At 43.6% G+C, this 264212-nt stretch overlaps 4 protein-coding genes, 3 long non-coding RNA genes and 2 other non-coding genes across 20 annotated transcripts; 6 read left to right on the top strand and 3 right to left on the bottom strand.

Annotated features, from left to right (window-relative positions):
• Positions 1–58350: 58350 nt before the first annotated feature.
• Positions 58351–66034, bottom strand: LOC125322091 (arachidonate 5-lipoxygenase activating protein). Its single transcript, XM_048295699.1, has 5 exons — positions 65913–66034; positions 62249–62348; positions 61220–61290; positions 59859–59940; positions 58351–59222 (listed from the first exon to the last, which is right to left on the bottom strand). Exons 1-5 carry the CDS (start codon positions 65980–65982, stop codon positions 59060–59062), a joined length of 486 nt encoding a protein of 161 aa, XP_048151656.1. The 5' UTR covers positions 65983–66034; the 3' UTR covers positions 58351–59059.
• Positions 66035–72429: 6395 nt separating this feature from the next.
• TRNAN-GUU lies at positions 72430–72503 on the top strand. Its single transcript has one exon. It is a non-coding gene; the product is annotated as a tRNA-Asn (tRNA).
• Positions 72504–72748: 245 nt separating this feature from the next.
• TRNAV-AAC lies at positions 72749–72821 on the top strand. Its single transcript has one exon. It is a non-coding gene; the product is annotated as a tRNA-Val (tRNA).
• A 2812-nt stretch (positions 72822–75633) lies between these two features.
• USPL1 (ubiquitin specific peptidase like 1) lies at positions 75634–93055 on the bottom strand. 2 transcript variants are annotated; one of them, XM_048295002.1, is made up of 9 exons: positions 93010–93055; positions 88663–88829; positions 87992–88120; positions 86083–86740; positions 83401–83487; positions 82857–82986; positions 81487–81612; positions 80671–80831; positions 75634–79122 (listed from the first exon to the last, which is right to left on the bottom strand). In XM_048295002.1, exons 2-9 carry the CDS (start codon positions 88759–88761, stop codon positions 77222–77224), a joined length of 3291 nt encoding a protein of 1096 aa, XP_048150959.1. In that variant the 5' UTR covers positions 88762–88829; positions 93010–93055; the 3' UTR covers positions 75634–77221. The 2 variants fall into 2 exon arrangements, with proteins under 2 accessions (XP_048150959.1, XP_048150960.1); XM_048295003.1 differs by lacking the exon at positions 93010–93055 and having other exon boundaries at positions 88734–92968.
• A 102-nt stretch (positions 93056–93157) lies between these two features.
• On the top strand, positions 93158–136418 carry LOC125321747. 10 transcript variants are annotated; one of them, XR_007201673.1, is made up of 10 exons: positions 93158–93221; positions 98475–98598; positions 104656–104830; positions 106647–106748; positions 107082–107148; positions 108232–108289; positions 109621–109715; positions 110172–110292; positions 113066–113209; positions 126856–127444. It is a non-coding gene; the product is annotated as an uncharacterized LOC125321747 (long non-coding RNA). The 10 variants fall into 10 exon arrangements; XR_007201670.1 differs by lacking the exon at positions 93158–93221 and adding an exon at positions 93249–93832 and having other exon boundaries at positions 95709–98598; XR_007201672.1 differs by lacking the exon at positions 93158–93221 and adding an exon at positions 93295–93832.
• A 1114-nt stretch (positions 136419–137532) lies between these two features.
• On the top strand, positions 137533–144855 carry HMGB1 (high mobility group box 1). The gene is made up of 5 exons (XM_048295000.1): positions 137533–137701; positions 140470–140632; positions 140914–141059; positions 142025–142199; positions 144213–144855. The coding sequence occupies exons 2-5, from the start codon at positions 140483–140485 to the stop codon at positions 144387–144389; spliced, it is 648 nt and encodes a 215-aa protein (XP_048150957.1). The 5' UTR covers positions 137533–137701; positions 140470–140482; the 3' UTR covers positions 144390–144855.
• Positions 144856–145784: 929 nt separating this feature from the next.
• Positions 145785–223379, bottom strand: LOC125321745. Its single transcript, XR_007201666.1, has 4 exons — positions 223212–223379; positions 193440–193507; positions 166446–166610; positions 145785–147201 (listed from the first exon to the last, which is right to left on the bottom strand). It is a non-coding gene; the product is annotated as an uncharacterized LOC125321745 (long non-coding RNA).
• Positions 146585–149465, top strand: LOC125321746. The gene is made up of 2 exons (XR_007201667.1): positions 146585–146697; positions 148757–149465. It is a non-coding gene; the product is annotated as an uncharacterized LOC125321746 (long non-coding RNA).
• On the top strand, positions 223142–262766 carry KATNAL1 (katanin catalytic subunit A1 like 1). 2 transcript variants are annotated; one of them, XM_048294999.1, is made up of 11 exons: positions 223142–223226; positions 231931–232106; positions 239080–239240; positions 241192–241360; positions 248127–248251; positions 248756–248861; positions 253392–253550; positions 254375–254501; positions 255483–255617; positions 257952–258078; positions 259581–262766. In XM_048294999.1, the coding sequence occupies exons 2-11, from the start codon at positions 231945–231947 to the stop codon at positions 259777–259779; spliced, it is 1470 nt and encodes a 489-aa protein (XP_048150956.1). In that variant the 5' UTR covers positions 223142–223226; positions 231931–231944; the 3' UTR covers positions 259780–262766. The 2 variants fall into 2 exon arrangements, with proteins under 2 accessions (XP_048150956.1, XP_048150955.1); XM_048294998.1 differs by lacking the exon at positions 223142–223226 and adding an exon at positions 223542–223636.
• The last annotated feature ends 1446 nt before the right edge of the window (positions 262767–264212 follow it).

Below are 264212 nucleotides of genomic sequence, written 5' to 3'. Positions count from 1 at the left end.
TCTATCAAAGCAGAGGCAGAACAGCACAGAGATCCACAGGTCCCTGAGGAGAGATCCAGAGATGCAGGCACCCTGTGACAGCATCACTGCCTTGCACTGCCTGCTGTTAGGTCAGAGCTGAGGTTCCCGTGCTGCCAGAGGGGATGGTGGTTAAGTAACCCAATCACATTGCTATTGAAAAGCAGCTGGCTATAGGCCTGTGTGCTTTTGGATATTTCCAGCCCAAACTGAGCTATGAAAGACCATACTCACACAGTAACTGTTCGTGTGTGCTTACCTGTGATACCTATCTGCAGCAAAATAGGGAATGCATCAGTACCATCCCATACAATTCCTAATCATACACAGAGGTCAATAGAGAGGATGTTGCTAAATGGCATCACAGAGGCCGCACTTTGTGCAGGGCCGAACACAAAGCCTGACAAGTGAAAACTGAGTAAGGGCCTCAGTAATGCTGTTTCAATGCAACAAAATGTTAAAATAGTTTTCATGCAGAGCATGAAACAGGCTCACGTGAGTAAATAGCTCCCACTAAACCTGCAAGGATGTGAGTGTCACAGGATGCTATGCCAAAATCCTTGCTGAGATTATGCTCAATCCTTACCTCCCATGAATTCAAAGTAGGTTAGTCAGCGTTTAGCCAATGGGCCATTAAATTGCTTTACTTGAAATGCTACACAGGGGCAAACTTTGCCATGCTGTAAACAAGTCACTGCAATACCAGGGACAGATTTGTGAGAATGAACAAGAGGAGAAATGAGATTAATGTGGGAGAGAAGAAGGGATTTTGGTTTGTTTGGTTTATTGTTATATGGTGCAGGACACTGCTCATTTAAATCCTTATTTTTTTTTACCGTGTTTGCTCAAATATGCACACATACATACAACCCCTCAAAGAGTTTATCTAGGCTGGAGCAAGTTGCACCACCTACACTGTGGTGGCTCCTGCTCTGAATTCCCAAGGATATGATACGTGGTGCTGTCAGCATGCACACATCCATTGCCATCAGTCCCATGGGGAAGCTGATCTTGGACTGAGATGGACATCCAGGCTGGTGGTGTGATTAACCAGCAATTCACAGTCTGTGATAGCACAGCACAAGCTTTTTAATGGACATGCACTGCATCATGTGGAAGCCTGTATCAAACCCAGAATGGCTGGAAGCATGTCAGCAGCAATTTTTCAGAGAGAAAATGCTTTTCTTCCTTCCTTTCGTGTGTGCTTTGTCTGGAGTTGCACACACGGTGCCAAGCTTGGCTCTATGCGGTGTACACACACTGAGAGGTGTGAAGCCAAGCAGGCTCCAGGAATGGAAGAAACCTGCAGGATAACAAATGGTGATGGCAAAACTATTTCTCAGTAACGGCAGAATGTGAGTCTGTTGGGAGGGGAACACAGAGGGGCTGAAATTAGTTAGAAGCAGTGATGCCAAACCTTCCACCACTGCTTCGAAGGTGTTCATTTACTAGAGCTCCCCTAGCACACTGCCTTTATCAGTCTTACCATTCACCTCAAGTATTCTCTGGGTATTTGTCTTCTAAGCAAATTATTAGTTTCATTCAAACTTTAATATAAAAAAAGGGAAGGGATTGATAAAATATCCATATTTAATGAAAAAACCTCAATCTTAAAGTAGCTAAAAAATGTTAGAGCAAGTCCTCTTATCAGGGAAAAATCAGAGCTCTCTTGGATCACTGTGTTGTGGCAGGACCAGAGGTCCTGCAGATTTTACCCCACAGGAGAGGTGTGTTGCACTGTCACCAAATGAAGAGATTTGCTTTAAGATGCCACAAAATCAATCATCTGCATCTACATGTTCATGGAATAAAAGCAGAGGGAGAGGGAATAATAGTTGTCACTGCAAACTGAGAAACAATTCACAGTTTTCAAGAAACACGTAAGCATGGTCTTTTTTTACAAAAAACACCACATACAGCACAGAGCTGTAACACATGTTGGGACATCCCACTATTAACTCCTGCCTTGAGGCCCACTGGAAATGAGGTTCAGTGCTCCAGACCCCAACCAAGCCATGCAAGCCTATAGAAATATTGCTTGGGTACCCCTTGTGACTGCATCTTGGAAAGCCAGAGGAAGAAAAAAACCTGTATGTCCACTGCAAGCCTGCTTAAATATTAAAAGACTTAAGAGTTACTCGCCTTGCAGAATTCAGAATTACTTTTCTTTAACAAATGATGTTAAGTGAACAAAACACATCATGTTGACTCAGCAAGATGTCCCCCTTGCTGTGTTGAAGGTAAAGTAATAAATCTTTTTCTGAAGCAGTGGTAATGCATTGATAAGCATTTCTTAGAGCTTCCTTCACAGGTGCACAAAGCCACTGCTGGCATCAGGTATCACCACTGACAGCTTTCAATAGGGCTGGTCAAAGAAAGCTGGAAAGATTTTACACCAGAAAACCTGAGTCCACTGAAATGCAAAACAGTCTGATGAATGATGGATTTTACTAAGATTTCACTTCAGGGCAAAACCTTCGCAAAGTCCAGCAGGCCTCTAACAGAGGCTGTTTAGGCATTTTCAGAACAAAGCCAGTTCTGTTTTTCTTTTAAAATACACTTCAAATGAGGCTTGTAAGATAAGTAGTGGCAGAAGCCACCCCGTAAAACCCAACCATTTCAATCTATCTTAAATACTTTCCTGATGTTTGTTTTGCAAAGATTGTTAGGAGCTGGGTGATATTTATTGTTTTCCCAAGCAGCACTTGCCTTTTCCACCAGCACAGTCAGTGGGAAGAGGAGTGTGAAGTTCGTGGCAGCTGCAGCTGGAAGTCAAGATACAAACCATAGTGTCACGTCTGTAAGCAAGTGAAGCAAGGAGAGTGAGAGGACAGTGACTATCACACAGGATATCGCCTTCGTAGCCATGGCTGGATGGAAGCAGAGAAGAAACACAAAAGAAACAGTGTTAGTCCTCCTGTTTTGTTCTTTGCCAGGTTCTTTGGCTTGGTCAGACCATACACATAAACCTGACCCTGCCCCATAAGCCTTGTGCTCCAGACCCTTCCCCAGCTCCGTTGCCCTTCTCTGGACAGCCCCTCAATGTCCTTCTTGTAGTGAGGGGCTCAAAACTGAGCACAAGAATCAAGGAATGGACCCACCTGTACCAAGTGTAGGGGAACCATCACTGCCCTGGTCCTGCCGGCCACACTACTCCTGATGCAGGCCAGGATGCCATTGGCCTTCTTGGCCACCTGGGCACACTCTGGATCATGTTCAGCTGCTGTTGACCAGCACCCTTTTCCACCAGGCAGCTTCCCAGCCACTCTGCCCCCAGTCTGCAGCACTGCCTGGGGTTGTGATCCAAGCGCAGGACCACACTCTTGGTCTCACTGAACCTCACACAATTGGCCTCAGCCCTTTGATCCAGCCTGTCCAGATCTCTCTGCAGAGCCTTCCTGCCCTCCAGCTGATCTACACTCCTGCCCAGCTTGGTGCTGTCTGCAAACTTACTTCCCACCCCTCAAGGCCCAATTTTGTTTTCTGTTGAACAGCACAGACAATTTATTTTTTTAGAGCTCTGTCTGACTTGCACACACTCTGTGGGTGGGCAGAGCCAGCCATGGACAGCCTCAGCCTGCTCAGCCAGGCTGGGCAGCTCCCTCTGCTTGCACCACAGCTCTGCTGGGTGCATATTTATATCTGGGTATATTTTGTTCTTTTCTTTCTAGAAGCCATAGTACACATTTCTTTCTGAGGCATACAAATCTGACTAATCCCTCAGGAATGTCTCAGGGGAGGAACCTCCCACAGAAAGGCACAGTTACTTGCAGTATAAACTCCCACCAGATGCATCTGACCCTGGGACAAGACTTACACAATGTCAGGGAAAACTTTACTTACTCCTGTTCACCTCTTCATAGATGCAGTCACAGATCTCATCACACTTTCCTTCTGCAAGGAAAAAAAAAGCCCAATCCACTCTCATGTATGTCCTCTAAACGTTTTTGAGTTTTCCAGAAATTTGCAAACTGCTTGCCCCTTTTCAGGGCACTCAGATGGCACCTGCTGTTGTAACCCCCTCTCTTCAGGCCTCCATCTCTGCCTCCTGCAGCCAGCCTAGCACAGGACTCAAACACAGCCTTCTCTGCTGCAGGCACCAGCAAGAGTGCCTACAGAGGTGTAACCAATAGAAAAGGAAATGTAGCTTCACCCACTTCCATGGAGTCAAACAGGTGATTCCTGCCCCTTTGTGGGCATCAAGGAGCTCAAATAACTGCTTTCTTATTTCAAAATCCCACACTTCAGATGTCTTAAATAAAGTTTTTAAAAAATTAAAGGAAGTTTGGACCTTGAAAAGTAGCTCAAAGGATCTTCTGAAATTCTCACCCCTTGTCCCCACTTTCATGCTCTGGCTTTCTTTTCTGTTGAACATCATGGAAAAGGCATGTCCTTATGTCACCTTTGCTCAGATCTCTGGTCCCTGGCCAATACTACGATGCTGGCCAGAGGGTGAGTAGGAACTTGGATCTGTGTGTCTAGAGGCTGCATTTAAGCAGCCACTGCTGGGCAGATAGCTGCCCAGGCCCAGGCTGTGTCACCCTGGACACTGGTGGGTGTCACAGGAGAGGACAACCATCACATAATTTGCAAGAGCTGCTCTGTGCTTGTGTTCAGAGCACATCCCACCCTCTTCCATTGAGGGATGGAAAGTGGTGTTGCTAGCCATGTTTTAAGCCTGTGTCCAGTGATTTCCCACAGTCCCTCCTACAGAAACTGCTCCTATTTTTGTGGGAGCTACTCAGATGCTTCAGAGGAAGGCTGGAAGTCAAGTCATTTTAGGACAAGGGACTGAGGCCACCTTGCAGGGATGTGAGAGCCCAGTGAGCACCATGCCAGACCCTCTATCTTACTGGCAGTCCTCCAGGGCTAATCTAGTGGAAACTGCTGTGGCGGTATCCAGCACAGCTGCTGGGTCTTACTGGCACTTGAGTCATTCACCCAAGGGAAAGCCCACTGCAGGCTCTGGACTCACACAGCGCGATGGGAGTGGGAGCAGCATAAATAACAAAGTCATGTTCCTGGGGGCAGCTGCTGAGAAGATGCCTGGGATGTGCAGCTAGAGAGTGGGGTGTTAAATAAGCACAGCCTGTGCCCCCCACGCTGCTGAGGGAGGGATGGCAGGCTGTGCTGTACATGCCCCAGGGAAGACAGGAACATGTGTAGCTGCTCGGCATCAGTTTCCCAATACATTAAGCAAATAGGACAAAGAAAGACAGGGCATCAGTGGCTCTGAAAACAGAGATAAGGGCAATGAGGCTTTTAGTCCTTGCAAGCAATGTGCTTCTTATCTGCCCCTGATATGGCATTCCTGCTGTCATTTTTGAGTTGTGCTCTCACAGGCCTCACCACAGGCTTCGGGGGAAAAACCCCAATGCAAAACATCCTCTCTCACCCCTTCTCCCCAGCTGCTCCTTTCCTTATTTTTAAGAAGAGAAGAGCAAATGTATCCTCGGTAACACAAAGAGATTGCATGCCAGGTACATAAAAGCAAGCACAGAGCTCATCCCTGCTTGTCCTTGCACAAGTTGAAAATCAGCAGCTCTGGAAGTCCACAGAGAAAAGAGAAGGAAAAAAAGCTCAGCCTGCCTAGGGAGGGAGGTGGGAAGTGGGGTAAGAAACACTCTGTTCTTTGGAGCGTTTACAAGATACAACTGCAGTGATAGCTTCAACACTGGCATCTCCCAGTTCCTGAGTACTTCAGATCTGTAAATGCCCATCCACTGCCAGCAATGGGCATGTGCTTATTTTTTACAGATTATATATGAGTTACACATTCAGATACTAAACAATTTCAGGAAATCTACATAGAAAAAACCAGATTATTGTATTGATGCCTTTTCCTGGTCTTAAAATCAAAAGTCAAACATGGTTAGAAGGGAAAAAGGGATTTTACCTTGGTGTTTATTTTAAGGATCCTTAGGTGCACACATCCAGGTCGAATGCACTTCGATGCACATCACAATGCACACCACAATGCGCACCCCAAAAGATCTGGTATAACACTATAGGTCTCACTAATTAGCATATCTATCAAAAATTCCCCAATGAGAGGCTCAAGTGAGCCCCCCTCTCCAAGGAACCTTCCCCTGGATGGTTCTATCTTAGTTTACAGAATGTGTTCTGGAGAGGGCCTTGGGATCTGGGGCATACTAACTCCTACCTACGAAGCTTCTAAAATGTTTAGTCTCCTAGCAGAACAAACAAGTCCAAGAGTGTAGGCAAAAAGCACTAAGAATACAGAAGTTGTAAAAAGGTATAACAGGGGTATAAAAGAAAAGGCAAAAAATCATCATGGCATCAGTATCAGTAGCTTCTACAGACCTCAACAGTGGACATATACAATATTTGATATAATCATTCTATGATTATATGATTTTAGCATCTTTAGATGTGTGAAGGTAAAAGATGGGTGCTATATGGCTTCTGATGTGCATGCCTGCAAATTGGCTGAAGTTTAGATCAGAACAGCTTCACGTTAAACAGTTCTTATATAAACCTGTGAGTGTCTTACTATGCCAAGTTAGATGTAAAGGTCCCAAGCCTCCTGACACCTGTGTTTTAGAGAGTGAAGCGGTGAGAGTTCCCTCAGGAAGGTTTAGCCAGCAGAAGCAACCCTTCACTGAAGGAAGGCAGAGGTACTGCAAGTGTTTGCCTGAAGAAAGCAGCCCTTCCTGCTGGTTAGTATTGCTCTGTTGCTTCCTTGTGCCCCATCTCTGCCTGCAGTCAGCTCCCCTACAAACCTAAAGTCATCTGTGCTCCTGGCCTCTCCACTCTGATTGGGACCCAGCAGATTTGTAACCAGGTTTGCAAGTGCCTTGGTAGCATATAGCAGTCCTGCAGGACCCTGCACAGAGTTGAAAGTCCTGTGCACCTGGAAGCATCTGTGTGGAAAAAAGATGTTGTGGGATTGAAAGTTTAGGCATGAAGAACAGCTCCAGGCAAGCTCCCACTGAAAAGAGTTTGTGTTTCTGCAAAACATTTCTTTATAGAAGTGATTTTACCCTGGGGTTTGTATGAGCAAAAGAAGTGCTGTACTGAGAGCAATGAGCTGCTGTGCTGTGCCCTGGAGTGTCTGGCCACGTCTGAAGCAGCGCAACAGAGCTCACAGACAGCAAAGACACCAGTGAGTCCCTCCCTGCACTGGCAGCCAGGGCACCACAGCTCTGCACCCAGCTCTGTGCTGGTGCACCACAGCCCCTGGCCCAGCAAGTCAGGCACTGCCCAGTGCCCTCCTCCTGTCACAAGCAGGTCATAATCCTTACCGAGTGCAAATGCTTTTACTGCCTTGGGGGTTCTGAATACGGTCTGGTCCCCTGAAGCTCTCCTTGGAGGAGCTCTCGCGGCCAGCCTCAAGGCTTCCCATTTCCCCTTCCTCTCCTTAACCTGCAGCTCAGTGTGAGGACCACCAATGGTACACCCTGGAAAAGCCTGGAAACCACCCTGAACACAGCCAGGCAGCTGCAGGGACCCAAGCCCCTGCAGTACCAGCCACCTTTCGTGAATTCAGCAGTGTGATCCTGAGTCACTGCACATTTCTCTTTTTTAATTTTAGAAGTACTTAACTCCTCTCCTTTTTATTATCTCGATGTATTCCTCCTCTCATACCCATAGGATTTCAGTGACTGAATTTCCCACCAGCTGGCACAAAACTCTTTTTCTCTTTCCTAAAGCGTGACCGCAACCCCAGCTTACTGGCTCTTTTTTCACCTTTCCTTGAACTTCGTCAATTTCATTAGTGACTGTTTTCCTAAGCAGCAAGGTGTACTGTTTGCAGATTTGCTGGTGTCTGCACATGCAGAACAGGCACAGACTTGTCTTGTGCCAGCAACTCAGCAGCTCTGGGCAACGGGTAGCAGACGGAGACACTGTAGGGACCAAACATTTCTAGAGAAAAGTTAGAAGTTAAGACAAAAGCAAACAATTTTCTCATCTTGTGCCAAAACCAAAATTGTTTTCCTACTACAGGGAAAGAGGAGAAAGAAAAGCCCAGGACAGCTAGAAAGCAGCACCACAGATGGAGCTGAGGGCCTCTCTTCCTCTGTAACCTGGAAGCTGCACAGAGGCAGATACGGTATGTCTGCAACTTGCTGCTACCAAAAGGATTCCAGAAAACACTGCCACAGAGCAGAATAATTATCTATTAATAACTTTATAACCTTGAATTAGGCACACTCTTGTGGGTGGTGAGCAAGTGTATTGTGCATCACTTGTTTTGTATATTATTATTATTATTACTGGTATCCCTTCCTTTTCTGTTCCATTAAACTGTCTTTATTTTGGCCCACAAATTTTACTTTTTTTCTCACCCCTATCCCACTGGAGTGGCAGTGAGGAGCAATGTGTGAGTGGCTATATGGCCAAGTTAGCTTCCTGCCAAGTTAAACTATGGCATCAGGAAGATGAACTTTGAGACTGAGAGCAGTAAGTGTTCACGGTCAGATCATGAAGCAAAAGTGTAGTTGTGATTGTGTCAGTGTCAGCTCCATAGAAATCTTTATATCTGCCTGCTGTCTGGTGAAAGGAAACCATAGACAATGTGGTATCAGCCTTGTCTCCGGTTACCACATTTAGGTTGAAAAAAACCCATAAACTTCTTGACATTTATTGGTTTTGGAGTGTAAATGGACCATTAACCTTGTGCACATTGTGCTGCACTGACAATAATATTTGAGTAACTCACAGTGCTGCTGTAAAGTAAGAGATGTGCTTTGCTTTGAGCTTACTGAAGGAAAGGTGCTATTCTTGCATATTATTACAACAAGAGATTTTGGGTATCAAAACAGCACCATTTTTTTTCTGCTGAGTGCATGGGGATGGAATTCAGGCATAGGGGCCTGAATTGGGAAGGGAAAGACTGAACTCCAGAGGTTTTGGGTATTCCATGTTCTTCATGAAACCCATGATTTTTAAGAGGTGTTGCTCATGTGGTTAGTCAGCAAAGAAGGTCTCTAGGTCACTGAAACATAAGGACAGTAACCTCATCATAACTGTTGTTCTGGATGGCAGTAAAGGATAGCTTAGGGAAAAAATATGACAAATATTGCACAAGCAGTTAATTTGCACTATTTCCAACAATTCAGCTAAGCCTAGAGAAAATAAATATATGGGTTAAAGATGGTTGCTATAGAAACCAGAGGAGATTTTATAGTTGCTTATGAGAGTAAAGAAGGCTCTGATTGATAAGACAATCACATTCAAATAGTCACTATGGAAACCCAAGGTGACCTGGAGGAGACGTGATTCCTCTCATTTTGTTCCTGTGGGCAGATGAAGACAGCCTGGGTGGGGGAAGGTCTGGGCTGAGTGATAAAGAACACCACAGCAAGGCAGCACAGAGCTCACCATGATGCTAGAGGTGCTCAGTGCTTCATATCACAAAGCTCTGTGAGCATTGACCTCTATATCTGTGAAATAAATTTATTTACTTACCCTTGAAACAGCGAGGGTTTTTTCTCATTGAAGTCAGTAAGAACTCTGCAATTGATTTATTTGGGGGCAAAGCAGATTTGAGAGACCTTCTTATGTCTTCAGTGCATCAAAGCAAGGAAGCCCATTTTGCACATCTCTGATGGAGCTCAGTGCTCAGGAGCTGCCTGTGCCTGGCTGAAATGGGGCCATGGAGTTGCTGAGCACTTTTTGCCTTCACTAACAACACCTTCTCCCAGAAGTAGGACAGAAAAAGCCCTGATATATGCAAGCCTTCTTCTTGTAGACTGATTTTTCAAGGACCAAGGTGCATCAGTCTGCACATGACATAAACCAAAAATTGAGTAGTAGCTTTAAAATACCTCAGTAACCACTTGTCATTTGCTTCCAATATCCATTTTTTCAGACAGTGATAGAATGTTAGATTAAAGGGCGGGTGCTCAGCACTCCTGGACACAGATGGAAACTAAATTTATCCCAAATGTTTGGTTTTGTTAATGCCATGGATATCAGCTCCAGGTGTTTGAAGTACACCAGTTCCTCAGTAAGGATTCACTATGGGCCAGACCCTGCCTGGTTCCTCTGCCCAAGACTAGCCGCACTCTTTTCCTGTATTATTTAGAAAGTCCTGGATTCACACTAACCACTTTTGATCAAATCATAAATATATTAATCATCAGAGATTTTTATATCTTTATTATTTCCAGAGAGGTAAAAAAACTGGCTGTCAGTCTCAGGAAAACATCAATATTTCTGTAATTTCACCAAGTTTGCAGTGTAAACATGCAGATGGGGGAAAGAAGTCATTTGGAGAAAAAACCTGAGGATGGAAAGAGCAGAGCACTGAGCAGCACAGCTTCCCTGAAGCTCTTGCTTTCCTGGGTTAGCTGCCAAATCTGGTAAAAGTGACCAGGAAATTAGTCCAGCCCAGCTGCCAGGTTACTGACTTTTCTAATAAGCTTTGATGGGTTTGGAAATTGCCTTCCCATGTAGCAAACCTAGCTGTGCTTGTACATTGGGTAATCTATAATGAAAAAGAAAATAAAAAAGAGAATACTTCAGCTTGCATCATCAAATGAAAAGTTTAAACCTGAGGCTGCTCCTAGAAATGCAGATAACACTGACAGACACTGTGCTCAGGCTGGAAGCAGGGAGAGCTGCTTGGACACATTATCTTGAAAGAAATTCCTACAGGTTTTAAAGATAAGTAAAGTTGTTACCTATTATTAAACCTGTTGACTCCTGGCTGGAAATAGAAATTATTGCTTTAATGTAGACATAATGATTCAGATACAAGGAAGAGAATGAGATTAATATTGAATAAAAGATGCTCACAGAAAGGTGCAGTCTGTCAGGTAAGTTCCTGTTTAGGCTCTGTGTCTGTAGAAAGGAAATACATAGGTGAAATACATAGGTAAATAAAATGAACAAGTTAAGCTCTTTGCACAGAAGAAATGAGTGTAAATGTGTAACTGAGCCTTTTATCCTCAGCACTGCTGCTCACACTCTCCATCACCCCATGAGAGAGCAGATGATTTTTTACTTGATTTTAAATGATGTAACTCAATCTCTATGCACCTTTCAGCAGATATAAGTCACACTGGGAGAGAGAACAGCTGTAGCTGTTCTGGGAAAATATTCAGGGTGTAAAAGTCTCCCAAAGCACACATGGGAACCCGACAGCTTTCTACACTCATCAGTGGCCTCCTCACTGATAGACAGTGCTTCTCTACCAGTGCTGGGGATGGGTTGGGAAGATGCTTTTCTGAGAGCTTATTACCCTTTTTCTCTGGGCTGAAGAGGTCTCAGAGCACCCTTCCTTGAAAGCACATGCTGCTCAGTATTCCCTGCCAATCATCCCAACTTCATCTGGCTCCCCTGGGCCTCAGCAACTCCATTCCAGAGGTATAACCTGTCCCTTACAGCCTGCTTCTGTAAGCTCCACTTAAAAACCCATCTAAGGAGATGGTATGACTTGCTTTCTTCCTCACTCTTTCCAGTTTTAAAGAAAAAAAACCCCAACAACAACACAAACCGCACCAATTATTGTGATAGCAGCAAAGCATCATTTTGAGAAAACAGTTCATGAAAACATCCAAAATCGTAGGGAGTTGAAATTCTAAAGCTCTCAACATTGTGGGATGTGTTTTGCTTTCAGAACCCAATCCTTCATCTCTCTGAAAAGTGACAAGTAGCTGTGAGCCTTACTGCTGTTCCCTGGTAAATACCATAAACTAACTGACGGATAATGTAGGGTTTCTCCAAGAAATGTGCAAAGGCAGTAAGCACCATCTGCTGGCTTCAGCATGAAAGAGAAAATCAGGAATTTTTCATCCAGTTGCATGTCTCTACAGCTCTTCTGCCTCCAGTTTTAGGGCAAACTCAAAGGAACTAATCCAAAAATATCAAAAAACCCAACCAGGATGAGTATGCCTAACCAGAACAAGACTGCTCAGGGAACATCAGTTATCCTGCAGACAGATCAAGGTAAGATAGGACAAGGAGAAGAAAGTTAAATGAAGTAGAAATTCACAATAATTTTGCCAGCATTCAAACTGAGCATCATTAAAGGCCCAAACTTTTCACTTGGCTTTGCATTGTGTTTGAAACACAAATGCTTACCTCTGCAGAGGACATGAGCCAAATATTGACACAGCCTTAAAAAAGAAACAACCAGGAAATGTTTTGCATGAAAATCATGTATGCAGACTTGTTTTGCCCCCTCAGTCCCTGGTCTCAAATAAGGATGCGGGAATTTGGCACAAATAGAGTGGGGCAGCATTTTGCAGATGGTTAATTCTCATTGTAGATGTTGGTTGCCAAAGGACCAACCAGAGAGACCTGAAGGCACACACTGGCTTGGCAAAACTTCTCAGCAATTTGCAAAAATTGAACCCAGAGCACCAATAAAATTAAAAAATATATGAGAATTGCTGGTTTCCAAATAGCCAACAGAGACAGCCTCCACCTTTTACATTCAGAGCAAGACAGAAAATGCCACATTTCTGGTTAATTCACAGGAAGGCCCAGTCCTGCAGCACTGAGCCCAAAACCATGGCACGTGCCTGGCAGTGGGCATGCAGCCCATATACTTGACCCATGTGGCAGTGGTGCCCCTCTGGTGCGAGGTGTCTTGTCCCCCTGCCATGGGGGTTACACGGGCCAGCCAGGCCAGCATGCAGCAGCTCGGGAGAGATGAAGGGCGTCTGTGTGTATCAGAGGGGTATACCCCACTCCATCCCTCCCCAGGGAGTGCTGGGGTTTGTGCTGGGAAGCACTGATGGAGGAAGGCTTGCTCAGGAACACCAGACCCGCTTAACTCAGCCTGAGCGCTGTACATCCAGCTTGTTCTGCCAGGCAGGGATAACAGGAGCAGGACACCTATTTTGTTGGCTCTAATCAAGGGATAATTCTTCCCCAGAAGATGCTTCAATAAGCATTTGGAGTTGCCTCCTCAGACCACATCTGCAGTATGAAAATGTTGAGTTTTAGTTGTTTTAACCCTACTCTAGCTTTTGATTTCAAGATGAAGCACGGTGAGTAAGTCCATCCCAACTAAGTTCGTCTTGACAGCCAGCCATGGAAAATGGTGGCAGTGGCTGTCCCATGCTTGCACAGCACGAAAATTTAGGAGATGACTTAGCTCTCTGCATTGCTGTGGTCAAGTCAGTGATCGCTGCAACATCTCTGCTCTCTGGTTTGATTATAATGAATGTCTCAGAGTTCCTTGCATCTACATCCTCTGACTTGTTGAGGATAACATGAATGACAAGTTTTCGAGGTTTCACCTCAGCACAAAACCCTCAAGCCCCTTAGTTTAGTCTTTAATTTGCAAATTAGAGAACGTAATGGTGTGAGAATGCCTTACTGAGACCGTGAGCCATTATTTCAGTGTTACTCCCAGCACTCAGGACATCTAACACATCATTAAATACAACTTAACCATACCAGTATCTTTAAGCACTATTTTTCAGCAAAATCCAGCTTCATTCCAGTCTCTGCTAAAACATCCTCATTAGTCCATGACTGTAGCTCCACAATAACGTGTACAAGCACTGCAAGGTTTATTGCTTTATCATCCCACTAACCCAATCTTTTGTTTGGCAAAGGTCCTGCCCTTCTACTTGTTTACAAACAAATAACACTCAGCTTCCCAGGAGCTTAATTGCTTCTGTTTGCAATACTACATCTTAACATGGGTGGTTATTTGTAGGTACTTATTATGTCTCCTCACAGTACCTGGTAATAAATTGTGAAACATCATGTGCAAAATTAGCTTGAACATGGCTTGTTAATTATAAAAGCTGTCATAAAGTACGAGTTTCATTTAACAAAATTATTAGTTGTAAATATTTTATTGGAATGGCAGGCTGTTTGGTACACCACACAGTAGTTAAACAGGGACATTTTCTTGCATTGGGTCCAACCCTACTTTTTGTCACTTGAAAGTAAACCCACTTACCCAGTGCTTGCCTCAGGCAAATGGACCCCAACTCCTGCAGCAGAAGGCAAAATGCCATTCTGTGGGAGATGTAACACATTTTCCTCCATCCCCAGTGTAAAGCAGGGAATGGATAGGCATGAGGAAACTGGTATTGTCAATCAGTGTCACCTCCCATTTGTACTGAAAATGTCTTACTGCTAAATATTTCGGAGGCAGGCCCTCAAAAGGCATTAGCTGCATTTCACGTTCACTCACATCAAGGGCAGGATGCACCCATACGTTACCGTTTATGTCTGACTTCAAGGCCAATAAACATCCAAGCACAAAATGTGGGTAGAGTGATAAAATTAAGATTATAATGAAGAGAGACAAAGTGACCTATTTAACGATACAGCTTTGTACATCCAACAGCATATTGTGGAGGAACATCACATAAGGCTTGAACTGATGTCAAGGCCAGGGGGATCCCATAGTGCAAGCACAAACCACTTGCTCTCTTCCCAGAAGGAGTTTGTTGCACTGTGAAAGAGTGAGATTCAACACCCACTTTGGCTTCTCCTTGGCAGTCTTCTAAAAAAGCACATGAGGAGTTGCCACCCCCACGCTCCATGAGCAGACAAGGTGCTGCTGCTAGGACAGGTCTCTGTATGGGGCTGTCCTCTCGTGCAGCCGAGGGGATGCCCCAGACACCTTGCAGAGAGGGAAAGCAAACAGTATGTGACCACCACCTGAGTGCAGCATAGCAGCATCCCATTAAATACAATGGAGAAGGAAGAGACATCAAATCCACCTGGGATGAGCACCCTGCTCATCGCTTATGGCACAGATAAATCAGTTATTCCACAGCCCCCTTTTCTAATGGTGGGGCTGACCCTTGCCTCAGGCCTGCACAATGTATGGCTGCATTTGGGAGTGCCATGGTGAGGCTCCTGTGGCTTTTGGAAGAGTCTCCAGGAAGTGACTATTGCTGCACTGGGGAAGAAGCAGAGACAGTGATGTGGATCCTGCCTTTGGGTCAGTTTGGGCAGGATTAGGAAATTAGGATAATTTTCCAAATATATTGCTCATTTTGTACAAAACCTAAGCAAACTCACATCTAAAATAGAATGAAAAATTGTATATTACAGGAGAATTTTAATGTGACATTTGAATCTCATGTAATACTTCCTCTCTTTAATATACTGTAAGCCTTTACTAAAATCCTATTTATGAACTTCTGAGGTTGCAGTTCTTATTCCTGAAAAACAAGCCTGAAAGACTTGTCCTCCAAGTGAGAAAAAACAAATTACAAGACCCCAAAGCTGTCCCCCACACACACACACACAATCTGAATTCTTTCTGTTGCAATGTGGACTTTTCCATGAAAATCTTTCAGCTTGCCTATGACTTTGCAAAGTGTGTAAGACACAACGTTGTGATAGACGTGTTATGTGAGGAGTAGTTGCATTAGAATGCTTTATTTTCATGGCAGATTTTGACTCAGCTGGAAATAATAGGGTTTTGCAGTCTTTGTTTCCATGTTGATTTCTGGACAAGCATCAGAATTTTAGGAATAACTTTTTTTCCCCAAATATGGATCATCTTATGGTTCATTTTACATAAAAATGTCATATCTGTCAAGACCAAGCAAATATGAATGTAGCCCAATTTTGTTCAATACTGTTTGCAGAGTTATCCCACAGTTTTTGCTTAAGGCAAGCACCTCGCCCTTCCCCATTCCATAAACAAGTAACCACTCTGGAGAGAAAATGGGGAGAAAATGTATGTTTAATATATAGGTTTTCCATACTGCATATTTCTAAATTGCTAATATTCTGAGTTTCAGAGTATTCTGGGAGATTCATTGTCTACAACATTATACAGCTGTTGAAGGATCTCCTGTCCTCAGGATTAGGTCCACAGAACAGAGCTGTGCTTTAGCAAAAACCAGACCTGTTTTTCAGGCTTTTAACAACTGCAGTTCATGGACAGTTCTATGTGGACTCATTTCTTTATTATCCACTTGAACTTCTCCACAGGCATTGACCTACAGCCTTTTCCTCCAACTCCTGGGAGTGGAAGACACATTCCTGAGAAAGGCTATTTTGGGTTTGCTTAAGGATCATTCATGACTGAGTGTGTTAATGTGAGCCTCCACTTCTGAACAATTCTCTCTAGAAATAAAATAATTTTATTAAATCCACCATGACTTCATTATTCCAGTAGTTGATAAAATCCAGCTTTGCACTGTCTTAGGATCTCGGGAAGGATCCTCTCACCTGAATCCAGCAGATCATGGCAATTGGGCTTAATTCCCTTCTTCTTTTAGCTTGACTATCCTATTAAATAAAGTGAAAACATATTTGGCTACTTTTTAGACATCTGTATACAGTGGCATAATTATTGTTTAATAATGAAGGAAAACAAAAGACAGGAAAGAAGCCCAGGGCTTTTTCTGCAGTACAAAACAAATTATGGTAATTTCAGGCTCCTTAGAAATACATTGTTGAGAAAAACACAGTTTGCAACTTGTGAAAAGTCTATATACATATGGAAAAGTGCTTTAAAAGTATCATGGATCAGGTTAAGTTATGGATCTTTTGTGTACAAGAGTGGGACAATTTTTTCTGGACACCCAGAAAAGCCCATCCTGGAACTTGTGAGGTGAAGAAGAGCAGTTTACAAGCAGTGGTTGGCAGGTTAGACATGTCCCCAAGCACCTGGAAGTGCAGAGCAGTGCTCCCACTGCAGCCCCCACCTCCCTGTTGCCACGATACTCTAACCTGAAAGTGGCCAACTTGTTCACACTCTTCCACTCTTCTGCCACCTCTGAAGCTTGCTGTCTGATTTGGGCTGATTTTCTTCCTTCTTGCATATCTTCCCTGGCTTCTGACTCTTCCTCCTCCCTGGCTCCTTGGGCTTGCTCCTTTAACTCATCTCTGTGTTCCACTTTTCCCCCATTCAGGTCCTCATTTCCACTCTTTTCTCATTCCTGAGGCTCAGCTTGTTGCAGAGTCCAGTCCACAGAGCAACTTCCCCGGAAAAAGTGGAGAAACTGGGTGAGCACTGCATCCTCTTCCCCCAGTCCTGCCCTCTGCACAGCCCATGTCAACTCCTCAGGCAGCCCTTGTCTCTTTCTGTCTTTGCTGTCCCCCGTGGCCATCAGGGCAGACTGAGCCATGACTCCATGGGCCAGTTTTGAGAGGTGTGACCATGTCAGGTCATACAGAAACCAGGGCTGCCTATTTATTATTTAAAGGGTTGCAGCACTATCCCCAGAACTCCACAGCAAGAAATTTGCCAAATTAAAACCCTGCTCTTCTCATCACTGCCAAAATTCCCATGCTGGATCAGCATCCTGAGCTGGAACATAGCCGGGAGCACAGGCAGAGGTTTCGAACACCCCTGGTCTCCCCCACCCACAGTCATGTGGGAATCTCCCAGCATAGCTCCAGCCTTTCATCTTGTGAACAGTAGCAGGAAAAGGGATGTATTTAGCTGCCTGATTACAAACAGTTTGGAGGGTGAACAAAGGAATAGGACTGCCTCTTTTGCAGTACTGCAGCCTGCTTTGTGTAGGCTGCCCAACCTACACCTGCCTTTCTAGGCAAGTGCCAGGCTTCCTCTTCCAGCAGAAAGGAACTTTCCCTTTTGACAGCTGTTGTCTCCTTCCCTCCTTGGCCCACTCTGGGCATTTGTTCTAGTACTCTAATACAGTTATAATTTTGCTGGCAAACCCATACCTGAAATACAGAATTCAGCCTCTGAAATTCCTCAAGAGCCATTTACTGTCCAAAATTGCAAAGTAACAGAAAAAAGCAAGTGTTAAAGACAAAAGTCACCCATGGTGCTGTTAGTCACACTCACAGTGACGCTGCGCAGTACACTGCCCAAGCACCTGGAGTGTGTGCTTCTAGAAGGGGCAGGTCTGGATTAGTCACCAGACACTTCCTCTCAGATTATTTTCTTAAATGAATTTACTATACTTATGCAAGCAAGATCCCATTTATACATACTCCCTAAAAAAGACAATGAGCATACGACACTTTGAAGGGAGCATGCTATATTTAATCCACTGCTGTCTCCTCATTTCAAGCTGAGTGTGTCCTGATAGCTGCTGGAAGCACACTACACCCACAGAAACACAAAATGGGTCGGGTTGGAAGGGACCGTAGTGGGTCATCTGGTCCAGCCTCCCTGCTCAAGCGGGGTCATCCTGGAGCACATGGCACAGGATTGCATCCAGATGGTTCTTGAATATTCTCCAGTGAGGGAGAATCCACAACCCCTCTGGGCAATCTGTTCCAGTGCTCAGTCACTTTTTAATATGTATATAGCTCCTAGTAAAATCAAATATGATTCCAGAGAAGAAAAATATTTTCTGTACCTTTGCAGTTACCCAAGGAAAGTGCTTTTGTCTATTTTCCCCTCCCTTTCTTCGGATCAGGGAGACACAGTGTTTGCTGCAAATATTCCATGCACTGTTATTCATTCAGCAGAACGACAAATATTTCAAATTTTCACAGAGCTGCTTTCATCAATAATTTACTGCACAAATAAGCTCCTTGCAGTAGTAATTAACAAGATACTGAGATGGTAAGTGATGGGGCAGAGCAGCACTTTGCTCCATTATCAGCACACATACCGCTGGTGGCATCAGCAGGGATCGATCCAGAGCCATGCTGTCAAATTAGTAACGTTGTACAAACAGCCTAGAGCCAGGATCCAGCTGCTGAACCAGGAACTGGGTAGATCCTGCAGGAGAGGCAGCAGGATGAAAGCAGACAAAGGGCTGGCCACAGCAGACATTTTTGTATTCTGCACAGGAAACCTTTGGGAAGGGATTTGAGGCGAGCAGGAAGTAAGAGGGGCAGTACTGGAAGCGATGCAAATTTGCTCAACTCTCTTCTCTTTCCAAAGGCAGTCCCAGCAGGATTGTACAGGCATCTCCAAGTGACTGCAAAGCCCAGCCCTGGCAGCTCCAGCTGCTGCTCCTGTTAGGGTTATCCCCTGCAGGAGAAGATCCCAGGCAGACTGGACTTTATTTTAACCCTATGTTATACCCATCCCAGCCTCGGCCCCCTCTCTTGCTGATACCCTCAGGTAGAGTTGCTGGCTGGCCCCTTTACCTCTCTTTGTTGCATACCCTGACTGCATCAAAGCTAATTGTTGACAAGACAGGGCCCTGACACAAGCAGCAGCAATGCCTATTTATGCAGCCATCATAATAAGAGCATGCAATACTTAACATGCATATTAAGAATTTTGCCTCATGAGTAACAGATTAAAATTCTAATTCTTTCTCTCACCCCATCCTGCTTTCTTGAAAGTGAATAAATAATTGGCTGAAGAAAGAGATGGCATTTCTTTATTCAGAGAGGTCTGGCTTGTGGAAATCTGTTATTTATGTCATGCATGCTCAGGTCCTGCACACAGCCTCAGGATTGTCGTTCCCCAAGAAGCAGCTCATGTCACTGTGTCCTCTCAGAAATCCAGCCTGACTCAGAAGATGAAGCAGCCAACATTCCTGGACAGAAATTTCCTCCAGTTAGTAGTTTCTTCTATGCCTGTCTAGCTGTGCCTGCTGCCAGAGGATTCGCATCCTCAGTAGCTTTTCTTTTCTTCAGACAATCCTGTAGGCTCCAGCATCTCAGCTTCTCTGTCTCAGTGTTACTTCTTGCCCATCCCCACATTCTTTTATTTTCTCCTCCATCACTTGGAGGCTGAGCTCAGTCAGGAAAAACAGAGCTTTACCTCAGCTCCCCACTTTGTGGGCTCATTGGCTTGCGGCCTGGCTGACACAGGCAAGTGTCTGGGAATGGCTTGCCTGAGCAGCAAATGCCCATTTGGGAAGCTCATACTATGAAAATGAGAGGTTTGATTCCTCTGTCAGATCAGAACTGCTCATTGCAGAGCCAATATCTTGGATTATGTGGAGTTAGAATTGCATAGCCACTTAGATATGGTTTTGGCTTATACTCCATCTTCTACCTGAACAGCCAGCCATGTAATTCAGCATGCCAAACCCATGTTATTTTCACACATTACTAGGTAATTAGGTTCTCCCAAACTGCCTCTGACAGCTCTGTGTCTGGCTGTCTGGCTCCTCTTTGCCAAGTCCTATTCACAGAAGAGGCATTTAGAAGTTGAGGTATGCATAGTGCAGCATTCATCACACATTTCCTTTCCAGAAGCTCTTTGCAGGCTTGAAGTGAGGCTGAGCACTTGTACTATCTGATGTGTTTATCGTGAGAGGCAATTCACAGGAGCATGTAGTGACAAGACAAGGGAGAGTGGTTTCAAACTGAAGGAGAGCAGATTTGGATTAGATATTAGGAAGAAATTATTTACTTTGAGGGTAGTGAGGCACCAGAAGAGGTTTCCCAGAGAAGTTGTAGATGCCCCTGGAAGTGTTTGAGGCCAGGCTGGGTGGAGCTCTGAGCAGCACAGTCTAGTACAAGGTGTCTCTGCTCATGGCAGGGGGGTTGGAACTAGATGATCTTTAAGGTCCCTCTCAAACCAAGCCATTCTGTGGTCACTAAGCTTGTTTTATTTGTATTCCCTCCTTTACCATATAACATACGTTTTCTTGTACTCATGTATGTGATACGTACCTATTGCATACATGTAGGAGCTTTGGTGGGCTGGACGGTCGGGACGGGAGATCTCTATAGTCAGATCTTGGAACATGCGGTTTATTGCAAAGGGCGTGGGTATAGGGGCACTGCTCAGAGCTGCAGCTGGCAGCTCTGAGCAGGCCCAAGAGAGCAAGAGAGTAAGCGAGTAAGAAAGGAGAGAGAGAGAGAGAGAGTGTAAGAGTGTGCAAAGAGTAAGAGAGGAATGGAATGGTGAAGTCCTGGTTACAATACAATAAATCATCTTCTGTACTGAATATTCTAATTGTCAGTAACCAATCTAATACAAGATACAAATCCTATAGCATTTACATACAGCCTATAAGAGTTCTTATATTACCATAGAGTGTTACATCTTAACTTCTAAAAACTACTCTTTGGACCCCTTCTGCTGAGCTAGTAGGGTCTGCTCTGACCCTTGGACCTGCCTGCAAGCAGAGGGTATTGTTCAATCAAGAGGGAATTACCTTCAGTCGGCCATACCATTGTTTTCCAGTTGTTCAGTAACTAAGACTTGGTATTTCAAAAGTGGCTTTCATTTCGATGTCGCCTGTAGTTTTCATATTCCCAAAATCTTTTGTCAGGCAATCATATTTATAAGGCTTTCCTGTTTCATCTTCCCCAACATCTGCCCCTTTCTGATGAACAATTAAGATATTAGACACAGTCCTACTCGTCATTTTTTGCACACACTGAAGTATACAAGGTACTGCTACTAAAACTATAATTATTACTACTAGAATAATCAAGCCTATTTTACAGAGTTCCCTTAGCCAAGGTGCAAAGCTCCAACCATCAAACAAACTGTCTAGCCAAGACGGGTTATCTGTTGTAATTTGGTTAGCTAGGTCCCTTAGGTTTTGTAACTGTTTGTGAATGGAAACAGAATGATCGGATAAGTTCATACAGCATAATCCTTCAAAATCTTCACAGCCATGCCCATGTGCTAATAAAAGATAATCAATGTAAGTTTGGTGTCTATGGCTGGGAGTTGGAGAAATGTGATGATTATCATATGGATAATATTTATCAAGAGTAACATTACCAAAACCTTCTGGAAAAGGCACTCAATAAGTTGAGAAAGGTTTGTCAGGGCTTGTGTCAGATAGACAGATGGTATCGGAGCCTGCAGATTTGGCTAAGGCAACCCAGACATTTGTCTTTGGTTGATTTACAGGTAAAGCTTCACTACAAAAACAAAAACAAAAGGTTAAAAGCAACATGCATCTACACAAATAATGCTAAAACTCCATTCTTTTCTTGATCTGTTTCTGGCAGACAATCTTCTCTCAGTGGTTCTGCCGAGTTCACATTTCAGTGCCGGCTTCTCGGCTTCCACTCGCGGGGTCACTGGCTGAAGTGGAACCGACAATGGGCTTTGATGTGTGGTACAGCTTCACGTTCTTTGCTGGAATCCACTTGGTTCCTTCACCTGTGGAGAGACATGCAAATCCCTTTCCCCACACATACACTTCAGGTGTAAACTCCCATGGTGTAGCTCATCATTTAATGGGTTTATGGAGTCACTAGCTCAGTGGGTACCTGCTCCAGAGTCAAGGCTCCCACCTGTCACAGCAGCTACTATCAACAGGAACATGTTAACGCTGAAAGCAAAAGAATGATGCCCTGCTTTTCTTCCCAGCATGTACTCTATCTGCATCTATGAAAAACACACGTGAAAACTAAATTAGGGGAAGAAGAGAACTGTGATATAAAACACAATCCTGAAAATTTAGTTTTCAGGTGACAACAATGCTCATGCTGTGAGATTGCAGAAAAAGAATCGGTTTTGCCAGAAGAAGAGTCGGTGATTTCTAAAATGTTAGTAATCAAACACACTGTGTAGCTGAGAACAATATGCATGTAGCTCCAATCCCTATAATCGAAATCCAGCTTGTCTCATCCAGGCTCCAGCATGCAGGAAAACAAAAAAAATCCAAACATCACTGATACACACTTGAGCAGAGATTACAGCTAGCAGAACACTTAAAATCCCTGCCTCCTGTAAATCATGCCCGCGAGCATCCTTACAAAACTGCTTGATGGAGCTGTGGTCCATATTCCAGGTCATGTGTGAGACCATCCTGTAGCACAGTGTCATGGCTGGTCAGCACAGCTGAGCTTGAGTCAGTGAGGGGTTGCCTGGTTCGTGCATTACAGGGATTTTTTGTTATCTTTTGCAGCCACAGAGTGAGAATTATTTCTCCTAACACACCAGCAGTGGGGGAGGAGGCAGAGGAAGGCTGAACATGACTGCCACATTGAGTTGTTAGCATGAAATGCACACGTAAGACTAGAAGCAGGCCAAAAATCCTTGAGTCCTAAGCTGTTGTCACATAGGCTGGAATTTGTGTCATGTCCACACAGAAGCCAGTTACCAGAGTTACTTGAGCTGTAAGCACAACAGGGAGGTACCAGGAGATTTATTTTGTCTTTGACAGTCTGTATTGCTCTGCTGCCTGAGGTGCTACAAAGAGCTTAGAAAATAAAAACAGGGCAGGACAGTAGGGACAAAGTGAGGGAGAAGAAAGCTGGTCCAATATTAAATATTTTAGTGTTGAGAAGTTAACCAAATAGCACCAAACCCCAGAAGTGTCTGCTATGAACTGTATTTGTCTGCTGCTACAGTGCTTCAGCACAAGTAAGTGCATGGCAGGGTGAGGAGAATGGTCCCTATCAAATTAAGCACGGGAGAGCAATTTTTTATCCTGTAGACGTCAGAAATTTCTGCAGATGTTGGGATTTTGAGGAAAAAAAAGCTACTTACAAAGTCTCTCCGTACTTTCCTTCTGTCCCTGTGCACCACTTCATTTCACAGCTCTTTGGTGTGGTCATACGCAGCACAATATTTCCCTCTGAATAATTTACAAGCTAAAAGCACTTAAGAAGGATATGACAACGTTTACAGAGATGCAAAAATGGTTTTCACTTGGCCATTGCAAAGTACTCGTTTTTGGGACTTATTGCCAAAGGAAGGTTCATCTTGCAGTGAATAACTGCTTTGAATGCAGATTAGTTTAATGAAATATGAAGTGTATTTTATGCTTTGTTCGGATCTCCAAATCTGTCTTGCTATTTGCTTAAATCTTCAGAACATGGGAGAAATAGGTGGCAAAATGTGTAAACTTTCAGTCAAGCAGTCGGCGTTCAAGACAAATTCCAGCAAATGGCAGCAGAATTAGGGGAATTAGGGGGGACATGCTCTGCTGCATCCCAAATAGTCAACAAAACACACTCTTACTGGGACAGGTAGCACAGGTGGACTCTTTTTTTTTTTTTTTTTTAATTGAAACAATTTTAAATGCAAGGAGAAAAAAGACAGAGTAGGAAATACATGAGGGTTTAAGATGATAGTTTTTTTTTTTTAATTTAGACATTTGTAAAGAATACTAATGGCTTGCTTAAAATGATTTTCTCTGTAGACTTCATGCTCACCGTGGGTGGTGAGCGATAGAGCTCAGTTAAGCAAAATATCATTAGTACTGCTATCAGCTACTGCTTTGGAACAGAACATTTTTTCTGGGTTCGAGTGTGTGCTGTTTTTTTTTTTTAAAAAAAGGAGCCCATATTTTATGTGAAGGAAAACAACATGTAATTAAGTGTCTGTTACCTAAAGCATCCCTCAGCCAAACTCATACAGAAATGGAGAGGCTTAAAAAATCATTTAAAGTTACAAAATTATTCTTTCCAGTTATCAATGCAAGAGCTAAATAGATGAATAAAAGGCCTTTGATGAAGCTGTTGTCCAGCTTTATCCACCAGTCTTTGAAAATCTTCACAATACTGTTAATTTTTTTTCCTGGCTCTCAGGATGTTCTTGTTATTATACATGTAATATATTTGATATTAGTATCAAAGGAAAATGGAAAAAAACCCCACTTCTTCCATTAAAAAGCAAGTCCCTTGTCCTTGTACCTACAAGGAAAAACCTGAAAACATGATCCAGATTACTTAAAAAGGAAATAGATTTTCAGATTAAGTCATTTGGAAGAAATTATTTTTGATCCAATATTATGATTTTTGTTATCTAATTTATGTTGTAGAAAAGCTGCCACTATCGATACCAAATTTATTTTTAGGTAATCCACTAATTCTTTACAAAAAAAGATCAGCTGGAATGAGTGAAGTGTAAGAAAACTTTCTCCTTTTCCCCTCCCAACAAACAAGATGCAAAAATGAATCAAATAAATAATGCTCTAAATGTAAAAGATAACAGGCAGAAGAAAATGCTTGATGACTGAGGCAATTTAATATAATCCTTGTTGTATTTTACCTGTAGCTTATAGTTCACTCTGAAGAAAAAGTTGTAACTATTTTTCTCTATCACTTCTGCACAGACTGTTATTAAAGCCAAGCAGAATGAAACTGCAGAAAGAAGCCTGTAAAAAATGCCAAAACTAAAACAGTCTGCTACTCTCACTTTGAAACAAATGATACTGATAATTTCATGTGCTGTATCATTTGTTCAACATTTTTCCAGCCACATACAAGCTTTTCATGATAAGCAGTGATTATTATAATGATATCGTTTATAAGAAAGAGTAAAAATAAAGATCCTTGCCCATAAAATACTGATGTGGTGCTACATCTACACCTTTTGCTGACAAACCTGTAAAAGCACAACTGAAAAAATACACATTTCCTGTGCAACTCTTCCATACTCTCTCATTTTCGGTAATTCCTCAACAGCTCCCTGTAAGAACAGTTTCTCAATGCAAGGAAATTTTAGTGGCAAGACTAAACCCCAAAACAACCTAGATTCTTGGAAAAATCATCTAGAGAATGATAATCCTCTTAATGAGACACTTTTTTTTTAAGTTGCTGTTGAATGGTTGTAGAATATTGACTCCTTTAAGAAGAAAACCAGGTCAATGGGCATGGGGCTACTCAACAGTGAAACTGAACCTGTAAAAGCTCCACTAATGATGACTCACATTTCTTGACCACTTTGCTGCGAGACTGTGGCTTTCAGGAATTAAAGCATCAATTTAGGCTGCTGCCTTTGTGTGCACAGATAAGTGGTTGCATGTTTAGGTCTCTTCAAAGAGTGCTCTCAGTTTCAGGATCCAGAAGTGCCTTTAAGGCCCAGGTACCCATCACAATCACATCCTGGCTCCAACCTGGAGTGAGTTGTGCTGTCTGATGTGTTCTGGCCAAAGGCAGAACTTCACCTGACTTTGGTGATGGGAGACTCAGACCTCAGAGCACTCGTCCTCCCCACCATGTGACTTCAGGAAGTGGAATCCGTTTAAAAAATTGCTTACAACTTGTTGTAGGTTACAATGAGTGGCCTGACATTACTCTGTGTAACTGCTGCACTAATAATGGCAGATTTAAAACACAGACTGCCAGCTTCCCTCCTTTACCACTGCTAACAGGAGCAGTTTTTCAGGACATGAAGGTGCCATGGAAGAACATGGAACATAGAAGAGGAAGCTGGGGTGGGTGGTGAAGCACAAATTGCACACACATTAGCATGAGTAGAAAATCCCTCTGACCATGCTATTTCTACCCAGCTGCCAAAGACAGGATCCAGACAAGGGAAGGCAAGGAATTATTTTTCCCTTTGAGACTTTTTGATCTCATTGCTTGCAAGGAACAGCTGCTGTGCTCATGCCATACAAGACACAAACAATGCCTTTTTATTTAAACTTGTACAACACAGTCACATCTATGGAAAAAGCGGAGTCTGAAGAACAAGCAAAAATAGCAGTTATAAGTTTAATATAAAAGCATTTAAATGTTTCATGACAGAGTGAGGACAACAAATCAACCTACCCCGCTCCAAAAAACTCTGTCTCTCTAGCCAGGGTCCTAATGCCAAACATGAGTGATGAAGTATGTATTTAGGGGCCGTATTTTCAGAAGTACTAAGAAGCCACAAATTCCATTAAGGTATGTAACAGTTTTGAAGATTAAGCTACTTGTATTTAAGTGCTTTAATGGATATTTAGCAACCTAACTTCATGAAACAAACTTTGAAGGTTTCATTTACATACCAAGGGCAAACTATCCCAGTTTCAAGAAAAGCCTGGACAAGGTGCTAAAGGTGTTGCTCATCCTCCGACCTGAGCAACTGGGGTGGCCAGTGCAGGGCCCTCGGCTGCCCCCAGGCATGGGGCTGCCTGCATGCAAGTGTGCAGCTGACGCAAGCAGGTAACCAGGAGAAGGGAGAGGAGAACAGCTCGTCATCAGAGAAACAGTGTCAGCCCTGTATCTCTGAGCAGGTTGCAGCAGAGGTGCTCTGTTTCCCTCTACTGGTAAAATTTCAAGTGATCTTTTAAAAATTATTTCTGCAGGAGGCTTTCTGCTGGAAGTGTCCCAGGGCCACCATGGACTGTTTTGCTTGTGAGCCCTACTCAGACTTCTGTTGTTCTTCCTAAATCTCCCCCTTGGCTGATGTCCTTTGCTGAGCTCTGTCTTACATCCAGGTCTGTTTAATGTTATTGGCTTCAGCAGGGCTGGTCGGGAGTTTAAATTATTAAGAAATATTTCAAGGTGATTTATGGATATTTGGAAAGACTTCATTGATTTCTTAGCATGAAAGCCATTCCACAACACTGAAAATATTCTAGTCAACTTAACAAGTCTTTTAATGAATTGCTGCTCTTTGGTCGTGTTCAGAAGCCAGAACAGAGGTTCTGTTGTTGGAAAGTCTCAAGATTACGAGGTGGTAAGAAGATGCAGTAATTGTACCCTGAGTGCATTATCCAGGTGTTTCAATTGCTCAGCTAAACCACACAGCCCACAGCTGGCTCCAGTAAGACTTCATGCATGATCCCCTATTTGCGGCTGCCAGAGAAAACCTCAGTGTTCACATCCATTAGTGGCCTCTGGAAGTGTGCAAAATTAATTTGAGAAGGAGTTTTCTGAGCTTTCACAGAAAGCATCTTAAAGAGGTGTGGGTTTCCCATCTTACAAACCTCTGCTGCCTTGGAGACTTTCAGGATTTTTTCTTCTCTTCCACAGGATCTCCCTGATGCCAGAGGTTTCCCATGTGCTATCCAAGCAAGTGCAATTTTGGTTTGCGGTAGCAGTAGCAGGAGTGATGTTTTAAACTGAGAACACACTTCAGTATTTCCATATGTAAACTTCAGTTTGTAACAAGAACAAGTGGAGAATTTTAACTCCAGAAAAACTAACTTATGGCTATATTTACTCAGATACAGAAATGCCAGCACTGTTCTTGAAACATCCAACCAGTCATGCTCAAGTACTACAATTTAATGTGACTGATAGACTGATTGAGCTACTGGACGTGTCTTGGCAGTATCTTTTAACCAGCTTTGGTTTGGCAAACTGTCAGGTGCCTTGAGTAAAACTGTAACTAATGCCTTACCAGCTAGTGGGTCTTGCGGGGAGTAGGAATTTAAATTACAGTTAAAGAAAATTATGGAAGAAGGAGAGGAAATTGAGTGCTCTGGGGCAAAGTTAGTCTGCAAATGCCTAAATACCCAATTACAACTTTCTTGATCATTTATGAACACATTTCTGTTACAGCAGCAGTTGGAGTTTTTTAGAGATACATTTATAGCTTTTGTGTGCACACTGAAATGTTAAAAATGTATCATAGGTTTTAGGTTCCACTGACTCTTCTAGTTTTCACATCAATTTGTAGTTATTTTAGTTTTTCTTTTTGATTTAATTGCAATATATAATTTAGGAGTGCAAATTACCAGCTCAGATGAAACAGAAGTTTAACCAAAAAGAGGAAAGTATTTAGTGGTGAGCAGCGTACACGTCCCTGCCGCAGCTGCAATGGTGTACCCAGAGGCCTGTGGCTGCGGGCTGGGAGGTGCAGGCAGGTGGTGCTGGGGTGGGAAGCCTGCAGTCTCCATGCATGAGCAGGCATTTTTCCTATCTGGAGTCACTTTTGGAGGTTGTCTGGACCGCAGGCTGGAGCACTGTGTTCTTGCAGCCCTCATGAAGGAGCGGGGTTACATCTGGACTACTCCCACTTCAACACACATACCTGCGCCAGGACCTCACTGCTCTAGCTGTAAGAGCTCCAGTTTCTGGCCTTGTTCATGGTCAGTTTTGATCTGTTCAGTGATGGCTTGTATTGATCATCTTTAAACCAGGTACTTCTGCACTGCTGAAGTTCGATGCAAATGAGTTTTGTCTGCTTGCATTGCCCTCAACACCCCACTTCTGAGCACACACATGCCAGCTGTCAATGTAGCCATGAAAACATGCACTCCACTGAAGCACAGAATCCAAGCCGTGTTGGAAAGTTGTTAACCCTGGATATTAGCCCTGCAACTTCAGTGTGTGGTAGAGGAGGAACTTGATGCAAAATAACTGCTTAAATCAGCCTAATCTCTACTGCTGAAGATAATGGGATTCCAGTGACATTACTCCAGATTAGCTGGAAGATCATGACTGCCTGCAATAACTGTAGGCATAATTTAGCTTCCTTCTGCACTGTTGTTAATGTGCAAGAAAGCGTGAGCTCAGACGGATGAGCTGATCTCTGTTTGATCTGCAGGATAAGTCATTAGAAGAAAAAACAATCATTTCATAGTAAACTGAGTACAATTAACAGGCATTTGGGGACAATAGACATTTTTCCAGAGACACTTCTGAAAGCAGAAAGGGCCACAATGGCAAAATCACATGACATAGAAATTCTGTAGGGAGCACAGTGTGAGAAAGAATGGTTCTTTTTGTTAACCCTCGGTAAATGATGAGAAAATGGGCAATTTCAGATCTCACTGCAATTTGGAAATGAGAAAGCTGAGTGATATTGGATCATACATCTCATTACTCACAATTTCTCAGTATTCTATAATATATTTTGCTTGGCTGGAAGTCTCAATTTTTGTACTTTTTTCCCCACTATGATGTTAATGAACATGAATGCTTTAATCGTGGCAGAAGGACTGTTCTCTTCTTGCCTGATTCTGCTCCTTTTGGGGGTCAAACGTTTGCACAATGTGATCAAGCCTTATGTAATGAAAGGGGGAAAGGAGACGCTGAGTCTTTTCCATTTAACATGATCTGATTCCAAACATGCCTAAGTTCAGTATCCAGAGTAGGACTCCCTGATGAGAAGTGCGAGACAACAACACCTTGAATACACATGCAGTAGTTTAAAACTTCTTCTTTCTCTCCATCCTTTTCTCTTTATTGCCTCTGTGTTTTGGTGCATGGAAATTTAATGCAGATTTCTATTAGAACAGGAAAAAGATAATTTGCAGTTAAAATTTGTCACAGGACAGAAAGACTTGGTGGGTGGATATGACAAGTCATGTGGTCTTGCTCTCAGTTTTGCACTGATTTTCCATGTATCTGTTGTCTTTATTTCTGTGTCTGGAAAAACGCAGGATTACCTAACCCTGTCTGTGAGGTGCTTGGTGCTAATGGGGAGAAAACAGGTAATATGAGCTCATATTCTCCATTTGTTAGTAGCAGTAAAACCATAAAATGAACCCAATGGAGGAATTCTGTGCCCAAGAAACTGAAGGCCTCTTCCATCCTGTAGGGTAGGGCAAAACTCTTACTCTCTTTTATGGTTAGCTATTGGACCTAAACTACTGAATGTCTGAAAAAACTTCTTTAAAAATTGGCTGAAATATGATTCAGCTGTTAACTAAGAAAAAAATGCGGGGGTCTATGTGTGAGAGAGGAATCTCAGCACTTATTACAGTCCGTGGAGATTATTTGGTACCATCAGCATAGTCTAGACAGTGATTCTAATGGCCACAACTGCAACCTGCCTTTTTTGCCAGGCAGGTTTGTTGGGAGAGTGCTTGGTGATGCTCTCAATTAGTAATGAAAGAACACAATGGACTTCGGTTTAGGACAGGGAGCAGATGTCCTACGATCAATATATTCACTCATTTGATGAGTTAATCTTTGATAATTTCACTCTGGTATGTGATCTAATTATTTTTACACTTTTTAGTCACAAATGCATTTAGTCCATGTTTTCCTCTTCTGCCACTGAAAGCTTCAAGTAAGACAGCAGAGATCTTGCTGAATTCTAGATATATAACTTATATTTCTTATGTTTCTCCTTCACTCACAAGACCTATCACGCAGAAGAGATGTGGATTAATTTGACAGATTGTCCTTGACAAATTCATATTATATCTTACTCATTTTCATGTTTAAAAATTGATAATTTGTTCCAGACTTCTTTTATTTTTCACAATTCAAAGTTTAAAAACCCCTATCCTATTGTGCTGAATTTGACTGGGCTTGATTTTCTTCAGTAGCTGGTATGGTATAGAGCTGTGTTTTGGATTTGGGCAGGAAACAGAGCTGATAACATAGGAATGTTTTTGTTGTTGCTGAGCAGGCCTTACACAGCATCCAGGTCTTTTCTGCTCCTCACCCCACCCAGCCAGTGAGTGGGCCAGGGGTGCACAAGGAGTTGGGAGGGGACAGAGCTGGGACAGCTGACCCCAGCTGACCAAAGGGATATCCCAGACCATGTGGTGTCATGCTCAGCATATAAAACTGGGGGAAGAAGAAGGAAGGGGAGGATGTTAAGAGTGGTGGCTCTTACCTTCCTAAGTCACCGTGATGGAGCCTAGCTTTCCTGGAGATGACTGAACACCTCCCTGACCAAGGAAAGCAGTGAAATACCTCCTTGTTTTGCTTTGCTTGCATGCATAGTTTTTACTTTACCTAATAAACTGTCTTGATCTCAACCCACATGATTTTATCACTTTTACCATTAAGATCCCCTCCATCCCACTGCAGTAGCGAGCAAGCACCTGTTGGGGCTTAGGTGCTGGCTGTGGTTAAACCATGACCCTTATAATTCGGTGGTCCTTTTTCTAACTTTTTTCTTTCAGTGACAAACCTGTATAAATCAAGAGCTACCCTATTGAGTAAGTATAAATATTCTGTTATAAAACCTGTATAAGATTAGGAGAAGCCAAGGCCATTTTCTTAGGGAACTGGTTGTGCCAGTACCCTAGCATCATTACAGAATCTGAAAAAAACTTTGCATGAAAAGCAATTTACTGAGAAAAGCATGATCTGGAATATATTACAAGAAGCTTTAACATAAATGAATTTGTTATTTAATGTGTTGGGAGTGACAAGAAAATGCATAAGCTCAGCTGGCTGCTCTCCTATGAGGGATCCTGTAATGTTTTTAACAGGATCAATGTGAATACAAAGTGCTGGAAGAGCAAAACACAATTGGACTTTCTTTGCCAGCCATTTTGCACTGTATAATCTTAAAACCCACATACTTTAATTCACAGAGATTATATGATGTAACAACATGGCAACTGCTAGAATTACTTTGCTTATATAATGTAAGTTGTATATGTGCTAAAATCACAGCTCAGTCCCACAGTGTTTTTGAGACTAACCATTCCAAGATGGTGCGAAGTACAAGAGGTTGGGTGCTTTTTACCTAACTTTTTACCTAATTCTGTCTTTTACAATTTCCAGTGATTTGGAGAAAAACAGCTCAAATTCTGTGACTAGGAATCTGAGGCCTTTGGGACAAACGTTCCATCTCCTCCAGTGGCTTCTACAGACCTTTGCACAGTGGGTCATCGGAACAGGAGGGACTTCTGAGTGTTGCTGTCATCATAGCGGGGGGCAAAGCCTGGCCCCCTTTGAGGGGATTCCCACTACTCTGCTTGCTCAGAGCAGCCTCACAGGCATCACTCACTAGGGTGTATAAACACACAGAATGCTGTGTGTTTTCATCTTGGTAGGAGCTACGAGAGGGATGTTTCTGTGTTAATTTTTCATAAGGGAATGCTAAGGAAACAACATTCTCCAGCTCTGGAAATCTCGTGTGGCTGAGACTGCAAAAGTTTTTGTTCATGTATCTCTCCTACAGAGTTCTCACTACATAGCAGCATGCTGGTAACTTTATGCAGATGTACATAAGAGAGGACAGATTCTTTGAACATTCAGGAGGACTTTTTATACTATTACAAACCATGCTCTTATATGTTTATCATTGTAAACTCATGTTGGGGGAAAAAAAATCACAAAATAAAAATAAAAGAATATAGAGAAAATATTGTCATCTTTTTTCAGACCACAGGGGTTTGTCACCATGGAGATCCTCCTGTTTTCTTCGAGAGTGATTCAAATCTTACAGATGGAGCATATGTGACAGAAGCAAAACAGCATCACCAAGAATTCATGTTAAACATTTCAGAAAGAGGTTTTTGAGCACCAACCAACATCCACAGACTGGTCATGCAGAAAAAAATCGTGCTTCCAATTTTTTTCTTTCTAATATTAAATAACTGAAAGTTTTATTTTTAAACATAGCTGGATTTTAAGGAGCTTGTGATACATGAGCTGAAGGCTGCAGTACTTGACAATTACATTGTGGTTTTATATAAAGAACTACTCTTTCTAAGAGCTGAAGTACCGTAAGGACATTGTGAAGCTAAAACCCCTTGAAAACTTGTTTTTGTATTACTTATGTAAGCAGAGTTTTTAACTGAAGGCAACCAAATTGTGCATGAGATGGAGCTAAGAGCAGGACAAGGTGGTTTGTCAGCAAGCTGCTGGCTGCCCCTGCAGCAGCTGGGGGCACCAAGCATGGGGAAGCTGGAGTGTGCTCGTCTCCAAAGCACTGGCAGCTCTGGAGTCGAGTCCTGACAGCCACGAGCAAAACTGCAACTTCAGGAGCACCTCTGGGAAAGAAGAAAAAGTGGGTATGTTCCTGTTGTCCTGCCTCCTGCAGCATATCAGACTGTGCCGCTCCACTTTAGTCACTGCTCAGCCTGCAGAAATGTATTTTTAAATGAGCGTGGAAGGCATTGCAATGACAACCAAGGACAAACTAAATTAGTCTGCAAAATGCATGACAGACTTTCTCCCTAGCCTGCCTTTCTGCTATGTTGCCCACCTGTCTTTCTGGTCTGTGGCTGAGGTAGAGCTGAACCCTCCCCTTCGTTACTTCCTCCACCAGTATTGCTGTGATGCCAAGCTGGGGCTCAGCTCTGGTACTGCCAGCAGTGCCGCAGGGCAGTGAGGGGAGCACAGGCAATGTGGGGCTCAGTTCAGGGCAGAAAAGAGCCCACTGTGCCTTCCAGGTCAGAGCTGCTGTTCTTAATCAGATTCCTGGAGAGAGGAACATCCTTCCTGTCAAACACCATTGTGTGTTGGTGGAGAGGGGGAGAAAACACAGTCACACACTGTTAGTTAGAGCAGTGGTGCAGCCCTAAGAGATGTAAATCTGAGTTTAAATGGTCCAGTAATGAATCCAAACTCCTGCAGCCACGTAACACAGGGAATAGGGGCAGTGTCCCCCCACCCTGGTGGGAGTGCACACTTCACACCTGACGGGGCTTGCTGTCAGCCTTTGTAATTGCATGCCAGAAAGGGCATTGCTTGTCCTTCCACAACACATGAGAAGATTGGGTGAATCATAAAGCCAGAACAAATATCCTGATGAGCTCAGGCTAATCTAATAGAAGGGAAATTGGGTATTTACCCTTAATCAGGATCAGATTTGTCCTGCTGGACCATGCGGTATTAATCAGTGTGGAGCTGCAAGAATAATAGGAAGATCTACTCTCCCAGTCCAGGGAGAAGCCTGGGCCACTCCATGGAGCTAGGCAGCCTCACAGAGGACAGAAAAGTGCAGGGCACCATTCAAGTGGGACAGGCTTTTCTGCAATGGCTTTACCCAAGGAATGTCCAGGACACAGCCCAGATGCTGAGATGGGGCTCTGCTTGGGCTTTTTCCCTCTTCTTTCTCGGTTATCTTGATAATAATGCAAAGGAAAGGTTCAAGGTATTTCCATTATCAGTGAACAAAATAATTATTTAGAGAAACTGAATGCCTTTGAATTCACAGTGTTGCAAACAACCTACTGGGGACAGTGCAGGAAATCTGAGCTGAAAACTTAGCAACATTTGTACTTAGCATACATAGATTTTGGAAAAATATGAACTAGAAAATCACTACAGTTAAGAGATTTTTATGAAATTCATCAAACCAAACCAATGCTTCCTCTGCTTTCAAGAGGTCATCTTCATGAAAGTCAGTAATCAGGTTGTGCTGGACATCGTGAGTGATACCACTTAACACCTCTTTCATGAGTCCAAGATTATTTTGTTTTGTGCTCTCTGGGTTAAAATATTCAATAAAAAAAAATATCAACACAATAGTTCTATCTGACACCTTGTGAAAGTGTTTAAGAGAGAATGTAATGTTTCTTTTACTGGAGATGAACCTCCTTACAATCAGTTTGCGTAAGTTTATTTGTATTGATGATACCACCTGGTCTGTTGCACCCAGTGCTCTGCCCTTGCAGGCACCAGAAATACACTGTCTATGTTCAGGAGTACTTTGAAAAGATTTACATGAGCTAGGCTCAAAATAACTTGACCTACTTGTTCTCACTACCTTTTCTGAAAAATTATTACAGAATCCTTCTTCTGCCCTCTGATATCCAGCCAGGATGCTTTGGCAGCCAGTTTCCCATTTAGAAGAGCCCTTCTCTCTCTTTGTATTTACACCCTGTACTTGTTTCACTTCAGCTGTTCCCTGAAGCTGATCTGTGGGAATTGTACACTGTATTCCAGATAGTTTCTCAACACAGGCTTATAAATGGGTGTTAGTTTTGGGTGCTATACATGGGTAGTCTCTAATCTTTGTCCTGTACTGATTGTAAGCAGCTCCCTTTGCTCTAAGAGCCTTTTGCCGTATTTTTATTGTTTTGTTGTTCCATTTCTAACTCACTTTAATATTTGGCAATGCTTACTTCTTCCCAGTACTTCTTAACCAGCAAGAGATGGCATATTTTGTTGTCTGTGTTTCCCTTTCACTCTCAATAGGCTCTTTCCTTGTTCCTGGTGGTTTTTTTAAAACTATAAATTTTCATCCAGTTGACCATGGTGATCTTCCTTTTGCTTGGAACAAAAACTTATCATACTTAGTGCACAAAGTTTTTATTTCTTTAGAGTAAAGATACTCCCAGCCTTTTCCACAGTCAAGACCTATAGTTCTTAAAAGCATTAATTAACTCTTCATTTTATCAGAACTTATTCTTCTGGAATTAATGGCATTATTATTCCATAAACCTACTTGTGTTCATACATCCCAAAATTTCAGTCATATCAGTTCAAAGTTATTTGCTCTGACCAGGTGTTATGAAAGGTCCCCCCTATTCTCAAAATCTTTGTGTTGTAGAAAAAAATATGTTGACTAGCACATCTTGAAAAATATATACCTGAGTGTTGTTAGCATTTTTGCACTGGACTATCTCTTAAAACTGAGAGTTGCAGGAGACAGTGATTTCAGCTGTCCTGTTGTGGCCTGAAGTAGAGTAACAGTGCTTAATAGTGTCAAGAATTAATAAACTGTAATATCCTATTTCCTTCTAAACTCTGGTCCTGTTGCCTGTGGGAATATTAAAATTCTTTCTCAGAAACCTAAAGCAGTTTGGGCACTATCACTTCAGATTTCAGAGGGATATGTACATGAAAGGCTCTGTTGTCATGCTGCCACTTTACCAGTTGAGATTGAAGGCATTGCAGTGACACCTACAGACTTGTTTGCATGGATCCCCGTCTCAGGAGAGTCAGGAATGACCCTTCTTGGAAACATCCTGATGGGAGCTGTTTCTAACTGACTTCAGCACGGGGAGTGTTTCACCTGCTGGCTTTTCCCTACCCTGCCTTCCTGTTTCAAGGGTACTAGGATCCTCAGCACTTTCTTGTTCTGTAGCCATACCATTTCCCAATTTTCCACCTCTGAGTGCAGCTTACCAATAAAAAGGCACAATCATGTTGATCAGTCTTGGCTGCTGAACCTGATGCAGAGGATAAGAGCAATGGACAAGCATTTGATTCCTGAAATATTTTGTTTTTAGAGTTCCTTAGGGTGTGAAGAGTGTGAGGCATCCTCAAATCTCTTCCGCTGGCTAATTTCTGTTTAAATTCCTGGTGCACATGGCATTTATTTGTAAGCTACAGCACGTGAGCTGCAGGAGATAGGTGTATGAGCAGGAGAGAGTGTTCTGAGCACAGGCAGGAAGGGAACTGGCTTGGGGTCAGCAGCAATGAGGTCCACACATGGGCAGGCTGGGGTGGAAACTTGAGCTGGTGGGATGTAGGCATCAGGGATGAGAGATGCAGACCAGCAGTAGAGGAAGGCTGATTTCTGTGGAATGAGGCTGCTGAATCATGGTTCCCACAAAAACCTTTCAAGCAAGAAGGGTGTCCATGTGGTCTAGACAGCCTTATGATGGGGAAGTGCAGACACAGATGCATCAGGGGTTGTCTTCCTCTTCTCATGCCCTGCCCTCAGACATTCCCAGGGAGCATCCAGCTCTCACAGCTCAGCTGCTCCCAAGCTGACTTGAAAGACAGACTTTTGGGTCTTCTTCTATTAACAATATGCAAAAGGGGCTGAGGACGGGGAAGCAGAAATCCCCCCAGTCGTGGGCTGCTTTAGGCTGGAGCTGTACCAGTGAAGCCAGGGCACTGAGAGTTAGGACACCCTGGCTATTTCAGGACCTGTGCCGGTAGGTGGGTCTGGAGTGGCAGGGAGGTGTAGGGCCCTTCAGCTCCTGGGGACACTGAGCTGGGTATTTCCCAGCAGGGCATTTGCCAGCAGGAGGATACTGGCTTGGGAAATGTCTGTCTGGTTCCCTCCCTTTTGCAGATGCTGTCTCTGTGTCGAGTACCTCAGCCCAGCCATGACCAGGCTGCCCCAGGACTACTGTCACTTATGGCTGAGGCTCATGCATGGCCAGTCTCCCGAGGAGCCTGTAGTGGTGGCATGCCCATGACCACACACTCCCTGTGAGCACTGCTTTTAGGACAAGCTGCAGCTCACACTCCATTGCCACGGCTCTCAGTTCCCTGGGTAGGCGGCAGTGACAGCTGTGCTGCCTGAGTCATTCTCTGTGGGCATTAGCTCAGCTCTGCAGGCCTGGTGGCACTGCCTAGCCCTTGCAGAGCAGCAGCTCTGGTGAAGAAGACCCCAAAGGCGAGGGTTCCAGATAAGAAGGTGCCTGTGGAGCCTGCTAGCATCCTGAGAAGGGGCTGGCACCATCATCCTGCAGGCAGAGCTGCAGGAGAGTCCATAGCTAGGCTGGGCATGTGGGCAGCATGGTTGCTCTTGGGAAAGATGGAGGTAGCCACAGATAAGGTGGCTCAACAGGTACTGAGAAGTGGCTGTGCTCTGGGTGATGGACAAGGCATAAAATGAAGACAGTTTGCACCACACGGACCATTTTCAGCCAGGACTAGAGTCCAAAAGACCTGTTCAAAATCAACCCAAAAGTTTGGCATAGCTATCAAAAAAAAAAAAAAAAAAAATCAAGGTACCATTAGGAGAAAGCAGTGAAATAGTTCATCTGTGTGGGGAGAGTCTCCCCCAGTGACTTATTTTCATACCATGAACAGACTTCTAAAAAAGCAGTAGAATTAAACTGACACTTGAAGCTGTCCTCTTGAGACTTTATTTGAATGTAATATATTTCAATTATTGTGTATTCAAAGTTCCCATGCTAATATACAATCTGTGGAGACTTATAATGTGTGTTGGTTGAAATCTGAGCTAAATTAATATAATCTTTTCATTAAAAAAAAAAAAAAAAAGAGAGCTAATCTACTTGGCTGCAAGTGCCACAAGTAATATTGAGCAGAAAAAAGACAGAATAACCAGGGAGTGATTCAAAAGCAGCCCTTACGGCCAATTGCTCAGAGCTAGTGCCAGAAAATAAGGGAAACCTTCTTTTATTAAACATGATTGCTGTGACCTTCTCTGGTTAACCTACAGAAGGGAAAATGAGCTGTGCACTGTGCATGGTTTGTTGTTCTTACAACCGGGCAGTTTTTCAGTGACCCTGTAGAAGCTGGAATGTTTATTTTGATTTATTTTTGCCTCATTTTTGCTCAAAAGAAGTGAAACACCTTCTAGGGTTGCACATGTGTACCCATTTCTCTTTGAATGCTGTGACTGTGACTGTGAGCCCTGCTGTCACTTCCCCTGTGAACATCACAGCCATGCATATCCCTGGCTCCCTCCTTCCAGGTGTGGACAGACAGGCTCTGCAATAGGCATTGAGCACTGTCCTCCTCTCAGTGCAGAGATGGGAGCTGTACCTGACCCTTGAGGGAGGGCTGGTAAGGAAAGCTTTCTCTTAGCCTTCTTCTTCTGAGGCAAGCACCACTAGTGCTCCTCTGGGGATTGCATAAATGAGATGGAGAGCAGCAATCTGACGAATTTATGTGCAGCAGAGTCAAGAGGGTCCCATTGTGCCTGGGATACTCACGAACAGAGCTCCAGAAAGGTCCCTCAGTGGGGCACCACAGGGACAAAACACAGGCCAGCAGTAAGAGTGGAGGGACAAGGACAGCGCAGTCGTGGGTGTGCTTGTGTATTCTTGTCAGCCTCAGAGGTTTTTGCAGAGGTACACTAATGTATGCAGCAAAATCAAGAGCGTAAGAAAATTCCCACAGAATCCAGACTCAGTGAGCTAATTATGGATTAGGTCATTTTCTATGTGCCTTCCAAGATGACTGCATATACCTAATTAAGATGCCTAGTGTGTTTTGTTTAGCCCAAATGGTGATGGAGGAGGAAGGTTATTGGTCTGGTGTCCGGGGTATTGGCAGGGTTGACTTTTATGTGGGTTGAAATAAAGCAGGCTTTCAGTTTCCAAGGAATAAAGTTAAGAACAAGGCTCAGTCACACAGTTACTTCAAAGAACAGTGAAATCACAGAAAACATTTTCTGAAATCATAAGATTCCACTGATTCATCTTTCTGTGTCATTCCTTGGCCTCGGCTCTCACTTCAGGAAAAATATGCATTTGACTTAATTTTAAAACAAAGTTATTTAAAGAATACAACAATCATAGAATGTCTGAGGATGGAAGGCACCTGGAGATTAACTAGCTTGAGCCCTTGCCTTGCTCAGGCAAGGCCACCTAGAGATGGCTGCCCCGGACCACATCCAGATGGGTTTTGAATACTTCCAGGGACAGAGACTACCCAATCTCTCAGAGCAACCTGTTCCAGTGCTGGGTCACTTGCAGAGTAAAAAAATGTATTTTCTGTATTTTCAGTTGTTCCCATTACCTCCCAACTGTGGATACGAAAATGCTGCTAGCAAGGATTTTCTTGCTATTTTCTAAGTCCGTGAGAGACTTTTCTCTCTCACAGAAGAGGTAGCAGAGTTATGTAAACAACCAAACACCTGCTGCCTTGAAAAGTCTTGTTTATAGTATACTAGAAAAATATTTTAACAATGGATGTTTTAGGATTTTAGCCAATCACCCCAAGGGGTGGCTGATCGTTTGTCCAATTAGACTATGAAGAAAAAAGTCTGTGAAAGAGTTTTTAAAAGAATTAAATAAATCAATCTTGCTGCACGATTCCTGCCTGCTGGATCTTCTCTCCTCCTCCCTACAGCTGTGGGACACAGTGATATACCTTAGGGCATTTTTTTTATTTTTTAATACCCAACTGTTCATTTAGCACCAACAAGAAAAGTCTGGCTCTGTCTTCTTTACTGTCTTCCATCACCAGATATACATTTATAAGGCCCCCCTGAGCCTTCCCTTCTCTGGGCTGAACACTCCCAGCTCCTTCAGCATTTCCTGATATGTCAGGTGCTCCGATCCCTTGATTGTCTTCATGCTCCTTCAGGGGACTCTGTCCAGTATGTCCACATATCTCTTGTGGTGAGGATCCCAGACTGGGACAGAGCACCCCAGATGTGTCTCACCAGGTCTAAGTAGATGGGAATGTTCACATCCATAGACCTACTAGTGACACTCTTCCTAATGCAGTCCAGGAGGTGGCTGGCCATCTATGCCACAAGGGTACACTGCTGGCTTATGGTCAGCTAGGTGTCCCCAAGACCCTCAAGTCCTTCTCTGCAAAGCTCCTTCCAGCTGGCTGCTCCCCAGTGTGGTCCATACCATTATTCCTCCCAAGGGGCCAAGCTTGGCCCTCCTCTTTGCTGAACTTGGTGAGATCCCTGCTATGCAATTTCTTCATCTCTTGAGGTCCCCCTGAATGGCAGCACAACCAGCTCGTGCATCAAACTCTCATCCCCATTTCGTATCCTCTGCAAGCTTGCTGAGGGTGCACTCTGTCCCATCAGTGAGTTCATTAATGAAAGTTCTACAGTGTTGGACCCAGCAGGAACCCTGGGGTACTGCACTAGGGTAGTCCTCTGGCAGGACTTCGTGTCACCAATCACAGCCCTCTGAACTCAGCAGTTCAGCTGGCTTTCAGTCCACCTTAGCACTCACATGCCTAGCTTGAACTTCATCAGTTCTTCTGTGGAGAAAGACTTGACTAAAATCAGGGTAAACAAAGGCCACTGCTCTCTCCTCATCCACCAATCATCTCATCTTAAAAGGCTCTTGGGCTGGCCAAACATGATTTCACCCTCATAACCCTCATAAATCATGCTGACTTCTTCTAGTCATGGTTTTCTTCTTCATATATTTGGAAGTGGTTTCCAGGATTATTTGCTCCTTTATCTTCCCAAGTGTTAAGGTGACGCTGACCAGCCTATAGTTCCCCAGACTTTTTTCTTGCTCTTTTTGAAGGTAGGAGTCATATTTGCTTTCTCCCTATGCTAATCACCACAACCTTTTAAGTATATCTGAGAGTGGCCTTGTAGCTACATTAGCCAGCTCCCTCAGCACTCATGGGTGCCTCCCATCAGGTCCCACAGACTTCTATATGTCCAGTTGATTTAAATGTTCTCTAAACTGGGTCTCCTCCAGTGAGAGTAACTCTTCTTAACTCCAGACATGGAGTCTCAGGAGCCTGGGATTGCTGAAGGAAAGCCATACTGGAATGACCAAGACAAGGGTGGCATTGAGTACGTCAGCATCTTCCATGCCCATTGTCACCAGATCCACTTCCCCCTTCAGCAGCAGGCCCACAGTTTCCCCTTTGCTGCCACCTCCCAGTGGCAGTTTTCCTGTTCATCTCCATGCTTACCCTTTCACCATGAGATGTGCAGTGTCCAGGAGAGGCAGGTGACCGTCATGATGACATCAGGAAGAAGAGAGAGAATTCAGCCAGGCAGGGCCAGCCCTGCAGTACCCAACTCCCTTCTGCTTCTTCAAATCCACTGAATCCCTTCTCCAGTGTAGAGTAGCAGGTGAAGGAAATATTTTGGTAAACTGTCTCTAGCCCTGGGGCTGTATGTTGCACATACAGCAAAATGTGTACAAGATGGGTGGGGACTCTGTTGGATAACCACAAAATAAAATTGATTTTATATCATTGATGTGCGTGACAATTTAACTACATGTGTAAAATAAAGAGCAGGTAAAAAAGGTAAGTGCTGTCAGAGAAAGAAAACTTTCATGAGAGGAGATTGAGTTTCAAGTGATTTTCCAGAGGGAAAAGCCTGTGACAGTCTGTGAATGGCCAAATGCTTTTACATGACAAGTGGCAGGGAGCCAGTAGAAGTGAGAAGTGCCTGTGGTGTTTGACCAAAAGGACCACCCACACATGCTTTGTGCCCAGTGCTGCTTTGCAAACAGGGTGGAGGCAGTGCCTAAATAAATGTTACATAAACCATGAAGAGTTCATGTATGAAAAAACAGTGATGCTGAATGTTGGCTGCTATGCAGCTTGAGGAGCTGTGGTGTTTAATGTCTCTGACAGGGCTCAGCTGCGCTTTCTCAGGCATCTGTAGTCTCATTTAAGCCATCCCGTCCCCAAGAAAGCAGTGGAGACTGCAGCCAGTCAAGACTCTTCATGTTTCATGACCACTTGCCCTGTTACAGGGACATTTCTGGTGCCCTTCTGACCACAGGGTCATCAGTGAGGTCCGGAGCATCCCAGGGAACCTGGCGACCATGTGCCTGGAAGAGAACAAAAACTGCAGTAGTAGTGTCATTATGAATAGGGCTGCTGCCATCTGTTGGTTGAAATCTCATGGGGAGCTGGAAGAATCCTTGAACTGATGATGCCATACCTAAAATGTGGATATACTGAGAAAGGATATTTTAGTTTTAATGATAGGAGTGATATGCTCATGTTTTGGAAGTCAGAAGGAGGGAACGAGATTCTTGGTCTGCATGACTTTACCTACTTGCTGACCTGCATATCAGTTTAAGTCCTTGCTGAAGTACTGGCCACATTTTTAACTTTTCAAGCTGTAGGTTTACAAACATTTCTCATTGCAGCACTGCCACCATCAGCAGCTTGTGCTGCTAATTGCTCAGGGACATTCCACAGCTGAACATTTATTGACTGCCATCTCTGAGTCAGCAAACTGATATGGACCAGGAATAACCCCTCACCTCTTTGTTTTAAGATTACTAGTAAGCTGGATAAGTTTCCAGGACTGATTTCTATGTCCTCCCACAAACAGCACAACTGAAGGAGGCCACCCATTGAGGCTGCTGAAAGATGCCCTGCTGCTGTGAGAAATTTCTGCCTGTGTCATCAGGGCTCTCAGCAGAACAGAAGTCTGTAGCCACTGCCCAGATGTGTAAAAATTTGGGACCAGCCTATGAAATGGCTGTCTCTCCAAAGGCTGCAACTATCCAGATTTCTGCCTCTCTCTCCCAAGCCCAGAGCAGTTCAGTATTAACATTCACTTCACGAAACTCTGCTCTATTCTCTGCCTGAAAGTCACAGCTACAAAATAACTGTCAAAAGTAAATCCTATAGATTGAGCAACCCTGAGAGATGACAAATGTTCACTTCTCAGCTTTCTCCACAAATTTGTTAAGCAAATCAACGTGCAACAAACATTTCCAGAGTGAAGGGTTTCTTCAGTGAGTTAAATCAAACCTGCAGTCTCCTGCGTCCCAGATGATGTGGGTATTAGAGGTTAATGCTCACATTAAACATCTCAAGCTGTACAGCAATTTCTCCCCTCTGCATTCTGCCAGGCTCCACTTACAGCTCCATACAACCTGCCTGTACCTCACCTGCAAAAAATTTCTTACAATGTTCAGGAATAGCTACTGAGCATACTGAAAAGGCAGGATACTTACCCTGGGATGTTTCTTGGCCTTTCATTGGAAATGTGCATCGGTAGAAGCACCAAGTTTTCTAGCAAATGTGTTTACTTTAGTCTTGGCAAATTTTGTGTTTGACTTGGAGTGGGGGGTGGTTTTGCAGTTTCCAGATTTCTTTCCATGTAGGTTGAATGGAAAGTGGAGTCCCCCAACCACTCCTGTGGCTGCCACTAATTTGGGTGGATGAGGAATTCTTCCTCATACATGATCTAGCAATTGTTTCTCCTCACACAGCTCAGGTCACACTGCAGCGAGAGATCTAGTTTCTTTCACAGTCAGCCATTCCAGTAAGTTATTGCACTAGTGTTTCCTGCTAACTTCCAATGGCCACAACATGTTTTCGAAATTTTAGGAAGTTCATATCAATTTTTGTGTGATCTTGGCAGAACTGGTGGAAACCAGACAGAGAAGAACCAATTTCCCTCAGTAATTTAGAACTCCAGCTGAACTCTCACTCAAATTATAGGAAGTACTGAAGAAAGGCTCGCTTTCTGGAAGCTTGCCTGTGGCTTTCAGCAGAGATTTAAAGAAGAATTAGCTGGCTAGGTTAAACACTGCCTTACTCACTCTTGTAAATCACAGCTCTTAATTCTTATTTTGCTTTCTGTGCAAGAATTACAGGCTAAGGATATGTTCTTGTAATAAGGCAAATACATGAGTACCTATAAGGTTTATATAAAAACTATTGATGAATATACACTAGAGACATACACAATGGTTATGATGACAGTGATTAATAGAAGAGCAGATAATGGACCCTGAACATCTTTGACCAATTCACTGCTCAGTTTTTGGCTCATTCCTTCGTTCAGTTTTGCATGTGGTCCATCTAGCTCTTTGCATTTCAAAGCTCAAACAGGGCTCTGAAGAGGGCTCACTACCCTAAATGTGAAGAAGCACTTTTATCTATCTTAGACTAATCTACCACTAGTTTGATCATGCTTCCCCTAGTTCTAGGAATGAATAACCATTCTGCATTCACCTCATCCGCTGCCTTCATGATTTCAGTCACAACCCCCAGTCTCCTTCTCTCCAGAGCCTTCCTTAGAAGTTGCTTCATTACCTTGATCATTTTACTTGTCCTCTCTGCCCTTTCTCTAACTTCATTGCATCCTAGAAAGGATGTAGCTGAACATCAGTAAGAATGCCTTCCATGTGGGTTATGAAGTGCAATTCCCTAACTCCAGACACAGTAGCCCCCTGTGAAGTGTGCTCCAACCTTTCTGCCCCACAGGTCACCTCATCAAGGAAGAGTTTGGCTGTTCCCACCATGTTGCCCTGACCACATCTTACTGCACAGATCTGCATGGGCCAGCATGGACCCTAGACAGAAAGTCCTTCTAACTGTGTGAAAGTTTATCATAAACATAGGTGAGTTCATCCCCCTCATTCCCTTCTACCTACAGTGTGAAGTAACCCACAAAGGCACACAAGGGTGTAAAGAATAGACTGACTTTCTTACAATGCCCCTGCCCTTCTAAGAAGACAGATGAGTGCAGGGCAGTGGCAGCAGTGTCTGGCTGCTCTCTGAGGGATGCTCCTCTGAGGGCTGTGCCCCAAACGCAGGACCGCAGGGACAGCTGCCTGCTTCGTGAGACAGAACAGGTTTTGCAGCTAAAGGCAGAAGCTCTCTGGGATGTTTCATAGAGTCATTTATTTTCACAAGGTAGTATCAAAACCAAAACTCAACAGGCCAAAGAAATGAAAAAAAAAACCCCAAACAAACCCTCGCAGGACCAGGAAAGCACTTGGCGGTTACTGAAGATTTTTCTAGTAAGTCGAATGACTAAGGTATTTCTGGAAACTCCTGGCCCTCTTCCAGCAGCCAGCCAACTACCATGACCACTTGACAGCCCTGCCTTGGCTCTGGGGGAGCAACTGCTCCCCAATGCCCCTCAGCAAAAGCCAGGGGCAAGTGAACCTCCTGCCAGCCAGCAATATGAAAATGTTCAATTTTTCAGAGAGCTTGGGGCTCCATGCAACCCCTGCATGGGGTGTGAGTGAAACATGTGCAGGAAAGAACTGGCCTGGACCCCAGCAAATGTGCCCATGTGAGCCCATGCCGAAGAGCTCTCCCAAGGTCTGGGGTTAAAGCCCAGAGTGTGGTTGGGGTGCTGGGAGGGGAAGTTGTATGGCCATGCAAGCCTGGCTTGCTGGCTCCACAGCCCTTCCACTTTCTATGGAATTCCAGCAGCATCGTATCCATTTGTATGCATGCATCCATCTCTGCATTTGTAGAAGTGTCTCTATTACCCTTGCTGCAAGGCTTGGGCCCAATGGAGAAAAGAAAAATGTGGTTAGGAGGAAATAGTAATGAGTTCTTACAGATTGCTTTTGTCTGACTCAGCCCATTAGAATCTGTGTTTTACAACTGCATGATGCGAAATATGCCCATCATTTGATTGAACAGAAAAAGCAGTGCTTATCTACCTGCTTTAATGGTGCTCTGCTGAAGGTCTTCAGATGGACAAAAAGAAATTAGTGTCATCAAGAAATATATCTTGCACTTAATCTGTCTGTCACCCTTGCCCAGGGTCAGAGCTGAGGCATGAGATGTTGGGCCAGAAGCCAGTGTCTTTATTCGCTCTTGTGTCCCACCACAACCATGACATCAAGTTTATTGACACAGAAGAAAGGTCAGTTTTCATGAGAGAGGTCAGGTGGACTCAGGTCCATGCTGGCTATACCTAGTCTTTGCTGTGGGATTTAGTAATGGTCGTCTTCCCAGTCCCTCTTGCTGCAGCTCCATTGCTTTGAGCTCACAACAGCACTCAGCTGGCATACAATGAAAGGAGAATCAAGTGCGGACAAAACACAGGCTTTTTGATCTTTTGGATTTTCTGTGATTATGTTTCTGTTTGAGTAAGAGTCAGTCTGCTCCCAGACAACTTTTGCCTTGCTTGCTGCCCTCCACACATGCCCCAAGGAAAGGCTAATTCCTATGGGCTGCAAACTGCCCAAAAGAGATTTTGGCTAACTTGAGAGAAGAGTGAAGACAGGGAAAGAGGATAAAGCTGCACAAAGGATTGACAGTGGTGGAAATTAAAATGGGGCAAGATACGGCAGCAGCGGTGATGAGGGGCAGTGCACATGCCATACAAGGCAGCAGAACAGGGTGGGGGAGAGCAGGAGCCCTGATAGCCTCCTAAGTCCTCCTTCCCATAAATCTGCCTCCAGCTGATGAAAGGTGATGTGCTCATCTATTTCCAGTGCTGAGGATGCCTTCCTTTTATAAATCTAACCTGATATTTCTTGTCCTGTCCTTGACTGTAAGTAGCTGTGCAACTTTTGTGCATGCCAAGAATGAAAATGGGAGCGGTGTAAAATTCTGTGTGGTGAATATTCGCTCGTACTGCTCTTCATGCTTCTTTATCCCTCACTTTCCTAGATGTTTAATGCATGTCTTCTTCACAGGTCCTGTGAGAGTGCAGTCCTGCAATAGTTCTCTCTGTCTTCCTGTAAGGACCCTCTAAACATTAACCAACAGGTCTTCTGCAGGGTTTGAGTTTGTTCTTGGAAGTCACTGTTCTTGCTTTAGGATGCTCCTTCAGTGGAACAACATGGTCTGCCACAGCTCTGCCATATCTCAGCATTCAGTCAGGGCAATCAGATGCAATTTAGAACGACTCCATCATTTCATGATGGGTTTTTGCCTTGTCCTGACCCACTTTTCTGTTACTCTTTGTGTATGTGTGTTTGTGCCCTGTCTTTTTCTGGGATAGAGATAATTTTTTTCTTAGTAGCTGGTACAGTGCTGTTACAGTTTTGGATTCAGTACGGCAATGATGTTGGTAACACAGTGATGTTTTGGTTGTTGCTAAGTAGAGCTCACCTAAGTCAAGAACTTCTCAGTTTCCCATACTCTGCAGTGAGGAGCTGCACAAGAAGCTGGGAGAGAGCACAGCCAGGACAGCTGACCTGAACTGGCCAAAGGGATATTCCATACTGTAGAACATCACGGCCAGTATATAAACGGGAGGCTGTTGCCCGGGAGACAGACGGATACCTGTTCAAGGATGGGCTGGACATTGGTCAGCAGGTGGTGAGCAATTGTCTTGTACATCACTCGTGGTTTTTTTTCCAATTGAGTTTTATTATTTTTCATTATTAGTATTATTATTAATTTTTTTTTTTTTTTTTACTTTGTTTCAATTACCAACTGAATCCTTATCTCAACCCATGGGGTTTTTTTCCCTTCCCTAGCTCTCCTCCCCATCTGATGGCGGTAGATAGCAAGCAGCTGCATGGTACCACAACAGTTTGTGCATGTGAACCATCTCCAACACAGTGATATACACCCATACGGGTGGAATAGGTGTATTTCTGATGAAAGACAGGTCTGATAATTGCATAAATAAAGTACCGATAATGGAAATGAAATCAATGTACCCAGGCAGGAAATAAGCATGTGCAATATGAAATGCACATTACACCACCGACAGGTATTTTAATGTAGCTTGTGAATAAGGGATTTATTTATAAGGAAAAAAGCTAAGACAAAACCTCAGAGTCTAATTATTTATCCAGCTATGCAATTATTAGTTATAAATCTCTGGAATGGCTGAGAAAATGTTTGGGGAAATGCCAAGTCTGGCTCTGTGTGAAATGCTATTGCTAGGAACTGTGTTATTCCTAGCAATATATTATGGCCAAAGACACCAGAGACTTTCCACTTTCTGGGAGCTCTGCCTTTTTGCAGCAAAAAATGTGCTTTCAGTGATGGCTTTAATATCATGTTGCAGTCTTCAGCCACACAGGGGAGGAGGAATGGGGGCAGTTCCATTTAATCCAGACCTTTCTGGATTAAATGTCTGTTATGTGGTTGCAAGGGACAACAGGAGACCGGGTTTAATGGCCCAGGTGGTCCCTTCATATTCTGTACTCATATCCTCTGCTATTCAAATTGTTCCTTGGGGATCTCTGCCTGATCAAATATGAACGGCACTAAATCCTGAGACCTGTTGGGAAAGCACCGACCTGAGTGATATAAAACGTGCTGAGACAGAAGAGGAGCGTGTGAGTTAGCCCAGCTCAGCTTGTCTTACCCCGACCCCAAAACCACAGTATTTGAAGGCGCCAGATGGTGACAGGTCCTCAGGAGCAGGAGACACAGCTCTGCTTCCCTCACAGCTACTGCACAGAGAGGTCCTTTGTCAGAAGTTGATACTGGCTCTGTTTCGGTGCTCTTTGTATCTTCCATCCAAGGCACACCTACTCCTGTACCCAAAATCTCAATGTCACTAGACTTTTGCCAATGGTAAACCAACAAACTCCGTAATGTAATCAGTAGGGTCTCCTGGCATAATGAGCACAGTACTTTGCCCCCAGAACTTTGGATATCTGTCATACTTTCATCTTTACCCACATATACGATGAGTACAAAGAGTGAGTTATGTACTTGTACAGCTCCCACAGGGCTAGACCATGACTGAGCACTTATGGTAGTTATGGATAACTTAAGCAAACCTCCCACAAATTTCTACTGTGTTTTATAAGGAAAGACCAATAAACTGGACCAACAATCAGCTTTAGCTCTCTTGTTAGTGTAAAACCTATTACACTATTACATATAATACACTAGCCAAACATAGGAAAAAGCCAGTTGGAATTTGCCATCTGGGTTAGAAAACCCCACAAAGCAACAGTAAAAAACACTGACATGCTTGGAATGAAACTTTTAGGAAAAGTTGCCCAGCTGACACTTGCCAAAACCCAGTGCAGACTGGTTTGAACTAGGGTTAGGAAGCTGTCCATATACAAAGGCTTCCTGGGATGTCCTGCCTTCTCAGGCTTGGTACAGCTCCACCATAACAAAGAGCTGCAACAGAGCTGTGCTGAAGAAACCATTGCTGCATCACCCTCTGTGTTCTCTCAGCCCAGAAGGGAGGGGAGAAAATACCAAGGATCCTGCCAAATGTTGTCCCAAGATACACTTTCACAGCTGCTGGCCCTGGATTTGTTCAGGCTCTTCTGGAGGCACACATCTGACCTGTGTCTGCCCTGAGCCTGCCTGCCTTTGGTGGCATTTCTGCTGAAGGAGGCTGAGCAGAGGATGCACGGGGTGTGACTGTGTGGGTTTGTGTGAGCTTCCTCAAGTGGACTGGGGATGACAGTGGGATGCTTTACTCTGTGGGCTGCTGCTCACCATCACCACAAGTCCCAGGACATGTCCCCTCACCCAAGCCTCGAGGAGAGTGTTTGCACCCACCTCAGTGCTGTTACTGCCCTTGGGGCTGCAGGTGTGCGGAGCTCCTGCACAAGAGCTGTGCCATGCCCCAGGCCAGCAGAGGTCTCCTACCCTGGGATATGTTAGGAGATGGCTACTTCTCCACTGCAAGCCCTGGAGCAGATTGGTACCATCCAGTCTTGAGGTCTGTGTGTGACTTATGGTCATCAGGTGGTGGAGAGAGAAAACAAGCCCTACCCAGCTATGGTCTTGAGGGCCTGTGGACTAATCTTTCTCTCATTTACAGTGCTGAATTTTTCATGCTACACTAATAAAAGCCATTTGTACCATCCTGTAGTCATTTGCTGAATCGTTTGACAAAGGAATACATTTGGCAGGGTGTCTCTTAATTGATTTGCTGCATGCATCACCACCCTGTCCGCCTTGCTGGACAGCCGTGGTGTACTTTGCAAAATTGGCTGGGAGCAGAAATTCATCATAACATAAGATCAGCTGCACTGAGTCTGCCCAAAAAATGCTTGTTGATGTGTTCCTACCTCTGATGGTGGCTGAGACCAAGATCCCTGTGACCAAGTGTAAGCACAAGGCAAACAGAATGATACTCCCCAGGCCTCATTTTAATTCTGGCTGTGTTTAAAAGCAGCATTTGAGCCTGCACGGGATGAGCCTGCACTGATCCCAAGTTCAATACCACAACAACCGAGGCATCTTTTAAGTGCAACTTCAACTACACTAAGCTGAACACACTGCACAGACACAGCTGAACACAACTTCCCACCCCGCAATTAATCTTGAAGAAGATCTGGCCTCTCAGGCTCTTTCTGCAGACAGCTGTAACCCTCAGAAATGAGAGGTCTTCTGCCATTTGAGGGGATGGAGTGGTTCAGGGAGAGATTTGCTGAGTGCTGGTGCTGAAGCAGAGGTGTGGATGAGACACTGGGACCAGGACTGGGAAGGCAAGGGTTGAGATAAGCACACAAAGTTATGAACCATCTCCTTCCAGTGCCTGCAAGATATCAAATGTGCTCAGTGGTGTGTGAAACCGCAGCCTTTTCATGTGATGTGCTGCCTCACAACTCAACCTTACTTGCCACTCATAATTTGCGTGGTGGCAGCACATGTGAGACCCATCCAGATCCCCTCACACCCACTCAGCAGTGCAAAAGGTTCCCCTGGGGCAGCCCTGAGCATTATGTAGCTGTCTGTGGGTCTGAAATGCCCATGGCCACAGATGAGCATCTCTGCATCCCACAGGAAGCAAACACCCATCACATTGTGCCCAGTGCCTGATGAGTGCTGGGAATGCAGCCCTGGTGGGATCCCCCTGTTTCAAATTAGCACGTTGAGCACACTGTCATCTGAAAGCTCCTCAGACCACACAGGGCAGGGGAAAACTGGACTGTGTCTCAGGGGATCTGGCAGGGCAGAGGAAAGAGAGGCAAGGGGTGATTCAGCATGCCAAATCAGCCCACCACAGAATGAGTGGTGATGCAGGATACTCAACACCTTGGAAACCAGGTCAGACTCTTCCAAACACATTTTAGAGTGAAATGCTGGAGGTAGCTATTACTGAGGTGCAAATGTGGTAAGTCTTGAGCTCTGGGCTTGCAGCATCTGAGAAATGTCAGGCTTGGGGAAGCACACGCAATCCCACAGAGAAGTGCTGGCTCTGGTGGGATGGGGACTTGTCACCTCATGGGAGCAAACAGCCTGGTGGCTCAGGGCACCTCACTGAGATGGCTGGGCTGTGAACAGGTAGGAGTGTAGCACTGTTTATCTACCTTTCTGGTTTTCATTTCTGCTATGAAGGACTGTTTCCAAGGAAGTGTGAATTGTGTGTGAACAGGAAATGTACAGCTGACTTCTGCCAAGGACTTGGAGCTAACGTGTTATTAGCAACCTCTTTAAATTTGAGCCAAGTCTTTGTTGCTGCCAGCCCTATCAGAAGGGCTACATCCTTCTATTTCAGTCAGAAAAATACCCCCAAACTTACAAACTAAAGACCCTGTTTGGGAAATGGACGTACTCTTCTGAAATATAGCAGCCCAAGAACAAAGCCAGCTGTGGGTGGGATGAACAATGGCCAGCAGGGCTTTTGGTCCCCATGACACACTTGGGCAGTTTCCTGCTGCTATTCCACATCTGCGAGCAGTGTCACAGGTATGTCATGGGTAGGGTCTGTGCTGTCAGAGTTCTGCAACAGAGGTTGCAAGCTGGGAGAGAACCCCTGGTCAGTCATGTTTTCTGTGCTGCATGGGATGCTGTGTCAATCCTACAGAGAGTATGAGGGAAGAGAAGGGGGGTTGGCCTCTGGGTGACTCTGTGTGCCTTGGTGTCAACAAGGGGAAGGAGACCTAAGCCCCATAGGAGCATCTCAAGACTGATATATCAGCACAACATTTACACCACACGGAAAGGACACACTGCGAGCCCCACAAGGATCTCTGTCAAGGTCCCCACGTGCAGCAATGGGGATCAGGGAGTTGAGGTAGATTAAAAACAAGCCAGTAAAGGGGGAAAAAAAGCTGTTTTCAGCCAGATCACATCCCTGTATGGCTTACCAGGTGGCTCTGCCAGCAGGTGCATCGATCAGAAGGACAGATATGGAGGGTACAACAAACATGGGGAGGGACGAATGAGTGAGGCTGGCACTGAAGGGAATGCTTGGGAAGCATCCTGAAGGAAGCAGGGAGAGTGGGCACATGAGATTTGGAGAATGAGGTCAGAGCCGAACTGAGCAGTGGGGTCATGCCATGAAAACTATTATTTTCTGCTCTTCAGCAATGCCTCTACTGAAGGCAAGTGGAGCAAGGTACACTCCAAGAAACCTCAGTATTGTTAAACATAGCTCAGGACTGAGCTACAGCTTGAACTGTGATAAATGATGGCCTGCTTTGGTTTATGTCTGAAGCTGCCTAGGCTGAGAGAAGGAGGTAAATCTGTCCACCAGCAAAGGTTTGTGGTCCCCACAGTGGTGGGAGAGCACAGGGACAGATGACTGCAGCCTCACAGCTGCTGGCAGGGACCTCCACCATCCCCTCCCATCTGCTGAGGGCAGTGGGAAGGCTGGCACTGCCTTTTGAAAAGAAATTCCTTCGCTGCAGCAAAACAAATAGCAAGAAGCAGCTGGCCAGGAGGTATCATGCTGTTTTGTTTAATCCCAGAGCACCAAGGGGGCTCTTGCTGGATCAGACTGACGCCCTCTGAAGCGCTGTGCCAAAAGCACAGAAAACATTGTTTGGGGATGAAGGCAGCAGTGGCGCTCTCTTGGGAAAACACAGGAACAATAAATCAATCATATGCTTGTACGAGTGGTGGCAAATAGCAGCACAGCAGGCATCAGCCTGCTGCTCCGAAGCCTCCCAGAGCATCCCCCGGCCTTGCGAGACGTCACGGCACACACACAAGTCCCTGCCAGCTCCCAAATGGCAGAAACAGCACTGCCATAACTCCAAGTTTAACTCCACTGCAACGTCATCACACCTTTACTTCTTTAGGTGGAAAACACATCCCACTTCCTCTCGGCACCCCACATCACAGCTGCCCCTTTTGGTGTCTGGTTCCCTTTCCCTGAGGATGAGCAGGAAGCTCCCAGAGGACAGCATCTGAGCAGCTCAATAGGCAGCCAGCACCAAGCCCCAGGAACTCCTCTGACTAATGAAATCATCTCACAGTGTGAAGATCCTTGCTGCTGAAATTGAAAAGTTATTTATTTCTCCTCTAAAGGGGAAAAGCATCTCAGTCTCTGTGGAGGCTGTTTGTCCTTTGGGGCAGGAACCTCACTTTTGCCAGGTTCTATGTCTCTATGTGCAGGCTGGGAGCAGTGAGATGTTCTGGCAGGCAGGATGGAGCAGAGCTGATGCTCTCCTGCCCACAGACTCCTGCTGCCATGGCAGGTACACCGAGGGGCAGAGTTCAGGCACTGGGTTGAGCTATTCCTGTCCCTGGGACATGAGGATCACAACAGTGCTGCTACGAGCACCCTTTGCTTCACTGCAGCCAGTCAGCAATGCAATGGCTGATTCTCCACCCTCACCCCTTGAGCCACTGAGCTGCCTTGATAGGAACCACAGCTGAGATGTCCTGCACGCTTCCTGGCAGCTCCAGGGATAGCAGTCTTCATTCCCCAAAGGGATTGCGAAGCTTGTACCTGTATCCCAGGTGCTCCAAAGGGATACCATGGCATACAATATCCTTCCCTCTCCCAGGAGTCAGCATGTCCTCTGCAAGTGGGCTCCACTGGGCTCTGCAGAGCCTCTCAAAAAGTGGCTTTTCCATGGGAAACATGGAAACACGAGACCAATTGAAAATCACACAGTGAACGGTTTTATCACTCTTCTCAGTTTTTATTGCCCTTTCACTTATCAAGGGTGGACTATTTCCAAGCATGGCCTAGTCTTGCTCCCAGTGCCATATGCAAGGAGCACACCACTCCCTTGGGACAGTGCTCAGTGCCTTGCAGTATCCCATCCCAACAGGGCATTGGAAAGGTTTCTGTGAATATTAAACCTGCTACTCTGCTAGAAGAAAGTAACCTCAGAGCAGGTGAGAGCTGAAGAAGGTGTCCAGGGCCAGTCTTTTCTCCATGCCAGCAGAATCACTTTCCCAATCCTCAGAGACACATTCGGAAACCTGACTTGGCAGAGGTGTGAGTTAGACCAAGGTGATACTGCACAGGCTGATTTTTCAAGCTCTGGGTAACTGGAATCTAGGAAATACTGCAGGAAACCCTTGTGGCTGGTGCACAGACTTTTCTTATTTCACTTGGATTTTACCTGCTTGCTTGGATCCTGTGCTAAGCAAGACTGCCTGCTTCGGCGTGGGTAAGGGAGGGTCCTGCTTCAGGACTGGGCCTCCTATTTATCAGAATAATAAAAAATAGCATTCAATAGTAACAATACACCTGTTCCAAAATGTGGATGCTTTTGCATTGCTGTCAGGCTTCAAACCTTGAGGGAACAGCTCATGCCATGGCCAGCAGCACCAGCGTGCTGATGGGGCCGAGTTTCCACTAGAGGGTTGTAGTGCTGTACGGAAGCAGATGCGGTTACTGTGGCAGAAATACTGTATGTATTCCAGGCCTTTGTCAGCAGATCAAAAGCAACCTGCGATATCCCGGCTTCCAGCAGTCTCTGCAGTCTCTGATGTACACAGCCTGCAAGCTGTGAGAGGGCTGGTGCCTGAGCAACCTTCTTCCCTGCCTTCCCTGAGCAGCCTCCAGCATTCACATGACTCAGCACCTACAACATGGTTAGAGACATAGATAGATAGATAGATAGATAGATAGATAGATAGTAAATACACTGTGCCTATGCACAGATGGAATATGCACACACGGATAGAATGTGTGTGCACCTGGGATTTCGATGCATGAACAGCCATGAGGTGTGGCAATGGCACACCATGGCAATGAGCCAGGGCACCAGTGGTGAAGCAAAGCCCACAGCTTGGCAACACGGCAATTGGGACAATTAGCAGCATCAGCACAACAATAGAATCATGGAATCATTCAGGTTGGAAAAAACTTACAAGGTAATCAAATCCGACTGTTATCCCAGGACTGCCAAGTCCAACACTCAACCACATCCCTCAGTGCCTCATCTACACAGCTTTTAAACACCTCTAAGGATGGTGACTCCATCACTTCCCTGGGCAGGCTGTTCCAATGCCTGACCACCCTCTCAGTGAAGAAATTTTACCTCATATCCAATCTAAACCTCCTCTAGTGCAACTTGAGGCTATTGCTTGCTGTTTGGGAGAAGAGAGCTTTCAGGTAGTTGTAGAGAGCAATAAGGTCTCTGGCGCCTCATCAGTGCTGAGTATAGGTGGATGATTGCTTCCCTGATCCCGCTGGCCACACTGTTGCTGATCAGCAGAACTGGGAAGCGTTAGCTGTTCACACGTAGCTGTGACTCCAGGTCAGGAGCTGCCGTGCTGTGCATTGCACCAAACACGGCTGGTGGCCCCTGGAGCTTGCGAGCCAGCCTTAAGCAGGAGCCATCAGAGGGGACTGCCACTTCTGCCACCAGCCGTGTTCCCATGCCCAGTGCAGCTCAATAGGTCCTCATAGGTTCTTGTGTATTTGACCCCAGCGTGCATTTTTACAGTGGTGTTTGTATTTTTGCATGTTTACCTGTTGAATCGTAAAATCATAGACTGGTTTGGGATGAAAAGGACCTTTGAAGGTCATCTAGTGCAACCCCCCTGCAAAGAGCCTGTCTGTGCTTTCTGAGTAGCTGGTGTGCTAAGTGCTGACAACTGTACCAACAAGATCTGGGTGGTTTTGCTGCTGAAAACAGAAACTGGAGCTGTCTAACACTGTGGGAAAAGCCCAAATATCACTGATGTTGCCTTCCTTTCACAGAGAGAGTGGGAAGGCAAATGAAACCACAAGGCTTGCCTGTAATATGGAAAACACAGCATGACATTCACCAAGAATTTACATAGTCATCAATTTATGTAGTACCTGTTTGTCTGATCCTATCACTATTTCCATTTCCAATAGATGGAAAATGGATTTTGCCTACATTTTAATCTCTTTTGTTATCAGAAAGGTTTTGAGGAAGCAAGTAGGAGATATTCTTGCAAAATAAAACATTACAGCAAAAGATGGGCTTTAGGTCCTCTGAAAGATGACCTGACCATACCTAAGTACAAGTATGTAAAAACCAACCACCCATTTGAGAGAGAACCATAGAATATCTTGAGTTGGAAGGGACCCACAAGGACAATCAAGTCCAATGGACAGGCCCCAGAGTGCTGTGATAGGTTATCTGACCTAAAACAGACACTTGAATCCTCCTCCCTTTATAGCTGGCTGGTGGAGAGCTGCTTCTCATGCTGACAGGGGAAGGAGTGAGGTCAAGTGAGCTGCTTCTTGATATAGAGGACAAAAAGGCCCCAGGAGAGACTCAACCAACTGGGGAAACCTGCAAGGTGGACACATAGAGTTGGGAGAGTCACCTTTCACAGGTGATGGTTTCCATTGTTCTGGTCAAAATTAGAAATATATCCTCTGATAGAAGGCAGGTTACAACCACCCCTCCCCCATCAGGTTCGGGAAAAAATAAATCTTCCTCGAAGGAAAGTGAAAGAGATAAAAACTATTTATTTAACAAACACATAGGAAAAGGATAATAATGCTAAATAATAAAACCTCTCGCTCTGCTGAGAGAAACCTGGGAGAAAATTGAGAGTCCTTCTGTAGATCTCTCTCTCCCCCTCCTTGGAGCTGGGATGGGGCGGTGGGCCCCCCTCCAGGGCCAAGGCCTCGGTGGAAATTCCTCCGGATGTATTCTGATGTTGAAACAATCCAGCAGACAAAAAAAAAAAAAAAGAAAAAACCAAAGTCCCAGGAAAACAAAAGTTCAACTCTCCATCTCTCTCTGGAGAAAAAAAAGGAGCTGAAAAACTGGCCAAAGGCAGGGTGCTTTCCCCACCCTCGCTCTGCAGAAGCAGACATGTTTTTATCTCTGTGTTCTCAGAACATGAAAACAAACTGCTTTGAAACAGTACACTTTTCTCTTTCCCCTCTCAGGCTCAGTTTAAAAGCATAGAAAGGCATATATACTAATTTCTGGGCATAGTGCAGTGATAGGGAATACAACATCAAGCCACCCCAAGACACCAAAAACAAGTCGCAGACCCCAGGGAGACCAAGCAGGCTGGAGAGCAGGGACTGGTGCTGGTGAAGCTTCTCCTGCTCTGAACTGGCCAAGGGTGGTGGGAGCATGAGCCTTTGCTGATCCCAGCAGTGCAGAAGAGCTCCATAGCTCCAAACCACAGGGCTTACCCCTCTCCTCCTGGGTTGCTTCCATCCCTTGATGAGTGACACCATGGGGCAGAAGGGTAGTGGGACTCCACCAAGGATAAGCAGCTGGCATGAGCTATGGAGAGAGCTACAGCAGACAAGTGTGGTGTGACAAGTGTTTGGAGTGTGTTAGAAGGATGGAGGGAAGCAACATGAGTGCCCTGCCTGGGAATAAGGTGTCTCAGCAGCTATTGATTAGAAGGCTAGATTAAATTTTTTTAATTACTGATTCTAACCAGTGAGAACACTTATAACCATCATGCAACGAATGTGTCTATTACTAATCTTTCACATCTAAGATTCCTGTAGAAGCCAAAAAAAGGAAAAAGATGCATGTGAATGGCCAGCTGCAGAGGAGAGCAGCCTTGCAAAGCATCTCTGCCACATCAGACAGCACCAAAACCCTCCAGCCTCGGTGTAGTACAAAGGCAGATGGCTTTCTGCACCTGCTTTTGTGAACAGCTCTGCAAACCCTCTTCTCACATAGCGAGGAGTCTCATCTCCCCCCCGAAGGAGTCACGAAATACAGCCTTATCCATCCCGCATGTGGCAATCAGGCAGGCTTAAGAGCTTAAGCACTTGCAGGGTAGCAATGTTTAAAAAGATTGCCGCTACCTGTTTGCCTACCTCGGTCTGCACTGCTAATCAAAGCGCTCCTCAGCGTGGACTTGCGGGGCACGTTGTCAGTGCTGGAAGCAGAGCACTGACCGTGCTCATAGAGGGGCACTTGCTAAACTCGCCCTTTTAGGGCCGTGCCCAGGGCCATCAGCTGCTTGCACGAACAGCCCGGTGCTACTGCCCTTGCTCCGCTCTCCGGCCGGCTGCTGAGCCACGGAGCACTGGGATCATGCACCGGGCAAAGAAGATGGCAGCAGACAGATTTCTTCGCTTTGGACTGTTTTATTAAACAAAGCCAATCAAAACAAAACCAACCCCGCCGGCAACACACTACCTCCTCATTTACACACTACTCCTTTTCCCGGCTCTGGGAGAACAAAGAGGCTGAAGTGTAAATGAGATCAGTGTGGTGAGTGTTACGCACATGAATATTTATCAAGGAAGACCAGAGAGGAGCCAATTTGCCACCCTCCTGCGACAGCAAGAGCTTGGTCATCAGCAAGTCGGAGGGAAAGGGTAGGTGAAGAGGCTGCTCCATGCCTTTATGCGGGCAGGGGCATGTGGGATGCCGGTGAAAGGCTGTTCTTGTTATCTGAGAGTGACTGTGGGAGCCATCAGTCAGGAACAACACTGAGAGGATCCTGGGTTTTGGAACAAAAGCTAAGTACAACACAGTTACAAAGCAAGCATACAATGTCCCTTCCAGTCATGCAATCAGCTTGCAAGCTGCACTTCAGGGAAAAAATTCTAAAGAGTTAACTGGAAGTTGTTACCATTCCTCGGGTGTGCCAAGTGCTGATGATAAATCATTTTTCTGAAGAAAAAAGCAAGGTTAAATCAAACTACAGAGCCCATCAAGCATGAGATTTACAGAGATCTCACTGGGTTATGGATTCATTTCTTAAACAGTTGAATTATGACAGCTTCTGGGCATTGATATACAAAGCGTGCTGTCCCCCTCAGTGCTGTGGGGAGTTAGGGTATGAGCAGCAATGGAGAGATCGCGCTGGTTATCGTCTTAATGTGTATTTCAAAGTCACTTCCGAAAAAGAAGATGAGATAGTAGTTGAGTATTCCAGCCACAGACATGAGGAACAGGAACAAAATTATGCGCTTTCCAAACAAGTAACCAGGAGTGCTGAGGAGACAGAAATGGGGAAAAGCACTTTGTTAATGTGCATCACCTCATGGAAGAACCCTCAGACTTTGGACTCTGCTGTTGAGAGCAGCTGAAAGACGTCAGGAGCTGAGAGAGAGGGGGCAAATTTCTTTTCTGTCTTGTATTGCCAGGCAGTTGCGAGGACTTAAATGTCATTTTCAGGATCCATTTGGGTCTGGATTTGGCCTTCTGTTCTCAGAGTAGGCTGCTGCTTACAAGTGTCTGTTCAGAGGGACTTGAATGTGTTTTCAGCCATCACAGGCTGTGGGACAACTCTGTTTCACATGTGTGTAATTTATTAATATAAATAAAATACAAATATTAATATAAAAGGACAATCTTGTGCAAGTAGTGGCACAAACATGCAAACCTGTGTTTGCAGAGAGTCCTGTAAGCAGGAGCTGCAGGCCCCCTGACCCCAGTGCTGCTGCACATCCGACATCTCCCACAGCTACCCCCATTCCTCCAAAAGAGAGGGGCTTTCCTGCACTACGGAATGCCAGCATCTGTTGCAGGCAGCACCACAAGCCAGCAGCTGAGCCTATGGAAGTGGCAGCATCTGGCTGTGCTCCTACCACATTCTGGGTTTTGTAAAGAGGCTCTGCAAGTCCTTACCTCTGAGTCCTCTCCCCGAGGTAGCCCACAAAGTACTTCTGCCTCACAAACAAGTACATCAGGCCAGCAAAGGCAGCAGGAGCTGGGTAAATGATAAAACAGTGCATTAACAACACCAGCCCAGGTCTCACTGTATGTCTCCATCTGCTGCCTGGGTTGGAACGGGAAACGGGAATCTGCAGCCTTGGGTTATGGGACAAGCACTGGAACTGGGATGGAGACCTCTGCATGGGAAACAGAGCACTTGCCTTGCCCTCACTCCAGATTTTCTGAAGACTTTGCGGGTGTAATCGTGCTCACAACTGTGCCCACTGCAGAGCACACACTCCCTATCATCCTCTGAGATGCCTACAAGAAAGCTGGAGAGGAACTTTTTACAAGGACATGAACTCATAGGACAAGGGGAAATGGCTTTAACCTGAAAGAGAGCAGGTTTAGATTATATATAGGAAAGAAGTTCTTCACTGTGAGACTGGTGAGGCACTGGCACAGGTTTCACAGAGAAGGTGTGAGTGCCCCATCCCTGGAAGAGTTCAGTGCCAGGCTGGATGGGACTTCAAGCAATCTGGTCTAGTGGAAGGTGTCCCTGCCCCTGGCAAGGGAGCTGGAATGAGATGATCTTTGAGATCTTTTCCAAGCCAAACCATTCTACGGTTTTGTGAAACCCAGTGTGGGTCATACCAGGCTCAGGAAAGAGAGTGCCAACTCAGGCACTGCCCTCACCAGAAGGAGAAGGCAGTTGGTAGATGTACTTCACTAGGAGCAGGTGGAGGATACACTGTGGTCCAATACCAACTTCTGAGCATATAAAAAGGGGGTTTCCCCCATAATTCTAGCTTTTCCCACAATTGCAGACAAAATTCCTTCTTCTCCTGGTCAGGAAACTCCTTTTTTTCCCAGAAAGAATAGACATGTACCCCAGGTACATGTATTCATCTTAATGTTAGATAAACTCACATTGCATTGCAGGGGATCACAATTAGAAATGCAGGTAAACAGTCCTGGGTTGCCCTCAGCACAGGGGAGACCTGGCAGTTCTGGCAATTTAATAATTTGAGTCCATTTCCTGTCCCAAAAGTGAATAATGTTGCATCCAGCAACCAAGTACTAAACCCTTCACCCAAAACAAAGGGAACTCACCCATAATGCCAGTATGAGAAATGTCCCTGGCCTGGACTACCCTGAATCATGTCTGTTGGCATAGCCACGTCATGAGTGTTAGCTCCAGGACAGGAGGGTAAGAGAGGTTCCCCTGCTGCAGGAGGGTTGGTCCCCGGAAGTGTAACTTCCAAAGCACTGCCATCCCTTGCTGAATGTGGTGCCAAGTTGAAGGGAGAAAAAACCAAACAAAAGAATGTTACCTTGGCTGCAGAGGAGGCCAGCACACCAAAGCACAGCGAGAAACGTTGGGTATGCGTGTCCGCAGTTCTGGCTAGAACAGAATTTATAGGAGAGAAATCAGAGCACAGGCAAATAGAAACAAAATCAATATGTTTCACCAGCAGAGAATGGTGGCAGGTGAATTTGGGCTGCACTAGTGCCATTGACAGTAGACTTTTATCCCAGAGCAGTGGGAGGCTCCTGATCTGCCAGGAGCTGGACTCCTCACCCACATCTGCTTCCCTGTTTCCTCACTCAGATAGTGGATGTCTTTGTGCTGCCTGATGAGGAAAACAAACCATCGTGTGCACCTGTGAAAGCCACTTTCTTCCTAACCTGTTTGATCATGATAGATGCTGTGAGCTTTATTGGCTTAAAGTCCTTTTAATTGAGTCATACTAATAAAGCTATTGGAGGAAACCAACAAATGTAGAATTGCACCACAAATAAGAGTGTCTCACAGAGTTAACATGTGTCTTTGCAGGGGAACAGGAATGGTTTCCAGCTGCCTCCTTCAGCTGGGATTGCTTTCTGAGGGGGAGAAGTGAAGAAGTTGAGAGTGATTCTATGTAGCAAAGAAGTGGAGAAGTGGGGAGCTGTGTGCCAAGGGATTTGTACAAGCTCTGCCACCTACTTGCTCCTCAGCAGGCTGACGTCTCTCTGCTGGCTCTTTCCTTTTGAGCCACAGTGCCCTTGGGACTCTGGCTGTGCTTGTGTCACACTTCCAGCAGGGAAGAGTGAACTGATTCCCAAATGAAGAGACACAGTACTCATAATGGCTGCAAGACCTATATAGATGAAGCACATGGTGGCAAGAAGGGTGCTGAATTCACACAGCAAACATATCCGAAAACCACAGGTCTGAACACTGAGAGCAGAAAGGGATTATGTAAAAAGTCTTCATCTGAGGGCATTTGGAATCCACCTCTGGCCCCTAAAAGGGTTTGGATTTAATGTTAATGAAGAGCATGATGAACCCCACTCTGCCTCAGTTGGCAGTGTCTACTCACTTGGCAGTGTAGACACGGTCGAAGGAGGAGGACCCCTGCCGCTGCAACCCCTTGCTGTTGCAGTGTCTGCTTTCATGCTCCACTTTGTTAGCAAAAAAAGCTGTTAAGGAAACCACAGAGTATTCAGTCTGAGATGTCATCTGGAGATATTGCAGAAGCTGGGCTTTGTGGGCTCAGCTCTGTTCCCATGAGCATCCAAGCTGGGCAGATGGCAAGAGAAGATACAGGTGCATGGAGGTGCAGGATGTGGCCAGTGTGCTTGCTGTCACCCGGGTTTAACCAAACCCTCCATGCATCCCCACATATCTGTGTGTGACTGATAGCAGGCTCTCACCTCCAATCCCTGCTTCATCCCAACACTGCACTTCAGGCAGCCTGCATCTCTGCTGCAGAAGCCTTGCCCTGACCTGGTCCTTTGAGCTCCCAGTGGGAAAAGAGCTTTCCAGACAGAGCTGCCAACCCCAAATCTTGCTCTCCAACAGAGCAGAGAGACAAGGGAGTCTATTCTCTTTTAGTGAAACCCATTTGCCAAACCAAGGACATGCTGCAGGGCTGGTTCTTTTCCCAGAAAGGCCCACAGAAAGCCTGGTCTTAATGGCTGATCTGTGTGTATCCTCCTTTTAAGCAACAGAGTTGTGTCAGAGTGTTAGCTGCTGCAAAAATGCAGCACCACAAGATAATGTATCATGCTCTTGACAAACACGTTTTATCTGATGACACTAAACCAGAGACCATCAATCATATGTCTAAATACACCAGAGAGAGCTCTGGCAGGCTACAAGCTGCAAGCTTTCTGTTGTCGTGCATCCCTTCTCAAGTGCATCCAAATCATCTATGGCTTGGAATATTAACCAAATATATATACATAAAAGATAGCCCATCAGGAAATACATTATTATAACAGTAAAAATTTAACTACATAAGCTGCAGGATTTCATTCCTTCAATTGGAAGAGTTGCCTCCTTTTTCCCCCTCCATTGATGCTGTAGGTCTTTTGTACTTCCATTGTCTTTAATAAAAACTACGGACTTCTTTGGTTTCCAGTATTGTTTGATCCCCATGGTACATACAGCCCTTCTGCAGAAAAAACCTCAGTGCTTTAAGTCAGCACCCCTACTCTGAGCCAAGCTGCAGACCCCCCCACTGCCACCAGCACAGTGCACTGGCCAGCTCCTGGGGGACCCAGACCAGACACCATCCAGTGGCCCAGCCACCGGGAGTTCTCAGCACCCACATCTTCCCACCAGCCCAGCCTTTGGCAAGAAGTTACCCTGCCTACAGTGACTAAGAGGACCTAATTGAAGAGGATAGGGTTGATCAGCACTTTTTTGTCCAGTGCTAAGCTGCAGCGATGGGAAACCACTTTCTGTAGGTCTGGGACTGCATGGACTCACTGGAAGCATAACTTCTCCCTTTCTTTTATCATACATGTGAAATCTCTAGAAAATACCACAGCTTCCGAGAAAGCCAAGTAAGCTATTTATCTTCCTCTCCACTGCTGCAGGTGCTGCCACTTCCCAAATATCAGCCTGCTGCTAGAGAGACGCTCCGTGATGCCAGGAGGCAAGAGGGTGCTTTCACAAGCCAGCACGAGAGGAGTGAGCAGAGCAAGACTGGAGTGGAGAGGTTTAATTCAGCTCAGCTGTTCCAGGAGATAATGTCCTGAGGCTCCAAGGCTGCACAGACTGCCCAGAGCCTGAACAGTGGCAGTCCCACTCTGACCAAGGTAATGTGCAAGGGTTCAGTGTAAGCCTGGTTGTTTCACAAGTCCATGCCAACAGAAACTGGGAACTGATGATCCAACCAAGCCAGTGCTTGCAAACATGCTCTTTTTCTCTCTCCACTTTGCTTCCTCTGTCCTGATCTGCTCAGCAATGATCACTGATTTGCCCTGAAAGCTGCTGGATTGCAACATCTCTCGACAAAAGAACAAAACTTTAGGCTGCATGCGTCACTCAGTGGTATGCAGCCACATGAGTCATTGTGTGGGATGTGGAGATTTCCTTCATGAACAAGGTGACAGTAAATGGACAGCAGACTGGGGCAGCAACATAGCCCACCTCCATCTTTAGGAATAACAGCATTCACCCAAGTTGTTTTCTAGTCCTGCATCCTATGCAGAGAAGCATATAATCACAAATTTACATGGTACTGACTTCATGCACTTAGCCAAGCAGATGCCCAAATGCTTTCCTGAATGAGAGCCATGGCAAGAATTCAGTACACCTGACACCCCTTGACAAACATTTCTACTGCCTTCCTTATTGCATTCACTGCAAGACTTTTCTAGACAGAAAGCTTGGGAAGAGGAAATCAGATGATGCAAGGCTTGAAATCATGGTTTAGGGCTGTCTGCCTCACATGCTTGGCACACTCTGCCAAGCATCCTGCTTCCCCTTTGTAGCAGTTGGGTCAATAATATCACAGACAGATTTCCATGAGGTAAAAGCACATGGATGGAAGTCTGACATGTCTGAGTGAGAGGAAAAAACCCTTTATATAAAGTCATATGATTAAATAGCAAGAAATGCATATTTGACACATTTTCTTAATTATGGTACATGCTCTGGTGTTAATGTGCCATATTCTGGTGATGTCACACACTGTGCATTTACCAGAGAATAACATTGGGTTAAATGACATGGCATTTAGTGCCTATGTTGAAATTAATCAGTCTGCATCTCCCTTTTTTTTTTTGCTCCTTGGCAGCAAGGCTCTCACCACTTCCCCTCTCTGCAGCAGCCCAAGAATAGCCCATTTCCTAGGAAATGTTCAGTGTTTGTGTTCAGTGGGAATCTCCCATTTGTAGTAAGAAGCCTTCACTAAAGATTTCTGGAATTTTCACCAGCCCCCATCCCACTGCTGAATCTCTTTGAACCTGGGCAAATTTAGTGCAGCTGAGGCAAAACTCAATCCTTTCTTTGTATTCTGGGCAGAATTTCCTGCTAAAATAAGTATTTGTAAGAGAGGGTGATGAAGTTAAAATCAAATTTGCACAGGAGAGAGACTTGTTTTATTTAAAAAATCTTGAAGAATGTACAAGGGACTATACACGGTCTGAATAAGACCTAGAGAAGGAAACTTCACCATCTCCGGAAATGTGCAGTGTTCTTGGGACCACAGTTAAAGGAGATTAGTTATACTGCAGGACTCGGAGATGCAGGAAAGCAGGAGAGCTGCCTGCCCACAAATAGCCCACACAGACTCCTCCAATTCTGTCCCCTTCACCCAGCTCCACACAAAGGCCTGAGCCATTGCAGCCCCCCCAGGGACTCTGTCCCTGCCCATGGCAGCAGAATTCCAGCTGAGAGTAGCCCTGGCTGACCACAGCAGGGACCTAGGTTGGAAAAGGAGGTCTTAGTCATCAAATCAAAATGCATATTGCCACAGGGTATCCCAGCATATTAGTCCTTACACTAGCTGAAATGTATAACAAACTCACTCTAGAATATCAGAGAGCAGGACCATGTGACTGTCAGGATACTTCCACGATGGCACACAAAATTCCATGCTTAGAAGACCATTTCTAAAGCCAAAGCCATGCCTAAGCATGCATGCACTTATAAATAAAGATCATCTATCCAAAGATCAGCTCAACATACATCATCCTGAACTTTCCTCAGCTCCCTTTTATCCTTTAAATAAATGCTTGTTTTTATCTTACCATTTTGGATAACACTGATCAGGGTGACGATGGCAAGCAGGACAATGCTTCCCAGGGTCTCCTGGTCCATTTTGTGAGCGGGCTGTCAGGGTGGACGGTGCAGCCTCGGTGGCAGCTCAGTACTACAGACACAGAATGAGGAAGTGAAGGTCTTATCTTGAATCATGAAACACTTCCTACGGCTTCACAGGAGAGGGGCAGCACCCTCTGCTCTGATGCCTGTCAGACCAATAACCACAGGCTTGCTCACTCATGGTAAACAGATGAAGCCCAGGCAAGCAAGAAATTACAGGTCTGTGATCTAAGAGGATACATAATGTGGAAAGATATCTATTGTCCTTCCTACCTGGATATCTAAAGTATGTCTAAGCATTTGGCCAGCTGTGTAGAACAGCAAAAGGCTGGAAGAAACCAGTCAGGCTATCATGGCATTGTCAGCAAGTGCCCTACCACTCCACAAGTAGCTGGGAGGAGAAATAATGTTGACCAGTCTCAGTAATGTTGTTGCTTTCATGCAGATGCTCTCCCTGGTCACATCTCCATCAGTCTCACCAGTGAGGACATTCCAGGCCTGTATGTCACAAGCCAAACTCCTGAACCCCCTGGCATACTGGAATGGGCAATGCACTAATGCTGTGAGCATTGCTGGTGAGCACAGAAATATGTACCAGGCATGGATCCTGCATCCTTCCCCCTATGAGTAACTCCTTGGAAGTCAGTGACAGCTATGTGCATTCAGTGTTTTACAGGCTCAGACTTCACAGTTGTGCCCCAGTTTTAGTGCTTGAAGCCCAATATAGCTGAGCACAACTGCTGCAGCATGTTCACAGCTCGGATCCAATCCCTTGGTGAAGCTGGCCCAGAAGCACAGGCTGCGGTGTTGGACAGAGTGGTGGGTTGACCTTGGCTGAACTTCAGGTGCCCACCCAAACTACTCTATCTCTCCTCTCCTCAGCTGGACAGGGAAGAGAAAATATAACAAAAGGCTAAGGGGTTGAGATAAAGGCAGGGAGAGATCACTCACCAGCTACTGTCACAGGCAAATCAGACCTCACTCTGGATGGGACACAGCCAGGTAGGAGTTCCCAGCAGGAGCCAACCTGCAAACCCCATCTTTTTCAATGGGGACACATTTACCTACAATGGTGTTTTTACCCAGCCTCTCTATCATGCAAATTTTTATAATCTGTAGTCTTACATATGGAAAACTCTCATATAATTTGGGTATAAACAAATAAACGGAAATGTAAATGAAACTGGCTGAGAGGTCAGTGATTAACACTGTGAGCTGTGACATAGTTATCTTAATAGGAAAAGGCTGTCTTTCTGGGATACCTTCCCTACAGTCCATACAGATACAACTGTGTGAGAAGCAAGGCCATAAAGAGCATCTAGGTTTAGATTTGGCTTGTGGTATTTTCTTCAGAATGTAAAAATTTGCCAGATTTGCTTTAGGAAAAAACCTAAATCCAAGAACAAATAGAGAAGTACAACAGCTCTTTGAGAATGCTTTTATTCAGACTAAAGTTCTCTTTTTCCCCAGAATATGCTATTTTCTTACTTGAACATCAATGTTTATGTTTTGTGGTCTATTGAGCATAGGATTGTAGCTGGTATTTAGGGATGGTATTTAATGCTAAGCATCTACTAATCTTCTGACAAGAAAAACCCATCACCTAAAAGCTGCTATGGAATTAAGTCAAAAGAGGAATATTGTCTAAGCAGAGATCAATGTTATGACTGTAAAGAGAGGAGTTGTGCATGGGCATGGGCAAGCAGGAGGGAGCTGCTGACAGGAGAGGGTGAAGGGGACAGCACAGGTCCTCGGGGCATCTATGGTAGGAGGATTCCCAGTCATTCTCCTGCAGCAGGCACCGAGCCTTCCCCTTCTGCTGCCTGTTTTACACCGGTGCAAACCTATCAGGCAGCCTGCAGCTTGCTTTTGATTTACAAGTGGCAGCACAAGCACATGAGCCTGCTCCAACTTGCCAAGAAAACACACATGCTTCCCTGCTATCAAAGACTTCCCAGAGGTGGCTTCTATTCAGCAGAACTCTCGTATAAAAAGGGGTAGGAATCAGGCTGCTGAGGTGTGAAGATGCCATAATGCAAAAAACCCCACAACACACCAGGAGTTTATGCCAGCAGGCTTTCCAGCTGGCTGACCCAAGCTCCCATCTCTCACCCTGTGTGCGAGGGATCGTGAGAGCTGAGCTCTTGATGCCTTTGCTTTCTCCTTGTCCTGCTCTTTGTTTTCCAGCTCTTTGCTTTGTTGCTGCTCAGTGCCTCTCACCACACACTCATCCCCACTTTGCTCTTTTGCTCTGCCCCTTCTGATTTCTCCCTGGCACCTCTTGGCATCACAGCACACTTTGGCATTTTGGCATTTGACATCCCCGGCGCTTTTCTGGAAATCCAGCCTGTTCCCTCCTCTTACCTAGTTTTGCTCCAAAGCCATCCCACGTGTATGTGTGGAGAAAAGCAGGGTTTTGCACTCCTCCCTGCAGAAAAAAACACATGACATCAACTCCAGGGCTTGTTAAAATGATTTCTTGGCGTGCAGGGAGAAAAAAGCTTTGCCACCAAGAATCTCTTTGATATGGCTGCCTTAAGAAATGAACTGCAGAGTTTTGTTTTGCTGGTTTTTTGTTGTTTGGGTTTTTTTAAGTGCAGCATCACTCTGAGGGCTCTGCTTGAGGAAAAACAAGGAAATCAAGATGGCATGTGAGACATGGAAGAAGAAGTCCCTTTACCGTGGCAAGGTAACACTGTTGTATATCCAGACAGAGCAGAAACCATGCGTGGGGAGGAATATTACCTTTTCATACCTCTTGGCACTGGAATAGCTGCAGGGTACAAGGAGATTCTGGCAATATTTTTGCAGTTTGGGGAATTGCCTTGGCAAGGGAGGGCTAAAATGACTCTGATAACAGTTTTTTCCATATCTACACATTAAATTGTTCCTTCTCCCTGAGACCTAAACACACACACACACAGGAGCACTGTCTGGATAAGATAAACCTGGCACCACTGGAAAACCTGGTCCACCTGGGAGAAAGATCAGTGCAAGACACCTCCATCATATCTCACTTGGCTGTTTGAAATAAGGGATTTTCCTGAGTAGACAAAAAAAGAAAAGGGGGTGTAGGGGGTGGGATACACACTTTGAGGAACAGTGCCTGCACCTTCTGTAAACCCCAGCTGTGGTCAGACCTCTTCAGGCACAGGTAATTCAGCGCTTCAGCAGCTGCTGTCAGACCCCAGCCCTTTTGCTTGCTGCATGGCTGTTTAACATCCACATTGTCCTGTCTGAGGAAGATAACCTTGACACAGTAAGCCATGAAGCTCACGAAAATGTGCAAAGCCAGCTAGCTTTTCCAATTGCACTGCAAGGCTTCTGGCACATTAATCTCCTCCTCTGGAATCTTGAACAGCCAGTCAAAATAACCCTTTTGTAGAATTGCTTTCATGATGAAGAGGAAAGGACTGGGAACACAGATCTATAAATATCTTTTGGGATGTTCATCTCTCCTCTCCTCTCATGCACTCTGATCAGTGCTCAGCAGCAAGGACTCCAATGAAAGTGTGTCTTGATAAAATAAAGGCTGCTTGTGTGAACCTCCCACATATAAATGCCAGGTGACACCCAGCTGTCATGCTTTATCATAAATGCAAGGAGACACAAGCCCCTTGGACTGGCTGGTTAATATTAGCACTCTGCTTTGCAAACTTCAAAAGCCACAGCACCACCAAACATAGTGCACACACACACACACACACACACACACACGTGGGTGACTACCTGCCTCACGGCAGCCTGCTTCAGCATCGCATCCTTGCTGAATCCTGACAAAACCCCCACGGAGTGCATGAACAGAGCTGGAAATGTGAAGTGCAGCATGATGAAAAGGGCAACGCTGCAGTTTTTAAAATGCTGGCTTCCTTTTGCACAGCCCAGAGAATGACATTGTGGGAGCCAGCAGAGCACCACCTCAAAAACCCCTCCTTCTCCACATTTCACAGGCTTCCTCCTTTCACTTACTGTCTCCACATTCCTTTTGTACAAATTCAGCTCAAAACACAGAGTTGGAAGACTGAAACGGTAGTCCCTCCGGACCCCCTGGCACAGCCTCCTCCTCCTCACCCTCTGTGTCTCATTGTCATGGTTCAACCCCAGTCGGCAACTTGGCCCCACGCAGCCACTCACTCACTCCCCACCAGTGAGATGGGGGAGAGAATCAGAAGGATAAAAGTGAGAAAAGGGTTAGGAGAATCCACACATGCAAGCAAAGAAAAACAACAAATGCATTCACTGCTTCCCACAGGCAGGCAGGTGTTCAGCCATTTCCAGGAAAGCCAGGCTCCATCACACATAATGGTTACTGTGGAAGACAACACCATCACTCCAAATGTTCTCCCCTTTCTCCTTCTTCCCTCAGCTTTATATGCTGAGCATGATGCCATATGGTATGGGGTAATCCTTGGATCTGCTGTCCAAGCTGTGTCCCCTCCGAATTCTCATGCAACCCCAGCCCACTTGCTGGTGGAGTGATGTGAGAGGCAGAAAAGGCCTTGACTTTGCGTAAGTCCTGCTCAGCAGTGACTAAAACATCCCTTTGTGATCAGCACTGTTTCCAGCACAAATCCAAAAGAGAGCCACATGCCAGCTAGTGGGAAGAAAATTAACTCTACCCACAGTATTTCAGAGGTGGCCTCACCAGAGCTGAGCAGAGGAGCAGAATCACCTCTCTTGAGCTGCTGGCAACGCTTTGTCTGATGTGACCCAGGGTACAATTCACCTTCTTGGCCACAAAGGCCCATTGTTGGCTCGTGTTCAACCTTCTGTCCACTAGGACACCCAAATTCCTTTCTGTCAGGTTGATTTCTAGATAGGTGCCCCCAGCATGTCTTGGTGCATATTTCTTTTGTCTACAGCTGCAGGACTCCGCACTTCTCCTTGTTGAACTCCATGAGGTGCCCATCAGCCCATTTCTCCAACCCGTCAAGGTCCCTCTGGATAGCAGCATCACCCTCTGCTCTGTCTGCCACTCCTCTGAGTTTGGTACTGTCTGCAAACTTGCTGAGGGTAAACTCTGGCCCATCACCCAGATCATTAATGGAATGTTGTGCAGTATTGATCCCTGGGGTACACTGGCTTCCAACTACATCATGCCACTGATCACCACCCTCTAGACACAACAGCCACTTTACAATCCACCTCACTGTCTGCTTATCCAACCCACACATCAACAGCTTCTCTGCAAGAATCTCCCAGGAGGCAGTGTCGAAGGCCTCACTGAAGTCCAGGCAGACAGTATACACTGCCCTCCTCTCTTCTACCAGGCTGTCACCTCACCATAGGAGTCTATCAAGTTATCAAGCATAGCTTCCCCTTGTTCGAGCCATACTGACCAACTGCTGGTGATTTCTGTGTCTTTGATGTGCCTGAAGATGGTTTCCAGGATTAGCTGATCCATCACCTTCCCAAGGATTGAGGTGAAGCTGACCGGTTCCCCCAGTCATCCTTCTTGCCCTTCTGGAAGATGGGGGTGATGTTGCTGTACCCCCATCCTTGGGCACTTCCCCTCATTGCCATGACTGATCAAAGCTGATGGAGACTGCAATGGATCTGCCATTTCTCTCAGCACCTGTGGGTATATGCCATCGGGATCAATAGACTTATGTACATGCAGGTTGCTTAAGTATTCCCAGACTTGGCCCTCATCCATCTAGGGTATATCTTCCTTGCTGATTTGGTTTTTATTTGCTGCCATTATCATCTTATTACCTTTTAGGTGGCTGCAATTTGATTAATAATTCTGTTAATAAGACTGTTTAGAGCTGAGGCAAGGCTTCCTGGGCAGAGATTCCCAGGTCTTCCTCTCCACTCTGCTTTGAGAAGTCTCTTTTGCCCTGTGTCATTTCTGCCAGTGTTCCCGCTTTCCATTAGCTCTTGCAAATAATTATCAAAGGTCTTTGAATCAAAGGTCACTGTGTGGTAAATTTTGTCTCCTGTTAAGTCTCTGGTCACAACTAGTCCTTTTGGAACTCTAATTATCAGGAGGAAAGATGTTGGATCCTTTGGCCATGTTAATAATAGGGCAATGCTAATTTTTGCCTTCCTCATCCTTGGCAGGTACTCTCAGAGCTTCCTCTTGCCAGCTGGGCTGTCTCAGAGAGCAGCTTTCAGGCTCCTATCTGCAACTGTCCCACCAACAGGCAGAACTTCAAACACTATATTTTTCTGCTTGTCCACTCTTTCCCAATCCCTCAGGAAAACAAACAAAAAAGGCCACAGAGAAAACAAAACAACAGAGAAAACACAAAGAAAAGTAAAGAAAGGACCGTTCTTCAGATTAAAAAAGCAAACAGGCACCAAAGCTGGTGATGAAAAACCTCAACCCGCACACCCGCAGCCCCTGGAAGGAGCGGGCAGCAGCAGGAACACAAAGGAACACAAAGCCGCCCCAGCCAGAGCGGGAATCAGCAGTAACTCGGCGAGGCAGCAGCCCAGCGTGTCTCTGTGGCGCAATCGGTTAGCGCGTTCGGCTGTTAACCGAAAGGTTGGTGGTTCGAGCCCACCCAGGGACGGGGCGCGACTGTTTTGTGACGCGCGGTGCCTTTTTCCTTCCCTCCTGCCAGCGGCAGCGGCTGTAACCGGCCCGCGCCGCCTTTATACGGGCGGGAAGCGCGCGAGACCAGCTTTTGGCTCCGGGGCCTGGCTCGTCCTGCTCCGCCGACAGGCGTTCCACCCACAGCCGCATGCTCGCGGCGAGGCCGCGGGTGCTCCCTGCCATTGGTCAAGAGGGACTGCCGGAAATGGCTACAGTGTGTAGGTTTCCGTAGTGTAGTGGTTATCACGTTCGCCTAACACGCGAAAGGTCCCCGGTTCGAAACCGGGCGGAAACACTGTGTTTTTTCCCCTTCCCGTGTCACTGCGGACGTCGTTCCTGGTTCCTCTTTTGGAGCGCGCCAGCGGCCGCCTGGGGGGCACATCCCGCCTTCCTCGGGAGTGGGAGAGGGCGAGCAGTCTCCTGGGCTGCGGCGGGGCCGTGAGGAAGCAGCAGGGGCAGGGCTGGGGCCCGTGCTGAAGCTCAGCATCGTTCCCGTGCACGAGCCCCTCGGCAAACGCGTTTTTCCCCGGAAAGATCGCCAAGAGGAGGGGAAACGAGCATCAGCCGAAACGGTCTGAACATCATCAGAAAACTTGGGACAAAAACTACAACCACTTGCCTTGGGCATTACAGAAGCCCACTTAGATACTAACTTACATAAGAAGAGTAATATAGACCCAGGTCCGGGGAGAAGCGTCTCCTGAGGGTTTCTTTGGCCTCTTTCTGGAGATATATGCTGGAGACACCCGGCCCCTACTTCCTTACACTCCTTTCCCAGCATCTCCTCTCCTTTGTGAGCCCGAAGTCTCCACCGTGCTGTCCTGGGCTGTGCAGCTTCAGCATCTCCCTCACAAACAACTACACCATGTTTGTGCACAGTGTAAAACTAAGCATGCCTCAAACTCCATCAGCCTTGTTATCCCACTCACCTTGTCTTCTCTCTGGCTCTGTCTGCACACTGTCTTAGATCTTTACTTGGACTGGAAGTTCTTCCACTCCGAGGCTGAATCCTGGTGGACTTTAAATAAAGCACAGCATACACTTTCGAGCATAAGCTGCTCGAAAGGTAACGTGCCTTGCTCTGAGCATGAAGGGGCTCACATCAAGAGCAGCTGTTTAGCTTTGCAAAAGGAACACAGACAAGACACAATGGCTCTCCCTGATATATTGTCAGGAAGAGAATAATTATTTAAAGCAAAAACAGTGATAGAAGAATAAATGGCAATAGCCAGCCATTAAAAACATTAAGATCAAAATCAGATTTGTAATCAGCACCACAGTAGATTTCTAGAGCAGTGCTCTAGCAGGTATGCAGCTAGAAATCCATCCAGGCAACTTCTTTGCAGATGTGTTGGTTTATTGTAGGCAGGATGCAAGAAGGCAGCCCTTTTTTTCACCCTTTACTCTAAGAGGTGTTTGAATATATCATCAAGTAGTAAGATCTGAATCACAGTGCTGTCTCTGCAGAGCTGATTCCAAACTCTGAGTGCCACAATTATGCCTTTCCCAAATCACAAGACACAGACTAACAAGGCTCTGCAGAGGGATCTGGAAAGGCTGGACTGAAGGGCTGAGGCCAATTTTGTGAGGTGCAACAAGGCTGAGTGCTGGGTCCTGCTCTTGGGTCACAACAACCTCATGCAGTACTACAGACTGGGGGCAGTGGCTGGAAAGCTGCCTGGCAGAAAAGGACCTGGGAGTGCTGGTCAATGGCAGCTGAACGTGATCCAGCTGTGCGCAGGGGGCCAAGAAGGCCATTGGCATCCTGGCCTGTATCGGCAATGGTGTGGCCAGCAGGACCAGGGCAGTGATGGTCCCCTGTCTTTGGCACTGGTAAGGCCACACCTCAAATCCGGTGTTCAGTTCTGGGCCCCTCACTACAAGGACATGGAGGTGCTGGAGCGTGTCCAGAGAAGGGCAGTGGAGCTGGGGAAAAGTCCAGAACACAAGTCTGATGAGCAGCAACTGAGGGAGCTGGGGTTGTTTAGCCTGGAGAAAAGGAGTCTCAGAGAGCTTATTGCTCTCTACAACTACTTGAAAAAATGGTGTAGCCAGGTGGGGGCAGGCCTTTTTACCTAGGTAGTAAGGAACAGGATGAGAGGAAATGGTCTCAAGTTCTACCATGGGAGATTAGATTGGGTGTTAGGAAAAAATCTCCTCTCTGAAAGGGTGGTTAGCTACTGGAAGAGACTGCCCAGGGAAGTGGTGGAGTCACCATCCCTGGAAGTGTTCAAAATACGTAGATGTGGTATTTGGGGATATGGTTTAGTGGTGAAGATGGCAGTGCTTGAAGCCATTAGACTTTGGGAAATTTATACTAGAACACTGATAAAACCTCCATAATACAGTGCCAGCTTCTGATCACTACCTGTACTTGCTATATGCCCACCTGGTGTACTTCCAATGACAGAAAACTACTACAATACTTTGTGCTCTCTTTATGGCAAATAATAAGCTGCATTTTAAAACTAGTCTTAATACAAAACAACCAGTAATGTTTCAAATTTCAACCAGTTTCTTTAGTCATGAGGTTTTTATTCAACCTCAGCTGAATTCCCACTTGCACAGGATCGGAGGCAGTAAAACATTTATGGAAACAAACAAATCCATACTGCATCATCTTTAGTTTTCTGTTTCAGAAAAAAAAGGCAGCCAGGAACATGCAGTGCCAACAGATTTATTTTCATACCTACTTTACTCTCAAGTGCTATTTGTTTGCTCTTAGATTCTATATGTACCTGGATCCACACTGAATCCCACGCAGCTGCTGACCAAGGACTCCCAACTTCAGTTTGTGGAGGGAGTGCCAGTGGTGACCAGAGGTCCCTCCTTCTGTCTAGGTGTATCTGCACAGCAGGTGTGCCCCCACAACCTCCCTCCTCTGCTATGAACCCCACTATAAACCTCACCATCAGGACCTCCTCATCTTCTAGAGCAGGGTCTCTTCCTCCTGTTGCCTTGTGCATTCTGCATCACCAACCCTGGGCTTGCTGCTTTACTCACCCCCTGGGTCTGTGTTGTGTCCCGAGCCAGTGGTGAAGGAGCTCCCATGTCACAGCTGCAGGTCACTGCAACCCATTCATGGATAAGTCAAACTCTCATTGTGGTCAGCTTTTTTTTTTGTTTTAATTAGGGAATTCACAAACGGGCAAACATTTCACCAGCAGTATGCCAGCTCTTAACATTCAGAATCCATTCATTTGTTTTCTATTGTAACATTACCAATTACAGTATTTGAAACAAAAAACCAGCTCAAGTTCTTCACAAAAACTTACATTTCAAGAATGAAACTATTCACTGCCTGAAGTACCAGTTTGGTAACAATGTACCCAACTGCAGCAGAAATAAGTTGACACCGTGAGTTCAGGGCCAGTGCTAGTTTTTCAAACACTTTTTAAACATAGTTCAAACAATCCAAAACCATTAAAATCTGTAGCCACGCTTTGTAATAGCATTATGTTCAACTGCATGTACTGGAAAAATAAGACTGAGCATTTAATGTTTTGAACTTGGGATCTAAAACAATGAAAAAATGCAGAACAGCTCTAAAAATGCCTGGTATAAAGACTTGCTGATAAAATCCTTATTTCCAAGAACAAGAAAAATGTACAGCTAATCTAACTTGGCATATAATACCCTCAGCTTTGTGTCTATGCATTTAAAAAAGACTCCCATCTAGCAAAATGAAAGCTATACAAATCCTGAAACATCAAGGTGTGAATCCCTCTGCTTACTCACTGCTGTCTTGCCACATTTTTCCATTACTTTCTTCCTACTGACCTTGTCTCTCCTTGGCATCTTACATACGGATGGGGGTGCGCTGCTTGAGTCATGAAAAACTCAGTGACAACAGTAATAGGCATTAACTTACAGTTAAATTAATTCTTAGAAACCTTTCTTTCATTAAATTATTTTGCAGCTCATCTGCAAGGTACATCTGATAGTGATGCAAACTCCGGACTGAATCTTACTAATTCTACTTTAAAAAAATAACCTGGCTCAGAAGAATATTCTGCCAAGTTATATTCACAGTTGCCCAGGATGAAGACTCAGTACATGCTGTAACTTTAAATAGGACATTTTCTACCATGTCTCCATCATTTTTTGGATCCAAGGGGTGTATACATCAACAGGAGCTTGTAGAATAGTAATTCTGTAAGGAGTTGAACAGCAACCTAACAGAATGCCAGCCTCAAGTTTATAATGTTACAAATGATCTTCTTATCAGAGGATGCAAAATTCCCTAATTACAGAAGGTACCTAAAAATTTTTTTTTAAATGTTGGACAAAATAACTTCAGGAGTTGAGTGATCCCATAAAATAAATCACTACTACATAAACAGTATTTCTTACACCATTACATCATCAAGATTACAGAACTTAATTATTTCTCAAACTCACTAGAGTATGGATGTTTTTCATATTAAAAGCAGCAAAATTAAGACTCATAGGAGCTTTTAATTAAGAATCATCATCGTATCTGACAGCTAAAATAACTGCTTCTCAGAAAAATAAAATTAATTAAACCCTGATTTGCTTGTTACAATAAAATGTTAAGAAAAAAAAAATACCTCAAATGTAAATTGTTCAAGTACAGCCAGTGTGCAATTAGTTATATAATATAATTTAGTAGTGCTTTGTTCAAAATATACATAATACTGAAAAAATACTTAAACCCAAGAAACTGAGTATTTATCAAGTTTCAAACAGAGTTTCATCAAAATGAGGTAAATCTATGTCACCTGCCATTGAGCTTGGTGCTGAAATGGAGAACAGGTCTTCGAGGATATCATCTCTTGTAGGACTTTCAAAAGGAAGTTTTTTCACACTGTGTTTGTTTATTGCATCAAGCTCCATATTAGTGTCCTTTACAGGACTGTAGTAATTGTGGTCCTCACTTGTCACTGCTGCCTGTGGCGCACTGGTGTTCTCATCGGACACGGTTGCTGTCACGCAGCTGTCCACCATTTCCATGTACATACACTCATCTTCGCTCTTTGGAGTCTTCAAGGAAGCGACAGTTGAAGTAGGAGACAGTAATTCCGCCAGTATTTCATCAGTGTTATTATGGTCAGTGCACCCTGGCACAGGCTTTGCATTAAATTTAGATTCATTACCTGTGACATCAATCTGATACTGCAGCTCCCTTAAAAAGCTCTGCAGTAACTCACTGTCATTTTGAGATTCAGTTTGCAATGGGGTGCTTATGTCTCCACTCACAGGTTTTTCCTCTTTCATCTGTTCCACTGCTAATCTATCCAGTGAAGCCAATTTCTTCTTTTTAGCATTAAGTTTTTTTAACAATTTTAGGCGAAGTTTTTTTGTTTTGTCACTCTCTGACTCTTCTGCCTTCCCAGAGTTATAGCCAGGTGAAGGGAACTGAGTCACTTTACCTGAGGTACCCAGCGTACTTCCCAACTTATTCCATGTTGGACCTGCAATAGCGGTATGATTTGCTGTTGGAAGACAAGTGCTTTGAGAAAATCCTTTGAAATTTGGTAAAGGATGAGTATTATTACTCTGAGGAGCTAGTAACTTCAGCGTCTCAACTGTTTTCTTTGTACTTCTGCTTTGAAATCCACCAAAGTTACTTGCGCCCTTAATTGGCAGCCGTACTTCACTTGTTTTTTGCACTGAGGGAGTTTTGCAACTTCTCTCATTCTTGAGAGCTGAGGCACTTGAAGGCATAAAAGAAGTATTCTTGTTCAATAATTTTTTTACCCAGCTTCCTACAAATCCTCCTTTTTTGTCTTTGTGTGAAGGCTGAACCGAATTATTGGCACCAGAAGGACTGCCAACTTGAGAATTAACTACAGTTTTGCTTGCATCTTTCAAATCAGGTGATTTTTGTATATTATTTTCTACTGCTAGCAACTTTTTGTTTAGCAGTAGTTCTGAATTCAATCCATGTTCTCTGTTAGCTAAATTAGTTCTGTCATTTGTTCGAGAAGGCGATGAGTCAGATGAATCAGGGTCATGTTTTTTGGGCACAGGAGGAGTAATATTTACTGGGTTCAACTCTTCTAGAGGTAAGCAAATACTGGAATTTTCATACAACATAGATTTATTGTGCATAGCTAGACTAGTTCCAGCAAACTCTCCTGGATATGGAGTGCTAAGTGAAAAAGCTGGTTCCTGCTGTTGTGGTGTGCCCCATCCATCAACAAGGTTATTTCCCACCATCTGTCCGTTCAGCAGCGATTTATCTTCCGAGTCAATTAGAACTTCTTCAAGCATCAGTGTAATAAGATCATCATCTCCCAGATTTTCTAAACCATGATGAACAATACTTTCATCCTCAGCTACTCGCTGCTGTTTCTTCTCCGGAGTCCTCACAGAATCCTCTTTGCGGTGTTCTGCAGGTGTTTTGCCTACAGTGTTATCAAAACCACAGTGCAACACTGTGGAATTTGACTGCACATTATTAAGAGGAAAATCTTCACTATTTTTACTTTGGAACTGTGAATTCAGTTCTTCTGGCACATGGGATGCTTTCTTTTCCCAGATAACAATATGAATCTCTGAAGGAGGAACTTCAAATCTTTTATGTCTCTTGCAATATGGACCCTTTAAATCATCACATTCAAGCCAAGTTCCTGAAAAATAGCAATCAGTGCAGAGACTCAGAGACTTTTAAAATTTAAGTCACTATCCTCACACTTGTCAAGTATTTTTATTAACCCATTCCCCTGACAAGCAGAAGATGGAGGGTTTTTTCCTCCAGAGAAAACTGGGAGACTTCCACTGTAAAAAGATCAAACACAAGAAGAACTTGCAGCAATATTATTACAGGTCAGAGTAGGTCAACCATAAAACAAAGCTAGCTGAGGGTTTTATCGGCTGACACATCTTGTCTGAAAATACCCTCACAGGTCTGAGGTAAGAACCACCTCTCAAGTTTCTCTGTAGACGTTTTCATTGCCTGGGTGGGAAGCACAGTAGCCAAAAAGAAACTGCTCATTTTAATACTCTTGTCTCATCACCTTCAAACTGTTCACAGATCATGAAAGAATATTTTACAGCTTTAAGAATTTGAAAACAGTATATATATGACACATAGGAGGTTCTTAACTAGGCATTTCCCAGCTGCTTCCTCTTCCCATTTCTTTTTCGTCTCTGGCAGTGTGACTTAGACAATTTTCATACCGTCACAACACTTCATAAAACTGCACTCCATTCTCTCCACAGAGGCATGAATATCAAAATATCACCTTTTCACCTTCTCTGATTATGGATCTTTCAAATGGTACAAGCACCTTACTATTAGTAATGTTTCTAACATGGATTTGTTCCTCCCACCCCTGAGGTGCCATAAAGTTCAGAAACAAAAAATAACTTCATTAATTGCTCATAGTACCATAGGTTACCTCGCTTCCAGCCAAGAATGGATGAATCACTGGTTTAAAAATAAACACTATTTGCTCCACAGTCATAGTCAGACTGCTTTTTTAACTTTTACGAAGTTATGAAGGGAAAAACTCTATAGCTAAATTACTTTTTCCAGTGAATCCACTGCAGGACAGCACACTGCTGAACAAATCAGTTAAACCAAGCCAAAACCTTCACCATGAGAAACAAGTTCCCCCAATTATTCACAACATTTTAATATGAAGTTTAGAATGCAGACAAAAGAAATCTTTGTTATTATATATCAACGGTTGAGACTATTGCAGTAACCCATAAAACAGTATTTCATGTAGACTCATGAAATATTATGGTAGATAAGAACCATAAACTTTATCTTATCTCTCTCTTTTATGAGGAAAGGCTGAGAGAGCTAGGCCTGTTCAGCCTTGAGAAAAGGCAACTGAGAGGGGACCTCATCAGTGTCTGCAAGCATCTGACAGGAGGTGTCAGAGGACGGACCAGGCTCTTTTTGGTGGTGCTGAGCAATAGGACAAGAGGCAATGGGCAGAAACTGATGCATGGGAAGTTGCACCTGAACATGAACAAGAACTTCTTTACTGTGCAGTGACTGTGTACTGGAACAGGCTGCCCAGAGAGGCTGCAGAATTTCCCTCACGGGAAATATTCTGGATGCCATCCTGTGCCATGTGCTCTGGGATGGCCCTGCTTGAGCAGGCAAGTTGGACCAGATGACCCCCTGTGGCCCCTTCCAACCTGACCCGTTCTGTGATTCTTACCATCAGGATTCAAAGACCAGCTTATGAAGTGCTTCTTATCTGTTTGGTATTGAACAATAGATGTTATTTGGTAGGTGTCCTCCTCAAACTGAAACGAGTATTTGTCCAGGTTGTTATGTGGCAAGCCTTCCACAAAATGGAACATTAATATTGAGGGTACTCTGACAAAGAAACAGAAAAGAACCAGTTTATTACAATAACAGTGGCAAAAGTTCCTAATGAAAAAGTAAGGCATCTCTAAGAGTATGTGGTTCAGCCCTTACTATTCTACTTTCTCAGAGGACTCTTCAAATTGCACAGTAAGTGCAAAGGGAAAAGAATATCCCAACTGGACATTCCATTTCATTATAGATAGGGGAAAAAAAAGACCACCAAGTAAGGGATTCGGGGAGTGGGGAAAAGTTGAAAAAAACCACCCCTGTGCCATAAACACAGTAGCAAGGGACATCGTTCCCAAGTCAGATAAGTAAACAGATGATCTAACAACTTTCATCCCCAGCAGGGGCTGTGAAAAGGCTGACACTGGATATCAGTTGTCTGTATTTACTACTTGATAGTTAAGTATTTATGACCTAATTCAGACACATGTGCTGGTCAGCATGTTAAACACTGCTCTGTTTCATGTTTAGTAAACACTATTTGCCATTTCAGCTTTTAAGAATGATCTGAAATGTTTAATAATGAGTATTGATCAGAGTTTAAGGTTTAGAATCTCTGCAAACAGAGTAATAGTTTGTTTTCAAAAGTCATAGGTTCAATAAATGAAGTCTCAGAACTTTATGTATGTTACTTTTGAGTTCACATAATCGAACTTACTTTTCCAAGATCATCTGCTGTCTTTGAGATGTATCACCACAGTTATTACATGGTCCAATATGAATAGCGTTAAGTGGATGCCAATCAGCAATTATATTTGTGAATGTTGTTAGTGTTTTCTTCAATCTGGACACACACACACACACACAAAAGGAGTAAGCTGAGGTGGTGATCAGAAAACAATAAATATACATACTTTACCAGGAGAATAAAAGTTATAAAAACATTATGGCAAACCCCAAATTCTATTCATGTTCATGCCATTTGTGTGGAATTCACTGTGACAGCATCACATCCAAGTTAGCCCTGAATTCAGTTCTGCCAAACAGTATCAGTCACAATTTGTTCTCAGCAGCCCTGCGGCCTTCAGTTTCACATTATTTGCTTTTTCTCCCTCTTAATGTTATCTCTGTTTCCTTTCCAACATACAACAGAGTTTGTACCAGGATCTGCATAATTTACTAGCTAATACAGAATCTCGAGGAGAAAGCAGCAACAAATTACCTGGGAATCCATGTTATACAAGGCTTTGTTTTTAAAAACCAGTACATTCATAGCAGAAATTACAGAGAAGTTACATTGTATGAAAATACAATGTATGGGATATTAAAGTGAAGTAACATAGTTTATTCATTCATTAGCCACAGAAAGGACTTCCTCTATATTCAACTGAAACTACATTTTTCAACTATTAAAAAAGCACAGAAGGTAACAAAGGCTTTTCAAGACATCCTATTAACCAGGGCTACATATTAACTTTCAAGAGTAACAGATAGCATTAATCTCATTTCACTTGGGGATCTAGAATTTTATTATATAAACCTAAGATAGTGGAAAGAAACAGATGTTTTTCAAATAAAATTAGCTGTCTTCTGAAGGTGTCTTTCTTTTCCTTCTGACTAAAAGGAGCCTAAATTACTAGCTTGTACCTGCAGCTACACAGAACTCAATTCTCAAGAAATTACTCCCCTGTAATACTATTTTCAAAGAGATAAACTATGTTAGAGAATCTCTGATTCTTTGTAACCCAAATGAATATTCCAGGTATTCCTCAATAGCAGAGGTGTACTAGGCATATATTCTTTAGAACCACAACAATTTGTATATTCTCAGCAAAATATCAGAGTGAGTGTGGCCAGAGACACACACTATTACTTATTGTTTCTTTCTTAATTCATTGATAACGTGGTTTCTTAAGACATGGAATAGCAGTAAACTATTTGCAACTGAAAAAGCAGATCACGTAAAACTTCAACAACAAGCCTAAACTGTATAAACCCTGGAAATCTGAAGAAAACCAACTATTATATACAGACTTTAAAAGGTAAGGTGGAACAGCTATATAGAAGCTACTTATATAAAAATCTCACCGGTCCTGGTATTTGTGGCCACAACATACACATTCAAACTTCCATGAAAATGAATGCAAGAATAGTTTCTCAGCTGGTTGATCCAGCTGTAAGAGTAGCGGAAGTGCAAACACTGGATTCTCCATATTACCTTCAAAGATGGGGCAAAAAAAATGGTCATTAAATATTTGAAATCACCTTTCAGTAACTCAAAAAGGAAGAAGACAAGCTTATTACTATGATTTAAATTTCAGTTATTATTTCAAGGCTCTATTTCTAATTCTCACACCAAAGGAACTGATCCATGTTATTAGGTTGTTATCAGTGACAATTTCATGACTATAGCAAAATTACAAAGACTACCTGCTCTCTAAAAAGTCAAAATGGGCAAAGGACAAACCAGCCAATCATACTGTAAAGTATGTGCAAGTCACCAAAAGAAACAAATGTATTTCCAAACTTTCTTGTATGCATACATATACACATACTTTTATGTATGACATAAAAGGCTTTACATCTAGGGTCTCCTGACAGTAATTACTGAGATGCTGCACTAATTACTTACCCAATTCACACCTAAGCTGAGGCTGAAGTTGTGTAAACATTACGTTTCTGATTTCATTGAGAAGAAATTCTGCTTTCGGAAGAACATCTAAAGAAAAAAATACATATGTCTTCATGTAGTCATGTGTAACAGCCCCCACACCCTTTCACACACATGTACCCCTAGCATGCACTCCCTCTCTGCAAACCAGTGCTTTTCATATTGACCCATACTTGCCTAAGACTTGTTGCTAGAACAGCCAATTCTTGGTATTAATTGATTTGAAAATTAGAGAAGAATTTACACAAGTTACTCACATTTTACTGCAGTCTGCTGACTAAAATCTACTTGATACGACTTAAATTACAACTAAGAGCATGCACCAACAGCTACATAGTAACAATTTTTAATTATAGTGAGACCACACATTAGAAATCCTGCAGATTCAGAGATTAAAAGAAAACTTTAAAACCTAAACACTAAGATCAAAAGCACAAAAATTCGCTTACATGCTTTCTAATGCTATACAATTCAAATAATAAAAGATTTAAAAGTATTGTTTCAGATTAAATACCAATTTCCTAAGTGAGCCTTTAAAATAGTAATTTTAAATTGAAAAACATTTTTTACTTCATATATTAGTATGTATTTTCATTCTGCATGTTGTTTCAACACAAGCACATTCTTTAAGTACAAGCAAGAACATAATTTCTAGTACACAATCATGATCATAACCTGCAGAAGTTAAAGGAAATATTTAGACTAGCTGTTGAAACCGTTTATAACATATAAACTCTGTGTACAGAAAAAAAAGAAGCTTCTCGCAGGTAAATTGCTTTTGTTTTTAAAAACAGCTGTATGCAAAAAACACTGTAAAATCACACAGAGGAGCAGAATAAATTCTACACCTATTCTCCACAACAACACTCTTCATCCAGTTCCCTTTCTACTGTTACCCAAATAAACCGATTTGTTTTGCAGCAATTGAAATGGAAAGGTTTAAGTTCTTTCAAACAACGCTGTATACCAACACTTAACATTCCTATTTAAGGGTTACTGCTCATCAGAGCTCTTTTGCAAACACTGCCCAGCAGAGAAAAACACCTCAGACAGCTTCTAGCAGAGAGCTTCCCAGTAACAGCTGAACACCTAAACTCAAGCAGCCTGACTTTCTGGCAAGCACAGTACATGAACTAGTTCAGAATATTTTGGAGTTTTCTCTCCACTTTATAACATGGACTAAACCACTTTTGATACACATTATTTTTCCCAGGAGAGATAGGACATTCTTCAAGTTACCTGTTCTGTGACTGTGGTCTATATTCAAACACATAGAGTCCAACAGAATGTCCATTGAAATTCATGAGAGGTACTGGCTAACCAGAAAGCTTTATTACTTCTGTAACAGATGATGTCATAGAAGTTTAGACTTATGACACCAATGGTCCAGTTCAAGAGAAATAAAAACCCCATGATCTTAGTTTAAGAGTCTTAAACAGAATCCACAGAACAGAAAATGACTAAAGGCCACACCAGTAGAATACAGTGACATGTCCTCCTCTGAGTGCAGCTGTGCTGCCTCGAAGATTTCCCCCAGCTGCCCATCACAGCCCTGAGCTTAGAGGCTACAGTCCTCCAACCTGTTAAGCTGAGCTGACCTGTTAATCCCCTGTTAAGGGCTACTGAGTACTCACTAACCCTTTCCAGACCATATGATCCAGGTTAATGTGTTTGACTACTTCTGACTAAAACAGGTTAGGAAGTGCTGTCATCTACAGCAGCTTCCAAACCTCAGGGGAAGCATTCCTTCAATGAGCACAGCTGGAGCCAGAAAAGAATGTATGTTCCCAGTGATGCCTTAAGAGGCCTCCCAGAAACAGAGACTAGACAGGAGCAAGGGAATAAAGTAGGTATTTATTTGAAAGGCCTTCAAAGGTAACCTCTGGGGAGCCTGAAGCTATTCTTAAAATGGACCCCAAGATGGACCCCAGGTCACAAGTTCTTCACTGTGTTATAGGTTTGGTTCATTTGCATAGCAGGGTTAATTCTCCAATTAAAGCTTCAGTTTTCCCTGCAGTTTACCCCCCCATAGCAGCTCTTTGGTTTATCCTTTTGAGCCTAGGACAGTCTTGGTGTCCTTGGAAAGCAGGGCCGGAGAGGCTTTGTTATGTCTGCCTAGCATGAGAGAGCAGAAATTAACAGGCTACAAGAAACTTCAGAGTCACACACCAAGCAGTACAGAATTTGAAAAATGTAAAAGTTAAAACCGAAGGCATCACCAGCTTTACTATTTTTGATGTGACAAGGCAACTCCCATTTACACAAGGATATAAAACACAACAGAAATTATTCTGAAGATTAAGATTAGAACAGTATCCCAAAATGTTAGGCAACACAGGGGAAGGAAACAAAGCAAGGGTGAACTAAATAAATAATTCATAAAATCTTTATGTTGGTTGTGACCAAAAAAATTCAAGAGATGCTTGGTGTTCAAAGACAGCATGTTTGCCCCAAGAAAAACAATTTTGGATGTTACCAGGATTTTGCTAGATAAAGCACACTATTCTGCTAATTCATGGTAATAGTTGTATCTTTTGTGATCTTGAGATACAATGGAGGCATTTATAAGCGTGCTGTACTAAATTCCACGTATTTGTAGCAGATCAGTCTGACTATGAGAAAACAGCAGCTATGTTTACTCACCTCTCACTTTGCTCCTTTTACAGGTATTCAGAAGAACAGATGCTTGATTATATTTTGTTAAGAGTTTCTGGAGTAAACATTTTCCATTGTTATATTCTTCTGCTAGAGCAAATTTTAATGTTTCTAAGTGTACCAGTGCTGACAAAATACAATCTAACCAACAAAGATTATGTATGTTTCTCCACTGAAGACACAAATCTCTGTCATTAGTGGAACCTTTATCCTCTTCAAGTGAAATTTCAGATGCTGTTGATAAAAGTTCAGAATTTGGCAACAGTTGTGTTTTGGGACTAGAAGTCTTTGGTGGAGTTTCTTGGTAGTTGTTGGTCTTGGTGGCTGTTTCGAAATCCACCTTCGGCATGCAGGACCCCACATGGTTGCCAGGGTTTTGCTGGTCATTTTGTAATACATCATGTAGGCTTGCCTTGGGAATACACAAACTATTCTGGTAGCATTTCACAACAGAGTCTGCATTAATGGTGGGCTCAACACCGAGCACATTGTTAGCTCTTGCTTTTTTTGGATCTGCTTTGACAGCAGAAAAGTCACTGGTTTCACCCAATTTCCTTTTCTTATGAGTAGATGGAACTTGATGATTTTCTGAACCAGTAGATGTAATTATGCTGTTTAATGGTTTATAACCAAGTGGGTAGATACACTAAAGGAAAGAAAGAAGGTTACAGTGAAATCTTCAAAGAAATTTCAGGTGAACAAGAACTAAAGAAAGTACAAAACATGCTTTCAAAATGGAACGTTGAATCATAGTATCATAAAATAGCTTGGTTTGAAAAGGACCTTACAGACCAGCCGTGGGCAGGGACACCTTCCACTAGACCAGGATGCTTAGACCCCCATCCAACCTGGCCTTAGGGACTTCTGTAAACTGATATTTTAATTAAATCAATACATATATTCAACATGTGTATGACAGGAGGAAGGGTGTTACAAGACACTACTGTCTTAGAACCAACTGTGAAATAAATATATCAGTAGTGATAATTCAACACTACTTTTCCAGTAAGCTCTTCCAACTTCTGCAAACAACATAGTTGTGCTAAGGAGAGTCCTCTTGCTTTATTCTGCTAAATCCATTCCTTTAGGATACAGACTGGACATTATTATCTCATGCCTAGGAGACTACTGGTGCCCAAACTTGCAGGGTATCTTTCAGGCTAGCTCAATGACCAGGTGGCAACCAGAATATAGACAAATCTCCATTTACCAGTCTCCAGAACTATACTATAATTAGTTAAAAGCAGGAAAGAATGGGAAAAGCAACTCTGAGACCCATAGCTAGTCTAGTTTCTACTAATTTAAGGATACCAGTCTGTTTGGGATTGCTATACCCTCCCCACATACATGGAGCAGTGAAGGGAGAGGCAGCAAAATCACAACTCAAATATTAAGCAGCACAGAAATCCAGTTAGGGTTAAAATTTAAAAAAAAAAGGGGGGGGGGGGGCGGGGGAAGGAAGGCAAGACATTGTAATTACAATTATAAATCTATTTGCATTACCTAGACTTAAAGAAGGAAAAATGGGAGACTCACATCTGCTAGAGTCATGCACTGGTTACATGGATCATCAAATATTCACCTTCTACTCTGACTTGTACAAAAATTTATTTAGTACCACTTGTGGTCCCTTGTTACATAAGAAGAACTCTCCTTTATTTCACTTTAATTTACTCTCTTTAATCCTTTAGGGTAGCTACCTGTGCCTAAACACTGCATATACACAGGTTAGTTCTGTTTTTCCCTATATGCAAGCAAATACCCTGCAGCATACACTCAGAGGGGTCCTATTTCAACAGTCTGCTTACCACCAACAAAATCATGGACTTAGAGAGGTGTAATTCCTGAAGGTAAAGGCCTCTGCAGGGCCAAGTAAAACTCTTTATTAGTGTAATACCTGAGGATTTTCACAAAGAAAAATGGACTCCTGAAAATTAAGGCGGTAAGTCCGTAAACCTTGGATCTGACCCTTCTCTTTGCAGACTGGACAATACTCATGTGCAGGTGTTTCCACAGGATTACAGTTCTAAAATAAAAACAAACCAAGAAAGATAAAGCAACATAAATTTATGTATTTCATACATTATCCCAAGGTAAGACATACTTATCAAGATACACAATCATTGTTCAACTTCTAGATATAATACAATATAAAAAAGCAAACTACATTGGTTTCTTTTTTATTATTTTTAATATATTTGTATGGTACCATGTTTTAAATAAATTTATGTTTTTATTTAAATATTCAAATAAGGTGTCTTTAACAACACAATTATGCACATTTTATTCTACTTGAACTGAACCATAGGACCCTTATTGCCAGGGAACACAAGCTCAGGTCTTTGAAAGACACACTAATTTTCATAGGAATGCAAACAGTTGTAAAAATAGTGCCAATAAAAACACATAGGCACGTATTTACTTAAAATAATCTTTCGCCATTTTTATAGATTTCCGTGGAAAATAATTTTGGGGTTTTTTTTTTTGTTAAATTAAGACCAATTAGAAATCTCTCAAAACAGAGAAAAATATGAACTTTGCACATATGTAAAACAAGTTTCAACTGACTTTTCCCAAATACCCCACCATGTGGAGTGTCGATTTCCCTATACCAGTCCCTTCTCCAATCACTTGCAAACCATTTGTAGTCTTCTGGGTATCCATCATTCTGAGCCACTGGCTAACTTATGTCACTTGTAACAATGTCATGATCACTAAGGGTTTTTCAAAGACTCCTGAAAAATAAGAAGTGAATAAAACAATTAAAGAAAAATTAGATTGAAGTTTGGGAAAAAAAAATACGAACAACAATGCAGATTGCATAATTTGTGGAAATTAATTCAGAAGAGTAATTCCTAAACTGAAAGCACTTTTTTTTGTTCTAGTGCAGACTATGAATTCAAAACTTTGAATTAAGAACTACAGGGACCAAATCCTGCTCCTGTTGACTTGAAACCAACTAAAATAAATATATATCTCTTCAGGATGCATGAGGACATTAAGTTGAATTGCAAAGTCATCCATGTAGCATCTTTCCTTCAGCCATAGCTGTTGCCTTTTCATACTTCAATGGAAAACATTCTCTCCCACACCATGATGTCCTTTCAACCCTTTTATACAGTACAGCAACAAGTCCTCACAAAAAGAAAAAAATTCTCCAGGCATTCTTGAGACCAGTATAAATACTAGTTCAACCTAAACCTACTTATAATATTTGGCAATGAGAAACCCTACAGAACTGCATGGAATGCTAAAAACCAACAGAGCATGAATTTAAAAAGCACAGTAGAAAAACACAACCACTCATTTCAAATCAGACCTCAATGGCAACTTAAGAGTAGGTCAAAATGAGATGATGTCCTAATGACACTTTCAATGTGTCCAGCAGCACTTTTCAGAATTATCAGGCTGCAGCATGTAAATAGAGTATTCCCTGGCTTATGAAACTAATGGTTGTAATAGAAGGCAAGAACATAAAAATATCAATCCATGTGTCTTAGAGCACATTAGGCTTTCAAAGTAATGTGGTAGGGTGCACAAGGAACAGCACGGTCCAGGGCTCACACAAGGTGAAAATTAATGAATTAGCTCAAGGTATAAAAGCTTGTGTGAGTATAAAGGAAAGACAAGCACCCTGACTTTTCACATAGTGGCAACAGCACTACCACACTGCCACTCAACTCTGTTATCATGTATTTAGTCTAGCCAGGAAGTTGACTTGTTTTATACAAGTTGTACAGATAACAACCTTTATCATAGGATGTATCATACTAAAATACATAACTTTACTTTTCAAGGGACTTTTAGTCAATTCCTTGGTCTAATGCAGTCTCAGCTCTCCAGAGTAAATAAAAAACAGATCACATGACAGAAACTCCTGAGAAATTTCTCACCGCAAAAATTCAACACACACTCAAAAGGTTAATAACACTAAGAACCTGCAGGTTGTTCCTTTTTAAGCATGCCTTGGTTTTAGAAAACATACTTATTTCTTTGCAAGGCCCTGTAAACCCTGTCAGGTCTCTCAAAAGGAAAGCAAGTTGGTTTTTTCTGGTTATGTTCAGTTTGTTACTTCTGCACTGTTCTTTTTAAAGCTTAAATCTTGAGATGTATAAGATGTTCTAAGATGCACAATACCTCCCCCAGCTATAATCACCCAGCCAATAGTACCACAGTACTGGAATAATGACTTTTGTTGCTCTTACAAAGATGATAACGTTTTTTAAAAATTATTTATCCTTTTAGTTCAAAAAGAAACACAACAAGCAAATAAAATGGGTCTGCCAGTACTAGATATACAGAGTGGTAGGAAGAGGTCTGCTTGTACTCTTCAAAGTTTCTAATATTACAGGAAGTTACTGGTGATATCTGCACAATGTACAAAAATTGGGCATCAGATCAACATTGCCAAGAAAAGCAGCAAAGCAAAAGACTGCTGCATCAAGCACTGCAACATCTCATTGCAGCCACACGCAACAACTGCATTACAGATGGGAAAGTACACAGGAATGCACGTTCAAACTTACTGGGTCATGTTCTAAACAATTAATGCTACTTTCCATCTTTAAGTCTGAATATGGAAAAATGTAATGCAAAAATATGCTATGGATGTGACTTAATTACCCTCATGCTGTAGCTACGCTTCCTTGAGTAGATGAGTTGATCTAACAACTTGCTGCTGCAGAATAGGGGCATCTTTTTTCTATTTCCCTCCCCTCCACGATCCCTGACAGCTCACACCCTCATCAGACTTTCCATGAGCTAAATGAACTCACAAAACAGCAGAAAACTTAGTAAAGCACAAGTTTTTCTGCTATTCCAGGGAGTTAAATTGGCCTTCAATGACCTAGGAGGGCAGAAGACAGAAAATAAGGAAATGATGAAGGATTGGAAACATATGGACTTGAACTGTTAAATGGCTAACAAACTGGCTGGATGGCCACATCCAAAGAGCCACAGCTCAATGTAGCAAGCACAAACCAGTAACGAGTGGTGTCCCTCAAGGGCCCATATTGGGGCCAATACTATCTTCAGCCATGAGACACAGACTGTGGGATCCGGATTCTGCCCCTCCACTCTGCTTTGCTGAGATCCCATGTGAAGTGCTGGGAACTGTGTAATGATGTGGACCTGCTGGAACAAGTCCAGAGGTGGGCCTCTGACAAAGACATCACAGGACTGGAGTGCCTCTCCTATGAAGAAAGGCTGTGAGAGTTGAGATTGTTCAGCCCAGAGAAGAGAAGGCTCTGGGGAGACCTTACTGCAGCCTTTCACTACTTAAAAAAGGCTTATAAGAAAGAGATAGAGAGCTTTTACCAGGATCTGTAAAGTACAATGTGCAGTTGTTCTAAATTAAAAAAGGCAGATTTAGATTGGATGAAAGGAAAAAATTCTTTATAATCAGGATAGTGAGACACTGGGAGAGGTTGCTCAAGGAAGCTGTGGATGTATCATCACTGGAAATGTTCAAGGTCAGGTTGGACAGACCTTAGAAGAACCTGGTCTAGTGGAAGGTGTCCCTGCCCACAGCAGGGGGGTTGAACTAAATGATCTTTAAAGGTTCCTTCCAGCCCAAACCATTACACAATTCTATGGTAAAAGGGACCTGGGCTTTTGAGGATAGCTGTACCTTGTGAAACAGTACTTTATGAATTAGAATGAGTTACAAACTGCAAAAAGAAGGCAACAACACTGATTACACTACAGTGAAGAGAACATCTCCTTGTTTAAAGGCTAAAATGAGGCTTTAAAATGACCTTTCTGTAAATCACCTTGCAAGTCTTGTTTCCTTCATCAAGGGCATATTGAAACGATTAAAAGAAACAAAAGTGAGGGGAAAAAAGTCTTGTTAGTTAGATTTGCATTCTTTACACAAAAAGAAATCAGAGTATTAAATTTTTTTCTTTATCTGAGGTCATAACAACAAATATCTAAATCACAGTCCCTCCCTCAAAAACTGGCAGTTTTGGCCACAAAATGTATTTTGTTATATGCAACAGTAACATCGTTCCTGTCAGAAAGCAACTCTCTCTCTACAGCACAGCCTGTAAGTACTGGGCAGAACTGCAAACCTCCATGGTGTGGGAGCAAACACAAATTCCTTTCCTGAAAATAGCCTAACATAGACTAAGCAAATAAAGCTGATGACATTGCAAAACAAACCAGCATGCAACATCATTACTCCACTGTTCTAAGAGCTTCTTCTACAGTCAGACTTCTCTGAGACCTCTACATAAACGCTTTTATGGGTGTATGACAAGGGATGGGAACTACGTCTTGCTGACAAATCATTCAGTCCTTCTGACACAAAAACGCGAGTGTGGGAAAAACCCAGCCTAAACTAGTGCAGTTTATTATAGCTGCAGCTAAGAGATGCAAGATTTCAGGAAGGCAGGCGATCTGTGTCCCAAGGCAACATAAATGAGAGGCACGGGGGGTGGATGCCACCTAACCAGCGGTCAGGGCAGGGCCGGCCCAGTGCGGGGCTGCTGCCCGCCCTCCCTCCCTCCCTCCCGCACCGAAACGTGCTCGGCTTTTTCAGATCAACATATGGTTAAACTGCCTCCTGAGTTCTTATTCCACATCCAGAGTGATCCACATGCTACCGAAAGACTGCAGAACGAAAAAGCGTTCACAGAGTAATCGCCGAACACGAGAAAACCGTGCCACGGGCGGATGTGTGGAGACACACGCGGTACCTCCCCGGGCACATGCATCCCTGACGAGCGAGGCACGGAGAGCCCGCACCCTTCACCGCACTGCTACTGACATGAAATACTCAGTCGGCATTTCGGGACCCGCGAGACCCCCCCCGCTCTCCGCCCCGGCCGCACCGAAGGGTCAGGACAGGCCAGGCCCGTCGCGCTCGGCGCCAGCCGCCTCCCGGCCCGCCGGGCTCAGCGGCCCCGCTCTCACCTACGGCCGCCGCCGCTCCCGGCTCCCGCCGCAGCCCCAGACCCCGCCGCGAGTGGCCGCCGCCGCTGCCCGCTCGGCCGCCGCCGCTGCGCAGCTTCCGGCGCTCCCGCCGCCATGCGGACGCGCCCCGCCCCGCTCCCGGCAGGCAGCGGAGGCGGAGCCACGGCCGGGCGGGCCTTGGGCTGCGCCGAGCGGGGCCAACAGCGCCCGAGGTATTTCCCGCTCCCTCCTTCTCTCCTCCGCGCCCTTCTGCCCTGCTTCGTCACTCACGCGGCGCGGTGGGAGGGCACGGCGCGGGGGCCGGTCCTGCGGCGCCTCCCCGGGCCGCCCGAGCAGGGAGGGCCCCGCACCTGCTTCCCCCGCCCACCCGCCGCAGCTGAGGGGCGGGAGGCGGCGGCCCCGCAGCGCTCGCCTCGGTGGCCGGGGCAGGGAGTTGATGGTTGAACTGCGAGCCATTGAATACCTGCCTAAAGTCGCGCCCGGGGTGTGGCTTAACCTTGTCTGAGGCTCGGTGCCTCGCGTGTGGCTCTCTGCCCGAGACCCTGGGGTGGCCAGTTTTGCTGCTGCCGCCGAAGCGGTGCAGGGATGCGCAGCTCCCTGTTGAAAATCTCTGCTCTAAATCTCAGCCTAGAGCTCGCCTCCCAGTCGTTTTTGGAGGCTTCAGGCTCAAGAGGTCGAGGTGATTGTGGGGGTTTCGGCGAGCGTCTCTGCACCAGCAGCCTCGGGCTGCAGTAGCTGGAGTGTTTGTGGCTGGTGCTTGAATCCATGCTGGCCCCGTTTCCTCGAGCTGAGCTGCAAGGAGCTCAGCAGCCACGGCATTTAGGTCAGTGCTGCGCTTCTCTTGCGTCAGGAAAGCTGTCAGTGCGGCCCCAGCCAGCCTGCTCCCCGGGGCTGCAGGAGGGAGTGAGTCAGGAGATTGTTCTAGTGATAGCACAGAAAATACCTTCTCTCTTACTGCCTGCCGCTGCTTTCCTGACTCTCTGCTCCTCGTTGCGTATTCAGAAAGCGTTTAGCACTGTATGATTTACATTGTGAAATGATTTGTTATTATAACGGGACCGTTGTAACATCCGTAATCTAATTTTTTGCTGTAGTTATTCCTTTAATTTGTGCAGCAATGTTTTGAAGGTTGAATTAATGTTTGAGGGTATTTTGTTCTATTGGAGGAAGTTTTTTGCCTGACTGGAGAAATACTGCAATGAAATTTGCTAAGAATTTTGTTACGAGTAATTTTTTTTAGATTGATCTTGGGGTTTGTTTCATTAGTGCTTTCATTGTGGAGAGTGGTTTTTTCTGTGTACGTTCATCAGGAGTGTAAAGCGCTTTTGGGTATGATGAGTAGGAGAAGGATCTCAGTTGCTCTACAGTCATTGAGATGGGTGTTCCTGCATACGTGCAGTGCATTTGATATGTATTTAATCTCTTTTCCAGTGGCTCTGTTTAACTTCTAAAACTGGTCAAATAATGCAATCTACTAAATGACATCGTGTAGTAGTTTCATTATAGTAGTTGTATGTATGCAGTGATTTTTCTTCTGGCATCTTGGGACTCTCAGAGTATTGTGGCTTTAGCCCTAGTAATACTTACTCGTGATTAAAATACAGTGTTTGGATGTATGAAAATTGATATAAGTTCTGTTTATTAATATCAATAACAAATTTTTAGCTTCTTGTCATTGTAGTGTAAGTTTTTACTTTTCCCAGGGGTAATTAGGGTCTGCCGTTTTGTTTTGGCCTTCCAAAAACTTTTGCTCAAGTGTATACAGCCTAAGAGATAATGTGGTAAGAGGTGTTTGCTTGTGTGTGTTTGTGCCCTGGAAGGATTAAGTAGATGTTTTTCCTGCTTGTTAGCATGGTGTGATTTTGAAAAAGCTCTAGTACTAGATCCCAGTTCTCTGGTAAGTAAGAATTCACGACTCAGTATAGTTAAGATTATTTTAAGCTATCTAATGCCTCCATTCTCTGCTTTGTTTCCTCTCTCCCTCCCTCCTGCCCCCAACTTTTTTGGTAAATTAACTTATATTTGGGGACAGATATTTCAGCAGGTCTAGGAAGAAATACTTCACAATGAGGGTGGTGAAACACTGGCAGGTTGCACATTCACAATGAGAGGTGGTAGATGTCTTGTCCATGGAAACTTTCGAGGTCATTTTGGTCAGGGCTCTGAGCAACCTGAGGTTGAACTAGATGAGCTTTACAAGTCCCTTCCAACCCAAAGTATTCTATGATTTCAGGTATTTTTCTATATACTGTTAAGTACCACAGTAGGATTTACTGGTATCTTTTTTTTTTTCTTCCCTGACATTCAAGTTGATTAAAGGAAAGCTTGTGCCAAGGACAGAATCCAGAACCTGAGTTTTTCCATATGCTTGAGGAATAGAATTTGTGTTTTGGCAAAGAAACGAAGCTGAAGTTTTTCGCCTCGTTATATACCATAGAACTTCATTTGTCCTATAGTAATAATTACTACATGATGCCAGCTCCACAGTCCCTAGGAATTGATTTGAGTGTTCCAGATGTGGACTGGTAATGACTTTGGGATCTAGTTAGGCTGCTGTTTGTGCAAATGAAGTTTTCTCTTGCACGTTGTGTAGCTTTGACTAGATTTGGTTTCGGTTTAAGTAACAGTGCATGAGCACATTACTTATTTCTTGGTTTATTGATTTCTATCTACCTTTTGAAACTTTTTTCAAAGCACAGAAAGAATTAGGAGGGTTTTGCAATACAATTTTTGAAGTTCCTTTGGTTCAGGCAAGTGATTGAACATCCATGTCTGATTTAACTTCCTGAATCAGCAAATCATCCTCTTATTGCCCTCTGTTCAAGCATAATTTGCCAACTTTGTGATTACACTGACACAGTGAAGACTCAGAGTCCCTCCAAACCCCAAGGTGAACTCTTGAAATGAGTGTTGTTTAAGGCTTGATATATATGTTGCTTTCAAAGAGTAACAAATCTGTACAAGAAACCGTTATCTGGAACATACTTAAGAATGTTGGGGAAGCAATATTCAAGGCATATATTTAGAAAATTGTATTCAGGCTGAGAGCATATGCTATTCATGTGTGTCTTCTAAAAATATTTTCACATTCAAATTACACACCCGCTAGCTGCTTAGTTCTAACCATGTTTTTGCTACATGATGCTCCCTGAGAAACTGAGTATGGAGTGGGAGGTACCAGCTGAAAACTTGCTCTGAAGGTTTTGTTTCTTGGATTTTACTTTTGCTTGACTTTCCTTCTTTTTCCAGAACACTTCCAAAATGGCACTTAGGAAGTTTAAATTTTAATGTAAGAATAATAAAGTAACTAATTATATATGTACCTCTTTTTCTCTTTTTAATTCTTAAATATGTTAATCGTGTTCTGTTTTTCAGAGGTCTTGTACAGACCACAGGAAAGCCATTGTCTCACTTAGATAATTTTTTTGTATATGTAGTCAAGGTGACTGTGATTGTAAACTTTCTTGCATTCCTCAACTATTTTTAAGCCCACACATTCGTAACAGTACTGATTTTAATATGTGTATGTAGTATCCTTTGGCTATTGTATTGCAGTGTTTTAACCAAAGGGAGGGAGATCTTTTCTAAGATCGTAAAATCAGTAGCTGAAATATGAGGCCAGGTTTTTTTGTCAACTGCTGCCTGTTTAAACCCTTTTTTTTCTGGAGTAAAAACCTCTTATATTTTTATGACTCATTTTCAAAAGTACAGGGGGGGAAAAAAAAAAGAGGTGCTGCATTTTTTCCCTACTATGGTGCCTGTAGCCTTGACAGAACAGGAGAAATCTATATATTGCTCTCAGGTAAAGGTAGACTTCTTTTTTTCTTCTTGGATCCTATATGAGTGCCTCTTATTTTAGCATCCTTAACAGGAGTGTGTTCTTTGCTCTGTAGAAAGAGAGAAGCTGAACACTTTAGACCTGATGCAGTGCTCTCAGAAATCACTGCAAAGATTTCCATTTGGGAATTGCAGCTGGCCTCCGAAATACTTTTAAAATTTTCTTTCTATTCTTAAAGATATTTTACCTCCATTTCCTATAGCCTGTAGGCTTCGCACCCCATTCTAGTAGGGAACAGTAGCCAAGACTTAACTTTGTATCCCTTGTGTTTTCAGAAATGAATTATTTTCAGGAATATTTCTAGTGGGAAAAGATAAATGATGAAATGTTGCTTCTGAAACCCATGGAAAGATGGGTGGTGTCTGATATGGTTGTGGTGGTTGTGTTGTGCATTTGTGTCCTTGGGATTCTTCCAGTAGTTAGGTTATGCTCGTGTGGTGTTGTGGTGTTGCATTGCTACTCTAGTGAAAGTCAGCAAAAATAGAAAACACAGCTTAATGTTGATGGAAGGATTTGGATGGGACTCAGCATGAGGTAATATAACAACAGCCAAACAAAATTCATGTCTCTGTAGTGGCAAAGATATTGGCTAGCTTGATGTTAAGGACTTGAAAAACTGATGTGAAAGTTTGCAGTTGCATTGGTTCAAAGATTTACAAAGTAAGAAGGATTACAGCAAGCCGAGTGTTTTGAAATTAAGTGAACAAATAGTATTTTCCCAGATGTGATATGTTGATTTCTGGTTTCATACATTAATTGGTGTTGCCCTGTTAAGGTAGGTTATATTTGACTGTCCTTTTTGTTTGGCTCTTAAACTGGTTTTCTCTTCCTCTCTGTGAAAGTCTGGGATTTCTAAGGTGGTTTTAGGTTTAACTGATTGACTTATGGCAGAATTCAAAGATGTGTTATCAGAAAGATTTCATTCATTTTGATTTTCAGCAATAGCCGCTGAAGATAGTGTTTTACAGGCCTTAGGAAAACTGGGATGGTGTAAAAGGTGCTATCACTCTTTTGTGGGTATTTAATAAAAGGGAAATTAATACCAAATTGTAACTACACGGGTAAAAAATAATTGATATAATGACACTTAGAAAAAGAATCTCAATTGTTTTGTTTTGTTTTCAAAGTAACTTTGAAGTCTGTTTTGTTTTCTTGAAAAAAGAAGTGGTAATCAAACATATTAGTTAAAGTTGAACCCTTGTGAATCTTGGGAAAAAAATTCCAAATATCTTGCTTGCAAAACCTGGTTCCTATGTTAGCAGAGCAAAGAGTATTAAGTAACGCACTCAGTGTCCAAGAAATTGGCCAGTTCTTTTTAATTTTAAGCACACTCCATAATGTGCTTCAAGATATTTCTTCACATATTCCAGTACTTTCAAAAGGAAGGAGTCTTTTCAAGTAGACTCATTCTACTAAGTTTGTAAGATGTCAGTCCATACCGAGACAGGAAAAAAGAGCAATGATCCATTTTGTGAAGTTTAAAAGTGACAGATTATCCATTCTTACTTACCTATTTAAACTTACACTGATGTAACATTACCTGTCCATTAGAGACTTTTCCCTCTGGTACTTGAAGCACTTGAGCTACATTTTATCACCATTATCTTGTGGTTCTTCTCTTATTTAGTCTTGGAGTTTTTTGCTTTCTGCAATCCCATTTGGTGAAACATCCTGTGTAAGGAGGCTGGCATTGTTACAGCTGCTTTACACTATGCATGAACAGAGGCTCCAGCTTCTGCCATCTCTTTCTGGTAAGTGCTGTGTAAATGCAAAGAAAGACTGATGCTTATTCTGAAGATTTTAAAATGCCTGTCCTGTCTCCTCTTTCTGGAATTGCCAGCATATTGCATATTTCCCTGATTTCTCACAGAGTTGCATGAGTCTAAATAGTTTGTTAAAGTTGGTAGGACTAATTCTGTGTGAACTTAAAGCCTTTGCAAAATCTTTCCTCTTTCTGAATTATCCTTTGGTGGTTTTGGGGTTTTTTTTTTAGTGTCTGAAAAATGTATTTGTATATGAAGTCATTCCTTAGGTAGTGCTAATGAAAGAAAATAACGTATCTTCATTAAGGTGTAGGACACAGATATTTTTATATGACAGTTTTTATTTGCTGGTGGTGCTGAAACACCACATAATGATTGAGTTTTGCTATGCTGGTTCCTGTAAGAATGCATGTGGTTCTTCACCCTCAGAAAGGAGACATTTTCTGCCTAGAGACCACTACCTTTTTCTAAGTAATTTTTTTTAATCCCCAAACTGTTTTTAGAGCATTTTTCTGTAATTCTTGGATCCTGTCTTGGCAGGGGGTGTGGGGAGTGGATGAGTGGGATCGTGGTGGTGGAAAAAAAAAAATTACCTTTTTCCCCTCAAGCCTAAAATACCAATAGTTCAACTTCTAGCTGAGACAAAATATTGCTGAGTTCTGGTTTGCTAATATAAACTTAGCCCCCCTCTCATTCTCAAGTGGTGCAACCCATTGGCCTGTTAAGTGCATCTAATTGTATGTTCTCTTCCCTGTCAATCCCTCAACCTTCCTTTATACTTTAAAAGTAGTGATAATATGTTCCAAAGCTATGGTAGTGTTCAGTACTTGTTCTATGTAAAGCGTCATTTCTACCTTTGCCTTTAGAACAGAAGGGAATGGCTGTAATTGTCCTTTTCAGCCTGATAGTGCTTTTTCCTTAGATCTGAAATGTTATTAACTAGCCACACAGGTAATTTTTATATAACCTGTGGTGTGCTAATGCAGAAGTTTTGAGGTGTGCTAATGTCATTCTCTGTACACAATACGGTATTATTGACACGACTCTTTTTCTCTTTTTTTGTTTTTTTGGTTTTTTTGGCTGCTTGTTTTCTAGTTAAGGTTTTCAGTAAAGTAGTTTTGCACCTTGGCCAAAACTCAAAACCAATTATCTGCTTTTTACATGGCAGCAGCACCTAGCGAGGTGTGGGCATACCTGTGTTGGCAATGTACCACAGAGCATCTCCTTGCAATTTGTTCGTTCTTCCCTCAGATGGTGCCAGGACTTGTTGCTTGGTAGTCAGGTGTTGAACTTCCTTTCTCAACTAGATTGCCAAGCAGTACACTCCTATAAAAAGTTGCAAACATGGAAATACAGTTAGTTTTGTCACAAACAACTATTCTTTAGCAAAATTTTTTTTTCTAAAACACAAGAGCAACAGTTTATTGTTAAAAGGGAACTTAAATATTTAGTAGAATCAATTACCTTTATTAATCGGAAAAAATATTGAAATTTCTTAACACAAGTATAAAATAAAGATATCTAAGGTAGAAATTTGCTGGTGAAGATGCTCTGTCAGTTTGAGAATCTGACTGACCTCTCATTTTTGGCTTTAGAATTGCTGGCTTGATTGCTGTCTCTTTATGCTTCCTACGTGCATCTTTCAGCCATATCCCTCTTTCATGATTGTGTGATTGATGCGTGTGCACCATCCTGTGACCTAACTTCTGCCACTTAAACACTGGTGGCAAATTCAACTCTTTTTGTGGATATTTAAGAGAAAATTGTTGGAGTATCCTGTAGTTTAAGTGAATGAGGTCAAATAGGGACAGGCCCTCTATGCAACCTAGCAAACAGCAGTGGCTATTAAAGAATGCTTGAGGAAGGCATGTAAATAGTGTCTGGAACTGTAGAATTTTAAAGGTTTTCAGTGTATTTAAAAATACCCCAGAATCCAGTGTTTTAAAATAAATGACTTTTGGATAGTCCTAAGACCAAGGTTAACAAGGCTGCTAAAGTAAATTTCTCTTTTTCTACATATCCTGCTGCTATTTATTTCTTGTTGCTGTTGTTACCACTTGAACAGTGTCTATATTGTTTACAGTAGTGTCCACAGTATTAATATTTGAATCTACTTAAAATAGCAGGTATTAAAAGTTCAAATAAAATAATTGTTTTGAAGATGAGCTTTTCTTTATTTAGTTTGTGTGGCAGAGTTCATGTATTGCCACGCAGCGTAGATAAACTGTTACTGTATTTCATGCTTCAGAACAGAGGACATTACTGAACTAATATAAGGCAAATTTATTTTGTAATCCAGCTTGTGCCATTGGGTAATCATGGTTTTATAAAACATTTCAAACTTTTTTTATTATTACTTGTAGATTGTTTTAGTGAGGGTTTTTAAATAATTTTTTTTTTTTAATTAGCAATGCTGTACCATATCTCATGCGTGAAATAAAGGTGTAAACTTAAATCCACAATGGACATCCTTATCAGAGCAAACTGGAGGAACAAAACAAAATGGCAGTAGTAAAGGAGAGGTTTCCAAACTTGTTGCTGCCAGTGGTGTTAATTTCTCTTTATAAGTATTTTTTAGGTTTACAGGTATTACAGGTATCTCTCAGAGCAGGACCTCCATCCTATATTCATCAGCCTGTGAAACACCTGAAACCAGGACCCAGCCCTGTGCTTCTGCCTCGCTTAGGGGTTCATCACCCCCTACTTCACTCTGTCCCTTTGTCATCTATCAAAATTTACCCCTTTACAGCAGGTCCCCTTGGAAAACTGCTCTCATAACAGTACCTGATTAAAAGACATTTAAAGTGAAATGCAAGTGTGGTACTGGTTACCAGTACAGCTGGGAAGTACTCTAATGTTCCATGCTTAGGAATAATGTGTGGCAAGTAACTTGTCCCACAAACCCTTCTGCAGATAAGTAATCCTATCAAAGGCAGTTGAGTGCATTTGATTAAGGATTACATGCGATTAGTGGTCTGCAAGGTTAAGAGTACAACTTGTACCATTAATGAGTATTCACATATTAATGCTGCTTTGAGCAGAGATTGAACTAGATGATCTCTGAGGTCTGTTCCAACTGGAATGATTTTTTGATTATCACACTTGTATTATGCAAATAGACACTTCATTTATAAAAAAATCCATTAGTTGGATAAGCTAAACTCTAGTAAGTTACTGCCATTATTTTACCTAATTGGATCACGTTGTAGCATGGAGTTGCAAATTTGACCCAAGTTTAAGATTTAAAATAGTAAGAGAAATACACCCATGCCTTTTTTTGTGTGTTGCTTCAAATTCCTTGTATACAGTTTTATGTCAGATTGAATTCCTTGTATAGGAATTCCTTCCTGGCGTACAGTTGCCTTATTCTAGAACTAGTCCAGAACAGAGTGCCTGAAAATTTGATGCTTTATGTGCAATTGAGGTGTGTGAATGGATTTAAGCTTACTCTGCCTAATTCAGGAACCTCTACTACTGAGACTACGGTAGCAAAGGCATCAGTGCAGGTTAGCAGCCTAAGAAAGGCTTGAGGTCCTAAAAACTTTGCAAAGCAAGGACTCAGAATGTGAGAGGGCATTCTTGTATTTTAAAAAAATCCCAGACCCACTGCCACCCCAACAAAGCCCCCACTGTTAGAATATACTATGTGGGTTCTGAATATATGTAAATGTTGAAACACAGCTGGTTGAGTTTAGTAAACATTAGTGTGGTCTTCCTCATGCAGGGGAATCATATGAATTTTCTTTCTGTGTTTGGATAAAATTTGTACCCATTGATACTTCTATAACTGTTCTCATTTAGTATTGTTAATTACTTACTTATAAGTGAGAAGCTGGTGATAAGAGAGGAAATCTCCAAATGACTGCCTGTAAAAGACCAATCATTTTAATATGCATGCAATTAGAAATGTTTTTATGTAACATTTTAACCCTCCCAATATTTGAATTAATCTCAGTAACAGGCTATAGTTGTTGTCATATCTTATTGGTAGGAGTGCATTTCAGGGAAACATTTGGTTGTATGCTTTTATTTAAAAATATAAGGAGGATGGTAACATCACAAGTAATGTGTTAAGGCCCTGGCAGGTCTCTTGGGTTTTTCGGGAGTATGGAAAGCAATTAGAAGGAGTAAGAGGTGCTGGGAAGGAGTGGAGTTATTTCTTTATGCTACTCTTCACCACAAGGATGTTGTGGGCATTTTATTCTTTTCAAATAATGTTGATTGGATGTTATGTGATTATGGGATTAGAGAAGCAAAAGACTGAATGCTAGAATAAAGTGCTAAAGACTCCTAAGTCACAAGGACTCAATGCTATTCATTCATTTAGTGGTTCTAAAGGATGAAGTGGCTGATCTGCTAAGAAGAATGCATCTCGTTAGGATGAGATGCTGTGCCAGAAGACCGGAAGCTGTCAAGTGTTGTACATGCCGTACTTTTAAACTGAACACAAGGAGCAGAGCTGGAATTTGCAGACCAAGGACTCATATTTTAATGCCACTTAAGTAGATTTGAATTCTGCATGGATAGTCAAGTAGTTCTGTGAGCTTTCTATGCAGTTGTATCTTAGAGGTAATGAAAAATACCAGCTGCAGCTGGGGTACTTGTAATGTGTCTCTTGCTTATTTGTTTGTTCCCTAATAACACAGGCATAGGCTGCAGTCCGTACTTCAGTTTGGTTGGTTTGTGGGTTGGTCTTCTATATCTACCTGCTCAGTACTTGGATTTCTGAAATCTCTGAATTCTTATTAAACTGCAAATGACTTTTCAGTTCTCCTTTTTGGTAAAGTTTGAAAGCAGGTAGTGGATTTGAAAGTTAGAAAAGGCCAGGCCTAGCCTAAGCAGACATGTTAAACTGCATTTATCTCTTCTGTGTTTAGCAGTCTAAACAATGACTAAGTTGTTTCTGTTGTTAGTAGACAGGAGAGGGATGGACCCACATATTGATACACTCACACACCCTGTGTAGTTCATCCCACCTGAAACTTGCAGTATATGGCCTTTAGCAGGAAATTGTGCCCTGGGCAATTTTGGTGAGGCTCTTCAAGTTGTCATTTTTGATGCCATTGTGGGGATTATGACCAGTGATGCAGTGGTGGAACTGAGAGTTAAAGCAGTCCAGTAGTATGCTTTACTGCTTTCAGTGGCAAAGCTGTGATTTACCTTGTAATTTACATTCAGGTGACAACAGCAGTTTCTTAAGTGCTGACATTTGTAGCTGCAATTAGCTGTGTGGTCTTGTTCCCTCACGTTCCCTCCTGTTGTACTAGCACAGTGAATTGTGCCATCATGCAGTGACTTGAATCATAAAATTGATCCTGACTTCAAGAGGAGTCTGTAGCAAGCAGCAATTTCTAACCCAAGCTAGTTCCTCGGTCTGGTCTAGTGGGTGGCTCCACCAGGAGATGGGATCATGACCCAAGGACAAGAACAAGCAGCAGGAGGGTCCTCTCTCTTTGAACTGGCATTTTACCAGAATAGATGCTCATCAGATTATGCCTTTAGAATCTGTGACTCATCTTGCCCTCAAATAAGCATCCCAAGTAAAATACTGCATACATTCCGTAAAATCAGAGAAAGTTGTGAGAAACTTGAGGGCAGTCTTCTAAAGCTGTCTGTATTAGCATGATGGTGGTAGATGACATTTGGTGTTTGTAGCTACAAAATAATTCATGCTGGAAGGAGTAACTTGAACTACTTGAAGATAATTCTATATTACAAGCTAATGTTCTGCAAAAATACCTGTATCGTTAAAGATACCCAGATGAAAGTTTCTTTGCAGAGAGGAAATGTATACTATATAAGAAACAGCCCTAAAATGTACTGAAATGGTGCTCTGCAGTAGCACTAAATGGAAGTTCTTATCTTCTGCTCAGATGAACTGTCCATCTGGTTTAATGAATTCATTTATACTTTATCAGTCACTGCATATATATATATCCTTTATGTGTTTTAAATGTTATTGATAAGTAACAAGTTCTTGAAAGCTAAGTAAAATATTTTCAGTAACTTTACACAAAATAAAGTCGCTGTATTTCTTGCTTCCAGTTCAATTTCTTCAGATGACCTGTAAATTTTCAATAATGGCAATACGTTCATTCTGCCATTTGGAGGAGCCTGTGCCACAGAATAATGATCTGAAGAAAGCTCACTTATTTGCAAGGAAGAGTCTTCATTTGGGAATTAGCACCGATGCAACTCAGAGGTGTTTTTTCAAGTCCAGGTAAGTTTTCTTAAATTATACTTACTTGGGTTTGTTACGATGGCATTTCTTTTAAATTAGCATATATGCTGTGTCCTGTCATACCTTTGTGTTGGTCATTTGACATATGAAGTATGTTGAAATTAAAAGGCACGTGTAGGAGCACACATACTTACGAGATGAGTGGAGGGAAATTGTCTGGAAAGTAATTCTAGCACCATTTATTATCTCTGGAGTAGCTGTTGATGTAGGTTATGATCTTAGTGACACAATTCCCTTTTGCTGTGTGCTTTTTCAGAATTTTTGTATGTGTTTATTATATAAATTCAATATTTTGCTGAGCCAGAGTTGTTGTTTTGCATCAAAATGTTAGTTATTAAATCTCAAGTCATTCAGAGGAAGTAAAAAGGAAGCCGCAGTCAGGTTTTCACAACTTGGAAAATTTTATAGTTAAAAAAAATAGGCTTTGGAATTTTCTGCCAATCTTATTTTATTTTATTTTTTCTTAAATGTGTCCTTAAATCTTGGCATTGTAACACTGGATCAGGATTTAATTTCAGATGAATGGTTTCTGTAAGTAGTGTTAATTTTTTTCAAGACATCCAATTATTTTTGTAACTTATTAATGACTTTGAAGCACAAGTTGGTTTCTAGTCATAATCTGTATGGAAACTGTGTGCAATGTACATTCAATAAGACTTACTAGCGGTAGATTAATAAAATGATTGTGAACATTTAAACAGGTACTTGAATTTCTTGTGTTCTCATTGCAAACTGGGGGGATTCTCCAACTGGCAGTGGGTTTGGTGTTTCAGCCAGCAGCCAAATAAATGGTAATTCGGAAAAAAAAGCCCAGACAGACAAATGCTTCTTATCAGGCAGAGTACAGTTTGTCAGCCTTTTCAGTGGTACACCAATCAAGACTCTTTTAATGATACCTGTCTACTTTGTTAGACAAATTACGAGCTAAATTACTGGATTGCTTGCATCTTTATAGATGCATATATGGTCTGAGAAGGCTTAACAATATAATTAGTCTTGCTAAAAATCCTGCAGAATTGAATGTACTTGATTTCTCAAATATATTACTATGGTATCTTTTGGGTCTGGAAACAGAGGCTCCTCTTCTGCGTGTTTTCATGCACTTTTGACTTCTTATCAGTGCCTTCCTCATAGAGTACTGATGCTGAGAACTTTGGTGACATAGAAGGAGCATCATTTTTTTAAGTGTAAGCCTTTAGTTTAGTCCCCTCATACTTGTAGGAAATGTGAAGATATTGTTTTAAATAAATGGTTTCTAAATGTAATGGATAATTAGAAATCAGAAACTAGTTAAGAAAAGCTTTTGAACTGTTAGTGTACACCAAACAGGAACAGCAGTAGTGAAAAGGAGGCTGTTGCTTCAGTGAACTTCTAAAAATGGAAATGCATGTCAATAAAATCATCACAAAACAGAATTCATTCTGGAGATAATGCTTATATTTTCTGGTTCTATTTTGCAGTATGAATACTATGAATAGTGTTCACCAGATACAATTTTAAAATGTTTTTTTTAAAATGCTACAGAATTATACGAACTGAGGGCTTTGGTGTATCCAAATTTATTTTTAATGTAGTTGAAGAACAATATTTATTCTTAAGCTTATTAGATTTTCCTCTTGGTCAGAATCCATTCTGGCTGCACATGAAGTCAAACTTTAATGGAACACAGTTCCATTGAACCCAAAGTAGGACAAGAGTAAAACTGAAACCAAGTTCAGTATTATTAATAATAATGCTTATGGCGTCTATAATACGGATATTGAGAGCAGCAAGTGTTTTTGGTTTTTTTTTCCAGACTCTTTCAGCAGATCTATTATTTTCCTGGCACAACTGCCAGTACAAGGATAAAATTGGGTTTTTGTCAGAGAACAGAGTCCTGTATCTGAAGAGTAAGAAGGTAAGGTATTTGAGATGATATAATTCCAGCAAGCACTTAACAGTCATTTCAGTTACTTGTTACTTTGCACACAAGTATACAAAAATACTTGATTCATCATGCATCAATAAGTCTCAAACATTTTATGTCAGTTCCTTTTTGCTGGTTGGGGTTTTTTTTTCCCCTTTTTATCTCATGGGTGGAATTTCTGAAAGCATTCAGCTCTGCTTTCTAAATGTGTTTTCTGTGAAATCAATGTGCTGACCTGAGTGGGAATAAAGGTCGGTTTATCTTTGGTGAGACAAAGTTAAGTTGTCAATAACTGATGTTGAAATCCCATCCTTGAAATGCTAGGTCCTTGACATTCAGTGGGATGAGAGTCTTAGAACTGACTACTGGGGACTCCCAAGCTACAGATCAGGTAAATAACTTCTTTGGAGGAGGAAATGAAAGGTTTCTTCTTTTTAAAATTATGATAATTAAGTAGCAAAGTGTGCAACTTATACTATAAATATTTTCCACTTAACATTTAATTTAAAATAGACATGCCTATATTTGTGAGAGGATTTTTTAGTTGCAGTTTGAGCCTTATATAATTATCTAACATTTCAGCAGTACTGTTTCTAAAGAGGACTTCTATACTGACACAGACCATGAATGTGTATTTCTAATCCCATTTTCCAACATGTACCTGTGTGTAGCTGGTCCAGCTATTGCGGTTTCCATTTTGCAAAGGCAGAGATGTCTTTTGGTATTGAATGTATAATTTAGAAGTAACAGCTTCCGTATTAGATAAGTGATAGGTGCTCTGTTCAGATCATGGGATTAACTTGGTTTGTTTCCTGCTTCAGCTGGTCCCCATTTTCTCTGGGGATAGGGTGCCCCAGTTTATGTTGTGACAGCTCAGTATAGTTTGTAACAGAGAGCCTTAAAGTCACCCAGAGCTGGTGCTGCTATACTTTATTTCTGCTCTTGGAAAGTACAGTGGTGTAGCAGGTACTGCTACCTCAGTACTGGAGGCAGGAAGCTTGGAGAGGAACAGTGTGCAATGGCAGCAGGAACTGTTATGGCCATCTCCAGTAACTTGTCCTAGTTTATCATCCAGCGTCCTCTTCCACTCTGCTTTTCTGGGGGCATGGGGAGGAAAAAGTGGAAAATGGTATTGTAATTGTTAGGAAAAAAGCAATAAATTTTCCTTGTTAAAAAACAAAAAGTTTCTCTTCTGTTGTAGTGTTTCAAAGAGAAAACATTACACATTTGTGTATTCAAGACTTAACCAAGTTCAACTATAGACTTACTTCCTTGCCACCTTCAAAACCAGAAAGATGATATAAAAGGATCAGTATTTTGAGATCAAGATCAAGAATAAAAATTGAGAGTATTTTAAGATAAAAGATTACAGCAAATCAAAGAAGTACATGTATTACCTTTTAAGATTTATAACTTCAATGGACTGTTAACATCAATGAGATACATTTAGGGTTTTCTATGTTCACTTCTATAGGCAATAGAGAATGTGAGAGAAACAGCTGCATCTGAAATAGATCATCTGATTTAAGAAAGTAAGCACCTATTCCTGCCAAGCAATTGGTAAAAAAAACTTACTAAAATACAAGTGGTTTTGTAGTAGCTTTCTAATTAATTTAAGTAAGTAGGAGTATAACATGCTTGTAATAAGTTGTGTGTTCCTAAGTGGTGAAGAATACAGTGTTTGGGTTTTTTCTCCCCTATAGAAATGAGTAATCCCTGTAATTCTTGCTACAGGATATACTAAACAACTGGGGGAAAATTGAATTTGTAAAGTTGTAGAAAATCTGAGCAACAGTTACTAAAGGTCCTTTATAATTAAAAAAAAAAAAAATTATGTAGTACACAGTACATTCAATCTTAGAGAAGTGGCATATTTTAAGAGACAGTTCATACCACTGTAGGTAAGTTTGTGCTGTTAGCACTTTAAAACAGAAGTATCTGAGCAATACATAAGCTGTGCACGTACCTCTCTCTGTGGGTAGCCCACTGACATATTAATTTTATGAAATATCTTTGTTCCACTGTTCTTTGGAACACGATTAGCTTCCTGCCCCCTCAGAAAGATGCATCTTAACTTGTTCTTGGGACTTGTGTTCCAAGAATGTCTAAGAGAGGGCTCATGTGGGGGCTGATGTGTAGCTTACCTCAGGGCTTAACAACAGTGGCAGCACTGGATACCACCCAATGTGCTATGTTGGTTTTGGGTCCCAGCATCATGACGTTCTTTTGAAAGCAGGCCCAAGAATTTGTTATCCTGGTCATGAGCTTCCAAGCTTAAATGCTGTCCTCATGGATCCCACTCTTTTGATGTTGTCATTTTGCACTGGTTGGTTATATTTTTGAAGGAGGAGACTCTTTTGCTGTATCTGCAATAGAGCTATGGGAGTTCCAGGGTCTTCCAAGAGAGGATATCTCATTCCTGACATTCTCACCAAGCAGAGGTGATGAAGTTCATGTAGTGCCTTGAAGATTAACTTCATTATTGTGCTGTGGAATGGTAATTGTGTGGTAATTTCCATCAGAAAGAGGAGTGAAATTGATTTATAAGGAGTAGAAGTATTGCATCCTTCGAGATGCTTTCTGTAAGTTAAAAATATTTTAGATTAATTAAATTTTTTACAGAATTTCATAGTATTGAGAAATGATAATTTCTGTATATAATAGACTACATTTTCTGGCAGGTCTTTAAAGTGCTCTGTTAACAATTTGCAATGAGAATTTCTCTAAACAGAGATATCATTGTTAAATGTTTGTTTAACAAGATTTTCTATATAAGAATGCCCTTCACATTAATTTATGATAGGATGCTGTACAAGAATTGTAGTGTTGATTTCTATTTTTAATTTTTTTTCTTCTTACTGAGGTTGATCAACTAGCAAACAAAAACCCCCAGCTTTTAAGTGCTTCAATTTTCAACACAGATCCATCCCTAAGATGAGAACACTTATGCTATAAAAAGTAAATATTTTTTTTTTAATAACTAATATATCTATCAGTACATATGCTAGGTTATGGTCACTGGACTTCTTATTCCATACAGTTCACCTTTAATAACTAAGTTACAATTGTAGATATTTCACTTTCTCCAAAGATTCCTGAGAGTAAAGGTCTCATTTTAGGGGGAGACAGAGATTGGGAGACAAAAACAATGCATGTATGTATTTCTCTTGAGTCTGTTTTGGAAGCTGTTGTAAAGAAGTCACAAGTAAAAAGGAAAATGTGTTCTTGTTTTATCAGGTGATTCTGGTGTGTCAACTCAGTTGTCTGGGAGTTACCATTCATAGGGTCCCAGAGATAACACAGTGGTTAAAACCTTTTTTTTTCATTTGTTTTCTCCTTTAAAGAACACTTTGATAAATAACTAAAGTTTTTTACTTTAGAAGCAAAAAAGTTGTTTGTTTTGTTTTTTAACAGCACAGCTGGAATTGGGAGATGCTGTTTCAAACAACCAAGTAAAGTACAGGTGTCGGCGATTGAATGACGGAATGAATGAATTCCCAGACCGGCAGGGGATCTGAATCGTTTATTCAAAGCAGTGAGTTGGTTTTATACACTTTTCTAAGGCACAGTATTTCTATATATGGCATGACCTATCCCACGTTGCCACATCAGCAGCACACTTTCTCAATGTCCTTCTGTGGGATGATCACTCGCTGTTCACCTGTCAGTCAGATCCCGGCAGGCTCCTCTCTGTAGGGCTCTGCCCTGTGACACCTCCTCTCCCCAGGGTCTGGTGCAGACAAGCCTCTGTGTGCTGCCATGTGCTCCTTTGTGCTGCCATGTGCCTCTGCAGGCAGGTTTTACAGCTCACAATTTACTTCTCTCTTATAATTCCCCATATACAGGTAGTGTGGAAGTACTATTGTGCAGCTGAACTAAAGGGATTTTTCTGGATAACTGCTTGCCTGTTATTGTCATTGACAAGTCACAGGTAATTCCAAAGCTGCAGTCTGGCAGAGGAGGAATAATTGCTTTTATGTGTATTTTTCAAGCCAAGACACACACTTTCCTTTTACCAGTGTTTTTACAAAGATTCAAAGTTACCACAATATTGTTGCTAAAAAAAATATAGTTCATTTTAAAAGAAAAGGTGGTGTGAAAAGAGTAGTGACACCTGAGTGTCACAGAGAAAACTTTTGTCAGATGAACTCCTGACAGAATCTGGCAGAAATTCAAAGTCTGGTTTGTCTCTAGTAATTCCATTAGCATTTCAAAAGTTGGTGATGTTCTGGGAATGACACAGGAGGGATTATTTTTTGAGTTAAGAATTAGTACTCTAAAACGTTGCCTGCTCTAGGAATATTGTTCCTATCTTGCGATAGGTAAATGGACTCTATCAGAGACACTCAATTTTCTATCAGACATTTCTCTACTTTATCTGTACTGGCATAATTGAAGTATCAGCCACCTTTCCCCAGTGTGAATAGAGTTGTATCAGTATAAAACTGTATCTCTTGGTAGCTTATTTCCACATAGAAGGAAACAATCTAGGAGGGCTGGCCCAATTCCAGAAATTGTTTTTATTTATATTGCAGTTGCTATGGTTGTATAAACTATTTCTATTGGAGATTTTGCACCAGATGAAAGTGACTTCAATCTAGTTTATTTGCCCTTATCCATACAGCTCCATAAAAAATTATACCACTTCCATTTCATAGGTTTGATTTGCCTTGGTAGACAAACTCACTCTTTACACTGACTTGTCTTCATTTATGCTAAAGTATATAAACAATGAGTGTTTTGACAATGAAAATGCATCTTTCATTCTGATATAAGCCTAATCTATTCAGTTAACACTAGAACAACTACCGTTTACTGTGAAGGTTAGAGTATTTCCATCTGGCTGTGTGCACCAGTGTTGGGGTCCCTCCCCTGCCGTGTAGCCCTGGGAGAGGGGCCCTGAGGGCACAGACACGGGGTTTCCCTGCCCCTGCTCAGCCTCGTTCCCATTGGTTGGTTTGTGTTCCCTGCGCGGGCAGAAGGACCCTTGGTCCCGTGACTGGAACAGTTCCTGGGCAGAGCTCCGGCCATGCGGCTGGAGAAATAAACATCTCTCTGAAACAGCTACCACGAATCTGTCCATATATATTTCCTTTCCACGGGACTCTTGGTTTGATATATGCTTGTTACAGTAATCCCCGCTGTAACACACCAGAGCCTATAGAGCAGCTGTCCCCATCCCAAATCCTAACAACTCTGTTCTTCAGCATGGAGTACAATGTTTTACATATTCTTATCAACTTTCAACTACTGTTTTATAGATCAGTGTCTTGTCTCACTTTTCTGCTGTCCAGTATGCATTACCTAAGGAAGAATTAGGAAGGCTGAAGTCAGAATGTCAGAACTTGGATCACTTGCAAATACGGCTGATCTGCATGTGCTTGTTCTATACAGATATTGTTGAGCAGATTCAGATCATTTCTGTTTTAAAGCAACAAGTGAGGGAGAGATCTTTGATCCATCTTAAAAGGTGGGGAGGGGATTGTAAAGGGGAAAAGAACTGAAAATAAGTCTCAGAATACTGCTCCAAGCCTGGGAGCAGTAAAGAAAGGACCTTGCCAGAGACTAACTTGCAGGAACAGAAAGAGCCAAAAGCCCAGGGACCTTTGACCATTCAGAGAACATTCACTAGCTTTAATTATCTGTTCTCTGTCCTATGCTTACTGACTGTTTCTTCCACCTCTTGCTGTCCATTCTACCTCTTCACTTCTGCTTTGTTCCTGCATACGACATATGCTTCCTCCCACCCAATGTGCCCTCCTTACCCTGTACCTCCTTCTATGTTGTTTGCAAGCAAAAGCCACCTGCAGAGTAGATCTACTGTTACATTTACTGCAGTCCTGCTGTTTGTGCTGTGTGTGGGCTTTTCCCCTGTGCTGTCTTACCTGTTTAGACTTGGTTTTTTGTATGGTCGGGGATCTTTCAGTGTTCTGTATATTTGCTCTATCCAGCATAAATGGAACTTCAATTTTCATAAGTCCTCAGAAGACCCTAAGTATGGTTTAGAATAGTGTTCCTTTATCCTGTCCTTTTATAAAAATCATTCGTAGGCAAATGACCACCCTTAATGAGATGACATATATGAGATTCCATTGGATAAAAAGGAATTTTGCTCTTGTGGTTTTTCTATAGGTGAACCAGTGATTTAAAAGTATAATGTTACAGCTGTGGTTATATCAGTGTCCAGCATAATACGATGAACACTTCAGAATGAATTTTCTATTGACTGTGTTTGCATTGCACTTGCAGTGGTTCACAAATTGCTGGTTTGTTTTCCATGTCTTACAGCTATATAATTTGCTTTCTAGAAACCATTTTGGTAGGTGTGGGTTGCTTGTCAGAAATCCGTTCCGAAGCTTGAGTGCAAAGGAGGCAGGGTACTAATGATGAATAAGAATGGATATCTTGAGGATAACAATGGATGTGGCATCTTCAAAAGCAGTGGCATTCTGGTAAGAGTTTGCGTGTAATTTATTAAACACTATGTGATAGTTCTCAAGAAAATGTGTTTGTGTCTCTCTCTGAAGATTTGTCTGATGGAATTTTCTTCTAAAATGTGAAAAGTAGGAGGATTGCTCTATATCATGCATTATTTTAAATTCTGAAGCAGTGTACAACAACTTAGCAGTGACTTCTTGCATATAAAAACAGTGAAAGCATCTTTTTAGAAAAGTAAGTTATTTTAGAGAGGGAGTTAGTGGCCATTTATGGCTCACTGTGAGCCTGTTTCTCTGAATATTTAGAACTGAATATTTTTGAGTTTCTTTTTCACTCAGAGTATAACTAATCTCTCGTGGCATATTTCACCACTACACATGGGAATGTTCTAAAAGGCATTGCATCCAGCTTTGCAGGAGATATAAAGCACATAATTACTGACAAACTAATCATAGCTGGAAACTTTTAATCCTTGTATTGGTTAAAAAAATATGGCAGCATGCTAAGTTCCTGTACTGGTACTACTTTGTTGGAAGTTTCACACCATATAATGTACACAATTAGAAAGTGCAAGTAAAAACACCAGTGAAAGTTCTACTGTAACTGTAGTATAATAGAAGAAGCTCCTTTAAATTTACTATTTGAAGTAACTTAGGCCAACAATTCCCTAAGCAAAAATCCTTATTTTCACCAAAGCCAGGTATATTCTTATATGTGTATATACTGACTTCTTGAAATTAACAAAGAATTTGTGCCTCTTTTTCTTCTTACTCTGAATTCCACTGGTGGTTGATATTGAAGTGGAACTGTTCTGGTAGCAGCTGGCAGTTCTTAAAGCTTCTTGGTAAGGGTATTTTGAGGTGCTGGATGTGTATATGCCCTGTAGTGAAGAGCAGCACAGACTGCACATTCTTCTGATGAACCAGTTTCATAGCTGAGATAGCTGTTCCAGACCATGCTACTTCCAGTGAAATTAGGGTTTTGACACACCTCAGGAACTCTTAATTTTGTCATGCCATGCAGAAAGCAGCGGTGGCTCCGGAGCTGATTCACAAGCAGATTAGGCGTTAATCGGATAGACTGTGTTGGTCAGAGGGGTGGTGGTTAATGTCTGAGAGTGGCAACAGCGTGCCTGTCAGAGGCCTTAGCCCTGGTGAGAGGCAAGGATAAGGAGCTCAGACACATCCTTGTGCTAGCACAGATACTTCCCATGGACACACAGTGAAAGCAGGAAAATGGGGGTGTATTTTTGTGGGTGTGAGTTCCGTAGCCAAGCTGACAGAACCCAGCTGCGCTGGACTTCATTGCACAGTATAGACGTGCACCATAACAGGTACCTAGGGCAGCAGTAATTGAAACAGAGCATCCTCACTAAGATACTGGGGGAGGAAGGACAGAGAGTGCCTGGTGGGTGAGCTCCTGAGAGGTCTGTGGCCCCACTCCAAAGGCTGATATAAGTTAGACCTAAAAAGATTAATGTAAGCAGTCTCCTTATTTGAAATTAGGTTGGCAAGGAAGGTGACTAAGAGTCACTATTATTTAATATCCCTTCTGTAACACTCAGTTTTTCATTTTTACTTTCGAGGTGGGAGGGAGATAAAATCTGGCCCTCAAAGTACTATGTACTCATTCCAGTGCCAAAATAAAAATCACAAATCAGCAACTTAAATTTAGGGGCATACTAGGTCCCCTTAACTGCACTGGAAAAATGTGCTCATTAGATATATAAATGTAAGCTTAGATATCTGGTTCAATGTACTTATAAATGATTTTTTTAGCTGCTGTGATTCTGTAGGCTAATGTAGTAAGAAGCTAATGGAAAGGAAGCTAGGCTGCTTAAAACTTTTTTTTTTTTTTATTTTTCCAGGCTAATCTTTCACTCAGGTTCATTGCATGTCAAGTATTTGGTTAATTATTTTATCTTTTTATATTTTAAACCAACTTTTTGGGGGGGAGTAGGGGGAGAGGGATTGGTGGTGAGTTCTTAGTTTTAAGTTCCCTCAAATTCAGAAGTAGGATATCAGTAAAGAAAAACCTAGTTTGCAATTTTCATGTCGCAGAGGTATCTTATCTGTAGTTGCAGTAGTTATGAAAGTCAAGTCTGGAGTGTCCTTTTCTGTTGATCTTTTCTAAGATGACCATACTGACTGGTATGGTTTCAAATAAAAGCAGTTAAGTGATTGACTTGTAAAAGAGTTGACTGTCATTTACTGCTTAATTCCTCTTTTGCTGAATCATTTCTGTGATATTAACTTTATTTGTGACACTTTAGTAGGTGCAGGCCTGAGGGGGAAAATGTTATAGTTCTTTCACAATTCATTGGTTTGTGGATATTTCTGTTGTTGTTTCCACACTGAATGACTCATATGTTAAATGAACATGCCAGCCTCAAGGCATGCCCTCGCTATTGCAGCCCACAGTGCAACTTGATACCATTGCACATAAAAATGTGGAAGATGCTCATATCCGTTTGAATCCTTGGGAAGTTCTGTGCACTTCGGACAAGTGTGTTAGCAATTACTCAATGTACCTCGTTTCAAAAAGCTGCATTTTACAATGTCTGATTGCTCTTTTTCACACTGTTGATTTGCTGAGTTTGTAAGCTACATCTGTCTTGTGAGCCCAAGTTGGAACTGAGAAATAATGATTTTTAGTTGCCTTTTTTTTTTTTTTTAAACCAACATGGTACAGTCTCGTATTAATTTCTGGACTATTTGATGAGATACTATAGAAGCATCTGATTTATATTGCCACCTGTGTATTTTTTAATGTATTCAGACAGATTCAGCAATTGTTTTATTTGGGAAGTTGATAGCACAGTTCTAATGCTCTCCACATTGTGAAAACACTAATTAGTGTTAGACTGAACCAGTTGGCCCCTGGTTGGTTACCTTAGCTCTCCTTGAAGTTTGGCTTTCTTACTCATTCAATTTTTTGTTGTTTAATAAGAACATGAAAGACAAACCAGGTTTGCCTATTGATAAAGTCACACAAACTATCACTTACATTTCAGAAGCTTCACATCAGAGTGTTGCTAGGAGCAGGTTCTTTAGTATCTGTAATAGGGAGAGATATGTGCACTCACAGCAATGAGAGGAAAGGCTTTGAAAAGCATATGAAGTAAAATGTTTCTGATATTGTTTTGAATCTTTGGGACATTTGGGCTTTTTTCATGGGCCATATAGTGGTGTTAACTCTAAGCCTGCATTGATTTGTGTATTGGAAGTATGTGTATGGCTCCAGAATTTTTGTTCTCTAGATGACAGGGCTGTGGTTTTGATAGGAATAAGACAGATTCCTGTGACAGGATAGATAAAACATATCACAAGTCAGGTATTTTGGCTTTTAAATAATGGTCCTGTTCTGTCATGCATAGTGTGTAGTGGAGGAGTTTATGCCAAAGTGAACAGACTCATTTACAGTAAGACCACTCTTTAATATAAATTTTTCACTTAACACTACTCGTGGCTGTACATTGGATGCAACTTTTTCTGTTCATGTCCCTGCTCATTTTCGGGAGGAGGTTGTCACTGCTCACCTAACTATTTTCACTGATGAGGAGCTTGTCTGTCTCATCCTTTGGCAGCAAGACTGGGCACATTAATGAAAACTATGTGCAACTGTTAACAGAATTGATCACAATTTCCACAGGAAATGCTGGGAGGCAGTAAAAGCTACTGTTTCAATCCTGTTTGCAGTTCTAGCACACCCAGACCGAGTCATCTCAGGTCACTTAAGGGTGTCTCACTAAAATGGTATAAAACATATAAAGTTGTAACAGTTCTACTGTTTAATCTTCAAGTGGTGTTGATGTGTAGGCAAGGAGAAGAAGGAGGCAGCAAAGTGAAAATACATCAGAAATTACTGATCTGGCCAGGCTGTTGTGTTTGAGAGAATGGTGTGTAGGTGCAGGGGGTGGTGATCTTGTACAGCTGCGTTTGCTTTTAATAGACCATAGCAACAACAGCAGGCCAGGAAGCGGGCAAGCTGGTGTATTCCACATCTACAGGTGTAAAAGCTGCCTCACCGGACTTCTTCTTGCAGTCTCCTCTGTTCCTAGTCTTTGGCTTGTCAAGAGCCTTCCTCTGTTTGCCAGGAGAGATCCTGGAATCCTGCTCGTATCTGCTGCAGCATGTACAGTTTTAGTCCTGCTCTCTCACTTTCCCACCTGTTTCATAGTGTTTTTTCTGTTCCTGTACTGCGTGATGAAGATGAGCAGCTCTCAGGTAAAGCTCAGGGACTGAGTTTTGGCAAACAAATCCGGGTTTCTTGCAAGCGTAGAAGGTGCATTGATGTCAGCGGCTGCTGGTACCGTTCTCTTCCCGTGGAATCCTTTAGTGCTATTCTCTCGGGAGGGTGGTTTCACCCGTGGCTGTGCTCAGCTTTGCCAGTTACCGACACACGGACCGTGTTGCACGTGAGCACGTCCAAGTGGCCTTAGGGGGTTCTCTGTGAGATCTGTCCTGGAACCATCTCGGACAGAAATTTCTCCATTGGGATGACCCGGGCATCGCCTCGGTGCCTCCAGCCCGCCGGGGCGGGAGGCGAGAGGCTCCTGCCCGGGCTCGGCGACATTAGGACCCGGCGGGCCGTGCATCCCCCTCTCCCTTCTCCTCCCTGGGTCCCTCCCGGCGGCCCCGGGGAGCGGCAGCCTCCCGCAGCGGGCCGGGGCCGGGGCCGCGGCTGGAGGGACCTTTGCCCGCCGGCCCAGCCCCTGCCAGGGGCGGGCGGCGCGCCCGCTCCACGCTGGCTTCATGTCAGGTTTCTTTTGTTCATTTATAGCAGGAACTTAGATCTTCCTTCAGTGGTTATGCAGGGCTTCGTGGCACATGTTCGCGTTCAGAAACGTACTTTGGCGAATGTTAAAATACATCGAATTTAATGCCTACATGATATTCACACTACCAGACTTTTACAGCAACTACTATGTATCCAGCTGAACTCTTTGTGATATAATATTTGAAACAAGACGTTAAGAGTAAGAGTTCTGACCATTAAATTAGAATTAGAATGGAGCAAAGTTGATGTGTTATCTGACACTTGGCTTCTGTAGTGCCTGTCACAAAGTAATGGCTCTCTTAAACTGTACATTAATCATCAACAACAAGTTCCAAAACGTCTGTTTCAGTCCAAAAACACTTATTACCAAATAAATAGCTTTGGTACTGTTGAAATGAGCAAAGAAGTGTCCTTAACAAGAAATTCCTTTAAATCTAAATGAAGTAAGTTTACACCTTCTCTCCCATGAGTTTAGTTTATTGCTCTTGCCCACCTTCTACTTAAAAGGAAAAAAGCATCGGGCAATTTTGCAGGTAAACATCCAGTGAGGTATATTTCAAGTTATGTACATTCAGAACATAGTATCAAGTATATGATGGCTTTAGAAAAGCAAAATGGTCCTTTTATTTTAGAAAGTGACAGTATTTGTCAATTGGTTGTCTTATTAAAATGATCACAGATAGAAACTGTACAACTGAAAGGTAAATCTGCCAAGTGACAGTTTTTCACTCAAATACACAGCCTGTGAAAACAGCAAAACAGAGTAAGTTACCCAAGGAGAGTAATTTTTATGTTCCTGTAGTATCCTGGTGATGAATGGTCTGCTGCTTTCAGAACATAGATGATATTGCCTTTTGGGTTCAGAAATTTTATAGAGCCTTTCTGCAACCTGTTACTTTGCTTTTATTCCAGACAGCTTTCCTGTCATTTCAGGCATGAAGATCTTCTCAGACCCACAGCTGCCCATGGACTGAAGTTCCCTTCTCTACGTTACTGACGTTTTGAGTCTTCACTTTTACTGTCTGTTGTACTGTGTGATGCTTCAGCCTTTTACTTCTGCCCTGTTTGCCTGACCCAGCCCCTAAGCCCAACCTTGTATTGACAGTACTGGCAGCCTCTCCTGCTCCCCCACCTCCAGACAATATAATATTGTCTTTACCTTCCCAGATATGATGGGAAAAAAAAATCAAATGAAATATATGAAGCCACATCCTTATGCTCTCTTTCATTTTTACCATGCCTATCCTAACAAAATTAAGACTTTGCTCTTTGAGAAAAAATGAATAAATTATATATTTTATATATATATAGGTTATATATATATATATATAGGTTATAGTGTTATATATGTTTTTGTAATTGCTAATACAACAGGGCAGTGTGGGTCATAGCATGTGCAGTGACAATGTGCATTTCAAACTAAACCAAGATGATCTAATCAAGATAACCAGCAGTATAGTCCTGGCATACTAAGGATTCAGTGCTTAAGCTAATTCTAGCTTGCTTGTCTGTGGGTGAACAGTAAGTAGTCAGTTTTTGGGTGCTTGTTAGCAAGATCTGTGATGAGAATCCTTGTTAAAATAGTTGTTTAAAAAGTGATAAAGGGAAAACTGCTCAATATCAGGTCCTTGAAAAATAGACAAGCTTCTAAGAAACTGGCTGTGATTGGAAATGAGGGAAAAAATGTTTTAGGTAGAACCTGCAGTGATGGAGTAAACAAGTTTATGATCATGCTGGTTTTAATTTTGCATGTATTTGCCTTAACTGCTTACATAAAAGCTTAGTGTGTCCAAACCTTAGTTGTTTCAAAACTTTCTAAAGACAACTACTATTGTTAATGAGCTGTTAATAGTATTTAATGCAAACTGTAGGAAGAGTTACTGTGAGATTGTGAATAAAATTTCAATAATGAAATCAAGTCGCTATTCCTTTTTTTTAATTTATATTTTTACATAGGGATTATCATATTTGCTTTAGCCATAATAGTTTCCCATTTCATTAGTAAATACCTCCTAATGCTTCAGTTGATGTTAACTCCAAATAAGTTGCTTTCTGATTTCTTTATGTAGTAACTGGTTTAATCTATACTATCATTGATAGGGACATTGTATTTAGATTTAGTATTTAGATTAATAACTGAATTTCCATGATAATCAATATAACGGATTACTTGTGATGTGAAAAAACATTTCTTCTGCTCAGTTTTGAATTTTCCACACTTTCAGTGCTTTGTATTTTTTCTTGTGTTGTAAGATAGCAAGCATACAAATGTCTGATCTGACCTCTCTATAGCAATTACTTTACATATCCATGCATAATATTCTTGATTTGAAACTTCATAATTTCTCTTCATAGGGTATTTTCTATGTTTATTATTGTTCACATTTGAACTCTATCCATATCTTTAGTATCTTTTTGGAGAAGGAGTGACCTGTATCTCATCTGGGATTTCTTTTTTCTGGTAAGGTCAGAGCACTGACTTTTATAATCCTATTACACTGGTTTTCTTCTAATTGTCTTGCATTGTCTAAGCTGTCTGTTTTATTATTTTTATTTTGATTGTAGTGGTGTGTTGAGCAGAGATTTTTTCACTAAACTGCTGAAGTGGGCCCTGGTTCCTTCCTGAGGCCAAAGCAACTGGTGTGTTTTCCCATTATGGGATAACTGATCTAATGATTGACTTCCATTAAACAGATGCAATCCTGCCACCCCCTTGCACCTGACACTGGCATGTAGTGATAGGACAAGGGTTAATGGCTTCAAAGTGAAAGGAGATGGAGTTAGATTAAATGTTAGGAAGTAAATCTTTACTGTGAGGGTGGTGAGGCACTGGACCAGGTTTCCCAGAGGAGTTGTGGATGCCCCATTCCTGGAGGTGTTCAAGGCCAGGTTGGATGAGGCTTTTAGCACATGGTCCGGTGAAAGGTGCTCCTGCCCATGGCAGGGAGTGGTTGGAACTAGATGATCTTCGAGACCTTTTCTAGACCAAACCATTCTATGATTCTATGACTTGTCTGTCAGTGATTTAGGGTTGATTTTTCTCTTGGTTTTCTCCCTGAGCTTAGCAGTGATGGCTGTTGCCGTTGTTGCAAGGAGAATAGAGAGGAGCATATGATGAGGGAGGAAGTAAAAGCGTGGAAGGTGTCCTTTACGTAGCAATCGGCATCAGGATGCTAGTTTATCTAGCATAAAACTATGCAGAATTGTAACACAAGTATTAAGATTGGTATAAATGCAGGATGGGTGAAAATGTGTAAGCAGAAGGTGAAAGAGTGAAATAAAGGGTTAAAGAAATTACCTCTACTGATAGCAAAGGACACCATTTCCAGGATGCCATTCCCAGCAGTACCTGTGTGCCACAGGACAGACGACTTTCCAGCTGTAGACCTTGCATCCTAACAGCAGGAGGATGGCAACAAGGTTGTAGTACGTCACTTACACGAGTCTTCTTTCCCCCTAGCCAAACAGGAGAAGAGACTGCTGACACATATTCCAGACCTATATACCAAACAAGAAAAAGCAGACAGTAGGCAGCAGCATGACCTAAGATTTATGTAAGGTGATGTAAGCCAGACCTGGGGGCAAAGAAATACCTTGTCCCAACTGAAGATTCCTGAAGGACAGCCTAAAGAATCTGCTCAAAAAACTAAGTTTTTATTGATAATTAAAACCACTTCTGAAATGGGGTGAGGACTTTATAGCTGACGGTCCTTGTCTTTTGTTTTTCATGTAAGTTATCTTGGCCAGACCTTTAAACAGATAAGTGTCAGTGCTTGTGAGTAAGTGAATGTAAGACTGTGAGGGAATTAAATCTGTGGGAAAATGAATGTCAGTGACTAACATCAATTTATCTGGAGATTTTGTAGGTACCTCTCTTTGCCTAGTACATTGAGTTTTATTGCACTAAGTTCCTTACAGTTGTGTCTTTAATTTGAAACCTCATAGAACACAGACTGGTTTTTTATGGGTTTATTTTAGTATGTGTCTGTTATCTATCTATCATCATTTAAACTTGATTTAGTGTTTCTGGGGTCCACTTACTAATTTTGGCTAGATTAATAATTTTCCTTGATTCTGAGTAACTGAAATAACTGCAGATTTTATGCCATGTTACTTGGCCCAGTTTCTAAATTATTAACAACTGTACCATAATACAGGACCAAATACATTCCTTTCAGCATTTTGCGGTTAACTCTTTGCTATTAATGAAATTTATTATAATGAAATCACATCATTTAATTCAGTATTTTTCCCTGGTTAGATTTTGATCAGATTTTGATCTATGACTGACTGTGTCCTCATTTTTGTTTGTTTGCTTCAGGAGGCCTTTTCTTTTACTTTGGGCTTTGCAAGAACTTATTTTCTGTTATGTGGAGTAAGAACTAGATCATCACCAGTAACAGTTGTTCTATTCTGTTCTTTTTTTACATGGTGCCTGGTATGAATTTTGATTATTGTTTATGCAGCCCATTCCAATATCTAATCACCCTTTATGTGAAGACATTCTTCCTGGTATCCTAATTCTTCCTAATGTTCCTATTCTCCCTTTTCTTCTTTTGCTGTGTTGATTTGTCTTGAGGATTTGCCCGTGATTCACACTGGGGAGAAAAAAAGCTGGTGCCAGCCATGAACACATTCCAGGTCTTTGTTATAGGATTGAGGAATTTAGTAAATACCAGAGTTGAAGTTGGGGCACAGAGCCGTGCATCATCTACCAGGCATATGTGTGTAATGCTATGATAATTGCATGATCAGGATCTGTTTAATAAAATACTGTATAGCACTGTAAGACTGGTTTTGTGTAATTGTAAAATAACTAGTTCCTATGGTGCTTTGCATCATGGAGACGCTCTGGAAAGAATATCTGCAATTTTAAATCTTAGCAGTGTAAATATGATACAGCTGAAAGTAGAAAATATACACAGATGAGAAGGGAAACACTAGTAGTCGGGGGAACATTCATACTTTAGGGATCCAACTCATGTAACTAAATCAAAAGACTGATTTCCTTAGGCCATTTGCGCAGCTTATACAGAGACTCCTTCAGAGGACATTTTGTGGTGTTTCAGGAGTTCCTTCAACCAAATCGCTCCCAAGGAGCCTCTCTATTTACTGTAGGGTAGGATCTGTCTCCTACCTCCCACTCTTGCTTACTTTAGACATTTGAAAATAGGTAATGTGTATATAACTACTTATCACACATTTTGCTCATAGGGGCTGTAGGGGCATGTTAGTAAGCTGAATTTCAGAGAAAGCTTTGAACAACAGTAATGCAGTATATTTTCAAGTATTTAAGGGAGTTTCCATAATGTGTAAGGTGTAAGACAGGAAAATGCACAAGAGGTTTGTTTGAAAATATACCATGTGGGTGTGAGAGGAGCTGGAAACAGGACTCCTGACACTGAATGGCAGGTGGGAGATAGGAAGGAAAGAGATACAAGAAGCATCCCTGAATTTTATTTTTTTATCAGTAGAAAGTGGAGAGTTTTAAAAGTGTTTTAGCCAAACAGAACATATTAATCAAGTTAGACAGTATGATCTAATGGTCTTTTCAGCTTTATGTTTTATGAAGATTGGCCCAGCTTCAAACATGAGCAAACCACAGCTGTCTTCCTGACAATGATTAAGGAGCAGTAGGTGTGGTGGTGATAAGGAAGGATGGGCCTTGAAGGTGAAGACAAGTGGTAGATGCTGCAGAAGTAGTCAGGGGGAGCTGTGGAGACAGTGATGTGTTCTCCAAGTGATTAACTAGGAAAAGGGTCTTGGCAGCACTTTTCTGAGTGAATGTGTGTGGTATTAGGCTGTGTTTCTCAAAAGCAGAGAGAAAAAATGTTGCTGAATCAAGAAGCAGAGAGCAAAATCTTGCTGGATCAAAACATGATGATGATGATTAACCTGATTGAATACTTTAGCTGATTCGGAGGATTAAGAAAAATACCATCTTGGAAATGTTGCAATGAAAGTATCTGCAAATTATGAATATGAATCTTGGGATTTGGAGTATCTTTGGGATCTAAGGTGATGCTAGAGTTATATGTCTGAACAATAGGCAGGATGATGGTGTAGCTGTGCAGCTTTGTGTGTGTGTCACCAACAGTTAAGTCATTCATAGGAAAACTGTAAAGATCTGTCCTCAAATATAATTGTATTATTTATTATTTGACGTTCTTCACTCCTACAACTGCTTCCCACACAATATTGCTTAGAATATTTCCCCACCTGCCACAAAGGACTGGACATTAATTGTTGAGTTTGATTTGTAATGGCACAGTGGGGTGCCTAGCGTGAAAAGATGTATTTAGCTTTTGTGGGAAGGCACTGATCTTTTAATTTGGTTTTTAGTAATACTGAACGCAGATACAGTAATTTCCTTACAATTAAATTATGAAGTCAAGCCTTCTAATAACAATACTCCATAGTATTTCAGTAATAATTAATTGATTCTGTTCCTTATTCTGATTCTGCCTGATGATAGAAGAGTTCCCCCAAGAGAAGGAAGCTTTCAGTTCGCTTGAGAATTTTATAGCCGGGTCCCATACCAGCCACAGTCATCTTTTCCTTCCCCCTTCAGCCTGTACTGGAACTCACAGGTTGAGAAAGGACAGAGGAAATACATCTGCTCTTGGCTAGCTTTCCAGTGGTATGTAGTTGTATGGGCATGGTAGCAAACAGGTGTGAATTAGAATTGTTTCTAGGCTTTTGTCACTTAAACCAGAGATGAGGCAGCTTTGGTATCAAGGAGGCATAACCTGAAGAAAAAAATCCAAACAGCTGTTTAATTTTTTTTCTTATTGCTTTTTAATAGATTTCCACCAGGTGTGGAAACCTAAACTGTTAATGTATGTGTGCAAGAGCAAGAAAGGTTGTCTTAGGTGTCGAGTAGTTAGGTGTCCAGATTAAAAAGATAAAGCTTGTAGTATGCTTCAGGAAGAGAAATTAAAACCTGCCTTTCCCCAGAAACGTAACTCTGGCAAGGAATTTGATATTAATGGCCCATCAATATTTTCAGGTTATTTAGAGAAAGAGCAGTGATAGTCAGATAAGGCAGTAAATTACTCTTTGCTTGCTAAAAATTGGTGAAATCATAAATTCATTGAGCAAATGTACCCCACTGGCATACTGGCCCCTGGGACTGGGACCTCTGCCTGTATGCAGCAAGGCTGAGCCCTGCAGGTTGCATCTTCCCCCCAAGCCCCAGCGTGCCTACAGAGTGACCCCAGGTTTGAGGCTGTAACACTCTGGAGATAAAATAACCAAAATCTGACACCACGTTTGAAGTCCAGTGTTGTAGATTCTTTACCGTGTGCCAGTTTCAGACATACATGTGGGATAGAACTGGGAATTCAACATTAAAATGGAAATGAAGATTTTGATATCTATACTGAGCTAACACCAATTCTAAGAAGACAAACCCATCTCCTTTCTTCACAAATTTTGGAAATCTCATCTGCCTTGCATATCTATGAGTTTCCTTATATACGAGGTCTAAGTAAAGTCACTGTCTCATCTTGGCAAAAATGGCTTCCTAATGTCCATGTGCATGGAAAACTTTGTATATAATGTTATTTTTTCCCATCTAGAAATAATAGCAGTTTGAGTCCTTATCTCTCCATGAGTGCTATAGGCAAATCAATGTCTCAGTGAATTTAAGGTGTTCGTGTCCTCATGTATCTTGAGGTAATTTTTAAACTTATTGATTTTTTTTTTCTATAAAGGATCTTGCTGCATCTTAAGCCATCCTGTAGGAGAAACAAAAGTAATCAGAGATTGTTGATTGTCTTGAACATTTTTTTGGGTAGAAGATGTATTTATATTGATTTGTCTGGTTACATGCCAATCTCTGAAGGTGTAACTTTGCTCTAGTAATGGGAAGAATGGTATCCTACTCCTGAACAACCTCATTCTATCTTTGATCTGGGTGTCTCAAAGAGGTCATGCTATTGAAGGTACAAGGTGCAGTGACATTTATAGGCACAGTGAAGTGGCCATTATAGCCTCTCAAGCTGAGAGAGAGCAATGGGAATGTCATAGGTGGAGAGGAAGCATGGACCCCTTCCTGGGGTGGATGATAAGTGCTGGTGTGGAAGCTTGGATGACACAGCACTCCACAGTGTAGCCTGTGATTCCATATGCTTGTGCCACCATAAATCTGATATTCCTGTAGTGTCTTCACTGCTGCTGTCACACATTCTTGCTGTGTTAAAGTTTATATTTCAGTGGGCAAACCTCATTATGAGATAAGCTTTTTTTTTTTTTTTTGCTACAGTCTATTTTCTCATTAGCAGTTGTATGATACTAGGTGCAAGCTACCATGGGGCTTCACTGAAACCTTAAGGAGACGCACTGCCAAGCTAGAACTTCTCACAACCTTCAGATAGGCATAACAATGACATTTCTTATAGAAATATTATTACTTTCTATCAGTTTTACAGTGTTTTAAAATACAGGGAGAATATCTCATTTTAGCTTTATCCATCGTGTTACTAAGAGGCTGAAAATGTACATGTCTAGAAAAGAAGAGCTGATGAAGATAAATACATCACCTTTATTGATTTTAGACCACTCTCTTTTATTAAAAATAATAAAAAAAATTGCATATAACAACAAAAAAGCAGCAGCACACAGGAGGTGAGCAAACACACTGCAGGTACTTGTGTTTGCCTGATGGGGAATGTGCTGTGATCAATTAATGCTCTATAAATCTCTTGGTGTAAGATATCACTGTAGCCTTTGCTGTAGCTGCAGTATTTTATGGTAAAGATATAGATCTTGTCATGGTCTAGGCACTCAGATTATTTTTCTGTGATTAGTTTGGCATCTCTTTAATTAGAGCTGTGTGCTGTGTTACCTAATTTCATCCTTTTTCTCTTTACCTATTTAGGTCCTAATCCTGCAACTGGATTTGTTGAAATGGATCTTGATAGCCTGAGAGCCTGACGAAGTTCATGGGACTCTATATACTGCAAGTTCTCACTCTGAAGATCTGATTGTAGGCCTGAACCTAAATTTCTATTTTGTTCCCCTGTCTATTTGCTTCTAAATGATGAAAATTATCTTTTAAAATGGTGTTGTCTTTCAGTCTCATGCACTGCACATCCACTTTAGTAGTGTTCAGACACCGTGTGCTTGGGATGTTGTCAGACATTGTTAAAATATTTCTCTTCTGTTGTGTGCCTAAACCTCATGATTGCTCTGATTATTGTGTTACATTTTTACATTTAGTGGCTTTCCACCTAAAATGGAGATCATCGTCGGTGTTTTCAATCATTGTGGTATTTCTCTTAACTCAGATTTTTAAATCAGAGTAACTGTTGAAACTGTTCAGGTTCTTTTTAAAGATGCAGATTTGTTTATTTCTTGCTGGACACAAAGTATAATATTTTATTTTGCTAACTTGGTAGCCTAGTATTACTGAAAGCTTTCAATATGATGATACCCTGATGTAATAAAAGAAGTAGGAAAAGACATTACCTTTTACTAGCTCTCCTGTTGCTTTTCTATTCCTGTGGCTGTAGTTACACAACGTACAACTGAGAGTGAAGATATTTTTATTTTTTGTGAGCCGGTGAATATCTTTTGTTGACAATGTGTGCTGTTTCCTGTCCTATTCCATATGACCATGTTGCAGTTTCACTGAATAGTAAAGTTATAGCCCTGATAAAAGCTGGAAAGGACTTTCCAAAATCACATTAAAAATAGAGTTTGAGAGGAAAAATAGATGTGTTCTATTTCTATACATGTTAGTATTTATAGTGTATATTTTTTTAAAGCAAGTATGTATTTTTAAAGCAGTATATGATAATTAACAGATTAAAAGATTCAAAACTTCCTTTATATATAGAGAATCAGAAAAACTTCTTTGTTTTTGTAGGCTTATTACAATGATATTAAGGAGCTTCACGGTATTTGATGAATTTTTTGCATATTCCCAGAACAACAGAAAAGCACCACTGTCCTGTTTGACCAAGGAGAAAACTGAGCCACTCGTTTAGTCACTAGTAAAATCAATGCTATTAATTGGATTCTCCTGCCTTTTAACCTTGTGCCTCTGGCTCCATTTTTCCCTCAAGAGCTGAACCTTCCATTATCATCATCTGCTTTGCATTTCTACGTAAAAGGCCCAAGGTGTTTCTGTTTGGACTGGAAGACAAGGTTGGTTGGCCATCTGCCAAGGTGCGTGGTCTGACTCGCTCCTTGCTCGCGGGGGCTGCTGGTGAAGGCAGAGGCAGAACTGAGCATTCTGTGTGGCATTCAACTGCCTTAACCACATGCCCATCGCTCTCTTCCTGTAGTTGTCTGTCTTGTTCTCGCCAAAACTCCTAGAGACAACACATTTACCAACCTATAAATAATCTAATTTGATGCACAGCCCTGATTCATTTCCTGAGCTGTGTCCTGCACACACGGGGCGGCCGCAGTCCCGTGGAAAAATTCAGCAGAGTGCACGAGGCCAAATATTGAGCCTGTTAAGTGTTTAAACTTTGCAATGAAACAGTGTTCCTTTAATGTCACTTACTATAGCTATAACTTGAAGTATTTTTAACAAGGAACAAGAGAAAAATGAAAGCTTTTAGAACTGGTTGTAACCGATTCCCTGTCTAGCACGTGAACGTGAATATCCAGCTCAGTGAAACACAGAACATCAGCCAGTGGGAGGAGGCTGGCCACCTCCAGGGAGAAAGGGAAGGAAGAAGGCTGGGTCCTTAACACCATGGGTATACCCAGTTTGCTTCCAAGTCTAAGGGACTATTTGTGGAGCGTTGACCCCAGTTCTTTAGCTTTTGTGTTCTCTTCAGCATTCCCACCCCATAAAATTAGCTCTTCCATAGCTTCTCAGTGCAGTAGACATTGGGGGTGTTGCCACAGTCTTCTAATAATCTGAATGAAGAAACAGAAATCAAAGGCAGGATTTTCTCCTATGTTTTCCTGTTGAAAAATAAGAGGAGATGCTCCCAGTTCTCTCCACAATGAAGTTCAGGGGCTATCCTTCTGATCCTTGATCTCACAAATAGATGGCAAAAACTTTAATAATAGAAAATGCTGCTCTTGGCTTACCCCTTTAATCTTCTTCCTGGTCAAACTGTAGTGGCCTACTGTGTTTGCAAGCTACCAAGGGTGGTGTGTAGGCTCCAGTGCCAGAGCAATTGTGTTGGGAACACAAGCTCATCTTGTTATCTTTTATATTAGAATTTGGTAGCATATTAGGTTTTTTTCAGAGAAATCTTGCCAGACCATGGGCTGAGTTTCAGTTTTTGTTAATGTCTACTTTATCTATGGATGGTGCTTGAAATTGGTCACCAAGCCTAGTGATTTGCTATGAGGAAAACAAAACAATCTCATACTTGGCTTTTGCATGTTTTTCTCTGGGATATGCATTCTTTTCTCACAAGTAATGCAGCAAGTTCCTGTACAAAGAACTGGTGGGAATACTGTTAGGGAAAATTTGGTCAACCCATTCACTGAAATTCATAAAAATCAAAGTACTTGCAAAAGTACATCAGTTTCACTGGCATTTTATTGCAAAGTAAAAATGAAAACCCTGATTTTAACACTGATTTTGGTTTTTTTTTTAAATAAGGATCAGATTTCAACATTCCATAGCTGTAGAGAAATTATGGGAACAGGATGAAACAGTCTTGATACGCAGAATCACCTTAAGTCTGTATCTCAACTCAACACTTTGTATCATGAAACCATGGCCTGAAACCGCTGCCTGTCATATCAGATAATATTATCACTGATTTACTATGTTACTTCATCTTACATGCTTTTTGTAACCTTTTGGCAGGGATCAGTGGTTTTTTTCTATGTTTTGGGTGTCTTCTTTTGGCTTTGGGGTTGCATTTTTTTTTTGTTTGTTTGGGGTTTTTTGTTTTGTTCTTTTTTGCCAGCACCTAATAGAACCCTGATCCATGAGGGCTTCCAGGTACCAGGATAATACAGGTAGTAATCATGCCTGCTGCTAAAAATTTTCTACCTTATTTCATTTGCATTTTGTTTGCCTTCAGCTTCCAGCCATTGATTCTTGTTATGCCTTCTCTGATGGATTAAAGAGCTCTTTAGGACTCACTATTTTCTCCCCAGGACAGTGCTTTTACCATGTAATTAAGTTACTTCTCAATATTATTTTTTTTGTTGTTTGTTTGTTTTAAGAAAAAGCTAAACAGATTGAGCTTTTTAGGGTTCTCATTATTTTTTCCACATTCTTGGATGATTTTTGTGGCTCTTTTCTGTCCATAAAACTGTGTGTTACTAGTCATATACATAGAAGTAAAATTACTTCTCTAGGTACACTTGTGTTAGTATGGCTAGAAATTGATGTTTTTACAAGGTCAGGTAAAAAAACCCTACCTAATATGACTTCTACACATCTGAGTGTAGTTATTAGAGGACAGAAAAGGATGGATGATTTTTAAAACATGTAAAGGTTTTTAAGTGATCCACAAATCAGCAAGAGTGGGTGTACAGGAGGGATGCAGAAATTATTTATGTTGAGGTTTTCAAGGAGCTAGAAGTGAAAATAAAAATAATAATTTTAGTTGTAAAGCACAATAATACATCAAAACTTAAATGCTGTGTTTAGCATAGTACTACATACTTGCAGAAATTTTGTAGGATTGAATGAAAAATGTTTGTTATTAACAGACTGTTGTGGGTCACTGGAAATAGAGACTGTGAGTGAATGTGAATATATATATCCCTTACATCCATTTAATTCTATAAGTAGCCACTTGCTTGTATTTGGAAACCCAAGAACAGTTATGTGATCTGTTATGCAGTAATAGAAGAAATAACATAGTATTAGCAATTCATTTTGTAATAAAAGTCATCACTATTAAGTCATATAAAAGTTCAAACAATCAAAACCCACAGCTTCAAAGAGGCTCTTGAAAGTTTTACTGCTTCAGTATTTCTTTCCAAAGGAATTGGTATTTATTTTGATTGGCATCCATACTTTAGGACAAGGTTAAGTTAAATTTACACGAAGGAGACTAATCAGATGCCTGTCGGGTCAAAACATCTCAGCCTACCCAATGACATTCATGCATATCATACATATCAGCATCTGAATTGAACCTGCACTCCCAGCCCCACACTTACCCCTCCTGGAAACCATCAGATTTTCATTCAATTCAACTACAGACTGTTTCAACTCTTGGTGCTGCGCATTAGTTTGTGAGTTTGTCTGATGTTGTGTCTGACAAAACTTTGAGGTCTCAACATTGACTTTCTGTCCAAACAGATTTTGGGTTTTGACTTGGAAAAGAATGCTTCTTTCCATTGTGGCAGCATTCCCCCTGTGAAATTCAGGGCATATTCCACACAGGTCTTCATTTGTTTCAGCAGAATGAAAGTTCATGGAAACATGGTAAATTAAGAAGAAATGAGATTTAAAGGAATGCAAAAGACTTAGAATCCTCTAAAAGTCGTGGAAAAGAAGTAAAGGCAAACAAGATCTGAATAGAAAGCCAAATGACATCTAGTTAAGAAAGTACTAAGCTGTATAGATTTAGACTACAAGCTTGTGTGTGTTAATGAAGACGTTATTACTAAGCTTTTGGTAACACTGGGTGACTTGGTGTAGAAGTTGTCCCTCTGCAATGATGAGCTCACAGAGCCCTTTTCAAAACAACCACCTGCTGTTGGAAAAGACAAGAGAAGTGGGCATTCCCTTGAATATTTTTGGTACCACAGGCTTAGTCAATGTAAAGTATGTGATTTCTTATATCCTAGGTCGCCTCTGTTTCTTCTCCTGAGTCTCAGAAATCCTGGAATAGAACCGTTAAATAAAAGGAGATGACATCACTGGGAAAGAAGATGGTAGAAGAAACAGGATGACTGTGATAGAAGCTGGAGATGGTCTCTGTGAGAATGCTAGCATGACTTCATTTCTCTGAACAGCCATTTAAGAGGCAATCCTCCTTTCTGAACCAGTAATAAATTGGGATGGCTGCGTGTAATGGTAGGTGTTCGACCAATGCAGCACCCAGTGCAGTGCATACTGGGAAACTATTCTGGAAGTAGGGGGAGGGGGGGCTGGCTAGAAAATTACTTTACCATTAAATAATGGTACTGATGACTATTTGGTGAGCAGGTACAGCTGCCAGAATGCATTTTTCAGCCTATCTTTGCACAGGAGTGTGGACAAAAGAGGAGAAGAAAAAGGAGGCAGAAAGGAGAGAGATGGAGAAAGGATAAGAGTTTTTTGAGGCTGCTTCTGCTCTTCCAGGATATGTTCTTTGCCCTCCCTAGTGAGTGGTATACAGTGATGACTTGTAGTACTTGTAATCTTCCTTGAGCTTCCAACTCTCCTTGGGAAGTTAGCAAGTTTATGAAGTTCCTGAGTATGTGGATAACTCCTCAAATGAATGAGAAACACCTCATTATGTTGTAAGGGATGAGACAGACACTACTCAGTGACACCCATGTACACTTGGCTGTATTCAGCAAAAGGGTAAGACTGTCCTGTCAAACTATGCAAGTTCCCTTTTTGAAGCTGTGAGCAAATGGTTGTTTCCTCCAGCAGTTCCTGTAACTGCTTGTACGCAGTCTACATCGCGGTAGGTCCTGTGTAGTTACTAGCTAGATGTGTGATGCATCCTGTTTCTTTGGATATCGACATCCCATAAATTCACATCATGAGTTTGTGGAAATAAGACTGTGCTAGGATTTCTAGTATCAGGGACTGTTTGCATTAAGGTGTCATCTTCATTATCCATAAGCAGATGGTTTAGTCTGTGCTGCAGTCCCATATAAAGGATCAGAGTACAGGTCACATGATATCTCTATATTGATTTTTTTCAGAAAACATGTAGATAAGGGAATAGTAGCTCTGTCCCAGCACTATAACTAGCTCTAGGAACCTTTCCAATTTGACATGGAGCACTGAGGTCTGTCTGAAAGAGTCCTGGCTGTGAGAGAGCAGATCTTGTTAAATCTTCTGGGCTGGATACAATAGGAAGGAAGGGATTCTCAGGTATTTTTCATCACCTTAGGCCTGGTTGGATTCTGCCTGTTCAGGTGGAGAAGTCTAACAGTGGTGTCACCATCAGAAGCTTACCTGCCTCTAGTGAGTATTAACACCTTTAGAGCAGTGTCTGTGAAGATGGACAGCAGCATTCTGGGTTTATTAGAAGCAGCTGATAACTCTTATCTCAGTGGTAGGCTCGAGTGTACAATACATAAATGATCTGGAGATTTTGGAGGGGACTGAATATTTGATGCTGTGTTTCCAGAAAGTTGAAGAGATAAGTGGATGTTGCACTGCATGTTGTGTTCTCAGCAAAGCAAGCATCTCAGCAGGTCAGCAATTTCAGAAATAGTGCAGTCCTGAAAGAACATTTTTGAACTCCTTTTTGCTGTTGAAGCTGAACGCAGTTCCATCTGTCTGAAACTGTACATTGAGAGCTTCACAGAGGCACTTAAAGAAGTTATGTACTTATGCGTAAGGAATAAGATGCTAAAGGAAACGTATTTCGTAAATCTATTAACCTTACCATAAAATTGTTACTTTCTATACACATAGTCACTGTAAAAAATGTTCATGGTATACTGATCAGCAGAGGAAAAGTCTATACTGCTGTATCTTCACCATCTTTGCCCGCTTTCTGAGCTGAACAGTGTGGCTATATGCTTTTGCTATGAAAATCTGTTTGCTTGATACTTTGCCGTACATCTGTTAATTCCACAAAAAGTGTACAAATTTTCACATTATCCATTTTGTGGATAAAAGCACTGTGTAAGTACTGACCCTGATTTAAGAATGTATCAGCTCTAGGAATGATGGAATTGTCTTCAGGGCTCACATGTCAACAAAAATCAGCTGGTTCACACGTGAAGCTTGGCAAGGAAAACGCTGCAGCAGTTCCAGTGCCATCCCTGCTCCCTGCCTACCTCTCCCAGACCGCTGCCTTTAGTCAGCTGAGGTTACCTTGCCTGTGTGCCACTGCCCCACAGTTACCACTTACACACACACCTGGGTCAGCCAGCCACTCATCCATGGGGAGCGGACAAACAGCCTTCTGAAACCCTGCTCACTGATGGAAGAGGGACAGCAACATATGCAGATTACTTGACACACTGTGAGCAAATCCAGATGGAAAGGTAAAGTAAAGCAAGTTCCATTCATTGGTACTGTTTGCAGACATGCTGATTCCTTTGAATAGAGTCTTTCTCTTCCAGAAATGATTTTAAGGAAATACTTAAAGTGTATCTCCCGATGATTTCAAATAAGACACCAGAGGAAAAGATTGGCTGCAAGTCTGCATCTAATAAGCAACTGAGAATTGTGTTCATCTGGGCTGTGCACAGGCTAGCACTGCAGCCTCAGGAAAAGGGCAAATATGGCCAGGGCTTTTTTTCAAATACGCTGTGAAAACCCTCCCTGCTGTAGGGCTGGAAGTGTTTGAAAGCAACAGTGACAATCTACATTACCAGCAGCTCCATCAGAAGTACACGTGCCCAGGTGCCCTGTCTCTGCAGATGTTTTGCTCTCGTTTTGAGCTGAAAATGTAACTTTTTTGTTGAGAAAGGCTTTCAGATCTTGTTAAAAATAGCCTAATAGTAGCTTTGGATTTGACTGACAAGCTAGTTGTTACTATGCCATTTTCACTGTAATAGTCTAGTAATTTTGACCCAAAGAAACAATGATCTCATTCCTTGGGAGGGAGGACAGAGTGACAAAATCTGGAGGTCCTGTGACGACACTGAATCTCTTTGTTGTCAAAGCAAGCTGTGAAATCATCTGCTTTCCTGCCAAACCCTCTGGGGAGTAAGCAGTGTCCTTCACAGAATACACATTTTGCAGGAGAAGATGGGGGCACTGAAGAACCGCCTTCCTGCCCCATGGAAGGTGCGCTGCCCCACACCCTGTGACTTTTGGAATTGATGCAAGTGTGCTTTCCCACCTCTATCAGCAACCACAGCACTAAAGTGGGCAGAAACTTTCTAAGGTTCTTTATATACTGTGGCTTCGTCAAAAATTCTACTGGAGTAGTGTCACCAATGTGTTTCACAGTTATTTTGGGAATGGGGGAGAATGAGATCTCTGCATCTCTCTCTGAGTCAGGCTCCACTGCCAACCAGATAGTCTGTACTTGTTGGGATTCTCCATCCTTGTTTGTGTTTGCTAGAAATCTTTGGTTGTGAGCTACATGGAGGATGATAAGAAGTGAGAGGAAAATTTTAATAGAACTTTTTTCATCATTCAGTTGGAACTTTTCTGTTCCTACTCAGCAAGACATTGTTAAGAAGAACAGTTCTGTCTTTGGAGAGGCCTTCCTCTGTTATCTCTAAAGAAAACTGGAGAAAAAAAGGATGCTTTAAAAAAAGGTTGATAATGTATAGCTGATGTTTCCATTCAAGTTCAGCTCGCTTTACATGGAAAAGGAGTTGGACCAAAAGGCTCCTTACAAAGATTTCTACTGGTTTCCAAGTAAGTAGCTACAAAGGGTATCCTAAAACCTGAAGTATTTAAAAACATGTATCTCATAGAAATCATTGTTTTACTCTTGCTTTGCAGTATGCCATCCAATCTGTGTGTCTTTTCCTAAAGTATACCCTAGTTTGCAAAACACCAAAATTACTAAACAGGGGTTTTGAAACTTCCTCTGCAGCTACATACTTTTTTTTCCTGGAGCAGTTGTACTGGGCTGTTGTGACCAAAATATTCTGTGGGCAAAGCTTATATGCAAGAAGTCAAAGGTGTCCTGTGTTATCCAAGTGATCTCAGTGACTGCACCTGTCTAGTGGAGTGTAATTTAAAACAGATTTGAACTTCAATGAGGTTTGCAGAAGAAGGCATGTTTGTGAAGTATTAGAAGGGATGTGGCACAGCATGAACAAGAGAAGAAACATATATTGCTTCTGTAAAAAACACTACTGTCTGCAACTGATGAGTAAATTCTTTTGTATTTCTGTCATCAAGGGTTGCAGAAGAAACCCATTGAAGATGCAAACCTGTACAGGCCTGAGCATCTAACTAGCAGAGATGAAGGAAAACCTTTACAGGAGTGTGTCACATAATCAAATTCTCCTCATCACTTGCCTTTTACTGAAGTTTTGGCTCTAGACAACAGCAAGGAATAAAAGCAATCCTTTGCCTTCCTTTCAGGTCTGGTTTTCACAGAAGAAACCTTAAAGAAGTTCAGTATGTGCAAAGCTATCAGCTTCTGCACACTAAACCACATAAATACTAGTGATTTTTACATTTTCTTCTGTTCCATATAAAGGTTTAAAGTATAGGATGCAAATCAGAAAAAAAACCAAACCCCAAACAAAACCTTTCATTGAGACAGAAACACAAGTGTTCCTTACTGTTCATGTATTTTTGCATGATTTTAGGTAGCAGAATCACTGTCTTCATATGTCTACCAGCACTTCTTCACAAATGAGGCAGTTTTAGAATTAGGGTAATTATTTAAAAGGATCTTTGACTTCCATAAAGCACCAGATCACAAACCCTTCCAAAACTTCATGGATAGATTTTGAGAGTTCATGATAATTAAGAAATTGTCGAAATCAGCTATTTACACGCGAATATTTATGACCAGTTTAACTTAAGTTGTCTTAAGTTTCTGTTACTACAGTAAGCATGCTTACACTGCCTTTCGGGGCAGAGCAGTGGTTTTGGATTTTTCACAGCAGCACTCTTCCCAGCGTTGTTTGCACCAATAAAGTAGATGTAATCAGCGAAGCTGATGTTAAGGGGTATTTCTCCTGTTCGCTAGTCCTGTAACAGCTTCCTCGTGCGGTGCAGGTGACAGTAAAATAGCAGGGAGAGGAGCAGCAGCGGAGGACAGGTGAGATGTGGCTCAGCGCGCCCCTGCACCGGGATGCTCGGGACGGCGCCGGGCCATCACTGTGCACGATTGCTGAGAACGTGGCGCGGGGGCGGGGAGGGGGGAGCTGCCTGACCACTGCGGGCTGCTCCTTGTCACCCAGGAGGTAAAGGAGAAAGCCAGTATCTCCCGACTGGCGTTCATACAGGTGATGAAGCCATTTCTGGAAAAAGAAAGAAAAAAACCCAAAAACCAAAAAACGACCCCACGAAACAACAAACAAAACAAACGCCCCCCAACCTCGGGTAAGGGGCAGAGCCGAACACGCCGCCGCGGCAGCGGAGAGAAGCCCCGTGCGCCGGCTGGAACCGGGCAAGAGGAGCCGAGACACGCGGGCTTGGCTCGGTTCCCCGCTGAGCCCCGGGTTCCGCGGTGGGGCGGCGCGGCCGCAGGGGCGGGCAGGCGGCAGCGCTCTGCTCCCCACCGCAGGACGGACGCGAGGGTTCCCCCGGGGTGGCGGGGCGGCGGCGGGGCCCGCAGCCCTCACAGGCAGCAGCGCAGCGCCGGGCAGCCACCGCAGCTCTCCAGGGCGCGCCGCCGCCCGGCTCCCTGCGCTCACTTTTATATTTGCGCGCCCTTTCCATGCTCGGTGACGTGTCCCGCGGCGCGCCCAACCCGCGGCGCGCTCTGGTCAGGACAATGGGAGCGCCTGGGCCAATCGGCGCGGCGCTCGGCTTGGCGGCGGCCAATGGGCGCGGGGCTGTGCAGAGAGTAATGTTACCAGCGCCGCGAGTGTGAGGAGGCTGCGTATCGATCCCGCGCTCAGCCATTGCGGTGCACCGGGCTGCACAGCGACCCAGCCAGCGCTGGGGCCGGGCGGGCGGCCGCGGGAGCGTCTCTGGGGCTCGGGGCCGAGCGAGGGCTGCGTGCCGACTCTGTCTGACACGGGTGAGTACGCGCCGGGGGCCGCTGGGCCGGGCGAGCGCGCTCGCCCGCTCGCCCGCCCGCTCACAGCCGGGCGGTGAGCCGGTGGTGGCCGTCGTGCTGCCTCCGCTGCATGACCGCGGAGCGCGGGGCAGCGCCGGGCTCGGACGCCCGTACACAAAGGCGAGCGGGGCTGTGCCCGGGAGACCCTTTCCCGGGCGGCGAGCCCCCCGGCCGGGGCGGGGCGGGGGCGGCGGGCGACTTCGGGAGAGCGGGGCGGCGGGAGGCAAGGAGCGAGGTGGGGAGAGAGAGGCGGGCAAAGGGAGCCGGGTGAACGGCTGGGGGTCGCCCACCGCGGGGGGCGAGGGCCGCGCCGTACCCCGCCGTAAGCCGCTTACACGGTACCTCACCGTAGCCATCGCCGCGGCGGCGGGGCAGGTGGTGGGGCAGCGGGGTCTCCGGGCGGGCCGCGCCGCGCCGCCGGGGCGATGGGGAGCGCGGGGAAACGGGGTGCGGGCCGGGGCGCCGCTGGCCCCGCGGCCGCCCGGCTGTAACATGGCTGACGGGAGCCGCGAGCGAGAAAACAAGGCGAGCGGCGCGGAGCAGCAGAGGAGGCGCTCGGGCGGGCGGGGGCGCAGTTCGGGGAACTTTTTTCTCCAGCAGCCGCTGCTCGCCCGGCCGCGGGGCCCGCGGCTCCGGGGCCGCACAGCTCGGCGCGGCGCGGGAGCGAGCGGGGGGTCCCCGCCGGGGCTTCGTCCGCGCTGCCGGGGCTTGGGCAGGCGCTGAAAGTGCGCTTCCCCCCCACCCCCCAATCTCCTTCCCCCCCCCGCTCCCACCCACCTCCCCCCGTCTCCCGCCCGCCCTCCCCCGGCTGCAATGGCTGAGCGTGTGCGCCAGGGTAGCGGCGCGCTCACACAAAGGGAAGGGAGGAAGGAGCCATGTTCTCTACGCGGCGGCGGCAGCGGGCGACGCCACAGCGGCCATTCCGCGCCGCCCGGACTGCGCTGCCACCGCCGCCCCCGCGGGCGGGGGTCGCGGCCCGGCCCCGCCGCGGCCCCTCTCGGCGGGGGTCCCGCCGCCCGGGCTCGCTGCCCCGCCCGGCCGCGGGGGGTGTGGTGGCGGCGGCGGGGTGGGGAGCGGCCGGCTCTGCTCCTCAGCGCACAAAATGGAAGGAGGCTCGGCGGCGGGTGACCTCCTCCGCCAGGAGTCTGCGCTATGGCGGCCGCTCCCGCCGACACCGCCGCTGCGGCGGCGCGGCCGGCAGGGAGGGAGGGAGCGCAGGCCGGGGCTGCTTCGCCTCATGGCGGCCGGAGCGGGCAGGGCTGGGCATCGGGATGGCCCCCCCTGCCGCGGGGGGACGGGGGCGGCGGCGGGAGAGCGCTTTGTCCCGCCGGGGCCGGGGGTCGCCGCCTGCGGGCAGCCGCACCCCGGTGGGTGTCCGGCTCCTGGGCATGTGCTCGCTGCTACAAGCCTTCGCCTGAATGCGGAATAAAACTTTACACATGTTCTCCCGTATAACGGGACTCCTTTTTCTTTTTTTTTTCTTTTTCTTCCTCCCCTCTCATCCCCAGCAGGTCTCTTGAGGGACTTCTGAAGTTTCCCTCTGCCCCCCTCACAGGGGAAGCGTCCAAAATGGCGGGAAGCGGTAGGCTTTTAAACGCCAGCCCCTGGGTCGCGGTGCCGAGCCCTGCCCGCGGCCACCCCCTGTCCCCGGAGCCGCCTGCCCCCGCAGCCGCGGGCACTGGCCCAGCCCGGCCGAGCCCCGGGCCCGGCTAGGCTGGGAGCGTCTCCATGGCAGGCAGGAGCGGCTCCTGCTTCTTCAGCCCTCTTGTTTACTTGATAGAAACTTCAAACCGGACGTGTTTAGTCACAGAGCAGAAATCTGTTTCTGTCTATCCGCCAGACCGATAGGAAATACAGCTTCTGTGGCAATACAGGCGGGCGCTGCCTGCCCTTTTTTTCTTTTTTTTCCTTTCACGCTTTTTTCCTTCTTTTAATTCGTGCTGAAAAGCAGAGCTTGTTTGGGTGCAAGTGACTTTTCCAGGGAGCTATGAAGAAATACTCTGAATGTCTGACTTGGGTGTGAAAGTTCTAGGAAGGTATTTTTCAGTCTCTGAAAATGTCAGATAGTGCTCTTGCTGAGCACAGCTTTGCTGGCCGTGCGTAAGTGTTGTACTTCTCCCTGTGTAGGTTGTAACATATTTGACCAAGTGAGCTGTTCCATTCCTGTATTTCAAGGTATACCTGCAAAGAGTAGTGTTTTGCAGTACACATAAAGAGGAGTCATAACATATGGCATAGAAAATAATAAAAAATATATTTTGTAAATAAGCACCCAGGGCCTACAGGGGAAGAGGTAAAAACACAGGCTGAAAAAGAAATCAGTAATCCAGAAGGCCACTGAGACAGGATACTTGGGTACTTTTCCCCTCCTTTCAATAGAGTTTATTCTTCCCAAGCATATGATTAATACACCAGTAATAATCATGGTGTGCAGTCTCCAGTTACTTGCCTTCAGATTGCTTGGTAGGATAGTTCTTGTTTGCCGGAGACCATAACTGCACATTTTGAAGGCCCTTTGAGATTTCAGGTTGCTTGCATCCAGGTCACCTCAGACAGGGATGACAGAACTCTTCAGTAAATTTTCCAGAAGGGAATCTTCTTCCCATTGTATGATTTCAGAATACTGCTCCAGCAGGTCTTGTTTGGCACGATCCTTGGTTGTTACTTACTTCCTGCCTTGGTTTGTTGAAAGTACAAGTTTTAAAGGTGTCTCATTTGCTTTATTACAGAAAATCAGCAAAAATGGGCAAAGGTGATCCTAAGAAGCCGAGAGGTAAAATGTCTTCATACGCCTTCTTTGTGCAAACCTGTCGGGAGGAGCACAAGAAGAAACATCCAGATGCGTCAGTGAACTTCTCAGAGTTCTCAAAAAAATGCTCAGAACGATGGAAGGTAGGAATACCTGCTTAAAAAAAACCCCACGAAACCTGAAATGTCTGCCTTGTGTGAAATACCATTCCAGATTTTAAATGATTTCTTTCGAATTCCAGGTTTAGGGTAAGTATCAAGTGCAGTTGTAAGATGAGTGGTAACTATCCATTGTCCTTGTCTTACCTTTAGCTCCCCCAGCCGAAATTTTGGAATGGACTTTGGTATGTTTTTGAATTTTAATATACTGTTTTGATCCTTATGTGTCCCTTCTGAGGTATTCTGTGATTCCAATTGCCTTCCAGACTATGTCTTCTAAGGAGAAAGGGAAGTTTGAAGATATGGCAAAGGCTGACAAGCTTCGTTATGAAAAAGAAATGAAAAACTATGTACCACCTAAGGGGGAAACAAAAAAGAAGTTCAAGGATCCAAATGCACCGAAGAGGCCTCCGTAAGTAGATTCCTAGCTTTAGGTTGTCTTGTTCGGGACCATCATGCTGGTCTGTGTCTATAAAATGGTAATTTTATCCAGGAGCTTCAGAAATACAAGAGCATGTGATTTTCCTCACCAGAGGTGTAAAAGATAGGTTGAAATTTTAGTTATGAAAGCTAAGTGTTTATTTACAGGCTGGCTGTCCCACTATCAAAGTTAGAGTAATGGCAGCCTTTAAAAGTAGATGCAAAAATAGACTGTGTGTGATTCTGACTGATTTTTCTAATTTCTGTTAAGAGGGCAGTGTAATACAGCAGTAAAGTACTGCAGGCCCTGCTCTCATTATGTGCTGGCCTGAGCAGAATTTTTGATTGGCAGTCGGTTTAAAATCAGAGGCTTTTGCACAGAACAGGTTAGAGGGGTGATCCTGCTCCAAACCAGCTTGGAAAATTAAAACTTCAGCCACTGCATAATGACAGCTGGTTTCAAGTTCATTTCCTACTAGACACCGGTACTTCATTGTGTTTGTATGTGTGTCTTTTAAATGGAGCTAATGCTGAAGGGAACAGGGAAGTTCCTTTACAAGCTAGTGTTCTTATTTGAGCTGGTGCTGTTGTCTGGAAATTATTCTTTCATAACAAATATTGCAGCCTCCCACCTCTAACAGTTCTGACATAACATTTGCTGCCCTAGTGTCATTCACTTATTCTAATTTCTAAAGCTGTGTCTGGTATATAAAATCTGCTTGTCTGAGGATCCTGCGAAAAATGGGACCAGATGTGCAGCATTACTTAAGAGACAAGCATGCATTGAGTTTGCAAAGTGGCTCGTTCAGTTCTGATACCTTCCATCGTAATCAGCGTTTGTTTCACTTTTAGGTGCTTTTTCCAAAATGCTCTTAAGAAACGGTAACAGAGGTCACAAAAGCTGCTGCTGTAGCGGAGTCTAAAATTTAAATAATCTTCTCTTATTTTCCTGTGTAGTTCGGCTTTTTTCTTGTTCTGCTCTGAGTTTCGTCCAAAAATCAAAGGAGAACATCCTGGTCTGTCCATTGGAGATGTCGCAAAGAAACTGGGAGAGATGTGGAACAACACCGCTGCAGACGATAAACAGCCTTATGAAAAGAAGGCTGCTAAGCTGAAGGAGAAATATGAAAAGGTAACACTGACGTTCATGGAGGTGCTGTGGGGAGATCAAGCCTCAGTTTAGATCGATTTTTTTCTTACTGTGTCCTCTGATACCTGATGTTGCAAATTATAATATGCTAATGACATAATTCGTTATATTTGTTGAAAAACGTTGCATACAGGGGCAAATGGTTCATTGCCATAACTCTAAATTGGAGTCCTTTACCTTGAACTGTTTGCATTGGTCTGTAATTTTGGGCTGTCACTGGTGGTTTAATAAATACCATGGGTTCTGTATCATTACTAAATCCATCGGTCACAGCAGAATGTGACTTAAGTTGGTAGCAGTAAGGAATGAACTGGTTCTCCCTGATTTTGGACATACTAGTGAGCATCCCTGAATGTTAGGATAATTGATGCACATTGATGATTTTTAAAATTTATTCCTGGGGTAATGACAAAACACAAAGGAAATGCTAGTTTTAAGCATGTGTTTTTCCTGGATCTACTTTGTGTCTGTCTCCTTTCTAGTAGTGAAGTTGGTTAATTATGCATATGAAGCAGCTTGTCATGCAATTTTTTAAATTATTAAGGCTAAATCCTGCCATCATAATTGGAGTTGTAGAATTGCTGCACACACAGGATTGTGCTACACATGGTTTTATTTCTAGAGGCAGATTCCCATCCCAATATGTAGAACCCAAGGGAAGAAGAAGGATGCATGTTGGCATCCCCTGACAATGCTTCACAAAGGGTCAGTGATCACCTACAGCTGACGTACAGCACCTCTGTCCATAGTGTGCTGTCACCTTCCTCTGGGTATTTCTCCTGCTGGCAAACAAATCCACTTTGGAATTTTTGCACTGTAGTGTACAAGGTGGAACCTTTGAGCCCTGTGTATGTGCCAGAGAGGAGTTGCAGGTCTAGGAGCTTTTGTACATGGTGCTTTCTGTACAGCTTCATGGTAATTGCTGGTACACACAGCCAGAGCAACTCAGATGCTTCTTAAATGGTAGAATTATTCATCTGTATTTGCAGATATTATTTTAATTTCTACTAGTAATGTCTTTATTTCTTACACTTACAAATGGAGTTTTAAGGTGTAGTAATCTTCAGTATTTCACTGCTTGGCCTTTGACTTAGTGGGTATCATATCTTCTCAAAACTTCCTGTTAATCTTTAAGGGAATCCAAGTGAACAGTAAGATTAGTGGTGTAGTGTTTATTGGATGGGGAATATTTGAAGATTTGGACCATCTGTGTAAATGTGTTCATATTTTTCTGTAGCTGGTGTGTGTAATCTTTGTAGATCAATTCTCCTTCCTAATTGTTTTACTGTTTTGGTACAAAGTTGGGAAGTCTTGACTGCTTTTATGACTTCACCTTCTAGGTGCAGTTTTGACTTCCCTCTAACAGGAACTGAATTTTGTGCGTTTCAAACGACTAGAATAAATTTACTGCATGCAGAAGGTGGCACTGTCTACCCTTTAATCAAGTTCTTATACCTTTTATTTTGCAAACTTCTGTTAGGCAGAGTTCAGTATAACTGCTCTTTGCTGAGGCATAGCATTGCAGCTGTTAGGCCGGGTCATTCCGATATGTTCTGGGTGGCTAATCACAGTTTTGTTCCTCAAACAAGGGTTTTCCTGTGCGTTTCTTTAGGCATTGTAGGAGGTAGGGCTAAAAAGGGACCTTAAGAGGTCTCCCTACTTCATTTCCTTGTGGGATAGTGGGCTCAGCTGTGCCTTTACCGTCAGAGGCAGCAGCTTTTCCAGCCTGTTCCCAGAAGTCTGACAATGGAGATGCCTTAGCAGCCATAAGCAGTGTGTTCTAGCATGCCAGTGTAATTTCTGTGTTAGAAGGTTCCCATTTCTTTGGCGTCAGTTCGCCTCGGAGCTGAAGGCGCGGCTCTTGGTCCTAGCCCAGTGGATGTGCAGAAAGGGCAGGTGCCTGGCTGGCTGCTTTGACAAGTGCTCTTTGGAGGTGGCTCAAACCTCTTGGCTGGTTACATCTTTGAGAGATTCTTCCTGCTTTTCTTCTCCAAGGATATTGCTGCATACCGGGCCAAAGGGAAGGTTGATGGAGGCAAAAAAGTAGTTGCCAAGGCTGAGAAGAGCAAGAAGAAGAAGGAAGAGGAGGAGGATGAGGATGAAGATGAAGAGGATGAAGATGATGAAGAGGAGGAAGAAGAGGAGGATGAAGATGATGATGATGATGAATAAGTCTCTTTTAGAGCAATTTCTTTCTTGTCTATAAAGCATTTAACCCCCCTGTACACAACTCACTCCTTTTAAAGAAAAAAAAATTGAAATGTAAGGCTGTGTAAGATTTGTTTTTAAACTGTACAGTGTCTCTTTTTTTGTATAGTTAACACACTACCGAATGTGTCTTTAGATAGCCCTGTCCTTAGTGGTATTTCAATGGCCACTAACCTTGCCTGGTACAGTGTGGGGGTTGTAAATTGGCATGGGAGTTATAAAGCAGGTTCTTGTTGGTGCACAGCACAAATTTAGTTATATTTGGGGATGTAGTTCATTTCTCATCTTCAGTTGTCTCTGATGCATCATAAAAATAATTGTCATTCTGTTAACTGAATACCACTCTGTAATTGCAAAAAGGAAGAAAAAAAGTTGCAGCTGTTTTGTTGACATTCTGAATGCTTCTAAGTAAATACAATTTTTTTTATTAGTATTGTTGTCCTTTTAATAGGTGCCCTTGAGAATCATACTTTCTTTTCTTTTTTTTTTTTTTTTTTTTTTTTTTTTTTTTTTTTTTTGAGGGGAACTCATCTTTTGCTTTATTGAATGCCCGTATGGGATCATGGGAATATTACAGTTTTCATCTTTCATATAACCAGCTGGAATATTACAGTTTTCATCTTTCATATAACCAGCTGATAAACAAAGCTTTGATCTGCATACCCTGCATTATCATGATAGGGTAAGAAAAGAAATATATAGGCCTATGATGAAAATATTCTTCCATAACTGGAAACAACAAAAAATTCAATCTCAGCAAACAGATACCTGTTCAGATTTTTGTGAAATGTAATATTCTTTTGAGTTGCATGAGTTTACCAGTCTTGGAGAGTTGAGAAGTATAGAGTTCAATTTTACAGAAACTAAATACTTTGGGGGAGGGGAGGGAGGGAATGTTAAATTTTGTCCTAGAAGGACCCATAGGAAGAGTGTATGTCCATCTGGTGTAGAGAAATTTACATGTGTGACTCTGTTACCATGTAATGGAAGTTATATTTGTAAATCTCTGAACACCTGGGAGGATGAGCGTACCTAAAATGTGTAAAGTTAAAAGCATGAAATGACCATATTATTTTTTGGTGACAGGTCTGGTGATGGCCATGGGCTTTATACCATGAGACTCCTGGTAGCAAAGGGCCCACAAGAAATGATTTTTTCTTTCTAAGATTTCTATAAATGGTACCATTATTATTTGTTAAATCTATGTAAATTCATATTTGTATTCTTGAAATTCTAGTTTTAGCCCTTTAAACAAAGTTGTATATTGTCTCAAATTGAAAATGAGATAAGATGTATTTTTCCTGTTAGGTTTTATACCGCACTCTTGATGTTTGCCCATTTTTAAGTTAAATATAGTTGTATGGAAAAGTACATTTTATTAAATTTTGCATTAAAAAGTTAAATGTTTATGGTATACCAACAATGTCTAATTTGGTCAAATACAGTTCTCTTCCAAAACCAAAGCTAAGGGGTTTTTTGCATATTTAGTAAAACTTCAAGTGCTGGCAGCTGTAACTATTTTCACATATACCTGCTTACCAGTTTGGGGGACAATTCGGCAATTTTGTGGTTACAAAATTATGGTTCTCTTAAGTGCCAGTGTTTAAAAACAAACAAAAAAAAGCATTCTTGTAATTTTACACGCTTTTGTGATGGAGTATTGTTTTGTTATACAATTTTGACTTTCAGATTCTTATTTCAATTTGCATTTATGTATAACTTCAGGAGAAATATTGAACATCTGAATCCTGGATGATACTAATAAACTAATAATTGCAGAGGTTTTAAATACTTAGTTAAATGGCTCACTTAATACCCTAAGGATTTGGGGGTTTTTGTGCGTGTTGGTGTTCTCAGATATGTACATCCCTGCTTTCTGTTTCAAGCAGAAGAATGATGCTGTTTGCAAGGTCTCAGTATAGAAAGCGTAGGACAGACAGACATTTTTTTCTCCTTAAACTGGATATGACACATTCAAATGCTCGTAACTGATGACAAATAAATTTTCTGTGCTGAAGGGTTTTTTTGTTTTCCCAGGTCATCAGAGGAAAGTAGACACATTTCTTGTTCTTGGAACAAGCATACTTAATGAGATCCCCATAATCTTGTGCCTTTGTTCTCGGTGCTTGATGTTGACAGAGGTAACCTAGAGGATTCAGCTGAACCTGAAAGATGAGTAGCGGGCGCTTTCCCAGCGGCCAGGCGCAGCCTTGGCCTTTCCTTTGACTTTAGCACGTTGATAACAAGCAGAGCGTGCTCAAGGCTGGAGAGGGTAGGTAATGTAATTATCAGTGCTGCTTACTGAGGAACAGAACCCCCTGTATCTCACTCCAGAGGCTGGTGTTGGGTGGGAGATGCACCAAAGCTTCCCGAGTTCTCTGGATTCGCTGTGGTTTTCTCAGGAGCACTTGGAACGTGCCTGTAATTCAGCTGAGCTGGCACATGGATTTCAGGCCGAAGCCTTCACCTGTGTTTGCTATAAAACTGCTTTTAATCAATGGAAGTGGTGTTTGGTGAAGAGGAATGCCATAGGTAGATTAAGTCCCCTGTTTAAAGAAGAGCTGCTGAAGGTTGTTGCTGGAAAGGACCGTCCTGTTCCCCAGCTGTGCTCCCCTGCAAGCTCCAGCAGTTAAATAATCCTCTTGGTCAAAACTGCCCTAGTCTCTGTGCTGGTAGGTCAGACTTGGCCACTCCAAGATTACTTGATCCGAGGTCAGTTACTGCTGGCACTTCAGCTTGAATCTGCCTCCCCTTGATCTTTAAAAGTGGATGCTTGCTGTAAAAGAGGGACAATGAGCAGTGAAATTGCAACTGTGTAGGCGGTGGTTCCCTACAAGGGAACTGACAGCATTGGCATCACTATCAAAAAGCGTCTCCTAGGGCTTAAACCTTCACAGAAATGCTTGTTGTAGAGGTAAAGAAGACTTCCTGTTCTAAACAACAACAAAAAACCGACTGGTCTGGAGAGAGCTTGATTGTTAATATGTGGTAGTTAACGATACCTTGAATCCAAATGAAGCCAGACTGATTTTTATGGTTGTTTATCTCAAGTTGGTCCTGAAAGGAGCTGCAGTTGCAGCCACCTAGATATGCTAGCTACGCTCTGTAATTTCAAGCTGGTTTAACTAGATGTATGGACAGCATTCATCCCTTCTGCTGAGCTTTCAGTGATCACACCAGCTCTAGCAAAAAGTTGACAAAATGTTATTTAACAAAATGTTTCTGTCCAGGCAAACAGGGCCCCTGGAAACCTGAATTAACGGGTGTGAAGTGGCTGATTTCTGCCGCTTAATTAGGGCACCGCTGACGCTGAGCCTCTTTCCAGCTGCTTTTATCAGTGTAACCAGCCCATCCTGAAGGAGAAAAGGCTAGTAATAGCTGGGTCTAGGCTTGCTAGAAAGTGGGAAGCTGGATTTGAGTGACTCCTCCAGAAGAGGAGCCAGGCGTACTGCAGCCACAGCATTAGGTTCTCTAGATAGGGTGACAAGCCGAGCTTGGAAAAAACCTCTCCTAATTCTTGCTAGCCTAAGGGTTAGACCTGCTAGTTAGAATAAACATTCCCATTCTTCCTTCCCAGCTATGCCTGACAGGAGATTAAAGGAATAAAGGCAATGTGCTACGTTGGGTTATAACACGTTATTCAATACAGAGTCTGTAATGGAGACATGGCAAAATACAAAGATAGTGTTTAATACAAGAGACGATTAATTTTCACCATTTCCAGGCTGTGCCAGTAGCAGCTGACCAGCTACAGGCTTTTAGGACTCAAATGTTTTGATCATTTTATTAATAACAGTAAAATGCCAAATATTTTCAAACATTCCTCCATTACATTCTTTAGCTTACGAGTCTGCACTTGACTACAGATCACATCTTTTTGGGGCATTTTAGCAGAAAATGACAGTGTGTGACATTTTCCTTTGGTAGCTGCAGCAGACATTATTTTAGCACCTGAAATACATTAAGGGATATTTTACAAATGTGCTAAGTGCCTAAATGTGGGTGTGTATCGATAAACTTTTCCCCAGACTTTGCTACTGGATTGCACCCTACATCTGAAAACCGCTTTGAGGTGGTCTTAATTTAGTCTAGAATAGATCCACTTTAAATTAACACCAGCCTTTATTCCAAAACAATGTACTTGCAGAGAAGCTGTCAGACTTTATTCCAGTGTTTGAGTAAGAAAAAGCAGGAAAAGTAAATCTCTCCGAGTTTTTTATCATTTTGCTGAAGTTGTCCTGTATTTTTATTTTGTATATGTTGTGCCCTGGCTTTTCTTTTGACAGTACTTCAAGCTGAAAAACAAAAGATGGATTTTTTTTTCCCCCCAGTGAATTTATTATGAAGAATGAAGGTCAGATTCCTCTTACGGCTGCTTTGTGCTGTTGAAAAATACAGTGTGCCTTCTGCTTCAAGAGCACCTAATTTTGAAATCCATCTTGCTGAAGCAATTGCTATTAGAGGTGACCCGCAAGAGAGACGAGCCTTCCCTTTTGCCGCTCTGTGATGGAATAAAAGACTCGAGCGATAAATTAGCTTAGTCTACCTGTTTGCCACATCAGAAGCTCAAGCCTTCCCTGCAGCAGGAGTGCTCGAGATCAAGCTAAGCAGCAAGAGGCAGAGCAGCACGGAGCAAGGAGGACAGACAGGCAAATGTGGGGTTTTGTAACTACACCTTTTTAAATTTTACTTCTATTGTTAAAACGTGTTTGACTTAAATGGCGGTCATTTGGCACAGAGGAAGTTTATCCACGTGCTTCCAGCAGCCTTTCACCTATTAAGGCAGCAAAAGCTCAATTCATGTATTTCTGACCTCCCAAAAGTTCCTCAGTAAAAACAGGAAAGACCAAGCACTGCAGCTTGAATGCCTGGAAAGGACCCATCTCCCTGCACATCTTACAGCAGCAAGAGGTCACCATTTAAATGCTTTTTCCAAGAAGCCATTCAAAAAATCAGGCTTTTGGAGGGGAAACCGAGGACGTGTGCTGCTGTGTTTGGCGGGGGCATTTGTTACCAAGAATAAAACCAGTTTTGAACAAATGTCTGGGAAGACATCCCTGACCCCTCCTGCTCCTTCCTAAACTGAAATGTAAGGAAACAAAATAATACCTTTATGGGAAAAAGTCTCCCTTGCCAAAATGCTGGGGTTGACCACACTCTTCCTCATCCCAGCCCAGGGGACAAATGCACATCCCCTAAACTAACAGTGCCCAGCTGCACTTCAGATGGTGTGGGGCACTGATGGCAGCTGGGGGTCAGTCCCACAGCCCTCTCCTTGCTGCCAGTTCACTCCTGGTGTTGGGGAGACACTGAGCATGAAAACTGCTGGGGAGAATGTCAGGTCATGGGTCATGCCAGGGCTGGGTGCCTCACGCCTGGCTTTGAAATGCAGATGCATAGGGAGCGGGGGTGATGGGCTGCAAGTAGGGACAGCGGCACTGGCCCTCTGAAGGCTCAGCCATGCAGTTAAAAGTAAAATCAGGGTGCTCTTTAAAAAAACCCTCAAATTTGTGTAGTGGTGATTCCTGGAAGAGAGAACTTTCCTGCTAGTCGTGCGCTGGTGAATGATTGAATAACAGTGACTCACGTTTTATTATCAGACTTGACTGTAGCGGCGCTTACGCTCGCTTCAGATTTGTTGACACACATTTCTCCTGACGCCTGCCAATAAGGAAGATGCTGTGAACGAGCACTGCAATGTAAAACTGATACTGGAAAACGCAGGTGAGGGCTGATCACAGCCTGAGCCTCTCAGCACCGGAGCAGCTTTTGGGGACAGAGGGGTTGGTTTTGCTATACCAGCCACTAATGGAAAGTGCTGGTGGGTTTCTGCTCAGGGGCGCTGAGAGGCACGGCACCGACGTGGATTGTCGGGGCTTTTGGCAGGACTAACCCTTGGATCCTGCCTGAGACTGATGGCTGGTCCCAGAGTCACACTCCGGAATCTGTCAGTGGCTCCCAGTGAGAGGCTGCCAGTGAACGAGACCCCTCTTTGCACCAGCCCTGCCGTGTCTGAGACTCCTTCCAACACTGTTTCCTTTGAGCTGGAAGAAGGAAGTGATCTATTTTTGGGGAGCATTCGTACCAGATGTTCGGTGATGGCAACACTGTCTCTATCACTGCGTGCTCTGCTTCCGCACAGGAGCACCCGGGCGCTGCCTCCCTGCCCCTGCCGCTGGTGACCCTGCCCCTTCCTCCTGCCCGGCCTGACATCCACCGCTGGCAGCCCTGCTCAGGAAGAAGGAGTGAGTTCACCTCCCCCGGCTGCTGCCGGCTGGATCTGCGCCCCCCAGGTAGGACAGGAGGGTTGTCCTGCCGCCCCACCACCCGCAGATAATCGATGCCATTCCCGTGGTGCCAGGGGTGCTTAGGGACACCCCTAATCCCGGGAGCAGCGCTTGCCTTCCACAGACCCGCAGCACAGAGAGATAAACCATAATGTTGCTGCAGCCACAGGGTGCAACATTCTCAGGATGTGCTGCTGCCTGGGATCGATCTCCCTGGTCTGCTGGCCTCGACACTCATCTTTGAGTCCCCTGTTCCTACTGACGTGGGTTTTTCTTTTCATCTGAATCATTCAGTATGACTTTGGAGCACAATGGGGCTGTGATTTTTTTCGAAGCCGCCAGCCTGCAGGAAACAGAAAGTCTCTGAATAAAAGAGAGGCTCTTGTTACAACTTCCCTCTTATTTACTGTTCCCAGTAGCAGAGAAGTAAAAAGACAATGAATGAAATGGAGGATTAATCACGTGTAGCACTGAAATATAAACAAGGAGACTGCACGTCCCAGAGCGCTGCTCCGAGCAGTGGCTCGTGCCCGCAGCGTGCAGAAATCCCTCATCACTGAGACCTCCTGGATTTCATGAAAAAAGCCAAAAGGCAGAGGAGGTTCCACAGGTGGTTTTTCAAAGGTAAACTTGCAAACTGAGTGTTTTACTTGGACTTTTCTCTGTTCAGTGCTCTCAAAACTTGAGTTCAAGTTGATATCCCCTGTGCTTAATCAGTGCTCCGTGACTTTTGCAAAGGAAACTCCCTATTTTCTTATTTTTCTGCATTAATTTTAAAACAATAAAAGTTCAGGACAACTCCTTTGTCCCACAGAAGACTTCTAAAAATGCTTCAGAGAGAACCTACTGTGCTGCACAGTGTGTAGCTGTGCTCCTAAAAGGGGGATGTGGTTATTAGCCTTGCTCCCTTTTGCGCTTGCTTTTGGGTTGGTATCCAAACACCAAAGGATTACTAATCATGTTCCGTATTTATTTTTTTAATCAGAGATTTACCTGTATTTGATTTCCAGTTATGGATTTTGAGCATTCACACCAGCCTTTGCAAAGGTGTTGAACTTCTCAAGTTAATTGGTAATAAATTAACCTTGGAGTTTTTTTTTGTGAGGCAGGTTAGGTGCATGCAGCTTTGTGAAGGTTTTTAGTGAAGGAAAACGTAGGAAAGAAAGGTGGAAATGGATGCATGACACAATTCAAATTGCCTGAAATACCTGTAATAGATAGTTGTTTTATATCTCAATATCTGTGTCTCTCAGGTAAGTACCGTTGATTTTTTTGGCTTTGGGATGATGCATTTAATGTGAGGGTTGAGGCAAAGTGGAGTACATAATTGTAAAACTGATAGGGAAGCTGCTCCCCATCCTTATTCAAAAGCTCCACCAAACCTCTTAGCTGTTCATTTCACAGTTCTCTTTAGAAAACACACATGAAAAACCTAGTGAAAGTTTATTTGGGCCACCTGCAATAATAAAATTGAAGTGACCCAAGTCTGAAAATACCACCATACGTCTCTAAGTGAGTATAAAAAGCCAGAGCATGGGATATATTTAAGCTAAAACACAACCCCCTCCCCCCCCCCATGTGTGTTAGCACAAGACTTGGAGGATTATGTGAATACAAGTCTAGGTGACCAAAGAGGTTGTGCTGCTTAACTAATCCCTGCTGTAACCTTCTGCCCAGCCTTTGCCTGGGCCTGGGAGCCTGGGGCAGGCACTGGGCAGGCAGGAGCCCTTCCAAAGGCTCCTCCTGGCCTTGTCTTCCTGCCCTCCGGGGGCTTTCCAGCTTGCACTTTGTTTCACTTTCTCTTTCTGCTGTGTAGGGCTGCGCTGGAAGGGTTGCAACATCCTCTATCAATTATTTACACTGCTTGCATGAAAATCATAACAAAATATATATTCTTTTTAATATTAGGATTAATTTTTTTTAAATACTTCTAAAGCCATGCTGGTGCTTCATTAAACTAGTTGGTGATGCTCTTTTAAATGCCCTTTCTAAATACTTTTTAAGAGGGGAATTGCATTAACCTCTCAGCTGCAGCTTCCCTGTTTACACGCAGCAAAGGCACTGCCAGCCTGAACCTGCCTGGTCAGGAGCAGAAGGGTGACCCCTGCGGGTCCCACCACCCTGATCCCCTGGCACCTGCAGCCTCCAGGTGACTTGATTTGCCAGTGGTTCCCTGGTGGGGAAGAGGAGGTGGGGAAGAGCTGCCTGGGGTCTTTGGTCATGGTATGAGTGCTTCCCAGACAGGAGGTGCTTTGCTTGCCTCTGGTTTTATCTATTTTAGAGTAATTAATAACAGAGAGCTGAGCAACCCAAATTTATGCAGCCTTTGAAAATCCAGATTAAAAATTCTGGGAAGAGTCTGTGTTTTTTGTCCTTCTACCCGCTACAGCAGAAGTTGGAAGATCTCAGGTCAGGATGGGGGTTTGCCACTGTGCCTTGCTGGGTCCCCTCTCTGATTGCATCCTCCAGGGTTGGCAACTCTACCACTTCCCTGGGAAGCCTGTCCCAATGCTCAACAAAATGCTAATAAATGTTGTGCTGAATTTTTTTTCTCTTTCCCCATAACTTTCTAGTTTCAGCAGAGATTTGATGAAGCTTCACGATAAGAAGATTCCCAAAGTTTACAGGGCTTTGCTCGCTTTTGGACTTGGTTTTGACTACTCCAACAAGTCACCTGGAATTTTATAAAATTGGCATTACGCAGTAGATTGTAAGAAATAGATTAGCTATTGTTATGAGGTCTGAGGGCCTGTCCCTGCCAGGGCTCTCGCAGGCTTTAGTCTCTCTGCCAAGGCTTCTGGGTGCAGGACCCGTGGCAAGGAGCCTTAAATCTCAACCCTCAAAATTAAAGGGAATTTCTTAAAGGGAAGATGTGTGCTCCATATCTCACCCAGCCAGGGTGAGGAGGGGCACAGGAAGAGGGGTGCAGGGTGTTGTTCCCTGGCCCAGACCGCTGGGCCTCTCTCCTTCTTGTGTCCCCTGGGGTGCTGCAAGTAATAGGAGCTGCACGATGTGGTGACAAGTCCCCAGCATTCCGGATATTTGATCTGAGGAAATCGCCAGTGAGCCAGGAAATGTCAAGATTATGTCACATGCATAATCTTTTAAAGCCCTGAAAAGGAGCTTGTTAAAATCTGTGTCTCTGCAGTGTGATCCCAGCTCCTTTTGTTTTTGCTCTGCTCTTCCACTTTACAGGAACAGGCAGGCAAATCCTCCCGCCAGATATCATTTTACTCCCTCTGACTTACAGCACTTTAGTTTGCCATGGCCTTGCCACTCACTGGGGCTGGAGGAGCAAGTCCCCACTTTGCTGGGCCCCCAGAGGAAAGATGTTGGGATGCTCATGGGCCACATAGCGCAGCCCATGGCTCCAGCACCCAAAGCCCTTGGCTGAGCACAGGCCCAGGGCCCGTGGGGATGCAGCTACAGCCCAGCTTGTCTGCACTGGGAAAGAAGAGAGAGGATGTGGGAGTGGGGCTGCCTCCCCTTCCCCCTTGTGTTTGCTCATGTTCTGGGTGGGCTCCCTGGGCAGCCCAACAGCGCTGCAGGGAGGTGCCAAAATTTCATAGAGCAAAACTGCACCTCGTTATTCCACTGATTCTGCAAAACTATTAAGGAGCATCCAGCAGAGTATGTGACCCACACATATTTAATTTCTTTTACAGTTTCTGTTTTGATATATGCTGGATGTGTTTTTATAAAACAAAGATTTATTGGAACCTGGAATTTTATTACCTTAAGGTTTACTTGAGTCCAGATTGTGAGTTTCTCCCTTTGGAAGAGAAGGTTTAAAAGAGCCCATCTGCCTGTGGCACTTATGAAACCCTAGGCCAAGGATGACACCTTTTCCCTTAACTTCTACTATAAAGTCAAACAAAAATTTACTATCAAATATTATGCCTTCCATATGCAGTGCCCTGCTGTAGATACAGCTCACAGCAATTGTGTTGGGCTTCTTCCTTTCAAGTTTTTATCTGTGCCATAAGGAAGTCAGGCCTCGGTGTAGGGTCCAAGGAGGAGCAGCAAGAGAGGAAAAACCCAAACCATGTATAATTAATGACAATGTGCCTTCACTTGTGCTCTTGATTTTTCTTGTAGAAGCACAGTGATGCCCTTGCTGCCTGCAAGGCTGAGGAAAGCAGTGTATTTTTAAAACACAGTGCCAGTGTTCAGACAGCTCCAAGTGCTCTGGTAGGAAACAACCAGCATCCAAGGAAGCAGAGCCTGAGCCCAGCTCTCCGGTTACCACGACATAAGTAAACAAACAAGTTTATCACAAGTAATGAGGGCATTGTGCCAGTTTCAGTTAAAATAATGAAATAAATAAAAAAGAAATCAACCCCAAACCAACAAATCATTACAGCATGAGGAAAGTCCTGAATGAAATTGATTGTTCGTGCCAGCACCAGAAATATATCTTGCCATAAACTCGGGCCTCCACATCTGCTTCAGCACCAGCGGATTCTTTATAAACAGCCTCTTTAATTTTATCTAACAGCCTGTTAGCAGACATGCAGTCCAAAAATACATCTCCTTTTCTTCCTCGCACTATCCTGAGCTTGGCAGGGCACCAAACATGAGGTTCAGCTCCTCGTTCAAAAAAGCCCTTCTTTAAGCATTGAGTGAGCTTGATTTAATAAAAACTCTGTCCAGCTTCCTCCGGGCAGCCCTAATGGGATGCAGAGCCTGGCGCTTCTCAGGGGCTGCTCCAGACCTGCTGTGTGTTGGCCAGTGAGATTTTTTTGTGGTGAAACAATATTGCTCTGCAGTGGAGTTGGGGAACCAGCTGGTGTTCTCCAGAATGTCTCCCCTGAGGGGTGCAGAGCTTCACTTTCAGTGGTGCCACCCTCTGATAATGGGAGTGAGCAGGCAGCACCATAAAAGCAAAGCAGAGCCACGGCACGGGATGTCCTGGTGCCCCTGATTGCCCCAGGGATGCTCCAGTGCTGCTGGTACCCAGACCCCCTTCCCACTGGCCCTGCCTTCCCCAGGGAAGCATCAAAGCCCCTAAAATGACTTCCAACCCCCAAGTTCCCCTGGGGGCGAGATCTATCTGTCGTGTCCCCAGTGTGGCACTGCCAGGTGTTTGTAGGTGCTCCTGAACGAAAGACTGGGCATTCACTGAAATAGAGGGGGTGTTGCACTGGGGCTGGTTCTCAGAGGATAGCCCCAAGACCAGTGGCAGGACAACCACCTTCACACTTCCTGACGCTGGTGTTCCCAAGCACAACACTGATTTTCTGGCTGCTGACTGCCTGGAAAAGCTGGAAGGGACATTGGCTGACTTTTAATGCCAGGACGAGTGGTTGATGTCACCTTAGAAGGTGAAACACACCCCTGCTGTGAGAACTGCACCAAATTACAGGCCCAAATCTCCCAAGAAATTAGTGTGAGAAACACCACACAACATCACATTCACTGCAACACACGAACTCCTTAGCTGGATAGTTGAAAATGTTAATAATTATCCCATTTGACAAACCAAGGTATGGATTTGAAGCCTCAAAGTTTGCTGTGCTAAAGAAATATTAATGGCCCGGCATGTTATGATGTCCAGGGGAAAAGGATGTTTAATAGTTTCTCCTCATGGCTCAGTTGTTTATTTAAATGACTTGGAAACTAAATCAGCAGCAAACATAACCACTGCTGTTGCGAGGTGTGGTTAACAATAAGTAGATTTTATTTAGCATTACAGCAAAGGATGAAATGGAGTGAAATAAAGGAAAGAGAAGTTTCTTGAGTGGTCAGCGAGCCAGATCCCAATGCCAAGCCATGGAGGAGGATCAACAGAAATCCTGCAGAGCCCACCCTTTCACTTGGTTGTGCTGACAGAAGCAAACGAGCAGCGTGGCTACCAATGAAAGGGAACTACTGCATTTGGCAAAGGATGCTGTGGGTCTGTACTGATGGAGGGACTCTGTTGGCCTGTGTGGGGGATGCTGGTGGCACCCTGAGGTTTTTCATCACTTCCTGGGAGGGATTTTCTGACTGGTCCTTGTGGTTGTGCCAGGGAGGCTTGAGAGCCTTGTGCTGTTCACCTGTCAGTCCTCAGCAACACTTGGCCTCCACAATAGGGAGGGATCCAGGATTTGCTGGGAGCTTGTGGTCCCTCCAGTCAGGTGCCAAATTTCACTTTACAAAGAGCACAAGCATTCATCCAATGGTACCTTACTGATCTGAACATGGCTGATGCCTTTCAGCTGAATTTCAGCTGAATATTTAAGAGAAACAAATCAAATGCCGACAATTGAACAGGAGAATCGGGTTTAGCTGCCCAGCTGTGAGCTGCAGTGCCCTAATCCTTCCCATTATGTGCTACAACAGGGTGTAATTCAATCCTAAATTATTGAAAACCTTGATGTTTTGTAAACCATGTATCAAGGTATTTTATTTACACAAGCATCTACTCATTAGCAGTATCAAAATGCTGGCAATACTGTGCACACTCTGCAGGAGTTCCTGTCAGAATTACATTTCACATCTCCCTAGCACGGGCTCAGAGAACCCCAGTTGAGGGGTAGACATAGACCTTCCTGGCATCTCTTTTTTTGTCCAGTCCCATGACTGGTGGGGTCCAACGGAAAAGCCACTTCTGAGTGAAGAGGCCTGGAGGGATGTGGTGGGCAGGGGAGCAGGATGTGGGCAAGCACAGGCACCTCTACTCAGGTGGTGGCTCTGCCATCTTTGGAGACTTCCCAAAGCTGGCTCGATGGAGCTCTGGAAAACCCCATCGCTTTCCAAAGTCCTTTCAGCCTTGCTTACTCCTCCTGGAGCTTGCAGGCAGTGACAGTCTGGCTCCGAGCATTCTGTGCAGGTTGCCCCTAAAAGCTCCTAAAACCTTTCTCCCACTGAAGGCTGGAGGAGCTGATGCTGCAGTAGGAAGGAGGGTAAGTAGGAGGCCTGAAAAGGTCACACCAAGGCTGCAATTTCCAAATGAGTGTGAAGGAACTGGATGCCTTAACACCCTCCAACTTAAACACTCAGTCTTGGCTGTTAATGGAGTGTGCTGTAAAACTGCATTTTCTTTACCTATTCAAGGAAAATTAATATCTCCTGTTAATATCCAGGAGAAAACTTTTTGGCTGTGAAGGCTGTTCTTCCCCACAGGAAGGTTGCTGGCAGAAAATGACAGCTTGTGGACAACCCGAGTCAGAGTGGCTGCAACAGCAAAAAAGTAGAGGAAGGGAAATGCAGCCTCAAATGAAACTGAGACAAAAAAATAGAGAAATAACCAGTCTGAGGCATCCATAGGTTTCCTGAACTCACTTCTCTCATTTTCCAGCATTTTGCTGAGCACGATAGCAGTATTCAAGCCATTATTACATTAAGAAGTTTTTTGGCTTTTCTGCCTGCAAAAATAGTCATCACTTGTAAATTGAAGGCATCACTCTCTTATCTGGTCTGCAGCCAGAAGGGCTGGAAGCAATAGGAGAAGTGTGAACTTTCTCCTTCATCTCAGAGAACATTAACTTCAAAGCCTAGCCATAAACTTTCAGATGTAATGACTATTTGTCCAAAAGAGAAACACACCAGCTTGATCAATGAGTGAAAGGTATAAAACACAGAGGTTACATTTGCTAAACACTTGGGAAAAATGTGTGGTTATGCCTGGGTGTGTGGAGGGGGGAGTTATTTCAGAGTTATTTGGGCAGGCAGGCCCGGGGGGCAGCGTCAGGCTTGTTGTGGTTGGTTGTAGGTCCAGCACCAAGTGGCTTCTGTCCCAGAGGAGGCTGGGCTGCCGCGTCAGAGTGTGCTCCAGCGTGCCCTTGGGTGCAGACCTTCATCACCGAGTGGGGACCTTGTGGCTGTGCTGGCAGCCACACTGCTCTGCTTTTCCAATAAACTGTGGGAGCAAACATCTCTCCTTTCAGCTGCTCAAACAAAGCATTCAGGACCACCAGCACTTCCTCCTGTGCCCTTGCTCCAGCTGTGGGAACGCTGACTGGAGAAAACCCCCCCTGGGTGCACTGCCTTGTCCCCTGAGCATCGCTGAGCTCCAGGGCAAGGGTCCAGCAGTGCTAACACAGCCAGGCAGGTGCACTCAGAGATTTCAGTCACCTTTGGTACGATTGCCTACATCCTTCTTCCTTTTTTTTTAACATGCTTTCTATTTTTCTGATGCAAGTTCAATGGAAATAAAGAGTAAGGATGTCTTTTTGTTTCCATGGCTTGCATATGAGGAATTTAGAGGGAAGAAAATTTATATTATGTGACTTTTTTCCCGAGGATAACCATTGCCCTTCCTGATAACATCCCTTCTCCCTTGACCTGTATGGGCTTACAGAAGGAGCCTGGACCCCATCCTCTCCCTGGGCAGTGGTGCACGATCCTTGTGCATGACACACGGTGCTCAGGGAGGGCACTTTGTAGTGTTGATCAACTCTTTGGTGAAAGTGTTTTTAGAAGGAGTAATTGGGAGGACTTGCTGCTGGGCACCAGCTTCTGCTTGCCAGGGCTCTGGGGCTGGGGAATGAGGTCCAGAACTGTGCAATTCCTGTCTGAAGATGGAGAGGAGGAAGTGCCAGAGTATGAAGAGAGATTTTGAAAGGTCTGTAACATCTTCTGCCAACATCTTTTTTGAATCAGCCCTGCGTGAACAAGTGAGAGCCCGGAAGAGCCGTGTCATCCTTGAGGACAGCTGGGCTTGCTGGGGGACAGCTCCATTTGGGATGGGAGGCGGAGGGTTGCTGCCACTGTGGGGGGGAAAGAGATGTTGGTGGGGGTGCTGGCTGCTCCACAGGCTTTGACAGCACCCTGCTTTCCACCTGTGCTGTGCTTGCCTGTCCCCTAACTCCTCTGTGAGGTGCCAAAATGCCTCTACAGGGAACCAGAGAGCAAACCTAAGCCCTTCTTGCTCACCACACATCTTTGTGTCCCCAAGTCCCTGCTGGAGTGAATGGACCTGGTGGGTGCACCCCAGTTCCTCACCATGCAGGTGCTGTGGGGAGGAGATGGTGGCTCAGCTCTTGAAGTCTATACCTGCCCCTAGATGTGCTCTGGCCTCCAGGAGGTGAGTTACTAAGTGGCCTTCTCCAGGCTGTTCTCTCTACCTTCTGCATTCCAAACTGAGCTCCTCCCAGCATCCCGGGGAACAAGCCTCAGGGATGGCCATGAAATGCTGGAGCTGGGGGTGTTGGTGGGGGTTGAGATGACACTCTTGAAATGTAAACAATCCATCTGGTCACCCACGTCTCTGTGGCATATCACCTGCCCTACCTTGGTCCCAGTGGAGACTCCAGGGACAAGGGCAGGTAATAGCAGGTAGAGGTGGGGCAAGAGGCGCAACAGGAGGGCAGCTAAGTAATTTATTTTAAGGAGCAGCTGGCTTTACTCAGGTAAAACCAGTGCAATGCCAGCAGGCTCCACATTCAGCAGATCCCCAAGGGTGATGGTAGAGCAGTGCTCAGCTTCCCCTGCAATACCACTGTTCAAGGGAGGGAGCCGGATGCTGGGCTCCTTTTTTTCCCGCTGTGGAGCTGTACCTGTGCTTTGTAGGTGTGTTGTGTATTTAATCTGGTCTTTGCAAAGGGAACCACTGTAGCAATCCCTTTTACGTGCCTGGAGTCCCATTTTCTACCTCCACTGGATCATGTCCTGGGCTTCAAAGCACATGGGGAGCGGTGACCTGTTTTATTACATGGTCATAAAGCAATGGCCTCTCTCTGTTCCTGTGTGAATAATAAATAGTAGTTATATTGTTATATTTTTACATGGAGGCCTGCCAGAGGCTCTTTTTGAGTATGAGACTAGAGACTTAGTCTGAAAAAAAGGAAGAAGAAAACAAGACTCCTGACAGCTTTCTACTTGGCTGTGCAGCTGCGCTGAGAGAGGTGCCCTGCAGATCAAAGGGAACCCGCTCCCATTCTCCCCAGGTGCTGCGATGCTTCCCCTATTAGAGCAGATACTGGTTATCAGGCAGCAGTGCTATGAACGGCACAAATGTGCACTTTGCTCTCCAGAGGTTATGGCAGCCAGAAGGATGCCAGATTAGATTTAGGAAAGCACATATGGATGTATTGCCTTCTTCAGCCTTGCACTATTCCTTAAAATCCTCCGTTGCTCTGGAGGAAGACAGAAAGCACGGCTGTGGACAATCACAGCTGTAGAAGCGTAATTGCAATTGCTGTCTGGGAGCTGCTTAGTGCTTCTGATAATCCTTGAGACCTGCAGCGAGTCACTACAGGATGAAGGGAGAGCATTTGGTGGCAGGGATACAGCATAGGAATAAGTTTGCAGAAGGACTGAAAAAAAACCACCTCTAGTTTACGTTTCACTGTATGAAAAGATGCTCTGAGGCAGTACCAGCACAAGTTCAGACTTCCCGCTCTGGGGTTTCAGCTGTTTGTAAAGTGTCTCTGACACCAAGTCCTATACCATGTCTTCCCCTAAAGGCTGAGCTGCCACCACAGCTCATCTCTCAACTCAGTCACTGGCCAGAACTACAGCACCAGCCCACCGACAGCAAGTCCCACCAGTTCACTTCATGTTCACAGGGCTGTTTAGCTTCTGGAGAAGTAAACGGGAAGATGACAGGAGTGAGGTCTCGTTTCAGTGTTGGGATCAACTGTGCTTCAGCAAAACCTCCCTCTAAGCTCCATACACTGCGTAACAGATGCCACATCTGTTTCTATTTCCAGGGTGATCTCACTAATCACTTTTTAAGAATCCAGCATCCAGAGTTAATCAACATGCGCTGAATTACAGCAAAGGTTCCTACAGCAGTGGAAATATCCTGTGCAACTCCCTTTCCTCAAGTTATCCTCTTGGATAGTGGGGTTTATCCTCTGCCTGAATTCTGCCCAAATCCTCATGATCCCTGCAAAGCCAAGGCCTCTTTCCGAAGAGCTTCTTCCTCTCTGGGCCTTTGTCTATTTGACAAGGCAGATCTTCCAATAGTTGATTTTCTGTTTGGCAGCCAAACTAAAGGCTAAAAAAGCATGATACAGGTCCACCCCAAAACCTTGACAGGAATGGAAAGGGAGATTCCCAAGGAGACTTTGTTCTCGGCCATAAGGCCTATGAAGAGAAGCTATCACCCACTACAATCCACTGCCTACGACACAGCCTCAGAGCACACAGGATGCAAATTCAAAACCCTCGTGTTTCTCATATGGAAAACAATTTTAAAAAGGTTTCCTGGAAGCAGTATCACAGCCAGTGTGCCAGGCAGCACCAGAGGCACATTGAGATAGAGCACAGCAAGGCAGGAGACTGGCTAAGCCTGGCCATGCCTACACTGCTCCGTGCAAAGGCCCGGGCAGAGTGGCACTGTTGGGCTCACAGGCACTGTGCCTAGAGCTTGCTTCCCAAGCAGAACATTTACCTTGGAAACAGCTACTTGGAGTGATCCAAACCAGACCCTCAGAGTTAGCATTGAGCCCAGCAGACAGCGAACACAAATCCAGGGCTGGAGTCCATCTCTTCTTTGCTGGTGATGCAGCTATGCCTGTCAGATGTGCCTACAATGCCAGAAACAGCTCCTCTGCTGACTGGGTCCTCATCCTTGATAGTTCCCATGGTGTCAGTCACCTATGCTGTCCTCTGGACCGGGACAAGCAGCTCCCTCTGGCCACCAAGTAGCGCTGCTCTGGGCATGGATACTCCTGGGACAACTTTCAAGAGCCACATGAACAAGCTCTGTCTCCCTTTCCTCATGATGTTCCTCCAGCATGGTCTCACCAGCCTTTCCATCCTCCAGCTCTCCTGAATGCTCTCATGCCTCAGTCCAGGGCATGCTACACACCCTATGGAATCCCAGCACTGGTGAGCTATAACATCATCTTTGTTATCCTGGGCATTTTATGCTGGGATCAAAAGCCACCAAACTTACAAAAATGCTGGTTTGCTTAGGTCCATAGGCACGACACACAGGGCCAAGCTAAGCTGCAGCCAAGTGCCATGCTATGCTGTCCTTTTTATTGGCTGGCCCTGAGCAGCCAATGCTGCTCTGAAACAACTGCTCTCATCCACTACCAGCTCCCAGGCCTGCTCTTTGGGGCAGGCAGTTTAGTCCTGCAGATATTCCTGCTCTGTCTGGTCCAATAAACAGTGTAAATAATTATACCCCAAGCAAGAGGATTAGGAGAGCCCCATTGCAGGCTGTCCCACAGCCTGTGGTTTGGCCACACTGAAGATTCAGCATGTCGGGTAAATCCTCACTCCAGCTGAGGTTTCCTTTTGAGATCAGCTTCTAAAAAAAAGTTAAAAAAACCCCCAAACCAACAAAGCAAGCCATTCTGACGTTTCTAATTTTCGGGGCTAATTCAGATGAATAATTGCACACCAATTGGCAGAGAGCTTTGATCAGCCAGAAACTGCGCATTTCACTGAGTAAGCTGTTCTTCAGAAATCGTTGGCTCTACTTGTACCCCCTTCCCACTGCCACAGGAGAGGGAAGGGATACTGTAGATCCTGCTCCATGTATGATCATCTCTGCTCTGGCTCTAATGTAGCCTTCAGATGGTCTCACCCTCTGCCTGCTCTTCTGCTTGGAGACATTAAGGATCTTCAGCAGTTATCATCTGTCACTCTGGGCAGCTTCTTCCTCAGCTGCACCTCTCCCACAGCTGTCACAATGGCCATGTCAAGACTTGCTTACTTAATTTCTGTATTGAGGATTTTTAGCTACTATCATTGGTGTTTCTATGTCCTCCTTTCAGGACACAAATCTTTATGATCCCATTAGGTTATGCCATCAGCTGTCTGTTACACTTTAAACACCTTCTTAGGGACAGGTACGCTCACAGTGATGCTAATGTTTGTTATCAGGACACGGCAGGGGGGCTCCACAGGTGGCGTAGCTGAGAATGGCCACAAGTCACAGCATCCTAGAATGGCCTGAGTTGGAAATGACCTTAAAGATCATCTAGTTCCAACCCCCCATCATGGGCATGGATGCCACCCACTAGACAAGGCTGCTCATGGACCTGGAGTGTCCTCTGAGGACAAACCATTTGGCCCTGATTTTTTGCCACCTCCATCATCACAACCACCAGCATCTCCCAGAGCCCGCTGGAGCCATTAGAGGCTGGTAGAAGGGCGGCTGTAGCACTTGTAGGGCGAGCACAGCCAGTGGGGGTGACAGCCACATGTTCGTAGGGGCGCTTCTTTTAAAGCTGATTTATTTTAGCAGGACTTTTACCGTGTGAAGCTGGCAGTGGCAGCCAGCAGACATGGCAGTGTCCAGGCTCTGCTTAGAGACTGACAAGGAAACTTTGGGGCTGACAAGGGGCTCGTGGAACCCATTGGGGACCACCTGGTTAACCACGTTTTGGCTGACCTTCCTCAAGTAGAGGTCTTGGCCTAGGTCATCTCCAGAGGTGCCTTCCAACCTCAATCTTTCAGTGAGTCTTATTTAAACCTCTGGCATAAAGCACAGATTGGATATTCAGGTGTATATATTCAAGTATTCCATAAATTCTCAACTCAGTACAGGAAATTTCAAGTCCAACAGCACATTAAACCTTTACCAGGATGTAAGACCAGAGTTTCAGGAGACTTTTAACAACCTAACAAACCAGGGAAGTATGAAATGTGCCATGCAAGTCAGATGTTTCTATGCAACAACCATATGATCGAAAGTTTCTCAAACAAAACCATTTGCTGTCAGGACAGAATGGAGCCAAGTCAGTGTGATTCAAGTTTTTAGAGTCAATTTTGTAAAATGTCAGAAGGAGTTACTTAGTGCCACCCAGTGTTGGCAGCTAGAAGAAGGAAGGTTAAATATGGTTACAACTGGGTGTAGCCCAGTGAAACAGGAAAAAAACCCCAGCTCTTGCTTTCTCTATCAGGGGTGAGTAATGTCACAGCAGTTGGGCAGCACCAGCATTCAGGGGATAGGTGTTCCAGAGTTGAAATGAAGTTTAGCCATCTTGTTAAAAAAAAAACCTTCTACTTTTCATATTCACTTTTCAGAGCAGGTAATCAGTTTGAGATGCAGATGGCCTCTTTTGTCACAAGACTCACTCCCCTAGTCTGACATCTGTCTAGTGAGAAAGCTGCACTGGTTAGATGTTCAGGAATTTAGATGAGACACAACTATATAAAATGTGTCTCTTTCCTAGAATAAATAGAGTACAGTTAAACATGACTCTTTCCCCTTTCCCGCCTTTGTGTCAGGTGCTGCATATGACTTGCCTTTTCCTTGAAGCCTTTAAAATTATACAGGATCTCATGTATATCAGGCATGGAAATAATCTCCCAGTTATGATCTTTGGATGGCTGAACAATTGCACGTATGCTTTTGTCCTTCAAAGGACTATATAAAATCACAGAACGATTTGGGTTGGGAAGGACCTTAAAGATCATCCAGTTCCAACTCCCCTGCCATGAGCAGGGACACCTTCCAGCACACCAGGTTGCTCAGATCCCCATCCAGCCTGGCCTGGAACACTTCCCTATAAAGTTGGTTGAGTGTCATGGTCCCATTTAACAGGCATGGAAAGTGAGATGCCAGGCAGGCAATTCCATCCTCATCACAGCCCCATCCCAGGAGATCTGGAGCCAAGAGCCCAAGTGGGAAAGAGAGGAAGGAGAAAGGAAGGCCCCCAAGATACCTCAAACCCACCAGATGTTGGCAGGGTGAGGGCATCCCAGGGTTGTGGCTTCACCTGTAGTGGCCATGGCAGAGAAACCCTCCCTCTACCATTTTGGGCTCCTTCACTCTGCCCTGAAGTATTCTCACTGCCCAGAGAGGAAAAAAAAAGACAACAGTGGTTTGAGTGGTTCTCTGCTGGTTCTTTATTTCATCCCTATAAGATGAGGGCCAAGGAGAGACTGACACAGGAGTTTATCTCAGATTGATACAACAAAAAAGCAACAGTGAAGTGAAGGGTGGCTGCCCTCTGAAACGACCTCACTTCAATGAGCTGCCACACTGGTGATCCATGCTTCTGGGTGTGAGGACAGGCATTTTTACTTTTTCCTCCTACCCATGGAGCCATCTATCTCCCAGTCACACAGCCTATCCCTTGGATTTGTGCTTGCTGACAAGTCTCTTTTCTCACTTTACCTTTCACTGACTGCTGGGAAACAGGCCAGGTAGTGTGGCCACAAGTCATGAGCCAAAAATTCATCTTCTGGGGCCAACACACTTGGGGTGGTTTTATCTTTTCCCACTAGTCCCGTGAGGCTCCTGGAGGACCTGGGAGCTGGGCTAGCTCTGCTGGCTTCTGTTGGAAGACCTCCATGATCACTAATTGCATCTGCATGTCTCACTAGGGTCCTATATGTCCTAGGTGCCCTCCACAGCCATTAGAATCTCAGTCTTCCTCCCATAGAGCTCACAGTTAAAACCCAAGGTGGGAAATCACTAATTCCTGTGATGGCTGCTCAGCCTTTGCCTCAGGAATTCATCAAAAAGAGAATTTTCTCTAAGAGGGACACAGGACACAGTGTGCACAGAAAAAGTTGGTAGAGGAAGGAAACCAGACAAATACAGCATTCGTGAAAAAAAAAAAGTATCTGTGTGTATCCCCTCAGTTAGGAAGGTTTACAAAGTAGCTTCACAATGAGAGGCAGCGCCTGCTCCGGAGGTTTTACAGTCCCAGCAATGAGAATGAAAGAGCAGGAAGGGGAAAGGCAGAGGCAGGAGACCTGTGAGGCCTTTCACGGAGCAACTGTGCTCAGTTTGCAGGTCCAAGGCATTTTTAAGCCTATAAATAAACTGGGAACGTTAATGATGCCATTAATCTCCGCTGGGCGCCGTCCCAGCTGTTTTCAGTGGCGGGGTTACCTTGTCTCTCCCAGCAGAAGCAGGTCTCGAGGGGAGGGTCAGGCGAGCAGCGGGGACTGATGCCGTGTGCCCGGGGCCACCGCCCTCGGCGGGAGGACACTGCCACCGTCCTTGGCAGCCCACCAGGAGGAGGTGTCCCAAGTGCCAGCCCTCCTGGCTCCCAGCCTGGAGGGAAACACATGAAAACAGACGTCAGAAAAGCAGAGTGCTGCTGGCTGCAGAGCGGGGCGGGTGACTGCTCCTGCCGGCAGCCCCTATGGCAGAGATGCCTTCTTCATCTCCTACAAGAGACACCCCCAATGGAGACCCTCTGCTCCTCTGGAGCTGCTGGGAGCCTGCTCCCCCACCTCTGCCTTTCGAAGGACAGAAAGAGCTACAGAACAGAGGGAGAGCCTGGGAGGGGCAGGTCAGGGCATCTCAGCATACCAGGTCTAGGGCAGGGAATGGCTGGGGTGCAAGGTCCTGCAGAGAACAAGGTCTGCCCTGAGACAGCTTCTTGCCCATCACACCAATAGTCAGTGCTTCCCTCACAGGCAAGAGGGGGAGAAGAGCTCCCTTTCCTTTCCATCCAGGGGGAGTAGGAATGTCATATATTTGGATGGGAAAAGGTGCTTTTTCTCCTTCCTCCTATGAGGAGAGAAGCCTCAGGACAGTCTCCGCTTGGCAGAGGAGCAGCTCAGCATTTGCCCTCAGTGCTCACATGGCACCCAGAGCTGGTTTGCCTGTGGGCAATATAGCCCTGAGGTTCATCTTACACAGGTACCTCCTATAAATGTTTACCTCATCTTACAAAGTGTACCATGCTTTTGTTTATTTTAGTATTTCTGTTACAATATGCCAGGAAAAAATTTATTCCTAACAGTAAATGAACTTCACACTCATTGGAAATAGGTGCCTTTGAAAACCACATCTACACATTGCTTTCCTTTGACCTGCCCGTCAGATGTCCAAGATAGTCAGATACCACCACACAGGGTAAGAGAAATTAATGTTCCTGTATCACCAGAAAATAACACTGGCCAACTTTTTCTTTTCTATTCTGCAATGAGCTCAAGATGTTGAGACATTTGCCAAATAATATTACAAAAGAATTGTTCACACTCTGGTCCCAGGTGACATTTGGCTACTGAAGCTATTAGGACTTAATCTCCCAAAGCATTCAGTGGCACAGGACTTCTTCCCAATCTTCTCAGAAAATACACACTGTTTTCTGTTCTTTGTGTTATTTAGTAATGTTTCCTGAATTCTTAATATCTATAGTGGTCTGACTGCCAGTTGCGTATAACATGCCATCCAGAAAGAATTAAGAGAAATTTGGATGTTTTTCTTACCTTCTTACAATGATATTTTGGGGCCAGAGGCAGAAATTTCTCTGTGGAAGATCCAGCCCACTTGACCTGGCTTGCAGCTTATAAACAACACAACCTGTTCTCTCTCAGGAACTGCTAAGAAATGCATTTCATTTACTTGAGTTTTGCTATTTTGTCTCAACTATATCCAATAGACAAACTGAAGGCACTACTGATGCTACAGCTTCCCTGCTGCAATTGCTGTCTGGCTTCTTTTAGGGATCATGCAGGATACGACCATTTGAAGGTCTCTGGAGGCCTGGGTGGCTTGTGCATGACAAGGTTTGGTTCTGTCTACAGCCACTTTGGCAAGCAGAGACACACCTGGATCCTGCACTGTGCACTGGCTCTGTGAAGCAGGGCTGTGGACTCACATGTCAGTGGCAATTTGAGACACCAACCCCAGTGACAATGAACAGGAAGTTTCTTTCCTATTTTAATGAGTCTAAGCAGTGTTAAGCCATTTTTTTGCAAAGCTTTCACAAAGGCTCCTGTCTGATCCCTACTGCCTGTAACTGGTACTTTGGGGAGCCCAAGGCTTGAGTGAATCATACATGCAACCCCTGACTGACAGTGCTGGTGTCTCCAGGGAGGCCTGAGGACTCACATCGATCTGCACATTTAGGAGAGCCAGAAAAGTAGTGATTTATCAGATCAGTCATAGAAATATGAAATTCTGTCTTGTTAATGTTGACAATGTTAACTCTTATATTTGCCTAAGGAAAATGGCCCTGGTACCTTTCCTTTGGGATGCTCTGCCTTCTGTAGGACCAGGACAATGCTGTGCTGGCAGGCAAGAAAATGATGTGGCTCCTCTGGACCTAAGTGAGTGCTGAGCAGGACACAAGAACACTGGAAATGCTCCCAGCTACATAAACGTGGTACTCCATCACGCCACTGAAGCAGCAGAACCTCCTGCTGCTGCTGCTGCTCTGAGCGGGCTGCGTTCGCTGGTTTGGGTTTCTCAGAGCCCTGGAGGAGACGTTAGATGGTTGTGAGATTCAGTCTCTAATTAGGTCCCTGTAGTGGTGAGATTGCTTCCTTTATAATCACTCAGTGGGAACTGGTACTTTATCCTCTGTACTCAAATTTTTATGTCTTTCACCCTCATTTTCTCTCCAATGCCCAGAGTCTCCAGTCCACTGGATGACAGCTGCAAAAGCCTCTGACATTCACTTTAAGGACAATTCTTTTCAGCTGCTTCACATTTCCTTTTGACAAGCCCTTCCAGTGATATTTACTGCAACTAATGAATTAACTCACAGCTGGACCACTTGCTAGCCTTTTCAATCCAGAGCTGTTTTAAATCTTGATTAGCTGGTATGATTTGTAAATCTCATAGAACTGCTAAGTCCAAGCTGTCCTGTCTCACACTGTGATCAGGAGACAGTTCCTAGTCATGCAGAGCAGCAGTACACACATATTAGGCATTTGGAGGGACTCTACCTCTGCAGCAGGTGGTAAAACAGTGTATTATCCACAGGAAGTAGTTCAATTCACAAGGAAAGTTATTTGGATAGTGTGTTGGTTTTGCATGGCCTGGTTTTGGTAGCAGGGAGGCCACAGAGGGGGCTTTTGTGAGAAGCTGGTGGAAGCTTCCACCATGTCCAGAAGAGTGAATCCCTGATGGCTCTGAAGATGGACATGCTGCTGGCCAAGGCTGGGCCAATTAGAGAAGATGATAACACCTCTGTGATAACATATTTAAGAATAAAATCAAAACAAAGTGTGTGTGCAATATTAATTCCAGCTAGAGAAGAGGAGGAGGTGAGAACACGAGAGAAAACAACATGGAGACACCAAGGTCAGTGCAGAAGGAGGGGGAGGAGGTGCTCCAGGCACCAGAGCTGAGGATCCTCTGCAGCCCGTGGTGCAGACCATGGTGAGGCAGCTGGGCCCCTGCAGCCCATGGGGATCCACGGGGGATGCAGAGATCCACCCGCAGCCCGTGGGGGAGGTGCCCGTGCCGGAGCAGGTGGATGCCTGGAGGAGGCTGTGTTCCAGTGGAACACCCGGTGGCGAGAGAGGGCCCTGCTTCCAGGCTGGAGCAGCCTGTCCGTGGAGGGCTGCACCCCATGGAAAGAGAGAGCCACTCTGCAGCGGTTTGGGAGGGCTGTGTGCCCGTGGGAGGGGCTCAGGCTGCAGCAGGTGCAGTGTGGCTGCTGCTTGTGAGATTTGGAGCCCTGCTGGAGAAGTTCACAGAGAACTGTCTCCCGTGGGAAGGGACCCCATGGTCTCACAGGGGAAGGACTCCTCTCCCAGAGCAGCAGAAGAGAATCTTCGTGACGAACTGACCAAAACCCCACTCCCTCTCTCCCTGCACTGTTGGTGGGAAGGAGGGAGGGGGAAAAAGATGTTTTTAAGGGCTTACTTTATTCCTCATTACCCTCCTCTGATTTTGTTAGTAATAAATTCACTTAGTATTTCTAAGTTGAGCCTGTTTTGCCCTTGGAATGTTTTCTCCTGGTCCTTATCTCAACTCATGAAGCCTTCATTAAATTTTTCTCTTCTCTGCCCAGCTGTGGCAGGGGAGGGTGAGTGAGTGGCTTTTGTGGGTGCCTGGCATTCGGCCAGTGTCAAACCACGACAGTTTTTGGTGGAGAGCACAGGCAGTCATGAGGATTTTGAGATAAGGATATTAATTGGGAGAAATATTAGGCAAAACAAGTATTAAACCATGTTATCAAGTAGAATGATAGTGGGGAATTTGCATTGCAATTGTAGTGAAGGGTCTAAGAGTGGATTTTATGTAGTTCATCCATTTGTGTTCTGTGTCATGATGATGTTATTTTTGGATCTGGTGTGGGGAAATTTTTTTTCTTTTCTTTCTGTTTAGTTTTAGTTGTTTTTGTTGTTCTAAGTGAAGGTTGTATGTTGAATGTGGATGATTTTTTTACTGCAGACTTCCATGGTCATTGCCAATCCTTGCATAAGCTGTCTGATACTATTAATAATATTAGGAAATACCATTGTTATGCTATGGAATTAATGGAATTTGTAGTCATCCTGGTGCAAGAGAAAACGTCCTTTAGGTGAGGAGTTATTAAAATCTGCCCTGAGGCACCCAGTTCCTGGGTGGAAAGGTGTGTGGAGGGATTTGGGCACGTTCCTAGGGCGGTTATCACCTCCCATTGCCTGGGACTGTACTCCTGAACAGGTAAACAACCCTAACACACTGGCCCGTTGGCTGATGGAATGCGAGCAGCTTCTCGCCCTGTACTGGGGGCTGGCCTGGGCGTACAGAGCCTCTGTTCAATACTCCCAGGGAACTGCAGTGGAGGCAGGAACCCAAATTCTGTTTGAGGACACTATGGCTGAGGCAGGGACTCAAACCACAACAACTATGGCTGAGATAGGGACTCAAACTACAGCAACCACAGTAATTGCCCCAGTAGTGAGAACAAAAAAATGGACAAGGCAAGTTGCAGGCCCATACCACCGATCAGTAAGCAATGGGAGTAGGCAAGATCATGGGAGGGGACACAATCAGGCCAGCTGACCCAAATTAACCAAAGGGATATTCCATGCTATATGACGTCAGCTCAGATACATAAAGCTAAGGAAGGGAGAGAGGAGGAAGGGGGGCATTTGTGATTCTTCAGTGTTTGCTTCCCGGAGGAACCATTACGCATTCTGAAGCCCCGCTTCCCAGGAAGTGTCTGAACATTGCTGCTGATGGGAAGTAGAGACTGACTTTTCCCTTCGCTTATGCACGCACAGACTTGTGCTTATTTCTTTCCTTTCACTGTAATAAAACTGCCTTATCTCACCTGCTGGTTGTTCTCCATCTTATTCTCTCCCCTGTCCCATTGGCAAAGGGAGTGATTGAGCAGCTTAGTGGGCACCTAGCACTCAGCCAAGGCCAACCTGCTACAGAAAGCTGGAAAAGAAAGGGTCTTACTACTTCAAGCATGTGTGAAAAAATAAGCAATGCAACACATACTACATTTCACAAGCATCTTGCACAAGTGATATTACACAAATGCACCTTTCTCCACTTTATTTTGCAGATCCTCTTTTCTGTTTCTAGCTTCTGAGCACATCCTGAGCAATGAACAACAGCCCAGCATTTCAAATTAGGATCCTTATCTAAGTTCCTACACAAAATTAGTCTGATTTGTATAGATTCTGCCCTCTCAAGTCCCAAGACACTTACAGGGTCAGCAGGTGTTCAGCTGTCAGGTCATTTGTATTTTGGCAACTAACTGTGTATTTAGGCATCTGATTTTCAGTGATTTGAACTCCAGCTCCAAAATTCTGGCCTGGAGGTAAGCAGCAAACTAGAATTTGCAGCCTAGAGCTTGGGAATACACTAGTCAATGTAGTTGCCTAAGTTCAGGCTGAAAAGTCAATGCTCAATGGAGGCTTTTCACTTACCAGAAGACTTACAGCAAAACAGGAAGTTATTAATATCAGAGCCCAAACTGACTTGAGAGTTAGACAATATCAAACAGAAGGTGTCTCCCCTTTTTCCTGTTTATCTCTTGCTAGCTCAGAAGACAAGGGAGATGAAGAGGCAAAGAGTTTCATAATTTGGTGCTACAAGGCAATGAAATTGTACCGGCAGGCTGTACATCATTACACAAAGTATATGGCACCACTTTCCTCAAGTCTTTAAAGCTTTTTGCTGTACTTTTAAACAAACAGGGAAGCTATTTTGAAATGATGGGGTGGAACATGACAAAATAATGCAGTGCAATGGCATGCAGGAGTTTAGACAAAGTGAGCAATAAATGAAACTACAGGGAAGCATAATAGGTTGCCTCAGTATAATTATCTTAGGAAAACACCGGAACTAAAGAACTTTCTCTTGAGAAAGTGTCATTTGATTTTTAAATAACACAGGTCATTAGGACTACAGTTCCATGTCGTGTCTGCATGATGGTTTATCAAAGCAAGATGAAATTACTGGCACGGTCCTGGGAGGAACCTCCAGGGTAAAGGAAAAGTACTGTACACAGTGGCTTACCACCACACAGTGAAGAAATAAGCAAAACTTGCTGGACTCATGGCCCAGCCTCATCACATCAGCACAGCACACACCAGACTGCATTCAGCTCTCTGTTTTCACTGCTGCCCAACACAGTATTTTCTTTCAAACAAGGGCAATTTTAAAAATTGCCCTTTCTAAAAGGGAACTAGACACAGTCTCTCCTTGAAAGACAAGATTGAGTAGGAAACCCTGCACTGAGAACAGCTAGCAAGGTCAAAAATGGAGTGCTGACCTGTTGGGATGTGGGGTCACTGGCTGTCTGAGCTCTTCTGTGTTTCATCAGCCACTGTGGAGGTAACAGGGCCAGGGAACTGCCTCCCTGGCCTCCACGTTTGCAGAGAATTTATTAAAAGACACATATTGGGAACAGAAAAACTGGCACTGAGCAGGCAAAAGGCAAACCCCAAGAGTATTTATTTGTTTTGACTTATGATTGGGCAGGCCACAGTTCCTAGTGTAACTTGGCTGTTCTCTGAAAAACAACACACAAAACACTATAAGTAGGTGTCAGGTCCCTGGGAAAGGTTTCCTTTCTCTTGGAGAAACAGGAGATTTCATGTGAGGACTCGTTCACTGGGTGCTTTCACTCTTTCAGATATCTAGAGGTTTGGGCCTCTTTCTTTTTTTCCCATCCTATCTTGCTGAGACAATCACAGCCACACGAAATAAATTCCTAGAAGGAGATCACTCCCACAGAGCCTTACACCTCTCAGTTTACACTAGAAAAACATTGTTTGTACCTGCAGAAGATTTAAAAAAAATAGAGGTGCATCTTCTTTTCTGTCCTTGATAAGGTTTCAGCTGCAAACACAAGGCAAGAGTCATACTTTCTTTCCACTGAGATTGCAGATGTCAAAAAAACCATCACAAATTTTATTGCTGCTTAAAGGAGATCTGCTGTACATGACTTGCTGGAATCACTACCTCTGACAAGATTTGTTAGCTACAGTACTGATGTAAAGAGTATAATGCCCAGGGGAAGGCCCAGAAGTCAGCTGTCCCCACAAAATGGCCTCTTTTTTCCACTCAGGCCACTTTAGGGGTGCTGGGTAAAGAGGGGTTCAGCAAGCAGCTTCCAGGCTCCCAGCTACATGCTTTTGTGATCCCCTGAGCTAATGGGTGAGGAGGAGGAGGGAGGGAGGAAGAACAGTGTCAGATTAAATGGAACTAGGCAAGACAAAAGAGTGGTTGCTAGCAAAACAAAAATAATTCTATAAATAAAGATAGGAATAGTTTTCATGTGTAAGCAAGAAATGCAAGAGGTATGAAATGAAGCAAAATTAAGAGAAAGCATTCTGCAGAGTGAATTAGAGAGATTTATAGCACAGTATCAATTCCCTGTGCAGCTGAAGTCAAACATTGCTTTGCATTTTAAAGTCAGCTACACTGAGTACTCTGAAGAATCCCCTTTGCTGTCCATTGCCGATGGTAAAAAGATAATGCAGACCAAACCACTTCAGGGCCTGATATGACTCTCTCCTACTATAACTGAATTCTTCACAGGTATTAATCTCATACACCTCAGGGATATGGAAGTACATTCTTCCTTGGAGAATGAGGGACAAAAGGCAGAAGGATGGGAGCAGCTTACACAAGGGAGACACTGGCAGAAACCTGGATGTAGATCACCCAAGTTCCAAGCTAGCATCTGAACTTCTAGACACACCCTCTTCTCCCTCAAAATGTGAGAAAAGAAGAAATAAAACCAAAACCATACCACAATGGTTTGAGTCATTTGAGAGTCCTGGCTGCAACCTCCCACACAGCAATCACCCCACAATCCTGGCTGCTTTCACCATTGCCATCTTACCTTTCCCTCTCCAGCTTTCTGTTGTGTTCTGACATTAACTGGGAGCTGCCTGAGGCAGAAGCTGTTTAAGCTTCCCCATTATTTTGCATGTAGCATGAAGTATCACAGGGTATCTTACAGGTTTTGACTCTGAATTGAGTTTTTGAGAGAGAGTCAAATTACTTAATGCCACTTGGGTCTGCCTTCTGAAGTTTTTCCACACCTAGGAGCAGCTGGCAGAAGCAGTGGAAGTGAGCAAGAGCCATCTGTGCACATTGCTCAGGTTTTATTATTTCTGCTCACTCTGAGATTTTTGGTATCAGGGAAATTATTTAGGCTGCAGGACATAGCTCTTGAGGGCAACAAGGATCTGGCTAGTGAGTCTGTCCTTAGGCTAGGCAAGCCTAAAAGATGAGCATGCAGCAGAAGCTGCTTTGTAGGAATGAGGCCCTGCAAATTTTTTTATTCATACTGATGTCCGAAGTGTTGCTGTGAAGGATTTATGCAATAGATATGTGACAATGTGTTCCTGATCCACTGCTAACTACTCCTCTGTGTCTCCTCTCTCACTGCCCTTCAAGGCTTTGCTCTGAATATAGTGATGCATACTGTTCCTGAGGAGTCTTGGGAGAGAGTGTAGGGGGCACAGATTTGCTTCAAAGCAGATCTTCAAACATCTGTTTGTACTTACAGCTTGAATATTCAGCTCGCTACAGCACATAGCTGCCTGTAGCTTCAAGGCAAACGCAAATGCTAAGAGGTATTAAACACTGATAAACATAAACAAGATAGCCTGAAGCAGCTTATCAGTTAGGTGGTAATGGGTGGGGAACGGCTCATTGTATATTTAAGGCCCAGGCATTTTCCCACTGATTTTTGCCATGTTAGTAATGAACCAGGGAGAAGAAAACTCCCACTTGCTTTAGCCAGGAAATACTGCTAAGGTCAGTCCTGACTCTCTCCTGCAGTGGTTCCTGCTTGCTGCTGCACCAGGGTGCAAGGGCAGTCTCTGGCCAGGCACCCTCTGCGTCAGGAGAGGAAGGACAACTGCTCATGCCAGCTCCATTGCTGACGGCCGGGCCACCACGATGGCGGGTTACCCCTGTAGCAGAACAGAGGTTACACTGAAGGATAAGGGACTTCCCCAGCAGCAGAGCCGTGCTAGCTGGCCATACAGGAGCACCAGGGGAAGGCTCTGGCCCCAGGTTATTGGTTGGCTGGAAAAAAAATGAGCAGATGAAGACACTGTCACCTGCTGTTGCTTGACACCACTCTGCCACAACAGGGTGGAGCGGCACTGAGACACAGAACACTTTTACCATTACCTGAGAGATAGGTATCATGATTAATCTGATAGAAGTTGGTGGTGTTTCAGTCCCCTCCACACCTTCTAGGTGAATGAGAAGAAAATTTGGCTGGCTTGAAGAACCTATATAATTTTGTATTAGCGTCAGGTGACTGCCAGTTTTGGTGTAAAGGAGGGGACAGAAACATGGGGCAGGATCTGTTAGGACTTGAGGCACAGAAGCAGAGCTGTTCTAGGTGGGCATAAACCATTATGGACAACATCTCAGTATCTCTAGTTCACAGTCTTCTGTTTAGTCTAATCTCACCTCCTTGGAGATTTCAACTCAAATGCCATTTGGAGCAGCTCTGCCCTGGACATAAATTGTCGTTTGCCAGCTCCACTGCAGGGACTGTAATCTTTGCCAGCAGAGCAGTAAAAGCAGCTGGGTGGGTCACCTCTTCGGTCACCTCACCATCATTTGTTAGAGCTCATTTGTCAGAGCCCTAAATCACAACACAAACACTAGAAATCAGCCCAAAATGGATATGGCTAGACCACAAGACCCGAAAATTCTCTAAAAACGTGCAATCTAGTTCAATAAATAGTGCCTTCCCCAGGACAGATAATTTGGGTTTTCCAAACAAAATAGTGTCAACAAGAAAAGAATTTTACACCAATATTTTTGGCAGTATAGAAACCTCCCCGTCAATTACACAGTACTTACTACAAGGGCAGAAGCTTCCAATGTAGATCCACATTCACTTTTGCATTTCTGGAGGTGAAGAGGGGTTTTCAGTCATGCTGAGCTAATGCGACTGAGCCAACAGGAATTAAAGCTATGCCCTTTCCTGCCTGTTGAGACATGGTGAAAGAAAGCAGCTACCTTAAATCAAAGGGTCCAGATTCAGGGAGGTGCTCCAGCTAGAAATCAGAATGCAGTTTACAGATACTTTGATAACTTGAGCTTTTATCATTCCACAGACCCCCAAGATCAGTTGGTGAGGGCTGGATAAGTTTCCTCATATGGTATTTGAAAGCAAAGACAATCTACATTTGCTTCCCACAGGCAAGCCCAGGCAGCTACAGCATGTTACAAAAAGAGGAGATTAAATGCAAGTTTTGTAGCACTACTGTATGAAGAGATACAATCGGCTCTATCATTAGGAGCTTAGGAGTTAGAATTCTAAATCTGATGTAGGCACCTTTGAAGCACCAGTTTTGTTAAGACTATCTCATGCTTTGTCCCATCTTGAAAACTGACTTGTTTAGCTATTAAAAGAGATTAATGTAATCTCTGTGTCTATGAAACTGGATTTTGAAACTGTTTTGCTTACTGTACTATCTCCAGTGCAGTGAATGAGACCTCTGCTGCTTTTCACATTGCTCTAATTACAGGTCACACCTTGTCTGAGCCCAGCGTGTGCTGGCATTGCCAGCGGGACAAAGTGCCTGGCAGGCTGCAGGAGGAGGCTGGCAGGGAGAGGGAAGCGTCCGTTCCACAGAGGCCACTGGTGATGTACCGTGTTGCTTTGGACTGCTTTGCTCAGTGTGAGCAGGCCCAGTTAGAGGGTACTGAGATGGCTGGGGCAGAGCATACGAGCAAGGAGCAGAGGCTGAGGGAGCTGGGTGGGTTTCGTCCAGAGACAGGGAGATGGACGGCTGATCCGGCAGGACGCTACTGCAAATCACACCTCCCTCAGGGGGAGACTGACAGACCAATCCATCCTGCAAGCAACAGATGGACAAATGAGGGGCAAGAAACCCAGGCTGGAGCCTGGGAGAAGAGAATGGACATTAGGGGAAAACATGCCCAGAGAAGGAGATTGTGCATTTTCCATCCTTGGAGGCTTTCAAGACTTGGCTAGACAATGCCAAAGCTGACTTGATGTAGTGTGATAGTCCTGTGGTAAGAAGGAGCCTGGATGACCTGGGGCCTTCAGATGACTCTTCCAACCAACATTTCTGTGTTTCTGTTCTTTTCTTAGTGAGGGAAATGAACACTCTTCAGCTCCATGGATACATGTCCTTTATGCTAAGGAGCTGGTCCTGCAGTCTTCCTTCCAAGAAGCTAACAGTAAAGGTTAAGAAATCCTAGCCCCTCTCCACCCCTCCTTCTCCCACAGGCAGCAGTGTGTTGTGCCCACCTCCAGTCTCCACTTTGCTGCAGAAACATGGTCCTGTGAACACGGTCTAGCCATGAGTGTTGACAGTCCAGTTGCTTCACTCAGAACTAAATAGTAGAAGAAGAAATATCCCAGGGCAGGAGGCAATTACTGCTGGGACTTCTGCTTGTCATCAACTAACCCAGGCCATGTCTCCTTGCAGCAGGTTCTGTTCACTTGAGGATCCTGGCATAGTTACTTTATTGCTGCTTCCACCCATGCACACCACAGACACTTCAGCAGGCTCCTTTTCTGCTAATAGAGGGATCATGAAGCATCCTCTGGCTGCCTGAAGCAACTTCTCTCTCTAGCTGTAGATCTGCAACTCCTTGCCCCAATCTTTGCAATGTTTGCTTGCCCTTTGCATCCTCTGGATCTCCTCTGCCTAGTCCCCCTCTCTTGGGAAAAAGGGATCTATTTGATGAGGGTTTTCTTTACTCATCATGGCAGACAAGCTTCTGACAAGCCATCTCTCTGCTGTGCTGCAGCCCTACAGTGCTGTCCTGCATGGGTAGTGGGTAAAAATAAAAACACAGGGTTTTAAAATGGTCATTCTTTCTTTTTTGCAGCAGATGAAAATCTAACTTGCTTTCTCTATCCCAGAAGTAATCTTGACTGCAGTGGCTTGAGAAGCATCCTGGCAGAAGCAAGGTTCTTGTTAATGACTGATTGCTGCAGGGCAGGGGATGATTTGGTGCTCTGATACAGGGAGAAGGGCAGAAGAGAAAGAAGTCAAATGAGCGGGTGCCTGTAGTTGTTATGCTTCTCCTGATGTATCTGGCAGAGACTGCAGAAATGGCTGTGTGACTAATGGAAGCACTTGTGTAATATGGGGAGCCCCATACCCCAAAACACCACAGGCACAGACCGTGTCAACACCAGCAACAAGCTATCCAACACTGGTGGAAGGGACAAAGAACCAGCATCTGTGTCCTCTGCTCTCAGACAGAAAAATAATCTTTTGTCTTCCTCTTTCTTTTGGACTTTGTAAACAGTTTTAGAGACTGTTTATATACAACTTTTTTTGTCCAGTTGGATACATCTGGGTTACTTGTTCTGTCTGTTCTCTTCAGTTTTAAGCACCTCCTCACTAACTGCTGTTTCTCTGACCAAGCTTTACTTTTGCCTTCTGAATTCCATAATGAATCAACAGCACACACATACACAGCCCCAATACCACCCTCAGTGCCTCCCAGGGCTCTGAGATGCCCTCAAAGCCAGATCCAAACCTCAAAGTCAAGACATGGCACAAAAGCGCTGCCTCAGGGCTTCTCTCCACCCACGAGTGTTCCGGCAGCCGAGTGCCTGTGCTAGCCTTTTCACCCCAAACTGCACTCAGCCCACAGTAACCTGCTCCCAGCAGCTCCGTTAGTTCTCCTCGCCTGGCAGACAGCAGCCCCACAGCCTCTGCTCACTGTGCCTGGTACAGGCAGGGCCAGACATTCTGGGGAGCTCTGCCGCAGCAGTTTATGGTGGCTATGATGAACCTAATTAAAACAGATTGAATGGACAGAGAAGCAAAGGAAAAGATGGCATCATGGAAAGGTGACACAGAGCAGCTACAGCTCCCTCAGAGCTGAACTAGCACCAAACACTGCACCTTGCTGAAGTGTGCTGCCATTAGAAAGTTGTACTAGTTTGAAAACAAACTAGTGGGAGACACCAAGTCAGAATAACAATTTAATAGGGAAATAAAAGGAGGGGGGAAGAACAAAATAAAAGCAGATAACACTGGGTTAAACTGACAGAGCTAGGATACAACCCGGCACCCTGTTAGTCAGGGTGGTGGTAGCAGTCTGGTAGAATGGTGGCTGCAGTCCTCTCAAAGTGGTGATCCTGTAGAAAAAGGGTCTGCTCCTCCTCAGAAGGTCCAGTGGTGGCTGTGCAGCTCCTGTCCTCTGGAAATCCAGTGGGAAGGGTTGTCTCTGGTGTTCAGAGTCTCAGATTATATCCACGATGGGATGCTTGGCTCCTCCCTCTGGGTGGAGCATCTCACAATGGGGTGATGAGTCATGAGGCCAGGTGCTGATTAGGCTCATTAACAGAAGATAGTCCGGAGGGAGTTATCTCTGAGTCAGGCGGCAGGGCATTGATGGGCCATTAATAGAGAGATAGTCTGGGGGGAGGAGGCAAGGAAACACTGCCCCACCTGATATCAACGGCTCATGAGGATGGTAATAGAATACACTGCAACCCAGGACAAAAGTCCACCTGCATGTACCACATTTTCAAGTTTCAGGGAGACTGGCACAAGGTCTGGGGGGAGCTACTACATGTGTGGGGCCATATGCATGCTCTGGAGCTGAAGGAGTACCCAGTAAGTGCTGGGAACTGAAAACATTTTATATGTACACACAGCTTTACAAAGTCTTATTGGTATCTGAACATATGCTGCTGCTTAAAAGACAACCCAGTTCTGACCTACCTACAGAGAGGATCTTGGGTATTGATTTTAAAGGCACATGGATAGGCTGGAATGCAATCATAGAATCAAAGAATCATTTAGAAAATAGTTATAACAGCATTGAGTCCAACTATTAACCCAGTAGTTCCAAGTGCACCACTAACCCACGTCCCTCAGTGCCACAGCTACATTTCTTTTAAATACCTCCAGGGATGGTGACTCCACCACTTCCCTAGGCAGCCTGGTCCAGTGCTTGACAATCCCTTTGGTGAATAAATTTTTCCAAGTATTCAGTGCAAAGATCCTTTTCCCCCTCTGATACAGGTGTACCCCATCTGTCACCAGCAGCCCTGCTGTCATGTAAACTGACCCATGATCAAAATCCCCCAAATTTTGCAGCTGACACCAGGCTCAGAGCCAGGTATTGATCTGTGGTCTCTTCCTATTTCTTTCCTTATCATTCCCTGCAACTGGCAGGATAAGGGAGAAAACTACCTGTGGTCCTGATCCCTTAATCAGTTGTCCCAAAGCCCTGAAGTGTCTCCTGATTGCCCTTGGACTTCCTGATGCAACTTCACTGCCACCTACCTGAAAATCAATAGTGGAGAATAATCTGAGGGCTGTGTGTGGGTAAGAAGCTTTCTCTTCACATCTTTAACCCATGCCCCAAAGAGGCATCAGATTTCCCTCAGAAGTGTTCCAGCCAGCGTACTGGGCCTTCTGCTCCCTTCAGACAGGAGTCTCCCATGGTGATGACCTGTCTCATTTTCTTCATGGAAGCAGTTTTGACACAGGCCAACTTAACCTTGGTGACAGCCCCATGCAAGATGAGCCACTGTCCTCATTGCTCAGTTCTGTCAGAAGAGCCTTGTACTCATACCTGCTCCTGGCTCTTTATCCACCCATTTTTTCTTGCAGTCAATTGCTTTGGAGCATGTATGTCTTGTTCCTTGCTGAGAGTCCAATGCAGCATGATCCTGGTTACGAGCATTTGCTCTCAGAGACTGTAACACTAACAAAACACCTGGTTATATTATTAATAAAAGCTATCCACATATCTATAGAATTATTAGTTAATACTGCTCTCTCTTTGACTAGTGTAGCATAGCTAGGTTATAAAGACAGATTTGTATTGATAAGGCTTCCAGACCAAAGAGTTAGATCATAATTCCCATCAGCAATGTGTTGTTGAGAGTATAAACTGAAAACTCAGTAGTCACCAACCAACAACATTGCCTGAGCACCAGAAAGGACGGAAAAGTTCTTGACTCTGGCCCAGTAGGGCTGCCACTTAGATATTTCTGAAATTTAATTAAGCAAATGTCATAATTCCTAACACAAACCATCTTGCGGTGAGCATGCTTTTGAGTGCTCAAAGCAAAGCAGAAAGGAGCACTGGAACCCTGAGGAGTTAGGAATTATTCTCATATTAGGTACTATTTTCACAATGAAATGCACTCCCAGTTTATCCATTTTCATTATGCCAATTTATTGTATTTATGTACTAGGGATGCATGTTTAGATTAAAACCTTGTTTTTGTAAGTGCTACATGAACAAGTCATGAAACAGTCCCTGTTCCTGCAGACTCCAATGCAGTGCCACAGTGACCTGGAAGCAGAGGATAAAGGACATTGCCAATGGGGAGAATGTGCAAATTGATGTGTCCAGCAAAAAACCACATTCTTCAGAGCAGGAAAAAATTTGATTTTCAGGAGAAAATTGTACAGTGTGAAAGTGTACATGGGCTATGCAGACATCTCATTTATATTTAACGGTGGGTGTAGTGCTTATGAAATGAGACAAATAAAAAGCCTGAGAAATTTCAGTCCTCTCCATCTAGAGAACAAATATATCAGGTTGTTCCACAGTGACCTGCCAAGCCTAAATTTAAAAGGATCTGAGAAGAGGACAGTTCAGGTTCTGTACCACTTGCAGCTTGCTCTCTGTGTTCCCACTTCCATCAACAGCAGGATCTTCACCACTGCCATCTCCCCATTCTCGGAAAAAGGGGCTAAGAGGACTAATACTTACAGACTTCAGATGTGACAATAAACCCACCCACCGTCTGCAGTGATTTTTAACAGCAACTTGCATTTTCCAAAGAGATTTTGGCATGGAGGAGCCTGAATGTATTTGTTAATGCGTGGAATCTCATGTAAATGAGTCTGTTTTGAAAACAGGGCTCAACCATGTAGCTAGAAAGCCATGAAGGACTTCAGGATATACCTCCACTGCACCAAGTGAAGGTGGTCTGCAGAGCCCAAGGTGCCCCCAGGGCTAGAATCAGCATAGCCAGGTTGGTCAAAGCCTGGCTGAACGAGCTTTGCTGTTTTGCTGCCACGTAACCCAGTGCTAATGCAGACACACCCCCCTTCCTGCCCTCACAGCACCCCTGCATGGCACTGCACAGCAGCACATGGTGGTACCAGCTGGAAACAGCTGCCGTGGGTGTGGTGTGCACACATCTGCAAGTGCTTACATCCCCCATCTATGCTGGGACCTCGGTCACTCCTCACTTCTCAGAGATGGCCTCAGGATCTGTTTCATAGGAAATGGTAGAAGCCAAAGGGACAGGTGGGACACTCAAAATAGCTTTAAATTCAGTGGCGGGGTGGAAAGGCAGCTGAGAGAATGAGCAGCGGTGAGATCAGACACTGGAATCTGAAGGTATAGGAGCAGATTATTAATGAAGAGGCTTGTTTAAGTGTCTTGGTAATGTGGCAGTGAGAAACCTTATTACTACTGCTTTCAGCAAAGAGTGCATATACAACATGGTATTGTGGAATCTTGAAATCTTTGTACACAAATACAGTTAGGAGAAGAAAAAAAGGAAAACTTGGCCATATTTCTGAATACACTCTCTTCTTCTGAAAGAATGTCACAGCTAGAACAGGCCTGCTATATTCAACTCTCATGCACATGTCCTCATACCTGGCTTAAAAATCATAATGAACTATGAGTGGAAGGTAAATAGTCTTCATTCCACATCTCTGAGGATAATAGTAAGAAGGAAGAGATTTCAAACGTTGGTAATGACTTGTAGAGCAGCACATTGCTTAAAACATTGACTATGAGCCAAGAAATACCCCTCAAGGCGGCAATCAAAAACAGTTTTTGGCTCTGTGCTGTGAACAGAAACTTTATTTGATCAACAGAGTTATTGCAACAGACTTGCTGTTGAGAGTCTGGAAGCTCATCTCTAATGTGGCACCCCTCACTGCAGCTAAAGCTCCTGCATGGCAAAGCTCTGGGCTCATGAAATGCAGCTCTGGTTCACAGCTTCCAGTTAATTGTGGTGACCACTGAGCAGAGTCTTGATGCCCTTGGCTGGCATAGAAGTCTCTGTAACTTTTCATGGGGAAATAAGAGAGATATGAGACTGGCAAAAATACTCCTCTCTGTTTTTGCAAGCAGTTGTTGATTTGGAAGAATGAAATCAGCTGAACTGGTTTTTGTGAAGAGCTTCAGCCTATTGCCCTCAGCAGCTGTGCAAGTACAGGGGCAATCCCTAACCTACAGGCCTTGCCAGCCTAAGAAGAAAACAGTTGTGTATGAGCCCCCCTCCTGGCCAGAAAAAACCCACCTGCCAGAGAATACTGGCAGAGAGAAAAGGAAGGGACTGAAAATTATTTTTTAACAGTTTTTCAGAAAATGACAGACTTTCTCAAAGTATTTCAGACTTTTTTCTTTTTTTTTTTGAAATGTGAAAAGTAGAAATTTTAGTTGAAATCTGGAAAACTGAAGGTCTATTATTCCTATAAATATCTGCCATCAGAAATGTGTTTTCTGCTGGCATCACTAAGGAAAAAAAAAAAAGAATTTTGAGAAGAGAGGTGGTTGTTAATAGCAGAAATTAATGTTCAACAAGAAACAACAAGCTATACTGATCTGAAAAAAAATGAAAGATTATACTGACTGCTCCTGAATACAACACACTGAACCCTATCCAACTAATTGCTCAGAGACCTATGAATAATTGGCATCTCCATGCTGACGTTTTGGTGATCTGGCAAAAGAGAACCTTCCCCAACCATAGGAATAAAATTAAAAAAAATAATAAGAGGCTCCTGTTCAGCAAAAATAAACCACTAGCACACAGAGACCTCAGCCTGTGTCAGAGACACAAGAGGTCTGATGCAAACCAAACATGAGCTGCCTGAGATCCTTGGGAGTGAAGGAGGAATTTCAGACTAGCGTGGCACAGGAGAGAGTCCTAGAGCCCAGAGAAGCAACTGGGTGCTCACACAAGCCATGCCCAAAAGGACCAGAATACAGAAAAACTAAACAAGGTAGAAACAGACATATTTTGGGGGTATGATGTATGCTGACTGACACCCAACCACTGGAACAGCTTGCCCAGAGAAGTGGATGTCCATCACTGGAAATGCTAAAAGTTAGGTTGGATGATCCAGTGAAAGATGTCCCTGTCCACAGCAGTGGGGGTGGACCAGATGATCTTTGAAGGTCTCTTCTAACCCAAACAAAATTATTACTTTTATGATTTCTTATTGCAGCACAGAAAGCCTAAAATTTTCTGGTTCTGACAGTCTGAACTACCATTAACAATGTGCCTTTTCCAAACATCATTTTTTTCAAACAGAAGAGCACTAACATGTCTATTTTTCTCCCCAAGGAATGGGGCAACTCAAGGAGTATGCAATGAGTTTTAGAGACTGTGACTTTCTTATTAAAATCCAGGCAATATGAAAAGAGGGGATGATAAATCGTTATGTTCAAAGATTTACCTTTCCAACAAGAGGGAAGATAGAGTGGCAAAGTACAGAAGAGGAGAAACACTGGGAAAGGGGAAAAGCAAGCATGTGTCTAGTGTTGCCTTCAGGCTTTATGTTTGAAGAAACAAAACAAGACACATACAGGAAAATAGAATGTTTTTCTGTATAGGGGAGATTATATGACTGTTACACCTGATTCCTACTTCAAAAACCATGCAGTGTCTCCATTGCTTGGTGATGGCTGCAGGTAGAAGTACCTACAGCAATTTAACACCAGTGAGCCCTGGGGAAAGAGTGGAGGGGACACCCCAGACTGCAGGAACAACCGCATGAGCAGCTAATGCCCATAAGGAAGGTTAGCACCTACTACTGTGAATAAAAAGCTCCTTTGTAAGTAAAAGCAAATCCCAAGAAGAGTGTGTTGCATCAGTTGGAAGCACACAGGAATTTGGGACAAACTGGGGAGATCTCTTATGTTGACACTTGAGTCTTCAGCCTCAATATACCAGATCAGTATCTAAACACAATCCTGTGCCATGTGCTCCAGGATGGCCCTGCTTGAGCAGGGAGGTTGGACCAGATGCCCCACTGTGGTCCCTTTCAGCCTGGTCCGTCCCATGATTATGTACCTGTAGTACTCAGGAATTACCACTGAGGTAGACACGAGCTTTTCACACCCCTTTGCTTCCCTGACAGGGTGCTGAAGACCAGCACTGCAGCACTGGTTCCCACTCTGTGTAACCATGGACCTGTGGCTGGACTCCAGGTTTGTAAATATGACACCTGAGATCAGGTGCTGGCCTGGTCCCCGGCCAACTCTAGCAGCAGAGCACTGCGTAGGTATCTCAAAGGCTTGCTCAAAGGCAGTCACTGACACAGAGGCTCCCCCCATTACTCACAGGAACTACTGAGACCTGAGAAGTGGCTGGGATGTGGCCCAGTGCATTGCACACTGGTCACAGGGAGACACCACGAGCAGGGCCACAGTTACTCCTACCCCCTCAGGAAAAGGGTGTCCGCCTGCTTTCCTTACACAGGCTCTGCATGGCCCCCTTGATCCCCCAGAGTTCCTGCCTGCCAAGGAGGGAAAGAGGCCGAATGACAACACTGTGGCTCCCTAGCATGGGTAACATTTGATCATTCAGGAGAGCTGGGAACAAAAACTAGGCTTGAAGCAAACAGCACCATCCCATCCAGCCACGCAACATGACTCAACAGATCCACACAGGCAGGGCTGTGCAGGCTGTGAGCGGAAACCAAACACAGAGCATGCAGCGGGCTGGCAAGCTGGGCTTTTTTTTTTTTTTTTTTTTTTTTTTTTTTTTTGGTGGAGTCTTATCCTCTTGTATTTAAGTAACACTTCCAAGAGGAAGAAAGGCTGAAAGAAGCCACTGCCTTACCATGGGGGCCTCTCACCAAGATCTGCAGTGCAGCTAAGAGGGATTTTGCCTGTTTTCCTAAAAATGTGTACAACTGGTGCTTTTGCAAAAGGACAGAGAGAAGGAATCACACATGCAGGGAGAAGGCTGAGATAGGCAGGATACCCTGTGGCACAGAGAAGCTCCTCAGCTTGTGTAACTTGCCAGGGTAGAGAATTGCTCTGACAAGTTACACAGGCTTCTACAGCAGCTATGAATTTGATCCTATAAAAAAACAAGTATCAACAACTTAATCACATGCCTGGGTCACATGGAAGCAAGGACAACACGCAGTAGCAAATGTTGACTTTTTTTTTTTTTTTGGAGTGTGTTTGTTTTTAACATAAAGTGGGAGTGAGGAGTGAAATTTGGGTGGGGCTTTCTACTATTCACTGGGAGGAAATAAACCGTGTTTGCAACAGCTCCTGTGGTGTTTTGCTCTCGCTGAAGAGCACGGGGCTCTCCGGGCTCTGCCAGGCTGGTAACACCGCAGTTTTTCCACGACTCAGAGGCCCCAGGTTGTTCTGCAGCCCAGAGGAGCCCTCATAGCGTCTGACAAGGACTCATCGACTGAGACGAGCTGGCGTGGGCTAAGGGCAGGAGCTTTGGCTGAGTGCCTGGCACAGCCGTGAGCGGCTGGCAGCAGTGCTTGGCAGCGCTGTCTTTGGAAAGAGATGACGGTATCCAGAGTAGGCGATGTCAGGATCGCGGCCCGGGGAGGGACGCGGCGAGGAAGGCTGTGGAGGGCAGCTGCGCGCCCGGGAACCTGAGTCATGGGGCTGCAGCGCGCCTGTGCAGTGGTGCAGCCCTCTGGAGCTGGCTGCGGCCCTCTGGAGCTGGCTGCGGCCCTCTGGAGCTGGCTGCGGCCCTCTGGAGCTAGCTGCGGCCGGGAGCACAGGCCTGCCGAGGCGGCACGCAGCTGACAGGGCTCCCATCGACACCTGCCTCTTCCCAGCAGCGCTGTGAAGGAAATCCTGGCTGGCACGCGTGTGCCGCAGGCGGGCCTCCCTGGGGACAGGCCTCTCACCCGCAGCTCTGCGCCAGACCCAGACGATCGCCGCCTGGTCGGGTTTTACTGGTCATGGGGGGGTTATTTTTTTCCAAAGACACACGTCAAAATCATCTTGTCTGAAACCGTCTCGAAGTGAAACAGTTTGTTTTAACTCACAGAAACCTCTGTGTTTCATGCTGTTCTGTCTCCACCTCTCTTCAGAGACCCCAGAGACTCAAATCAACCAACAAACCACTTTTATTTTTTTTACAGCTTTCAAATGAAAACCCTGTCTTTTCTTTTCTTTTTCTTCTGTCATGCAGTATCTAGTTACAGATCTGCAGGTCTCCCACTTGTGGTCTGTTCCCAACAATCCTGTTCACCTTGGGCATAGATTTTTGCAGTGGGCCAAAGTAACAGCAGGTCAGCCAATGCTCTACCTGCCCCATCCATCACAGAGAGTGCAGCAAACCAGCTCTCCCAAAGCTTTGCTGTCTCACACCATGATGGCTTTTATGTAGGTGCAGCTATTTTGGCAAAGCTTTACGGATGAATCTCATGTGCACACATGTAAAACAGCCCAAGTGTGCGTAAGGGAGAGCTGCATGGAGCCAGGCTTCTGCCTCCTCACACCGCGACTCACACAGCTCGGCCAGCAACCAGCTGTGGGGCACGCTTGGCTCAGTTCTTTCCTTTTAACTCCTCTGGTACAATTAAAGCAGCATAGACTCAAACGTGGCTGCAGTGATGCTGCTATAAAAATACAGGAAGGGAAACTAGATTTAACAGAGCATGACCCTTCATACTTGCGTAACTGTTCACACTGGTAGTTGTACCAGCATCAGTCTCCTTGTGAAAATCTAAATTATATCCCCAGCGGAAAGTCCTGCACAGGCACAGACACTGTGGGCAGATAAGACCCATGTGCTACTCAGTGGGAACAGTTTGTGTCTTGCAAACTATCCTTCTGGTTTAGAGGAGCCAGAAATATAAAAGAGAATATTTGCTTGCTTTTCTTTTAAAAATAGCTTGTTCTAAGGAATGTCTTTTTCAACCACAAGAGAATACAAGATGGAAGGGATACAGGACCTAATAACCCACCTGGAAATACTTTGTTTGAAAAAGCAGTTCAGCCAGTTTGGGGATTGTGCCAAAGAATTATCAGACAGGCCTTGCTTGATATAATTTGGGTTTGTGGCAGCTTTTACAGCCCAGCAGGATTTCCCAAAGCTGAGGTGCTTTTAAGCTGCCCATGTATGTGCCTGGCCCTTATTGCAGTCATGGCTTTTGGCCAAAGTGATTTCTGTTTGTGAGGGAGTGAACAAGTGAGGATCATTACAACTTGTAAGGAGCTCAGTTCTTGCTCGATGAGAACTCTGGAGACATAGAATGGGACAAAACAAGCATAGAAATGTATCACACTGTGGGAGCTGATAAGGAGATGGCATGCTCCTGCAAATTTCAGCTATTTAGGACATGGTCTGCAGGCTCTAGGACAACTTTTATGCAGAAGTAGGTGAACCTGGATGCAGAAGCATAAGAGGTTTTCAGTAAGATCTGTGTGTATCTCCCACTCTGAGGCAATCACACATCACCAGATCTGTATTCTGATAATGAAGGGGTGGCTTCTCCACAGGTGTGATTCTGTTCCTCATCCTTCACTGCCGTGAGCGACCATACAGCCTCAGGAGCAGCAGCACAGTGTTAAAAATTATGAATTTTCAGAAGTCTACAGCAGAGCCTCTGCTGCACTCTCTTCAAGAGGAGGGAAAAGCAGTTCAATGAAAAGGTAAGGATGGGACACTCCGTAACCCTCCTTGCCCCCCTAAGTATTTTTTCAAGGTACAAAAGGACTTTTAATGAAGTTATCCCACTGCCTGAAGGACAGAACAAATGAACTCTGACATCCATGAGGTACCCCAGGTAGCATTTCCAAATGAAAATTAATGGGTTTTTTAGGAATCTTATTTTGGAGTGAAGGGAAAGAGAGGAGGAAAGAAGAGAAGTAAGTTCCATGGAAAGCTGCCATTCTTCATTGAATCTAAAATAGAACTTCTTGGAAGTTTACCAACCAGGCATTTTTGTGTGGAAAACACTAACTGTGCAGATTGGGCACTGTCCAAGTTAAAATACACACCAGTACTGGATGGGAGTAGTGTTAGGGGTCTAGATGTGTTCACTCTGAAATACCTGCCAAAGAGTCTCTGCTATAGCAGGACATGGGACCTCACAGCAGCTGTTATTTTTCTACAGCACATTATAGGTCTGGCTTTGGGTCTCCAATTGTGCATCCTCAGGGTTTCTGGGAGGTGTCAGTGAGTTCTGGGGTGTAGCTTGCCCTTTACAGTCAGTGGAGATTCAATCAGTTCGCTAACCGGAGTCCCAGGAGTTTGTTTGGTTTTCTTATTCTGAGTTTGAGACCTGCATTTGGAGAGATGACTTATGCCCAGCACTGCACTTGCAGCAAGGGAGTGGGAGGGAAGGGATGTCAGAGTGTGGTTTTTCAGGAGTGGTAACAGGACTGTTTTGTTCAGTCCAAATGTCTTTTTTTGAAGAATAAATCCATGTCTAGCATGAATTAAGGCACAGAAGGAGCAGGAAACAAGCTAGGAAACTGGACATCCCCTGGACTGCGATGGTATTTGTCATTTGCTAGAATTTAAGGATTGTTAGATTGATATCTACTAGGGTTGGTGTTTCACACAATATTGATGCTTGCCATGAGTCTTTGGGCATTGGATGAGGACAGGGAATGGCAACACAGTTTTTAGCTTTCCTCCTGCCACTGAAAAGACCCAGACTTAACCATGCTGTACAATTGATCTCATGCATGGTAAGGAGAATTTTGAGGTTTTTTTCTAGCCCTCATCAAACTCTTCCTCTTTCTTCAATGCTTGCCATTATAATATTGGAGCACCCACCTTTTCCATCTGCTTCTCTGCAAACACCTGCCCATGCAGTTTTTCTGTTCACTTTGTGGTGAACGTGATGCTGTTCTTGGTGAGTCAAATCCAACAAGGCATCGAGATGATCTGACTTGCGCCTAGAGAAAGCATGGTGCTGAACTCTTCTTTGGTTCTGCACCATGGGGAACCCTTCATCCAGATGGGTTTGTGTTCACCTGCTCCTGCTGTCCCCAGTCTCGCATTGTCGCCCTTGGAGGTACACACTTCATGTACCTCAGCAAGCAGGGCTTTGCCACCTGGGGCTGCTCTGAGAATACCTGATTGTTTCACTGTAATTTGGAGGGAGAAGCATATGTTCGTATTCTTGCCTGGGGCACAGCATAGCTCTTGAGCAGGACTTGTATTTCTGGTTTCTTCACAATACCAACTTTATCAGCCAGACAAAAGCTGAACTCCAGCTTTTCCAAAGAGGGTCACAACAAGCTTGGCTAGAGCCTTGTGCCAGTTAGCTGGGACTGCACAGAACACAGCCACTGGTTCAAGCAGTCTCTGTCATAAACACATAGAGCACCTCAGTATCCTCTTGCTTCTTTACTTTCATGCTCTAGTTGCTCACAATGATGCCAGAAACGGGACAGGGTGCAGTAGAGCCAGTGTATATATGTCTGTGTATATATGTACCTGTGTATGAAAGGTGAGATAACCATAGTTCTTGCTTTTGGATAGTGTAAAGCATTCTTGCTGGTGGTAACTTCCAAAGGATAAAGAGAAGGCACAGCAGAGCTGATCTCACATGTTGTCATCACTGATGGGGCATGAGAACTGGCCTCAGTTATACCCTTAGCAGATCAAAGCTGCATTCTCTGGTGGAAGCCAAGTGAAAGGTTATGTGCCTGTTTGGCAGCCTGTCGTTTAGATCAGGATGAGCTCAAGACTAACGCAGAAGCTAATGAGAGGGAGGAGACTGGGAATGTATTGAACAATGCCTTGAGAAGAGAGGCAGGTGACACAGAGGAGCCAAGCCTGTCCCTCTGTCCAAGTACTGAAGTACTCAAGCTTGCAAGGACAGGAGTCATGCAATCTGTGCTGGAGTACAGGCACCTCTCCAGCACAGAGGGCAGATGCTGCACTAGGTCAGGATGTCTCATGGAGGGTGGTTGAGTGCTGGGAGAAGGATGGAAGGGTTTCAAGGAGTAGTACAACCTGTAGCTCTGAGAGGCAAGGTCTGGCATGAAAGTGTGAGCAGACTGGTGTTTTAGTTGCTCTGGAAGAGCTAGAGCATAACAGCTGAGCAGAAGAGTTAAACTAAGTGTTTTTTATCCACTGAGAAAGTACTGGAAAGTGGTGGCTGACCCTTGGGAATACGGTAAGTGAGCCAGAGACCTGCAATGTTTAGGAGGTAGAGGTGCTATTGATGCGCTCTCTCAAGGCTGAGCATGTGCTCCCTTGTGTCTGTGTGTCTAAACTTAGGGAGCTGAGTCTCTCTTCTTTTTTTTAAGGCTGGCAACTTAGGCTAGTGTAAGCAGATCTGTCTCAATGTTGTGGTGATGGCAAAGGAGTTTTTTGAGAAATGGGGAGTAGGAAAGGTTTGTGAAGTGGCCCATGCATTTCTGAGGTGTGAGGATAAGTAAGAGGCAGCTGGGAACTGGTGTTACGGCTTTGGGATCCCTGGGTGGATAAAAGGTTGGGAGGACATCAGTGGGGTCTTGAAAGGTTCTTGGCAGGTAGCTCTGGGTGAAGGAGGCATCTGTACAAGGTGGTCTTGCAACACTGCAGAGGCAGAGATGACCAAGCAACTTGAGCTTGGTGTGAAGTGAGGCATAACAGGATAGTGGGGAGATGGTCTGGCACATGCCTACACAACCCCCAAACCAGCCAACTCCATATTCCTCAAGGGACTTACTATAATTCAAAGGAGGATTATTTACTGAGACCACCTTTTTTTTTTCCTTTTTGAAAGAAAAATCGGTGCTTCATCAAAAGACAGTGTAAAGCAAACGAACAAAATAAAGTCGCAGTGCCAGGAAGTAAAACCAAATCCACATCCCATGAGATCTAACCTGCTTGTAGCTTTGCATCCAAAAATATTAGTCCATTTATTGCCCATTAAAAATTCCCTTTGTCTCTTCTCAGTTAAGGTGCATGCTTGAGATCTTAAAGATGGCACTGTCAGTCCTTAAGGCAATATTTGACATCAATTTACTCATTAACTTTCAAATGCAGGACACTGAAAACCTTTTCCTAAGGGCATCTTTGTGTTCTGTTTGAGAGAGTTACTGTTGTTTTCCCACCTCCCCTGAAGGGTTGTTTACAATACCGTCTCTTCCTTTTAATCCTCTTTTCCTTTCATGTCTAACAAACAGTGTTAAACAGAAGACAGGGGAAAAAGCAGATCTCACACATTATAATTATCTATAGTTAACTGAAAAAATGCTTCACAATTAGAGGTCTCATTTTGTAAATTATTGCTCAAGAAGCTTTTTCCTATGTTTTTCCAGATAAAACCTCTGTTCTTTCAAGCTCGAGGTTCGTATGTATAGTAGCTCAGATAAAGGGTTTCTGAGTTGATGTACACTCTGTGCAGAGACTGAGCTGCCACAAACAGGATTTTCCTTATGAGATCCTGTGCAGAGGGATGTCTTGAGATGTAAGCACAGGAATGTGGGCAGTACCAAGATGTTGAGCCATGATAGAAAACATTACATTTCAAAACTGGCTGCTGTTTCTGCTGGTTATTTTTACAGTTTCCCTTAATTTCTCTAGCTCTTTTTGCCCTCTATCTGAGCACTAAGTCACTAAGTCTGTGAATATATTTATAGTCACAATTCTTCCGTGGGGTGGTGTGGGACTCCACATTATACAGATTTGAGAGGCTATCGTTTGATGAGCACTTCTTTCAGCAGCAGCACCAACATAAGCATCCCCTGATTTCCCCTTCCCCTCTGCCACCACTCACTCACCCCTCAGCTGTGCCATTTTCTGTGCTGTGTGGGAAACAAATCACAGAACACATCCAGGTTAAAAATAGCTGGAAAAGAGGGAGAGAGAGAGAGAAATGAATTCCAGAACCTGAACTAATATCCTATATGTACATCCAAAGCGGATACAACAGAGCCGTTTTAGCTCAGATTCCATCTGTCTGTCCAGCTCCATCAATAATTTGTACCTGATTTCACATAGGACAGAAAGGTAGAAATTTCAAAAGCTACTGATTTTCTCTCTAAATTTTGTGCAAACTGATTGCTATGTGAGGAGTAGGGACCTCAGTTAAAGAAATGCAGCCAGCAGTCACCTGGCTAGTGAGTGTGCATGCTGGCTGGCCATCTATGCATTAGCTGGCCAGCCAGCATATATGGCCCTGACTGCAGCCCAGGAAAGGGTCTTAGAGCATATAATGAGGGAATAGTGGGGCTCATTGTAGCTATTTTATTTTAGGAGAAGGGGAGGGAAGAGAGGTGACTATGAAGCAGTGGTCAGAGACCCACAGGAAACCAAGAGCCATTAGTTCCACTGCTCACAAAGCAATTTGTTTCAAAAAGGCCTGAAATTCCGTAAAATAAGACCTCTTCTGCACATGAGCCTGTAAATCAAGTGAGCCTGTAAATCATACGATTTGTGAGGAAGCTGAGAGCTCAGCCTCACATTCCTGTTTAGACTTCAGCAACCACTTCTGCTTTTAGCACTCCAAACACCAGTGGAAACTACGGATACTGATTTCTTTCCCATACTCAAATGTCACTTAAAGCCCTTGTTTCTCCTGAATAACTCTTCTAAGCGCTTGCTTCATCTCTCTTCCTACCTGCCTCCTTTCTAATCTACAACAGCTTGCCAAGAGCTCTGCTCCATTCTCTTCTTTCGTATCCTTCATGCCTCCTCTCTGACCAATGAATGGCCTCAAATTTGGTACCGGGCAGTACACAAAATATTCAGTGAATTGTACCTGAAAATGATGAGTATTTTGGTGCAAACCAAAGCTTGCTCATCCTGCCCACTCCTTCTCAGGGAGAAGAGACCTTGAATCTCCTCACTGCTTTTGCTGACCTGCAGAGGGGACTGGGTGGGATGGGAGCCACAGGGTGGAACAGTAGCCATGAGACACCCTGTGAGCCATGGCTGTAGTTCATGAACAGAAATGGAAGGGTCTTTATGTTCCTGTTCTGAGGTGTTTTTTCAGTGTCTGGTTGAACGTGCAGGATGCAAGCGGAGCTGTGTGGCTGCTCACCTCTCTTCTTGGAAAGGGAGTAGCGGGCTGTGTCTGTGTCAGAAGCCCACACTTGTCAGGGGAGCTTTCATCAGAACAAGTGTCTGATAGAAACTGGGTCTATTCCTACCGTTTGTGGGTTTCCCCAGTAACAGAAATTATCATCACCATAGGCAGGTCTTGGGTTTCTCCAGGTGGGAGACCAGAGGTTTTGGGCAGTTGGAGATTTTCCTGGTGTGGGAAATCTCTGGGTGTCAATAATCCAGTGTATTGGGCTGTGTGCCATCCTTCCTGCAGACACCCAGGAACATTACTGGGAGTTGCACCCAATGCGATCTGTTTGCAGATACTCCAGTCTCACCACAGGTATGGAATGAGGTGTGATGGGAAGGGCCTGAGAAGGCTCCCAGGGAATCTGCCTGCATTAATTCCCTTATCATTGCTTACCTCTGGGTCTGCTCCAGTCTGCACACTGGGGGAGCTGCTAGAGCTCAGCTCAGCTCCTGAAAGAGAAGTGTCTTCCTAGACTCTCCTAGCACTGATTCCACTTCCAGAACTAGTTTCTGTAGGAAATTTTATTTCCCCAAATGGAAGAATGTGGCCATTTTGCAAGGTGCCACCAGGGACCTGTAAAGGAGATCTAAAGCAGAAACCAGGGCTGCCTTGCTGGAAGGGAGTACTAGAAGGTCCCATCCTCTCTCCTCACCAGGCACAGGAGCATGGGAGGTGCTGGTGAATCTTTACCAACACGGAGCAGCCTCATGCAGAGCGGAGCAGCCCTTACATCACTGTAAGTGATGTTAGGATCTTGCTTTATCCTTGGGTAACTACAGAATTTGGGGAAGTGGTGGCAGGGGAGAATGATCAGAAAGCTGGCAGAAATTGTGTAATTGATGTATCAAAGGTGTTTTTACTCTCCTCCAGTCACATTTTAGCAGTACCCTCTTTTATTCTACGTGCCAGTAAACAACAAAATTGTTACTGATAAAACTTGCCTTAAGCAACAAGACATGTGAACAATAAAGCACTGAGAGCCACATTTTCAAAAGTGTGTGTGCAGAAATCTCTATTGTACGATGTATAAGCAGCATGTGGTCTGGATGTGGCAAGCAGCAACGGGAGAGGAAAAGGGGAACAGATGGAACCTGTACATGAGTGACAAGAGCGGACGTAGGCTCAGATCAAGTTTTGTACTGTGCAGAGGCTGAGCTTTTGAAAAGCCTTAAATAACAACCACATTTTAAGGAGGACTGCACTAATGGGGCATGCAGATAAGCACGCCAAATGGTGCAACTGCAGAGCACACAGCACTGCAGACAGTGATATATACAGAGCATATGAAAAGTTCGGTCTGATACGCCAGCCATGCGTACAATCAAAGGTGTGCACATTTTAGTAACATCAGCCTCCCTGAAACCTCAATGACTTAGCAACAAAACATCAGGAAATGATAAGTCAGGGTCAGAAAGGTCTGAGAATTCCACACAGCTGAAATAAAGATTGAGCAAGAAGAATTAGCATCAAGAAATCAGATTCAGATGTTTAAAGCTGATTGTCTGAACCAAGTTAATATAACGCACCATGTGTCACTTCAAAACGTTCGGATCGTGCAGCTGGGAAGCCCTTCCCATGATTGTGAAATGCTGCAGTTCTCTGTATCTGAGAAGGCTGGGATGGACATGTCTGCCTGGACACGAGCAGGCTATAAATGATGAATTGGGATTACAGCCTTTACTGTCCCAGTCCAGTTTTACCAGTTCCCTGAACCACTAGCACAGAAAACAAGCCCTGCAGCAATGCCATATGAAGATTCTACCTTCACATATTGTGGACTTGCTCTCTGTCTCCATTCATCTCCCCATGGACTGAAAATGCTCACACTTTTTTTTCCAACTGTGAAGCACTCTGATGATTATCACCCCTTGCTCTCTTACTTTCATCCTATTTAAAAGAACCCCTATTCATCTACCCAGTCTTTTCAAGGAAAATTACCCTCTCTCTGTCCATTCTACCAAGTCTAAAGTTCATGGCTGTAGAAAATTATGTTTTCAAACTGTCAGTATTATGGGACAATCACATTTTCACTCATCCTCACACATGCACAGAAGGAAGCCTTTACCTGTACGAATGCAGATCAGCACAACAGCTGCCTGTGTGGGACACTGTAAGTCTGCAAAACTTGCACACTTTCACCACTAATTTTTTTATTCTCAGATGGATGTGTATTGTGTATGCTCTTTCAGCCTTGCAAAGTAATCCAAGAATCCAGCACTGGCCACCTGAAAACCACACCTCACAGGAAATGAGAATTCCATAGGTTTGAGGGGTTTGCAGAATGGCAACTTGTTTGTTTTGTGGATTTGTGAAATTATGTAGCTGGTGGGAGTGGCTCTTTCCTAGGACAAGGTCATGCACTCATCAGTCCTTGGGTGAGAAACTAATTAACTGGAGATCAGCATAAGTTCTGTACTCCTCCATGCACTGTTCATGGTGACCGGTTCTGGATTGGGCTGATGGTGTACACACAGAAATATTTGACAATACAGGTATTAGGCTCTCATATCATAGATCTTTCCCCCTGCTCTATTCACATGCATTTTCATGGCAGCTGGACATGCATTATACAGCTATGGGCTAAAACTCTGGTACGTTTCTAGTGAAGCCAAAGAGACAAATGTGACACTGTGATTTATGCTGTGAACAAAATAAACCAGGGCATGTTCTCTCCCCCATCAGCAAGTGGCACAGCAGAGCTTTTATACTTGGCAAGCTCCTCTCTCACAGCCACCTCCAAGCAAAAAAGGGTGGCCAGCCTAAGGAGCAGCATCTCAGGGAGGGCTCAGAGGCAATAGGCAGAGCTGTGCCAAGGGATGCTGGAATCTGGGCCCTCTCCTGGGGCAGATACAGCCAAGACAAAGTAATTTCTTTCACTCTATCTCCAGCACTTGCTGATTTCAGAAGACTCTGTGTAAAATTCAGCATCTTCTGTCACTTGAAGCTGAAGTGCGCAGCCTGGGTTTTACACCCATGCTATGGGAAGTTGTTTGGGGTTTGCTTTGTTGCTGACAGCTTGAAATTTCCATTTGCAGCTCCTTCCTGTTTCCTTTTCAGACATGCATCATACAAACCCAGAGAGGCTGCACAAATGTACCAAAGCAGTGAGAAGAGGGGACATTCCTTACCGCTATGAAGCTTTTAGTGTGCCTGAAGCAGCAGAGGCAGACCTGGGAAGGCACTTCCCATACCCACATCCTGCAGATACATATCTTGGTGCTGATGGCTACCTGAAGTCCACGTCCAAGCTCCCATCCCACCTGGGATGCCACCTGGAATACTCAGACATCAGAACTTAGGGACTGGGAACCATGCTGGGGCTTTTTTTTATTTAAAATTTGCAGCACTGCTGCTGCCTGAGAGTTGAGTCATTTACTGCTAGTAGTGAAAGGGACTGTGTGCATGCTGGGGTGGCATACATCCTGCGTGTCCTCAGCATGGGATGGGACCTCTAGGAGACGTCACTTGGATATATATATACACAACACATCCCTGATTTCATATGTAGGCCACATGGGAAGGCAGGATTTGCTGCCTGGAGCCCATACCTGCCCACAAGCCCCCCAGCCCTGAGATCCCCTGGCCACATGGCACCTTACTATGTCTGGGGATCCCCTAGCCATACAGCACCTCACCATGCCTGGCAGGGAGAGCTGATGGAGCCTGTGGCACTGTCCCACCTTGCTGCAGCTGTGCACAAGAGCTTTGGTTGTCTCCAGTGTCTCTTCACCTCACCCCATCAGCACAGAGAGTGAGTGGTGCCAGCCACATTGTGAGGAGCAGGAGATGATGTATCTAAAACAAGGGAGGAAGTTTTACCCCCTTTACTTTCCCTTTGTCCCACCTGTATTGCACCTGCTATTAGAATGACCAAAATTACCCAGTGACATCATTCATCAGCCATAGAAAAGCACAAACCAGGCAAGTTCCCCATGGAAATTGCCCAAGGAAAGAGGCTTTCTAGGCTCTCAATGCCTAGAAGAACATCTCTGACCAGTTACTTCTCTCCCAGACATTTTATCAGGAACTGAAGCTCATTGAATCAGTGATTCACTCCCCACTCAGCACTGGCTGACTGCATTTTGCGTGCCTTGGGATAAGAATCACGTTATTCTTTGCTCAGGTCCAGGACGCCTCTGATATGTGTTAGAATATCTCTGGCTTGTTGCAATTAAAATTATTCCAAATTTCATGGGAGAGGCATTTTCATGCACTGCCTTTTTTATAGGGGACTTCAGCAGGGTCCACCCACACCACCAGATCAACAACACAAAGAAATCAATAAACACCTTAGCATGGAGCTTTCCTTGCCTAGGTTTGTATCAAGCTTGTTTACAGCCAGCAGGCCAGGAGAAAAAGGTCATTTATAGTATGTGCTGTGGCACTGCTCGCCTAAATTTTAGGAGTCAGCAACTTTGATAAACTCTTGATGCAGCTTGCAGACACAGTTAAGAATGTCTCTTCCACCTACTGCAGGAAGCTGTCAGTGTATCAAAGATCAAAGTTGCTCACACCAAAGCAAGAAGGTTACATACAAACAAAAAGTAAGTACAAATGCTTGGGTTTGGATGCAGGATTTGCATGTATTGGTCTCTTAAATTTGACCATAAACCACTTGAATCAATTAAAAAAACCCAGACGCTGCAGCACCACCCAGATTACTCACAGGCTAATCCTCCTGTTGCAGGGACAAGATGCCCTGTTATCAAGATGTTTGATATGACTTTGAAAAGATTAGTTTATTGAAAATCGTATTAGAGACTTATCTCGAGAATGTCATGATCTCAAGTGGCTATGCCTTAAAAGGGCTAACAAAAGAGTATGTGACCTGAAATGGGCACATATTGCGGGGAAGTCTCTTCCCTCTGCTACACATACAGCATCTGCAGAACAGGCAAATATTTATCAGGAACTGAAGCTCATCAGATTAGTTAATTGTTTCAAAAAAGAACAGATTTTTTTTTAATATATCTCAAAAAATCACAAAGGTAGTCAGGACCTTTCCAGAAGTTGTTCCTCAAAGAAGTGTCCCTAGGATAAAACACAGTTAGGAATTACTGTTAAGAAACTTTTGGTCAGCTCTGACAGTTTTGATGCAAACCTGACTGCTGCTGGAGACACTGCTGCAGGACTGCAGTGGGAGGAAAGACTGGCAAGGGAATTCAAGCTAGCATGTCTGCCCTCTCTTCTCCTCTCTTCTCCTCTCTTCTCTGCTCCACTATAGAATAAGAAATCAGAGAAGAGACAAGCCTGATTTTTAAATTGTTTTGGTGACTCTAGTGGGCTCTTGCACACAAACAGGATTCAAGAGCATTTTGGGTTGATTTCCTTTCAGTTCTGCATCCCTGCTCTGTTCTGGTTTACTGTTCTCCAGCTCCCTGTACAAACAGGATCTTTCCTCAACAATGTTCTGCCACATCATCTTCCTTCCTTTGTATACAGGCTGCTCCTGCCTGTTACACACCATGCGGCTTCCTAAGGCACCTCGTTTCTCAATGCTAGCAAAAACAGGAACCAAAAGCAAAGCAGCAATAAAACGCTAAATTCTCACCGCAGTTAAAAATGAAATCTTGAAAGTTTCCGATTCAAGATGACTTTCCTGTTAACGGATTATTTTTCTAGTTTAGTGCTCTGCAGAATATGTGCAAATGAGGTGCTTGTAGTATTTATCAGATTCAAATGCCTCTCCAGCGTGGTTTGCAACACTGACCTATGTTTTTCCTCCTTTTTTTTTTGGTGTTGAAAAGTGAACCCCACTGAGCAGGGTGCACATTACTTCATCATTCACCTCTTTTCTCCCATCTTGTAAGGCTTTGCTGTCTGATTTTTTGCTCCAGGGAGGTTCAATAGCATGTGTACAGGGACAAGAGAAAACCACAGGCCGCAGCACATATTGCACAAATGCTGTTATTATTCTGAGGCCTGAAGAAACAAGGAAGGAAGCTTGAGGCTAGTGGTTTGGCAGGTGTGAGGCCTTTTTCACACAGACATCTGTTTTAAGTGGTAGCTCTGGGCTCGGGGATGAGCAGGGAATGCCTGTCACTCCCACCCCTTGTCTGTGTCACAGCACAAGGGGGTTTGGGCTCCTGATGAAGCGATGTCAGCTCCTTGCTCAATCTGTGCTTCGAGACTCTGCTCTCTTGTATTTGTGGGGCAGGGCTGCAAAGTGAAGTGATTCCTCCCTGCAAACTGCCTGAGACAGAGATGCTGCTGCTGCTGCTGCTGCTGCTGCTGCTGCTGCTGCTGCTGCTGCCACGCCAGCGCACACAAAATGGATGGGGTTAGAGAACAAAATGGGTGAACAGCAACATGTGTGCAAGCTCAACAAGCCCAACAAGCTCCAAGCAAAGACCTGATGAAAACCGTTTGGATGCTACCATGTACCCCGCATCAAAGTGAACTTTTCTAATGCCACTAGATTATTTCTAGTGTTTTGGGCAACCCTGCTAGTGATCCCATTACAGTTTTGAGTAGACTGCTTCATTTGGCAGGACATTACAGCACACTCTCTGTGATGCCTTGTACCGTATTTGAAGGAATTCATTAGTGTTTGATGGTTAATTATCTGTGCAGTAACATAGAAATAATCGATAAAGAAACTGCAGTTTTTAGGGCTGGATCCTACTCTACTAAATCCATGTGTAGGGAGGAAAAAAAAGGTTTGCATAATATCCTCCCCGGCAGGGATTCTTTGGGACAAGTTAGTGTTGAGCCACATTGTTATTTTAAATGACAATCGGTTCTTTCTCCTGTAGTTCACGGCCAACTTTAATGAACATTTAACAACTTAATTATCTTTAGGACTGCTACTCTTCTGTTACAGATTGCTGACATTGGTCAGTGAATTTAGAAATTACTGGGGGAAGGGCAGATATGGAGAAAAGCAGAGACTGAGATACATGTATACAGCTGCCCTCATTTCCATAAGAAATTAAGCTGAAGCCATTTCAAGGTGAGGGACTGTAGTTAATCCCTCCCAACACACTCATTAATACATCTCATAACAAGTCTCCTTGTCCACTGACAAGGAGAGTCAATCAAGCACCACTTTAGTCTGGGCAGGAGAAAGGCTACAGTTTCATGGGGACTACTGGGTTTTATGGCTTCTTCAGAGGTTTTAAGCAGTGCTGTGCTGTGCTGATGTGCCTTCATTCAGAACTGAGCAAGGGGTAGGTGATGTGATGGGAGAACTCAGCTCCTGTCTTTGCTTCATGTTGCAAATGACATAGTAAAATCTGCTGATGTCAACACTAGAATGGGCAAACTCCTGGAAAAATGAAAGGCTATGTAGTATTTTGACATTCTTGAAAAGGAAGGCAGAATTCCTGACTTGAAGCATCCTTCTGCCATGCTTAACATGTCTCTAGTACCACTATGTCATCTGTGGTGGTGACTTGTCTGAATGAGCACCATTGAAACACTTACAGAAATCTAATAAACTTCAGAGTTGGACTGCAAGAAAAAAAAATTATTTTGTCCAGAGGATTAAAAGAAAAATAAGAAAAGCAAGCCACATGCAAGGATGCCTGATGTTCCAGCTTTGTTATTATAATTTTTTTTCTTTTTCCTATCTGACAAATATCAGCATGACAGCAAACAGAACCCTTCTAGTTCACATGGCAGCACAGCTTAACTGTGCTGGTAAGTGGTGAATTGGCTCTTTGCTCTAGCATGGCCCTAAATAGTACCATTAACATGTGGTTATAGTCAGAGAGCACATTTGGTAGGAAATGACACCTTGTTACTTCCCAGATTATCTGCTCTCTATGGGGTAAATATTTTAAACATCGTGGCAGGTTTTAGCAGCAACATCCCTATTAAAGTAGATGGGATCTGAGTGAGGGTAAATCCAAGCACGCAGTGCTGGGACGGTACACCTATAAATCTTCTGTGTCTTACGCTCTGTGCTTTATGCGCTGACAAAAGACAAGTGTTTGCTGCCTTTGTAAGGTTCCTAAAGCACAAAGGGAGGGTGTGTGCTCGGCATTACTTCCTGTAGCTCCGGCTGCTGCCTACAGCACGACAGCCCGAAGCAGGAAGGACACAGGGATTCCTCAGCTCCACAGCGCAGGCTGCAGCCACACCAACGGGAGGAATGCGCCTTTCAAGGGCCAAGGAGTTCAGTTCACTCTGGTCCGCAGTTACTCGGTGCTAAAGTTAGTTTTGAAACAGCATCTACCTTTAAGCCAGGAAGTATTTTAGGCAACAGATACCTTGCAGGCCTCTTCAAGCTTACTGAGTATGTATTAAGCAATTTTTGTGTAAATTTTGTCTTCTGCTCTTATCAATCTCATCACAGTAGTGATTGATAGCTGCCTCAGTTTACATAACAGCAAAGGCTGGGAAAGGCCCTTTCCTTAGGGTATCTACCTTAAAACAAGTAACTGGAGTTTGAAAAAAAGAGCCTGCTCTCTCCAGTAGGCATCGTTTCATGGTTTAATACGATAAATGTAGCCTACATGTGCACTGTATGTCTGGCAGCGTTCTTTGTTACTTCACTAGATGGCGTGTGGTGGTGCCTGGCAGGGGGGAGAGAAGGGAGAAGAATTAATTCAGTGTGTAACTGGCTGCACTGCACTCCTGCCTCTGATGTGCCTTTAACAATGTGGGTCTACGAGTTAATGTTTCAAGGGTGAGAATTGAATTTCCTGCTGAAACTTTTGCCTGAAGAGTACCCTTAAATCAGCAGTGGGGCAAGACTGGCGGAAAAGAGGTTTATTAGACTAACCTATTTCCTAGGCAAAACATGCTTTCAGAGACGTAAGTTCAAATCTAAAATAGGCCTGAAGAAGAGCTTATGTGTCTGCTTACTACAGCATGGTCAGGTGGTAGATCTTATCTTTTCTATAAATTTTGTCATGCTTATAGCCTCACACCATCACTGCTGCTACACTACTGTAAAAACATCCAGAACTTTGGTTCTTCAAAAGGCAAGCCATAAGGTTAATTTGTGCTCTCACTTTCCCTGGTGTATACCCTGGCATAGCTATCCTCTTTTGTTCTTCTGTTAACTATTTATGCCTCCCACTTTGCAAAAGAACAAGACCCAGCTCTGCCCTGAGGCACTTCCTCCAGTGGGATGACACAAAATCACCCTCGCAGGGCACTCACAGGGCACGTGCAGTAAGAATCTGCTCTTGTCTTGCTTGGGAAAATAGGCATTAAATCTTCAAGACCTCAGACATGAATTGCGGAAGTGGCTGGATCCATTAGGGATGTTCTAGGCTCCCTAACAAAAACACTGACAGTGAAGCTCTCCACGGCAAGGTTTGTTGGTCAGCATGCCTGCTCTCTCGGCAGCACGGGGGCTGTGCAGTTTCACAACTGCCCTAAGCTGACCTACGGCTGGGCTCCAGCCAAAAGGCAGCTCTCCCCCTCTGCTGACTCTTGTGCTCCTTTGGCTGTAGGAACTGTGGTGCCAGGGGCTGATTGGTCTTGGTGCAATCCTCCCCTCCTGTTTTTTTCCCTTTTGGTAGAGTTAATTTTCAGTTGGCTCAGTTTGCTGAACTGGCAACTGGTTGGATGGATACTGGAGCTGGTACAAGGAGATGGCCGGGGTGCTGAGCTGGAAAGTGCGAGACTGGCCTTTCTGCCATCAGTGTGGGCTGAGCCATCAGGAGTCAGAGGGCTGTGCACCACAGCTTCTGCAGTGCCCCCAAAGTGCCCCAAATGCTGTGGGAGGTCAGGGCAGCCACTGCCTTAGGATGGGATGCAAGCATTCCTCTGCTCCTTTGAACACAGAGAAAAGGTGTTTAAAAACCATCTGTTAAAGAATGGTACCATGAGGAAAACACATCTCATATACATGCAAGTGTGGGGTTTTCCTGTGGTATTTAGGCCTAAGGTGTTTACTGTTTCACCATCCAGCTATGCACCCAAGCTGCAAATGCTTTCAGTGCAACCCATGCACTAGATTTAACACCTGCTGCACCATGGCTATAGCTACAACAGCAGCTTATACCCTGGCTGAATCAGCTGCCAGTGCTACAGCATGGGCAACACTCTCTCCAAAGAACAAAATTATGTCCAAAATCAAGTGTCTTTCTCTGTTGTTTACAGCTGGTGGCTGTTGCTGATGGGAGAGTGTATTTGGTAGGTGCCTGGCTTGGGGAAGAGCATCTGGTGAAGTGCTAGTGCTGCAGCTGTGTGGGGAGCTGTGCAGAAAAGGACCTAGTGCTCACACTGATTAGACAAAACAGGGGCAAACACTGGCAACCAGCTGAACAAGGGGCCCCTAGGCATTCCCTGAAGAGAGAACTCATTCTTCCCTTGTGAGTCAGGTTTGTGTGGCCCCTGTAAGATGAAGCTACAGAGTAAGACAAGTTCTGCCTGGGTTAAGCCATTGCAGCCTCTCCACTAACCTTCTCCTGAAGCAAAAGAGGTTTAAGATGTAAATGGGAGAGAAAAACTGGGGATATTGGATGGCTTATAATCAGTTCTGTAGGAGAGGCAAGTTGCTACCCAACTTGCTTCTGTATTTCCACAAAATGCACCTCCTTAGATCAGCTCACTCAGCTACCTCAGCCTCAAAGTGCAGTTGTCTTAGCTAACTCATTTGGTTCACATTTCTTCAAGTTATCACTCAAACGTATTAAGTTGAAACATCTGGATGAACCCAGAAAAAACTGCAAGAAATGTCCTTACTTTATTCCAAATAGCCTATGCTTTGAAAATCACCGCACATGCAACACTTCCCTGCACACAGCCACCATTATCCCCTCAGCTCAGGCTCCTGGTTCAGGGTCCCACTCTGCTATTCCTTCACTCTGTCCCGATCGTCTCCCAGGGTTTAAACCTGTCTTACTGTCAGTATATTGTGTTTGAATTACAGAATTGTTCATATATGTCTCTCCCTCTAGGAAACTTACAGCAAAGAGTAAAGAATTGTTTGGGCTATAGAGAAATGCTGCCAACTACTGTAACAGGAAAACATTACAGCTCCCTTTCGCCCCAAAAATAACATCTTCTTGCTGTGGGTAAATAGCTATTTCAGTTCTTCTGGGAGCAATAATCCTGGCCCTCTCTTTCTCCAAAGGCAGCATGCAGTCCTCTATCTATAGAGAAGCTCATTTCCACAAGGCATGTCCAGACAGAATTGGCATCTGCCTAGGAGTGGGGATAGTAGAGGATGAGAAGAATGGCAGAGAGGGATGCTCTAAGGAAGTTGCTCGTACGCATGACAGAAGCTAAAAAATCATTCCTCACCAGAACAGCACTCAAAGGACTTCTGGGCTCTTCCCTGCCTGTGAAGGGATCTTACTTGGTTTCTTCTCCCTCTACTCCATACCCTGGAACCTGTAATTCTGAAAGTGAATCAGTGTCTACAGAGACACCGGTGGCTGTGTTCCATGCAGTGCCATCTCGTTTCTGCACCTTGAGGCAAGTCCCCTTGACTCTGCCATGTCCTTGCCTAGGTTTAATGCATCTGCTGCTCAGGAAGGTCACAGGGCCATGAACTGTGTGTTCAGAGCACCTATTGAACAACAGTTCACTGGGATTAGCTGGGATTTCCAAGTACAAGATAAAATAATTGTAAACCAAGAAAGTAATGACATCTATCAAACTCAGTTATACCACAAAGAGCAGACAAACAGATACCAAAATCAGAAGTCAGTCCTCCAGATATTAGTCTGATTTTAGTTGGTGTGAGTTTTGCCCTGAGAGGACCTCTTTCCTCACCAAAATGTATAGGTCTTGATCTTCCTGACATGATTGAAGTGTCAACCTGTAGTAATTTCCAAGCAGCTACTCAAGTTCCATTAGTATTGATCTAATTTGAGATGAACACTGGCCTCATTAGGCTTTACTCTGCTTCCCGCCCACTGTTCATCAGTGAAGGGTTGGCTGAGATAACACCTGAGAAACAATGCTAGTGCTTAGAGCAAAAAATCAGGACAAGTGAATCCAATCCCAGCTCTGCCGCTGACAAGAGACAAATCCACATCCCTTTTGTTTTAACTTTTCCTATTTGTAATGAGAGTAATACAGATATTTCTTATGGCAGAGGCACAACTGCTTGTTTGAAGAACACTTTGAGATGGTGCAGCTTGGTGAGATCTCAACAAGGGTACAAAGTGCTACTGGTGTTTCTAAAGTGTGCGATGTGTGTCCTAAACTAACCCTTCCTGATCTGACACTTCACACATCTGATCCCCTATCACATCTCTACTATAAAACAAGCTATGATTTGGGTGAATTGTTTATCAAATATGCAACTTTAAAAGACTTTCAAGGGTCTGCTTGTTTTAAAATCACTGCATACTGCAGATATGAGCTAACCTGAGAAAAGCAATATATGGCCACAAGAAGAGTTCTTTGAAGATGCTCCAACCCTTCTATAGGTATGCATCAGGTTGGTGTAATGTAGCCCAGATCTTTAGGCTTTCTGAAGGCCAAGAAGCTGTGTAAGGTCTTTTGATCCTGACAACAGCATGAACAAGTGGTTACATAACTGACAAGCTAGTCACATCTTGGTAGGCATAAAAGCATTTATTTTCTTGTCACCTAGCAATATGACAACGGATTATACCTGCTTCTTGCAAGCCTTGCTGCAATACGTGCTTTGTCTGTGGACACTCATCCAGCAACAAAAGTGTACTGCAGAAGGGCACGTGGCTCTGGACTCCTACCATAGGGCCCTGACTCGGGGGCTGCAGATTGTCCTGTCAGCAACAAACTCATTTAAGATATACCCACCTCCCTTCATAGTTCAGCTGTGATGTTCCATGTTTAGCTGAACCCGACCTCCATCACGCTCCTTCTCCTCTGCACCACTTCAGCAAAGTGACAGGATCTCCAGCACAAAGCAGGTCAGGCCTGGGGTGGGTGTATTTGCACAGGTCCTCAGCACTGCCTCCTCCTCAGCATCATGGGGTCCCATGCAGCATGCACTGATCCTTGTCACTGATATGGCAGTGACCACGGAGCACTTCCACACAGGTCCTGGATGTGGGGTCCTGGACATAGGGTCCAATTCCCCCTCTCCTGCAGATGTGACTGCATTTATCCTAGGTCTGCTGGATATATAGAAAGCATGTATCATGCTCCTAGCAGACAGTGCTGAAGCAGGAAATGCCTTTGATATATACCTGGCCTTGCACTGTGCCATAGCAGAGCCACAGCTGTCTGCAGCACACTGAGACACACATGTCCTGTGCTCATCCAGAACTGCCCCACATTGTCTCTGCACATTACAGCTCAGCCTCTCCAGGGAACGCTGTGTTAGCTGTTACATTTGCACACCAGCCAGCACTTTGCTTCCTGGTTTATGAATGGTGTGTCCAGAAATTGGCTGCTATGCTGGTGCATTTCAGAGAAGATAATGCTGTCCTTTTCCCTGCTGTTCATCGTAACCCTAATTTCTGACAAACAAAAGGGATGAATTCTGGGCAATTTACCAATAATCAAGCACAGGGTGAGCAAGATGGCTTTACAATATATATAGCCCTATGGGTAGGGCTCAGCAAAGCCCTCAGATACTGGATAGCTCACTCACACCAGGCCCTTAGACTGATGAACAGCGATAACAGCAGCAAACCTTGTCTGCCCTGCAAATTGCAGCCAGAGATAATAAAACTTCCGAACTAGCAACACAACAACAGCATGGGAAGCCTATGACATTAAATACATGAAAGGGATGCCTATGAGAAGAAGTTGAGTACCTTCAGCACAGAATGGGTAATCCTCAGGGGACTATTTAAAACTCATTGACTCATTATGCCTGCACATAGCTTTGTCAGTCAACAGAGCCATCAAAAGTTTGTGCAGGTGAAGTTTACTTAGGTACAGAAGAGCAGAGCAAGACTTTCCTTTTTGATCAGTTGCCTGGCTCTGCCCTTGGAGCAGAAATCCTTCAGAGATCTCTTGGGGTTTCTTTTGTCATTTGATGGGTTTGCCTCTGACATATGAAATCATATGAGTGGAGCTGCATGGCTGAGGCAGGGTGGTAATACCAGCTGCAGGCAGGAAGTGTGTGGCAGGGTTCATTTCATGCCAGAGACGTAACACACAGCACGCTCCCTCTACCTGCAGTGCAGCCCAGGATTCAGGTGGAGAACTTGAGTGAACTGCTCCTCAGCTGCCTTACACACACAGAGCTCAGGACTGCAAACTGCACTGCCCTGTGGATGCCCAAGGGACAGACTGGGCTGTTTCTACTCTGCATATAAAGCATCCTGGCCCTTCCTCACACTGCACTGCTTCCTTCCCTCCACCAGCCTCCTTCATTTCCATTCTGTGGTGTCCCAGATCCCTCCCTCCTTACCAATAGCCATTCCTCAGCACCCAAACCCGGCTGGAAGGGTGATATAAGACAGGGCTATCAGCATAATGCAGAGGAATGGTGGCAAGTAAGGGAAGAGCCTACAACAAGGTAAACACTCACCCTCTAGCCCTCTTATTACTGTTGGGATATAAACTGAACTGTTCCAGCTAATTCATCTTAGTCCCAGATACATGTTGCATGAAGGCAGGGCCTGAAAACAGCAGAGAAACCTCTAACACAGTCTGCACTGGGGTGATGCCAGTTATGTGGGTAGAGTTCATTGAACAAATGTTGATGCTTAAGCGGTAGGTGTCCATTTGGGAGTTAGTCACCTTAGGATGCCGTTTTAAGTCAGAGAGAAACAGACACTTTTGGCATAAGATAGAAATTCACACTCAGTTGAGCTCAATTGTGCTTGGTGAGCTTCTGCTGCTCCCCGCTGATAATACATGGAGTCAGGCATAGCCAGCTCCCAGGTGAACGCCTGCGCGACACACACCAAATGACGGGTGAGATAAATCACTTTTTGTACAGCCGCGTTTTGACACAGGGATGCCACACGTTATGGGGCTGCAGAAGGGGGCTTTGTAGGGTGCCTAGTGGAGCATGCTCTAGCACGTAACTGCAGAGGCCAGGGAGCCAGATTCAGAGGAACAGAGACTCAGTGACAGACATAGCAAAACCCTTCGGGAACGTGGCTGCTGAAGCAACCATGACTTCATTAGACTTGCTCAAGATGCCCTCTAGCCTAGACCTTTCACCTCATTTAATGGTTTCTTGGCCTCAATCCCTTATAATTCTGAAATGAAAAAAAGAATCTCTTTTGACTCCTGTTTTCAAGCCAGGACTGTTTGATTTGGAACACTGCATTGAAGTCTGTGCTACTGATTGATTTCAGGTTTATTATATTTTCCCCTTTGAAAAATGCTACAGTAAAAAACCCCTACTTTGTCGTTTTTCATGTAACCCCCCCCCTTTTTTTTTTTTTCCAATCTTAGCAAATGCTCAGTCTTTTCCACTTCAATAGCTTGAAATTCTCCCCTGGGAGCCGTAAGCTCTTTAAATATTTTTAGGTTGCCAGATTTCTTATGTTCTCTCTCCAGGAAGCCAATTTTGTTTCTAAGCTCTTGAGAGTAGTCCAGCTTCATCTTTTGCGCACTCACTGCATCACAATAAAATGCTGCCTAATTGCTGCCTCAGCCGAGTCCCAAAGGTGCTGGAGTTTGTCTCTAGGCTACAGTTGTGGACAATAAATTCTTCTCAGACTGGAGTTAAGCCTTTTTATTATTTAAATCTGAGTCATGTAAAATTAGTTTACTAGCAAGTTACCCACAAAGATCTAGTATGGAAAGAAACTCCCACATATTGTTTTCCAACACAATGAGAGAATGATGAGATATAAAGATTTGCAAGTGGCTTGTAACACAAGACGTGTATAGAAACACCAATGTTTAATTTTGCCAAAAAGACATGAAAATGTTTCTGTGAGCCTAGAAGTTACTCTCAGACCTCGTCTGTTTGGTGTTCTTTACCTTCAAATTGAAACTGGTGGTATAAAAATCTTTCTTTTTTCTTCTAGCTCCTGAAATACCTATGAAAGAGGAAAGGCAGCTGAAGATAACAAATGCCAGATGGGCAAGAGCTTTCTGTTCTCAGTCTAGTACCACAGCAAGAGGATTTAGTGATCATTTTGATGAAAATAAACAAGAATATACTAAGACCAGCCACCCAGGCTGCACCCCTATCAAATTTGAGAAGACCCCTGTAGCAAGGGACAAATGGACAGTACAGGGAGTGAGAGTGAACACATACTCTCTTTCTCATCAGGACCATATTCATCTATCCTCAATGGCAGAAGACATCTGTATATGGCATTTTCTCTCTTTGTGTTCCTTTTTGCAATCTGTATTTTAAAGTGTTTGTATTTCTGTTGTACAATATGGCTTCTGATGAAAGTGCATACTCCATAGACATTATATAAAAAGACTAAATGATCATTGTTTTGAGACTCTAATTCCTTAAGACAGCAGTTTCTTTGGATGCATTTGGTGCTGTATGTCCAAATCCATACTCTTAGTTAAGAGAAAAAGAAGCTGAAAGAGATTGCTAGATTTTCTCAAAATGGTTAGACTGTCCTTTAATTAAAAAGGTCAGGCATGATAACAGAGACCTGACATGGTTTTTGTGGTGGTGTCAGCAGCACATTTGCAACCTGGGGCACTCATGAGCAAGGACAACACACATCCAGGTCAGGGCAAGCCTGTTCAAAGGACTCTTCGCAGGGGTCCTTTTGTCAGCACAGAGAGCGTGCAGGCAGATGCAGGGATCTGCAGTGACTACAGGAACACTGTTAACCACACAACACACACTCACTGTGCAGACACCCCCTCCTGTTGCTGGGGTCTCTCATTCCTCACTTCTTGAGGAGGACATGGCAGGCATGGTGTGGCACGGGTGGTGTGACAGAACCTCCATTACTAACAGTGACACAGAAGATGGGAAGGATGCACAGGTCTGAAGCCGACTTTGGCAGGCAGCAGCTAGAAAAGCTAGGACGCAATTTTAGCCTTAATCAGATCAATGGGAACTTTGCCACTGATTTCAGTGGAATGAAGACTCCGCTCTACATGTCTGCCTGTAATCTGAGAACATGTATTCTGCACATCCTGGAGACTCAGTGAAAACCAGACCCCACAGAGTTCACCTTAGATTCACTGTCTCAAATAAAACTACGTGGATTCTTTGTGCCCCTTTTAGTTATCTGTAAAACAAGTATGATAATGCTTTGAGTGCTAAACAGTACAATGTGTGTAGGAAGACAGTATCTTTTATTAGGCCAACTGAAATAGTTGGGGTAAAACAGACAAGCTTTGAGGCTTGCCTGAAATGCTTTGAGATGCTCTGATGAAAGGTGTTTGAGCTGTGCAAGGGATCATTAAATTACATTCTTCCTCTCTCTGGAAATCATTTAGTGATATTTCAAAGGAAAGATGCTGTACAGAAATAACTCATTTCTATTGCAAGTGCTGTCTGGAGCTAAATATCTTTCTTCCTCTCTCTTTATGAACTAATCTAAAGAAAAATATGTTTTAAATTAGCATGTTAAGAACAATTTTGTGGTATAATGTATAGTTCTGTGAAATGTTCTGTGTGAAGTGTAACTCACAAGATCCTTAAGCATGTTTTAGCACACTCAAACAAAATGGCTGGATTTCTGTTGAACAGTTTGTGGAAATTATGAAGGTATCACTGAAAAGAAATTAGAAAGCATGGAAGGGCAGTGAAAATGGCAAGTGAAAAAAAAGGCAGATACGAGTCAAAAAGGACATGACACTTGTAAACACTAGCTAACAAACCCCCAGACTGTCACTTCTGAGTGTGGACATCATGCCTTGGAAAGCTGTGAACCAGCTAGTGTCCATAGACGTGTCAAAGAACCAAACACTTAACCCTCTCCTCTCCCTGATTTACCAGGAAGGAGCTGGGAGTGCTGAATTGAAATTAGCCAGGGCTGAGAGACCAACAGCATTATGGTGTCAAAACCGTGAGTGCAGCGGGATAGATCAGTGCTATCATGGACTCTGTGCACCACTGAGGTTACTGGGGGCCATGAAGGGGTAGGGGAGGGAAGGTTTAACTCTATATAAATCTTACTAATATCACTTCACTAGTACTTTAGTTCAGTGTCAAGACACAAATGATGTCAAGAAGAAAGAAAACTGGGGGCAGGGGAATCTTTAAATATGTGAAGAGTACTTGTGAAAAAGGATGACATAAACTTCATGTCTATCAGAACAAGAAGCAATAGGGATAAATTGCAGCAAAGGAGATTTACATCAAACCACTAGACAACACTCCAGGATTAAGGAAAATTAAGCATTGGTATAGACTGCCTAGAGAAATGGTGAAACTTTCATCACTGGAACATAAAAAAAAGGCTTAAATAAACATCATCAAAAGTTTCACTACAGATGATAGTTCACTGAGGCAGAGAAGATTTGAAGATTCATCTGAGAAAGGTTACAATGTGTGACCAGGTCTTCCTGGATGTTCTTTTTACCCCCAGAAAGATGTTCTTGAAGATTTTCTGTTTGTGTGAGATTTTGAGATGCAGTCCTCTGAAAATATTTGTCTAAGAGAGGAGGGACCATTTATCTTCTGAAGTCTCTATTCCTCTCCACTGATCACAGATGCAGTCACAGATGACTGGCTTAGTATGAACACCTACTTATTGAATCTGCAAAGTGAGATGAGACAATTACCATCCTTAATGACAAATTGTGTCCTTTCTAATATATTCCTAAATATAACATTCAAATCTCCATTACTCATTCCAACTATAATTACTTGTTGTGCACGTATGAGGTGGCACCCATAACACATAATCATAATGTTATTTACTGTCCTGCATTAGTAATTTAGCACATTATATTTAGATGCCATATGGCCTGATGAAAAATGTAATAAAAGCTTCCTATGCAGTGGATAGAAAGCTCCTAGACAACAATTAATATAATCTATTCCACTTTTGCATTGCATTTCTACTAAGAATATCACTGACGTGTAGGCTATCTCAGGAAGGAAAATTTTATGTTTAGATCTAAGACCCAGCCAAAGCTCTGCCAAGTTGCAGGTAGAACTACTAACTAGGAATGTAAGTGCCTTTATTTCAGCAGTCTGAAAGAATAATGTGCTTTCGATATATGGTATTAACCACTTGTGTTTCCAAAATCTGCATACCGTAACACATGCTCAGCTAATCTGTATGAATGTGTGTGTTTATAGTGGACTCATCCCACCACAGGACTAAAACTGGGTACGTAGGACATGTCACCACTATGTCCCACACTGAGGCCATTGGAGGAAGCCTGAGCACCCAACTGTCCCCTCTGCTGAATCGTAGCTTTCTCCTTGGGGACCTCTTCACGTACATCCCATGCATTCAAGACAAGGCATGGATCTTGAGTAGTTCACTCTCGAGATTGCCCCCAAATGGCAAAAAGGCCAAGAACATTATATTTGGCTCCCCCAGACCCACATTGTCTTCCAGCACTATTCCTGCAGGTTCCACACTGGGCAGAGATGGACACCACAGGGTACATACATATGAGATCCAGGGTACAGGGCTGTGTGGCATGGACAGAGCAGTCTGGAGGAGCCCTATGCATCCTGGGTGTGCATCAGCATGCACCACTGAGCCTTGGAATGGAAAACTGCTCCGTCTCTTGTGTGGATACAGACTTTGGAGACACTTGCAAATAATGACATAGGTTGTCTGCCCATATCAGCCAGCACTGCACTGAACAGTGGTACTGGAGACTGCTTTCATCAGGTAGAAAGGTCCCAAGGACTGCCTCAGCAGGAGGGGGATTTTTTGGTATCTCAGCAAAACAGAAACCCGGAATAAAAATTATAAAAGGTGACAAGGAGAAAGAGCACAGGATCACCTTCCCCATCCTGAGAAATCCGTAGAATATTATTCTCCTGTGCACTTGGAACAACTTCTTTTAATAAACTTTGTTCTTCTTTTGTAACCTGTAATTATGGAAACCTCAATCTTTTATCTTATGCACAAGTACCCTCATCATACATGTATTTTTACACTGTCAAAGGATGTGAAGACTTAAGGTTCTTGTATTGGTTTTGGCTGGGATGAAGTTAATTTTCTTCACAGTAGCTGGTGCGGGGCTGTGTTTTGGATTTGTGCTGGAGACAGTAACAACATGGGGATGTTTTGGTTACTGCTGAGCAGCGCTTACACAGGGTCAAGGCCTTTTCCACCTCTCACCCCACCCTGCCAGTGATGGACTGGGGATGCACATGGAGTTGGGAGGGGACAGAGCTGGGACAGCTGACCCCAGCTGACCAAAGGGATATCCCAGACCATGTGGTGTCATGCTCAGCATATAAAGCTGGGGGAAGAAGGGGAGCTGTTCAGAGGGATGATGTTGATCTTCCCAAGTAATCATTAAGTGTGATGGAGCCTGACTTTCCCAGGAGTTGGCTGAACACCTGCCTTCCTGTGGGAAGTTGTGAATGAACTCTTTAATTTTCTTTGCTTGCTTGTGTGGTTTATGCATTACCTATTAAACTGTCTTTATCTTAGCCCAAGGGTTTTCTCACTTTTACCCTTCTGATTCTCCCATCCCACTGGCCAGGGAGTGAGTGAGCAGCTGTGTGGGGCTGAGCTGCCTACTGGGGTTAAGCCACAGCGTGCTCATTTTGTAACTTCATTACATTTAAAAATGCATCAAACATGAAAATTAAATGCAACACTTCTGCTCCTTTTTTTTTTTCTTTTAAGGTGACATGAAAATTATTTAAATGAGGAAATGCATACAGGAAGACAACAGCATATGTAGGTTTAACTCCAGCTTAGCATATAGACTGTGCTTCCTTGTGGATTTTAGCTTCTTCCTTACTTGATTCTTTAGGAATGTTTTGATTCTTACTTGCATGGAGAAGGACCAGAAAGAGGTGAGTACTTCAGCTAAAAGAAGTAATTAGGTAGGTCAAGCTATGGAAGGTAACAGATAAATATAATTAAACAATCTCTTCACAGGTTATTAAGATGCCTACCTACTGAACTTTAAAAAGCAGCACAAGATGACATGCAAAACTATTAAAAACTACTAATAGTTCTCTCACCTCATTGTGTTTGTGGCTAGCCTTCCTAATACATGCTTGTTTTAAAAGAATACTGTTTTATAACAGGATAGTTAATTCTGTAACAACATGAAATACCTTAACTGCCAGAGACTGCAAAAGTGTCCCAGTGGTGGACACCAGTAGCATCAAGTCTGTCTGAACTGGAATGAGTTTTAATAATCAGAAAATGAAGCTTTAGTGACATACTAGCAGCTGAGCCTGGGTGGTTTTAAAGGTCAGCACACAGGGCAGTTGAACCTCACTTCTTGTAGTCAGCAGTGCTCTGTGTACAAGGAGCAGCTGCTCAGCCTGGAGGTGGGATTCAGCTGCCCAAAAGTAGGTATTTCACATCTGAGTATCTCTTACGGGTCATGTAAAGCATTGTCTAAAAGGCCAGATTTTCCACTGATTTTGAAAAGAATTTAAGACAACTAGTTTACTAGCAGATGCCTGCATTGTAAACCATTAAAGGTAGGTACACTGCATCCAGTATGTCTGTTGAAACATTAGCAGCCCTTGGCTGATGGGTGGGGAACTTCTTAAGCTACTCCAGCTTGACTGCAGCTGCTCTATTCTAGTGGCAACACCATGCTTCTAGGCGTATTTATAAAGTTTGGCATACCTTTTCATGGTACATTTGTAAATCCTATAATAATTCTGTTTAAATTATGGCCACTTTTGACATGGATAACAGAGATACGTGGCTAGATTATATCTTCTTACAGTGATGCAAACCATAATAAACTTCCATGACATTTTTGAAACTGTAATTGTATAAAAATCATGTGCTTGAACAGAACAATGCTTAGATACAAGACTCAGTCTCCTCAACTTACATCTTAAAGTTAAATATATCTTTTTCTTGGTGGCACACTTAGCAAATAGGTTCCCGAGGTCAACAGTGCATTTCTGTCCCTTGCTAAAGCTCATCCCTTCCTCAGACCTGTTTACAAGGTCATGCAATAAAGAAAATCACAGACATGACCTAGGTTAAAAGTTACACCTTCTTTTGCAGGGTTCCTTTCAACCCAGATGATTTCACCAACCTAGCTGGCAGTACCACCACATCCACCCCTGTACTAGCCCAAGAGACAGAGTGCCATGTAAAGTAGAAGGCAAGAATGAGTGCTGAGGGGTGGAGACCAGGTAAGTCTGTTCAGTTGCCAAGGAAAAGATGCAAAGAACAGCACAGGAAGGCATTCAGAGTTGAAGAGGCTCCTCTAAATGATAATTCAGAGCAGAAGCCTAACTAACAGTCTGAACTGCTCTCTGGAGGAGCCTCTCTCACTCCTTCAACTATGCAAGGCATCTAGGGAGACAAGCCTTCTAATTTAGGCATCTAAGTTAGATGTTTAAATGTAGGCAGTGAATATTCCCCCTGAGAATGTGAATGGGATGTTATAATAGTTTAAAACATGTTTCGCTGAAGCTGTGATACCAATGTCTGTTCTTTTATGAGATACTGTTCTTTGTGCCACCGATCCTCTACTGACACAGCCATGTTCCTCATTTATTAGATAAATGAACAACAGTAACAGAATGCATATTGTTCAGTGATGGTCCAAATTTTGAAGTTAAAAAAAGATTCCAAATTTTACTCTCAAAATATGAACTAGATTAAATTGTTCACATGGAAACCACTGCAAATTCCCAGCAGTAATTGTTTTAGGGGACCAGAAAGGGAAAAGAGATTCTTCACAATGATCACCAGCATATATTTAACTTTATTGCTCTCCTCGAACATTTTTTCTTAATTTTTCAATTAGGAACCTTGATCTGTATTTACATCTTGTCTACATTGCTCCTATCCACTCAGAACCTTTTACATATTCAGTGATGGGGGTTTCAGAAGTTATCAATAAATGACAGAAGTTGTGAAGTTCTTTCAGCGCAGATACATGGCTTACCTCCTGCCCTGCAAAATCTTGATACTTAGGCACACACCAGAACACCAATTTTCAGTGCGCCTTTTTTCTCCAGTGTAAACTCATTGCCATTGATCACAGCACTATTCAGAGAACTATTTGAGACAGTTGTGGAAGGAATGCTCTTTAAATGTAGCTGTCTTCTCTCCTGGATGAATATGTTTACAGGAGTGGATTGTTAAAACCAAATTCATCTTCTAGTGTCTCACACTGTGGAACTGGAACTAACATGCCTAAGAAATCAAAAATGCTGGGCAAGCCATTAATATGTATGAGACCGTGCTCTGTTTATTCGAGTGGTTTGGGCATCTACACAGTGTGTGCAAAAATCTGCCCAACAGTTCCCTTATTTGAAACCACCACTGCTAAGTCAGGAAAACATCCATAGGGAAATGAGAATAATATACACCAGTATGACTTAAAATTAATGGCTGTGCCTGAGTTAAGGGGCTCAACTGATGTAACTGGTTCAAACTATCAAATCTTACTATCCTATGGCGTTGTATCCATTTCCACTTAGCTCTCATCCCTTCAAGAAATCTGCCAATGGATCATACACAGTATTGCAACTTGTGCACAGAAGTAGGTGCTGCAGGTATCCTTAAGTGGGGAGCTGCTGGTCATTTTACACATGCACACTGGGCAGCTTTTTGCCAGATGAAATCTACAACAGCCTGCCTGCCTTGTGCTCAGCAGAAGCACCGAGTGTATCTTTTCTACTGTGCTACTTACCACAAAACTAAAAGGAACTTGGTTAGACCTCCATCCTTTTGCAAATGCAGTTGAAACTGGCCAGTGAGGTTCAAACTTACAGCAGTGGGACAGACAGAGCAACCCCAGAATGCCACATCTTTAGAAAAACAGCTTATAATTCAGACTCTACCATGAAAGAGTTGTACCAGCAAACAAAAGCACATCATGAGAGATTTTCTCTCAGCTGTCAACCCCAGCAGACAGATTAAGGGAACTTTGCCACTTGACTGTCTAGTGGTCTGCCACAGGACTGAGATGGTGTAAATAAACTTTCTTTCCTGGTCCAGGTTTTCACTTAACAGCTGACACATGGCTCCTTGGGCGTGACTTTACTTTCTCTGAGGTTTCTGTCCAAGTCTTCCTCTGTCTTTGACTGCTGTAAGCTACTTCCTTATTCCTTCTCCAAAAAGTAATACTCCAACATATGCAAAATGCTTCTGCATGTAAAGGATACACATAAAAGAAACACAATATCCTAGTTCCCGTTTATTTTTCTAATTTTTTCCACAGACTCAAAGCAGAACAGATGGGGTTTTTTTCAGTGTACTGTGGGCTTGTTTCTACCCATTTCAAAGATGTGTCCTCTCTTCCACCTGTGCTTTCCATTAATGTGACTCTGGCCTATTCTTCATCATTTTAATCAACCTACTCAAAACTGCCATGACAGCTTTCTCTCTCTGCGGCTCTAACAATGCAACACACTGGGCGGGACTCCCGTCACCTACCTTTAGACATCTACAGTGCAAACACATTTATGTTGATCAGATAACTCTGCTATAAACATGGAAAAAAATTAAGCACATTCAGGGCACAATCCACCTTGGTCAAAGCAGGAATTGTATCCCCAAAGTCTTAACTCAGAGGCAAAGGTCTACAAGACAGAGGTGTACATTTACTAGATAAATGTACAGATAAATTTACAGATAAACACCCTTGTCTATTCCTCCTCTTGCCTTCTGACTTAATTGAAATCCCATTTGAAAATTAACTGCTTTCCCTTACACTGTTCTCTATTAACAATTCACAGCACTTCAAGATGTGCATTGTGGGAAAGATGTTGACTAAATCTTTCTCAAGGTTCAGACTCTGAGGTTCTTTCCTAGGAGAGAAATTGGTGGATGTGTCATACTGGTAAATATCATTCCATAAAAATGGAGAGAAGGACAATTACTATGTGTGTATGAAAATTAACAGTCCACTGATGCCTTTGCTGACTTGTGTGTAACTTCCCTTGGAAGGTTAATGGCCATGAATATGTAACATGCACCTTCTCCTCCCTACTGTTTCCCTATTGTTTTTCATTTTTCATTATTACAGCATTTCTCCATACAGCCTGTAAGACCTTTGGTAAAGAGTTATGTTTGCATGTGAGCATTAAAGCTTATTATGAAGGCACAATAATTCCTGTAGTCTAGTTAAATATAATTGCAAGGGGAAGAGAAGATAGAAGCAAAGGGCAGTTCATAATTCATAGACTTCTCACATGATTTCAACCTTCTCCTTGCAGAATTTTGTGGGTAGGAGGAGGTTACAAATGAAGCTCTCTGCTACTTTGTGCTAAAAGCCGGTGCCAGCCCTCTAGCCAATGGAATTTATGTAATGATAACCAAATCAATTCAGAAACCAGTTTTGTTAACCTGACAGACCCTAAGAGTGCACAGCTTTAAACTTCTCTGACAGTGTCTGCAATTACTCTAGCTGAAGAGACACTTCTGAACCAAATCTAATGTTCATGGCAAAAGAGTTACATTAATTTATATCAGCTTCTGATTGAGTTGACTAGAATAAATCAGAGTGAGTGGGCACACAATCAGCTCTGCTGGCAGATTTGCAGATTGCTGGAAAGGGGCATGATAAGTCTCTGGGGTCTGGCTGTGAGTAATGCTCTCCTCCACCAACACAGCTGGATCCTGCCTAACCACAGTCGCTGACACCCACCAACATCGTGTCTTATCCAGAACCGCTAGGTTTATAGCCTCTATCAAAAAATAAAAAGTTGTAATCCATGAGAATATACTCAGAGTAGAACAAGCTTCAGTGGCTTAAGGTGTCACCTCCCCTCCCAGCAATTTCCTTCCTCCTCTTTGCCTGAGATTACTGCCTCACAGCAGAGTTGGTAGAATGAGACACACACACTAGTCCCAGCTGCTTCAATGCAAGGTCCAGCAAATTAGCCTAAACTGCTCGTAAAATGACTTTAACATCATATTTTGCATTAAAATGGCTTAGAAACATTAGTGTTTTCCAATCCAGGGACTGCTGTGGAGGCAGGAACCTTCAGTAAGGAGGTCAGGGAAAGCAGTATTTTTTGCAGCAGTCCAGCCAGATTTGCTTGAATTTGGCCCAGCAATAGGAAAGACTATGAAATTTCACACTTACAGTTACCATTCTTCTGCCTTATTAACAGGTTTATGAACTTCTGATTGTCTGTCTGGACTAGATGACCTTCTGAGGTCCCCTCCAACATTAATTACTCTATATACCTAGCGTGCATGGCCAGGAACCTGAAGAGGTGGTTCTTCCTGCTGACACAGTCACTTAGCATATCTTGGCAAACTGTGGAGACCCATGCTTACCAAACTTTGCCTCAGAGGAGCCAAAATAGGTTGACACTGGTATTGTTCTGGTGTTGAGCAACTGCTTTTCAAAAGGGAGGTCAGCTCTAATACAGGGCTGCTAGGAAGCAGCCCTGCTCGACTCAATCATTACTAAAAAAAGGGATGGGGGAAGAATACCCAACCAGACAAATAGAGATTATGCCCAAATACTCAAGCTTCTCTGTGTCACAGTTTCCTAGCTGGGGATACAATCCTCAGACAAAGCAGTTAATGCGTTGCCTAATGTGATAAGAGGTACATAGTCTCGTGGGAAGGGGCATTATGGAAATGCTGGGACAAGGCTGCTTATCATCTGCTCTCCCCTAGAAACGCTGAACTCTGTAAGGTCTGCACAGCATCTATGTTTTTGGGTTTGTGAAAAAACAGCAGGAATTGATGTCATGGGCAGGCAAGTTCGAAGAAATCTGGAAAAGGGAGAAGCCAGAGTTGCAGCTGTTATGAATTCATCACGATTTTGGCCCCGGTTCCAAAATCCTCAACAAAGACATAAGAATCTCCACATGATTTTGAGGGAAGCAAGATCTGTAGATATATGGGTGACACATTCATGCATCCTGTATTGTTTAAGAGGCATACTGAGCTTTTAGTTTCAATCCCTGCTCTTTCGCTTGTGTCAGCATTTCTGAGAACCTTATTGTGAGACACAACCTCATGCTGCTACCTTAAAGTAACTACAACAGAAATTTTCCAGAGAAATCACGTACTACTACCAGGTGTGATCACAAGATCATCGTTACTGGGACACCCTCAGAGCTGTCACAAGGCAGTTCCAGCAGTAAGGGCTCACTGCAGTGAGTAAGGGCTCACTGCAGAAATACAGCTCAGATCCGCTGAGATTTCAATGGGCTGCTCCTGCCTCCACATCTCCTCTGCCTTCCTTGTGCCTGCGGCAGCTCTACAGACTCAGCTAATTCGGTAACTTTTTCCAGCTGAACTCGGTTAATTTTTTGGAGGAGCATAACTGGCTCTCCACCAGATCAGATCCCAGGCTTGCCTTGCCAGATGGCATCATCGGTGTTACTGCGGTGTAAGTAACAAACAGGAAGGCATGGCCGTGATCAGAGAAATGCAGGACTGCCCCTTTTGGTGGCAACACAGACACAGGCTGGCTTGCATTAACTGTGAAATTACATCCTTAGAAAGATTTATAACTGCATGGCTCCCCTCGCAGGACACCAGGCTGCTCATATTAACCGTGAGCCGCACGCTACAGAAACGCTAGGTAAAATTCACCCTCAGGAGATGACACGAACTGGGTGGTGCCGCCCTGAGAGGCTGCCTGTGATCACCAAATACCACTTTGGTCCAGGAACAGGGCAAATCCCTAAAAATGTTCCTTTACTGTACTATAAAAGTGTATTAAACTGCTATAGCAAAGATGGTCCAGTGCCCTTCTGCATGCCCATACAGGACAAACGTGTGCTCTGCATTTCCTAGACACTCCCACAGCCGAGGTGGAGGCAGATGAAGTTTGCATTCAGAGTGTGAATGAGCTCTGATGTGAATTCAGAGCTCTTCTCGGTGGTTCCAGCTACAAGGACACGACGCAAGGGCAGAAACTGATGCACAGGAAGTTCCAGCTGAACATGAGGAAGAACTTCTTCACTGTGCAGTGACCACGCACTGGAACAGGCTGCCCAGAGAGGTTGTGGAGCCTCCCTCACTGGAGCTATTCAAGAAGTGCCTGGACTCAATCCTGTGCCATGCGCTCCAGGACGGCCCTGCTTGAGCAGGGAGTTTGGACCAGATGCTCCCCCGTGGTCCCTTCCAGCCTGACGCATCCCGTGACTCTGTGTTTTCAGCCTCCCCGATCCGAGCACTGGCGCAGCACAGCGCACAGCACGGCCGGCGCTCCCTCCCTCCTGCCCGGCCGAGCACTGCGCCGCTCCAGCTCCCGCAGCGAGCGGGACGCTCTCCGCCCGCCTCCGCCCGGGATGCTCAGCGCGGAGCCCTGCCGAGGGCTGCCAAACACGGGCTGGGCGGCGGCGCCCGCAGCCATCGCCGCCGGTGCCGCGGCGTTTTCCTTTAGGAAAATCCCTTTCCCCCGCCGTCAGGACAAGGCGGAGGCGCTCCGGAGGCCGGGGTGGCGGTGCCGTCCCCTCCCCGCGCCCGCCGCCGCCGCCATGGCAACCGCCCGTCGCCGCGCGCGCGCACCCCCTTCCCCGCCCGCCCCCCCGCGCCTGCCCCCCCCCCCCCCCCCCCGGCCCCGGTCTGACGGAGCCGCAGCGCTGCGCCCCCTCCCCGCGCCGCTCCCGCCCGCGGACACGCACCCCCGGCTCTCCCAGGTAACGGCAGGGCCCGGGAACGGGGCAGCCCCTCACGGCGCTGCTGCCCGCGCCGGGCGGCGGCTCCGACCCCGCCACGCTGAGAGAGGCGGCGGGGATGGGGGGGCGACCAGAGGTAGAGGCTGGAGGAGGGCGGGGGCGCCCCCCCTCCGCTCCCGCAGAGCGTGCCGGGAAGTGTAGTCCGCGCCCCCCCGTCTGGCGCTGGGGGCTGCCGGGAGAGGCGGCGGGAGGGAACTACAGCCCCCAGCGCTCTCGGCGGAGGGGGAGAGATGGGTGCTGCGGAGGGGACCCCTGTGGGGACGGGAGGCTCACTCTGAACGAGGACACCGAGGCGGCTCTTCCCGCCCGAACAGCGAGGGAGAGAAGCCCCTGTGCCGCTGCCGGGGCGGGAGGGGCTGGAGGGAGGGGCGGTGCGGCAGGGCCGGCTATGGGGGTGGGCGCAGGGGCGGTGCGGCGGCAGGGGGAGGCGCGGGGCAGGGGAGTGAATGGGGGGTGGGTGGGGGAGAAATACGGGTGAGTGTTTGCTGCGGTGGGGGGAGGATGGGCTGGGGGGGGGGCTCTGGATGCCAAGGGGGAGAGAAAGAATGCAAGGAAAGGGGCACGTGGGAACATAGGTGGATGGATGGAAGGGGAGAGATGTGCTGGAGGAGGAGTGGTGGAGCAGATGGACGGGGAGGGCTGAGCAGAAGGCAGAGCAGACCGGAGGCTGGGAATGGGTATGAAGGAGGCAATGGTCAGAGGGAGCCCTGGAAAGTTTCCTCAACCAGTTTGCATTTCTAGTTTCCAGTTTTACTTCTCCTACCACGCTTAGGCTCTGTTGAGCTTGTTGCACTAGGTGGTCTAGACACAGTGTTACTTTTTAAAAATTATTTTGCTACATTTCTATTTTTTCCCCCGAAACTTCTGTCATGATGTCAGTATTGGCATTTGTCCCTTTTCTCTCTCCATTTCCTCTGCTAACAGTTCTAGTGTTATTCTTTATCTTGCATTCTCCCAACAGCCGTGAGGGGGAATAAAATTACAGTTTCTCTACATATCATACTTAAAATACAGATGTTTATGATTGGTATATAAGGGGGTGTCATTTTTTCATTCCTGAAAATCTGTATCTTAAAAGCATCAGTGCATTAGTACTCCCTTGTATATGACTACTGAATGTCTATTCCTACTACAGTTTCACATTTTACAGAGATGGGTTTCTTTCCAGTGGATGCTTGGTTTTTATTGCAGCTGCAGATTGTTGAGCGGTTTCTTTATTCTTCCTTTTCCCCCCACCCCTGTGTTGGCTATATCCTAGCAAGGCTTTGGCTTCTTGCAGCTCCTGGTACTTGCCAGACTGCAGAAGTGAACATTGCAGCTGCAGCATGCTTCCAGGGTGCTTGGCTCTTGCAGATTTTGGGTTTTGAGCAGGTAATGGGGAGAAATGGATCCTGCCCTGACCTAATCCAAATCAAAAGACAAGAAAGTAAATGGAATACAAGAAAACAATAATAGGCTTTTATCTGGTTTTCTGTGTAATTAATTAAAAAAAAAAAAAAGCTGATTCTTTTGGGGATGAGCTGAGAAATCTGAAGACTTGATGTCTGTAGCACTATCAGCAATGTGCATATAAATGTGTATTTAAAAACGTATATACTATTCTACTTAAATATTACATATTCTTAGTCCTAAAGAGCCAATTCTTTGAAATTCAGAGTGGGGTTTGAAAGGTGGAAAAGTATTCAGCCCAGGCTTCTGACCTTATGGGTCAGGGTTATAAACACATGTGAGTGTATTAAACCTGCAATTATTCATGGAAAGCTTATCTGGGTTGCAGACTGGCTGAGCTGGGGATGTCGCAGGAGCAGCACTGAGTCTTTGTGGAGCTGACTGTGGTCTGGTGGGGCTCATGAGCTGCAGCGCGGGGGGAACATGGGTGTGCTGTATCCAGGGTGCAGGAGCAGTTTCCCTGCCTTTCTTGGCACAGAGCCCAACCTCTGAAACATGCTGAACCCAGGCTGGCTCTGCACAGAGCCATCTTGGGAGTCTTTGGTGGCATGTTTGCTCTACCAGAAGTGCTTACACACGTGATATGCAGAGAAGCAAGTGGCTCCGCAAAGGACCAGAGGGATTATTGACTTGGGCTGGGTTCCACTTTGTGGAGCTCCAGACAGACCTTCCAGAATCCTTCAAGTACTTGGGTCCTGCATCCTGTCAGAGGAAGGGTTGACCGATCCACCTCGGGCTGGTCCCACCTGAACACGGGCTTAGGTTTGATTTGATACTAATGCCAGAAGCCCTGGAGGCTGTCCTGGAGAGGAGAGAGATGTGTGGAGCCAGCCTGGGTCCAGCAGGGCTAAGATGGAACAGAAGCTTGCAAGCGTGTGTGTATGGAGTTACACTCCCCAGAGTGCCCCACAGCATTTTTTTAGCTCTTTTCGTTACCCAGCCTTGCTGATGAACACCTCATTACCCCAAACAATGGTGATGTGACCATATGGATGTGTCTGAAGCTGGTGTATGAGGTGCCTGGAGAAGGATACGATTTTAGGAATAGCACAGCTGTCTCTGATTCTCCTTTCTACTTCTTCAGAAAACTGTACTTCAAAGGCTCTGCAAATGGCCATTTCATTCTCCAGGATACTTTCTGTTTGGTTCACCAAACTAATGAAATCTCTAATTTAAATCTCTAAATTAATCTTTAATTAAAACACTGACCACCTATTTAGTGTTTTCTTATGTGTTTACTTTTAACTTGTGATGAATATCTTTAATTCATTTGAAGATTTTTTTTTCACTTGCATTCAAATAACTCTCTGTTTCAAGTTAAGTCTCAGAAGAATGCACACAAAAATAGTTTGAGGCCTGCATGCATGCTTCTTCTCCTTCCCACTTCCATACACATTTCCCCATTAACTCCATGTCTGCTATTGCAACACAGAGTTTCAGTGCAAAGAGGCCAGAAACCAGTTAGCAGAAAGTAGTTGACTGAATTGAGAGATCCCTTGGTGCTGGGTTTCCTGGACCATGGTATGTGTGTGTATGTTTTATCTGGCATGTCTGCTGCTTTGAAGAGTGACATTACCTGCTGCAACCTCAGCGCTGCTGCTGCCATTGTAGCCAGTCTTGTCACTGCTAATGGACACAGCAAAAGGAAAAAACAGCACTGGCATAGCACATTTCTCATCTTTGATTCTTTTACATGTACTTTAAAATCAAATCTGCTGGAACTGAGCCATGTCCTTACTTATAGGTATGTTCTTAGCAGGAGTTGTGATCCTGTGAGGTCACGATCACTGGTTTCCACACCAGTCCATGGGACCACAGCTGCATGTTTAAACAAAGCCGTGTTAACAGGGAAAGATGGATTTGGCTATGGAACTTGGCAAGCCTTTTGTTTGTTTGTATTTTATCTGACAATGATCAGTTAAAATGTTGTTTTTGTCATGCAAACGTAATGCCTGATAACTGTCTGCAGCATCAGCAATTGCTTCTGAACAGGGACAGTTAATTATTAGAAATAAAGATCAGTTGTTCTGCACCTAACAACAAAAGACATAATCTTTATAATAAAGCATGAAAGACTTATTTAATTTATTTTAATTATTGCATTTTTTAGTAACTTATTCTTAAAAATCAAAATGCATCAAGCACATGAAAAAAATACAGTCTGTATTTCAGTCAGAAATAGACTTCTGTAGGGTTCTGGTAGGAATCACATGTCATGCAGGGAAAAACACTTTTTTGTTCCTCTGACAATGTTCCAGTTAGTGTTGCTGTTTATGCTTTTTCAGATAAAGCATTGTCATATTGTTACATGTCTCTATTTTAGCAACTTTTAAATTTGAAGAGAAGGCTGCAAATCAGATCATTGTACTATTTAAGTGAAGACATAATTGAGGCAGAAAGAGCTGTTTGAAACTGGTCAAAGCTGGCTTACAAAACCAATATGGCCTTAGCCTGAGAAGGGCAGGTTTCAATTAACTGTAACGAAAAGCTTCCAAGCAGTAAGAGGAATCAGAGGAAAGAACAACTTCAGTTTATTCCTTAGACTCTGACAATGGAAATGGGTGCACATGAAAAGTGGATAAATCCAAAAATCAAAACCTCTTAACACTGGAATTCTCTTCCTTGCTTTGCTCTGTGTGGCTATTGACCTGTTCTGGGATTGTGCCGTGGCAGAGAGTCATCCTGACTCTACAGTCATACCTCAGTCATATGCACTGAATTCAGGAGATGGTGCCTAACAGTGTGACTCTCTGTCTTGTGACATTTCTTGTAACTCTTACATTGCATTTCGGGATGCCCGGCATCATGCATGGCTGATTTACAGAAAATGAGAAACATCAGCGAATGTCCAGGCCTTTCCAGATGTTCAGTTGTCCAGTCAGCAGTACTGCAGGGCTGCTATGATGTGAGAGCATATGTCCAGCAATCTCAGGGAGTTGTGGAATGTTTTTGTTTTGCCTGGGTAAAATTTTGGTCAGAGAAAGACAAATGTCCCAAAGAATCCAGATATGCTATAGCCCTCTCAGTGAGGAATTAACGGCTGATTTAGCTGATAAAGTCTGATTAGTAGGTATTAAATAAGGCTTGATGTGACTATTGAAACAATAATAAAGCAAAAGTGTGTAACAGCTCATTTAATAAGAGTCATCCATCCTGTGCAAGAGCCAAGGACTTGTGGAGAAAATGGGATGCAGTTGTGTCACTGTGTCAAAATACATGCATAAAAGAGACATGTAAAGATAGCAGGTGCCTTCTATTTTGGCACTTGCAGAGTGAATGTTCAGGATCAAGCAAGAGGAAAAGCTCTGCTGCAGAGCCCCTCTTAGGGGAGGGCATTTGCTGCCTCTGGTAAGACTCTGCTGAGATAATGCTGAGAGAGATGGGTTGAAGGGGGTCAGTCCTGTATCCACTCCCACTGGTGTGGCACACAAGTTGGGAATAGTGTGCTAAGCAAGCTGTCCCCCTTTGCCTGTCATTCACACAGTCACTGTATCTGCCCATGGATATATTTTGTGTATATAATACTTTAATGTTAAAGTAGAGACTGTCTTTTGGATCTTGCTCAATTGTGTGTTGCTTTAGGTCTGGGAGAAAACTTCTTTTCCGACCCCAGATAGGGATCAGCTCAGCTTATGCTCCAAAGAATAGAGATTAATATCCCCTGTGACCTTTCCGCGTGGCTGCTGCAGGGCTTTTAACGAGTGGGCTTAAGACCCCATGTGTGGCAGCTATGCTGACATGAATGTCTGTAATGTCTCTTCTTGTCAATGATCCATGAACTAAGGAAATCTCCAAGGATATCTTGATGTGCAGTGGAGCTGTTACGGTCTAGTGCAGGAGAGAACCACACAATGATAGAATGAAAAGCTGGTGTCACAAGTAATGTGTAAGTTGTTCTAAATGTACTTGACAAGAGTTGTCCCTGGCTGTATATTTACTTAAAAGATGTGGTTGTGATATGGTAGGAAAATTAAATATCTAAACAAAGCCCCAAGTAAAAAACAACAAAACACTCTATTTATATTTTGTGGTTCCTTGGACGTTTCTGATTTTGTATGAACTCTATAATACAATGTAGAACAGATAATGAAGAGTAAGTACATAACACAAAAAACCCCTCACCTAGTTCTAGTTAATTCTGCATCCCTCCCCCATCTCTGACACTGAAGAGTGTGATGTCCAGAAAACAACACAGGAAGTAGTTCCTTCCTAAAAAATAATTTTTCCTTGATTTTGCACTTATTTGTTTTGATTTGCTTTGGTTATTCTGAAGTAACATTGCCATCACTAGTGTGCATACGAGGCTTGTAGTTTGTTTAAACCATTTTTAGCATTAGTTTTAAATAGCAGTAGAATCTCAGAGAACTGCCTGGGATTCCATGAAAGAACTGATTTAGGACTGAGGCCAACAGCTGTTGTTTCAAATATGGCTCAGGTAAATGGGTGATGTTATATACACCTTTTCAAGCTATATGACCTGCTTGGGTGTCTAGGGTAGGTGATAAGTGCCTGAGTCCAGGAGAAAGATCCAGGGGCTTTTGTCAGCTTAGCTCTGGAGGCAGTCACCGCTCAGTAGGTACATAGGTGTACATCTACCAGCCTCCCTCCGTGCTCCAAGTTTCAGTGCCTGTCAATGTTTTATAAGCTCTCCAGTGTGACACACCAGGCCTCAAGCTCATGCTTAAGCTTTGGCATCACCAGCATGAGGCTAGAAGCCCCCAAACTATTGGTGGCTGGAGGAAATGGGAGAGTCTTGTTTGCTTTGCTCCTGCAATTTTAAAACCATGTAAATTTTTCTGCATCCTGCTTCTCAGCTTCCTTGTCTAACCACTGTCCTGAAGTGGGCACATGTTTGCATGGCTCCTATGGCTTGCCTGCTGCCTGTCGATCGACCCAGCTTCCATCACAGACAGAGATAAGCTCCTGTCTCCTCTGGTGAGCAGGGGACTTTTCTGGAATTAAGGGGAGTTGGATGTATCAGCCCTCTTAAGGCAAAAGGCAGTTAAAATATGCCCGGAGGGTGGGAACTAGCTGTAATAAAGAGGCAGGAGAGGTTGTAAAGCAAGTATGTGTTCTGTTTAATGGATTTCTAGGAACTGAATTCAGCAGTTCCTTAGAAATGTTTCATTTGCTCTCTCTGTTTCACTACGTATGGGGCAAACCTCCAGAGATTTGAGGAATGTTTTCCTTAATGGCGACAGGCTGGTTGTGAAGCAGATCCTAACCTGGATGTGTTTGAAGACAGGTCAATGGATTCTGCCCCAGATGGTGTTCTGTTCATTTATAAGTTGACTCATGAGATCTGAATGGGTTATAACCTATCTTCAGTTCCTATCATTTTATCCATTTCCAGTGCAGTGTGACATCACTTTTTTTCCCTATTAGTTATGATCTTCTGTATTTAAAAATTAAATGGTCATAGTTGCTGCTGATCTAGATCTCAGTAATGATGTATCCTGCCTATGTCCGGAAACAAAATTAGGGTTGGTGGCCTTTCCACCTTAGATTTTCTCCTGCCCAGTAGATTACAACAGCCAGTGGGAATGATGTGCAAGCTGAAATGTGCAGCACAGCATGAGGACAAGTAAAGCCCCAGTATGTCCTGCTGTGCTTGGTGGAGTGTCATCTGTGGGGTGGCAGCATGTGCTTGCCATCAAAGTCTTCGGCCACATGCAAGTTGTGTGACCTGTGGGTTTAAGTGAGGGTGGCAGGTTTCCATGGCTTTGTTCTAGGGAGCAGGTGTGACAAGGTGGTGGAGCAGACCTGGTGTGCAGCTGCAGGCAGCAGTTAGGACCATCAGTTTGGCACCTTTGGGAGGTGGAGCGTCTGTTTGCCCAGGGCAGAATGAATGTCATGTGGATATCTGTTTAAATTGTCAGGGGTTTGAATTTTGCTAAGCACAAGGGAATACAAAGGTGTAAGACATGTCCTCCTTAATGCCATCTTGCTCTTGTCTTGTCTGTTTATAAAACCTGCTAGCATTGTTATAACCCACTAGGACATAAAATGTTGTTTCTCCCTGTTCTGGCTTCTGTCTGCTACCACCTGTTCCTTCTGTGTGCACCCCTGTACCACGGGCTGTTTTCAGCTGTGCAGCCTGATCTGTGTTTGTATCCCTCCTTCCCAGTTTCTTCTCCACCTCCTTGGTCTTGCCAAACCCTTGATGCAGCTAGTGGACCACCCTCCAGAGGTGACCTCCTCCCTCTTGGTCAGTGCAACTCTGCATTGCACAGCTATGAATTGCAATTTTTTATTTTTCATTTCCAGAAGTTTGTATCTGGGTGAATGTCAGGGACCCCATGCACACTGAGTCAGAGAACAAGGGAAAGGAACTGATGCTCTTTTTGTGTGGTGAGGACCTAAACTTTGGGTCACACGAGATTTAGATAAAAGGGCAAGCACTGCTTCAGTCTTGAACCTTAAATACAAACCTAGATGTACAACACAGCTTAAGTCTTTCTTGAATGGTTACTGGGAAAAGCTGGGCTATGGGTTTGCCTTAAAGTCATGCTGCAATTGGAGGACTAGGGGAAGGTTATACTTTGAGAATCACTGTTCTTAGGAATGTTAAATTTGGACTGCTAACTCTGCCATAAATCCCAAAGTGACATGTTAAATTTAATGAAAAAATTCAAGTCAGCATGTGGATGTTGGAGTACTTTGAAAGAATATTTAAACAGAATGAGGCTCTCAACTTTGTCTATAGTAAAGCAGTCATTCAACCATATCATAATCTCATTAGGGTGCGGGCTTTTGAAAGTGTGAAGTGCAGACATCCCTGATGCTGGTTGGCACATTTAGGCACGTATGTAATACAACAGTATAAAAAGCAATTTAACGCCTCGTGTGATTTGTGATTCACAGCTCATGGCTGCTAATATATTGTGGTGATCTACAAATTAAAGTTTAGTTTGTTAGGTTCAGTGTGGGCAGGGCATTTAATTTTCTTGCATTAATTTAACAGGATTGGGGCCAAAGGCAGCAAAGAAGTTCGGCTTTTTATCACTATAAAAGAGTTATGATTCATGATCTGAAACCTTAGGCTGGTAAAGAGACACTCCAGAAATAAATGATTGTAGAAGAGCAGGACTGGATGGGAACGGCATTGGAAAGACACAATTCAGCTATGAGAGAAATAACAAAACTAAAGTGTCACTCACTGAATTATTCTACAGCATGTAAAATTCATTTTTCTGGTGATTATGTTCTCTTTTAGATTTCTGAGTGAAGATGAATTTAGCAGAGATTTGTGATAATGCCAAAAAAGGAAGAGAATATGCACTCCTTGGGAATTACGACTCTTCTATGGTATATTACCAGGGTGTCATCCAGCAAATCCAGAGACATTGCCAGTCAATCAGAGATCCAGCAATTAAGGGCAAATGGCAACAGGTAGGGTGAAATAACATTGCCCATATTCTATTACTTGATGTTTGAAAACCACACTATACTTCCCAAACCTTATAAGATGTAGAGGACTTATATTTCAGTGATGTTTGCAACATTTTTTGTACAATATTTTGTTGGTATTCATGGGAAAATATTTTTTGCGTTGTGTTCAAAAGGAATTCTGTTGTTCTAAACGAATCAATTCTTTTGTTGTTTTCACTTAGGATATCTGTCTAATTCCTGGTCTGTTTGTGTTTACATACTGTCTGTGATTGCATAATTTTGAAAAAATTAAGGACTTCCTTTTCCTCTTGTATCTTTTGGTCATCTAATGTCCAGTAAGGTAAAATGTGAGTGAGTGGGTTAGCATCTCTAGAATGGTTGTCTGAGTAGCAGCTAACTGTATGACTATAGTGTACAAATTTGGATCAGGTTTCTCAAACTGCAAGTCTTACTCTTAGCCCGAGTCTTGCACACATCCATCTCCCTGCTAAACAGGGTTCTGTTGAAGCCGTGGAAGTAATCTGCTGGTGAAATGTAAGAACCCCCAAGGACACCTATTTATTACTTTCAGTATTTAAGTCTTCCTTACATTTTTTGGTGCCATTTTTCGTGGTACAAAATGTGTTCCATAAACATAAAAAAGGAGGAAAATCATATAAAGATGTTTTCTAGAATAAAGAATTCATATTGCATAAAGACTATGTTTTGAAAGAATGACATAGCCCCTATAAAAGATACAATTTTGCAGTAGGTAGCTAAAGAGATTATTTCAATAAATTTTTCTAAATATCATATGTTTAAATGATATCACTTAAAAACAGAAGCAAATTTTCCTTTTTATTGCAGCAGATGATTTGTTTATGGGTTTGTGTTTGAAACTTCTGACACTAACGTAGAGTATTTTGTGTTCTGATAAGTACAACACTGTTAACAATCACTTTGTAATAACAGTATTATTCATAGGTGTCTATCATACAATTGTAGAAGTCTGTTCATGAAGAGCTTGTTTGCAAAACATGTGTGTGTACATGCAGCAGAGATAGTACCTAGTTTTCCTGGTAATGTAGTAAGCTAGATGTTGCATAGGAGATACTCACATCCTAGTACTGGTATTCAAGCTTTTTCCCACCCCAGGACGTGCTGATACAAGGTGTTCATGCCCAGTGCATGTCCTTAGTTCCTGCCAAACTTGCAGCTGATGTGAAAGTAGAGCATGAGGCTTTCCTCATTCTGCAGCTGCATTGAACCACTGCATTGTCTTCACATCTCGTATATAGCGTTTCCTCTGATGACATTGATTCTTCCTATAAACTTTCAACAGCTCTTGTCTTGTGAAGGTCGCTCAAGTCTCATGTTATTGTGTGTTGTTTGAGCTGCTTTAGAGAAGCCTGTGCACCATGGAATGTGTGCTGCACACTGGAGACAAACCTCAAGCACAAAAGGACCATTAACACAGTTCCCAGGATTATTCCTTGGGGAAGGCAGCTGGCTCTCTAGCAGAGGATCTGAAGTTGGCACCTTCTCAGAAATTACCCCCTTTAGGCAAAAGAAGAATGGCCCCTGACCATGTCACATAAATGCTTTAGAGATCTGTCCCAAATAAGATCTGCAGCAGGTGAGGTAGCGTCTGTCATGCTGTGCGCTCATGTTAATTCTGAAACTTCCCAACACAGTAGTGGCAGATGAGATTTATCAGAATATTGCTTTGCTGTTAGTGGTGCCAGTCTTGGCTCAGAGACAAACACCAAAATGTAAGAAGTGTGACTGAATAAAATAAAATAAAATAAGGGCTTCATCCCTAGGTTGTTTGCCTCCTCATTTGTTTATGGGAACAAAATGATACAGATACAGCAAACAATGCAGCCCTGGAACTGCTAGCTTTTCCATACCAGAACCTGAATGTATTGGTGAGACCTACAGAGATAGACCAGCTTTCTTACCCACTCTTTATAAATAATTGTTGTGCTTTCTCACTCCTTGAGACAGACTAAGAGGGAGTCTGATGATGTGGATGTTAGCACTACTTTCCAGCTCCAACAGCAGCTACATCCAAACTGTCAGTCACAGTCAAGCAGCTGTCTTGACAGACAACCTGTTCTGAAAAAAATTTAACCAAGAAGCTGGATCACAAGTAACATTCATTCACAATATTAAAGTAATATCTAGATATTAATTTTAGATCTTTCCCATTAAAGAGTTATGCTATACACATTATGTAAGTTTAGCAAAATTCAGGTCAAACCCACTTGGTACCAGTAATACGCAGAAGCAAAATAGTCCCATACTAGTGTGGTTCTTGCAAGTGGCTTGAGAAGCAAAGCAACCCTTAGGTCATGGTTAACAGGGTTAATGCAGTTGATTTTTACCTGAAATTCTGTCTCCTCTAGCATATGGAACTAGCCTGTTCTTCAGGTTCTTCAGCTTCTCCATCATCTGAGGAATCTGGAGAGGATAATACCACTGGTACTTTTTGGAGGTGGAGTTTAGCAGTCACTAACACTGTGTGGGTAGAACTTTTACTCTTGAATGTCCATGTAGGTAAATGCTCAAAGGAGAAGATTGTTACTTAAACCAGTTCTTCTCTGGGATGTACTGTCTGCATACACATTCACAATCTTGAACCTTCTTAAGGATTCCTGGAATGCTGAGTGTCAGTATGAAGCATCCCCTTCCTTTCTGTATGTTTGTGTGCAGCTCACTAACAGGATGTTTGTCCTGCTGGTACTTCTGAGGCAGTGAGCACAGTTTTGTGTGTTTGTGGACATGTTCCCTTGTAAAACAAAAATGTTCATTTGAGGAACATCTCAAAGAATAGTTCCAGCTGTGGCTGTGCAGCTGACCAACTCACATCTCTTATGTCCAGCATTGTTCTTCCTGTTTGGTCTCTTCTCAACAGTGGGTGCTCCATCCTGAATAGGTACCTCATGCCTGGTGTATCTGCTTTGTTGCCTTGTGTATGACAAAGGATTTTTCCAGCAGTTTATTGAGCAATGTGGAAGCATGGGTGAACTGGAAGTAGTTGGGATTTTGGGTCAGATTCCCAAATGCTCTTGATCTACCTCTCTTTGCTTAGGTGTCATTGTTTTCAATTTTCTACAGTTTGGTCTAGACAGAATGATCTGTGCAAGTATTTCTTGGGCTGCATTTCATGTCAGACAGACAGCTTCAGCTTTGCAACTGGATATCTTGATTACAAGGATTCCTCTTGCTTGGAGCTGATGCTTAGGATGAGGAGGAATATGAACATGTTAACATCTTCTCCCCTGGGAACAACTGACTGGCTCAGTTACACTTGATGCAATACTGCTTCTGGGAATTCAAAATCAGTACTCAACAGGGAAGAGGGATTTTGTTACTAGTCTGGGACACCCTGCAGGACTTAAACAGGGCAAAAGATGCGTGCTGAGGATCCACCAAAGCAGAGACATGACAGCATAAGAATTCCTGTGACTTCATGGAAAATTCAGAGCCATTGATCATCTTTTGACTGGCTTGACTTGGGAGTATCAAGGGTGACCTACTCTTGAGACTCATCCTTGTTTTGCATCCAGGGAGTTCCCAGCTTGCTCTTGGGTGGCTGAGTGTAGCTCCATTCTTCATTCCTAGGCCTCCTGAGCTCACTTGAAAAAGGAAAAGTTACTTTATTGTGCTTTGCGGTTTGGCTGACAGGTGAGCATATTTATTCATGTAAATGCAGGCTGGGGCTGGAAAGGTTCAAAATCAGAAGCAATGCATCCTTACCAAAACTAAAAGGTAGATTTAGTCTCATGACCGCTACTGTGAACTTTACTTGTGCTGACATTCTCCCTGTTTATTCTGAGAGAGTTTCTTGGCTGTTGCAGTGTTTTTACTAGACAGCTGGCTTGTAGGAAAGAGCTGCTTCAGTGACAGTTGAGCAGCTGCAGAATGACAGCAGAGCGTGCCCCCGGGAGATAGTACTGGCTTACAGCAAGGCCAGCGGCTGTCGAGCAAAACCTGCTGCGTGTTGGAACCATGTGCTCTGCGTTGCACAAGAGCTGAGAGCACAGGGGCCTCCGCTGGAGCTCAAGCAGAAATTGAGTGATTCCCGGAGTGCTTGAAGCTGCCAGAAAGGCACCCTGACTGACTGTGGTCACTGGTGCAGGTGATTAGGTGCACTGTATTCCTGCTTAAAGAGTAAAGGGTGAATTCTTCTTTTTATTATTTCAAACACATTTCGGTCAATCTATGCTTTTGTTGCTTTTGCTTCGTGCCTGTTTCATTCACATTTAGTAGGTTACTTTGTGATTAATTAAGAAACATTCTTTGGGTAGCTCATGAATAGATGTCATTATGGGAGCTATGCCTTCACGGATCAGACAGGGTTGCAGGGCATCTGTTTTGGATATGGTTTAGGGACTTGTTATTTTCACTTTTTAAAAAATGGAGCTTGTTGAATAACTAACACTAATTGCAGGCAGTAATTTCAGGTTTGGAAAACACTTTTAGATAAACTTGATCAGTTTTTCTTCAGCATGACAGAATAAACCCTCCCCTCCCCCCCATTATTTGTATTTACGATAGTACAAATACCCACACTTATTGCCATGGGTATAGAAGTACAAGCTCTAGCATAGCAAATAAAAGCTAGTGATGGAAAAGGTACAACAGTTGCCAGATTATGAAATACAGAGGTATTCCTTGAAATGGTTTGTAACTACCACTAAGAAAGAGTGAACTCAATTCTTGTTCACTGTGTTTTATACCCATATGATAGGATGTGTTTTCTGCTTGGGTACTGGAAATTCTTGGGGTTGACATGTCAAAACAAAGCTGTGGGGCCATCCCGTGGGCTGAAAGGCATTTTATTGGGCCTTCCAACATCACCAGTGCCCACGATGCTGCTTCTGTGGAGGAGGTGATGTGGCTGGTAGGGGTGGCTGCTGTACCAGAGCCTGGCTCTGGGGACCAGGCAGCTTCACATGGTAGCTGAATCCAGCTAACATCCTGCCATGCCTAGAGAGGCCAAGCTCTTCCCTACCTTGTCTTCCTTCCATCTGTGCCAGCTTCTCCCTCCTCTGCCCCCTGTCATTTTTTTTTCCTGAGATTCATCTGGTCACAGGATGGTGTGCATGTGCAGCTTGCTAACCCAGCAGAAGTGTCCTTTATTTTCTTTTTACCCTCCTAGGCCAATTTTTTTTGCCATTTTACCAACCTGTCTTACTGTGCTGAGATGCCAGAATTGAATCCAGAAGAGCAGGGGCAGAGTGTGGCTGGGGAGAAGTAAAGGGAGTTCCTCCTGTTTGGCAGTGGTGAGCTGCTAACTTGGCCCACACTATCTCTTGAAAATGCTTAATCATAAGTAACCTAAAAAGCTTTCTTCAGGCTCTCTAAAACCTGAGCTGGAGCCTCCTGAGGATTCTGGCACATAAGGAAGGGTGTGTGTGATGGGGGCAAAGAGACTGGGTGAGTCTAAATCAGTGATTTTTCCATTTGCAGCCTTTCTAGGTTGCTTCAGAGTAGCACTGATCACTCAAAGACAAGCTCAGTCAACTCCATAACTATGGCACAGCCTTTTTGCCTCATGTCTGTGTTGTTACTCAACTGCAAGAAGGTCTATCTGCACCTATTTCATCTGACTCGGTTTCTTTAAGGCCTCTAGGAGTTTATTCTGGTTTTCCTTTGTGGTCCACACATTGAGGATTCCTTGTTGGTTGATTTGCCAGGTATTGACTGAGGAATAGGGTGTGTATTTCAAAGTTTGATCTGCTCAGGTCTGGCGAAGAGATGGCTGGCAGATGTTAGTCTGTTTTCGTCTTCCAAAGCGTCAAATGGTCACTTTCCCTCAGTTTTCAGATACTATCCTCCTTGCTGGTCCAGTGAGGTGAATGACGGCACGCTGGCTGTCAGTGCTAGAAAGTTGTTTTCCACCAATTTCTCTGCATGTGTTAGAAGACTGATAGAAGGAATTCTGTCAGTACTCTTGGAGCAGTGGAGTAGGAAGTGGCTGTCTCTTGTGGAGTGGTGCCCTGGAGGATTTATGCTGTATCATTCCTTTGTACCTCACAGCAGCTGTTTGGCTAGATTTATTTTTGGACAGGAGGGGGATGTGTGTGAAGACAGTTTGAAGGAACCAAGTTAGTAATCAATCACATTTGTAACTCAGCTGGAAGCTCTCACACTGGGAAATGTGTCCACGGATTGTGTGATGAGAAAGCAAAGAGAGCAAAGCAGGGCAGGAATAATCCTGCCTGAGCTGGATGTCTTGTGTCTCTGGAAAGACATAGTTACCCCATCTGGAATGAGCAAGAAGGCTGCTTTGCCCTGTGAAATGATCAAGATCTTTCTGTACTTAAGTCTCTTTTTGTACAGGTGTACATAAAGCTTCTGGTAAAGTAAATGCAGTGTTGCAAGATCTGTGCAGGGCCTTGGGGATTTACCCTTCTCTTTCCCTCTGTCCATATCAGTATCTTGCTGATGACAGTCACATATATTAATAAAATCATGGAAACTCTCAAGTTGGAAGGCACTCGTAAGGATCATTGAGTTCAAGGCCCTGCTCCTCACAGCACTATCCATTTTAATGATTTGGCCAGTTTTATAACTAGGACATCAGAGACTGTAATCAGAGATCTTCTTTGCCAGAATAGTACCAAATTACTATAGATCTGCCAACACCACCCTTACTAGTATAAGAGTATGTGTGCATACATGTCAACATGCACACATAAATCCAAGCATCAGGACATGTTATGGAAGAGTGATCCCTGCCTTAGCAATCATGTCTGGTTGGGACATTAACAAGCAGGAAAATGAACTCGACAGAGATTCAGTTGTTTATGCTGCTGTTAAAGGTCTATTATCAACCTGGTAGGTCTGGGGTTTGTGAATAGAAAGGCCTGGGAGTCCCTGCCTTTGAGGATAGCATGTGTTCTTGAGGTACTTTCTATGTTTGTTTGGTTCTTTTAAAAGTTTGAATTGTAACAATTTTTAAATAACATATGTATTTCTCAAGGTCCGACAAGAATTAGTTGAAGAATATGAACAAGTTAAGAGCATTGTCAACACTTTAGAGAGTTTTAAAATGGACAGACCTCCAGATATCTCTGTATCCTGTCAAGATGAGCCTTTTAGAGATCCAGCTGTTTGGCCTCCTCCTGTTCCAGCTGAACACAGGTAATGAGAGGCTCAAGCAGAGTGGGTGGAATAACGTTGGGTCACCATAATTTTATATTTGTTTTTGAATGCTATTGTAACATGAAAATCACATTTAATTTACACATTTACTACGTTTAATTTAGTCACTTGTAATAGAGAGTAAATCTAATTCATTGGGGAAAAAGTATTTAAACTACAGTCAGATTTATTGCTGACATTCTAAAGAGAGTCACTCCTTTATTCTGGTAGGAGTAACTAAGTGCCTGGAACTAGAGTCTGCTGCACAGGTAAGTGAGCTTTTGGTGACAGCTGATGTTCTCATGTGCAAGGTGAAAACTTTTCCATTTCAGTTTATTTAAATAAAATAATTAATTGATGACTGAGGAGTCTGGAAGGAGCTAGAACTGAAGGATCTTGAAGGACAGGGTGGTTAGGAATCACTCCCTAGCTACAGACAATTCAACCTATGTTTAATCCATTGGTTAGTTTAATTGCTGAACATGTTCTGTTATACATGGCATATCTCTTCTGTAACCATATTTAAGGTAACTTCAGTTAGCTAATAGATTTCTTAAAATAGATGCTTGTGCATTTTCTGAAATCCCTATTTTCAACCTAACAGAACTTGTTGGAAAAAGATGCAGTTTACAGACAAGAATAACATTTATCATGCCAACATTTTTCTAACATAAGAGCACACAATTTTAATGTGTGTATACTCACATAAGCGAAGGAGCAAAGTAAAATGAGAGATCTTGGTTAATGGAAAGAAATGCCAAGTTTATTTACAATTTCCTGTGTTTTATGATTATCAAAAAGATCTTTGCTTTTCAAAAAAACAAACCCTAAGAATGTAAGTGTAAAATAATATTAATGCTGATTACTTTTGTGAGTGGTAGAAATAACTCAGATTTTCTATGGTAATGTTATGTAAAGTTCAGGATGTACTTATTTTTGTATTTTTCTTAGTGGTAGTTCATCTCCTTCTTTTAAGCTGAAATTTAAATCTTGTGCAAATAAGTAAGGAAACTTAGCCACTGTTCTATGCTGTTAAGTTTGAAGAAAATGCATGAAAAGCAAAATGTTGCTGTTGTATCCAGCAGTGTGTTTAAGAATATACGCTTTTTAAGCCATATTCCAGGAAAATGTTTTTGGAGTTAAAAAATTCTGAGTTACTCAAAACAAGAATCAGTACAAGATTTAAGAGTGGACACTTATTAAATCTGGGTGACATTCCTGGCCGTTTATTTTAGTTCTGTATTTCAAATTCAACCCCTAGAGAAAAATGACAATGACACCCTGTCTTAAAACCAAATTCTTTCTCCTCATTCTACTGCTGAGTACTCTTTGACATTGTGGGTGATGTACACAAATATAGGTGGTTGCAGTTCAGCTCTGTTCCCTTTTGCTTTCAAGGCAATTTTTATGTTTTGACATTTTCACACAGGGGAATGAAGTCAGAGGTAGGCGGATTGTTTAAAATCCTCCCTCTTCTGTTTTGGGGCCTGTCAAAGCTTTTAGCCACCTTTTTTTTTTATTTTTTTATTTCTCCATTTTTAAAATTTTTATTTTACCATGAATGTCATCTGTTTGTGTGGAATTTGTGCATGTGAATGTAGCCTAATATAATCTCCTAGTTTGGAGTCACAAGAAACTTCAGTTTGAAGACTTTTACTAAATTGTTTCCTCTTTTGTTACATGGGTGTTGGTTTGTTGTAAGATTGGTTAGGAGTACTGATCTGATAATGTTAATTTTTTTCTTTTGTGCTTTTTCTTCTTACTTTGGGTGTCAGACAGAACCAGAAACATGGTGTTGGATTTGCAGATATAGGGAAATAAGTCTTAGGGTCTTGGCAGCTTTAGTAATAATATACTGAGGCAATTACTGAAATATTAGAATCCTTCCTTCTCAATGTTACTCTTTTTTCACTGTTTCTAGCATGTTTTTGTTGTGGTTGCTTGTTTTTAGGGCTCCACCTCAGATAAAACGTCCCGGCCGAGATGGAAAATCCCTGAAGAAAGACTCCCCAGGACTGCAGCCCCGTGGACCCGCGGGCAGAGCACACGTGGTGTCCAAGGGGGAGAAGCCTTCAGGCAGCCGCGAAAGGGAATCCAGAGCTAGAGGAAGAGATGACAAGGTAAGAAGTGGGAAAGGACTTGGCAGGGAGGTGTTGTGATGCAGCAGGTGGCAAAGGGAAGCACTCTTAGTCATTTAATACAGATGATAAAAAGTCACAATAATCCCATGCAGGAAAATTTAGTGCTTTTTTTTCCCCCCATGATTAAAGCATGTATTGTGGTGATATTAATTAATAATTACACCAAGCTAAGAAAAGTTCTGTTTGCTCTGTCTTGGTGGGAGATTTTTTGAGGGAGGGAAGCATGGTGTCCTCCTGTTGCTGAGCACTTCTTACTCTTTGAGTGAAGACCATGGGCTTGACTCTTGTCTCTAATTGTCATTCAGGCAGAAAGTCCCTTCTTATTTTCCTCCATGTTTGGTGGGTTTTTTTCTTTAGAGGAATCCAATTCAGGTCTTTTGTAAAGCTATTAATGTAAAAAGTGCAAAAGTGAGACCAGTGCCCTTCTCTAGACTTTAAGCATTATGAATGAAGTTCCACAGTACCACTGCCTCTGCCATACCATAGTATAATTTAGGCATGGCTGGGAGACCAGAACACTTCTGTAAATGCATTGATGCTAAGTAAATCTGTGCCAAATTATTTGAAGTTATATATTTGGAAATAATATGAGGGAGATGTATTAAAAGCAAACTCTTAGCAACTCCCATTTTCTTTGGTTTATGAAAAGGGTTTTGTATTTATTATAGTGTTTAGAAAGAAGCTTCTTGGAACTGTTTTGTTTTAAAACTAAAAGCAATGAATTAAGTTAGTCTAAGTTGGAGATACTTTTTTCTGAAGATCCATGAAAAAGAAGCAGTGCTGAAGTGAAAGCAAAGGAGAAACAGTGATTCACTATAAAGTGGTGATGTCAAAGACAGGACTGTTTTGTGGCTGGAAAAAATGTCAGTGTGCAAATCGCTGTTTCTGAGACACTTGTGTTTTTAAATTTAACTGTGGAGTTAGTGCCAGGAACCCAAGGGCTGTGGTATTAGTTATACAAGTTGAGACTGTACTGAAGTGGCATTATTTTCCTGACAGACAAAGGTAAAAGACACACCTTCCTATGGGGGCAGACAGTACTGTACAGATCTTGATAGATGAACGAGAAAATATTTAGGCCAGTTTCCTTCCAAATAGATTTGGAAGGTTAGTCCCTTCGTGGCCTTTCTATTACCATTCTTGATAGCTTAGGAATAACTCAAAGATACACTTTTTCCATCACAAATTGTTTTCTGATACACAGGAAAACTATTAAGTAATCCCAGCCCTTATTACCGTCAGAAGGTAGAGCCAGGCACATTTTCAGCACTGCCACTGAGTGACTGTACAGATCAAGCATTTTAGAAATCTCTCTACCCTGGATCAGTAAGATTTAAAATAACAAGTGTGCATTCTGCTAGCTATAAAAATCTCGTGGAGATCTGTGAAATTATTTAAAGTTTTGCCAGCTATATGGGGAATTGGAGTCATGGTGTGTGACAGGTTCACCAGATGTGCTTGTGTAAGGCAGCCTTCAAAGTCTTAGCTCTAATGAGGGTGAACTCTGCTCTCTGAGCTTTCCGGTGATGAGCATTATAGGGCTTTACTATAAGGAGCCTACAACAACATGACTTGTATAATACTTGTCTCTGGGAATAATGTGATTAGCAGCACTACTGCTGTGAGGTGCAGGAAAGTCATGAAGGGGTTCCATTTAATATGGTACGTTTTAAACACTGCTCTTATCTGAATAAATTGGTCACTAGGTGGCAGAAGGAAAATATGTCTGCTCCTCAAAAAATTCCAGCATATGTGCTCTTGTATTCCCCTTTGTCTAGCTACTTGGTGGTTATTCTAGCTCCTTTGTCTGGGGTATGTAACTGAAAACCACCCCAGGTTACAAATCCTCATATGCTATATAATGGTTCTTGTAAGGAATCCATGATTTGCTTTTGGTAAAAATTTTGAATGAAAGAGGGAGTAGCCAGGTGTGGGAAGTGAAAGAAGTTAATGCAACTTCCTATATTTTGCACACAGGCATGAAAACAGGTTTACTTTTCCTTTCAGTTTTATCCTTTCTTAGTTTACAAATGTTTGTTCTTCCGTTTCTGAGTTTGAGCCATCAAGCAGCTTTCCTCTGTAGCCTGGTATGTCAAATCAAAGTGATTTGGTAACTCATCATGTTCATTTAAGAACGATAGGGCAAAAATGAAGCTTCAAATTAAGTAACCAGGTATCTTTTCGCCTACTAAGTGTTTCGGCTCTGTAGTTTTTGGGTTTGGGTGCTTGGATAGGACTACTTAGAACATATAATGAACTATCCATTTCCTAAGAAGTTGACTACAGTGTAATGGGTTGCATGCTGTCCTGGCTATAATACCACAATGTAATGCATTTTTTTTAAGGTAAATACAAGTATAGTATGTATGTTTTAGAAGTGTTTTGCCTCACTTGAAATAAATATCTTCTTTCACTGTTTCTCCTCTCTGCACCATAACATCTTTTCATTCTGACAGTAGCCATCTTGGGATAAGTAATTTTAACCTGACTATGCCAATAAATTACCTTTTTTAGTGCTATATAAAATAATTTTGAACTAAACTCACTGGATGGTGTCTATCCACTAAATCCTCATGTGTCCTTTTTTTTTTCTAAAATACTGCTTTCAAGTGTTTCTTCTTTATTAGTTCCACTGGAAATTATTGGGCTTGTTCTCAGGGTACCTTCTGCTGGAGCTTCTGTTTAATAGTTCAGTTTAAAGAGGCAGCATGAATGCTACCTGTATGTCTTTGAGAAATTGCATAATACCGTATCTAAGCACTGGAACGCTTATTTAGAAGTACTCTTTAGACTATTTTAGATTGTCAGTGGATAAGGACAGTAAATATTATGAAGGATATGAAACAGCCAAAGGCTCCGCAGCCATATCAGTGAAGTGAATATTAACATCAATGAAGCTATGACTTAAAAAATTAAATTATTTTTGCATGTTTATTCTCCTGTGCATCACCAAATGTGAGATGAAGTGAGATGAGATAGTTGCATTTAGGTGAAAGCATAGACCTCCATGCATCGGGACTGGAAGGCTGCATAATCTCCATCTGAAAACACTGAAAGAACTGGTAGGTGAAATTGGTCTCCAGGGCTGGGAGCACAGATTTACAGTAAAATTTACTTGGTCTGCTGCTCTCTCATGTGAATGGTGAGTTGTGTTGACAATGCCTCTATTGAGAAGGGGAAAGGAAAAGTGATCCAGGCAACTGGAGTTGTTAATTTTGTCTGAACAGTACACTATGTTTTACAACAAATTTAGAGTGGATGAAAAGCTAAAGACTTGGAACTAACTGAAAAGAGGAATAGAATGAAATATGGTTTCTTAAGCAAAGGTGTTGCCTCTGCCAGGACTTTCTTTAGAGTTCTAGTTAATGTCTTATGGAAAGAAATTAATCTACCTGGATACCACATGGGAAGCAATTTGTTAATCTAGTGTGTGGTGTAGAGGAATTGTAAAGTGGGATTAGGCAGCAAGGGGAAAGTAAACAAGTGGTACTGAAAGGAGAAGTAGCAGTCAACTGGCAAATCATTTTTGACTCTTGTTTTATATTTAAATTAATATTTTTGTGCCAATTTAATTTGGCACAAAGAAGAGGCATGCACTAACTGAATTTGCTGATGACAGCAAGGTGGGAAGCACCATCACCAGAAAAGGCAAATGAGGCTGTTGTATGGGAAGAACTGGGTGACTCTGTGCTGGAGTAATGGAAATGGGATAATGTTCAGCGGCGCAGAGCAGCAGGCTGTGTACTTGGAGACTGTGGAAAGAATTTCTGCTAGAAGCTGGAAGCTCAGCGGTAGAGGAGAAGACAGATTTGGATGTATCAGCAGAAACTGGATCAGGTTGAACTTCCATTTGGCACATTACCTTTTCCTAGTGGTGATGGGAAGGGCTGGCTGCCGTGGTGAGGCACAGTCAGGTGCCACCTTTGGCTTTGGCAGCGAGGGGTGGAGAGTGCATGTGGCAGTTGTTATCCTGCATTTGTATGCAGTGGGAAGAACCTGCAGGAAAGCAAGGTGTCTTCAGGGTCCGGTGCTGGTCGTTACAGCCCTCAGGGTTATTCTCTGTGATTAGCTGCCTGAGGTTGCCTTTAAGGGGGCAGTATGATAATGCTGTGGGTGTGAATGTAAACAAAATCGCAGGCCCAGTTTGTTGAGGTGTTACCAGCAGAGAGAAGAGATATCTGTGCCATTATAGGAGGATCTGGTGAGAAAACAGCTGGAGTATTTTGTGTACAACCACACTCAAGAAAGATATGTTAACATTAGGAGGGAGAGAAAAAGAAGGGTTGCCAAAGTGAATGGGTAATTATGTTCAGCTTATGTTGCAAAAGGAGACTTACTTGGTTTGGTAAATGAAGGGAGAGCACAAGCATGACGTGAGTGTATCAGGGTGGTGGACACACCGAGGAGCGAACTGCTGAAACTAACACACAAACTTAGTACAAGAGCAGAAATAACATCAATTTTGGAAATAAGGTTTTTGATCCAGTGGGTTAGTGCAGGTCTAATAGCTCTTCCTGACAGCACAGCAGGTTTCTGAATGTTTAAGGCAGATATTGGTTTCCCGAAATTATGTGATGGGGGTGCCAAGGGTGGGAGTAGTCTTTTGCAGCCCTGTATACCTATCTGTTGGCATACCTTCTTAGAGAGAAGCCATCACAGCTTTATTTAAGGCTGTTTTGTGAAAGTAATATCCGAAGAAGAGATGACTGGAAAAATCATGCTCAGTCCTGCTGCTTAAGTTTCAGATGACATTTTAAAAAAATCATTTCTAGTCTATGCTCACTTACCTGCTGAGTGAGGATTGCAGGTTGGACCAATTTGGGACCAGCATTAAAAATCTTACTACTTGTGAGAGCTATAACTACTTTAAATCTTGGTTTAATTCCGGAACTGGGGGGGAATCAGTGTTACTACAATGACAGCCGAGGTGATGCTGAGAGCACGTCTCCCCGCTGGCCGCCCTTCTCCATCCTTCCGCTGGCGAGACGTGCCGCCGGGGCAGGAGAAGCAGCGGCCGCTGGTACTGCACGTCCCGCAGGAGCAGGCACCGGGGCCGGGATCGGGGCCGGGATCGGGGCCGTGCTGCCGCCCCGCGGCTGTGCCGGGGCTGCCGCGCCCTCCCGGCTCCGGGCGCTCCTTCCCCCTTCGGTTTCTGTTTTGCTCCGCTCGGCTGAGCTGCGTCAGGGGCGCGGCGAGCGGGCGGTGCGCGATCTGCCGGCCGGGCCTGGGGGCTCGAGGGGCTGCCTGCGGCCCAGCGTGCTGCAGCGAGCCGCCCTCCCTGCTCCTGCTCCTCAAGGCCTGCCTTAACTTGGTTTCACTCAGGAAAAAAGCCAAACAAAACCCAACCCCAACAACATAACCCAATTGTTTTGTGATGTGCAGAAAAATTTTTCTACTAGGAAAGCCAGTCCATTGCAGAACAAGAGGAGTATGTAGCAGGCAGCAAATACCTTTCATTTCATTGTCCTGGCTTTTTTTTTTTTTTCTCCTTCTTCTTCTTCCTCCTCCTTCTCCTTCTTCTTCCTTCTTCTTCTTCTCCCTTCTTCTTCTTCTTCTTCTTCTTCCTTCTTCTTCTTTTTTTTTTTTTTCCCCCAATGATTACATTTGGATTCCATTTTATCTCTAGTGGAATCTTGAAAACTCTACAGGGCGTCTTTCTCCGTTTCTTTTTTACACCAGACCATTACAGGTTTTTACGCCAGGGTTTTCCTTAGACACAACTCTAAGCTTCGTTTCCATTGCAAAAAGCTGAGTTAGGAATACTAAACAACTCAAGAGTTCGCTTGGAAGCAAGAAATAAAAGTAGTGGGAAGATAAACTACTCCCTCACAGTCGTCGTGGGCAAACGGCAACTGGGAGGGGTGTAATTGCTACCTTTTTGTTTTTCCACTGCGAGGTTATTTGTGTGTCTCCAGCTGCCTCGCAGCCCGCCTTCGTCTAGGATGCTTTTGTCGAGCCAGCTGGGATTCTTTAACTTGCTGCTGATAGCGTTTAGAAGCTGAGTTAAGAGTCCTAAAGTAGCTCCCTACTCAGCCTCCTCTGTTAAACTAGTGCAGCTGCTTTTCAGGCACCCCGAACGCTGGGAGGGAAGTGATTTCCTTCAGAACTGAGAGGGGAGAAGCGTGAGCCCTGATGCTTCAAAGGGAAAATGTTACTTCACCCCCATAAGCTGAACGGCACTGTGGAAGTATTAACCAGAAACTCTGGGCCATTTGAGGCAGAGGCTGAGTGTGGCTTGGTCACTGAAGTACCACTGGTGTGCTGCAAAAATGACTGTAGTCTGAGAAGCCTGGGTGTCTTCAGGGCTTTTTTAGGGCTTTTGTGCAGTCCTTAAATAAATATGACCTTTTAAAAGCATTTTAATTGTTTATGGAGCTGGCCTGCCAATGAGAGGCAAGACACAGATAGTTTGTAGTTGAGGAGAGCAGGTATTGCTGGGCAGGAAGGCTTTAATGAAACAAGGGGAGAGAATCTTGGTTTTCCTCCATCAAAGACAGTGTGTGTGGCAGCTTCCCTGTTCTTTTCGGTGATGATAGTGCCAGGTGTTTACTTCTGACAGGTAGGGTGGCAAGTGTAGCATCTTCAAAATCTTTGGATGCTCTGCTCTTCAGCTAGGACTTAATGTAGCTTTAAGTCGTGACACAGCCACCTTTGTGAGGCTGTTCCTGCATTCATGCCTTTGGTTGGCGAGGAAGTGTCTCAGTTGTGTAATGTTCTTATGAGCTTGTATGATTTTCACTTCTAGGGAAAGAAAATACCCCAGGAATTTGGTGATGGGGAAATTCCAAAATTTGATGGAGCAGGTTACGACAAAGACCTGATCGAAGCTCTTGAAAGAGACATTGTATCAAGGAATCCAAGCATTCATTGGTATGAGGATTTTCTCAACTCAAGTGTTTTTGCTAGTGTGGAAAAGGAGCAAAATTACCCGTCTTAAACTCCTAAAATAGGGAGACAACATAATCTTCTACAAATAGGCAAAAATGAGATATTTTGCTTTAACAGTTTATTAATTTGATTAAAGTTAGGCTTTTGTTGCTAATTGATAATATGTGTAGTACATCTATTACAGGTACTGCTGAAATGAGCATATGCTCCAGAGATCTTTAAAGATACTGCTTTGGTCTTCACATTGTCCAAAACAATTTTTAATTAAGCAGCTCTGGGTAACTTGAGTTGAAAATAATTTTTTCCCTGTCTTCCAAAAGTGGATTCAATTTTAGGTCGCAGTATTATAGTAGTGCTCTCATGAGGCATATGCTTGCATGCAAAAAGAAATGCTACTAAGTGAAAAGCTTTTCTATTTTTCTTGTATAAAAATAGAAGAAATACAGTTGTATGAGAATCTTGTACAAGTTTCTTCATCTTGCACAGGGATGACATCGCGGATTTGGAAGAAGCCAAGAAATTATTAAGAGAAGCTGTTGTTCTTCCAATGTGGATGCCTGATTTTTTCAAAGGGATCAGAAGACCTTGGAAGGTGAGAATTTATGTGGTGTTGTAGTAAATGGCATGCTGTGTGTGTCTCCTGCTGTGATGTGTGGATGCCTGCAGCAGAAAGCTAAAAAGGTAAATGGGAGAGATCATGAATATGTTCATTGAATCCTCTTATAATGATTCATGTAAAAGGCACTGAAAAAAAAAGCTGGAAGTGTATGTGGCCCTTACAGTAAACAGTATTTTCGGTTTATTTACTCGCAGCTTGTCAATATTATAATACTTCCTATATGTCAGTCTGTAGATGTGAGCATGCAGGTTATATTGACTGAAGCAGAAATGCTTAATAGACAGCTCTGCATAGGATTATGGTGGCCAGTTGTCATCAATTCCCAGAAGAAAGCAGTCCTTGGACTGTTTTGTTCCAAATGTTTCAACTGTCTCTTGCTCAGACTGCAAGCTGCAGCCTGGATGGTACAAGGAAGCAAGGAAAGAGGAGGCCAGTCTGGTGATTTAACTTTGCAGTTACATTTGCAGCTGGGTATAGTTGCAGCTGGAGTGAGAAGTTCAGAGTAGAAGAAGGAGTTGCAAGCGGGGCAATAGGAAGGATATAGGACTGAACTAGGCTGATTGACCAGAAGTGAGTCCAATCTGGGCCTTGCTTAGAGCTAAGAAGGAAGAGGAGGGAGGAGTTTGGCAGGCATTTCTGTAAACAGCAAACAAAATTATCTTGCTTCTGATGTGGGATGGATTGACACTTGTTTGGGGAATAACTAGTCACAACACAAGGCCTTTTTGGTTGCTGGGGAAAAGAGACTATTGCAAATTGTCTGTTATTCTGAGTGTGGAAGGCGGTGGCATGTGTGGGGAATGCTGTGTACGTGAGTAGTTTCCTATTTAGTACTCTGGTTCAGCAGCATGTGTCGGATCTTGCTCTACTAACACTTGTCCCGTCTTTCCCTGATTGGTGCTTGTGCTTCCCTGGCTTGTACTTAGGTCAGACCCAGCAGAAGCTGGGAGATTGCTGCTTGAGAGCTGTTCAGGGAGGTTTTAGTGAGTTGCGGGGAGGGAACCCAAACCTAGTGCAAACCTAGCCCCAGGCTATCGGGCCTTTGGAGTTCAGAGTGCTTGTGGTCAGTACCAGTGGCCTTGTGGTTAACCTTAAGGTTAACTGAGCTGTCATCTTGGACAGAGCCTAGATGTTGTGGGTTACATGTGCAGGGTGAAATTTTAGTATATTTTGAACAGCTGAATCTCTCTCTTTTCTTCTTGGCTTAGAGGAAGTTGATCCATACTCTTAGTATAGACCATGGGGGCCGCATCTGTTTAGTGCTCAAAAACTTCTAATAGAGTAAAGATCTGCTCTGCTTTTTTTTCAGCTGTTACCATGCATAGAGGATGTAGTGGCCATCTGTCTTTAAGGCAGGTATCTCAGCAGACTGCAGAAAATGTGAAAATTGCCACTGGCCTTGTCTCCAAGTGTTGTGGTAATGGATAAAGGAGCAATAGCTTGGTCCTTTAAAGAGTTACAATCTCCATCTCTTTGCGTTACACTACTTTTCCTACTGCACAGTGTCACCTCTGAAAACCAGGTGCTTGTAGACATGGAAAAAAAAATTCTATTATTATTTCCTCTCTTCAGTCTGAAATGCAAATTGATTTCTGACAAGGCTATGAAGAGTCTTCATTGTTAGCCTTTTCCCTGGTGACTTGTGAAGCTGTAACTCTCATGAATTTATTTTTCACACAGAACAGCATGTATTTTCCCTACTGTTGACCTCTGACTGTGCTGTAAGGATGAGAAGTATTGAAGAGAAGGCTGTTTCTTGCAGTAATCAGTGTAGCAGCAGGCATTTGTTGAGCCTAGGAATTCAGGACATAATTCAGGGAAAAAGGCAGCCAGAGCTGGTTTTGGATGTTCAGACTCCCCTGAGAACAATTCCCAAGACAGCCCTCACAGTTTGTGCCTGTATTCAGAGGACGGTGCCTTGTCTGAAGGAGCCAGCTGTCTTCCCTGATTCAACACAGGTGCTATGTAGTTGCAGCCACGGGTTTCTGAGTGGCCATGGGTTTGCTCTTTCTGTTTCTCTGAACTGTTTTGTGCCAAGAAGGCCCGGTTGCTCACTGTGCTTCCCACTGCTCTGCTAGTGATTGTTACAACAACAAGAAGTAACCCTGCAGTGATTTCATCAAAACACTTACTCCCTGCGGTGCATTTCAGCTTCTTATTGGAATACTTTGGATTAACAGAGCCTTAGAGGAAGAATAAAGAAGTCTTTGTGTTTGTCAAGGATTTTAAATAGTAAGTGGCAGCCTCCTAGTTTGCAGAAAGAGCAACTTGATCCTCTGTGTTTCTGTTTGCAGCCATGCACATCTTGTTTTGCTGTGAACTTAAGTTATATATATATATATTTTTTTTAAACTGGTATTTCTGTTGTCTCTCTCCCCAGAGAGCTTGATTTTCCCCTGGCTTTACACCTGGTGTGGCTGCTTTGCACCTGTGTTATGCACATGTATAGTGCCACCAGTATCATGTGCAAGGTAGCACTTCCTGTAATACTTAGCAGGAGGTGCAAAGCGACAGGCTTCAATTTTGGTGGTGAACAGCATGTGTACCTGAAGCCAGGATTTGACCTTCCAGAATAATGGAGAATTGAACCAGTATCCAAAAAATGTCATTACTTCCCGGTATCCCCAGGTCCTGCACTAAACACAGTTTATCAAACACATACTTTGAATATGATTCAAATTGAGATGAAGCTTTTTTTAAAGTATTAAATGAACACATTTGAAGCTCAGAGAGAACACTAAGTCATCTCTGACCTGCATATTACCGGCTGAGTAATTTTCACCCAGTCACTCCAGGGCTGTATTTGCAAAATTGTTTTAATATCAGTATAACTGTGCAGCATCTCAAATCTGAACGTCTGAGTGTTCACGGGGAGAAAAGAGAGTCCATTTACTTTTTATGCTTGCTGCTCTGGAGCTTAGGAAACCTTGAGCAGCCTGAGGAGTGACTTTGGACTGTTAGCTGTAGAGATGGCATGTGAACATTTCTGACTTAATTTACCGATGAATGTATGTTGAGCTTGCATTAGCTAAGTATTAAATGGCAATAAAGGTATTAAGAGTTAATGGAAAATGAAGTACAGAGAGGCTATTGCTTTTGAATGGTACATTTTTGAATAATTGCATTCCCGGTTGATTTGTTTTTATAGATCTCTTCCATGTCATTCTTTGTGCTTTTTGAAGTAAATTTTTGTGAGGAACAGATGAAATCTAATTTTCTCTATGGCTTGCATTTAACAGATATTTTATTGCTGTGGCATTTTATGTAAGTTATTAATTGCAAAGCACATTATGATGTGCAATTCTAACTCTAGCTAATTTGATTAGCCTTGCAATACAGTAGTTTTAGGAAACTCTTGTTAGCATGTAATAAGATCTTGCAGTTGGGAGGGGAAAAAAACCCCAAGCTGCTTGATCATTACATTTTCACTGATTTGCTTAAAATCCCAGGACCCTATTCTAGTACTGTGCAGAACATGGACCGATGTTTTGTCCTTCTCCAGCGCTGCTGCTGAAAGATGGCTGTATTTAGCAGTATTACCAAGAGCAATTAACCCATCTCAGTGATACAATCTTAACATGGGTTCTGAGAGCACTGTGTGTAAAGACAAAAACCTGTTCGTGTAATGATGGGTAAATGTGCTGAGCTTCAGATATGTGCTCCTTTCTTTCAGAGACCACAGATGGAAAGATAGTCTGATGATGTGGATACCAACCTGGGACTTAACAACTGTTTCTAGTTTAAAGCTTTCTGAAAAATCGGAAGTTCGGATTAGGCTTTTGTGGGGCTAAGCAGTAGTGCACATGAGCCACAGTTGCTTATCTGTAAAATTGGAATAGCAGTGCAGTCCAGTTTTCCAACAGCATGATGAGGATGGTGTTTCATCCAGGAATTGCTAAGATGCAGTAGCATGCAGTATTCATAGGAATATTGAGATAGGGAGATTAAGCAAAAACCAAACTGATGTATTCAGTGAATGCTCTCATGCAAATGTAAACATCAACCAGATTCAAAGGTATTGTCACAATGTTTTGGGAAGATGTTCTTCTGTAGAAAATTGCTCTACTGAGGGAACACAACTTCCTGAGAAAGTATTTTGGTTTCTGTGGAACTTTCTTCATGAAGGGACCTTTGTTTCGAAAAAAGAATTTACTGTCTTCATCTGCCTGTGCAGCCCCTTGTGATCTGGGAAAAGCCTATGTTCAAGTCTAGACTCTGTTTGATTCTGAGACAGGCTGTAAGTCTCTTGTCCATTTCCTAGGTGTTAGGTGCTGCTTAAGTTACTGGCTTTTGTGGTTCTGACTCCAGTGGAGTGGTAAGAAGAAATGGCAGAACACTTCCACACTGTCCTCGACAGCAGGATACTTGTCTTCTGTTTTCCACTGATCAGGATTACATTATTAATTTAAATCCAGACCTTGGCTCATATTGAGATGTTGTGTAGACTACCAATAGAAAAGTTTTCTTAATTTGTTATTCATTACCTTTGTTCTCACGTTTCAGGGTGTGCTGATGGTTGGTCCTCCTGGCACTGGCAAAACAATGCTAGCAAAAGCTGTTGCTACAGAATGTGGGACGACATTCTTCAATGTGTCTTCCTCTACACTGACGTCTAAATACAGAGGCGAGTCTGAGAAGCTGGTCCGCCTCTTATTTGAAATGGTATGTCCTTGATGGTGAGATCTGGGGCTCATTAAGGTGAGAAAGGACAGTATTCTTGGTTTCCTGCCCTTCCGGTAGCATGTTGGAAGCATGGAATTCATTGAACTGACACCCCCTCAGCCAATTAGAAAAACATAATCCTTGTGTTTCCAGATGTGGTATGTTATTGAGGACTAAGAAGGAAATGGTTTGTCACCTGTGTTTAGGATAGCATTTTCCAGGCTAAATAGAGAATTGCGACCTTAACAGAAATTCAGTACTTGTTTGGTTATGGGATAACAATGGAAGGGGTTTGGAACAGTTATTCTGGAAGCAATACATGTTTTAGGTCTGTTTCTGTTCTGAATGATGGTCACAAGCCTCTCAGTGAAGCTGTGGCTGCAGTATGTGAAGGACATGTCCATGTGGACTATACCTCTGGGAGCCTCGCTGCACTCCTGTAACACTCACAGCTAAAACCCTTCTCTCTTGAGATCACTGAGCTCGCTTCTGTCACTTACGCTTAATACTCACCAGCCCAAAACCTGGACATGAAAACTGCCTGTATTGTGTCAAGAAGACTCCTACTGTGGTAGTGTTTCTTTTCCCCTTTGCAATACTATTTGCTGGGGAAAGCCAACCAACAATTGTACCCAAGGAGTACAATTTAAAGTGTGTAAACCTCAGCATATGACAGACAGTTTATAAATCAATGTCTTGAATTCCTCCCTTGTGACAGGCAAGGAAGATATGTACGTAGTATGTCTAGCAGGGCTGGGTTGTGCACTGATGAGGGCCTGTGCTTGCTGAGCAGCCTTAGTAGTGATGTTTTCATTTGAATAAAGGCACGGTTTTATGCGCCAACAACAATCTTCATTGACGAGATAGATTCCATCTGCAGCCGCAGAGGCACGTCTGATGAACACGAGGCCAGTCGCAGAGTCAAGTCAGAGCTGCTCGTGCAAATGGATGGTAACAAGGGCTTAGATCTGGGTTTGGGGCTGGGATGCTGTTTCTTTACGGGTGGGAGCGTAAGAACGTGAGCCATCTGGAAAACCTGGCTTTATGGATAGGGGAAAAATGAGGCAGAACTTGAGATTAGTGTATTTTTTGAGTGTTCAACAGCAGATAATTGAAAAGGGTGTTCTGCTTTATTTTTTCTAAAATGGCTATTTTTAGGGTGACTTGAAAACCCATATTAAAGAGACACAGACTCCAGGAGAAGTAGATAATGGAAATTTGTGCAGTTTAATGCAGGTATTTAATTTGTATTCAGTTTAAACAAAATTCTGCCCTTTGCTAGAGTTTCCAACTGTGGAACCACATCGTGAGATCTGCTTTTGCTGTATTCTATGGTGGCGGCTAATATTACCTTTTTAAGTCAGATGTAGTACCTGTTTTGTACAGGGATACATGATGAGCATGGCCATCTGAGGAGTAGTATATGGTGTAGAGGTTTGATAACCACCTTTATACTGCAGCTATTATAAACTGCTGTATAAACTACTGTATATAAACTGCTATTTAAAATGTTCTCAGATTTCCAGATTTGGTGTGGTAGGCTCAGGACAGGAAACCTTTTGATCCAAAATGTTAGTTTCTTTGCAGTCCTCATTTAGTAAGCTGAGTGACTCCTATTTCTTCTATGACCAGACTCGACAGAGATAGCACTGTCAGTGGGACAAGTAGGGCTATACTCACATATGGCTGTGTTATTTGCACTGTGAAAGAAAGCTCTCCCCTGACTCAGCAAAAGAATGAACTGTCCCTCTCTCTGTGATAATGATGGTCTTGTGACACCTAGCTATGGGAAGTTTGGAAAGGGACACAGGACTATAGAGAGCTGTTGTTTAGCTTTGTCCAGGCTATGTTTGTCTGTGCAGTGTTTCTCAGCAAGCATCTCAATCAATAAGAGCTCTGGAGTAAAATTGCTCTGAACTGTTACGCTTGCAGGGGTAGGTGGTGCTCTGGAAAATGATGACCCTTCCAAGATGGTTATGGTATTATCTGCTACAAATTTTCCCTGGGATATTGACGAAGCTCTCCGACGGAGACTGGAGAAGAGGATTTATATACCTTTGCCCACAGGTATGTTTGATAAGACCATTTTCCTTTCCTCTCTTTACAAGATGAGTTTAGGATTACTGCAGGACTGTTGCGTTTGTGAGGAATCCTGATGGTTTTATGATGAGCAGTGTAATTCAGAGGTTAATCATTTGTCTGGATTGCTTTATTTTTAAAGAGAGTGAGAGAAAGAGAAATATTGCTTGCTCAGGGGCTTAAAAGCAAAGAGCTGTGGCATTTCAATGCAAGCCATTGATGGGTTCTTATATTTTGAAAGAGAGTTAGTTTTAATGAGCCTGGAATTATTTTAAATGTTTAACAGTCAGTCCTTGAGTGATCATCAAAGGCAGCCTTTGGACACGTTCACAAATACTGCAAATGCACTCCATGCCCTTGCAGACAAATGCAAAGAAGTGGATCCATGAATTTTCACTTAGAGGCTTAGTTCATTGCAAATCACTGCTTGCTTGCGTTTATTACTGTGCTTCCAGTCACTCAGAATGCAGCAGGCTGATTGCTTTCCTGCCCTAAGACATCACAGCTTGTATTGTCTTTCCTAGCTGTCATTCACCTGTCCTATTAATTTTGAGATTCCTATCACTTGAAGTTTGCATAGGTTCGTTTCTTCTTGGTGCAGTGGATGCCTCATCTCCCTGCATGAGCACTCAAGGTAACAAGATGCATGTCCATGGTGACAGCAGCTGTGATTGAGTTTAGCAGGTCTAAGGACACTTAATAGTTCTACAGCTTGTCTTTGCAGCTTACAGGCAGTAACAGCTCCTAACAGGATGCCTGTCTTTATGACCAATTAGTTTAAAATCCTATCAGCTCTTCCTCTTGTTTCTAATTAAACCAGATTGTTTTTTAACACAGTGTATTATACCCTGGACAACACAGGAGATGTGATCTGGTTTTATTTACAGTCTGAGGTTCTGTTGTATATATTCTGCAAGTAAGAATGTTGTGCTATTCTGGGCAAGTCTGGGTGATGCATTTTTAACTGTGCTGTGTGATTTGATGTAGTCAGGCATTTTAACTGAATAAGTGCTTTGATAGCATATATATACCTGTATATTATGGAATTTGATGCAAGCATATATTGTGTAGTGTTTTATTTTCAAAATGCTGCACAGATTTGCTTAGCCCCACAGCAACAATTAGAAGAATGTTCTCTGATGCAGGATACTCTCTGCAGGTATGCTGTGTGTACATTGTGCTCTCTAAATAATAAATCCCCATTTTATAGCTAGTGCCAGTTGTGTGTAATGGGTAACTCTGTGCTCTTGACAGTTCTGCAAAGCACACAAAACCTGCAGCTTTAGACGAGCTTTCTATTTTCTTTTGTATTTCTCCTTCCCCAAAAGTTTTAAAAAAATAATTAGGGACATCAATAAGTGAAACATAATGTGTTTTATTGGACATTTCTTTAAGACATTTAGCCTTTCCTACTGCTACTTCTTCTGTTGTGGTTGTCTTTTTTTACAGGTCATAAAAATTGATCACTTGAGGATAAAGATGCTGAGCTGGTGTATTTTTTCTGTACAGTGAAAGCCAGGAAACCAGTCATCCTCTCCTTTACCACCCTTGTGCAGAGTAACACAGAGGCCTAAACTGTCAAATGTGAATTCCTTCTTACAAGCTTAGGCTGCTTAACATATGTACCCAAATGCACATATGCACATGCCCTCTGCAAGAGAAATAGTTAATTGACGGCGTAAGTGCTCATTTACACAGCTGGTTATCACTCTGTGTGTACTGCATCTGGGTAGGAAAGTGAGATACTGGGACATTTGTATCATAAATATATTAATATATGTTTATTGTATTAATGTGTCTGTTTTCTATCAAGCTTCAGCAGATTCCTTGGGTCCCAACTGGATAAACCACTTAAACATATGCTTGAAGTTCAGCCTTAGTTGTTAAGGGGTTTGTGCTGTCTGAAGCTCTTTTAATAGAATCCTTATTGTAGTTGTTGTAATGAAACTGCATGAATTATATGCAGTCAAACCCTTGAACAGAGAGTGGATCCAAAGGGATGTGAGAAGAAACAGACATTTGTAGGATTGTGCTCTTGTGCTCTTGGGTAATATGTGACCCAATGCTTTATCACCTGAGACATAACAGATTTTTTAATGACAGATCACTTTGACAAATACCTCTTGACCATGCTATTTTAATATACTGCATTTAACCAAATTCTTCACTGTATTTGATTGCACACTTCACTATGACTTGTTCTCTCTCTTTTCTTATATTGAACTCTTTTCTTCATACTTGTCACTGAAAATCTAAGTTGTGTTTATATCTTTTTATAATGTAACTCTTGCAAGTCCTTAAGCAAGTATTTTAATGTTCTAGCAAAAGGCAGAGCAGAACTACTTAAGATTAATCTTCGGGAAGTAGAACTAGATCCTGATATCAGCCTTGAAGAAATTGCTGAGAAGATTGAAGGCTATTCTGGTGCTGACATCACTAATGTTTGCAGGTATCTCATTGCCCTTAATTTGCAAATAGAACTGCATGGAAAGTCATCATTTGCACTATATGATAAAAGGCAATACCCACTACAGCTGAAGCCATGCTCACAGTGTATGTGTTTGAGGCCCAAATCTATTTACTGTATTCATGTTTTACTGTCATGTGGAGTGGTCTAAAGACCATGAAATCTTTCTGTGAGATGTGATTTTCTTGGATCTGAAGTGAAAAAAATTATCTGAGCAAATCTCATGTTACAATTGGCTGCATTTACTGTAGTTGTCTGCTTTTGTTAATGTAGTGCAAAGCAGATTGTTACTGGTTTTTTTAATCCCATTAGTTTAGGAGCTAGAATTCTGTAATCCAAAAAATTCCTTTCACAGAATACTTCTTTGGGACCTCTATATGCTGGATGTTTGGACAGCCACCAGTGCAGCACAGTCTTGGTGTCTACCTGAATCTCCTAGGTGAACGGGTGATATAGATAGTTTATAATATTAGTATTTAATTTATTTCCATCCTGTTCCCGCAATTTGTTTCATTTTTGACAAGTAAGGCTTTTCTCGTTAAGGACAGGTATATGAAGAAACTTATCTGAAGGAAGTCTGTGTCCCTTAAGAATCCTGTCAAGAGAAATTGATCCTGTAGAAGAGCATTGCTTGGGAATCTTATTTTTTCCCCCTGCTGCTTTTCTGAAAATGTGAAGTCCTTCCACAGATTTGAAAACTTGGTGTGTGTCATGTAGTAGTGAAATTACCTGTTCTCCCTAAGGCTTGTGTTATGCCTTGCTGGGAAAAACCTGGGGAAAGAGAAAATGTAATTTCAGACTGCCTGTGGGCCACAGTGTGAGAAAATGAACAGTGTTTTTCATGCCAATGGGCCAGGCTGGCAGGATCTGAGCTGGGGAGGAGTCGTGGAGCAGGCAGAGCATGAGGAGCCACAGGCACCGATGGCCTCAGCACGCATGCATCATCTCACATGTGGTGCTGTGTCTGATGCCTCCTGCTCTGCCCTCCACAGATCCAGGTGCTATGGACAAGCAGGCAGCGAGCTGGGCTGCACTCTGAACACTCACTTACTGTCCTTTGGGGCTGCACTGCAGGGAGGAAGTTGAAGTCTAAAAGGAACGGGGTGTAAAAATCCAGACTACTTAAAAAAAAAAGTCTTTGAGTGCGGTTTGTCTCCCACCCTGCCCTTTCCTGCTCTAAAGTTGTAAAATTTCATCTCCATGAATCATTGTAAAAGGTTTTCAGTTTTATAGTTTTAATTATCTCTGCACATTTACCATATGCTTAAATGGGTTTTGGTGCCAATGCATTCTTTATGTTGAATTAATGTAGTGATCTGGGAACATGGAAGCTACGAAAGATGTGAACTGCATCTTCTATGGTAAATAAATGCTCTCTTAAGTGTTCTGCCAGTGGTTTCTAGCAAGGGTATACAATCAAAATTCATAGGCTTACAGCACATTCTGCTAGCAATTAGCTCCCATGCATTGTCCTGTATTTCCAGGGATGCATCTTTAATGGCAATGAGAAGACGTATTAATGGCTTAACTCCAGAAGAGATTCGTGCACTTTCTAAAGAAGAGCTTCAGATGCCGGTTACCAAGGGGGACTTTGAGCTGGCTCTGAAGAAAATCTCCAAATCTGTTTCTGCTGCAGACCTGGAGAAGTATGAAAAATGGATGGCGGAGTTTGGATCTGCTTAATCTCAGTGACAGCTTTCCTTTGCTGGAGTTTTATGGTTTTTGTTGTTCTCACTTGCAAAATGAGTTAGAAATCTTTTTAAAGGTTTAATAAAAGGTCTGACTCTGCCCTCATCCCACCCCTTTCTGGTGACAGGATCTTTTAAGCTCTTTGCCTTTAAAGGGAATGAACACAATAATGAGCTGATATTGTAAAAGATATTTTATCTCTGAAATAGAAAAATAAGACAAACAGGAAGGGAAAAATCATACTTCTGAGGGTAGGATTTTTATTTTTCAAATGAAGAGCAGTGTTACTTAACTTCCTCCTAGTCCTTTTTCATGGCTGGAGTCAATAAATCAGCTGGGGGATGTGACTCCAGAGAAACAGACAAGGGCTTGCTGTACCCCCTGCTCTTAAGTGCTGCTTCTGCCTCCCTTGAATGTGGCATCCAAGTTATTATTCTTTCTCTCTGTGCTCGGATATTCGGAGCAAAGCTTGTGGATTAATTGGCATTACACAGAGGAAATGAGGATCAGTTTTCCATCAAGATGTGGGCCTGACTCTCCTCTCATGAACGCCTATTTGGAATTGATGTCTGTTCAGACTTATCAGTGTTACTTGCAATGACTTCTGATGGAAATGAGAGGGAAAGAAAAAGGCATGGATTGTTCTCAGTCCGGTTTATGCTTGTTCTCTGAACATAGTTTGAACCTGTTTGACCAGTAGGCACTTTGACTTAGGTTATAACTTGCACTTTTATGCTTATATATCATCCTGTGCTTTGTCTGTGCTATCTAAATGTAATTGTTACTACTATCATTATTTTAGTACTAAGAGTTTAATACAGTAAAGATGCTAATATCAAGGCTGCATTTAAAACACAAGACTGTCCTTAAAACAAGTGGCTGTGAACTTCCACTTCTGATTAGATATGAACTTTTTCCTAGCATTACTAGGCAATGGGACTTGTACCTGTTTATGTTGTAGAACTGTTCATGGTTAATTTTTTTTTGTGAGGATTTCTTAAAAGTGTATAATTATTACTGGTTTAGTAATATTTAGAAAATAATCTGTATGATCTTATTTATGTTTTAACTGTTTCTTCCCTTCTCTCATACAAGTCCAGTGATGAGAAGGGTTGAGTTCTAAACTAACATTCTCTCTAGAGTATACCTGTAACACTGACTATATGAGCTTTTCACAGACTCAGCCTGCGAGTCTGGCATATGAGGGTTTCCTGTGGAAATGTGAAGGAGTGGTCAAATGACAAGATTTACAGAGAAATATGCAAGCTCTCAAGTTTTTGGTGATGTTGTGATCTAGGGCATAAGTATCATGGTGGATGTGAATGGCCGTGCAGCTTGGTAGGTATTCAACCCTTCAGCTCTCTGCTGAGACTCCTAGTGGCATAGACAGATGTGATGAACTGGAGTAAGAAACATGGCACCTCCTCTTCAATGGGAATATGTCCTTATTTGCTCCTTTTTGTTAGTTCTTGGAAGTTCCCAATAATGTCAGTAATTCAGCACACTGGTCTCTTGGGCCGTGACATAGTAACCACTAAGGCAAAATCACATACTTATTTTGGTCAGGGAAGTGGTAAAATCATCATCCCTTGAAGTGTTTAAAAAATGTATAGATGTGGCACTTGGGGACATGGTTTAGCAGTGAACGTGTTAGTGCTGGGTTAATGGTCAGATGTGATGATCTGAGAGGTCTTTTCCAACCTTAATGATCTATGATTCCTCTTGGGGAATAACTGGATCTTTTTAGAGAGAAAGCTCTGAAAATATTGTTATGGACTGTAATTTCTTCCTTATTGAAGCTGTAGGCTGCTGCAGTTGTTCTTTGTTTGTTTTAACTGCAGTAGAAATTAGTAAAGCTACACAAATCTTTTGTGGCCAGTGCCAGATTAGCACTACAGGGTCACTCACTAAAGAGGCTACTGCTGCCCAAGGGGCTTAATCTACACAACCAAGATGTAGAAGGGAGTTGACATGAATGCCAGTAACAACCCTACTCAGCTGCCCAAGAGCAGTACTGGGATTCAGCAGTTGCTGCTTAGTAGGGTCTAAGTACCAGTTTGCTCAGTTTCACATTGCAAGCAGCAGTGACCTTCCTACTGATGAAAGCACAGCACTTGATGAAAATGTCAGTCTTTGATGAACCTTCTACCTTAAGGCATTAAACTTCCCTCTTGGCTGTTAAGCAAAATTCACTGTACTGGGCATTCCCTTTAGTAGGAATTATTCAGGTGCTGCAGTCTTATTCTCTAAAGGTCATGGTTTCTACCCCAGAAATGTTTTTACTGTACAGGTCCATTCATCCTTTACAGCTGCAGAACAGAAAAGTGAAAAGTTTTCAGGCAGTAGATGTTTGTGGTGGTTGTGCCCCAGCATTACTGCCATGACTGGAGCCCTGCTAGATCAGGCACCCCAGAAGACTGAGACCATCCCTTCCCTGCTGAGACCTTTCAGGAAAGGGAGCTGTCCTTGTGTGCTGACACTTTCATCTTTACCAAGTCATGCTGGCACACTCACGTAGGTGGGCTTGGAGACTGGGTTATTAACTCTGGGGGAGCCAGCATTGGATGCAGCTAGGAGCAACCCAGGAAGGAAGTGCAGCCAACAGTGGCAGCAGCTCAAGGCCCAAAGGATGAGCTTACTGCTCAAAGTAAGACCAGTTCACGTCCCACTGGTAGAAACCCTTGTGTAAGGATATTGGAATCCTTAGAGAGCACTGTACAAGCATGTCACAGCCTGCTGTGACACTGCGTTCAGCCTGCACCTCTTTGTGTATGGAGATGCTCCACACACGCGGGGGTACACACACACAATAGGTGGTGTTCAGTAGTTGTACCTAGATTACATCAAAAACATGTTTTAAAGCTGTGTTTACATGTTTTCTAAACATCTGTGAAGGCCCTCTTGGGTGGCACTGTTAATTTTTGTAAAATATGCAGTCTGGTTGTATGAAGTAATAAATGTGCGCATAGAGTCTGTCTGTCTCACTTGAGTGGGGCTGTGAGTGCTTTGCTGTTAACTGCTTCCAAAGGCTGCCATACAATGCAGATCTCTTCAGCGTGTCATGGTGCTTTTGGACTCACCAAAGTCCTGGATGGAGAGCAGTTAAAGCAGAGTCTGGGGTTTTGGATGAAGCTGCCAGCAATGCTCTCTCTCTAAATTGGCCTTTTGTTGCTACAAGCTATAAAATGGGAGAACACTCCAATGCCCAGCAAATGGAAGGAGGGTGGGGGAGAGGAGAGGGGACGCCCCAGCAGATGTTCAGTGTTAGCACCTGATTCAGACCTCAGAGAGCCAGGCAGCCTTTTTTATTACTTGCCCCCAGGCTGAAAGTATAATCAGGCTCCAGAGAAGCTGTATCATCAGCTACCTGCTAACCAGGAGACTTTCAAGAGCAAAACTTCTATTAGGAAGGAGCTTTCAAACTTGGAAAGAGACCCCGTGTCTCCTGGGACTGAGTTGATTATTTGAATTTTCTCACTAACTTCCTTATGAAAGAATGGAGTTTCCAGTGTTTCATAATGCCTCAAACATGAAAGAGTGAGCAAGGGAAATGCTGATCAGGGGAATTCAGAAGAGGTCAAATCCTTGCATAGAAAGTTCAGCTCACCCCAGTTTAAAAGAGACTGGAATAGCAAAGGTGCACTGACTTGTTCTGATCATGGGGAAGATGAAAGAGCTTCTGTGCTGTAAAGAACTCCTCCATCAAATGAGCAAAGACTTCATGGTACAATCCAGGCATGAGGAGGTGGAAGGAGACAAAGAAATAGTGATCTTTTTTTGGTCTGTTACTGGAAGAAGCCACCCTGAATCAGATTGTGTATTGAGATGTTTTTTCAGAGCTTTAGTGACAGATAAGTACATGATGAACATGCAGGTGACACTGTGCTGCTGGGGAGCAGGCAGGGAGCCTGGGAGTGCTAAAGCTACATGCTGGTGTAAAGTGGGTGTCAGCATCACGGCAGCAGCCCACCAGGCAGCATTGTGGTGCAGAGTGGAGCCAAGATGGACAGGAGTAATCTCAGTCATGCTCTGATGGAATAAAGCAGACTGCATAAAGCCACCCATGCTAGTGGTAGCAAAGGCAGGGGGATGGTGCAGTTCAGAGGATGTCTCACATGGTCATTTCCCTGCTCCTGTTAAGTGTTTCACTGGAGCTCTGTGCAAAAGCTTGGCTGTTACTGCCAATCCCTCAGTCACCCGTGTTCAGAGCCCAGCTACCACATGTGCCACAGCTAGCAGAGCTGCAGAAGCAAGTGGTGGTCCTGCATCCCACAGCACAGGGACATTTGACCCTCTCTGCCTTCTGAGCCTGCCTGGTTTTGTGTGCTGGTTGTGACCTGTTCTTGTGACCCACTTACCGCATACATGGTGCTTCAGTACCTCTAATAGAGGAGTTTCTTTTGTGCAGTACAGAGCTGCCTTTTGTT

The sequence above is a fragment of the Corvus hawaiiensis genome, chromosome 2 (assembly GCF_020740725.1).
Source record: "Corvus hawaiiensis isolate bCorHaw1 chromosome 2, bCorHaw1.pri.cur, whole genome shotgun sequence".
Lineage (NCBI taxonomy): Eukaryota > Metazoa > Chordata > Aves > Passeriformes > Corvidae > Corvus > Corvus hawaiiensis.
The sequence above is the reverse complement of the archived record's forward strand: the minus strand, read 5'-3'. Positions and strand labels throughout refer to the sequence as shown.

What these genes read in the sequence shown, in the direction of transcription:
- LOC125322091 (XM_048295699.1), bottom strand. Translation starts at nt 65,982, where the DNA reads ATGGACCAGGAGACCCTGGGAAGCATTGTCCTGCTTGCCATCGTCACC. An exon ending in GACCGTGTCTACACTGCCAA is followed by an intron (nt 61,291 to 62,248) that starts GTGAGTAGACAC and finishes ATTCTGTTCTAG; the next exon opens with CCAGAACTGCGGACACGCAT. An exon ending in TGGCCTCCTCTGCAGCCAAG is followed by an intron (nt 59,941 to 61,219) that starts GTAACATTCTTT and finishes TCATTTACCCAG; the next exon opens with CTCCTGCTGCCTTTGCTGGC.
- USPL1 (XM_048295002.1), bottom strand. Translation starts at nt 88,761, where the DNA reads ATGATGGATACCCAGAAGACTACAAATGGTTTGCAAGTGATTGGAGAA. An exon ending in TGGTGGGGTATTTGGGAAAA is followed by an intron (nt 88,121 to 88,662) that starts GTCAGTTGAAAC and finishes TTTTTATTTTAG; the next exon opens with AACTGTAATCCTGTGGAAAC. An exon ending in GGCCACAAATACCAGGACCG is followed by an intron (nt 81,613 to 82,856) that starts GTGAGATTTTTA and finishes GTGTGTGTCCAG; the next exon opens with ATTGAAGAAAACACTAACAA.
- HMGB1 (XM_048295000.1), top strand. Translation starts at nt 140,483, where the DNA reads ATGGGCAAAGGTGATCCTAAGAAGCCGAGAGGTAAAATGTCTTCATAC. An exon ending in AATGCTCAGAACGATGGAAG is followed by an intron (nt 140,633 to 140,913) that starts GTAGGAATACCT and finishes ATTGCCTTCCAG; the next exon opens with ACTATGTCTTCTAAGGAGAA. An exon ending in AATGCACCGAAGAGGCCTCC is followed by an intron (nt 141,060 to 142,024) that starts GTAAGTAGATTC and finishes TTTCCTGTGTAG; the next exon opens with TTCGGCTTTTTTCTTGTTCT.
- KATNAL1 (XM_048294999.1), top strand. Translation starts at nt 231,945, where the DNA reads ATGAATTTAGCAGAGATTTGTGATAATGCCAAAAAAGGAAGAGAATAT. An exon ending in CTAGAGGAAGAGATGACAAG is followed by an intron (nt 241,361 to 248,126) that starts GTAAGAAGTGGG and finishes TTTCACTTCTAG; the next exon opens with GGAAAGAAAATACCCCAGGA. An exon ending in TCCGCCTCTTATTTGAAATG is followed by an intron (nt 253,551 to 254,374) that starts GTATGTCCTTGA and finishes ATTTGAATAAAG; the next exon opens with GCACGGTTTTATGCGCCAAC.